General features: G+C 42.9%; 12 protein-coding genes across 19 annotated transcripts; 7 read left to right on the top strand and 5 right to left on the bottom strand.

The window, feature by feature from the left end:
* Positions 1 to 7,274: 7,274 nt before the first annotated feature.
* CSNK1D (casein kinase 1 delta) lies at positions 7,275 to 26,761 on the top strand. 3 transcript variants are annotated; one of them, XR_004061257.1, is made up of 10 exons: positions 7,275 to 7,583; positions 10,454 to 10,564; positions 12,215 to 12,363; positions 12,849 to 13,077; positions 13,470 to 13,640; positions 15,110 to 15,258; positions 15,828 to 15,999; positions 16,307 to 16,446; positions 21,375 to 22,783; positions 24,615 to 24,696. XR_004061257.1 is itself a non-coding variant. In XM_030962357.1 (10 exons), the coding sequence occupies exons 1-9, from the start codon at positions 7,508 to 7,510 to the stop codon at positions 22,747 to 22,749; spliced, it is 1,230 nt and encodes a 409-aa protein (XP_030818217.1). In that variant the 5' UTR covers positions 7,276 to 7,507; the 3' UTR covers positions 22,750 to 22,783; positions 24,615 to 26,761. The 3 variants fall into 3 exon arrangements, 2 of the variants coding, with proteins under 2 accessions (XP_030818217.1, XP_030818216.1); XM_030962357.1 differs by having other exon boundaries at positions 7,276 to 7,583; positions 22,717 to 22,783; positions 24,615 to 26,761; XM_030962356.1 differs by lacking the exon at positions 21,375 to 22,783 and having other exon boundaries at positions 7,300 to 7,583; positions 24,615 to 26,761.
* A 3,802-nt stretch (positions 26,762 to 30,563) lies between these two features.
* SLC16A3 (solute carrier family 16 member 3) lies at positions 30,564 to 44,965 on the bottom strand. Its single transcript, XM_030962355.1, has 5 exons — positions 44,849 to 44,965; positions 38,333 to 38,577; positions 37,694 to 37,837; positions 36,580 to 37,347; positions 30,564 to 35,298 (listed from the first exon to the last, which is right to left on the bottom strand). The coding sequence occupies exons 2-5, from the start codon at positions 38,553 to 38,555 to the stop codon at positions 35,012 to 35,014; spliced, it is 1,422 nt and encodes a 473-aa protein (XP_030818215.1). The 5' UTR covers positions 38,556 to 38,577; positions 44,849 to 44,965; the 3' UTR covers positions 30,564 to 35,011.
* CCDC57 (coiled-coil domain containing 57) lies at positions 44,945 to 71,625 on the top strand. Its single transcript, XM_030962354.1, has 10 exons — positions 44,945 to 45,283; positions 52,646 to 52,808; positions 53,732 to 53,866; positions 55,907 to 56,093; positions 57,044 to 57,144; positions 60,436 to 60,664; positions 61,302 to 61,438; positions 64,439 to 64,561; positions 64,925 to 65,144; positions 70,843 to 71,625. Exons 1-10 carry the CDS (start codon positions 45,261 to 45,263, stop codon positions 71,064 to 71,066), a joined length of 1,542 nt encoding a protein of 513 aa, XP_030818214.1. The 5' UTR covers positions 44,945 to 45,260; the 3' UTR covers positions 71,067 to 71,625.
* Positions 71,626 to 74,867: 3,242 nt separating this feature from the next.
* FASN (fatty acid synthase) lies at positions 74,868 to 115,873 on the top strand. The gene is made up of 43 exons (XM_030961851.1): positions 74,868 to 75,021; positions 80,858 to 81,004; positions 81,527 to 81,679; positions 83,208 to 83,381; positions 84,221 to 84,421; positions 84,851 to 84,973; positions 85,618 to 85,733; positions 85,972 to 86,106; positions 88,488 to 88,947; positions 89,306 to 89,493; positions 90,323 to 90,512; positions 91,932 to 92,026; positions 92,427 to 92,561; positions 92,847 to 93,050; positions 94,055 to 94,170; positions 94,615 to 94,790; positions 95,144 to 95,335; positions 95,623 to 95,703; positions 95,802 to 95,987; positions 96,288 to 96,465; positions 96,695 to 96,900; positions 98,120 to 98,430; positions 98,579 to 98,968; positions 100,698 to 100,862; positions 101,062 to 101,180; positions 101,278 to 101,432; positions 101,753 to 101,956; positions 102,955 to 103,105; positions 103,618 to 103,796; positions 104,335 to 104,454; positions 104,595 to 104,717; positions 105,525 to 105,748; positions 106,089 to 106,290; positions 107,338 to 107,489; positions 107,981 to 108,072; positions 108,218 to 108,369; positions 108,669 to 108,911; positions 110,416 to 110,604; positions 111,144 to 111,371; positions 111,775 to 111,995; positions 112,517 to 112,615; positions 112,743 to 112,994; positions 114,076 to 115,873. Exons 2-43 carry the CDS (start codon positions 80,878 to 80,880, stop codon positions 114,211 to 114,213), a joined length of 7,545 nt encoding a protein of 2,514 aa, XP_030817711.1. The 5' UTR covers positions 74,868 to 75,021; positions 80,858 to 80,877; the 3' UTR covers positions 114,214 to 115,873.
* Positions 115,874 to 118,799: 2,926 nt separating this feature from the next.
* On the top strand, positions 118,800 to 134,043 carry DUS1L (dihydrouridine synthase 1 like). 3 transcript variants are annotated; one of them, XM_030961830.1, is made up of 13 exons: positions 118,800 to 119,139; positions 122,629 to 122,737; positions 123,635 to 123,685; positions 125,387 to 125,499; positions 126,263 to 126,345; positions 126,505 to 126,608; positions 127,561 to 127,705; positions 128,310 to 128,406; positions 128,766 to 128,854; positions 129,359 to 129,525; positions 130,096 to 130,133; positions 133,067 to 133,142; positions 133,480 to 134,043. In XM_030961830.1, exons 1-13 carry the CDS (start codon positions 118,903 to 118,905, stop codon positions 133,629 to 133,631), a joined length of 1,461 nt encoding a protein of 486 aa, XP_030817690.1. In that variant the 5' UTR covers positions 118,800 to 118,902; the 3' UTR covers positions 133,632 to 134,043. The 3 variants fall into 3 exon arrangements, with proteins under 3 accessions (XP_030817690.1, XP_030817691.1, XP_030817692.1); XM_030961831.1 differs by having other exon boundaries at positions 118,808 to 119,139; positions 125,447 to 125,499; XM_030961832.1 differs by lacking the exons at positions 122,629 to 122,737; positions 123,635 to 123,685; positions 125,387 to 125,499 and having other exon boundaries at positions 118,808 to 119,139.
* Positions 134,044 to 138,431: 4,388 nt separating this feature from the next.
* GPS1 (G protein pathway suppressor 1) lies at positions 138,432 to 148,674 on the bottom strand. The gene is made up of 14 exons (XM_030961828.1): positions 148,625 to 148,674; positions 146,055 to 146,147; positions 145,538 to 145,719; positions 144,590 to 144,754; positions 144,286 to 144,421; positions 144,054 to 144,131; positions 143,689 to 143,749; positions 143,223 to 143,308; positions 142,655 to 142,749; positions 141,448 to 141,553; positions 141,018 to 141,098; positions 140,757 to 140,894; positions 140,404 to 140,538; positions 138,432 to 139,692 (listed from the first exon to the last, which is right to left on the bottom strand). Exons 1-14 carry the CDS (start codon positions 148,655 to 148,657, stop codon positions 139,618 to 139,620), a joined length of 1,464 nt encoding a protein of 487 aa, XP_030817688.1. The 5' UTR covers positions 148,658 to 148,674; the 3' UTR covers positions 138,432 to 139,617.
* Positions 148,675 to 148,730: 56 nt separating this feature from the next.
* On the top strand, positions 148,731 to 156,780 carry RFNG (RFNG O-fucosylpeptide 3-beta-N-acetylglucosaminyltransferase). The gene is given in 9 exon segments (XM_030961833.1): positions 148,731 to 149,001; positions 149,004 to 149,293; positions 150,120 to 150,168; positions 150,680 to 150,782; positions 151,162 to 151,315; positions 152,348 to 152,436; positions 152,527 to 152,692; positions 154,009 to 154,094; positions 154,324 to 156,780. Coding segments are annotated over 9 exon segments (1,092 nt in total). The 5' UTR covers positions 148,731 to 148,913; the 3' UTR covers positions 154,391 to 156,780.
* Positions 156,781 to 157,226: 446 nt separating this feature from the next.
* DCXR (dicarbonyl and L-xylulose reductase) lies at positions 157,227 to 160,603 on the top strand. Its single transcript, XM_030962342.1, has 8 exons — positions 157,227 to 157,337; positions 157,404 to 157,501; positions 157,589 to 157,743; positions 158,966 to 159,008; positions 159,325 to 159,424; positions 159,576 to 159,640; positions 159,729 to 159,846; positions 160,317 to 160,603. Exons 1-8 carry the CDS (start codon positions 157,280 to 157,282, stop codon positions 160,418 to 160,420), a joined length of 741 nt encoding a protein of 246 aa, XP_030818202.1. The 5' UTR covers positions 157,227 to 157,279; the 3' UTR covers positions 160,421 to 160,603.
* RAC3 (Rac family small GTPase 3) lies at positions 160,596 to 167,491 on the bottom strand. Of its 3 annotated transcripts, none has more exons than XM_030962345.1 (6): positions 167,453 to 167,491; positions 163,521 to 163,592; positions 163,127 to 163,244; positions 162,428 to 162,490; positions 161,786 to 161,945; positions 160,596 to 161,695 (listed from the first exon to the last, which is right to left on the bottom strand). In XM_030962345.1, exons 3-6 carry the CDS (start codon positions 163,217 to 163,219, stop codon positions 161,565 to 161,567), a joined length of 447 nt encoding a protein of 148 aa, XP_030818205.1. In that variant the 5' UTR covers positions 163,220 to 163,244; positions 163,521 to 163,592; positions 167,453 to 167,491; the 3' UTR covers positions 160,596 to 161,564. The 3 variants fall into 3 exon arrangements, with proteins under 3 accessions (XP_030818205.1, XP_030818204.1, XP_030818203.1); XM_030962344.1 differs by lacking the exon at positions 167,453 to 167,491 and adding an exon at positions 165,608 to 165,818; XM_030962343.1 differs by lacking the exon at positions 167,453 to 167,491 and adding an exon at positions 165,587 to 165,813.
* Positions 163,548 to 177,458, bottom strand: LRRC45 (leucine rich repeat containing 45). 2 transcript variants are annotated; one of them, XM_030962340.1, is made up of 18 exons: positions 177,214 to 177,458; positions 176,646 to 176,707; positions 175,760 to 175,830; positions 175,264 to 175,442; positions 174,507 to 174,635; positions 173,778 to 173,890; positions 173,203 to 173,261; positions 173,011 to 173,088; positions 171,939 to 172,074; positions 171,564 to 171,641; positions 171,275 to 171,386; positions 171,044 to 171,114; positions 170,076 to 170,168; positions 169,404 to 169,496; positions 168,341 to 168,514; positions 168,101 to 168,248; positions 167,453 to 167,708; positions 163,548 to 163,592 (listed from the first exon to the last, which is right to left on the bottom strand). In XM_030962340.1, exons 1-17 carry the CDS (start codon positions 177,431 to 177,433, stop codon positions 167,512 to 167,514), a joined length of 2,013 nt encoding a protein of 670 aa, XP_030818200.1. In that variant the 5' UTR covers positions 177,434 to 177,458; the 3' UTR covers positions 163,548 to 163,592; positions 167,453 to 167,511. The 2 variants fall into 2 exon arrangements, with proteins under 2 accessions (XP_030818200.1, XP_030818199.1); XM_030962339.1 differs by lacking the exon at positions 163,548 to 163,592 and having other exon boundaries at positions 167,569 to 168,248; positions 176,928 to 177,328.
* Positions 177,459 to 177,520: 62 nt separating this feature from the next.
* On the top strand, positions 177,521 to 180,666 carry CENPX (centromere protein X). Its single transcript, XM_030962346.1, has 5 exons — positions 177,521 to 177,574; positions 177,643 to 177,694; positions 177,828 to 177,881; positions 178,106 to 178,194; positions 178,329 to 180,666. Exons 1-5 carry the CDS (start codon positions 177,536 to 177,538, stop codon positions 178,341 to 178,343), a joined length of 249 nt encoding a protein of 82 aa, XP_030818206.1. The 5' UTR covers positions 177,521 to 177,535; the 3' UTR covers positions 178,344 to 180,666.
* On the bottom strand, positions 178,123 to 213,869 carry ASPSCR1 (ASPSCR1 tether for SLC2A4, UBX domain containing). Its single transcript, XM_030962341.1, has 16 exons — positions 213,771 to 213,869; positions 213,633 to 213,688; positions 212,876 to 212,987; positions 209,150 to 209,250; positions 205,100 to 205,157; positions 204,222 to 204,295; positions 203,033 to 203,441; positions 198,437 to 198,576; positions 197,032 to 197,113; positions 196,174 to 196,240; positions 195,371 to 195,433; positions 195,033 to 195,085; positions 184,145 to 184,196; positions 183,379 to 183,448; positions 182,888 to 183,063; positions 178,123 to 182,304 (listed from the first exon to the last, which is right to left on the bottom strand). Exons 1-16 carry the CDS (start codon positions 213,867 to 213,869, stop codon positions 182,291 to 182,293), a joined length of 1,626 nt encoding a protein of 541 aa, XP_030818201.1. The 3' UTR covers positions 178,123 to 182,290.
* Positions 213,870 to 214,107: the final 238 nt, after the last annotated feature.

Here is a 214,107-nt window from a genome sequence, read left to right as displayed (position 1 = left end):
GGAGTTTCCCTTGGCACCAAAATCAGGGGGTGAACCCAGCCCTTGAAGGGCCATAAGATCCTAACTATCCAATCCCCAATCCCCTCAGCATTGGCTTGTAGAACCTTCTCAGGGTTAATTTAGCAAACTTAAGGGTTTGGCAAGTTCAGGATCAAAACAACCAAAAAATTCGTGAAAAAGAAACTGAACTGAAGCTGGCTAAAAGCTGATGACTCATTACAACAATTCAGTGAAAAGGAGGCAGGATTGATCCTGTGAAAAACGCCAATCATTTGTTTTTAAAATTTTAAAAGTTTAACAGTAATTAAATGGTTATAAAAATAATAATACAATTAGAATAATAATAATTTGGACAAATTAAATTAGGACAATATGAGACAATAGAGACAAAGAGTTACAGACGTCCGGGTACCTTTTTCTGGGCAGCATAAGCCCGAAAAAGGATCCCCGTTAACAAGGAATTAACCCTTAAAAATAACAGCCTGTTGCACATTCATACATCTCATACGTGATGCATAGATTCCATTCAAATACAGGATTCTGTCTGGTCATCATCAACTTCTTCCTCTGAATCCTGACAGCGCCTTTGAGGCGGGAAGAAGTTCGTTTCTTCTAATAAGAGAGCAACAAATTCTTTTTCTATGAAAGATTTAGGTGTCCTGTGGCTGCTATCTCACTGCGAGTCCTTTCTTTAAAAAAAAATCTCCTACATAGCATAGTTTTTATTTTAACATTTTGTTATAACCTAAAACTATATTTAACACACTACTTAAGAAAATTAATACAGCATTACTTCCTAACACAACACATATAATATTCATTTTAATATTTGCGAAAAGCCAATCACAAAATACGCATTTTTCACATTTTCAATACTCACCAAGCCATCTGGCCAGAGTTCTGTGCCCACCGAGGACACAGCAACCAGCAGGGACCTTCCTCCCATTCTCCAGCACAGGCTTCTTCCCTCCACAGGCAGGGAGCTGCAGCCACTCAGGGAACATCGACTTAGTCACAACAGGAGAGGCACAAGGACAATTTGGAACGCGTTGTGACCTCAATGCCGCCCAGACCCCGGAGAAAGCACTTCCCCGATCAGACGGAGCGGGTATTTCCTGTACCGCCCTCTCTTCTCCCTACCCAAGGCGCATGAGCACACTGCCGCCATCATTGGAAAGGCAAGTGAGTGCCGCCCTGAGCCGCCATCTTGGGTGTGGCGTGAAATGTGACCTTTTTTTTTTCCCCCCCTTTCCAGTTTTCGCCCCCTGCAGAGGCAGGAAAACTGCCTTGCAATCAAGTACAAAACCTGCCTGGCAAGCCCAGAATGCCAGCAGGCATTTCTCCTGGATTTCCTCTCCGCAATCTTTGGTACTGGCAGAAGCCACTCCCGGCCGAGCCGCCATCTTTGTTGTGGTACGCTTAAGCATCCCCCGCTCTTCACACCGGAGTTTCTCATGCAGGCTGCCTCTACCCGGTCCCGACGCCCATCCCGCGCTCTCAGCGCCATTTTCTGCTGCTTTTCGCGGCGGGAGAAAACGGTTGGCGGGGTCAGCGGCACCGGAGCCGCGCGAACCGCGGCAGGGAGCGGCGGCGACGCCTCTGCCGGAGTCCTGCCGCGGCCGCCATCTTGAGTGTGGCTGCAGCCCGACCCGGCTCATGCAGGGTCCTGGTACGCGGGCGCATCGCCAGCTTGAAATGGCAGCTCTGTCCCCTCCGCGCCTCCGCCGCCCGCCGAAACCGGCCCCGCCGCTGTCGTTCTTCCCAGCCACCGCCCCGCACGGCGGCCGCTCAAGCCCGGCCACGTCCCTTTGCCCTCCTAACTGTGCTTCACCGCTCCCTTCTGTGCACAGTACCGCTCTGTGCCCACAAGGTGGCAGCACCGCCCCGCTGCCCGGGCCGGGCTGGACGCGCTTTGGGGCAGGCAGGGAACGGAAAACGGAGCTGCCGGAGAGCCTTTTGTATTTATTCCCTTCTGCCCCAGCAGCTGTTCCTACGGTTTAAGGGCACTTGATTGGTTCATTCCTAGGTAAAAACGTTATAACATTGGTTTCAAAATGACTACGCATCTCTAGTCAGAGCTTCCTACATTCCTGTATACAATAGAATGGATAGATTCTTTCCAAATCATTCTTTCCAAATGATTTTAGAGATAAATTCCAATTCTTTGCCAATACCTATAAAAACGAAAAACTTGACAGGTTTTGGTGTTCTACACCCACCCTTCCGTGTGAATTTTCTGGCAGCTTTTGGTCCCTCTGGGGGAGGGTAACCCAGCATGACCCCCCCTCATTCCCTACTCACCTGCTCCTCCATCACAGCCTGGTGTGACGGTGTTCACAGGAGTCTTAGGATGAGGGAAGAGATGAGGATCTGACTCCATGTTTCAGAAGGCTTGATTTATTATTTTATTATATATATTAAATTAAAACTCTACTAAAAGAATAGAAGAAAGGATTTCATCAGAAGGCTAGCTAAGAATAGAAAAAAAAAAGAATGATAACAAAGGCTTGTGTCTCGGACAGAGAGTCTGAGCCAGCTGGACTGTGATTGGCCATTAATTAGAAACAACCACATAAGACCTATCACAGATCCACCTGTTGCATTCCACAGCAGCAGATAATCATTGTTTACATTTTGTTCCTGAGGCCTCTCAGCTTCTCAGGAGAAAAAATGCTAAGGAAAGGATTTTTCAGAAAATATCATGGCTACAGCCTGGCTCTCTCTCCTAGGGACATTGCGGTGCCCCAAATGACATCAGAGCCCCCAAGTCTCCAGCCCCTCTCCCTCAGCCTTCCTTCCTCACCCCCAAAGAAGGCACAGAAGGAATCAAACTGCCCTGGACAGCAGAGTGGTGCTTTATCCAAGCCCTTTCCACGAGTACATCTCCCCCAAAAGGGACTCTGCTGCAACAAGAATGGGGGGCAGCCCCCAGAAGTTCCTCCCCAGCCCCGCAGTCACAGGAGAGAGGCAGAAAGAGGGAGGGGCAGCAGAGAGGACACAGGAAGAAAAGTAAGAACAGGGTGCAGAATGAAGTAGAAAAAACAACCAGAAACAACAAAACCTGGGATGGGCAGCATAACAGAGAGGGATTAAAAAAGAACGGGGACAGGGAATGGCACACAAGGATCCAGTAGAGAAACAATGGCACATGGGAGCAGCAGAGAGCCACCAAGAATAAAAAAGGAATACAAGGAAGGCATAAACAAAACAAAACAAACAACAAACAAAAACAAACAAACAAAAAAAAACCACCAACAAAAAAAAAAACCAAAAAACCCCAAAACAAGAACACCCCCCCAAAAACCCCCCAAAATCAAAAAACAACCAACCAAAGAAAACCAGACTGGGATGGGCAGCATTACAGAGAGGGATTAAAAAAGAACAGGGACAGGGAATGGTTCACAAGCATCCAGTGAGAAAGCATGCCATGGAAATCACCACACAGAATAAAAGAGGAACAGGAGTGGGCCATGGAGAAGGACAGAGGAAAAGGCAGAGGGCCAAACACGCAGTGTGCTCAGAATTAATATGATGAGAGGCTAAGACATGTTTTGCACAGCACAATGAATAGTCTGATTTTCAGAAGACAATTGAGAACAGACAGCAAAACTGCCTCAAGGGTACAGAGGTTTCCTAAGAATTCTCCTGGAACAGGTAAAGAAGAGAAACCACACAGACTATCAATGCAAGACTCTAAAACCAGCAAGAGATTTATTCTTGTGTATTAAATGTTAAAAATCACATGCATAATTATAGAATATTTTAGTTAAAGAAATATTTAAAAAACCAACCCTGACAGTTTACCTGCAAACTGCTATAAAATACCTATTATATATATATATATATATATATATATATATATATATAAACATGATGATTTTCTGCATTCAAAAAAATTAGACAAGGATGCAACCATCCAGGTAATGCTGAGTGAACTATGCCCTGCATCAGACAGTCTTGTCAAACTCCTGCTGGCAGAACTGAGCTCACCCCAGTCCACAGACGCACTCGTCTCGCACACAAATTCAAATGCAAGTGACAGCTGGAGAAACAAGGAGTGAAAGAAAATTGCATTTTGCACACTACAGCCAAGATCTGTGAAAGGCCACAGTAGAATATGCTGCAAAAGAGCCCATGGTACAAGAAATGCAGTCTCATAGGCTGTCTCCTCAAGACATGCTGGTGGAATATTCTGCATAGCTGGCCATGTGCACAGTGCCCCTGAGTCCTGTAAGCAACATCAGAAACATCAGCACGTGTTTCACCAGGCACTTAAGGTTTAAGACATGTTTTAGCTCCTAAGGAAGGCAGCCAACAAAGATGTTTGTAACATTTACCAAGGAACAGATATAAAAATGACAGGTTGCTCAGATCTAGTACCTTTTCCATTTTCATTCAAAGTCCCAGCCCCGCAGTCCACTTCCCAGCCCCACAGTGATTTCAGCTCCCCCCCAACAGGTGTGATCACAGGCGCAGGCAATATTTTACCATGGACGGGGTTTTCAGGCGCAAGGTTGCAGCCCCCTTTTCCACTCCACACATCCTGTTCTAGTTTCAGGCACAATACCCAGCCTATATGGCACAGCATACTGCCGATAAAGCATCAAGACGTAACAAAGGCCTATGACACGGAAGACAATGGACACACACTACATACCACAGACACGGACAACATAACATAGACACAGATGACATAACACGAAGACAACTGGAAACTGCCTGGCACTTTCAACTTATGGACCCAGGATTCCTACTGCAAGATGAGCCAGAGGCCAATGACGCCAAAGCCCTATGACAACAGCACATGATGATGAAATGTAACTCACTAAAAGAAGTTAGTACCAAAGCAGTTAAAAGGATGCTCAAGAGGCGGACTAAACCTAGAGAAAGCAGAGGACTGCCAGGTGACTGTGGCTACAGTTCTGGACTGCCGGGTGACTGTGGCTATAGCTCCAGACCTGAAGGTGAGTTCCTCGCGGGAAAGATCCATGACATTGTCGAGTCGAAGAAGGCTGATGACGCAAAGTTCACGAGAATGTGGAGATGGGTCGGAACTGCCCTGCCCAGCAAAGGCTCTGGTGAGGCTGAGGAGAAACCCTCCCCTTTTACTTCCCGTCCCACTACAGACCTCTCTGCTAAGCTGACATGAAATTGCCCCCTGTGATAGTAAAGGTTTTCCCCTTCTCCCAGCCACTGGCCCTGACACTTAGCTTTTGGAAGAGGAGCAGACAAAATCCATCCTCGGTTGGACATGGACGTTAAGATGTCCTCTGTGTGTGCCTCGGTGCTGCCGTTTCCAAGTTTTGGCTACAAGCCTCCTCAGGGTACCTAAGACAAAACAGAGAATGTGACTATTGCCCTCAAAAACAGTAATCCCCAGGACTCCTCCACACCACTGCCCCAGCTCACCTCAAGGCGGAATTCCCACTTTTGGCTGGGGGTGACTGGGCATGAATGGTGGCTTTTTCCCACAGGTATGAAAGATTTCTACCCTCGTGTCTTGGAGCCATTTCAGAGGAGGCCCCTGGGAGTCAAAGGCCAGCCCTAGTTCCTGGCAGCTTTCATCTGGGAGAAAACCTGTGATGTTTGCAAATTTAGGAGATGGAATTTCACTTTTGGCCACAGGTACCAGGATGCGAATGACAGCTCTTTTTAGAAGGAAGCAAAGTTTACCACCCCCATGGCTGGGAGGCAGTTTGGAGAAGGCCCCTGGTAGTCCAAGGCCACCCAGAGCCATAGTTCCTGGCAGCTTCTGTCTGAGAGAAATCCCTCCATGTTCGGAGTTTAAGAAGGTGGCATCCCACATTCCCACAGGTGCCCCTGGCTTGGCAAGAAGCCTGGCACATCCTAGTCCAGGCTGTTGGATTCGCTTGCAACCTCCTACTGCAATTATTCTGCAACGGGAACTGTTAAATAACTACAGAATGAGAGACTCTCTTCCTGAAACAGAAATGAATTCCAGCTCCAGAAAAGCTCACTGACACATTTAGAAACACTTCAGCAAAGTAAACCCTCGGAAAAAGCAAAGGTGATTTGTGGTTACCTGGGTCCCCCAGGCTCTATGAGCTAAAGGGGAGAGGAATCTAATGATAGGGACAGGACGACAGAGAATAGTCAAGAGAAAAATGGGCTGAAGGACAAGGAGGGAAGAAATGAAAACATTGGGGCAGGGACCTAGAATGAGAGCATCCAAGAAAAACAACGTGTACTTAGAATATGGGGCACAGAGAGAGAGAGGAAATAAAAGTTGGGGGGACATCACAAAGGCCTAGAGGGTATATGGGGAGAATTTTAAAAAATTGGAAGACAGATAAATGGAAAAAGACAAAAATATCAATGGACTGAGATAGAGGATGAAGACAAGAGAGGTAGGGAAGAGGACAGAAATGCAGAAAGAAAAAGAAAATAGAGAGGTAGAAGGTGAGAGAAAGACAGGCATTGGAGAATAAGGGAGGGAGAGGTGCAGGAAAGCAGAAAAAATTACATCGGTGGAAGAAGGGTGGTAGGGATGGGATGCAGAAGAGGGGCTACATGGACTAATGGGTCCAGGACTCATCGCACCTCCCACTAACAGTTGCTGGGGGAATTTGACAGTTCAGATGTATCTTTGTCTCTCTCTCTCTCTCTCTCTCTCTCTCTCTCTCTCTCCCCCCCCTCTCTTACTCTGTACTTCCAGTGGCTCAGCTGTCAGCCACCTAAGACATTAACGTCTTACAACTTTTACAGTATGAGGCTTCACAAATACACAGCTTCGCATGTGCAGACACTACATGGTTACACATACAGGCCCTGCAGTGCCCGGTGGTGGTCTTAGGATTATGCTTCCTCACCCGGAGAGAGAGAGGAGATCCCAACACTCCTCCCCGGCAAGAATGACATAGTTTTCCCCTGAAATTTGTCACTTCTCAGACTTTGTCCCTGCACCCACCCCACCCCCCATCCCCCCCGCTACCTCCTTCCGCCTTCCCGGTCAAACGGACACTCCTCGGAACGCAGTGCTGCCGGAGCTCATCTCCACTGAGGTGACCGACGGCCTCGTGGACGACAACGCCATGCGCACCGGAAAGACTGCGGATCTCATTCGCCGCCCGACATGTGGCTGAGGTGGCGCGACAATACGAGGCAGGCACTCCTGCCGAGCCGAGCACCAAGAGACCGGCGGGCGGGGAAGCTGGGACGGCATCGGCGCCTCTCCCGCCGCGCGCCCCGGCCGCACCCGCCGCGCGCCCGTCGCTGCGGCAGCGCGCCCCGCCCCCGTCGCTAGGGAAGTGAGGTCACGCAGTATGGTGGCTGGGGGCCGGAGGGGCTGAGGCGCCGGTCGTGTCGGGAATCCGTGTCCATCTTGTTCGGGAGCTGCGGCGACGGGCTTGACTGTCTCGCTAGTATCGAGTGGCGAGGCCAAAGCCGCGATGGCATCCGAAACCGTAGGACTGTGAGGCATCAAAACGAGAGCCAGCAGGCCGGGCAGAACAACAGAACCGGGTCGCGGACGAGCCGAGCTGCCGCCATGGAGCTGAGGGTTGGGAACCGGTACCGGCTGGGGCGGAAGATCGGGAGCGGCTCCTTCGGGGATATCTACCTGGGTAAGGAGGATGGCTCGCTGGAGATTTAGCTGGCCGCTTTCTGGCTGTGTGGAGGACATCGAGGGCCTAGCCAGGTCGGGCAAGTACCTGGGCTAGGGACACAGCAGCAGTAATTTAATATTTCGTTGACATGTCCTACTTTGGATCGTGCGGAACTCGGGAATTCTGGTTTACTCGGCTGCCTCTTCTCATTGTTGTGTAGTGACCTTGGGCATCGTTCGAGTCTGTAAAATAGGCGTAAGGGTAAAAATCGCCTCATCTCAAAACAAGGAAGAAAAAAACCCAAAATCACATAAACCCTAAAAACCCCACAACCCATCGCATTCAAAAAACGTTTCGGGAAAGAAACATACCACGGTTAAATATTGCTGCAGTGAACTAGGAAAAATTGTTGTCAGAAGCATGTTTCCTTCTCCTGTGAGGCCTAAAAAAAATTACACAAATACAAGTGATTAGGTTGCAGTAAAAAAAAAACTTTAAATCCTTCAAATAATCCTCGTAGTTCGGCTAATCCTGTTGCTGACCATCACTAATCGTGATCGCTGTGCAATTGTAAAATATAAAGGATTGGAATTGTCTTTGCCAGTCCATTATAGCCCTCTAACATAGCTTACTGCTACTGTTTATGACAAGCACAAGTAGTGGGTGCAAAACATTTTGAAAGCAGATATTTTTAAAATACTCTACATATTCCGCAAGCTCTCAAGCCATGTGAAGTGGGTTAAATCCAAAGAAATAAGTGCATTGTGTCCCGCCTGGTAGACACAAGTATTCTGCTTTTGAAAATTGTGTTAACCTAGAAGAGCAAATCAGGGAAGGGGGAGCTTGCAAGGGTTAAGTTTCACTGACTGCATATTTGTGGAAGATAAAAATAATGTCACTTGCTAGCTTATGTGGTACGCTTGCAGTGCATGCAGTATGAGAGGTGGGGGTTGTTTTTCTGTACATCTTGCAGTGCACAGCTGGCATTCCAACATAATTCGTTAACTAAAGCTGCTTGTTTACAGCAAATGAAATACTGGTTATCCACAAGACAGATCATATGCCTGATGAAAAATATGCATTTTTAACTGAAGGCATGTGATGGTCTAGAGTCAGAGAATGTGATTCGTCCTCTCTGCAATGCATGTATAGAAGATTGAAGATGTGACCATAGAAGATTGTGGTAAAGCTTGTGCAAAAATCCTTGTTAGCTTCCACTGGGATTTTGGGGGACAATTAAGACAGCAGTTAAAATCTGAAAAGTCTTAAATGGTTTGAAAAATTTAAACTTGACTACTGCTCAGATAAATCAGATTGTATTACAGTATTACAAGTGCAAGTGAAATAAACGTTTACATGTGACTTTTATCTCTATGAACGCAGCTTACACCAGTGAAGTTGCACAGAAAGTAATAGTTCCCTGTATGCTAGTGTATATATTAATGTCATACTGAATTCTATGCAATAAATCCTCTGGGTTTTACATTTTTTTTATTTCTAAATAATTGTCATGGATTTAGTCTCAGGGCTTACTGCAAATGTCATGCCATTTACATGAAAGCATGGCTCAGGCATGGAACTAGCCTGGAAGTACATTAATGGAAGATCCTGGTGGCATTTATTTTTCCAGGGAAAATTACTGTCTCTCAAGAACTGAAGTCTTTTGTAGAGTCCCATTTGCTTTGCAGTCCATTATCTGGTAGAACAGATGTTTGGAAACTGTGTTTTTTGTGAAAACAAAATGTGGTCAGTTTTTTAAAAATTCCATTTACTGCTCCGTTGTTCAGATTGTACAGTAGACATAAGTGTCTTAAAATAATTTCTAAAGTTGTTTCAGAAGTCAATATTCATTTTTAAGTAGACATGCTTTCTGATAGGCCTCAGTGAATTTGTAGATTATTTCAGCATACATTCCCAGCTCAGTTTTATGCTTTGAAAATGAAGATTTGATTATTTTTGCCTGTTTCCAGTCCCCAGGTTTTGTCTTAAAAGCAGCTACAAGGGTGTTGAAGACATGTCAGAGTAGGGGGGAACCTCTAGTTAGGCTTTTGAAAGTGGAGTTGAGATTGAACTGTAGGTTATTTACTTCACATAATCCTGAACCATGAGGTAAAGCAGAAAAGGGCCAAATTCCTAAAGCAGAGAGACTTGGAGATAATGTCCATGAAGTGTCACACGTTTCCTTTTGCTATTTCCTTTTTTTCTTATAGTTTGTGAGTTGCTTGGCTCTGAGAGTGTGTATTTTCTTGGCTGTTTCTATTTAAGAATGTCAGTTTCTCCCTATATACTTTGAAAGTAAACAGGTAAGCCTTTTTTGATTCTTAAAAGAAGAATTTAATGAGATTTAAAGAAAGCTTTTGCAGACTGCACATTCTTTAGTCTAGATAAGCTGCCTTCCAGCCAAGTAAAATGAGGTGTCAGTGTACAGCCAGACTATGTTGAGACCTAGGGAAATTGTAACCTGTATTTCCAAGACATAAGAGGAGGTGATTTGAATTCTTAGTACTTCTTCCGTTGGTGGGTCAATGTGCCACGTTGTAAAGATTAATTCTGACCATTTTTGCCACAAACTGGAAGTGGAAAGACATCCCTGAGAAGATGCACTTGGTTTAGTTTTGCTGTTTTTCTGGGGGGTTTTTTGTTTGGTTTTTTTTTTCCAATTGAATAGCAGCAATTTTGGATTCTCATTATACAGTAGTTTTCTCTTGTAATACTAGTCTGTTGGAGAGCATCTGTAAAGTTTCAGAAGAATTTTTAGGTAATTGTGGCTGAAAGTACGTAATCTCTGGATGTTTGCCATTGAGAAGTAATTTGTTGATGCTCTTTTTGTTTCGGTCTTGGCAAAGGAAATGCATCTTTGACCAATGTTTTAATTCTTCTGGTTTTAGGAACTGATATTGCTGCCGGAGAGGAGGTTGCAATAAAGTTGGAATGTGTGAAAACCAAACATCCTCAGCTCCACATCGAGAGTAAAATCTACAAAATGATGCAGGGTGGAGGCAAGCAAACTATTTTCCTTCTTCAAAGATTTTACTGCTTTTTCACCTTTGATCTGTCTGCCACCTGACAGTTAATGTTTGGGATCTCTTTTGAGAAATAAGGAGAAGGTGGGAAAGGCAGCAGGGTAGATGAAGAGCAGCATTTTAGTTCTGCAAGGGTTGTAGAGGAGCAGTTCCAAATCCATGGCTATCATACTTCGTGATAACCAGTAAGATCCTCCAAAGTTTCTCATGGTTCCCAAAATATTAAAATGGGAGGACCTTGTGCAATGTGAAACAAAGTTTCATCCCAGAACAGTGATTTATTTCTGATTCTCATGGATCAGGGAAAGATGGTAACCACTACCTTGGACCATTTCACCTGACTTGCTTATTGTGGTAGCACAATTCTAAACTTTTAAGAATCAGTTAATTTTTGTTGTACATGTTAGTATTATCTTTTCTGTGTTAAAAATATTTCCTTGCTGGGAAAGTTCAAAGACAAAATGGCACTAGTAGTGGAGAATTGGAGTGCAGCAACTTCGTAACTACTGTGTGTTGCTTTGCTACAGTAACTTACTCATATATTTTGGAATTCTGGGAATGTAACATTCCGGTGCAGTTCTGGGACATAAACCCTGTGTAGTCCAGTTTTGTGTTTGTTTCATAGTCCCTTGAATGCCTCCTAAATGAGGATGTGCTTTGCATAAAGAGAACATTCCATGCTGTATCTCAAGTACGTGCCCAGTAGGGTAATAAGACCTCTAGAAATTGATAATAATGTGTATTTGCGTTTAGTTACTTTTTAATTCCCGCCTCATTCAGTTGCCACCTGTGTGTAACCGAAATAGCCTTTATAGAATATCATGCTTCCTTTAAATTCAGTGAATTACAGCATTTCACACCAAAATGCATAGAATTAACTCTGAGTAAGGCATTTGAAAATCTGAATAAGGCTACCTACATGCAGGTTTATTTCAAAATATTTGAGCGTTTCTACATTTTTTTGTGAAATAAGGTTCCTGACTTCTTCCCCAAATTTGGGCTAATTATCATACTGTAAAACTGAATGAATAATGCATCTCATAAACAATGCTACTTTGGTAGAGATTCACCAAACAGCAAATACCATGAAACTGAAGGAAAGACAAGAATATGAAGGAAGGGCGGAAATTAATTGCAAATTTTGATGGAGGAGACAGATATTTCATGGTGATTTTGTAGGCTTTGAAACTAAGTTAATTTCTAAGGCTTTCCTCGATTATAGTATCTAGTGGTTTGTCAGGGTTTTATTTTCAGACTCCCGATTTGTGCCTTATTGCATCTTGGAGACTACATGAATATTACTATCGGTAAAATGCTTAGGGTTCAAACCCAACAAAGATGCTCAATACTTTAAAGTTACAAGATAAGTATGAAGACTAGAAGGTTTCTGGGCAAAAGAAAAAAGGCTATTTTTAGACCTCTGTTGCTATAATTTTGTATTGATTCTGCTGGAAGTTATCCCACATTTAATTTGGAATGTCTGAACATAAAATACTAAGCTTCGCTGTAAATGGAAACATGCATGGTAATGACACTCCGAATTAATATTAAGAGCCTTGACGATTTGTGTGCATGAATTATATAAATCAAATTGTTATACTGAATAAATTATTTATTTTTTCCTAGTGGGTATTCCCACAATTAAGTGGTGTGGAGCTGAAGGAGACTACAATGTTATGGTGATGGAGTTGTTGGGACCGAGTCTTGAAGATCTCTTCAATTTTTGTTCAAGGAAATTTAGTCTCAAGACAGTCCTATTACTTGCTGACCAAATGGTAAGAAATTACTTTGTTACCTTGATAGTGAAATATGTTGGGATATTGAATTTTTTTTGATCATATACATTTGATTTCTAAAATTTAGAGCTGAATAGGCTGTATTAATAGAGAAAAAAATCAAAAGTAGCTCTGTTTTTGTAAATCCAAACTATTCCATTAAAAGTGATTACCAGTTCTTCTTTAAAAACTGGAACTGCACTGTTTGCAAACCGGGTGTTGCACTGCTCAAAGACTAAGACATTTCCCCAAGCAAGTTTTTGGAAAGAGATCGTCCTGGTTTTGTAAAAGACATTCGGACAAAGAGCTGGAAAGAAGGTTTGTCTGTTGTCTTCTAAATTATGTTCTCTTTAATTCCCTTATATTTTACAATAGAAAGGGGAGTTGCCGCTTTCATTACTTAGACACCATTTCTAGTGTTTTTGTCAGAAAAAGATGTGTGCTTAGTCTCTCAACAATGATTTTTTTTGTGGTTCTGTATTTAGATTAGTCGAATTGAATATATTCACTCTAAGAACTTCATCCACCGAGATGTGAAGCCAGATAACTTCTTAATGGGCCTGGGGAAGAAAGGCAATCTTGTCTACATAATAGACTTTGGACTAGCGAAGAAGTATCGAGATGCTCGAACTCATCAACATATTCCATATCGTGAAAATAAAAACTTAACGGGGACTGCCCGTTACGCATCCATCAACACTCATCTTGGAATTGGTGAGCTGGGGAAAGCAATAAATAGAAACTTCAAGAGTGTCCATGCGTGTAATTTTAGTGCAAGTGGATGTTGCTTTGTGGAGACATAGGAGACAGTCCCTATTTTTGACACTAAGAGTACAGCATGCATGGCCTTGCATATCTTTATTAAGTGGGATTCAGTCTATATTAGTCCGTTCAGTCTGAGTGTGTAATGCTCGAGAATTAGCACTTTTTCTAATAACTGCAAGAATAAAAGGCTTTTCTTATACTGAACGAGTTTGTCATGGGCATCGTAACACTCAGCTGTCTCTTGTTTTTGTAAGGGTTTTTATAACAATCTTGTTGCACAGACTTTTGTTTTGCCAGTAGAAAATGAAACCTAATGAGTTCACTTTTTTATGCTGTTGTAGAGCAATCTCGCAGAGATGACTTGGAGTCCTTGGGCTATGTACTGATGTATTTTAACCTGGGCTCCCTCCCCTGGCAGGGACTGAAAGCAGCAACAAAGAGGCAGAAATACGAACGTATCAGTGAAAAGAAAATGTCTACACCCATTGAGGTTTTGTGTAAAGGATATCCTTGTAAGTTACTCTTCTGTGACACTAGGACTATGTGTTCGTGTTTTAGCGGTACATCTCCTTTCCTTATGTTAAATTCTACTACTCTTTTTCACCATCTGTCTCTCTCCTTCTCCTCTTCCCCTTCCTTATCTCCCCATGATTTTACCACATGTGTGGTAAAAATACTATGCTGAAGACAGATCTTCTGTGTTCATAGAGCATTTCTAGGGATCCCTTGTCTCAACTGTTCAAGTGCCCTCAGAGGAAGGGTAGCATGGTACCCTGATTTCTGCTGTATTCTTTGTGCATTTGTTGGCTGGATAATTGGCAACAGACAAATAGCATTTTAACAAGCTGCCTTTTTCTCTCTCTGTGTGGGTACTGTTTTTTGGATGAATTGGATTGTGTAGTCAGGTGCGTCTCTTATCTACTGCAGTTGTTTCGCTTGGGAATTACTGTCCCAGGTTCATCTGGTTTCGCCTGCTGATGGATTAGAATTTGTGAGAAGCATAAGAAACACTGCTGTATCCTAGCATCATTCCTCAAAGCAGTTCTGTTTCTCAGTTTGTTATTTACACCTAAACAATAATAAGCCATTTTTGAGTATTGTAAAATGATACTTAAATTTGTTTTAAAATGTAGTAACATTAGCTGTCATCAGAGACTATTTTCATTTCACAAAGAGTTCTGTCTCTTCACCCTCTTGTTACAATGACAAGAATTATAGTTTTTGTTTGGGTTGTGTGAAAATGCATCATTTTTTATGTGTTTCAAATGTTGCTTCATACATGTTCCTTTACATTCATGAATTACATGTTTTTTCTGGGGTTTACAGGCAGGGAAGACTAATCAGATTCTCTTGTGCCATTAGTTAGAACTTCTTTCTTAATATAAATTATTATGTTATTTCATTTGGGGAGACGTAAAGTCAAAAGCTAGTATTTTGATACTGCTGATTTTCTCTGGTGCACTGAATTCACTACAGTATTCTTTTTTTTTCCTTTGTAATATTTTCCTTGCCATTTAAAAACAAGTGTACAGGCTATTGGAAATGAAAAATGTGGCATGACTTACCTGGGAGATAAAGTTTTTGTGCGTTTTGTGACACAGCAGACATGAATCTCTATGGGTCTTAACAAAGAAATGCTGTTCCGTGTCCCACAATAAATTGTGTTCAGTATGTTCCAAGCAAAGTTTTAAACCTTTTCTCCCCCACTAGCTGTTGGTTAAAGAACTGTGTTATTGGGTCCTCTGTGCTGTCGAAAAAATGGGATCTTTGCCTGCTCTGTGCTAGAAAAATAATTTCTTTCTCAGGATTGGCATGATAGTGTTTCCTTTAGTGGATTTCTAGTATTAGATCATTATTCTTTTTCTTATGTTAAGAAGATTCCCTGCTTTTCAGGTTTGGGGTGGTTTGGGTATTTTTGACTCAGAATTACAAAAAGCCAATGTGAAGCTGTAGATAAAAAACAGGTTTCCTTTAATTACAGCTGAATTTGCCACATACTTGAATTTCTGCCGTTCTTTGCGTTTTGATGACAAGCCGGACTATTCCTATCTAAGGCAATTATTCAGAAACCTTTTTCATCGGCAAGGATTCTCGTATGACTATGTATTTGACTGGAACATGCTGAAATTTGTAAGTAGCTCACATAGCTTTCTAAAACTTTGAACTTTTAATTGTTCTGGTTGGGTTCTGTTACTGCATTGTTAGTATTGAGTACCTTAACTGATACTGTAAGATTATCTTCCATATTTCCTCTTAGCAACTCTACTGTATAGGCAGAAAGATCAGGAAATGAGGAGAAACAGGAGATATGGGATCCATGCTATAAAGCTTGGATGACAACTAAATTACAGTTACAAGGCTTTTAGTGTGGAAGGCTTTTTAAATCCTTTAGGGCAGTCACCAGGCTAGGTTGTGGAATTACTTTCTCCCACCTTGATCTTTAACATAGGTCATTTGCAACATTTGAGGAGGTGTCCAGCTGCCATAACGGTACGTGTGTACATTAACATTTTGAAGACTATCCAAGCAGCTGTATGAACAAAACTTAGCGGCAATTCTCAAGAAATTTTACCAAAGCAGCTGGTGCCTTCTCAAACTTCAGTTCACACATTGTCCAGTTCTTCTTTTTCAGTACTTTTATAAACATATAATTGTAAGCTCAGTAATCCCCCAAGTTGTTCACTAGTCTTGACCTGTAGGGTGCAAGCAGAGCAGCTGAAGATGCTGAACGTGAAAGGCGGGAACGAGAGGAAAGATTAAGACATACACGAAATCCAGCTGTACGTGGATTACCCTCCACTGCTTCTGGCAGGCTAAGAGGAACACAAGATGTAGCTCCTCCTACTCCCCTTACCCCAACTTCACATGCTGGTGAGTAAGCAAGTAGCTGGGTAAGTGCTTCTTGTAGACTACTCCAATTGGCAGTTTGTGTCTGGGCAGAGTTTGGCCTTTTGGTTTGGTTTTTTCTCCCTTGATTTTTAGTAGATTGAAGGTATTTGCATACGCTCATTGCCTGGCAATTGATACTTGTATTTCTATGAAATGTCAAACAACAGCCTTGATTCCTCTTTTGGTTATGTGGAATTTTTATGTGCAAACAGCAAGAGTGTAATTTTTCCAGTGACTGTGTTAACATGGCATTTCTCATTATGAGAATCTAATATTGTTTTTCTCACAGCCAACACCTCTCCTCGGCCAGTATCCGGTATGGAACGAGAAAGGAAAGTGAGTATGAGATTGCATCGTGGTGCCCCAGTCAATATCTCCTCATCTGATTTAACAGGCCGACAAGATACCTCTCGCATGTCAACTTCGCAGGTAAAAAAAAAATAAATCTGTGTATTGGAAAAAATGAGGGTGATTTGAAAATGTTAATTTGCCAAAAGAACTTACCAGGTAATTGATGTAATTTCATACTGTTTTTGCAGGTGATGTTCATTCATGTAAATGCTTGACATTTAGCCTGAATGATGTGGGTGTGAAGAAATTTTTATTTTTACCTTGACAGCAATGAGAGGATGCAAAATTCTAGAGGTGCAGCATTTTAACCTACTGTTATGGGATTTAGCTCCTTGAGTCATTGAGTTTCTTATACCTGTTATCAGTGAGGAAGCAGAGTAAGAGACAGTAGTGAATCTTGTTTCCACATCATCAGAGCAGACAATATTGGTGCAGAAAAGGCAAGAAGCATTTGGTGAAGAATAGAAGGTGCAATAGTGAAGAAAGTTGTAGTGCAGTGCTCTTAATTCAGAGCCCATAAGAGGCCACATACATGGATGCTGGATATGTTGCAGAAGGCTCATTTGAAGAGAATAGCAGGAGGATAAATAATAATGATTCATAGTCAGCTGAAATCATCCTTGCTGCTCACAGTGACTTAGCAAAGAAATTCTAAGAATGTTTCTTTTTAGGGCTAACAGTGTTAAATGTGTTTCTAACTCTGTGCTGTAGCTAAAACATTCCTTCCTCAGTATATCGACAGTCTTGTCCCAAACAGTGTACAATTTGTACAATTTACTTTCAGTCTTACTTACAAAATGGAAATCAGCCAATCTGTAGACATTCTCCAACATTTCTGGGAAAGCAGTATGTTAGGGGGACTATTGCAGTGACCTAGGGGTTTTTCCATCATGCCTCACTACTGTTCAGGAGCTCCAAGTGCATAATTTTTGATAGGGACTTGTTCCTTGTTGACAGAGCACATTGACAGAAAATTAACTTGGTTCCTTTTAGCATCATCATTTAATTGGCAGAGTTAATTACTTTTGGATGCTACACATTCTTACGTGTGAAATCTTACTGCTTGAAAGAACAGTTTTTTAGACCAGGGGGCCAGGTGGATATGGATATTCAGACAGGACATCCCAATCTTACGAAGACCGAGAATAAAGTGGGTTGGAGAAACAATTCCATTGTGATAAAAGTGAAGTGGGATTTGGGGTAGCGGGGAGTTTAAGCTGAATGAGTTGTTTCACCATATAGCTGCACAGATACTTGTGCCTGCACAAGGGATGAACAGTTCAGGAACAGAAATGACTGGGCAAGAATAGGGTGTAGGTGAGGTTTTCCGTACTGGCTTTGGCACAAGTTTCACCATCTTATACTGTTCACTGAACTGCTATTCTTGCCACCAGAAATTCTCACATTTAAGTATTTTTAAATAGTTTGAAAACAAAGGGGAGAATTGTGCATAGTTATCGATCTTGTAAATTTCATAAATACCTGTTAGAAGAATGTAAAGAAGCTGCAACCAGACTGTTTGCAGCAATATCCAGTGAATGGACAATGGAGAGTGGACACAAATTGAAATACAGGAAATTCCATTTAGACATACAGAGAAACTTTTTTTTACTATGAAGGTGGGCAAGGACTGTAACAGGTTGCCCATAGAGGTTGTGGAGTCTCCATTTTCCAAATTACTTGGAGCCCAACTGGACATTGTCCTGAGTGGCTTGCTCTAGTTGACTGTGCTTTGGGCAGTGGGATTGGGCTACATGATTTCCATGGGTCCTTTTTGACCTTGGATATTATGTGAGGCTGTGATGCAGACTTCTCCCTGGACATTTACTTTAGTATAAAGATGGTTTTGTGGCAAAATGTATGTGCCAGGTCTTTGGCATTCTGAGCAAATCTCAGATGCTTTGTCTCTGTTAACAGTCAGATAAATGAGTTCTAGCAGTAACAGACAGAAATGCAGCAATGCCCCTTGATTGTTTTAGGTGCAAGTACATCTTTAATGTTTTTGCAATGTTTGTGATGTGTCACTCATTGTGCAGGTGACACTATTGTAAACTTTTCAAGATAAGAGTAATACAATTGGGCTTGTAGATCCATTTTGGTTCTGCCTGGCCTGTGGAATGTGAACACTGTGAGGGCAGTTTTCTGAGTGGTCTTTGGCCTGTTTTCTGAGTGGTCTTTAAACATCCAGGTGTGTAATTTGTGATATGGGCCAATAGTACCGTCTGGCTTAATGGCACATTCCATACCTGCTCTTTTGAACACTCTGCTCCAAATACAGGATCGCTTGGTTGACTTGTTTACAGTTGTTGCGCGGAGAGAGAGAAAAAAACTCTACAACTTTGTAAAAGTCGTAAAGCCGGTATGTTTATTGACAGCGCTGGACACATGCAAGAGACACAGAGACTGCTCTCTTTAAAAGGGCATGCGCACCTTTGCGAACCCCAGCTCTTCCTTTTATCCCCCTTTCAAATGCATATGCATACAATTTCACAATAGGTTCATACATACTCATTTTTACGAGTTTCGCAGTGACTTTTGCTGCTAATTTTCTTTATCAGAAGGAATTTCTTGGGTCAAGCTGCCCTGTTCCACAGCATTTCTGTCTCTCTTTTATCTCTCTTTCGCTGTCTCTTCTTTTGTCTCTTGTCTGTCACTGAAGCAACTTTCCTTTTGGCCTTGGCTTTACACAGAAACACAGTACATTTCACCTCTTTTCTACTCTGGGGTTTTTTACTATGCCTCACAGTCTCAAAAGCAGCCTTGTGAGGATCTTCTCTTGAGTTTGTTAGAACTAATAATTCATTGACTGCTGTATTCATTTAGTTCTTAAGACAGTGAACCAGTGCTGGTGGTGACCGTCTACTCATGGTGACCAAATAACAGTGTGTAACTGTAGTATAATTTGAGCAGATTCCCATGGGCCTGTTGCCTGTTGGAGGGAAAGAGAGGTTTGCAGGGGAAATGAGTTGGATTGGAAGGGGCCTTAAAGATCACCTCATTCCAACCCCCCTGCCATGGGCAGAGAACCTTCCAGTAGGCCAGGTTACTTAGAACCCCATTCAGCCTGGCCTTGAACATTTCCTGAGATGGGGAGTCCACAACCTATCTAGGCAACCTGGTCTAATGCCTCACCGCCCTTATAGTAAAGAATTTCTTCCTAATAAATAAATCTACCCTCCTTCAGGTTAAGGCCATTCACCCTTGTCCTGTCACTATGTGCACTTTTACATGCCATGAGAACAGCCCCTCTTCAGCCTTCATGTAAGCCCCCTTTGGGTACTGCAAGGCTACTCTTAGGTCTCCCCAAAATCTTCTCTTCTCCAGACTAAGCAGCCCCAACTCTCTCAGCCTGTCTTCGTAGGAGAGGTGCTCCAGCACTGTTGTCAACTTAGCAGCTCTGCTCTGCACTCATTCTAACATTGTCAGCATTGTTCTTGTGTTGGGGGCCCCAGAACTGGACACAGTACTCCACGTGGGGTCTCACAAGAGCAGAATAGAGGGCAAAAATCCCCTCTCTCAAGTTGCTGGTCACTCTTCTTTTGATGCAGCCCAGGACACGGTTGGCTTTCTGGGCTGCAGGTGCACATCGCTGAGTCATGTTGAGCTTCTAATCCATGAACACACCCAAGTCTTTCTCCCCAGAGCTAATTTCAATCCATTCTTCACCCAGCCTGTACTTAATGCTTGAGGCTGACCTGACCCACATGCTGGACCTTGCACCTTGTTTAACTGCATGCAGCTCCCAGAGACCCACTTCTCAAGCTTAAGGTCTCTTTGGATGGCATCCTTTTCCCTACAGCAGGTTGACTGCACCACACAGCTTGTTGTTGTCAGCAAATTTGCTGAGGATAGTGGTGTAGCCATTTACTCAGCCTGATCCCTCAGAACCCATGGATGGACGTGTGTCATCAGGTCCCACAGACTCGTGCACTTTCAGGTTCTTTAAACAGTCCCAAACCCAGTCATCTTCCACAGTGGATGGTTTTCATTTTCCCAATCCCTGCCTTCATCCTCTGCAGCTTGGTTGGTGTGGCTGAAACACTTTACTTAGATTGTAGCTTATAACACTACTGCTTGAGCTTGCTAGAGAAAATTCACTTTTCATTTTCCCAGTTGTCACTCTCTAGCAGGCAGGATGGTGCAAGTTGTAGGTGTTGATAGCTTATGCTCTTTACAGTTTTCATAATACTAAAGTAGCTCTTCTGTAATCAGAATTTATCCTTAGATGTTAGCCAGGTCAACAGTTACAACTGTGGTTTTCCATTATCTGTATACCATGTTCTTAGGAAAACCTACAGTATTTGAGGCATTAGTTTTGTTATTTCATTTACTTTATGCCTTGGTTTGGTAAGGCAACAGTGCATCTGTAATCTCCACCTCTATTTATCTAAAGGAAAGGCCACTGCTTGTTAAATTCTGGACAATGAAATGTACAGATGTTACTCAGACAAGGAAAGCTACTGGCCTCTAAGTAGAGTTCTTAAAGATGACTACTCCACATGTTTATCTTTCTTTTTTCCAAACTGAATTCTGATCCAATCAGACTGAAACTAAAAAACTAAGGCTGTGAATGCACATAATAGGAACTGGAGTTCTCTTATGAAAACTAGGCATTCTCAGAGAAATTTAATGGTCGTGGAAAAATGGTAATTGGTAAGCATAGCAAAATAGATGTCATTCTCGGCAACCAAGATAGTGTCTGCGTAGCACCTAAGTCATTCTCCTTAAAAAAGACATGCAGTTTCTAACACTTAAGTAACAAGCATTTATTGGAGTAACAACTGCTGTGTCTTACGAAGTGGTTCATGAAACTTAAGTGTTTCTAATGAAGTTATGTAAATTCTATGGCACATGTTATTCAGTACTTTTCTGGACTGTATGAAGTGAATGCAACAGCAAAAAACCTGCAAGTTGTGAGTTCACCGTGATAAACATCAGTGGGAGCTGAGTGGTCGAGCACAGTCTATTCAAATATGTATTCCTGAAGTACTCCAAATTCTGGTTAGGGTGAAGAAGTGGAGGCTGTTTTCCTCTACGGGGGAGCTGTATCTGTGGTAAGTAATGACTGAGGAGGCAGATGTAATGTTGGAGAAGTTGGTGTGGTTTCCATAATGAAAAGGCACAATTTTCTCCTGTGTATGATACAGTAATGAACAGAAGTGGAGATGTTATTTTGTGTCATAGTGAGATGGATTGGGAGAACAGACTGTACAGTGTAAGAGTTTCAAATCTACTTCTTTCAGTTTGTACTAAAAGCTAAGAAAATGTCTTGAGTGAGTTGGTGTGGTGTTTGAGACAAAATGATTTTAACATGAATTAATGTTTAAGGAGAAAATATGTGAAGAACCTATTGCATAAAATTAAAACCACTCACAAATAAAGAAAGGCAAAATAAAGGTCTAAGTGAAAGTAGTTACCTACTGAAACAACTTTTAAAATAAGTAGATCATCTCTCCTCTCTGCCTTTGCATTGATACTGGATTAATTTCTAAGTGGTGTGTTCAAGTTTAAAGCAAACCTAAGTTACAGCTCTGTGTGCAGTGTGTTAGACAGAAAATCATACCAAGTGTTAAAAGATTCTTCTGCTCCTAAACTCTCTTAAGTTAATTGTTCCCTAAGTCTCCTTTACACAACGTTTTTAAACATTAAGAGGTGTAATAAAGGAGGTAGTAAATGAGGTAATGAGTATTCTAGTAAAAACTACTTTGAATCAGTTCTGCTGGTCCACATGCACAGACTGCATCCTGAAAGCATGATCATCTCAAGAGTCTAGTTATGGGTGAGTAGTCTTCATTTCCTTCAACGAAAGGTTCAGTCTGACTGCTTGTGGTTACACAGTAAGTTGTTTAATATTTTTTTCTTGAATGTAACGTGTTCAGCACCCAACAGTCAAAGCTGTGGCAAATTCCAATTGGTAATAGAGGTATTCTCTGTAGCTGAAAGGAAAGATTGAAGTGCTGCACAAAGCAATATTTGATTATGTCTCTGATGGAAGAAGTTTTTAGAAGACTATAGCCAACACTGGCATTGAATAACTTAAGTGTTGTGCCATACTTCCAGTGCTTCTTCATTTTCCATTTCTGCATCCACGAATCTTTCTCCTATCCATCTTAATAGGCATCATACTCTGTGTTGTTCTTCTGACCCTGTCAGCTTCCTATGAGGATTAATGATTTGTTTCTTTTACGTGCCTCTTAATATGGTGGAAATGTCTTACAGAAGTCTGAAATCAGAGCTTCTCAAAAGATAGAGTTGCTATTGCAAGTTCAGGTTGGATTTTTATTAAGACATCTTTATATATTGGGGCAGTGGAACTGTTAAAAATTGCTGTCTTTTCCCCTACCTCAGAATAGCATTCCTTTCGAACACCATGGCAAGTAGCTGCACGTCTCCTTTCGTTGGAAGGCAGCACTGGGTGAGTGCTTCTCATTAGACACCAAAACTTTATATGGGATGGGGAAAAAACTCTTTGGAAACATCCGACTTTGCTTCTTCTACTCATGTGATCTCATATTGTATCTGTGCCTTCTGGTCAGATGCTTGGTGAAGCACTGATTTTTCTCTAACTTAAAAGCAAACGTCTTTCCAAAAGCTGAGTTATTGCTGCTGTTCCACTTGGACTCTTAAGCAGAGTTGACAATAATAGTGACTTAAAAGGTCCCTAAAATTGTTCAAGTATCAACAATAAAGTAAAATAGCCAAGTCAAAATTTTAGCTGTATGAGAAGTACATATCTTTCCAAGGATATTGATGCAGCAGTATGTCATCCATTAAAAACCAGATCTGCTTCAGAATCATAAAAGCAAAATACCTGTATGAAGATTCAATTGACAGTATTGCTCAAATGAGGCTCTGTCTTGTCTTTTCATTAATGGAATGTTCTACTACAGCCATGTCCATTTTTCACTGTTTTATATTCTTCTCCATGCCTTATGAACTCTCATTTTAAAAATACTCAGATCTGTTGAGATCTCTATTTAAAAGAAATGTTCACATAGTAACAGGAATAGTTGACCATGAGCATCTCAGAGGTAGGCAGACTTGAATTTAGATATTAAAAAGTCCTTTCCACTGTTCAGTGCAGTAGAAGTTTCTGCCTTTCTGTGTGCAGCTTTTGGCTTTTTAGTCTGTTCTGCTTTTGGCAATAACAGGTTTCATATGAGAAATAACAGCTTTCAGTTGGAATCTGAACCTTAGTGGCTGAGGGATACTTTTCTTAAGTATTTCAAGAGCTTCTTTGATTTGCTACATATTAAAAAAAAGCTGTGAGATTTTCTGTTCCTTAATAAATTCTGTTGTATAACTCTTGTCTGCCGTCTCACTTTCTCTATAAAGCCTAAGCTTGCATTAATCCTATATCTCTAGTTGGTGAAGAATCCTGCTATTTCTCTTCTGTTTTCTCCTTCTGCTTTGTGTGCTTGGCTGACTGTACAACCTGCTTCGTGAACAGTGTATAGCATTAAAAGGATCCAACTGTAAATGACAGCTTAACACTTTAAAGACCAGTTATCAGATCTTAGTAAAAAAAAAAATATTAAAAAATGCAAAAAAAGTAAACTGAAAGCTTTGCATTGAAAAGTCTGTATGCAGGAAGCATGCACATTCTGGTCTGGTCTGGTATGTGGCTGCATTGGTTCACCTATACTGTATGCCTTAGTATTTGTAGTTGTTCACAACTGAAACAAATACTGAATACTGATCCAGCTACTTAGATGTTTCTCGCTTCTTAAATTGCAGAGATGTATGGTTGTTTTTCACTTTCACGGTGAAAGTGGTATGAAATAATGCTACACTTACTTCGGTAGGTCAAGCTATGGAAATACAAGAAGTATCTTTTAACACAGTGTCCCATGGACAGAGAAAAGCTATTGAAAATAATGAAATAATTTTTTACCTTCTTAATATTTTTTAAAATTAATTATCCATTGAGTCTATTACTGTGCATTCATAGTGTTTTGATCTGGTTGGTTCTTTCTTCTGCACATGTTTATGCTCTGTCTAATTTTCTTCAAAACATCCCCTCTGACTGGAAAGGTGAATTTTCCATGTTAACTTCTAATAAAAGAGGAAAATTATAGGGAACTTTGTGTAGTTACACATGGATGTGAAACATTATATTGCTTCTTGAATTTTAAATTCGCACACTTAAATTTTGGCAATTAATAATTTAGAAGTACATTGTGAGACACTTGTATGTTAACTGGAAGGATATGTGCTGATGTTGTCTTGTTTTTTGGCTTTGGTAGATTCCTGCTCGGGTTACTACCAGTGTTCTCCAGTCTGCTGTGCACCGATGAAAATTATTTTGCCATGGAGGGCAGATAATGCATGGCTGATCTCCCATGTTGCCAATGGCTTTACTAGCAAATATACCCTAAACTAGAGCGGAAATTGGAGTTCTCCATGTGACCTAAAAAGCTCTTGAAGGAACATGCAGAGACTCCAGCAGCTACCATTACAGGACGCTTTTGCCAGAAACCCAATGACCTTAAGAGAACCCTGTGGTAACAGGGCTGGAAAAGAAAGATGGTTTACAGAGTTCACCGCCTGTTACTGGATGGCCATTTCAGTTTTCCCTCCACAGGCGGCAGACTTTACTCCCTTTTTATTATTCTACTGTAACTATAAATCTTTTACTTGGTTTAAGAAAGTTTTTTGTATCATTTTGCTAAAATTATTGGCTTACTTCTCTGTAAAGAACTCTTGCTTTTGTCTGATTTAAAAATGTAGAGTATAAACAAACCTGAACTAAAGATAATGACTTGAAATTTCTTGTTTAAAAGATTAGTCTGCCAGGGAACATGTAAATGAATCAAAACCATCTGCTGTTATTTAAATTGTTTATTTTCACGTATTGTCCCATTCTAAGTCGGTTTTCTCATGAAGTTTTTAGAACTGTTAGAAGTTTATTTTGCTGTTTGCTGTCTTCATTCACACTGGACATTTAACTTTCTGTGTAGCACAAATGAATTTTTTACTACTCATTGTGTTTCATAGAAGAGGATAACTAAATACCCTGCAGGAGAGTCTTAAGTATAGTAGAGATTGTAATGATGAATTTCTTTTTTTGTAAAGAACATTAAGAACAAAGTAAAAGACTGACATTTGAGGGATTTAGAATTAGAAAGCGTGTTCTGTCTCTCTGCTTAGTTTGGGTGAATGGATACTTTCAAACATTGTTTTTACTCAGAAACTTTTGTTTCCTCTTCGCTGAGGCAGGTTAGCTTGGAGACTATTACAAGTGCGAAATAGACATTGCTGCTGAATCTCCAGTGAATTTGCATGTTTCATTCAGTATCCACATGTTTATAAATAAATACATTGATTTAGGCCTTCTGTTACATGCCAAGACTCAAAAAATGAATTCTTATACCAAAAAAAAAAAACCTAAATAACCCCCCCACAAACATAGTAACCTATCCTTGCCATAAAATCTTGGGAATTTTTACAATTCAGATGCACATGATATTTCATTCTTAAGTATATTTAACCTGAGAATGCCCAGAGTAATTATCTAGGCATGAATGACTCAACATGCTCAGGTTGTTGCAGGTATTGTTGGCTCCTGTTGGTTATGAAATATGGGAAATTCTTCATACTTTCTCTTACTGTAAATGGTCTCATAAAAGTACGTGTTCTGTCCTTATGGTACTTGAAACAGTACCAGAACTCTTTATGACTGAAATTATGGGAAGTTATATGCTGGAAAGTATGTACAGAGACTTTGTTTGAACAGTTAGGTATTTTGAGAAATGGAGACAATTTTTAAAGGTATATTGGTCTTCAGATTTTTATGAAGAGTAGTTTTTATTTTTTGGGTGTTTACAAATTCTTTTTTGCCCCTCTCAAAAGTCCCCATACCAAGTATTATCATTCTTCTTTGGATGCTTTCATAACATTAGCTATCTGCCTGTGTGTACTCTGGGTCAGGCTGGGGAAATGTGTGTTTGGGGAGAGTATAGTAGAAAAGCTCAAGAATTTGATTGATTGGTAAGTTTGCATAAGAGAATTATTTCCTCAGTTACTATAAACTTTGGTATTTTAGGCATGTGCACTACCATTTGAGCAGTTTTACACTTCACTGTGCTTTCCTTGTAAATATCTGTGGTTAATAGTGTAATGTTTGAGGGACTGAAAAAAGCAGCCTTTTTATTTCCTATGTATCTGGAACCATTAGATTGCTGTACTATACTTAAAAGTTGACTGCAGATTTCTAGAATTGTACTCACTTGTGGGCAGGTTTTGTCCTCATAATAGTTAAATTCCATCATGCAGAAAATAGTTAGACTGTCTGTATAAACCTGTGTATAAACCAGTATCACAAAGCACTTCATTTGTACTACCACTGTATTTGTGTACTTTAACAGTTGTGTAAATACATTAATAATAACTTCTGTTCTTCTTGGTGTAACTTACTGACTTGCAATGAATCCTTACCATTTACCTGGTGCAACTCTTTTCTTTTTTCTCTTTTCTTCTTTTTTTTTTCTTCTCTTTTCTCATTTCTCTCTTCTTTTTTTTTTTTTTTTTTTTTCAAGGGATTTCTGTACCTACAAAGAATATTGTCAGTTGCAAACATTTGAAGATACTGTCTTGGTAGCAAAACTTTCAGTGAAAGAGTTTGGTAGTTATGATCCTGGGGTATACAGGAAGAAAGAGAAAGCATTAATTACTTTGCTCACAGAAAGCATGCCTTTTTGCCAGTTTAAAGGTAAATGTTTTTGTTTGGATACTTCTTTTTTTTCCAGAAGTTTTTAATTTTGTACAAATGCTTTTGTGTATCAAGTAATGCAGGGTATTGATAAGAAAGTGTAGTAGGGGAACTGAGATTAGATCAATTATGGGAGCTAAGATAAAGGCAAGAAAAATAGTGAGCTGTACTCACTGTGGTGCCCTGTATAATAAAATTCCAGATTTTGCTATGTGATTCTCAAAAGTCTATTATAACCTGAGGGTAGACGCACCTTCAGGAACCCCCCATGTTTTCTTATTATCAGACCTTTAAAAGTTGGAACGATATTTTAATTTCTTCTCATGGTTTTCATTTAAAATTATGTATATGCTTTTATATGGAAAATACCACCTGTGCTGCTGTTTTACATAATCTTGAGTGGTTACAGAGTCCTTGAGTTTTTTTGTGGTACAAGTACTTTAAAAAAAAACAAGAAATCCTCTGCTTTAAAAGAGATATTAAGAGAAAACATGTGAGTTCATATATTCCATGTTAACTTCATGAAAATATTCAAAGTACTCCTTGGAGGAAGACATGTTGATGAAGTTGTCGTTTCCAGTAGGAAAAAATGTCATAAGCACAACTACTTGTCTTTGTTTCCTCATATCCCAGACCCTTGAATATAGCATTGGCTAGAGCAGCACACATGTTGATTTCAAGAATATTTAGTTTCTCTTTTAAAATAATTAAATAAAATGGTGTTTATTTTGTTCTTTGACTTTTGCTTTACAAGAGCTGCACTTTGAGTACAAAATACCAAATTTAAACAAACAATACTACTGTTTTTTTAATAGTGCTGGGTCCTCTGATCAGAAATCAAAATTTAAGCTTTGAGATTGTGAGCAAGTGTAATCCATCATGAACTTAATCCTACAGTAGCTTCTAAAATTCACTGGATGAGTTAGGTTAATAATAAAAAGGTTTTACTGTGAAAGAATGCAGTATTTTGTTATTAAAAACAGTACATTCTGATTCATTTAAGTGATAGTTATTGATTTTACATGCATATGTATAGATTTAAGTGACTGTCTGAACCTGAATTGGTATAGACTATGTGCATTGTTCAATACTTTTGTGCCAGGAGAGTGCTCAGAGGCCTGGTCTTCAGTAAGAATGTGTTTCACAGCCAAATCATACGGACTTTTTCAGCAGATATTTGCACAGTATTAACACTTTCCAACTTCTTAGATGTTGGTGGGTTTTTTCCTTGCTTCATATTATTAAGACTAGTATGGTTTGGTTCTTCTGTCAAAACCGTTACATGCTGCAGGCAGAGGGATAGTAGAAAATGAGAGAACTGTACATACAGAATCTACAAAAATGTGCCTAAAAATGTTCTTTGTTAATCACATTTTGGGCAATTCTTGATTCAAAATGCTTAAGGTATAGGTCTGAGATACATATGTATGCCTAATGGACAAACAAGAATGTGAAAAAGTGGAAAAAGGGAAAAATGTTGCAGATCATCTTAAATTATTAAGCCCTAGTCTACAGTGTCTTTACCGTGACCAATCCAGGATGTTTGGGGTGGGATGTGGAACAAGAATTCATTTGGTACATTATACAGTAAGAAGAAAATACTTAGTCCTGAGCACTACAAGAAAAAAAAAAGTTGTTCAATTACAGTCCTCAGCTTGGTTCGGACCTGCAAGCGTTACAGGCACAAAGGCAGGACACAGCTTCTAGTATTTCCCTTAATCCTTAAGGAAAGGATAAACCAGGGTAATTTGAGGTCATGCACAGGTCTTTTTCTTATATGACCCCAAACAGCAAATGTTTCTCTGCTCTCATGGCCAGAAAAACTGTATTTTGTTTGTCTGACACATCATCAATTGATCTTAAGGCACTTTTTTCAACAAGACTCAGAAGGTCTTTTGCTGTTTAAGAGTTTTAAATACTAAAATCTGGATATACTTTTTCATTGGGTTCAGAGTTTTATTGTGAAAGATTTTAAACTGTTGAAAGAGTAGTAAATGAAAAGTCAGAAGAGCAAAAGCTATCCTTTCTTAGTGCTCTGAAGTATTCATCTGGGAGTAGTGAGGAAGGCTGCCAGCTGAAATATTGCTGACATTATGAAGCAAATACGGAGATCAGTCAAGGAACTAACAGTGTATATCTAGAGGTAAGTAGCTTTTTTACTCTGTATCTTAATTTGCCATACATTCTCAGATAAATACAGGACTGCTAATCTCACTGACTGTGTCACTAGCAAAATTCTTTTAAGAGCATATGCATTTTAACTGGCACAAAAATGAGCTGTATTTCAGAAGCATTGAGAAAGCTGCTAAAACAATCCATTCCAAAGCTGTTGCTTCTCATTCGCGGTGCCTCTGCTTTTGTCAAGGTTGTTTACTCTTCCAGAAGTAGACGAGTACTTTCTTCAGCAGGTCCAGCAGCAGCTGTGCAGATCAGATCAAGCCCATTTTCCCCTACGGTGAATGGCCCTACTTCTTTCTTTCAGACTCGAAGAGAGCCAGAGGCAAAGATAAATTCTGGTTTTCTGTCACAAGAATAGGCTGACTACATGCTAGTAAGTTCTGTCATTTTAGTCCACTGAGCAATATTAATTTCTGCAGTAATATATGGCTTGGTTTGGCCTTTGGGTTGCAAAGTATTTGATTACACCTTAAGTCTTGCCAATTTATTAAACTAGCATAAAAAAGTAATCATTTATCTATTCAAATACTAAGGGGGGGATGTATTTATGTAAACTAGACCTGTGACCTTTTCAGTGTAAATATACAGAGAAACTTTTTAAAGTGAGCTTTGAAAGTTTTCTCAAAGATCTCTTGACATACTTAGAATAAAGCACAAGTATATATCTTCAGATCCCAAAAGATAGGTCTTGCTACACTGAATTACACTGCTTGTAATTTTGGTTCACCTGGATGTAGCCTTGAGATTATACCTTGAGGAGCCAGTCCTAGCTGAGGTACCATAGGAGCCAAAAACCCACAACATAAATGTATGTCTGCGCTGTGTTTTCTTAGGAGCTTTCAAGTTCTAAAGAGCATCACTTGACAGTAAAGACAGCTTGCCAACATGTCAGTGTTCAAAATATTTTGGGCTTTATAAGTCATGACAGTTGATAAAACTTTACCTGTAAACAAAACCTGGAGCGCTATTCAGAGGAGAACCTTAATATTTTTTACACAGCACAACACAAAATTAGTTGCTGTTATTTTAAATTAGATGATGCTTTAAAATAGTCTTCAGGATCATTTACAGCAGAAGCACATATCCATTTTGGAATTGGCCAAACTATGAGTCATGGCAAAAGCAGTCCCCTTGCCCACATTAAATTCTGGCTGCCTGTCAGCTAAGTGTCAGCTCTTCTCTATAAACACCCTTGTCCCTGTGTAGCTGTTTAATAGCTATGTGCAAATGAAGCCCAATGTCCATACTGGGGTCCTAAAGTTGATTTTTTCTGAGCTTATTTTCTCAAACTCACAGTTTTTGACAATCAGATATTTATTTATTCACTACATTTGCAACAGTTTACTAGAAAAGCATAAAAAAATTACTAATTATAAATATACACATTACATTAAAGTGCATTAACAAGAAACAAAATGTCATCTCGCACAAAATTAATTGCTTCCCATAATCCTAATTCCCATAATCCTATAGAAGAGTGTGGCAAAGAGACACAGACACACTACACAAGTCAATACTTACATGTTGTAACATGTAAGAGTTTGCATTGTGAAATTCTTCCTTTTATAATTGTCTACCAAACGAAACATTTTCTTTGGGATGTACCAATGGTGCATATATGAATTTTGCTTTTTCGTTTTGAAGATTGGTTGCTTGATATGGGGAATGTTCTAATTTATTTTTAAAGAATGATTCTACATTGCCTAATACCCATTTGTGTAGATGGAATTTAATTTTAGCACAAAATCTCTCCAGTCCTTTACACCATACCTTCATACCATCCATCTCAAGTCTTAACTTTAGGGAACTGGCTTATCTTGAAACATAGCTGCATCACTTTAAGACTTCTAGTTCTGCTGAGATCTTCTAGGCTCCAAATGGGTACAAAATATTGAATTTAGAATTTTCAAAAAAGCAACTGATCTTTGTAAAGGAGGAAGAAAATAATTTTAACTCTGCTCATTGTCTCATAAATGGGCAAATTGTCTGTAATCTACTCCTGCAGGTATTTTGCATGTTTACGTATATACTTTTATTTTTATATATATATATATGTATGTATGTATGTATGTATATACACACATATGTACATATGTATGTGCAAACACATGTATTCTTTTTTATATAGTCTCTGTGTATTACTGGCATTTATACACATTTCATCTCCTTGCATCAGGCCCTTACTTTCCTAAGACCCATTACATAATCAATCATACAATACTTTAACAATAAGTCCTATAGTACACAATTTATAGGATGTGTGAAGATCCAAAATGCTTTAAAAATTTTGCTAGCCTGCAGGGTAAAAGACTATTCACTACTTTCAGAGAAAGAATCTTTGAAAACTGTTTTGGTTTTTTGATTGTTTACTTTCCAGACTTCTTAGATATATTCATGATCTGTGTGTCAAAAGAAATTATATATGTTTCAATAGTGTATGATGTAGGAGTAAACTATTATCTTCGGATGCTTCGCAATTTGGTTCCATAATTACCTACATTCCCTTCCTTTTCCTTTACCTTTTTCAAATCACAAAATTTTAATCAGGTGAAGTTGAACAAAGGCTTATCTGGGTAGATGTTGCATGAAACTATTCTGCCTGTGACCCTAAACAATCAATGTCTCCTTAGCAATGCTTTATGGCTTCGATGTATACATCCTCAAAATATATGGATGAGCACATCTCACAGACTGCTCTTAAGGGCATCTCAGTGGTATTGAGATTAAAGAAATACAGTAGCAAAGTATCTGGAAGAATTTTAAATCAATTCCTTGCTTTTAAATATAAAAAGTACTTTTTTTAAATATTTATCAATCTATTTAAATATTTACAATAAGCAGAGTTAAATTAAAAAGAACCCTGGCTGGACAGTGCTGGGAACCTAAGGACTAGATGCTTGTGGGGTTTAGTTTTGGTTGGTTTTAATTTTTTAAGACACTGGGGTGGAAGGAGAGAGATCTATAAAACAGGAGATGTATTGACATGGCCGCAAAGGGTTATTGGAGCAGTTGGGTACATGCTTCAGCACAGTGTAGTATAGTGACCAGCAGGTGTTCAGCCTGGGGATCTGGCATGGAGGTTTCCTTCCCATCAGTTTAACAAGTCTCTTTCCAAGAAGATAAAGGCAGCTGAACAGAAAGAGGACTGGAGGGCTAGCACACACTTTGGTGTTACCTTGAGTGGAACAGAATGGGAGCAAGGAGCTTAACTGGCTCTAGAACTCTGAAGTACTCTCAAGCCTGCCGCTTTGAATGTTGCTAGGAGAGCTACATTAGGAGTTTCTCACCTTTGTATTGATGCTTCTTACAATTAATTAAAATGATAAAAGATTTTACACTGCTAATATGGTTTTTTAAACTGCTTAGTGAATTAAATTCTAACCCTTTTTTTCCTCACAGTCAATGAAGGAGTCCTTTGATTTGACCACTGTCATTCAGTAAGCATCTCCTACTGTCATAAATACTGCAAACCATTGGTAGGCCCGTGCTGAAAACAACACAAGAGCATTGCCAGTCCCCGTCAGAGTGATTGATCTTTGAGTGGAAGAAAATAACTTGTATAGGCAAATGAGGCCTTTCTGTGAACACCAGTTTTTCTTAAAAGATTATTTATGGTTTCTTGTTGAACCGTGTCTCCTTGTCTTCCTAACTTATTTTTCTGTCTCAAATCACATAAAATTACAACATAAAACTTTTTCCAGCTTAACTGTAAAAGTATTATGTATGGAAAATGCAACATTGTCTGGAAAGTCAGTATAATAAGCACAAATTTCATTCTGTGATAACTGCATAGCATTATCTAGCAAAGAAATCCAGTGATCAAAGCACACAGTAAGACAAAAATGGCTATTTGAGAATCTGAATTCACCTTTGGAAAGGTTTTTAGTTTCTGCTTTTTGAAACAACAAGGAACTCCGATCTGAAAGCTGTATCAGGCTTTCATGTATCATCTGAAGCAGCCTCCAAGGATATAATAAATTACTCTGTGGATTCTGTTTTTCTCTTGCCTTCTGGAGTTATCAGTGTTGCGTTTCAAGTACCAATTTAGTCTTTAGCAAACTGGAGCTAAGTTCGGTAAGTAAGCTGTTACAACTGGGAAATATCATTCACTACCATTGCTGCCACTAAATTAATAAGACTTTAAAATAATGCACTACATAGGATGTAAAACCAGTTTATTCTATGTAGCATCCATTGCTTTTAAAAGTTATATTTCTAACTTTCCGATTTCTGTGCAAGGTTGTCCTAGCAATGCAAAACCATTTTGAAGAAACTTCCAAAATGGAAGTTGGTATCATTCATTAGAGAATGGTTCATGGTTTTGGCACTTTGTTTCCGTTAAAAATTTTAAGTGGCTACTGAGTTTTAAGGGATTAGGATCTTTCAATTTTCAGTTATTAAGCAGAACAATTCTGGCACCTGAAAGCCAATATTCCTTTGCTACTACTAAGAAAATGGAATCTGTTACATTTAGTCTGTTTTGAAGATTGTTACTGCAGTTACAAAACCTATTCAGTTTTTTATAAGCAGATTTGAGAGATGAGATGCAGTAGCATGATTTTATATTTTAAAAAATTACATTTCTTGAGTGATTTTGGGTGTAAAAAACATACAATGCCTTTCTTTAGCCTTCCTTTTCTATTCAGTACTATGCCATCATAAAAATGATGAACAGTTCTATTATGTTTCCTCAAACAGCAAGAATGGCACTTTGAACTTCCATAGATTAAGCTGGGGGGTAGGGAAGTGGGATAAATGGGGTAGGAAAAAACCTCAATACTAAACATGTTAAAACCTTCCCATGATGCTAACATTGCATTTTATGGATGACTAACATGTTTCAAAGTGGTTCAGTCTCTTCCCATAGTCTACCCACTCTGTAGGTCATCTGGAAACTTGCACCATCATTTCTTTTGTATGCAAAATGGACACTTTTTCAGAATATTCTACTGATCATCTTGCCCATGTTACTTGTAATATTTTTCAATGCTTTAGGGAAATTTTACTGAAAACAGTGTATGGAATTGTGGACTAATTTTGTTTCCTCAAGGTCTGTCAGGATCCATTCTGCTTTTTATTTTTTTTTTTAGTACTATCTCAGAATACCACTCATGTGATCTGCTGAGGACACTGTCTGTAATGTGCCTTTCCAAAACCAGGATTTCCAGATGATAATTGCAAAGGTTACAGATTTAGGCAGAAATGCATTTACATAAATCAAAGTTACAGATATTATCAAAATTAAATTAGGGCTGAGCCAATTAATCTAAAAAAAATCTGAAAAGGTAAGAACTTCTAAAACCTAATGGAGACCTTTAAGTTCCTGAGATTTTTATCCATCTCAAACTCTTTTCCCTTCACAGAGAACGTAGGGAAATTATATTTAGCCACACCACACAGCAATTTCATCAATATTGTCTGAAAACATACATATAATTCCACTTTTCTGAAAATATGCTTTTCCTGTATCTTTCAAGTGAGCAGTTTCTGGTGATGCATAGCAAGAGCCTACTTGTGTTCATAAAAGCTTTTTTAGTTTACATAAAATATATAACCACAATGTTCCACCTTTTACCAATAAAGCTATATTTCCAGTAAGCTGTTGTCCAGCTAATCAGCTTCCAAAGAGACCTGATGAGCTGACTAGCCCCAATTTACTAAAACAGATGGCCCAGCCCTAAACTATTTCTGTTTCTAAAATAAATAGCATTGAAAATCTTTCTTTTCTAAAGACTTCTCAGTTCCTTGTTATGCTCATACACATGTTTCTGGGTTAGTTACAACTTCGCCGTTTTTTTCAGGCTCATCTTTCAGAAACTGCTCCACTTCAATAGAGTCCACTTTGGCATCTTCAGGAGTTTTGTTTTCACATTTGTTTAATTCCTCTCTTTCTGCTGCTTCTTCTTTTGTATGTGGTTCTTCTGATTTTTTCTTAATGCAGAAGAAATTTCCCAAGGCCAATACAAGGGCTGAGGTGGTAACTTCAATTCCAGCAATAATGAAAACAAACATGTACCTCCCCGTTGCATCCAGGAGTTTTCCTGAAAAAGGCAACATTCCAGGTAATTAACAAAAGTGATTATCTTGCAGTGAATATTTTTCTGATTTTTAAAGCATTTTGACTCTTCTGTCTAGAATCACCATGACTACCTAACCATTTTTTTAAAAAGGATTAAAACAAGTTTATAACAAAATATTTCTCAATTAGTTCAGTTTAACAGTCACTGACGCTACATGACATACCAAAACACAGTCTGCTGCACACAGAGGCATGCAGTTTCATCTGAAATAAAACCAGCCTCGCCTTCAGATGCGAAAGATCAAACACATGCTTTGTATTTCAGATAAAAATGTGTGCATCCGTGGATGGTATCTGTGTCATCTGTATCATGATCTGATCATCATTATCCTCTTGCTCCCAATTTCATTTACCTTTCTACACGGGTAGCGGACTGCCTGCTTAAAATAGAAATGTTAATCAATAGTCAGTCTGGAGTAACTGACTGATTCTGACACTGGTAAAGGTAAATTTTTACAGGATTCGGTGGATGTGAAAGAACAGGTGGGAGGATATGAAGGAAGTGCCTCTCCAAACTTAAAGATTGGAGGAAATAGTGCATAATACTGGTTTTCCCATGAAGGGGGTTCTGTTAAAATAAAATACTTGATGTTTTTACTGTCTGGTATAAACAGTAAACATTCTATGGCAGTGACCTGGTGGGTTTTGGGAGGGAAAGTGTGTTTCAGTTCAGGGTCTGTAAAATGTATGTTCTTTGATTAGTAATTAATTTGTGTTTTGACTTCAAACTAATGAATTTTACTATTTTGTCATGTCTCCTTATTCTTGGGTTGTAAGACGTGCAATAGAAGCACTCCACCTTCCTTAAATCGGTCCAGTTTTATAGGTCTCCTTGTAAGATTTTTTTTTCTTCCTTCAGATGTTTTCTCTCTTCCTCCAAATCTGCCGTGGATATAGAGAATGTATCCTAATATTTCCCAAAGAAAATTGACAGGTTTCATATTCTGAATCCCAGTCAGCTATCTACCAATAAGAAGTTCAGTGCAGGGTTTCAGAAAGAAATAGCAGCATCTCGAGATGGCAATTTAACCAATCCTGAAATAGACCCAAGAAGGAAAAGGTTTATTCCATCCCTTCTTGGAGTATTTCAGAGTGTAACTGCAGAAAGCCTTTGAAATATGTGCAACACTAGCACAATCTGCATTTCTCAAGTGACTCACGTCTTTTTCTCAGCTCCCTTATATTTTGTGTAAATGAATGCAATGCACACAATTTTAAATTCTGAGCTAAATGGCATACTTGCCTGCTGATGGTGGGCCAATCAGAACAGCCATAGCTTCTGCCAGGAGCACTAAACCGATAGCGCTGGAAAACTTCTGCGTACCAACGATAGCCATGAGAACTTCAAACTGAAGAGCACCTACCATTCCATAAGAAATGCCAAAGAAAATGCAAAAGACCACCAGTCCACCATAATCAACAGACATAGAGCCCATGAGATCTGTAAAACCATTAAAAATCATAGCAAAACTGAACAGGTAGACACAGCGTGGTCTAACCCATTTAAGACCAGCTACCATTCCACAGATTGGGCGAGCAAAGATATCAATAAATCCCAGAATAGTCAGAAGAAAAGCTGCTTTGGTATCTTGATACCCTAAATCCTTGGCATAACTCACAACAAACACTGGGGGAACAAAGAGGCCAAGCACCATGATAGATGCTGCTAGTGTATAGATTACAAAACCACTGTCTTTAAACACACTGAAATCCAGAAGTTTCTTCTTCACTTTCTTCTCAGCTGGCTCTTTGGTAGCTTCAGCCTTTTTGGGTGGCTCCAAAGGTCTCATTAGTGCTCCGCATACACAGCAGTTGAGCAGCATCCCGCCCAGGATAAGGAATCCTCCTCTCCAACCATACTCATGCTGTAATATCTGCCCCAACGGTGAGAGAGCGCATAGAAACACTGGACTCCCAGCAGCAGATAGCCCATTGGCTAAGGGCCGGCGTTTGTCAAAGTAACGGTTTAACATGATGAGTGAAGGCTGAAAGTTTAGTGCCAAACCCAAACCTGTAGTAGAGGGTACATAAAAATTAATACCGGCCTACAATATCATTGTTAAAGATATTCTAATTACAGTTTTTCTGACTCATGACTTAAGAGAAAATAGTTTTATTCCAAATGGACAAAAGAATCCTAAGATAACACAAAGTATTTTACCCCCATAGTATTATTGTACTTTATGATTACACTTCACGCTAATAACAAAAATAAATGACCTTTTAATTCCACATTTATCTGCCATCTTTATAAAAGCCCAGTTGGGTAATCCTTATGCTTCGGGTATTTTTCACTTAAACAAAACTTCAGCCTAAAGCTAAGACATAAGTGAACTCATTTTCAGCATAGTACTTACCAGTAATCACACCTGCAGTTAGATATATCTGAACGATGCTTGTGCAGAAGGAAGCTATCACCATCCCCATTGAAGCAAAAAGGCCACCCACAAGCATGACAGGGCGACAACCAAAGCGATTGACACATACGCTACAAAGTGGACCTAGGCAAGAAAAGCAAATTACGGTTGCTACAATAAACCAACTATTACACCTGATTTTCTGATACTTTGTATTTCTTTGGTAGACTTCAAAGTGCAAAGTTCATAGCAGGAATCAATGATCTTGAAGGTCTAAGGTCTTTCCAATTTCAGTGATTCTGACTTGTTTTGTACTTTGTCCATAAAGTTAGGCCAATCAGGAAAAAATGTCCTTTCCTCTGTAGTCAAATACGTCAATATTTTTTGTCTTCATAGTGCCTTGTGATTTTTCTTTTTCATCATCTTTAGCAATTACTGACTTACAAAGTCATAATTTTAAATAAACTGGATGGGCTTAAAAAATCCTCTGATTTATGTGACTAATAGTAATTCTTCCTTGGAATGCCTTATTTGCACACAAGTAATGATATGCAGTCATGATACAGATGTAAACAGCTGTAAGATTTACAAACTTAATTGTATAACACAATACTGTTTCAAAACCAGATAACTACTCACCTGTTCCATAAAGCATGGCCAACAGAATGGAGGAAATCCATGCAGTGTCACTATATCCAATGCCAAATTCCCGGATAAGTTCTTTAAAGAAGACACTGACTGCCTTAGGAAAGGCATAGGAGAATCCTGTGATGATAAAACAGCCAAAAAGGACAGCCCAGCCCCAGCCTCCATCAGGGGCTTTAACACCTGAAGGACCATCATCAGCTACTACAGCTCCCATGATGAAGAAGCTTGTGTGTTCCCTAAGAAACAAAAAGCAATTAGTACCTCTAAAATTGCACTACCATTTAAACTAAGGCATGGAATTACTTTAGAAAAACAGTCTTGTAAATGCAGTGCAATTTTAACTATTTCTTGTTTAAGTTTTTACAAAACTTGCAAAAGTACGTGAAAATGAGATGCACACAACTGAGTTTTAAATGAATGGCCCTGCACAGCTCTCAAAGTCAGAGCTGGATTTAATCCAAAGGACTGCTTCATCAAAAAACTGAAGCCATAACAGCATTTCAGGGGTGTATCTGACTTTCGCAAATATGTAATAATTGCTGCATTAAAGTCTGCAGGATTTTTTATATAAGACCTTTTTACGTGAAGCTCCTGGCCTTATTCACTTAGGAGACCTGTTGCATCACAAGGGCTCTGTGAAATGGTGGACTAATCACCCAGATTTTTTATTCCCCACTGAGGGCAGCTGTACAGCCCTGATACACTGTTATCTTGAAAAGATAGAAAGATCCCCTTGAGATGATGATGAGCTATCATTTTTCACACATCAAGTTCGAATGCTAAACTGCAATGAAAATCCCCAAGAGCCATTTTTGTGGATGCTGGGAGTTAGTAACTGAAGCAATGCTCAGTACAAGTGCCTGCCTGAAGCAAATACTTCCCATTGTTGTTACTACATGATCAGTAAGAAAAAGTAATATTTGATGAATCTCGTCTCAAATGTATAAAGAACAGGAATAAGATGTAAAATTGAAGCACTTCAGGGAGTATCGTCACTCACGCTACTTCCAAGTTGTCCAAATATTTCATTTGAAGTGGAGGTTTAAAATACTGGGGGGAGGGTTGGGCAGTTTTCCTTCATTTCCATGGGCATCCTTTGTTGAAAAATAGCAACTGGCAATCTCTCCAGACTGCTTATACAGTGCTGGGTGGGGACATTCAGTGCCTTACAGCATTCGCCTCTGTGCACAGGCTAGGACCGTCTCCTTTACTGCGTCTACAGCAAAGTTGTTATGAGGGTAGCCTCTGCAGACCTAACAGGGCTGAACCCCGATAGCAAACTACACCCATGCCATATAAAGCAGCGAGTGGCTTTGAGAAGAAACACCGTTAAGAACTATTTGGCAGCACGCTTGTTCCTTCCAGAAGAGAACTGTCCAAGATTTTCAGCGGGAGAGAAGTCAACTCGGCACGTGGCGCAGCGAGCCTGGTGCAGCCGCGGTTCGGAGGAAGAGCCAGCTCCCCCAGCCGCACTCCGACCCTCGGGCAGAGGCTGCCGGAGCCGCCCCGCCCGCGGCCCCGCCTGACCCGCGCGGTGATGCCCCAGCGGGGCGCGCGCGGCCTCCGCACTGAGACGTGCGGGACGTGACTCCCGGGCCGGGGGCGGGCACTGCCCGCCAGTTGCGCGCGCGGCCCGGGCGGAGCCGGGGCCGCACCCCCGCCCAGCGCTCGCAACCGCCGTTGCCGGAGCCCGGTGCTCCCACAGGAGAGGGAAACATCCTCCTTCCTGGCCGTTCTTGAGCTCTTCCATGCCCAGCAGAGCAAGTCAGTCTGTAAGAGACACATTCTTTTGCACCTGCCTTACGGAGCTTACCATCTTTGCCATGAGGAGCAGTCTCTAAAACGGTTTTATGTTTTGCTGTGATGAAAGAGGTAGACCTGCTGATGTGAGGCAACCTGGCCTACTTTCCAGCATTTCATAAAAATAGGTCTACAGGGGAACACACAGTAATATCCATTTACTCTTTACATCACATCTACTACCACATTTGGCTAAAAATCACCATAAGCCAGCACACCAGATCTTCAGGCACCATCCTTTCAAGAGTGGTTCACATTTGCACACATATGCCTCAAAAACAGCTCTCTTAAAGGGAAAGGCTGAGAGAATTCGGATGGTTCAGCCTGCAGAAGAGGGTTCTCTGGGGAAGTCTTATTGCACCTTTCCAGTGTCTGAAGTGGCTGCAAGAAGGCTGGAGAGGGACTTGTTACAAGGTCATGCAGTGATTGAACAAGGGGGAATGGCTTCAAACTGACAGTAGGTTTAGACTGGGTATTAGGAAGAAATTCTTTAATCTGAGGGTGATGGGGCCCTGGTTGCCCAGAGAAGCTGTGGCTGTCTCACCCCTGAAAGAGTTCCAGGCCTGGTTAGACAGGGTTTGGAGCAGTGTGGCCTGATGGAAGGTGTTCGTGCCCACAGCAGCGGGTTGGAATGAGATTAAGGCTTCTTCCAACCCAAACTACTCTGTGATTCTACAATCAATGTTATTCATCTGGTTTTGTCTATTGGTTGTTCATGTTAACACATCAAAATAAAAAGACTATTAACCAGAACTAAATGAACCCTGTCTCCATAAACACAGCAAGAATGCACTTCATCCTGTTGTGGTGTACCTTACTAGGCTGGGACTGCGTTCACCTCCTTAAGAGGTGAATAAGAAATAATAAGGAAGTAGTGCAGAGGTTCCTTTGCAAAATATATAAACGAGGGGTGCCACCTTTAGAAAAGGCAGGCTTGTGGTTGATCTGCACTGGCAAAATTTTTACTTAGGATTTCGCTACAGTGCTGGGATGCCATCAAAGCCTGGTAAGATAGAAGGCTACTGCCTAACTATTGCAACAGCTTGTTTTGCTTTCTGCTTTTGCCAGCTCAGCCCTATTTAGAGGCAAAGGATTACATTTAACTGGCTGCAGCTCAGTTTCATATCTCCACAACAGACATAACAGTATTGTCAGTATTTATGCCAGATTCCTTCTATCATGAATGGGTTCTTGCTTTGGTAATGTGCAAAACAAAGGTAGCATGTGGGGTTTCATCTTCCTGATATTTTCTTCTTGTTGTCATGGAAACTAATATAGACTCAGTTAGGAGGAAATATTAGGTAGCATTGTGGGTGGTGTGATGGTGTGGTTTCTGGGATGATGTATTATAAAAAGGAGCAGCTAGAAAAGGCAAGAATCTATTATTTGTGTTTAGCCACTACTCTTATTGGCAACATAGCTGTACTTCATGGTCAGCAGTATGGGTAGGAAGGACATTTATGAGCATGTACACTGACTTATACAGCTTGAGAACTTCATGTTCTCAAGAACAATTAATTTCAGGAATTTTCAGAATAATTAATTTATTCTAACTACAGCTGAAATCTACACAACCTTGACTTTCTATGATACAAATAAGAGATTGTTATCAAAAATAGAACATAAGCTTCCAAGTAGGGAACCCAGTTCAGCCTAGACTTCAGTCTGGAGCCACACCCAGGTGAGAAATGTATAACTACAAAATAAGGAAGATGGTAAATGCTGAGTAATGTAGACATCCTCCTTCAGTTTTTCTTATCTGTGAACAAAGAAAATAATTTCTCTCTTCATAGGGTGTTGGGGGTATGAATATCTTGAAAAGCATACGCTGCTTAATGTTGTGTTAATAGGAATTATAAACCTCTTGTATTGGCCCAAAGGTATTAAAATCTAAGCAGACAAAACAAAATATGCATGCTATTCTTGATTTTAAGTGAGGATTCCTAAGACAAACCAACTCTACTGAAGTTTTCCAGGAAATGATTCCTGAAAAAAAGTTTTTATTTTAATACTCTCCAGACCCTTATGATAGCCCCCTACATATAGAACAACTATCCTTTGTATTGACATCACTGACATCTGCCTATTCAGCATGACTTTAACTCCTTCCTGTTTCTCTAAAGTACAAATGCATAAATCTTTAAATCAGATTTTATTACAACTCAGGTAACTCATAGTAGCCATTTAGATGGGCCACTGGTATAGCCCACTAGTGCATTTCCTGTGGCTTACCTGCTTAAATATTAGCCAGTAGAATTATATGTTCATTCCAAAGGCTGCTGCTAACTTCTGTTCCCTACAAAATCATTACCATATTTATCAATGCCTATTCTGACCTCCTGTACTCCCTGCAAGGCCCCACAGTGACTGCCACTGTCCCATTTTGGCCTCCTCCATTTCAAATGAGACAATTTTTCCAGATCTGCTGCCTTTCTTAAGGATTTGCCAGTTTTCCCCATTCTCTCATCTCCGTCTTAGAACTCCTAGGATAATTCTGTGCTGTCTGTAGCTGCAAGTGATGTTCCATACCAAATCTTGACTATTAATCATTCTCCAGTCCCCATTTAGCCTCAAAACAGCTGTTCACTGCTGCTGCACAGTGAGTAACATTCATCACAAGTTGTTAGCAGACCTCACTGACAGTAAATTCACACTGCAATTTTATGTGTAGCAGATAATGATAACCAGTTTAAATTGTATTATCTGGGTAAAGTGCTCTATAGGGAAAGTTGTGACTATTTATTTGCTTGTTCTATTTTATATCATGAAAAGTTGCAGAATCCCAACTTCACTTACGAACAACTTACAATTAATTTTCGTGCTTCATGAAAATTAATTTCAGCCCTGCAGCTATGATGACTTTGCAAAATGTTGAAGCTTTAGAAAAACATAAATGCTTGACAATTGCTTATAGTGACAAAGTGCCCTTATATTGTTTAGTATAAAACCAAAAAGTGACAGAGATAAAAACTAATTAAGGGTCTAGTCCTGCCACCAGCTGGGAATCTCTGCTTATTTTTGCAGACTATAATGGAACTACCTTAATATATAAAGTGCTTGCATGCACATGCACTGTATCTCAAGCTAGGTGAGCACATGTAGCTGAATATAGCAAGAAAAGATAATCTGGCTCAGAGGTAACTTTACACTTTGGACAGTGCAGTTTCATAATAGGGTGTCACACGTTGAGATATGTGAATTGCCACCTTCAGTCACAATTTAAAATGCCACCTTTTTATTTCTATAATATACCTTGAGTTATACTTCTGACTGAACCACAGAAGGTGTACTCTACTAATAGATTCTGATTTACATTTTAAAACGGCTGCCACACTGCTTCCTCTGAAATAAACACTGCAAAACCATACATGGCTTTACTCTGTGACATCCTAAATTGAAAGGTTTGCCCAAGAGGAGTGCATTTCCACTAGTGCTAACGGTCTGCGCCTGTGAGGAAGCTGAATTACTGAAATTCAACTCCACCTTTTTGTGCTTTTTCGTCTCTCCACAGAATTGCTTAGGAGGCAAACCGCAGACCCCTCCAGGTGGATTGCGACCAGCATCAAAACAAGACTCTTTCCCAAGAGATGGAGAGGGGCTGCGGCGGCCGCCGCGCGGGAGGGGGCGTGGGGGGAGAGGGCTTGGGAATACAATGGTGGCGGTCGCGGCGTCGCCACGGCCACGACCGCTCGCGCGGCGCTCCGGGGCGGGCACGTAGCCCGCGCAGCCCTCAGCCGAGACGGCTCCCGAGGAGCGCTTGGGTCGCCGCCGCCGCCAATGCTCACGCAGACCGGGGAGATGCCGCGCGATTCCGCGCCAGAGTGCCCCACCGTTCTTAGTGTGCTCGCTGAAGCGAGTAACGGGGCTCCTGCCTGGGGCTGAGACGATGTCCTTATGAGGGAACAGTCCCTCAGACTGCTCGTCGCTCGCTCTGACGGACCTGAACGGTCACCGCTATGACAAAAAAATTCCGAAATTCACCTCCGGGGGCTCGACGCTATAACAGGAGCTGAGCAGTAGCGAAGGGACAGCGGAGGCGAGAGACCCTCGTCCCCCAGTAACGGTGTGAGGCCACGAATGGCGGAAACAAAGCCCGAGCTCGCGGGCGTCCCACGAGCCACCAGTGTGGCACTGTACGTGCCCTCGGGTCGGCAGCACTACGCGCCTAGGCGTGACCCGGCTGCCAGAGGGGAAGCCGGGGGCCACGCTCTCTCGTAGCAGGCGGAGTGGTGCTCGGTGGCCAGCACCGCTCAGCGCCCGGACAGCGCTTTCAGGCTGGTGACTGAGGACGTTGGGCGACCCATACGGCAACGCGGGTTTCCCGACGAAGAGCTGAGCCCGCGTGGCCCCACGAGCGAGGAGAAACGCAGCCAGTGGGACGACGCCCCGCCGACCCTCGTGGGGTGGTGCCAAGGGGTGCGAGAACAGTCGGCGTCGTGCCCACGTCCCCACCGGCGCCCAGCGTAGCCTCTGGGCAAGGGATGAACACGTAACTCCTACGCCGCGCTTTGCCCAAAGCTTGGGCGGCGCACGGGCTCATCCGCCGGCCCGGAGACCCCCACGCAGAGAAGCGCCCTCGGTCAGGTCGGCGCTCTAGATTCGGCTGACCTGGCTCCGGACCCCCCACTCCGCGCTCCCCGCGGCGCTCGTCCGCGTGCCCCAGGCAAGGACTCCGCAGCATCACGCACGACGGCTCCGCCTCAGTACCTGAGTCACGTCCCGCGTCTCGGCGCGGGGATGCCCGTGCTGGCGCCGGACCGCAGCCCGCTGTGCCCGTGTGCCCACGCAGAGCCGCACGGCCCCTCTGCTCCGAGCTGGGGAGCGCTCCCGCGCGGCGGCTCTGGGGCTGCTCGCCCCGCCCTCCACACGGGGCGCGCCCTGGGTCCTATCGCCGCCACGGCGACTCCCCCTCCGCTACAGGTTCTTCGACGCACGGGCCCCGGCTGCGTGCAGCGCGGCTCCGCCGGCGCCGGCTCCGAGCGGGGCCCCGGCGCCTCACAAGGCATCAGCACGAGCTTTGCGCTGCTTGCGTAGAGAGCAACGCTGGGCTGGACCCTGCCGGCACGAATGCTGCACTGGCTGTCCGGAGGAACAGGACCTGAGCAGTGGACTTCAACTTATGAATGGATTTCTGCTGTTGAGGTTTGTTCTGTGCTGCCGTTTCTGTTTTCCCGGGAGCGATCACAGTTTCCTCATTGTCTCCTCCCGTGAGAATTACTCTTTGGAGCTTCCTTGCTTAGTTGTTTTCTTCTTAGAAATTTGAGTGTGATATTGTGCATTCTGTAGACAACCGTTAGGCTTCTCTCCTCATCCTTTACCAAGGGAGTAAATATTATACTACTCCCTGCAAATGTGATTTCATAACATACTCCTCCTTTTACATCCGGATGGAATGAGCTTTCTGCATTAATCTCTTGTGACTCAACTGGGATTCCTACAAACGTTTGATTATAAAACTGATGCACTGATCTATGAAAGTTGTGGTGGGATTCTTAAAGTAGCACTCCTATGGCTACCTGGGGCTTAGGAAATTCGGGAGTAGGTGGTTCCACTCTTTTGTGTGCTTCTAGCACACAATCCAATATATAGGGGAGTGACACCACACCTTAAATCCTGTGTTCGGTTTTCGCTCTCTCACAACAAGACAAACATTGAGGGGCTGGAACATGGCCAGAGAAGGGCATCGGAGCTAGGGAAGGGTGTAGAGCACAAGTCTGATGGACAGTAGCTGAGGGAGCTGGAGAGACTCAGCCTGGAGAAAAGGAGGCTCAGGGGACATTATCACTCTCTACAGCTACCTGTAAGGAGATTGTACCAAGGTGGGCATCTATCTCTTCTCCCAGGTAACAAGCGATAGAACAAGCGGAAATAGCCTCAAGTTGTGCCAGGGGAGCTTTAGATTAGATATTGGAAAAAATCTCTTCTCCAAACAGGTTGCCAAGCATTGGAATGGCATGTCCAGGGAAGTGATGGAGTCACCATCCCTGGAGGTTAACAGCTGGACTCAATTATCTTGGAAAAAAAAATTTCTAAATGATTCTACGATTCCTATAACCTATGTGGAGTTACACAGGGGTAGGATTCTAAGTAGGAGAGGACAGGTAGGATACAATATTGTCTTTTAAGAACTATGATATTGCACAGATTAGTAGCTTCCAATGTAAAACCTACTTGCTGAAATTATGTAATATCAAGGCAGGAACTGAAGCTCTTTTAATGACTTAGAAGTTTTTTATTTTCCTTGCACATTATGTTTGCATTGGCCATTGGTTCAATTTTGCTGAAGTATATACCAATTTGTACATGCTTAAGGACTCATTGTATTAATGTGTGAAGATGAGCAAGGCCATGTGGTTTATTTTGCATAGATAACATACAGACAATAAGACTGACGCTGCTAATCTTGAAGACTAGTAAAACCAGTTTTTGACTGTCCACTGTTATCTGAATTCAGGCCATTCACTTGCAGACTAGGTGTATTCAGATTTCAACATCAATCCCCGAAATGATATTGTGTAGACTGTAATCTTTTTTACTCACCATTAAAGTTTGTCTGTTTGGGACATTACTGAATCACTGTAAGTTATCAATTACTCATTTAGGGAACTAACATGCATTTAACTACGTGACTAGAGGCCAGTTGAAGGTACATTGGAGAAGATGACAGCTAATTTGAAAGGGGGGGCAGGAGTGAGGAAGGGTTGAAAAGATAATGCAGTTGATAGGTTAGGCAATGGCTAATATAAGGGTGTAAAGAATGCCAGCAGTCAGAATGGTGTACAGATTTAGACATTTGCCTATTATGTGCTGATTCTGATGAGTGCTCTGAGGGGCCCACTGCACAATATAAATTATGCTGGGACTTGCACTATAATTTTTGCATGTTCAGATATACAAAATAATTTTAAGCCGGGTTTCACCACTTTATTTTAAACCAGAGGTGATTCATATAAGTAAGTTAACAAAATCTCTTTAATAATTGCAGTATTCTGTAACTATATTTCCCTAAATGGAACTTGCTTTATTTCAAAAGTCAAATTGTTAGTTCTGATTCTAATTTTCATTAATAGTTACTGGTGAAAATAAACCCCTTCTTTCTTTAACTGGCATGGGGTAGGACACACAATTGTCTTCTGATGACATAAGGAAAAGTATATAAGAACTACTGATAATGCTCTATCATCTCTAAATTAGTGTACTTCAGATACTATTTGGGTACAGCATTCGAATTTCTGGAAGGGAAAACCAGTTTATATGATCTAGAAAAGAAGAAGACTGACACAACATTACAGGAAGTTTGCCTCATGACTTCCAGACAAGCAAGTCATCTAGTGTGACTAAGGGAAAATCATGCTTTAGGCCTGCTGCATGTTGCATCTTCCCCTGTCTCACCTAGACAGTGTAAAGCAGTTTAGTTGATGGATACAGTTTTTAATAATTAAGTGCCAAGCTTTTTTAAGTTTTTCACATGATGCAGCAGGAGTTCAGAGAGGATGGGAAGTTTGTTCATATCCGTTAACGGCTGTACTCGAAAGGGGCAAAGAGTCTCCTTCCTGATCTGCGCAAAGGAGAAATTGATTAATAATAAACGGTTGGATAAACAAAATGTATAGGAAGACAAGCGAAGGAGAGAGTGAGATCTGAGAGTATGGAACAAGTACTAGCTGTCTTTTGGGAGAAGGGGGTCTTACTAAACGAGACGGGGGCTGCAAAGGAGCGTGCCCGCGCTCACACGAAGCAGAGAAGAGGCTGCTGCGTGAGAGTAGTGAGGACGGAACGGGGAGAATGCAAGGAGGAGAGAACACGCTACCGGTTCCTGGAAGTGAATGCAATGCGAGGAACTGAGAAACAGGAGGGGAGGCAGACGGGGGCTGGCACTGCCTCCGTGAGCGAGGGCCGGAGCGGCGGCGGCAGCGGCCCCGCAGCGTCGGCGCCATGGAGACGGGCCCGCCCCCGCAGGGCCCCGCCCGCCGCGGCCCGAGCGGCCTGGAGCCGGGAGCAGAGCCGTGCGGAGGTTCGTGCCGTCAGGGGGCCGGTCGCCACTGGGCTTTTCCATCGGAAGACAGTGCGGTCACAAGACATCCCGTTGTGCCGCAGGTTGTCCTTCGGAGCTCCCGATGCGTCGCCTGCGCATTTCGCGCCCTCTTCTCTCTCTGGGGACCCTCTTTCTTTTCTGTACCCTTCCTGCTAAGTGCCCTCTCTTGCGCTGTCCCTGAGTCCAAAGCATTATCTTGTGCTCCTCTCTACTGCTTATATCTAACGGGTTTATCCTCGACAGTCTGCCTTCCATCTGCTCTTCTGCCTCAGAACATCTGGCCCCCAGAGCCCTCCATGGAATCCTTCCTTGTGGGCTCTGCTTCCTGCCAACCAGTTCCGTTGGCAGTGTTGTCTTTTGCCGACACTCGATTGTCTTTTCCTCCCTCTGTGCACTTCAAATTTGGTGAATCTTTTTAACTGTGGTAGCTGCCTGATTCATTTGGAACAACTGTAACTGAAAATGTGATACTAAAACAGCAGATCTTTCAGTGTTACATGTTACAGGCAGGGAGGCGGTACTGTTCATGAATATTCATAATAGTGACTTTTTAAAAAGTCATCTACTTCTCCTTACCCAAATGAAGAAGTTACTTACACTAACACTAGCACGGTCGTGGGATTTGAACATTGCCAACAAGAATCAGAATATTAAGAGAAAACACTATTTTAATTAACTTAGGGATAAATGTGAAATCTTGGCCAGCAGAGTTGAAAGACCATCAGATCATTATGTCCTTTAGCACGGTTTGTTCCTCAGTATACCTGGGAAGACCAAACTCGAATTTTTTTATACTTCTTACATCCAACAATCAGTAACTCATTTTTCAATCCTAGAGAACTGGAGTTGTCTAGATTGTTTGTGAAGAAAAATGTTATTTAAATTATGACATGCTTTAGCATAGAGATATTGCATAGCATTTTCTGATCTGAAAAATCTCTCATTTAAAGAGATTAAAGAGACACTATTTGAAAGGCATGCTTGTCTGATTTGTTTTCTGCATCCCTGTGCTTATTCAGAAGGGATTATCTGCAACCAGTGACACAGAATAATACTGTACAGTGAGAGAAGCTATATTTTCCCAAATCTCTGGAGAGAGCTGAACAGAAATGACAATTATTTTTTTTAAGCATCCATACTGCTTAAAAATGATGGTTTTTTTCATCTACAGAATTTTTAATCAGAGAAGAGGCAAATATGGAGAATAAACAACAGGAAGAGGTGGATGTGAAGCAAGTAAAGGGTTTTGCATGTAAAAGCACAGGCTCTCTCTTTTGGTTATTTTCTTTTTAATTAAAAGCAGACAAATGGGACACAGCAGCTAATATTGTTAATAAAAGAGAGGCCTGAACTGTTCCTTGATTCGTCATACATATCTTGAAGGAAAGGTAAATATGTGTGCAGCTTGCAGGGTGTAGGGAATAAACACTTATTTCTGTTCTGTCTGCACATAATTCTTGTTTAATGTAATTACTGTCTTCAGAAATAACAGTCTCTTTGGGGTTATTCTCTGCTTAAAATGGTAATTGTTATAAAATGCTGTAAACTGTGCTGGATCCAACTACATTTATAATGTAGAGATAGCTGGCTAAGTTTTAAATAATTTTTTTTAGTTACTGTGAGTGATCTGGTCAAGACTCTGGAATTCATCAAAGATTACTAAATTTTTGATGTTAATGTGGTGCATATGCAAATTAATTTAAAGCCAGTTTAGGAGTTTTACATGGAGCATATCCTTTGGGATTGGAAGGAAGAATTTGAGTCTCTTAAATCCAGCAATTGCCTCTTTGCCAGGCTGAGCTGGATACTGATCACAGTACAGCAGTCATTCTTCTGATCTGCCTTGCCCTTAATGGTTTGGGGATGAACAAGGGAGGTGCAAAAATGTGTGTCTAGACTACACTGAGACAGCGCTTCTGATAGACTTGGTTTGTATTCATGAGTGCTGGCTATGGGATTCAGAGTACTTCAGGTACTGTACTTCAAGGAGTGTAAATTTAATTTAGCAAAATCTAGCAGAATGTGAAAGTGAATATGCATTTAGCTGTTTGTTACTCTCCAGTTTTAGTTCAGAGTTTTGACTCTGTAGGTATTATATGATCAGTCTTATCTAATCAATTGCAACGGTCATTCAGCTACACAAAAACCCTGTAATATAGAGTTGAAAGTAAATAGAAGGTTGCAGAACAGCACGATAGTAATATAGGTTTGTTTGGCTGTGTGACAGGCTGCAGCAAACCTGTTAAGTCTTTAAGGGATTAATGCAGAGCTTTAAAGGTTCAGTGTATCATTAGAGAACTTACTGGTCTTGATAGCAGTATCAGCTCCTCAGATTTGATCCAGACGTTATACTTCCACTGGATCACAGAGAAACTTTTGTTGATAGCAATTAAAAATATTGGGATAGGAGGGGAAAAGATTCAGAGCTGCTTCTATTTTCAAAGGTATCTAAAAGATCAGATTTCTGCTGGTCAGCCCTTGTTCTGCAAATTTTTTCTTACGTAACAGAAAATTTTGAGTGGAGGAGGAACTCAGTTATACTTAAGTGGAGATCTTGCAGTACTTTTCAGCAGATCCTCTATATTCTGTATGCAACTAACCTTTGGAAGGATTGTTTTGGGAAATAACATATACTGTTGTAATTGGTTTCCACTAACTCATGGGGAAAGATGTTATGATGCTTGTTTCTTTAGGAAATTACAGCATCCTCTATTAATAGTTACATGTTATTGTTCAAAAAATTTTATATGTGGATCCCTCATGCTTTTTAATGTAAATTTATTTTTGTTAGCTCTAAGAATAGTCATATAGGTCATCTGCATGAGGATTATGCGAACCTGAAACTTCACATGGAGCAAAAGATTCAAGAACAGGAAGACACTGATGACAGAAATTGGTGTAAGAATGTTGGAAAAGCAATTTTGTGTTGCTGCAGTGCCATCTAGAAATAATTTTTTCAGTTTTTTTTTTTTTATTAGCATGTTCTGGTTTAACATTGCTATAGTTGTATAAGCTTTTTTTGGTCTATTGTTTTATCTCTCTAAAAATTGATTACACTTGTAATTACAGTTTAGAAAATTAAGCCTTGCTTGTTTGACCCCTTGTAAGGAATTGCTTATAATATGTTTAGTAATGTGAGAGTGCGTAAGATTATTTTATGTAGTAAGCACACTGCTAAATTCATTAACCTTGAAACTACAGGAAAGGTCAGCACCTAGAAAGCAGAGGTAGTCTTAGGCAACATGAATAAATGTACACTGTTTATCATACTCCTAATTACAAGGTGTTTCCCCCCCGCTTCTCCTTCTTATATTCCTATATTTCACCACAAAAAGATCATCTTACTAGCAGTGAAATTTTATCTTCAACTGTCATACCCTAGGGAGGCATTATACCATCCCTTTCTATATAACAATCTTTAAAGAAAAACAAAACTTTCCTTCTTTGTCTTTATATAAAAATGTATTTGATATTGGAATTCCTTTTACTAATTTACATATGAATGTGTTTAGTCATTAGAACTAGAACACTTAATTTTTGTCCTGTAACCAAACCAATATATAATATAAATGGAAGTGGCATTGTTAAGCACTTGTGTCTTCCACCCAACACCTGCCAATCCAAGTCTTGCTGCCCTCAGTATAGTAGTCCTGCTAAAATAATAAATCTTCATCCAGGACTCTCTTCCTCATGGGCTTCCTAAAGACAGTTTATGAACCTACCTGAAGAAGTGTGAGAACCAGAAGAATATTTGATAACTGGCTTGGAAGTTATGGTACCTTCTGTGGCTGAGCTGTAATGTTAAAGCTGGTTAGCTGCTGTCCACGAGCGTAAGGCTACATCATCTAATACACATGATTTCTCTTACCACAATGGAGAAGAAAAAAGTTATCTCCATTGTTTATGCTCACACCTAAAGAAGCACATCTTCCGTCCTTGCCACTGGATCTCCTGCAGTTATTCCCCCTAATCTAACATGACTTTGTATCAATTAGACAAAATCCCTTGTTATCTCGTTCTCTTGTTTTCAGTTGTATTTTATCAATTTAATTCATCGAAGTAGTTTCTCTCAAACACTTTTTAAAATACTTTATCAGTTTAGCCACTGGATGGCAGCTCACTGCAACCATTTAGTTTTCTGGAAAATCCATGGCTTCTTTATGAACAGTTTTTCATACACTTATAAAACATAGGTGTTTTGAGGCAAGAATTTCACATTTGTTCGTATCTTTACTGTGGTATCTTTACTGTTGTCTTTAATTTTCATGTTTTGGAGTGACTTGCAATGTTACTTTGGGAGAATTTTACAGTAAATGTACATTCTGTAGTACTGTACTTGAGTTTGAAATGTAAAGTCTTCTAACAACAGGTGATTCCCCCTCAAGAATGACAAACAAACAAAAAATATCCACAAAACACCCTTAGTATTTATTCTGCTGAAATCAACAGCTTTGCTCTGTGTATCATAGGTCTAAACAACAACTCTCTCTGTCAGCTGAGCGAGAACGGATTCTTCAACAGAGTAAAATGCAAGCAGAAGTTAACTGGCAGCAGCTCGGTGAGAATGCTGAAGGTAATTGGTATCGGAAATCAGAGGATCCAACACACAACCTATCTTCATCAAGAGAGGAGGTGAGAATTTCAAATTAACACTGTTTAAGAATCATCTATTGCATAGAGAGCTATGGAGTTTGTCACCATGTTGTTTCTCAGGGAAATATGAGTTTACTTTTCTTTCAAAAATCTGTAATATTTACAATACAGTATTTCTGTATTCTGTACAGCAGTTCATCACATGTATTTTATCAGAAATCAGATTAATTTTCATGAACAATCTCTAATAGTGGCCTTTTCTTCCTTTCCATGTAAGCAAGTTGGCTTGAGAGATGTTTTTCCTTTGCCATTGTAGCAAAAGAAGAAAGATGTCTCTTAGAGCAGCCCAAGGGCAGAAAGAATTTCAGATCACAGTACCACTTGAATTCTATTAAGGGAAAACTATTAGTCCTGAAAAGCTCTTGGGTATTTTTGTGTGGGAAAAAACCACCTATTTTGCGCAGTGTAAAAACTTCAGCTTCTGAAAAATTAAATACATGTGTATTGCTTAGAGACTATTAGACAATGGTCTAACAATTCTCAATGCCCAGTTGCACTGAATTCACAGGTACAGAGGAAATACTTGTTTCTGAAGTTCAGAATGCTGGCATTTACTCTTGTGCTTTATTTTATTGTCTTTCCAGAATTATTCATAGGCATCAATAGCTGTAGCAAGTGAACACATGAGAGAGATAAATCATAATTCTCCAGCTTACATGAAGAAGATAAGACAATTATGCTAAATTATTTGTCTGTTAGGGCAGTTTTTGACAGAGACAAAAGGAATGTGCTTAAGTCCCTGTGCTATGTTTTAAAGTATCCTTGATTTCCTTATTTTTCTTTTAACTTCCCTTCCTTTTCCTTTCCCTTTCCCTTTCCATTCCTTACCTTTCCTTTTCTTTTATCCCTTTGTCCTTGAGCTACTGACATCCTCTGCCTTCCCTCCATTCCTTCCGTCCCAGATTCAAGCTGATCTACAGAAAACAGACTACAGGTTGCATGAAGCGAAGAGTGTTCTTTCTGCTTTTACTGTTGAGAGAGAACAGACAATAGAAACATCGTTTAATCACAGTATTTCACCTGAAGTGGAGAAACAGGTTAGACAACACTTAGTGTAGACATGGACGAATTCATTCTAAGATAACAATATTATGGGCCTTGTTTCCACTGAACTTACTGTAGGCAGTTCATCTGTTTCATATGTTTCATTCAAAATATAGGCATATCTATCCTGGAATACACATAGATTAGGTGCCATGGGATTAATTATGGCTCTCATTCATTACTCACTAGCAAAAGGAGCAAGCTGAATATAGACAGTTACTCCAAAATGTGACATACTGTACCACTGTGGCAATCAAATGGGAAGAATGAATTTCTGGAACCTCATTTCTGAGGTTCTGTGCAGTTCAGGGTAGATTTTAAAGTTTAAAAGATAAAATTTTAAGACAATGCTTCAAAATACTAATATGCCAGCCATTTAAAAGATTTTAATGTCTTGTATTTGAGTATCACTAGCTAGTTTTCCTTTCATTGCTGCCTCTTAAATTGCTTATATTTTGAAAAGCCATTCAAAGTTGTAAATGTAATGCTGATTTGAAGTCATGCTGAAGGATAATGCATTAAGAGTAGAAAACTGCCTTTGGTGAAAGAGTGACAGCAAAGTGTATGCTGCAGCGCACTCTACTGGGTGGCTACAGGTGCTCAACAGCGACCCGTTCAGAGCACGTGACCAGAGCTTGCTAAGAAAAAGCAGTTTTGGTTTTGGTTGGTTGGTTTTTGTTTTTTCCCCGGGAATTTTCTTCCCATTTGTTGTCAGGGAGATGGTGAATGGACAGCGATCCAGAGACAAAAGACGTGGCCTTGGCATACCATTGTAATGGTTCTGGGGGAGTGGGAGAAGCGGGGCGAGGTTACAGGCATATTCTGGCAGTTTCTTAGCTGGGGGTTGGTAGTCCTTGCCCTGTTGGGAGCAGAGACGGTCGTGTGGTTTTTCTTCGTCTGGGACCTCTCCTGCGCAGCGGTTTTTCAACACTGCCGTGGAGCTCCGCCTGCCGCCGGCTTCTGAGTCTGTTGCTTGCAAGAGAGAAAGGGCGGCTCCATTGACTGAGACTTCGCGGGCTGCCAGCGCCGACAGAGACAAGCATAGTCCCCGCGGGTGCCTGGGGAAGGCATTCCCTCCGCCCCCCTCCCGGAACCGCCGCTTGTAAGGCCCCTGAAGCTGGAGCAGCACGTCTGCCGGACCTCTTCTCTGTTCCGTAGTGGGACACCATAAAGCCCTGCCTTCCTTCCCAGCGTGTACCGGCTGCCGTTAGCGATGCCGAAGACCGATCACTGCTGGCGTGGGTGCCTGGGGGAGGCAATCCTTCGTCCCTCGCTCTCACCTGAGCTGCCATCACCAGCGGAGAGGTCCCGATCTTGCAGCTGAAGCCGCGGCAGAGTCACCGCAGTCTACAGCGCCCCTTGTCGGTTGTCGTCGTAACTACACCAAAGGGGAAATGCTTGATGGGCGGCAAAGGCTGTTAATGGATTTTCTTCTTGTCCTTGCTGCTGTTGTTGGTTTTGTGTTGTTTTATATATATATATATAGTCTAGTAAAGAACTGTTATTCTTTTTTCTATATCTTTGCCTGGAAGCCCCGTAATTTCGAATTCATAATAATTTGGAGGGTGGAGGTGGTCTTTCCATTCCAGGGACATTCCCCTCTTCTTTGGGAAATATCTCTCTTTTAAACCAGAATAATGTTATTGTCAACAGATGACCTCCAATGACACTTTCAAGAATTTGACAGGTCAGAAAGGGGACTGCTGTTGTGCCCATAAGTTCCTTAAGGGGAAGGTTTACCTGCATATGGAAGAGCGATAAACCACACCTGCAGAACACCAGTTATAACACAGAGCTCTGGTGCCATGGTCCTCTCCATGTGTACCTCCTCCTATGGTGTTCTCAGTACAGCACTTCTTTCCCAGGCAAATCCTCAATAAAAAACCACATTTATTCTCCTTCTATGGTACTTCTCTCCCACATATGTTCATGGATTGAAAGTATTAGGATCTGTGTGTGTGGTGATGGTGTGGAGAGAATATGTGTCGCTTATTAATGAAGGGTTCTTTTTGTCTTGTGCTTTTATTTTCCAGATATTTCAGTATGATGATGAAAGTTCTCTGTATAAATATATCCCTGCTTTGGAAATAAAAAAGCTGCAGGAACAGAATGCCAGCCTTCGGGCTGCTATTGCACAAATGAGGAAAGAAATGGAGAGTCTTGATGAGCAGATGTTGTCTTCTCTTCCTCAAACAGAAGACAGACAGCTTACAGAGCAAGGTGAAACTTGACAAAGAACTTTAAATTCAGTTAAGGAAGTTTAGGAGTCACAGTCATAACCAATATGAAGGCTCCCCAATCCATGAGTGTGTAAAAATTGTTATTTGATTGCACCATACACAAGAACACAGTAGTATGAGATTCTGTTTACAAAACAATTATTAGTGAAAAGAAACACACACACACACACACACACACACTGCTATAAGTCACTACAAAATTACCACTAGAAAAGCAATCATGTATATATTTTGCAAGAGTAAAGCAATTATATGTATAGTACAGGATTCCTGACAGTGAAGCCAGTATGTAGAATCACAGAATGGCTTGGATTGGAAGGGATCTTTAAAGATCTCCTGGTCCAAACCCCCCTGCCATGGTGGTTTACAGTCCATTTACAGTATATCTACTGAAGTGGTGTACAAAAGGAGATTCAGGGGGAACATACTACTATCTACAACTACCTGAAAGGAAATTGTTGTGAGGTGGGGATTAGTCTCTGTTTCCTAGTAATAAGCAATAGGACAACAGAAATAACCTCAGGTTATGCCAGAGGAAGTTTAGATTGGATATTTTTAATTAATGTTAAAAATTATTAAATATTAAATAGTTAAGTATTGAAATTTTCTTTTTGAAAAGGCTTATTCAAGCACTGGCACAGGCTGCCCAGGGAAATTATTGAGTTACCATCCCTGGAGGTGTTTAAAAGGCATGTATGTGTGTGTGGACATTTGAAGACGTGGTTTAGTGGAGGACTTGGCAGTGTTAGGTCACTGGTTTCACTTGATGATTTTAAAGGTCTTTTCCAACCTAAATCTATGGTTTTATGATTCTGTAACTAGACAAACTAGACATTTATATGCATAAGACGGTGTTCTGAAGCAACTCTTGCTATGAAAGCCTAAACTCTCTATAAATACATATACATTCCTATTATACTCCTCTTTTAGGTTCATTAAGCACAAACAAAATTTCAACTGAAACCACACTGAGCAACATCCAAGTCAGTTCAACTAAGTTGGATTGTTTAGTAAACCCAGACATGGAAGAGGTATGTTGAGGTTTAAACTACCTAAAAATATCTGTATGTATGTGCGTGTGTAATTAAATACCTAGTGTATTATTATTGTTTGAGTAAGTATTATAAATGGAAGTAATATGTGCTTATGTGATTGGCCAGATGAGAGCCAGCAAAGATTTTTTTAGCCCAACTTACTCTTATTCTTTCTAGGCAATAAATTTTGACTAGTCAACCCTTGGCACAAGTCACTTCTGATCTTGCAAGCTGGTCTTGATGGGGTTTTTTTCCTACTTGCAAACTACTGTGTGTCACTGCTTCAGGTTTTCCATTGCAAATCCATATTTTAATGCTGAATTACTTATGCTTTATATGTACAGACATGTAGCAAATAGGGGATATGCAGGCCAAAACTTCAAGTGAATAAAATGCTGGAATTGTAGTTGATGCTGTCTTCACTGAAGTTAGACTATTGTTTCTTGCCTGTTTCTTCTGTCTGCTTTATTTTTAGTTTCACAGTACATAACAAGCCTTCTTAGACATAGACTGAGCTGAAAGCAGTCCTGAAAATATCTTAAAAACAATGGGCAAAACTTCATTTTACTTTCTTACAGGATTTTACAAATGCTTATCATTAGCACTTTTCTACGCTTTCTCTGTGCTTCTTACATTTATTTATTAATTGCATGCTAAGGATGTACTTAGGGCCATGAAGAATTACAGGCAAAAATATTTCTACCTCAGGGAGCTCGGAATCTGTTGAGCAATAATGGTAACTAAACAGAGGGGTACAGGTGAAGTCTGTAAGCAAAGCCATCGTGATAATTTTCTTTTTTCCATTTAAAATAACAGTTTCTGTGACCATAATCTGGAAATTATAGGCTCCAGCACTAAAGAAGAAGAAGAAAGTTTGTTGTGGAAACTAGTAAAAATAGCATGTAAACTTTTGCTTGTACATATATTTTTCTGTTTGTCTTTTGTATCAGCTCTGAGGAGAGTTCTTCTTCCCACTCTTCTTTAGTATCCATCTTTTCAGTGTTTTCTCTGTTTTGCACTGCAGAATTTTGCTCTGGACATAGATCTAAAGGTTAAAAGATTTCTGAGTTCCACTCCTGATTCTACAGCTTACAGTCTGTCACCTGAAAAAAAAAATCTTCTGTGCAATGCTGTGGAATATTTTTCTGAAAAGTTCAGGGAAAATAAGTTTAAGCAAATGGCATTTCTTGCCCCAGCCAGGTGATGTGCTTTTGTCTTTTGATCCAGTGAAGGTGGTCCACAGTGTGACAGCCAGTGGTCCCATGACTGGTCATTGCCTTCACCTTGCTTTATGTTAAGCTTTAATATGTCAATTTCACCAACGAAGGTAGACTGTAATAATTTCACACTCACACACACACAATCACGCAGAATCACTGGGTTGGAAGAGACCTTCAAGATCATCGAGTCCAACTGAGCCCCAACACCTCAACTAAACCCTGGCACCCAGTGCCACATCCAGGCTTTTTTTAAACACATCCAGGGATGGGGACTCTACCACCTCCCCAGCCAGGCCATTCCAGAACTTTATCACCCTTTCTGTAAAAAACTTTTTCCTAATATCCATCCTATATTTTCCTTGGTGCAACTTAAGGCTGTGTGCTCTCTGCCAGTTGCTGCCTGGTGAAAGAGACCAACCCCACCTGACTACAACCTCCTTTCAGGGAGCTCTAGAGAGTGATAAGGTCACCTCTGAGTCTCCTTTTCTCCAGGCTGAGCACCCCCAGCTCCCTCAGCGGTTCCTCACAGGGTTTGCGTTCCCAGCCCCTCTCCAGCCCCGTTGCCTCCTCTGGATGTGCTCGATCATCCCAGCGTCCTTCCCAAACTGAGGAGCCAGAACTGGACACAGCACTCGAGGTGCAGCCTCACCAGTGCCGAGTACAGGAGCAGGACGACCTCCCTGCTCCTGCTGGCCACGCCATTCCTGATCCAGGCCAGGATGCCATTTGCCTTCTTGGCCACCAGGGCATACTGTTGGCTCGTGTTCAGTTTGCTGTCAGCCAGTACCCCCAGGTCCCTTTCTGCCTGGGCACTGTCCAGCCACACGGTCCCCAGCCTAGAACGCTGCAGGGGGTTATTGTGGCCAAATGCAGGACTCAGCACTTGGATTTATTAAACATCATTTTATTGGATTCTGCTCCAATCATTCCAGTTCTCTTGCAAAACCCTCTTACCTTCCAACAGATCAACACATGCTCCCAGCTACTTGTGTTACTTGCTTTTATACAAACTGCTAGATATGTGTCAAAGTGCAGTTCATTTTTCCTTTCACTTTGGTGTCTTAGAATTTTTAGACTCTAGTCCTGCACTAATTTCTCTACCTTTCTCCCCCATACTCTTTGTAGTCCTGCGTGCTTTCTCAGTAAGTTCTCAAGAGCCTTCCTTTTAATGGTAAAACTATCCAAAGAAATAAGAGCATGGGAGTTGCATGGCACAATAAGGCAACAATGGTTTGGTTTCTTCTCAGAATGGATACTAGCTTTCAATGTGTACTTCTTGAATCATAGTGTTTAGGGTGATTTAGTTGAAAACTGATTGGGATTGCACAGTTAGCTAGTTTATATGTAAAAGAGTAAACATACCAATGAGTAATTGTAAAATAATTTTAGTGCATGTGATACATTTAGATACTTATGGCAATGTATGAAATGTAAAATCTTTATAGGGAGATGACTGTTCAGTGAATGGTGACTATTTAAATGGCTATCAAAAAGTCTCCTCTGCAGGGGCTGAAAGAAGACAGACAGGCCTTGAAAAACAAGGATGCGATCTTTTGGGTATATACCTTACCACTATGTGTATGTGCAGGTGAACTCAGGTTGCCAGAGACAAAACATTGTAGAATCTTTACTTTTCAGTAAATGTTTTAAATTATATCTACCCCTTTTGTTTGTATGTACAAATGATAAAACAATGTACACAATGATTAAACAAAGAAGGATTTGTAGCAGATTGCTATTTGGTATGAAGAGCTTTTTTCCACATTTTATCTTAAAATTAAGTGCTTTTTAGTTAACAGTTATACAGTGTTTATCCTATGTGTATTATTTTACACTTACAGTTAACAATATCTGTGGGAATGTCTCAGGCTGTTACAGTGTTTTGCTCCACAGTTTAATTTGCCCTATACTGCTAAAAAATCTGGAAAATGGGCCCGAAAAAATGGACTGTAGCTTTCAATTTTACACTTTTTCTTCAACTGATCTCTCGTGCATATTTGTACAAATCTCTGAACCTGCAGACCGCATTTTCAAAATATTTATTATAAGCATTATCTGTTTTATTTAGGGGCCGGAACCCAAAGTTCTTGAAGAAAACATGGTCAATTTTGGACAACAGCTACCTGATGTAGGTACTGGTAATGGGTGTCAATATAGTGTCACACACACTCTACAAGGAATGCAAAATAAACTCAAGGAAGCAGCAAGAAAAATTTCAATTCTGAGCCAAGAAAAGCAGCAGCTGATTGAAATGGGAAACAGACTCAGGGCAGAACTTGGAATGGTGTTAAAGGAAGGTAAATTTGTTCTAAAAAAAGTGCTAGCTTATATATGTAGAATAAAATGGACAGGGAATCAGTTCATCCTCTGAGCTGGAGAAAGCTAGGCTTCATTATGAAAAAAAGGTGCTGGACCTTACTGATCCTTGATCTATATAGCTCATGTGAGACTGTGGTACTAACCCTTGCAAGTAAGATTATCCTGTGATAGGAGATGCTAAGATAGAACAAAAGTCTGTGTAGTGACTTTTGCTGATAAACATCTTAGATGAAGAACTCTCTGGTGCCTAGATGTCAGTGTGGGAACTGGAACTTTAAGACTTTGTTTATGAGCAGAAAAGAGGTATTGTATCTCTTGGAATAAAAACTAATGCTTTAGGGAAGTGGAAGAGAAAGCAGAATAAGTTTACTGTAAACTTGAATTAAAGTATATATAATGTAAAAAAATTCACTGTGGATATCTAAGTTCCATGCACAGTTTTTCTGGCAATGAAATAAAGGGGAAAAAGCATGAGGCCCATTTCTGCATTTGCAATGAGAAGGTCTGTGTTCTGTGGTTCATTTATTATCTGCTGTAAACACTTGCTGGAAATGCAATACGGTTGACAAAATATCAACAAAGAATGCCTTCCTCAGTATATTCTCTCTTTTATAGGAGTCTGGCATCCTGTTAGCTCTAAACACTGCACAGTTTGTATTGCCTCTGGTAGTCTTCTTCCAAGAGAACTTGTCAAAAGAACACAGTGTCAGCTATCAGTTCTAAAGCATCTACAGCACAGACTCACAACACAGGTAATTATATGCTGTTTGAAATTTAGCGATAATAAGCCATTAAGCCAGTTCTGATTCCATGAATATAACCTAAAATTCTGCATTTAAATTACTCTGACTGAGTTTAGCTCAAATTTATCTTTGGAAGATTCCGTAGAATCATTGCATATCTGGAGCCGGAAGGAACCCATGAGGATCTTTGCACCTGATGTTACACAGGACAACCTAGAAGTTAAGCCATATAAGTTAGGGGCATTGTCCCAAATGTTTTTTGAACACAGAAATGCTTGGGGGCATGACCACACCCTGGGGAGATTGTTCCACTGCTTGACCACCCTCTCAAGGAAGAATTGTCTGAATTTTCCCTGATGCAGATTTAAGCCATTCCTCCACATCCTATCACCAGACACCAAAAATAAAAATCAGCACTTCCTACTCTTCTTTCCCATCATGGAAGGAAGTTATAGAGAGCAATGAAGTCATCTGCCAGCCACCTCTTTTTTAAGCTGAACAAGCCAAGAATCCCCAGCCACTCCTCATAAATCTAGCCATCTAACCTTTTCACCATCTTTGTTGCCCTCCTTTGGACTTTTTTCTAAGATTTTTATATTATTCTCATATTGTGGAGCCCAAAAATGCACACAGTACTTGAGGTCAAGCCATATCAATGCTGAGCATAGTGGGACATTAGCTTCTTTTGGCCGATTAGCTGTGTTGTGCTTAACACATTGAAGACACAGCTGGCACTCCCGGCCACCAGGATGCACTGTTGACTCATGTTGAGCTTGCCAACAATCAAAACCCCCAGATCCCTTTCTTCAGGGCTGCACTTCAGACTCTTGTCCCTCAAATGTATACAGTCCATGCCTGTAGTCCCAGGTACAGAATCCAGCTCTTTTGCTCCCATTAAATTTCATGCAGTTGGTGATTACCAAGCCTTACAGTCTATTGAGGTCTCTTTGTAAGGTCTCTCTACCCAGAAGGGAATCAATGAGTCCTTCTCATTTAGTATCATCAGCCAACTTAGTGCACACTCAACTCATGCATCCAGCTCATTGATCAAAGACTGGAGAGAACTGACCCTAAAATTGAGCCCTGGCAAACACCATTAGTGACTGGCCACAAGCCAGATGGTTCCCCATAAGTTTAAAGGGTTTGGGACTTCAAAAGTAATATTTTTAAACATAATCTTCAACCAAGGTATTTCAGAAACAGATGTATTTATGCAGTGTAAATGCAATCCTAAATTACAAATTTCATAAGGCTTACTTTTAACTGAGCAGGAAAGGCTGTTTGAAGGATTTGCACTATGTTCTACAATAACTTTCAAATGATTAATCAGTCAGGGTATTTCCAAATACTCACAGTGGTGGGATTTTAAAGCACCCATGTCCAAATAACTGTAATAGCACCTTCTCGATCTATAAAAGCAAGATATATAGTTAACCTGTCTCATATGTTTTGCAATTAAAAGGCAACCTTTAATAGTTAAATTACAGCTTTTATCAGAGAGACTAATGAAAAAAATCCTGGCTTCCCTAGTAGTTAGTGGCAGACCTCCCAGTAACTTCAATAGTCAGGATTTCACTATGTACTTTACTTAATTGATCAGCAGATTTGTTCCTGTGAGGATTGAGTCAGAGCAGTTGATTGTTGTAGTTTTGAAGGCAGTAAACAGTGTTCTTTTAGAAAGGGTGAGGTTGGTGCTCTGAGGTATAAAACTCCAGAAGAATTATTAACCAAGTTTAGCTGGGGAAACACTTCCTCTGGGAACCATTCTAGGCAAGTTGTTCCAGGGTTTGGTCGCCCTCACAATAAAGAAGACTGTCATTTGGTTGGGGTTTTCTTCCCCCTTATACTTAAGTGAAGTGTCCTGTACTTACCTTTTTGCTCATTATCCCTTGGTTTTCCACTGTATACCACTGAGATGTCTCCAACTCAGTCATTTTTATCTCCTTATAACATCCTCATCAGATGCTTATATATGTTGAAAAGATTAATCTATCTCTTCTGGAGGCCAGCAAGGCCAGCTGCCCCAACCTCTTCTTCGACATCCAGTGTTCCAATTCACTGATCATCTTTTTGGCTGTTTGCTATTTCATGGAATGCCTCAGCATGCTTGTGGATTTATAATTTTTTCTGTATGCTTGTGATCATCTCATTAACCTAAGGTCACAAACTTGACATCCTTTGTTCACTTGAACTTTCAGTTCTCTGTTTCAGAAATAGCGACCTGTTTATTAAATGCGAACACTGGAAATAATTTTTACAAAGAAATTCAGGTTCAGCAAACTACTTGAGGAGACCTCTCATGACCTGCTTGTTTCATCTGGGCACTGCTGGGATTGAGGTCTGAAAAAAATTGGCTAAATGCTTATACCAAACATACAAAAAAGTGACTTCTAGATCTGGGCAAAATTACCAAAATTCAAAACCACTTTTTTTTCCTTTTCCACCTCTTTAATTATTCTTTCTTTCATAGCTCACCTTAGAACTTTGCTGACTCTCAAATTAAGACCAATGAATATTCATATCCATCCATCCATCCCAATCTTCTCTTGCTTTATTTTTAATGAGCAAGACACTCTGTTTGTATTTTTCTACATATCTCGTGTCTCCTATACTCTGTTAAAACTCATTAAAGATGATTCTTACTTTTGTAAGAATAAATAGATTTTTAAAATACAGTATGACTATGGCACTCGGAGAGGTAGAATTTGACTGTGAGTTTCCAGATGGTGAGCTAAACGCTGGGAGTAGTAGTTGGACCCTGATGATATAAGCTTGAGCAACAAGCAAGGTGATAGTAACAGCACCAGGAAATGTAGACATTGAACAGATTTGAAATTAGGTTTATTATAAAGGTAGTTTGACCCCGTTGATCTGAAGAGAACATAATTTCGTTTAATATTATTTATAACTGATTATTTAAAATCTAGCAGTGTAACAGCAAACTGAGCTATAAGGATGTTAGTTTTAGAGACCATGAGTTACTTGTGTTAATGTAATATTTCACATTAGGAGCTGCAGTGCACAAGGCAACAGCATCCTTCAAGGTTCTCTTCTCTTACTGCCTGTCCTAGCTTAAAGGAAGAAGAAGCTCCAAGGAGCTGTGGAGAAGAAACAGAATTACCATCTAGTGAGGTACAGTGCAGTTTTATGATCAATGTAATTCACCTTCATTTGGCTTTTTCAATTTGAATTGCTCAACAGTCATCTCCTCGAAGATTTAAAAACCTATGTCTTTTTTAAATGCATTGTCCCTGTACAAAATAGTATTTGTTAACACTAAATAAACTAAGGTTTCTCAATCGCTGCCATGATGTTGTAATTAATCTTCTTGTACAACCTTTCAAAATTAAAAATAATAATTTTCTTTGTCTTGCCTCTTGCAGAAACCCACTTTCTTTCCAAGTCCAAGATGCCACTGTGAAATGTAACCAATTTTCTGATGTCTTTGATGTGAAAAGTATGTATGTCTATAAGATTGTGTTTGAATTTGAACAGGTTTGGATAGATTTCTCTATTGAAAATCATGGACCAGATACATTCTCAGCAACAAAGGCAGATACAACCACAGAGATTGTTCAAACTCAGCCGCTCAGTCAGAGTCCTAGTCATGTCCAACAGGTCCAGCTTTCTTCATCTAGAACGCATAATTTCTGTCAAATTTTAGATATGGGATCAAGCCATTCTCTACTCAGTCCTCGAAAGAACACTGGCCTGGGTAAGCCTGCTTTGTAAAGCAGTCACAATATTTGACTCCTCTATAAGTGTGGAATTATGGTGGATTCTGTTGTCATTCACTAATTCTTTTACATACTGCTCCTGTTGTTACAGCCCTGTGATCAGAATCTGAATGAGTTACTTGAAGGGAATTTCACGGTTGCCATCAGTAGTAAGAATTAAGAGGAATGTCTATATAGCTGTCTGGTTCAAATGCCTTCATTGCAAATACTTCTTCACTGTTATTAAGTACTCCTGTAGAATGCAAATCCTGTTTTGACATAGTCTAAAACTTAGCTGGGGCAGATATAAATGTGTCTGTCTGAGAACTGTACACTCATATTCATCTGTGATTAATCACATGCAGACTGCAGGAACAAGAATGCAATCGCTGGATTAATCGCTGGAAGTGATTTGTTCCCCTAAATTTGACATTTGTGAGGCCACTGTGTTCACCTTTGGACCCTCTTGTACAAAAGTGTGACAAACTGGAGTCCAGTGGAGAGCCACTAAATGGCTGGGGCATGGGAACACATTACACGAGAAGAGGTTTAGAGAACTGGGTTGTTCAGTGTAGAAAAGAGTAGGTGAGTGGTCTGATTCCTGCTTTTTAACTATCCGGTGAGGGATTTTGGAGAAGACAGAACCAGACTTGGAGATGCACAGTGAAAAGTGGCAAATGGACACAAGCTGTGTCAAGATACATTCTGAGCAGGGAGTGATAAGCACTGTGACATTTCACCCACAGGTCCTATCCAGCCTATGTTACATCTATTTTTAAACCAGTGTATGAAGGCAATGAACCATCTTTAGTAGCTCACAAGAAAAAATAATACTTAAAAGGGCTTTCAAAATGAAGAGTGGATTATAAGTGTATTTATTCACAACAGCAGTGCATTGCAGGGACAAAGTAATGTGCATTGACAGACCTGTAGGACTGGAATGGACATAGTGCTGACATTCATGATTCTCGTGCTTTTTTTGTGAGGCTAGGACTGAAATAGGGAGAGCATTTCAGGCCAGGCCTATATTGACAGGATGAGCAAAAGGATGTCTTTGAAACATTACTGATAGTGCCATGCAGTTTCGTGCTGTTGGATATGTGATGCAACAGCTCTGGCAGCCTTACAAGGACATCAGTTTCTTAATGTCTAGAAATTTCCAGCCACTGTTGCAAAACTTAATGTAGATTTTCGGGGATCTAGAAATAGCAAAAGGGACAGAGGATACTGCCAACGTGGAACAAGTGAAATGTGAATCAATAAGGGATAATATTTTCCTAAGATCAAGTTTAATTTGATCTCTGCATCCAGATTTATATGAGGCATACCACAGTAGAACTTCTTACTCAACCATGTAGGCCCTGAAATACTGCATTGCAAGAATATGATTTTTAAACTTTATTTTGCTGCTTAGCTTTCTCCTCCAGGAAAAGGTGTCCTTAATTCCACTGTACTGAATTCTGTATTTCAGAAAAAAAAATTATGAAAGCAAAATCTTTCTCTTTTTTTGGAACAACATCACCTTAGAAGCATTATATACAAAATTTTCAAATTCTGCTTCTGATTTTTAGCAGAGGCTTGTATTATTTTTCAGGCCTGAGCTATGGAAATTAATTCAATCTTTCCTGTTTAAAACCACTAACTTTAATTTAAGATATTTATCAGATACATTGTTACAATGGATAGAACTGTCATTGAGATAGAGTGACTTGGAACTGGGCTTTCAGGTACAAGTGACACATACAGAGACTTGGAAGATCAGCAGCGAAAAATGATTTGCAGCAAAGCATGCAAGTTAGTTTGCTTATTCAAACCTTTTTTTTTCCCCAAGTTCAACTGTGTCCAAATTGGTAACACCAGTAGATGTGTTTTGTGTGAATTTCTGGTGAAACGAATTGTAGCTTGAAAATTATTTGTCTGAACCTGTTAAACAGTTTCATTTTTTTCATGTTACAGAACCTTGTGTAAGCTTCCAATCAAGTCAAAAGGCTATGAGATATTTTAATTTTCTCTCTCCTTACTCAACCTGCTAATTTTCAGTTTACTGTAAAAATTAGATGGATTTCATAGCTTGTATGTTAATTCTGCAGATAAGTAGAAGGAAGATGTTTAGAAGGATAATAGGTCCCTTCTTCAGGTATTTTTATTGTTCTGTATTATTGAAAGAAAAAGAACCTCCTAGAGATAGACAGATACAAGCCATGATGATATTAAAAGGCTACATAGGATGCATAGGCTATACAAATAAGAAATACACCTCTGCATTTCTTTACTTTTTAAATGCTCAATCCCAGAGTTTGAGAGTAGGTGGAGATTTTGATTGGTGATCCACATCATATGCACCTTGAATGCTGACAACAAGCAACCCTCAAAGGAAAGTAGAGCTTTTTTTTTGATTTTAAAGTAAATGTTAGGCAGGAGGAGAGGAAGATTTGTAAAACATTTAGAAAATGGAAATTTATTTTCTTCTATTTATCTTGATAAGTTTACTGTTCTATTTGCTATTGAAGATACTTACCAGTTTCTCAGAGGGGAAAAAAGCAAACATCGCCTATTGAAGTTCAGCAGTAATACTGCATTTAGCATGAAGCCAGTACTGTGTAAGGCTCTGTGTGGTACTGTGTGAAATGCTCCTTATCAGCCCCAATCAGCTATCCTTGGGTTAGCAGAGGCTGGGGTCAGTGCAGGGGGAATAAGGGTGTAAGGCAAGCTGTGTCCCCACTAGTCATTTGACTTATACATATTTAGTATAGATGAAACTTTGTATTTTCACATCCCACAATACATTTTTGAGAAACCCCACCACCACAAGTATTCAGAATCCTGTCCTCAGTTTAATAATTTGGGTTTACATTGTAGCCTAACAAAGAACAGGAGTGAGCTGCTTTGAGGTAAAGTAACTTTTTTGATTTACTACTTGAGTTTAGATAGGGGAGTTTCTTGTACTGTAATTCTCACTGTAACTTGCAAAGCTCTGTCGTCTGAAATTCCACACTTCATGGATCAAAAGTTATCTTAAGTGTTTCCACACTAGACAGAATTTCAACAGCTTTGACATCACTGACAATTCTAAGAGCAATCCATGTGGGTAAAAAGCTGGCCAGAGAAAGAATCTAGTAAAATATTAACAAACAGAAACAGTGCTCTGGCTCGGGCTTCATTCCAGCTCCAATCAGAGAAAAACTCATGATCTCTTTTCTGCAATACGTAAAACTTCATCTTTGAAGTGTTTCACAAATATTAACTAATGCCCTAGCTACATTTTCTTCATTTCTATGTTCTTCTCCTGAATAGGAACTTGTTTGAGTTGGTGTTCCTTCAGAAGCACTGTTAGCCATAAGCAAATATCTAGTGACAAATTTCTTAAATGAAACTTCCATCTGAGGAAATTTCAGTTTGCCCATACAACATGCCTGCATATATCTCTTTTATCCTGAGGGGAAAAAAATCTGTGAATGTTCATTTCTGACTGAAGTTAGCATACATCAAATGGAAGATATGTTAAGCATTTCAATACACTAAACACTTAGTTCCATTTTCAAAAGCAGTTTAGATGCTTAGCTATGATCTTGCTAGCTCTGGTTGCCACGGTCACGTCTGAAGTAAGTTGCAGGCTTGTAAATTAGGTGTGTTTTTTCATTGGTATGCAAACCAAGCTACAGCATTTAACAAGTATTTCTTATTCTGGGTATTGATTCTTTATCTTTTCCTAATTTTTGGAACTAACCTTACAAGTTTGTGGTGGTTGATTTTAAATTTCTGTGTTAGTACATATTTTTGACAGTCCAAACTTAAAAATAGCCATGTAGAATGCTTGCGTTCTGTGCTGTTGTTCCAAATACCTAACTAAGAAGTCTTTACTAGTTACAACTATAGTTTCTCTACTAATGATAGGAGACAAGCATACAGAAGTCTCCACAGGAAGGGATGCATGTCATGCATTGGTGCTTGGTTACTTTGCCTTTAGAATTACACAATTAGGGCCTCCCACATTAATTTCTGAAAGTCATCCCCTTGGGTGAATACAAAAGGCCATTGAAAACTGAGTGAGTATTTTAAAAAACAGACTGTCTGTAAGCAGTGTTAACTGTGTGCTATGGAGCACTGGATCTGCTCATTCCTATTATTTAGACCACCCACAAGAAGTAGTATTATTCTACTGCCGTTCCTGTTCAAGACAGTAATCTTCGAAGCAATACCTTTCAGACACTGCTGCCTGCACTTTTTTAAATGGCTGATGTTGTGAAATTTTGCTTTCTTATCTGCCAGATGTGGGAAAGGTATTCTAATGATTAAAGTCCATTTCCCATGCAGGAAAATACACCCAACGATCTTCATGGGCTCAAGCATCCTCTTCCACACCTTCTACATCTGTAGAAAACCACTAGGTGGCAAGCTGAACCACAGGATATCGCATCCACAGCTCAGGAGTCCACTGCGCTTTTGTCACCAAGCTGATTCAATGCAGAGATCACACACATGAGTGAACAGCTGGTTCAAGCTAAGCCAGTGTATAAAAATTATTTTGAGAAGTGTCGTGTTTTGACATTAGCCACAGTGTCATGCTTTGCACAGAGCTATAAACCTTCAATCGATCAATCCATTCTGTAATTCAGGAACATGTTGTATTTCCTTTTATGTACAATTTTGTTTAGACTTTCTACCATGTTCAATGGACTTTGAAAATTTACTTTCTCCTACTAGTAACTGATCTTTGTCAATTTGTGCACCTTTTATTGCTGTGATTGAGTAGTATCTAGGACTGCAGACTGATGCTTATAAAATTAAACTAGTACAGAATACTGTAGGGTGTGTCATCAGAGGTTTATTATGACTACTTCTGCTGTCTGCTTTGGCTCTCCATAGAAAATCTGAAGTTAATGTCTCAATGCCTTGAAAAATAAGGGTTAAGTGCCTGGAGCCAAACACCTGTAAATGCTGCCTATAGTTTACAGTGAATAATGCAAATGAACAGTTCCACTTATCTTACCTAAAGAAACCTGTGATAAGACTGAAGTTCAGTTAGTTGGAGATAATAGTTTTTGGACAATTATGTGAGAACTGCAAGATGCACTCTGACTGGTATTAGGACCAGTCCCACTGCTTCCTAAACAAAGATGTTTCTTTTTGAGTTAGTCCTTTTTGTAAAGACAGATATTTTAGATAACAAAACCAAATATTTACATACTAAATGCTTTCCTAAATGAAAGAAGATTGAAAAAAGACCCAAAAGATAATGGTAGTAATACAGCTTTGTCAAGCCAACAGAGTTACCTCTTTTATATTGTGCATATCCAAACACATTTTCTCAAAATGGAGAGAAGGGTAAACTTGTAAAATACGATGTTTTAAGACAGCTGAACAGATAGGTAGCGCTTGACTTCAGCTGTTACACTGACCTTCCATCTGTCTTCCTCTCTTAAGCAGTCTGATGCTAATGGAGAATGAACATGTACAGATGAAGGGAGGATTGAGCAGAAGATACTGTGTTATACCATCAGTATGGCAAGCCTTAATGGACTGTTCTGGGCTCCTATGTACAGAAATGGTCCTGGTAATATAAGATTTTGACAATGTGGCACTATGGCAGCAGTATATTTAAAGGAAAAGAGTAAACCAGCTCTCTTCAACTATTCAATCTCATAATTGAACACAAACATAATTACAAAGTATTTTTCTGTCTGTTTTTTTGAGCAGGGGAGTTGGAAGTTGTACATTCAATCAAGCAATCTGAAGAATCTTGGCAAAATGTCAAAGCCAAGGATAAACTTGAAACATCAGCTGAAGATTTAACAGTCAGAGGAACAAGGCTGGAAGTTCAGCAGAAGTTAAAATCCAGGAGTTTATTTTGTGCTCATCTATTAAAACAAAAAATCTCTTCCAGCATGACAAAAATCCGCAATTATAATATTAAAGACTGATTTCTATGTTGTCAGCATGTTGTAGTTCACACTTGCTATGAACTTACTTTGACATCTCTATATCAGGTCTAATTATCAGCCTCAGTTTTGTATGTCAGGTTGAGATATTTGCAGCCAGAAAAGAGAACAAATACCCTGTGTCATACAGTGAAGCCTAAAATAAAGGGTTAATCTGTGTGCATTATGAGGTTACAGGCTTCACTGTTGATACTGATTTATTTTAATTATATATGTTAAGATTTTCTTGCATCATGGATTTAGAAATGCTCAGTTAACACATAGGTAAGCCTTGTGCCTTCAGGCAGGACTTGCAGGACTTCAGCAGATGTTTTGTTGAGAAACTGTAGATGTGATTTAAGCTTAGAAGTGGGATGCCTCAACCTACTTGTCTTCTAAATAACAATGCAACCGTTAATCCTGTGCAGCTATCTTTCTACTTGATAGAAAGGAGTTTCAAAAGATTGCATCTGAGTCTGTATTATTTCTCATCTTCTGTAGCTCTTTCCACTAGTTCAGAGAGCATGAAAGAATATAAAATTAAATTTCTATTGTCACACCACTGATTGTATTTTCCCTTGACAAGAGATTGTATGGACTTCAAAGCAGTGAGAAACACTGCTACAATGTTAGAATCATATATTCATAATAATACAGACATGTTGTAAGAAGTAAGTCTTAAAATAGATGAAACTAGAAGAAAACTTGAATGAGTTGTGATGTAAGAAAGGATAGCTATGTAGTAATGATCATGCCAGGACACTAATACAAGTAATCAGTCTATTTTTGTAGCATTTCCAGTAATGCTGAGCTGTCCTGGGACATTACAGAGATGAACTTTCCTATAAGTAAAGGAAATGCACATGAAAAATTCAATAAAAAACTTTTAATTGTGGGGATGGTCAAGGACTGGAACAGATTGCCTGGATGAGATATGGAGTCTCTGTCTATGGAGATACTCAAAACTCAACTGGACATGGGCCTGGCCAGACTGTTCCAGCTGACCCTTGAGTTGAGGGTTTGGCCTAAATGATGTCAAGAGGTACCTTCCAATCTAAGAGATTCTGTGATTCTGCAAGTGGGATCACTGAAGTGAATAATACTTATCAGTTGCTGCTAAATATATAAAATCTAAAAAGGATAAACGAAGGAAAAGAGCTACTTATGCATGAGTGTCTTTTTTTTTTTTGTGGAGTGTTTTTTTATAGAAATGCTTGCCTGATACACTTTGCAAAGAGGTGTTCTCTTCAGCACCTGATAATATGCTGAAGAGCATTTGAGAATTTGAATAATTATTTTGAACTACCTGCTGAAAATATTTTGCTTTAGTGCAAAGGTGCAGTGATATTATAATCAGATGCTAGAAATCTGCAAGAAATTTCGTGAGATGTTGCTAATATAAGGCCTGAGAGACCTTGTGAGCTTCTTTCTAAACATTTTCATTACTTGAAGATCCTATCATTTGATTCAACATTGTTCATAAGCCAGGACAACATGATGCACTCCCTTGAACCAGGCCCTGAATGAGGTCTTTCTGTAGCACAAAGCATAGTGGTTTCTAACAACTACAGGAATTTTGGCCCAGATCACACCAGTAAAAGCACTCACTGGTTATTTCTAGAACTCAATGTGTAAATTCCAGATTTTATAATACCTGTAGATCATCCTGAAAATGTTTTTGTTATTTACATGTTTAATATTGACCTACAGAGATGCACAATAGTTCAGTGGTATGAGATTCTGTGCATATGTTAAAAGCAGCATAAAAGAGCAGTTTGTTCCATGATATTTGTAATACTACATCTGAACCTGGAAAACATTTCACTTTATTCCTTACGCCATGGGTGTAAGCTGATGGGCTGCAGACTTCAGAAATGCCATTGTGTAGGTTTGTATGCAGGTTTCTGTGGCTTTGTTTGTTTGTTTGTTTGCTTGCTTGCTTGCTTGTTTGAGGGTTTTCTGTTGGATTTGGGGGGGGGTTGGTTTGGGGTTTTTTGTTCTGGTTTGGGTTTTTGGGGGGTTTTTTGGTTTTTATTTGTGGTTGTTTGGTGTAGTGTCCCACTTACTCCCCCTCCCATGTCAACTGGCATGCCTGTTCATGCAAATCTCTTGCCAGTAACGCAGCTTTAATTTATTCAGTTTCCCAGAGAAACAGGTTTCCTTAAGTAAACTGTAGGTAAGGAAAGATGATAGCTGGGCTGTTTCATTTTATTTTACTTGTGGTAGAAAAAAAAAGTAGTTGAGTTATTGAACAGAGTACATCTGAGAACATAGCATGTAAGTATGAAAATTAACAAAATATGCATAATAATAGATAATATGGACATACTGTTTGAGGCAGTTGTGCTAAGGGTGTACTAAATACAGCAGGAAAATTCTCATCTATTTCTCTTATGACCAAAATATTTAACAAACTGGGCACTGGTTTCTAAGAAGCAAATTAGAAGAGTGGCAGCAAGGTACTACTGTGGACACTTTGAATTGTACAAAGAAAGGAATGCCTACAAAGAAGACAATTCAAGCAGATCACAGAGTACTGAAAAGGTAAAAGAGGACATTATTTATTGCTGTCCCTATCAAAGGGTTAAAAACCTGTTATGTTGAGGAATATATAGATAAAGGCAAAAAGTCTGCCCGAGAAGGTCTAAATGGAGCTGTATTGCGAAGCGGCAGGGCAAGCGCAACCCGGGAGCGGGGCCTGTTCAAAGCCATGAGGGAGAGACAAGGCGGGGAGACTTTCCTGTATCCCCGTGTTCAAGCCCACATTTGCAGACCGAAAGGCTTTTTTGTTTCGGAGAGGCAGTCGTAGGCAATACAGAAGAAAATTGAGACTCGTTACTGTTCGTGTTTAACCGAAGGAGCGCAAGTTAAAGGAAAGTGGACGAGAGGTGCCCACACGCAGAGCGACCCGCCCCGTTCCGGTGGGAAGGGGGGCGTAGCAGGGGCACGGCAGGGAGGGAACCTCTGGCGCCCGCCCCTCGCCTCCGGACTCGCTCTGCTGCCGCCAGTCAGGGCGGCGCGACGGGCCTGGGCACGGGGCAGCGCATCCCTGGCCGGCGTGCCTGCTGCCCTGTGGTAACCCCGGGACCGCGCTCCGCCGGGGTGAACGACCGCCGCCGCCGGAGAGCGACGGGCGCTGCTCGCTCTGCCGGCGGCCCGAGCCACCCCTCAGCCGTCACCACATCGCCTTATCGCTTAGCAACACCGCGCGGGCCCGCGATTGGCAGGGCCGCGCCCCCGCCCACGTGCCCCCGCCTCCGCATTGGGTGCCGTCCCGGGATTGCGCGTCCTGCCCCGCGTCCTTTCCCTTTGTGCGCCGCGAGTGCGCGCGGGCGCTGCGCGATCCCACCGCGCTTGGACTGGCGCCCGCCGCGCCTTCGCCTCAGTCGCCGAGCCACGGTGCCGGCACGGCGCGGTCGTACGCCCCACAGTGTACCTACCCGCGGGGAGGTGGGAGAGGGACACGACAAGGTCCGCGCCCACGGGGGGTCGGCGCTGCTCCGTCCCCGGCCAGGCCAGGCCAAAGCCAGGCACGCCCGCAGCGCCTAGTCTTCTACGGCCTCCAGTACGGGGCGAGGCGGGGCGCGAGAGCTTGGCCCGGTGCCCGCGGGCAAGCGGGCCCGCCTGTGTCCGCCCCGGCCTGGCCAGGGCCCCCTCCTCCCGTGGAGCGGCTCTGGCGGGCAGGGGTTGGCATCACCCCGGGTCTGACCGGGGCGGCCCTGCCCCGGCTCTCATTGGACTGCGGCGAGGCGTAAACTGTCAGCCCATGTGGCGTGGCCGCTGGAGGTGGCGACTGCTTAAATAGGAGTGGGAGCTAGAGGGAGATAGTGAGGAGAGCGCGGAGTATCGGCCGTGCGCAGCCCGGCACCAGCCGCCGCAGCGTCCACACCGCAGCATCTCGATCCCGCACTGAGCTGACGACAGAGTCTTACCGACACGAAGCCATCCGTTTGTGCAGGTATCGGCGGGACAGCGGCTGCGGCGTGGTCAGGAGAGCGGCAGCTTCTGCTCCAGGCTCCGCGGGCCGCTGCGCCCCGCGGGTGCGCTGGGGAGGCTCCATCTTGCCCTCTACGCCGGGTAGGCGATGAGGGTCCCTGGGCTCGGCGGGAGTCCGCGGGTTCGGTCCGGGCGACCGGAAGGTTCTTCTCCCCGGCCCTGGGGTCGCCGCGCCCTGTTGCTGCGGGCCGCTCTCCCGTGGCCCAGCGCGGTCGTTCTGGGGACAGTCCCCCACCTCAGCGGCCGGTTACCGCGCCGCAGCCTCCCACTCCGCCCGCCCGGTAAGGTGGCTGCATTGTGGTGCTGGCGCTCGGCCATCTTGGCGGCGGGCGGGGACCGTCCCGCCGCCACGGCCGCGACCCCTCGCAGCCGGGCCGGGCGGGATCGGGGACGCTGCCCCGCTGTCCGCAGTCCTGGCGCGCGCCCGGCGGCAGCAGCTGCGTGAGGGGCCGCGCCCGCCGTGGGCCGGGGGGCCTCGCGCTGCCGCAGCTCGGGCGCCGAGCTCCGCACGGCCTCGAGTGGGCGCCAGGGCCGCACGGGCCGCTCTGCCCGGGCAGCGGGGCCGCGTTCTGCACGCCGTCCCGGGTTAGCGCGAAGGCACGGTCGTGGCAGGCTGAAGAAGCTTGTGCGGGACGATATCGGCGCTCGATATTGGGAAGGGAGACTCGCCAAGAGGTTCTGGGAGTCCGTCTGAGAAAACGTGCCGTGTGTATTGCTAAACTGTTCTTTCCCACTTAAGTATAAACCAGCGGCCCACACGAAATAGCCCGGTGATCGTACACCAGTATGGATTTGACGATGCGTTTCTGTTAGGAATGTGATCGTCTTCTCTCTTTGGTTGGTTTTGCACCTGCTTGGTTCTTAGTCCAAATTCCATATTGTCCTGGCTAATAGCTTTATTTGGATGCTTAAATTTAAACAGGCAGTATTAAGGGTGTGTAAATTGCCTACTCCGTCAGACCACCTTTGGGGGCTTTGGAGCATGTCTTGTCTTAAAAAATGGAGAAGAAACCTCAAGCCACGTGAGCAAAGGATTCACCTTTTCCTGCAGCCTCGATCCTCCTTGAAACAAAGTGAAAAGAATAGTATATTGTGAAAGGCTGCATTTAGTGGGTGAATTCAGAGAATGAGGGCATTTATGAACAACTATTTTACGAATGTGATATAGTCATACTGGAGACTTTAGATTTTTATACAGGTAACTTCTGACCACTTGGGAATCAACCAAGCTGTGTTGATTCCATGAATAAAGCCTAGCTTACTGTTTCTCCAGTAACAGATTTGAACCAGATAATTGCGTTTCCCCCTAAGTAGTGCTTTTTAAATATAAACACACTCTACTGCTTTTCATTTGTGTTGTGGTTGACAGGACAAATACTTACCTGAAGCAGAGGCATTTGAAAGGTCATTGTTAAATTGAATCTGTAACATACAGATTGGTGGTAGCCAAATGCTGTCAAAAGAATGAAAGCCAGACTGTGTTTGCCTCTCTTCTGTGAATGGGGTTTTTGGAGGCAAGCATTATAACTCCTCGTAAGTGAAATTTCTGTGTAAGGGCAGTTTATTACAAATTTTAGAAATGATAGCCAGAGATTAGGAAACCTGCGTTGTGATGTAATCATCCTGAAAAACAAAGAAAATGGTCCTTTTGTCAATATCTGTGCTGAGGAAAGCTATGGAGGAGTCATGAGTGTTTCATTTTACAATAATGAGAGATCCAGAGAAAGTGAAGATTTGGACTGTCTAGAATCAATAGCAGAACTAACTTTAAGGATTCTGTCCCACCATGATGAGAGCTATCAAAATAACAGTGAAATAAATATTTTGATCCTGAGAAAAGGAAATGTGCATCAGGCAAAACAAGATTTGGGTTTTATTTATAATTTCTTTGCAAACAGCTGTTTCTCCCTCCCTCTCCCCCTCCTTTCTTCACCAAACCCTAGGTGAACAAGTTACAGCAGAGTAAGTTTATGTCCAGTAATTGTCAAGTCAGGTATGAGCGGGCAGAGGCATCAGATTATACCTTCACTTTGTTTGTGTTTTGGTTTTGGATTTTTTGGCTTTTCTTTCCCTTTATAAGCTTATATGCTTAATGGTCCGAGGGTAATTTCTGTAGGGAAGCAGTAGATAAAAGTATTGTAAAAAAGTTGTACAGCTGCCAGGGATGGTAGAAAATGATGGTTAATACTTTTAAAATTAATTTTGGTGCCCAGTTAGTGAGGGACTGGAAAAAATGTTTTAAATGCAATAGAAAACAGTATTTCAACTTAAGAGCAGCTTTGATACCAGAAGGGATTGTTAGTTATTACTAGTCACAAATGGAATGAGTCAGCAACACAATAGAATTGCTAAAAAATATTGTGCAAATCCAGCAAGATGGTAGTTTAGGCTTAACTGAGGTGTCTACTGCCCTGATACTTCGAGGGGAAGGAAGGGAAGGGAAGGTCGGCTGTGGTGTGTTTGCTTCTCTCCACTCAAAAATACCAGCTGTCTGAGGAGAATTCACACAACTCAGTTTAAGCAAAAGCATAGGATAAACTGAGGAAGAAGAATGGTAGATGTCTGGTTGGATTCAGAAAATACAGCCTTAAGAAACAGAAGACTTTGTCCCTCTTTATCTTCTTTGTCTCCTGTTTGGACCTGTTGCTTTTGAACACTTCGCTCATCAGAGGTAGTAGGAGCAATCTGTTTGTATGTTTTCTGTAGTCTAATCTCCTTTATAGCATCTGTAGAAATCAATGTTCTTTCTTGATCTGTGCTATGCCCTATACTTGAAAATATGTCAATGTACTGTGTTGCTGCGTATAGTCAAAAAATACTCTATGGAAAACACATCTCTAATAAAGTAAAATAATAATGCAACACACCATTTGGGGGCAAAGACAATAAACTTTAAAATGGTTTACCTGCTTGCTATCTGTCAAGGAAGACTGAAAACATTGTTGGTAGCTGTAACAACTACTGTAATCACTGTTTAATCGGGGATGGCTTAATATTAATGACTTTTCTTCTGACCGCTCTTGTTTTTCAACAGCAGATGCTCTCTGCTGTCTGCAGCTTAATCTATAATTTTTATTTTATCTTAGATGTATGCATTTGGAGCTCTTTGTGGCAAGTCTGAATCTTTCTGGTTCTTTGTGTATTAAAATATTTTAATTTGTGGCTCTTCTAACCCAAGTTAAAATTATCTTCTTGGCTGTTATTCTTCTAATTTTGATTACTGCAGCATCTTTTTCTCCACCTTTGACATAGTCTTGCTCAACTACATTCAAAATAAGTTGGCAAAAATTGTTTTGTTGATGAATTTCATTACTTCACTGTCTGAAAGCAATGCTTTGTGGATTGGTTTTACCCCGATAGAGTTTTTCTGATACTCCAGGAAGAGAGATGTGGGATGAGAAGGAACAATCAAATAAGTCATGTTTCAGTCCCCTGAAAGAGAAATTATATTTATCTCCCTAGAGATCATCGCCCAAAGAGCTGAGGTATAAAATTAGGTCATATTTAAGTTATCATTCTTGTATCTCATATCTTAAACTTAAATAGTAAACTTTGTGCTCAGGATCTCTCTTTCCCTGTCCCAGCATAGAAGCGCTGAAAGTGTAGTAGACTTGTGGCCCTTGGTTGGTTTTTACAGGTACAGTGATGAAGCCAGTAATAAAACTGACTTACTAGTTTTGTGTGAGTGGGAAAGCTCTTCAGCTCTGAGTGGACTGGGCCTATTACTACCCACTTAAGTTTTGGGGACTAGTTTCTCAGTAAGGGCTTTGCTTGATTTGGCCCTTAATGTTTTGGGTTTTTTTTAAATGAATAAGAGTTGAATAGACCTTCTGTTGCTTGGGTGTTTGACATAAGACCTAGAAATCCAAGATGTCCTTGTGGGAGCACTTGTTTCTGCTCCCAGAAGGAATGGACTGGGTGAAGTAATCATCTCTTCTGCTTTGGTGTTAGGTATTGCATAATTCCACAGTTACTCCACAGATCTGAATCAAGATTACTGCTGAAGGAAAGAAGGGTGAAAGAAATCAGGCAGCCTCTGTGGTGTTACATTCTGGAAGAGCTACACCTCAGCTGTCCAGAGGCTCTGCTTTCCTTCTGCACAGCCCAGCAGCCTCGTGCAGCTATGGGAAAGTGTCATTGTGCCTGAGCAGTGTAGTCCGTGGATGGAAGAGGGGCCTGTTTCTTGCTCAAAGGCATCAGGAAGTCCCAGAAGAGGCTGCAAAACAATGCCCACATGAAACATCTTGAGCTGGAAAACCAGCCACTAAGCACTCATCAGAGAGTCCCCATTAGTGCTGTATTTTGGAGAAGATGATCAAGCACCAGCAGCACTTAAGCCATGGGCCTGCATGCCGCTATGTAGCATAATACCTGATGGAAGTCAAACTTCAGGTCTTCCGTAACAAACCTTTTCCTTCAAAGTTGTTAAGGCAGACTTGCAGTTGTTTGAATGCCTAGTTTCCTTTGTGTTTTTTACTTGTTTAAAATCCCATGCATTAAAGAATAGTTTGCCCCTGCTTACCAGAAGGATTATTTAAGGAAGTACTGTGAATGCTTACTTTCTCTTTGGTTCCTGCATCTGCAACTTTTATTTATTTTCATATTTAAAAAAACTCCCATCATATATATGGGTATTTCCACTACTCCTTTAACTTGTCTACTTAGGATCTAAAATTATAATTTGAATTTAACTGAAACATCAAGTTAACTTGACTCCTCTTTACTTAGTTGTTAATATGTTTTTTACTGTAGTAGAAGATAAAGGAGTGTAGTATACGAGCTATCATTTGGTGCTGTGGTCTGATACAGGTGCCCTGCCATGCTATGTTATGTAGCATGATGCTCTCCTGTGGTATTTGAGATTGGGGTCTTGAATGCAAATTTCTTGGGACAACAGCTGATGGTTTTCATCCTGTATGTATTCCAGATCTGTTCTGCCAAAGCATATCTTAAAGCACCACTCTCTGTTGTACAGTCAGTACCACATTCACAGTTCTTTAAACATGTGGCAGTGCAGGGTCCAGTTAGGAAACACTTTAGATATAACACTTAATTATTTGGTTTTAACATTTAAAATTATGCTGGATTGTACTGTAATCTTTGTGTTTTGTGTGGGTTTTCTCCTCTGTGTGTGTATAGGGGGGTTGTTTGGTTTTTTGTTGGTTGGTAGGTTTGGTTTGGGGTTTTTAGTCAGGTTTTTGTTTGCTCACAGTTAATGGGGGGGTTTAGGGTTGTGTTACTTACTTGGGGGGTGGTTTTGTGCAGTCTTGTAGTTTTGTTTGTTTGGGGTTTCTTCTTTTTCACATCCAACAAATCTTTTGATTATTGATTCTTGAGTTAGCATTTAACTTTGGAATGATTGTAGAACTTGTTTTGCTACCTGTTAGGTTTGCCTTGTAATTATGTATTTTACTATGTGTATTTCATAATTTCTCCACCCACCTGTGCTCCAGCATGTTAATCTTTCTTCTATGCTGACTTCACAGAGGCTCCGCATTTAGTAGAGGTAGACTTACTCATTTTCTGATTGTCATACAGAAACTGATGGTTCTCTGAGCCTAATGCTCCTTCAGGATCGTGGGGTTTTTTTCATCCTTACCAGCCCCACGGATCTTATGGTCCATTTGATTAGTTGGGATATCTTTTTTTTTTTTTTTTAATAGTAGAGACTCCATGGGCTGTTCCTGTGTGGGTGTTCCTGCAAATATGCTTGTTTGTCACAACATGTCAGGAAGACAAGACACATATACTTTCCTCTGTGTGAAATCTTACTAGCCTTATTGCTTTGTGGATCTCAGCAACAGGGAGAAGTTAAGAGATGGAGGACGTGGTGATTGCAGGCATTGCAGGAAGGCTGCCAGAATCTGACAACTTGCAGGAGTTTTGGGAGAACCTGCTTCATGGAGTTGATATGGTCACAGAGGATGATCGGAGGTGGAAACCAGGTGAGTGCTTATTGTTCCTCCTTTTGGAGCCCTGAGTTCTGAGTGTTTTAGAGGAATTATCCTATGAAAAGAGAATTTATGAGGTCGAAATCCTTCCAGACCTGAATTAACTTCTGATAAATCATCAAGAAATTCAGTAACAGAATACTTTTATGAAGTGATTTGCAGAAGTCAAAAGCAGCTTTTCTTTTTCTTCTAATTGGTGACTGACTGGAACCACCGTTTAGACTATATGTGCTTGGTACAACTTGCCAAAGTAAAAATGGTTCAACTAGATAGATGTCTTTTGCTGCTATATCCAGGAGAGTCCTAAAAATTACAATTGTTTTTGCTAAAGCAGCATTCTCATTCCCAGATGAGGTAGGTCAGTAGATATTCATGCAGCCCTCTGAATACTGCACAGGGGAGTGAGGTTTCATGTGTAATTGAAAATCAGCTGTGGTCATTCTGTACTGTGTCTCAGCTTGTAGCTGCTTCACCATTTATGGATTTTGGGACTCAGTGTCAAATTTTTCTTCCCAGGAATTTATGGACTGCCCAAGAGAAATGGAAAGCTCAAGGACCTAAGCAAATTTGATGCCTCTTTTTTTGGGGTTCACCCCAAACAAGCTAACACAATGGATCCTCAACTTCGCTTGTTGTTGGAAATTTCTTATGAAGCTATTTTGGATGGAGGTAAGTGGATGAATGACTGAAGAGGGAGAAGTAAGCTGTCTCTGTGTAACAGGTGTAGACATGCACTTGTGTGATGAGAACTCTAACAAGGGAAAGCCATCACATTAGAGAGGAGATCCAAGACATGCTATGGGGTTACTAGATCCCAGTATAAGGGTTACAGCAAAGCTGTTGTCTCTGGAACGCAAACAAAGAAATCAGTGCTGACTGCTAGCAAATCAGTACCTGCATCATATGGTACAACCACAAACCAGTATGACAGAATCACTTCAACAGTCAATGGTTCTAGAGCTTTTCTATGTTTTCCTCCACCCAAACATTCCATAATAATTCCTTTGTAAAAGGAAAATAAGGATGACTTGATTAGAATTCTCATGCATAGTCTAAAAGAATGACAGATGGCCTGATGTATTTCTGTCTATTGGCCAGATTCTTGGAAAACCTGTAGAATTCGATCTGTTCCTAAAGAAGGTTTTCCTAGGAAGTGTGCTTTCAGAAATAGGAGTCTCTCTCTTCTATCACTGCCAGTGTTTTGAGATTTTGAGTTACTTATCCACCGAGCCAAGAAGTTTATTCTTCATGTTAATCAGTTTCATGTCAGAACATAAGCAGATAGGGAAAAAGTTGGAACCACCTCACTAGTACTGACTAGTTACAAATTGAAAGAGGGTGAATTTCAGTTAGATATGAGGAAAAAATTCTTTACTGTTAGGGTGGTGAGGTATTGGAACACGTTGTCCAGGGAGGCTTCGGGTGCCCCAGCCCTGGCAGTGTTCAAGGCCAGGTTGGGTAGGATCTTGAGCAGTCTGGTATAGTGTAAGGAGTCCCTACCTGTGGCAGTGGGGGTTGGGACTAGATGATCTTTTAAGGTTCCTTTCAACACTTAACTGAAATGAACTTTTGCTTCTCTACTTGTTAGCCTCCATCTGGAGATTGAACATTTGTCTCCAGGACACCTTAAGCACAGAGAAGAAGCAGCAGAGATTTTTGACAGTTGACCTTGCTATGTGCTTTTCTTAGAGCAAAGTTGTTTCTTGTTCTGGTTGTTGGCTGGTTTTATACTTAAGAATTCTCATGTCTGTCTTGTACTCCAGATCTCGGCTGGAGATAGATACTGATGTGCTCCCATGACATTTCATGTGCTGTGATTTTTCTCCCATTCAGTCTGCTCCTTTTCTCTCTACTGGAAATCAACTGTTAGCTTCTCCTGTCAGCATTTGTACTTTTCATAGTCCATGCACTTTTTTACACAAGACTCTAGCAATGCCCAGCTAGGCTGAAAAGCTTTGTCAGGGCAAAGTATGTTCTGGCCGAAAGCCAATACCAAACTTCTGATGGACTCTGAAGTAAGACATGTAAGGTCTGCAGTTGAAACTGTTAAAAGATTAGTAAAGGTAAGGGGACAATGCTGCAGGCCTGCCAGAAAGGGGCAATAAAAAGTTTTTGGGGAACTGATGCAAGTGTACCTGATATCTCCCCAGTTCGCCCTTCATTTTGTTTACTGTAATCTACCTTCCAATCTCCATAGGTATTAATCCAGGCACCCTCCGTGGCACAGACACGGGTGTATGGGTTGGTTGCAGTGGGTCAGAAGCTGGTGAAGCCTTTAGCCAAGATCCAGAAGAGCTTTTGGGATACAGTATGACTGGCTGTCAGCGTGCTATGCTTGCCAACAGGATTTCCTACTTCTTTGACTTTAAAGGTAAGTGTCCCCCAAACCTATTGATGCTGGTCAGCAATTGCAGTTTCAACATGATTGTACCACAGTTGCTGTAGAGGACTGGGATGGATATTATGGCACAGACCCCTTTTGGAAAGAGAAAATAGCATGTAACTGTTCTTAGGAGGCATATGAGAAGTAAAAAATAGGTAGTGACTATATGATAGGACTCCCTGTAAGGCTTTATAACTCAGCTGGTGCTGCTGCTGGTGTTCATTGGAAAGATGGTGATATCAGGAAGCCTTTATGGCCTTTGGACTGCTGTTTGGTACCAAGATGTGTGGAAGTCGGCTAGACCAGAGATAGACTGCTATTGACTGTAGCAGTTGGGGGGGTTTTTTTGAGTAAAGTGGAAGAAGTAGGTGAGCCACAGAAATTATGCAATTGCCAGCATGGGTATGATTCAATCCATGTATCGCATTGAAGGGAATGGAGAAATGGTAGTTGATGTGGATTGCAGCAGAGAACAGAGATAATGGCAAAGGCAACATCAGGAAGGACAAGGGATTTTTATTGATGAGAATGGGTAATTAGATGAGACTTGCCTGTAAAGCTGCGTTCTCTTTTTGATGGAGAGACAGAATTTTTAAAAATGCCCTTAAAGGAAATCTGTTCACAATTTTTTCCCATTTTTCTCATGCCATACCTTCTAAGTAGGCAGAGATGGTGATTCTAGCCTCCCATGGCATCAGGTTTATGTGCTATGTTCTGAAGCAACTCTTATTTAACATTGTTTTTAATATGTTTCTTGTAATCCCATCCTGTAGTCTTTGGAGAAGAATCTAGGGTATAAAGGTTGTTTTTCCTTGTGTTTTTTTAAGGACCAAGCCTCACTGTTGACACAGCCTGCTCCTCTAGTCTCGTTGCTCTGGAAAACGCTTATAAGGCAATTCGTCATGGGCGGTGCAGTACAGCCCTAGTAGGTGGGGTCAACCTCTTGCTGAAACCCAACACATCTGTGCAGTTCATGAAACTGGGTCTGCTTAGTCCTGATGGTGCCTGCAAGGCTTTTGATGCTTCAGGTAAGGCATAAGTACAAAAGCTTATGTTGTATGAGAGTAACTTACTATACAGTCTGTGACCAGCTATTCTTTCAATACAGCAAAGAGCTAACCTTGTAGTTGTTCCAATGTGCATTGTTTGGGCCATACCCTGATCTATGTTGCATCATCTATTGAACCTGGAAAATTAACTGTGAGAAAGAAACTGATACATATGGTTCTTCCCTCTGCCTCTGGGAGAAAAATTAGCTGGCTCTTGATGGAAAATTTCTGTTGTGAAATTTGTGATGAGCACTGTATTTTTCTAGGTCATGATATTTTTCTTTAAAAGAAATAGATATGTCATATTCTCAAAACAGTCTATTATAAGCAGTAATCTTCCTGCGTGGTGTTTGGCAACATTTTACAAAGCAGAGCAGAAGTCATGACTTGTTCCCTCTCTGTTCTCAGGAAATGGATATTGTCGCTCTGAAGCTGCTGTTGTTGTTCTTTTGACCAAGAGATCTATGGCTAAGAGGATCTATGCCACAGTCATAAATGCTGGAGTTAACACTGATGGCTTTAAGGAGCAAGGTAGGTCTTGAGCTGCTGAAAAGTGGGATACCTACAGAACTGTTCAATCTAGAGTCTTTGCCATAAAAAGTGGTCTGTTGTAGGGTTCTTTAGATATTTTAGAATTTTTTTTGTGTTTGGGGATTTTTTTTCATTTTCTGGTTTTGATAATGCAAAGTTCAGGACTCTGTTTTGTAAAGAACTTAAAAGAGAAAAGTGGTGGTATTTAGTGAAGTAACAGCAATGTTCTCTTGCTAGTTTAGCATTCCTCAGGACATCTCTGCAGTGACTTCTGCAGTGATGGTAGAAATGTAGGTATAGTATTATAACTATAAAGCTCTTACCCTGCTGTTGTCCAGCTTCTCCTGCTCTCCAGTTGTGGCGACACAAAGCTTCACATGTTTTACTTAACCTAGACATCTAGTATTCTGTTAACCAGTATCTTTCCACCCTAGTCTAACTCATTGCTTTAGATTAATTTCTGGTTCCTCTGCTCTTCTTACAAAGAGCCTGAGAGTTTGGTGCTAAGAATATGGTGAAAAGGCCTTTAGTTTAGTTTGGTTTTTGGGGAGAGACCTGGCAGCCTAAAGTAAATGAAAGGATGCTAAAATCAGAACAGGAAGCACCTGATAGAAAAGTGGAATTGATGGCAATTTTGATCCTAGGTGTGACATTCCCATCTGGGCAGATGCAGGAGAAGTTGATCAGATCTTTGTACAGCGAAAGTGGTGTCAAACCTGAAGAAGTGGAGTATATTGAAGCTCATGGGACAGGCACCAAGGTCAGCATGGTCCCTTAGGGACTGAGTGTTTTCTTCCCTTGCATTTCTTGCCACACTTTCCATTAAATTATTCTTTGTTTTCCCAAAGTGAAATCCTTTTGCCTTCTACCAATTAGTAGAGTATATTCTGCTTCACAACTTTTGGACTTTGCCCAAACACCATAATCTTTCAGATTTCTCTTTTGGGATGTGTTTTGGAAGTGTCGGCTAATAGCCATTCTGATTCTTTCCATACTAGGTTGGAGATCCACAGGAAGTAAACAGCCTTACAAGTATCTTCTGTGACTGTGAGCGGGAGCCACTGTTGATCGGATCAACCAAGTCAAATATGGGTCATCCAGAGCCTGCCTCAGGGCTTGCTGCATTAGCCAAGGTAACAGGAGACTTGAGAAGGAAAATTTGGGATGGTGGGTTACACCAGTGTGTGGGGTTTTGTTTGTTTGGTTTTGGGAAAATCTGCATTGATTCAGGGTGAAATGTTCGCTGATAATGATAAGAATTCAGATGTTTCTTATTAACCACTTGCCTCACATGTGAATACTTTTAAAAGCTCAGGTGGCTGTCCTGCAAACCACCAAATGCTCAGGTGGCCTTCTGCTGTGTTCACACACACTTCAGTTCCCGCTTCCTACTGAATTCTGTAGGAGCGTAGCTCTGCTCAGAATGGAGGCTTTGGGATCTTTTTGTTAATCCTTGTTGTTTACTTTGTCAGTCCTTACACTGGACCTTCCAACAGAGCTCTGCTGCAAGTCGTTTGGGTTTGAGGCACATACATGTAGAGGGATTTAGATGTTTGGAGTAGATGACAGTGGCCAAAGATGAGAGGCAGTGTGGGCTTTCAGTGCCAAAAGAGCAGCTGATCTTCTGGCTTTCTGTCAGGGATGTGTCATCTCTTCCTCTTCTCTCTTAGGATGGCAGGAAGCCAGGTGAGTTCTCCGGGATGAGGCTGCCAGCATGAATAACTGTCTGTCTGTCTGTCTTAGCAACCAGCTTGCTAACTACTGCTGTAGGCAGACAGTCATCTATTGGCTCTGGCTGCTAAACTGCTTAGCAGAGAGCTAGCTAATGTTCACACTTGTTTGTAAGCCTATTACTGTAGAACCTTGCAAACCAAGGTCACATATACTGCCACTGCTAGAATTTTAGACTCTTCAAAGTGGTTGCTTGTGACCCAAATACAACTCACTGTGTAGTAGCCTCACCTGCATGGCAATAGCAGTGTCCATCTCTCTGTAGAGAAAAGTTTAGGGTTTTTTAGTGCCTTTATCTCTGACTGACACATTCTTCATAGAAAGAATGATAGCCTAGTCATAAAATAAGCTTCTTAATCCATACTGTGTTGTATGTAACAGTTTGTTTAGTGTGGTTCTGTGACCTGTCAGGACAGGATCATAACTTTGAGGTACTGTTGCCCCCCACCTCTACACCAAAACCAGTGTTTCTTAGACAGTAACTGTCTCAGTATGTCTTCAGTTTGTATAAGTGTTTTCTTCTGGAATTCCGTAAAATGCTGCTATGTGAGGTATCAGGAAATTTGATATTGAAAGTATCAGATTTCAGACTTGAAGAGAATCCATTAATTATATGGATAGTTAGGAATGAAACTAAGGCTTGCTAAGGCCTCTTCAGTCAAATTCTGATAAGGAAGGGAAAATTCACCTGCATCTTTGAATTACTCAGCCTGTCTAATCACTTGCTTTGCAGCAAAGACAAAGCTTTTTGGTGGCACTGGTGGTATGCTCACTGTACTGTGCTCTCAAACCTGGGTAGAAACCATGGCAAACCTAAAGTACAATATATATCAGTGTAAAGCAGCAGCACATTCAAAGTGCATAGTATTGTAGGTGTAGGACCGTGTGCATGAAAATCCTTATAGCTTTAAACATGTTGACCATGAGTTGAAGTTGTATATTTATGCTGGTTATTCTCCCAGGTAAGCTGCCATGTCTGATAGTCAACTTGAAACAGCAGTTCCCAAGACAGTATGTCTCTCTGACTATTCTGGGGTGATGAAGGAACTGTCAGACATACAGAGCACACTGTGTTTGCAGCTGACCTTGTTGCCTGCGGTTTACTGGGCTTGTTCTGCAGATGAATGTGGGCTTGGTGTCATGAGCTGTATGTAGAGAGAAGCTACTGAGAGAAGGGAGCTCTTGCTTTTTTTGGCACAGATATTTTGCTCCTCACACTGTTTCAGTACTTTCCTTTGGCTCTGCCAGTTCTGCCCAGTCTGCTGTTTCTGCTTTTTTGAATCAAGAAGACAAAAAATGGGTGTAAAGCCACAAGCAGACTTCTTTACCAGTGCTTCAGCTTGATTCTTTCGCAGCAAAGCAAGAAATAGGAGCATTTTGTTGCAACAAGGAAGAGGATTGTGAATGTGTGTGACTGGGAAGGGATGGAGTGGAATGTGATAAAGGGATGGGATCTGAAAGGGGAAAAAGATGATGTGTTAGTACTTAGGCTGCTTTTCCAGCAAGACTGCATGGCTTGCCAGTTTGAAAGAGACTGGAAGCTCAACTTTATGCTACTATGCTCAACTTCCCTGCTGACTTCCTGTATGGTCTGAAAATTTGTTTAGGTGATGCAGTTGCTACCTCAGTAACATCAATAATGCTATTCTCTGAAATGTCCCTTTATCCAAACATAGAGAACTGCTTCAGAATATGCTACATGGTCATTTGTAGTAAAATAGTAACAAAAGAATGTTTGTCATGAAACAATGTGGAGCACAGAGCACTCTGTTTTTTCTTTCAGGTCATTCTCTCTCTGGAACATGGGCTGTGGACTCCAAATCTTCATTTCAATACCCCAAATCCAGATATTCCTGCCTTACAAGATGGCTCCCTGGAGGTAGTTTGTAAGCCAACACCAGTGAAAGGTGGCCTTATCGGTATCAACTCTTTTGGTTTTGGGGGTGCTAATGCTCATGTCATTCTGAGGCCAAATAAGAACAAATGCCAACCTCTGCAGACTAGTAACATGCCAAGGCTGGTTCAGATTTCTGGCAGAACCCAGGAAGCTGTGGAAACACTAATTCAAGAGAGCAAAAAACATGGAGAATGCAACCCATTTGTAAGCCTGCTCAGCGATATCTCTGCAGTTCCTGTGTCCTCCATGCCCTACAGGGGCTACACATTGGTTGGCACCGAAAGTGACATAAAAGAGGTTCAGCAAGTTCAAGCATCTGGTAGACCACTCTGGTACATATGCTCAGGTAGGTGTGCAGCATTGAGTCCAGGCTTTTCTATTCCTCTTTAGATCTGGGGCTTGAGCAATTGTATTCTGTGCTGTAATGTTATTTTACAGTGTAGCATGAGGAAGTATTTTGCAACTCTGTGACGTGTTTAGGAGTCTTGTGTTTTCTGTATTTTATCAAAACCTTCCAACTTAACTGTCTTCTGATTATAGTGAAGACCAACAAATAACAAGCAGTGCCCAGTTTAAAGAATGTAAGAAATGTACAATGCTTTGCTCTTAGTTAGAATTCTTTAACTGCCAGAGGAAAGTGTATTGTGTCTATTCCTGTTTCAGAGTATTACTAAAAGCTCGCTTTCTCCTTGCCTATCCTGCAGGCATGGGAACGCAGTGGAAAGGCATGGGCCTGAGCCTTATGAAGCTGGATCTGTTTCGCCAGTCTATATTGCGTTCAGATCAGGCTTTGAAGAACACAGGCCTTAAGGTCTCAGAGCTGCTGCTGCAAGCAAATGAGAACACTTTTGATGACACTGTTCATGCATTTGTTGGACTAGCTGCTATTCAGGCAAGACTCAGTGGGCTAGGGGAGGGGTGTAGTGGACTCAATCTACATAAGCACCTTCTGCTAATGTGTCTGTTTGGCTGGTAACACTTTATATCAATTAATGGAAGCTTGTTTTGTGTAATCAGCAAGTGGCAGCTGTAGGAAATACCTCTCTGAGAGGAGGGAGTGCATTATGCCCTTGACAGTTTCAAGCTTTGCCACTTCCAAGTACGTAACAAACTTTTTGGTACAGATGGTCTTGGCTTCACTGCTTTTTTCTTACAAGATGTTTGGACTAATATTGATCTGAACTGATTTGCATGTGTATCTGTGTGTGTGACACAGTTTCTTCCATTAAGAGCTTTAGGAACGTCTTTAAGTTTTAGGCAAATGTTTGTGCCAAGGAGCAAGGTTCCATTTAATGTCTTCTAAAATTTGTTCTGCAAATGAACTAAGTCAAGCTGAATGAAGCATCTTCATGATTCTGAGTGTCAATGTGGTATTCATGGTTTCTTAATAAACTAGAGGCCAAGCTTTTAAAGTAATCTGGAAAGCTGGTCTTAGCCTCTTACTTTGTACAGACACATTCTTGGCAGCCTTGTGTTGTTGGAAATATTTTCTCAGTGGAAAATTACATTGTGAAGAAGCCCAGACAAAACTGGAGTTGCATGATGATTCTTGGGATTGCTTTGAAAGGAGGATGGAGCTGTAGTTGTGGGGGAAAAAAAAAGCAGTGAGGCCAAGAACGTCTGAACCAAAAATTTTATTATGTACTTGCTACGTGTGTGTACCTTTGAGGCCTGACACCTGCTTACTCTGGCGTGGAATCTAATTTTACTTCTGCTTGCAGATTGCTCAGATTGATATGCTGAAAGCTGCAGGTCTGCATCCCGATGGGATTGTGGGCCACTCAGTGGGAGAACTAGCTTGTGGCTATGCAGACAACTCCTTAAGTCATGAAGAAGCCATTCTTGCTGCTTATTGGCGGGGACGATGCGTTAAAGAGGCCAAATTGCCACCTGGAGGAATGGCTGCTGTTGGTAGGTACACCCTTACCAAAAGAGCGATACAGGAATGTTTGTCTGATCTCTATTGTATGTCATTGGGATAAAACTGGTCTCTGAAACTATCATGTCTGTAAAATATTGGCCACTGTTGCCTCCTCTTTGTTTTCTTCTGATGTAGAACAGGCTCTTAAGTATTTAAGTGGATAAAATGGTAGTGATCTCTGTCCTGGAATACATCAGGATTTTGGTAACCCTCCAAAATTTAAGTGGAAATTGAGAGATTTATTGTCAAGTGACCAATGACAGGCTTCACAAATAATACCTTGAAACAAGGTAAAAATGTAAAGCACTGAATTTTTTGGCTCTTGATACATATGTATCATACACACACAGATGTGTGTGTATGTATGTTGGGGGTTCTTTGTAATTTTTTTTCCAAAGGAGACTTCTGATTGTCTGCAGGAGTAATGAGATGTGAAAACATTAAGCCACTGTGATGTAGTGGGCAGCTGGCTAGTGGAATTTACTACAGTCTAATAGCACTTGGGAATAAGCTTTCTCCTGAACAAGCTTTACTTTGTGTTTGTGTAAGTCATATAGTTTTGCCCACTGTCAGGTAAAATTTTGGACCCAGCAGTTTTGCTTTGTAGTGCAACTTTATAGTGACTTACATGCTTAAAAGTAAAATTATTATTGGTAGCACCGTTGTTCTTCTGTTTCTTATTGGATGCAGAGTCAATTAAAACCTGAAACACTTTGGAGAAAAGTTGTTGCAGGTATAATGCAGTCTGTTGGATTAGAACACTTGTTATAATCTCAGATTTCTTAATTTAGGTAATGCTCCAAAGGACTACCTACCTAATTTAGCTTTTTTTCCCCTTGAGATTAAATAAATTACACTCTTATCATAGAATTTGGAAATCTACATATAGTATGTTTTTGATAATCTAATGTTGAGTTCAGGTTCTTCCTGTGACTTGTATCTGTGTAATGTATGATCAGATGCTTCATATTTAATCTGGCATGCCGCTAGTTACTGATTTGTATGGCTATTTTGTATCTCTCAGCAATCCAAGCTAGAGCAGGGGAGAGAACACATGGGCTTGGCTCCTAGAAAGTAATGGCAACATGAGACTAAACAGCCACTTCTGTAGCTTCTTTGGAAGTGTGGGGGTTACCCCCACCTCATTCATTAATGGGATGGTGCAAAGATTTGGCCTCATGTTCATCTTAACTGTGATAAATGTCATGGTAAAGCTGTAGGGTAAATATTCTTAGCTTTTGCAAAATTGCTTTGGAGGGAAGACGGAGGTATCCGTCAGTCTCTTGCAAGTATTTCCCAATTTTTCAAAGTGATGAATTGAGCAGAGTGACTGTGCACTTAAGATTTCCTCCTCTTATGAGGCTCATAACTAGAAAGACTTTTGTTTTCCTGTGGTCTTCCTTCTGCAGGTCTGACATGGGAGGAGTGTAAACAACGCTGTCCTACAAATGTGGTACCAGCCTGTCACAACTCTGAGGACACTGTCACTGTTTCGGGGCCTCTGGTGAGCATGAAACTGACACAGTGTGTACCGGGATTGTGAGTAGGACCTGCAAAGTTCAAGTTTGAAGAAAGCATGAAGCTTACTTAGAGCGCAGCTACTTGGAAAGGGGAGCTGGATTGAAGTGGTGGAGTGGACATAATACGCTGTATAAACTTACATACTCAAATAGTCTGTGAGAGGAAGTGATATTAGTGCCTCAGTAGGCTAGTGATAAAATCTCTTCGATCCATGGGCATAGAGGATGATAAATTATAAGACTGAGAAGGGCAATAACTTCATCACTGCTGTGGCTCCCCATATATGGCAACTGATGAAGGGTATGGAGGGACTACAGTGGCTTGTACAGATACCTAGTATTTTGTGAGCTTGTCTCTTAGTTCACTTATGTTTCTGTTCTTAGGACTCTGTGAATGAGTTTGTAGCCAAACTGAAGAAAGAGGGTGTGTTCGCAAAGGAGGTGCGCAGTGCTGGGGTCGCATTTCACTCCCATTACATGGCATCTATTGCCCCAGCACTGTTGAGTGCTCTGAAAAAGGTAATATTGCCAAACCATGGCTTGCATGGCTTATGCTCTGACACCTAGGTTGCCTATAGGTTTTGTTCAGCTTAAGGAGACTCCTTTTTTCAGAAGGAAGAGAAAATCTCTTGAAGAACATGTAGAGCTCTGTGAGATCTAATGTTTGAAATCACTTGGCCTGGAGCAGGAGGATGTCCTGAGCAATCAACCTGCGAAAAGGAGGAACTGCTTGCTTTTGCTGATCCTGTTGTTCTCTATGACTTGTAACTCTTTCTCCTGTCCTTCTTTCTTGACTGTCTGTAGGTCATTCCACACCCTAAACCTCGCTCAGCACGATGGATCAGTACATCTATCCCTGAATCTCAGTGGCAAGGTGATCTGGCTAGGAATTCCTCTGCAGAGTACCATGTGAACAACCTCGTGAATCCAGTGCTGTTCCACGAAGGTCTGAAGCATGTTCCAGAGAATGCCGTTGTTGTAGAGATTGCTCCACATGCTCTTTTACAGGTATCCTATTTGATTGTTACAGCATGACACTATTGATAGCATCATGCTGTTACAAGGAATTTGAGGGTCTGATGACTAGGGAAGACTGCAGCTTTTTTTTTTTTTTTCCTAGTTCTGAGACGACTTGCTTCCTTCAGTACTTCTGAGCTTTTCCCAGTGTTAATGTTTGGTTTTTTGTTTGTTTCTTTGTGGTTTTTTAGGGGGTGGTATATGTTAATATTAAAAATAAAAATAAAAAATCCCTAACATACTACCACTTCCTTACCCAGAAATTCACATTACTGCTGCTGTTTGTTCCTATGCACTTCAGATAACTGATAGCCAGCTTTCTGAACTGCATAATGAGTAAGGAAAGCACTTCATTGTTTGGATCTAATGGAGAGTGTGTACAAAAATTATGGTGGAATGAGACATGCAAAGACTTAACAGACCTTCTCTATGAGACTGTATGCCTCATGTTTAAATCATTGAACAATTTTGGACTCTAATGCAAGTAACTAAGTGACATTGTCTGTGTTTGAAAGTATCCTGATTTTCTCATGTAAAGATCACAGGATCAAATTGAAGAGAAGGTAAAAATTTGGTCAGGTGTTCAAGGCTGAGTTTTTTGGTCTAATAGCTTTTGCTTGAAAAATGCTCTAGATACTTCAGACCATAAGGTGCTGCTCCTGGCAAGGGAGCGTGTGCGAGTGGGAGGCATGAGAAGGTGACTTAGCAGTTCTTCAAGTGCAGGTTTTGGTTTCACCTCACAGTCTGCTTGGGAGAGGGATATTTGTGTTTTGGCAGAATTACATTAATATTCTGTAGGTTCTGCTTTATTAGATGCGCAACAGCTAGGGCTGCTGGAAGGGTACTCTTCCCTGCTAAAGTGGTGTTTGTGCCAGCAGCTAGCACTGAACTCTTGGCGCAGATACATAAGTGGTTTGGAACCTATAGACAAAAATTCAGAGACAAAATAGTAAGTAATGCCTTCCACCAATGATTTATGGATTCTGCTTGACCAGGCGATCTTGAAGAGAACTTTGAAACCAACTTGCACCATTCTGCCTTTGATGAAGAAAGATCACCAAAATAATTTGGAGTTCTTCCTAACACAGATTGGCAAGATTCATTTAACTGGGTAAGAAGACATGGGGAGGAGGGTGAGTGGGATAACAGAAGGGAATTCAGGTCTCATCTCTAATATGCATGTCTTCACATGGAATCAAACACTGCTTCAAGAAACCTTGAAATAAATGGGATGTGCATTTGTGCTTTACATACTTAGCATGCTCACTTGTGAAGTGTTCCTGTGGGTTAGAGACTGCTTGGGCAGGGAAGGTGCCTTCTAAAGAGAAGTCCCATTTTAAAGGCCTAGGAACCTGGCACTAGCTTCTGGAAATAAATTTTGCATCTTATAGACTGTTAATTACAAATTTGGCTGCAGTAAGTGTTCATGGTACATCTCTGACAGGGAGTCTTGAGACCAATTACTGCCTGACCTCTTAAGTATTATAACCAATTTTTTTGCTTACTTTTTCTTCCCATCCCTTCTGCTATGTCTTGATTATTTTTGTCTTTTCAGGATAAATGTTCTTGGAAATAACTTGTTCCCGTCTGTGGAATACCCTGTCCCTGTGGGAACACCCCTTATTTCTCCATGCATCAAATGGGACCACAGTCAGGACTGGGATGTTCCAAAAGCTGAAGACTTTCCAGCAGGTTCCAAAGGCTCTGCATCTGCTTCAGTCTACAATATTGGTGTGTTGCTCATTTGGGGTCTATTATTTGTTTGTCACTTTCCTGCTTTACCTGTGTGTTTCCTTTTGTAAAAGTAAGAAAAGAATACTCAAAACAGCATCCTGGAAACCATCCTCTGAAGCTTCAATGTTTGGTTTGGATTGACAAAAACCTGTATCTGTTTCTGAAATGGGATGAGAGGACATGAACAAACCAGGAACCTCTGTTGCTTTAGCCTAAGAGTAATTCTAAGAGCTGCATATTGTCAGGCAGGATAGTTGGGGAAACTAGAGCCTCTTGTAGATATTGTGGGGGAAAAACCTCTTTGTTGGAGTGTTTTTATTATTTTTATTCTTCTCTTTGTTGTTTGACAGATGTGAGTCCTGACTCTCCTGACCACTACTTGATTGGTCACTGCATTGATGGCCGAGTTTTGTACCCTGCAACTGGGTACCTCGTGCTGGCTTGGCGAACACTGGCACGGTCTCTTGGTGTGGCCATGGACGAAATGGCTGTTACGTTCGAAGATGTCACAATTCATCAGGCAACTATCATTCCCAAAAAGGGTGAGTGAGGAGTGCTGGTATAAGTGCACAACTGTGTAGTGAAGATGGAGGGAGTGGGACGAAAGGAATGCATGGGAAAAGTGAGGAGGAATTCAGGAGAGATACTAAAGAGGAGTGCAGCATGACTGAGCAAAGGAATGATTCCCATAGTCAAGTAGTGTGCATTATGGTCATCTTTATTACATGTTGTGAGCAGTAAGTTTAGGGATAGTGAAAGAAGAAGTTCTGCTTGAGGATGGTAGAGATAAATGACCTCACAATCCTGTCTTCCTCAATGTTTCTTGTAGGATCGGTACAGCTGGAAGTAAGACTCATGCCTGCTTCCCGCTGCTTTGAGGTATCAGGAAATGGGAATCTGGCTGTCAGTGGTAAGTGAAGGAAATATAAGTGTATATGTATGATCTTAGTAAATCCATTATTTATAAACAATGGTAATGATCATTATTCTTGTTACTGTGCCCTTCAGGGAAGATTTCGCTCCTAGAAAACACTGCTCAGAACAATTTCCGTAACCAGACAGATGGCCTTCGAACTCAAGCAGACAGGAGCTCAAAGCCCGGGCTCTTGAAAGATGACATTTATCAAGAGCTGCATCTGCGTGGATATAATTATGGACCAACTTTCCAGGGTGTTCTAGAATGCAACAGTGAAGGTGAATTTCCTTTCAAAAGAAGCACAATGAGCCTGGGTATCGTAATGATGACTATTTGATCTTTTAATTCCATTTGTATTAACAGTTCACCTGACTGTGCCTTGTGAGGTAATTATACTTTGTGTGATAGGAGAAAACAACCAAGAGTATTGAGAAAGCTGTTCTCTCCAATGTAGAACTGTGTGGTGGAATTTACAGGGGAAGCTGGGTACATACACCAAACTTGGCATTTAATAAGCAGTGACGTTCTAGCATCTGATGAATGATGAAATAGTGAGGCTTTCTCTTCCTCTTCTGCAGCAAGTGCAGGAAAAGTTCTGTGGAATGGGAACTGGGTGACCTTCCTTGACACTCTTCTGCATATGTTGATCTTACCTGAGACTGGCCGCAGTCTGCGCTTACCCACGAGGATTCGCTCAGTCTGTATTGATCCAGTGCTGCATCGTGAGCAGGTGTGCCAATACCAGGACAATATAGAAAGGTAACGTCTCTCATGCCTGAACTTCTGCTGGTTGCTTTGACTATTGGGTGAATGTGTGAATTCTGAAGTAGTAGGATGAACTTCAGTGGGGAGGTCCTCTTAGTCTCCAAGCTCTTCTGCAACTCTGTAATCTCCCTATGAAAGAGCCCAACATAGCACTGTTCGTCAAATCACCCTGAACAAAATACGTTTTTGTTTTCCAACTTACATTTCTTTCCTGACTTGCAGCTTTTGAAGTTGTTGTGGACCGCTGTCTTGATAGCCTTAAAGCAGGAGGTGTTCAGATCAATGGTCTTCATGCTTCTGTGGCACCACGGCGACAGCAGGAACAGATACCTCCCACCCTGGAAAAATTCTGCTTTGTGCCCTACACTGAGAGTAGCTGTTTGTCTTCGAGTGCTCATCTTCATGCCTATCTGGAGCAATGCAAAGGTAGAGTGGGATTGCTTTCTTGTCATACTAGGAGAATCTTCTGCCCCGAGAGAAGCTGTTCATACTCCATCAGAACATCCAAGATATTAAATGTTGGTCTCTGTAGAAGACATCATCAAGGGTTCTCTGTATGATTGCTGGAAGCTAAAAGCTAGTTCTGCCTGAGCTCTCTAGAATGTGGAAAAGAGTAAAAAGCTATGAAGAGAGACATCTTTCCTTCTATAACAGTCAGATGTGGTGTTAGATGGCACAACCCCTTCTGCAAGCAGAGAGACACAAATCATCTTTAAGGAGAAATCCAACCTAGTTGCTTTAGACACTGACAGGAGAGCTTACTTAAGTGAGTTTTTAACCTTGGTTTGTTTTTCCCTGTGAACTACTATGATAGCCAATTTGATTGTGGGCACATATCCAAACAGGGAAAATGATGTAGTGAGGCACACATCAAAGGAATTGTTTGCCACAAAAATAGAATAGGAGCAGTTCAGTCTGTTGTGAAACTGGTAGCTAAATACATTGTTTTTTGATGGGGAGACATGCACTAAAGTAATCACCTTAAGTGCCTTTTCATCAAAGAGAAAAATGTTACTTTTTAAAAAAAATTTTTACTCTAGTGGTGAATTTTGCTTCATCTTGAGAGAATAATTTTTTTCAGTTTGTGTTGGTGGAGTGTCTTCATGCTCATCCTTAGATTTGGCAATAGATTTTAAAGATTTTCCTTTTTTTTTTTCTTCTTAGTTTTCCCCTGCAGCATCCAAATACTGTTCCCAGAGCGTATTTTTTCTAGGCTGTGGTGGGAATGTTTTATTTTTTGTAATCCAGTTCCTGATCCTCAGTCAGGATTAACTATTTCCCATCAGCTTATAAAGCAAAAGGGTATTTTAGTATTTTTATATCTTCAGAAACTTAAAATTTTCCTCCACAGCTCCCTAAATCGATCACAAGTTTTCCGTTAGTTGCCCTCTTTAGTCAGTCTTACCGCAGGTAGTTGTGGGGGTTTAGTTTGTTTGGCTACAAAGCCTACTTATTTGGGGCAACTACTGCACCATACATAATTATGTGAATGTAAGAGGCTGCACTGTATCTGTGTGGCTGGGCTAATGATATAGGATGCTGTAATATATGGTACTGATCAGCTGGTGTAGCAAATGGAGGCAAAGAGGAAAAGAATTCTTGGGAAATCTTGACTCTTTCTTTCATTTCCCCTTCTATTCCATAGGTCTGATCCAGAAGTTACAGTCTAAGGTGGCAGTGCATGGGGTCAAATTAGTCATCCCTGGACTAGAAAATGCAGTGGCAGCTACAGGGTCGTCATCCACACAAAAGGGCCTTCAGCATATCCTCACTGAGATCTGCCGTCTGGAACTGAATGGAAACCTCCATTCTGAGCTGCAACAAGTTGTGATTCGAGAGAAAATGCACTTCCAAAATGACCCTCTTCTTAGTGGATTGCTGGATTCTGCAGAGTTGAGGACTTGCCTGGATGTGGCATTGGAGAACATGATCAGTCATAGGATGAAGATAATAGAGGTTAGCTGGAAGCTTGGGATGGGACTGTAGCTAGTGTTTGTAGGCCTTCCAGTAACCCGATTACATACTGCTGTTGTTCTGGTTATAATTCTGGATATCACTCATGTTTTGATTTGGTTTCTGCTTTTCCTTCCTCTTTTTCTCACAGGCTAATGCAGGAAGTGGACAACTGTTCTCTCGTGTGAAAAGTATTCTGAATGCTCAGCCCCTGTTGCAGGTGGACTACATTGCCACTGACTGCATCCTGGAAAACCTTTCAGCTATTGAAACAGAGCTACAAGATGCTGGTGTTGTCTCTAGCCGGTGGGATCCATCTAGCCCTCCCTCTGGAAATCTGACCAATGCTGACCTGGTGGTATATAACTGTTCAACAAGTGTTTTAGTGAATACCACTGAAATACTCTCTAATTTGGCAGCTGCTGTGAAAGAAGGAGGGTTTGTTTTGCTACATACTCTTCTTAAGGGAGAAACCCTTGGAGAAATTGTCAGTTTCCTTACAAGCCCAGATCTGCAGCAGAAACACAGCTTCCTAAGTGAGGTAAGCCTCTTGGAAGGACAGATACTTTCACCATGGATAGTCTGAGTCTGCTGCTTGCAGATGCCTTGATGGTAAATGTATAGTAGGCATTGCTTGCATGCCTTTCCATTGAGGACTTCTGCAGAAATATCTAATGAACACTTCTTAAGAAGAGAGGACTTGCAAATTACTACATATTAGGTTGAGAGAGTAAACTGTAGGTTCAATCAGGAAAGCCTATCTTAATGCACTGAGAATTATTAATTGTCTTTTGTACATCTGTCTAATCTGTATGAAAACACTGGCCAGGACAATTCCTTTATTGTTAAAATCATGTTGCTGGATGGGGTACAGCTCTATCACTGTAGGATCCTGAAATGCTTCAGTATCAGAATATCTCTCTTACTTTTAATACTACTGCTTAGAGTGCGATTTTACAAGCTAATTAATTTCTTCTAACGTTAAGGTCCTCCCAGAAGGAAGGTTTTTCTCTTGTATTTTTCTTTTCTTCCTTTCCTCTTCCCTATGTTATCTGATCCCATAATGAGATACAGTATAATAAGCCCTGAGAAGCTGGAGGAGGGAGAGAAGAGTGTCAGCATTATATCTTCAAACCAGTATATCATACAGATAAACTAATGCCAAAGCTGGTGCAAGGGGAGGAGAGTGAAAAGCAAGGGTAAGGGTGGAAACTGGGGCATCATCTTCTCTTGGCATCTGTTAGACCAAGCAGTAATGGAAAAATGCACCTCTACTGAACTTACCTATTTTTCCTGATTTGAGGGGATGCAGCCTCTCAGCTCTCTTCCTTTAGAGTAAGAAGAGAGTAGCACTTCCAAGAGTTTGGGTTTTGTTTATAATTCTGAGGTGGGGTTGTTGGATTTTGAATTTTGCAATTACATGGATTCTAGCCCTTCCTGCATACATTTTTTCAAGGGGATTTGAGAAGAAAGATTAAGTTCTTTGCTCTGAATCTTTCCCGGTGAACAGGAGGATAAAGAGAAGGCACTGAGATGCTACTGGCACCAATAACAAAAACCATAAATTTGTCATTAGTATCAGTAGCCTGGTATTAGCAAATCCCTGGGAGAAGATACCTGTCCATTGAATGCTCCTTCTCCGAAGGAAATTATACAAGCCAGGCAAGAGTGTGCAGGACTTACATAGTTCTCAAAGTTTTCTAGATACAGAGACTGTCCTTAGACCTATATATAAGGGATCACACTGTAAAAACCTTCTGCTGGTTTGTGCCTGACATAGGAAAAGCAAATGGATGCTTTTCTGAGAGCCTGCAGTCATCTTTGTTTCATTCAGATAGTAATCCTTAAGTGTTTCTGGATATGCCATACATGCATTTTCATTCTTTTATTTTCCTGAAATGCCATTTCAGTGTAACTTAGACATATGGGTGCTTCTCCCCATCTCTGTGCAAACAGGGCTTATGTGACATAGGGTCATAGACACATTCAAATACACTGTGGAATTTGGTGGTATGGTCATGGCTCAGGTTTTTTGCACACCTGCTAGTGTGCTAAGACTGGTTCCCTAACTTAGACTTTAAGGTACGTGTACTCCCACTTTTGGAAGATCCTTTAGGGAAGAAGGAGTAGTCTAGATGTGTATAAAACACTGTTATGTTAATCAAACCTGTATTTGTACTGCCACAATACAGAGCAAGTTTTCAAGAAAAAGCAATAAAAAGTGACTTTTGATTTTGCTGTTAATTTTGTTGCCTTGCCTGATTTGACAGGCACAGTGGGAGGACTTATTCAGCAAAGCTTCGTTGAATCTTGTTGCCATGAAGAAGTCATTCTTTGGCTCAGTTATTTTCCTGTGCCGTCGGCAAGCTCCTGTCAAAACACCTGTTTTTCTGCCAGTAGATGAGACCAACTATAAGTGGGTTGAATCCTTAAAGGTGAGAATTCTTGTGTCCTAGGTATCTGAATTTCCAAATCATTATACTTTCTAAATCAGATGTTTAGTAGTGTTGAAAGAAGAATGTGTGTGTGTGTTGAGTTACTTTTAGTAAAATAGAAGTTACTGATCTCTGCCAAGGATATGAGGGCTATTTTCTTTGTAGTTCCTAGTAAAACAGTTTGGGGTTTGTCCTGTAGGAGATCTTGGCTGACCCATCAGAGAAGCCTGTGTGGTTGACTGCCACCAGTTGTGCGAACTCAGGAATTTTGGGAATGGTGAACTGCCTTCGCCTTGAAGCAGAAGGCCACCGAATCAGGTACGCGAGCATGCCTTTGAGCGTGCCATTTGGGAGATATTTGTGTTAGCTTCTTCTCAGACCTATAGCAAAACAAAATGACAACTCTTGTCTTCAGGTGTGTGTTCATTTCCAACTTGAACCCTTCATCTGCTGTCCCACCCACGAGTCTTTCTTCTCTGGAGATGCAGAAGAATCTTCAGAAGGACCTGGTGATGAATGTGTATCGTGATGGGAAGTGGGGCTCCTTCAGGCATCTTACATTGCAGCAAGGTACAGTCTTTGAGAGCTGAGGATCACTTGCAAGGCCTTGAATCTGAATGAACTTTGAATAGAAAATGAGTAGCTATTGTTCCTACGGTTACCTTTTATTATTATTTTTAATGAACAATTTTGAATTCTTCTGCTTCAGCTCAAAGTGAACAGTAGAACACTGTGGTGCCAGGAGGAGGGGTCGGCTATTTAGGGCATCAGTAGTATTGCAAAGCAAGAAAGGGCTCTCTGGGTAGCAAATTGCACAAGGAATTTACTCATTTTGGAAAGCACATACCTTTGTTAATATGTGTAAGTTCTTACTGTTCCTTCTTCTGCAGTACAACCTCAGGAGCTGACAGAATATGCCTATGTAAATGTGCTAACTCGTGGAGATCTCTCATCTCTTCGCTGGATTGTCTCCCCACTTCGACACTTCCGTACAACTGATCCCAATGTTTTACTCTGCAAAGTCTATTATGCATCTCTCAACTTCCGGGACATTATGCTGGCCACGGGGAAGCTTTCTCCAGATGCTATCCCTGGTGAGTTAAAGTTACACTAAAAGGATATGTATTGTTGTTCTAGAATTAATCTCTTGATTGTTAGTTATGCACTGGCTAGATTGTATGCCAGAAAGCATGCTTTTAAGAAGGAAGTACAGCTCTGCTGCAGGGCTGTACACCAAAAAGTTCCCAAGTTCTACTTCCAGTTACAGTTCCATTTTTTCCAATTAACAAACTATGCTCTGAGAAATGTTGCTTGCCACATTGCACAGATACCAAGTGTGAGATAAAATATGTTGATAGAGGTTCCAGAGATGGACATGGTAAATAGCAAGGTGAGAATGTCGAAGTTTCCTTTTGCCGTGCTGATGGACATGCTTGAATTTCAGGGAGGAAAAATGCACAATGAAGTAATTGCCTGTTTACAAAATGGAGGTAGTGCTAGCTTCATAGCAAGTTAAGAATTAATGTAATGTGTATGAAATAGTTTTAAAATATGTATTTAAAAGAGAGGGGATGGAGCATGTTAAAATTTAGTGATTTGAGTGGGGCTGGGTTCCCCTTCATGAGTGAACTGCTTGGCATAATGGAAGTTGCCTCTGTGCATGGCAGAAGGTTGGAAGTAGATGATCTTTAAGGTCTCTTCCAACACAAACCATTCTATGATTCTGTGACTGATGTTTCTGCCTAAAACAGGAATTATCAAAAATTCATACTTTGCAGTGATCATCTTTCTAGTTTATGTATCATTCGTTTTCTGAGGGACAGAATTGCCTCTGAAACAAGGTGTTTTCATGAAATTTCTCAGATGAAAACTGGAAACTAATGCAATATCATCAAGGATAAGTGCTCATGATTTAATGAGACCAAGTCCTCTTCCACTACTCTTGCAGTGAGCCATTAACTATTGACAATTTATGAACTGTGTACAGAAGAGACAAATCTCAGAGGTTTAGACTTTCAGGGACTGCTCCTGTAGAACAGGAATTTTAGAAGATAATTTTCTTTTTTTGTAAAAGGTGTTAATATTCTTTCAGGTAACTGGGCTTTGCAGCAGTGCATGCTGGGCATGGAGTTCTCAGGACGGGACACGGCTGGAAGAAGAGTAATGGGATTGCTGCCAGCAAAGGGGCTGGCCACAGTGGTAGACTGTGAAAAAAGGTTTCTATGGGAGGTGCCTGAAAACTGGTAGGTCAGCTTCTGTTTTCTGGCTAAGATTTGCCTTCCTGCTTGAGGCTGATGACAGCTCTGATCAAACCTGAGTGCTGCACAATGGCTAGATTCCCCTCTGGCAAATGTTAACAGGGCTATAGTGTCCCAAGCAACTGTAGGATTTTGCATTAGATTCACTGCAGGAGTTCAGCACTAGTTTTTGTACAGTGGCTTACACAAGGTTCTCATCTTTTTTTGCGCTCTTAGCTTCACATGTTTCAGTATACACTGGGATATCAGTGTTTGTTATGTTACTGGTTAGTTACTGAAATATTTTTGCGGAATAATGAAACCTGTCTGTGTTTGGCAACTGTGGTAGTCTGCTGTATGATCGACACTTTCTTATCTATCTTTTCTATCTATCTTATCTTACACTTTCTTATCTATCTCAGCAGTGGAACCTTTCTGTTGCAGAAAGGTGAATTTCATCAGGAGAATCTAGTAGCCTTTCCCAAGGCTAAAGATACCTCTTCCACTTTGCTCTTTAGGACTCTAGAAGAAGCAGCTTCAGTGCCTGTGGTTTATGCCACTGCTTATTATGCTTTGGTGGTTCGAGGTGGTATGAAGAAGGGTGAGAGTGTCCTGATTCACTCTGGCTCAGGAGGTGTGGGCCAAGCAGCCATTGCCATTGCCCTGAGCATGGGCTGCCGTGTCTTTACTACTGTAGGTGAGTACTGAGGGCCCAAAGTCATGGGGAGAGAGAGATTATAGCTAATAGAGGAAGCATGTGTGTGTACACATATAGAAGTATATATACCTATTTAAGTATATACTTATTCCCCTCCCAATGTGGTCTGCTGTAGCTTTGATCTAGTTTCCAGGCTGAGAACTGGTTACATAGTAAATACAGCTACTGACTCTGTGCTTGAAAATTCCGCAGCACAGTCAAATTTATCTGTCTCTGTACATTATATAATCAAAAGTCTGGAAGAAGATCATGGCTTCCTCATTTTACATTTAGTAATATGAATCTAATGCCTGTCCATTGAAAGGCTCTCATCTGTTTCTGGTCCTTGCTCTATCTCATAAATGAGCAGTAGCAACCAGACAGCCTTTGTTCTAGAGTCTGACATCTTGAGAGACTGAAAGCCTGGAGATGGCTTCTCAGATTTACAGTCTTGGGGGAAGAATGTGCAGTGGAAAATGGGCTGTTTCATCATAAAAATGAAATTAGTGACATCTTTCAACCTGTCTTCTACTTCTAGGTTCCGCTGAGAAACGTAAGTATCTCCAAGCAAGATTCCCACAGCTAGATGCTAATAGCTTTTCCAGCTCCCGAGATACTGCCTTTGAACAACATATACGTCGAGTTACCAACGGAAAAGGTGAAGTTCAATAAATATTTTTCCTTTTTTTGTCAGCTAAGCCACATTATCAGTTGTGCATTCTAAAGACAATATGAGTCACTAGAAGACAGGGTTAGACTCTCAGCAGAGTTAAGTAGGTGCTTCTCCTTTCATTGCAGGTGTCAACCTTGTGTTAAATTCCTTGGCAGAAGAGAAGCTGCAAGCCAGTTTGCGTTGTCTTGCTCGACATGGGCGCTTCTTGGAAATAGGCAAATTTGATCTATCTAACAACAGTCAGCTTGGTAAGATGGGGCATTGGGAAGCACCTCTCATTAGGTTTTAGCTCCTGCCCAGCGCCCCTATGTGCCCTTTTCTGCAGGACAGCTCTCCAGCCTCCCCAAAATTTATACTTAATGTCTGGTGTTACTAGGGCTCAGGTGCACAACTGACATTTGTTAAATTTTGTATCACTTATGATTGCCTGGTGTTCCAGTCTATCCAGACCCCTCTGCAAGGCCTCTTGTCCCTCAAGGCAGTCAACAGCATCTAACAGTTTTGAAGGCACAGGGCAATATAACCCTGATTTCTCTTATATGGGAAAAAATTTTTATTTTGTAAGGTGATGTGTCAGTGAAAAATTACAGCAATGTTCTCCTGTTGTAGAATGATTGCATATAGCGTTGCCAGCCTGCTTCCTTATTCTAATTAAATTTTAAAAATCCTATCATATTGGAAAACCTTGCTGTGAGGAAGAGTCTCCTGTGGAGGTAGACATGATGTATGTAGGATTATAGCTCCCCTGTGACTCTAACTCAGCTGTCACTAGACAAAAAAATGTTCTTTTTAATATCAGACTGACCATGATATAGCTTGTCCTCTCAACACACAATTTTTTGGAGTTGCATTTCTGTGAAACTGGTCTGCTTGTAAGAGAACAACATAATGTTATGTATTGGAGAATATATGCAAGAATGAGTTTGGAAAATGTAGAATTCAAGCATCTGACTGCTTTACTCCTGTAAGCTGCCCAGAAATGTTTCTGAAGCAGAGGGTAGGCTCCATTTTGAGATGTCAGCAGCATCAGGTCATAACCAAGTTGCTTTTTCTAGGAATGTCTCTCTTCCTCAAGAATGTGGCATTTCATGGGATCCTACTAGATTCAATATTTGATGAGGGAAACCAAGAGTGGGAAGTAGTATCAGAGTTGTTGACGAAAGGCATAAGAAATGGTGTAGTAAAGCCCCTGAAGAGTTCAGTCTTCAACAAAGAAGAAGTAGAAGCTGCCTTCAGATTCATGGCACAAGGAAAACATATTGGCAAAGTTATCATCAAGGTAATGCAATAATGATTTTGATTCTCTGATACCGCTGGCCATCCTCTGGTGACTGTTGGATATTTTGATCCATTTTGAGTTGACCGTCTATGCGTAGGGCAGCACAGGGTCAGTTTTTACTGCTGACACTGTCACAATTGTAACTGTCAAGTCTGGCACTGATTCTACAAGGTTCATTCCCATTGACTGGAGGAACATAGCATGAAAAGATGATAGATGAAAGATGATAGATGAAAAGAAATGCATTATGTATCTGATTATCTAATTGCAACTACCTTTTTTGTGTGTGTGTGTTTGTGTGTTGTTTCTGGTTCTTGGTTGGTTTTTTTTGTGGGGGAAGGTCCAAGAAGAGGAAAAGGAGTATCCTTTAAGAAAGTCTGAACCAGTTAAAATCTCCGCAATCTCCCGAACCTCCTGTCCACCTACGAAGTCCTACATCATCACAGGGGGCCTGGGAGGATTTGGGCTGGAGTTGGCACAGTGGCTAGTTGAGAGAGGAGCACAGAAAATTATACTGACATCTCGTTCTGGCATACGAACTGGTAAGCAAAAATTGTAAGGGAACAGGGAATATGACTGCCTTTCAACAGACCTCAGTTTGTAGTTTCTCTCCATTTTAAGTGTCCTATTGGTGACTAATAATGTCTTGATCTCTTTTCTTTCCTGTATTATCTCACTTCAAGCTGTTGTCTCCTTTTTTGTAAAAGAGGAACAATCTTTTCACTTGACATTTTTTTCCAATTACTACTTTCCCCCTTTTATGCTTCCTATTTTTATCAACCCATTTTCTCTCTTATACAGGTTTTTTTCTGTAGCCTTTCTTTTATCTTTTATGCCCTCTGCAAAGTCTGGCTACCTCACTGACTTGTCCGCTGGCTGTAGCATGTTAGATCACATGCCACAAGGAATGGCCTAAAAGCTGCTGGTTAAAGATACTTTGTTCCTCATGTATGGATGCTCACTCTTGCTCCTTAGATAGCTCATGTGTAAAGATGAACCTTACTATCTGATAGCATCCATAAACATTTTTACTCAGATTTAAGGCATTAGTTTGATTACAGTGGCAGCATTGAGATTTATCAGTGATAGTCTTCAGTATTTCCTCATACAAATTCATTCATAACTCAAATCCTCTCTGTCTCTACAGGTTTCTTCTTTCTTTTGGCAAGTTCACAATCACACCACTTGTATGTACAAACCCATAGATCAAATACAATTTTTCAAGTTCTGGTTGTGCTACTATAATCTGTTGCTTTGCTTTAATCTAACCAATTTTCCCTATCTCAGTACCCAATTTTTTGTTAATTTCTCTTCACAGTTGTATTTTTTTTTCCTTCCTTCCCCCCACCACCACCCCAGCCCTTAGGTTCTCCCAGTGCTGTTCTCCACTTTATCTGTGTAGAATTCTGAAACTCAAATGATTTCTAGCTGCTGTTGAAATTTTGTCCAATTTTTATCTCATAGCTGAATCAGGAATTATTTAGCTATTCAGTCCCTGTCTAGTCAGAGAAGCATAAAGGAGCAGTTTAACCAAAGCCTTACGGTTGGAATTCTTCATCAAAGGCACTGTCCACCTTTATTTCGTCTAGGTTACCAGGCTAAACGTGTTCAAGAGTGGAAGGCACTGGGAATCAAAGTGCTGGTATCTACCAGTGATATTGGAACACTAGAAGGAACACAGCAATTAATAGAAGAGGCTTTGAAGCTTGGACCAGTTGGAGGCATCTTTAATTTGGCTGTGGTAAGTGACAAAAATGCTTGGGACTTGTAAGAAGCGACATCCATTCATGTGACTTTTTTACTAAAGGCAGTCAGGCTGCATACAATTTTAGTTAAGTTCTCTGTGTTTCAAAGGACACTATGCTTTGGTCCTGCCTGGTGACTAAAGGCTTATGGGTCTGTTCCCTTGACCTGAGAAGCAACAGTATTTGGCCAGTGAGTTCAGTTCTGTGATGAGACAAATGTTGTCCTAGCCTCCTGTAGACAAGAAAAATCCCATGTAGAGCTTGCCAGAATTTCTGCAGTGTCAATACAGAAAAAATACTGAAAAAAGCAGAGTTGGCAAAAGGCATACTTTGGGATATTCCGGATACGTCTGTGCTATGAAGTTACAAAAATACGTTGTGTAGTGCTAGCCTCTCATATCTCAAGCCATGTGACATATTTAAACAGAGAAACTGGAGACACTGAAACTACACTTTGTTTTTTAATCCCTCTTCCCACCCCCCATAGGTCCTTAGAGACGGCATGATTGAAAATCAGACCCCAGAATTATTCTGGGAGGTCAACAAGCCAAAGTATTCAGGCACCCTTCATTTGGATTGGTAAGTGTCTGTAGAAGGGACAAATAAGAACTGTTTTTAAAGTCAAGGAACTGACCAAGCTTAGTTGTTTTAGTCTTGCACTTGCCTTTGACAATAATACACTAAGCAGGGTTTTCTGATGGGGTTTCTCCTGCTCTGTTCCAAGGGTGACTCGTAAGAAGTGTCCAGACCTGGACTATTTCGTTGCATTCTCCTCTGTAAGCTGTGGAAGAGGAAATGCTGGGCAAAGTAATTACGGCTTTGCCAATTCTACCATGGAGCGTATCTGTGAGCAGCGGCATCATGATGGACTCCCAGGTAAGATGACTTTACTCATTGCACAGTATAAACTATCTTGCCAAACATCCAGATGAGGACCAGCTCACCAGAAACCTGTGCACTTATCTGGAGTTATAAAGTCTGTTGAAGGCTGTTTTCTGCTCCTAGATGTTACTCTGAGTCATTCATGTGTGAATGAATACTCACCATTTAACAGTACAAAGGAAATGCAGGCCTTAGCATAGCTCATTATTAAGTTCCTTTTTTATTAACTCACTCCTGTTCCTGCCATGTGCTTTAGTTAGCTGCTTAGTGTGTTCTTCTGATTTCTTCTCCAGGCCTGGCAATCCAGTGGGGAGCCATTGGTGATGTGGGTATCTTGATGAAGACAATGGGAAACAAAGACATTGTAGTGGGAGGAACAATTCCCCAACAAATGAGCTCATGCCTGGAGGTGCTCGATGTTTTCCTGAATCAACCTCATCCTGTCATGTCCAGTTTTGTCCTAGCAGAGAAGGTCTCAGCGAAAGCTGAAGGAGGTAGTCAGCGGGATCTTGTAGAAGCTGTTGCTCACATCCTGGGTAAGTGCTGTCACTCAAGTACTACTGGATGGTGCCTACTTTCTCATTACTTTTGGAAAGCAGTGGTGCTGCTGTAGGTCCTCTGCTCAGCATCTCTTCCTGACCTCCTGTGGTGTGGCAATGTTGCTGTTGTGAGACTGTTTGCTTTTTTTTTTTCCCCTTTACACTGCTCCTTCTCTCAAATAAGGACTGTTTCTTTCATTTGTTTTCCTCCGTTAATGTGTTTACATAGATACGCATATATACTCCAGAGTCTTGGGTTTTATTTAGTGAGCTGGTACCTTTCTCCAAATGGAGAATCAACAGGAACAGCCCCCAAGAGCAAAATTCTGGGACAGCACGTAAGACAGTAAATACATAACTAACTTCCTGAGTACTGTTCCAGCTTTCAAATATCCAACTTGATATGTCCCCATGCCACAAAAAATAGCTTTTCTCTACTTATTGCTTAACTGGTATTTTCCCTTACCAACTCTGTCATCCCATGTGAACATCTAGTAACCATAGCTTAGCTATGCATTACAAGTGCCATGTCCTTCTGTCTGTCTTGAATCTGCTTTCTTTTACCATTGTGTCTCTTATTTTTGTGTTGGTACTGAATAATCGCTGTCAACTCTGTCTATTATGTCCCACTTCAGTTGTCTCTATTGCAGACAGAACTGTCTAGTGACCCTTTGTTTTCTACCAAAAAAGGTGCTGATAAATGAAAGACAGTCTCCTGAGTGTTACTTAAGGAGTTGTGTGCAACTCACTGACAGCAAATCTGATTTCTCAGGGCAGATGGGGCTTTTAGAAGCAATAGGAAAGGGTCTGGGAAACCACACCAGCTACAGGGTTACTTGGGAAGAAGAGAGTATGAAAGCAACAAAGGGAGGAGCTAGTAATGAAGCCTAATAGTGGGAAGGGTGGCAACATGGGGCTGCACAAGGTGGAGGAAGGGACAAAGAGCTGAAGATGCAGGTGTTATTATGAGAGGCCTTCTACAGGTAAGGAAGGGGTGAGAGATTGAACAGTGGGAAAAATGAAGGTGAAAAGGGAAATAAGGCCTAAATGTATCACCTCCTCCTCCAGTGTTGTAGACATCAAGTGTTGCAGCCAACCGTCACTGACACTGATAACTTCAATCTCGGTGTAGCTGAGGATTAGATCTAGGACTGCAGTTTTCAATTAGAGCTTCCAGTGTGTGGAATCTGTCTAGCTGACTGACTGATCTGTATTTGGTCTAGAGCTGATGTGAAAATATTCACAGCTATTTAGTTGGGACTGAGGTATCCCCTGTCATAAATCTGTTCACATTAATATGTACTCTAAATACTAGATCCCATATGACAAGGTGGGGATTGTAGAAGAGGTGGTTTATCAAAGTACTAGATGATCCTGAAAGGTAAACTGCAGCTCTACAGCTGAAGTTTATTGAGAGATAGAAGAGAGTGGAGAAGGCTGCTAGAGAGGCCAAGAGCTGAAAAGAAATTGGCCTTATGCTAGTATGCTCTTTTGTTCTCAGGGGTCCGTGATGTGAGTAGTCTGAATGCTGAGAGTTCCTTGGCTGACTTGGGCTTGGATTCCTTGATGGGTGTGGAGGTGCGCCAGACACTGGAGAGAGACTATGACATCGTTATGACCATGAGAGAAATTCGTCTCCTTACAATCAACAAACTGCGTGAACTTTCTTCAAAGTCCAAGACAGCAGAGGGTAAAGTGTCTGAATTAAGGTTGCTACCAGTCACCTGAATCCAAATAATTAAGCTTCCAATCTGTTGCTTTCATCTCTAGTGACATAAACCTCTATCAGATCATAAAATAAGGTTATAATTGAATAGCTTTTAAGTGACAGACATGTCACAGAAGTGTTTTGACCACTAGGACAGGCCCATCATTTCTGGGAGCAGGGTGTACAAGCAAGGCAATTGTGCAAGCTGCTTTCTTGCTTGGCTAGCAGCTGCATGCATGAGTACTCTTATGTAGCTATGTGTGGGATGCAATTTGAGACCTTTCACTTGTCTGGGGAATAAACAATGTAATGTCGCACTCACAGGAAGCTAAAATCATATGCAGTTGCTGCAGAGCAATTGACAGTAGGAAGATTTCTGCTTCTATGACCTGATGATGTAGTGAGGCAACAGGCTAATCTAGGGCAGCCCTAGCCCTGAAGTTGTCCTTTAGGAGTATGGCTACATGACCAAGACTGACCCTGAAGCTAATTGGGTTTGTCTGATGTGCTTTCCTTCAAAGAGCTGACCTCGTCCCCACTGATGAAGGCAGGCCCAGGCGAACCTCCAAAACTAGATTTTAACAACTTACTGGTGAACCCAGAAGCGCCAACAATCACTCGTCTAAATGATGTTCAGAGCATGGAGCGCCCTCTTTTCCTTGTTCACCCCATTGAAGGATCCATTGCAGTTTTCCACACTCTGGCCTCCAGACTTCACATGCCCTGCTATGGGCTCCAGTGCACAAAAGGTATCTCAGTTCTTCAGCATCTTGAATTTGCAAACATAACATTCTGAACTGTAGTTGCTTTTAGAGAGGGCTTTGTTTCTAGACTATTAAACTTGGAGGAACAAGTATCAGGCCTATTAGTCTGCAGAGGGTCATGTCAAACATCCCTGGTATCAAGAGGAATAATGGATGAAATGGAAGAGTTTACATATTCAAAAGTCAAAGCATCCTGTTCAACCTGTCCTTGGAAAGCAGCAATATTACTATTACTTGTCCTAAATGCAAGTTGTTAACAATAATTTAGTAATTTACTTGCAAAATTACCTGGATGTTTCCAACGGGATTGTTTCTGAGTGCATGAAAACATAATTTGTCTCTGCCAGTGTCTTTTCACGGGTCTTTCTAACTCACTTCCATGTTCCAGCTGCTCCTTTGGACAGCATCCAAAGCCTGGCAGCCTATTACATTGGTTGCATGAAGCAGATACAGCCTGAAGGACCTTACCGCATTGCTGGATACTCTTTTGGTGCCTGTGTAGCCTTTGAAATGTGTTCCCAGCTGCAAGCACAACAAAATGCTTCCCATGCACTCAACAGTTTATTCCTTTTTGATGGGTCTCATTCCTTTGTAGCAGCATATACCCAGGTAAGGGCGCAAAGAGAATCTTCTTTCTGGGGACCATCCTCTCTCATCAGGCCTCTTTTTTCTCAAAGCTTACTATTCTGGATATGAGCAATCTGAAAAGCTGACAGACTTTCACAAAGATTTTGGAAGACAGCTGTAGACAGTGGATGCTTAGAGATGGCTGAAGGGTAGAAGCACCTGACAGGTGGTCTTCATTAAATGGAAAGAGTTCAAGCACAAATGTTGCTCTTGCTATGATAAACCATAATATTAGTATGTCTTCTGGAAGATGCTGGTGCAAGTCAAGATCCGCTTGTAGTGGTGCGAGGAAACCTTGCTTAAGAGTTCCCTTTAATTTTCATTGTACTTTAGAGAATACTAGGCTCTTAGCAATTGCCACCTGTGGATTTGCTTTCTAGTCTGTCTTGAAGGGATTTCCTGCCTTCCTTTTTTTCCCAGTTCACGCCTTAGGTTCTATAATTGTTTTTATCTGACTTTTAATATCAGGCACATTCCTCTCATGTTCACATTCTCTCTTCCAGAGCTACAGAGCCAAACTGACCCAAGGAAATGAGGCCGAACTGGAGACTGAAGCACTGTGTGTCTTTGTTCAGCAATTTACGGGCACTGAACACAATAAGGTACTGTTTCTTATCTTCGAAATCCATGTGTCTTGATATTGCACAAGAGGGTGTATGTTCTTTTTGTTTAATGGAGATAAATTCTCAGCTGTTGAGACTAATATGAAAAAAATTTTAATATTTCCAGCTGCTGGAGGTTCTTCTACCCCTGAAAGATCTGCAGGCTCGTGTGAATGCTGCTGTAGACCTAATAACTAAGATTCATACAAACATCAATCGTGAAGCACTCATCTTTGCTGCTACTTCATTTTACCATAAGCTGAAGGCTGCTGACAAGTATATACCAGACTCCAAGTATCATGGCAATGTGACACTGATGCGGGCAAAGTCTCGCAACGAATACGAGGAAGGGCTGGGCAGAGACTATAAACTCTCAGAGGTCAGTCACAGCCCCACTGATGACTGTTGAATTTCTTCTGGTATTTGGGGAAGCCAAAGGAAAGCATGGGAAATCACCCTCACTGAGAAAAAAAGGACAAAACTAACCTTTAAGAAATTATTGTTCTGCAGCTGCTGTGCTCCAACAAGAATTAGAAGTCTCCAAAAGCAAATAAGTTTATTGGTTTCAGGCATTTTCTGTGGGTAGTGAGAGCCAGAAAGTCTTGCCTGTATATAGGGTATGTTTTCTATAGCTGATTCTTGCAGCTCTCTAGAATGACTTTGGATAATAATAATGTTAAAAGAGAGCAATCTCTTTTCACTGTAGATCCTGAAGCTAATTCATGGAATGAGGGCAGCCTTCTGAAGAGCAAGTGTCAGTCTTATGACAATAAAGCCAGCTTTTTCTCAGTTACCTTTTTTTCACTTAAAAGCTAGTAGTTAGAAGTGGGTTTCTTGTGGTCTAAAAAAAGTTGGGTTTTGGCCCATAGTCCAGATAAGGTCACTGTTCTTCAGCCCCTGCTCACATACAAGGCTTAAATTGGTGCAAATACCAGGGAAAAGGAAGTGATTGTCAGAATTCCTTTCCTGCTTCTGGCATCTCCTATCCTTTCAGATATCTAACTTAGTCATTATTGATTCCAGGCTAACTTATACATTATTATAGTTACATAATGACCTTAAAGGAAGATTTCTGGTGGTGGGAGAAAGGGGGGGGTTGGGGGGGGTGTGTTTATTTTGTTTACTTAAGGGCTCGGAAGTAGCTATTTTATCATTCATTCTTTGATATTGTAGGTAAATTATTCTTTTGGTGCTAGGTTGGTTAACTTCCTACCCAGCTTATATTTGAGTGGATCACCTGTCAGCTTGTCAGACTATTGTGCTTTAAAACACTGGTTCCAAACAGTGCATCACAGCTGATCTGTGAAAATGTGTCAGAGTAAAACTGGTGCCATTTTTAACTGAGTTCAATAGAGACAGTGGTCTAAATTATGAGTAACTTGGAAGACTAACAAAGTGGCTAGGTGACCAGCTGGTTGTAAATTGTGAATGAAAAGTTTTTCTTTTTCATACTTACGCAGGTATGCGATGGGAAGGTATCTGTCCACGTTGTTGAAGGAGATCACCGCACCTTGCTGGAGGGAGATGGTGTTGAATCAATTATTGGGATCATCCACAGCTCACTGGCAGAGCCACGTGTCAGTGTCAGAGAGGGTTAACTTCTACTTCCTCACTGTCAATGATGAAGAAAATGCCAACAACATTCCTAGTTATGACAGGCCCCAAGGAACTCTTCCTGTTCAACATCTCATCTGCTCTGCTGCCAGAACTGGGAAGTCCAGCTGGACTCAATTGGTCTTTTTCTGTCTCTTTCTTGCTTATCTTTTCCTTTTCCCACATTTATGGGTTCTATCTCCTTCCTTTCCTATGGCTGTTTTTCCCCCTAGTCTCCCTGTCCATGTTAACTGCTGTGCTGTGACTCTGTCACTGTGCACTGCAGTGAGGGTTCCCCACACATGGTTGCTTCCTACACTCTTGGCAGTATAAAAAAAAAAACAAACAAATTTAGGAGTAGATTTCTTGTGCTTTATGTTGTTTTTGTCTTAACAGTATTCCAAAGGGTATGTGATAGCACTTGTTGACCAAGCCTAGTGAACAGGGAGAGAAGAGGAGCTGCAGCTGATTTTGGAGATACTTTTTATCTGTGAAGAATCTGTCTGCAGTTTAGGTCAGAAAGAGAATTCCATTGAGGGTTTTGTAACTATATTTTTTAATTTGCTGTATTCTGAGTATTTATTGTGTCAAACCAGAGACTTCTTACTTGGTTTTAATTTATTGTGGGTTACAGGAGCAAAGAAACATCCTTTTTTGGAGGGGAAGGTTTATTCTACAAGGGAAAGTTGCCCATCTTTGAAATAATCTAATTTCTTGTTAGTTTTGTTGGGTATTTTTTTTCTTTCTCCCACTGCCCTTCCCTTTTCAGAAAGCATTAGGTAGAAGAAAGGGTTCTTGCCATCATGTACTCTTCAGGGGAGAGAGGGGCCTGGGGTGGAGTGTTTGACTGATGCTGCTGTATTGAACAGCCATAACTTGGGCATGATAAAAACAGGCAAAGCTGTCCCTAGGCAGGTACTTTGTTTATATTTGTGCAAGGTTCTGTGGCCTGCTCTATCAGAACCTTAGTAAAGCATTAAGATTATTGCTTTACCTTATTCCCTCTCACCTCCAGTCTTGCCACCCAATGAAAAATTTGGAATGGGGAGGGCGGGGAATAGAATTCCTTAACAATAACTGAACAAATCCTCCCATCCCTGCTGTCCCATAATCAAAGCTCAGGCAAACATACAAGTATCTACCCAAGGCCCGTATATATTTTATTTAGCACAGGGCTTGCTTAAGCCCTGTATTCATTTTCCTTTTGGTAGTGAGACTGGAAATCCCACATAAGTTAGCTAAGTAATCAGTTTGATAGTCTGATTTTAAAATACAGTAGTACCTGTTTAAAGGAAATTTGCATAAAATTGAATTGAAAAATTTCTTGACTTTGCTATGCTGGATCTGTCCTTTCCGAAATCAGTAAATCCTTGTTACACTTATGATACAGAGGAGACCTGGGTAGCAACAAAGCACCAGCTAGGAAGAGCTATTGTGCTTCTCCAAACTGCTGTAAAACCCCTCTTCTCTCCATTCCCCAGTAAAGTATTCTGGTGGTACAGGAGCATTCTAGTGACAGGAACAGATGGCTCTTCACTGCAGGTTCTGACCTAGTGTCTTTTGCTTATACCACCCTCTGTTGATAGTGGCTGGGTTAACTGATTTTAGTTTTATAAAGTATTTCTTTTGTGAAATTGAAATAAAACAACATAATGTCAGCTTAAACCATTTTGAAATGTCTTGTTCTTTTTTCTTTTTTTTTTCTTTTAATCAATATTTTGGTCTGAAGAGTGTCTTTTTGGCTTTTCTAGAATTAAACAGAATTCATCACTGGTTGCGTTTTGAATTCTTTTCTACCATCATTTCTTAATCCCATGTTTCATCTGGAGTCTCTCACTTCTTGGTATAAAGCAAAAAAACTGCTGCTAACATATCTGATTTGTAGTCTATAGAAATAATAGTAGTAATAATAATGATGAAAATAATAACAATGAAGGCTTAGTATTCTGAAGCGTGGCTTGTTGTTGCCATGCTTTTGGTACCTTAGATACAACCAAATTACAGCCATAATATTGAAGTGGGAACTTTTAGATGGGCTTCTATTTGCAGTATTGGACAAGCCATTAATACTCCTGCCTCAGTTTCCCTGTCTGTAAAATGGGACCACAGCATCTGCCTCAGGGCCTCTCTGAGGGTCAGACAGGCAATGGCTGTAAATGCTCTGAAGTTTTAGGTATGATGTCTAAGTGTTAGACAGTAACGGAAAGAGGAAAATGTCTGCTGTGTGAAGCATACTGCATACTGATACTGGAGTGGCTGTATAAGCTGTGTGCGTACACCATGGGACTTCATGACATCTACTGCCCACTGTCCCTGCACCTGCTGGCATTGGGTACTACAAAAAACAAAACCAGTGGGGACTAGTTGGTTTGGTTTAACTTCTGGCAGTTGTAGTGAGCCTGAAAAAAAGGGGAAAGAATCCTACTTTTGTGTTGGTTATATTTAAAACTGGAAGGAATAAGAAAGGATTAAATGTAACGCAAACAGGTACAGTAGTGCTGTGCTAATCTGTGCTAATCAGATGTGTGTAACATCTGAATGGACTGTGCGGAAGGAGCAAGGACTAATGCTGTCCCATCTGTTGAAGCAGGAGTTTGATAAGCTCCCTGTAGAAACAAATCTGTATGGTTTCGTCTAAGCAGAGCTTGAAAATACTGTTTTAGTCATAGAAGGTGCTGAAGAGTAACTTACAGTTTATACACTGTTAATGTTCTTGTGGTTGTTATTTGAAAATCAGAAGGTTGTTATGTTTAGGGCTTTTTTCCCCATAATTATCTGACTATGAGCTGCTGCCATGTAACCCATTATTATAACTGGCTGCTGAACACAGTGTGCCAAAAATAAAAACCTTAGTGCTGGTATTGCTTGTTTCTCAGTAGCCCATCACATTAGACATGTAGAATAATATCAGAAGGCAAAATCCAATATTGCAGTTTCTTGTTTTGAGAAGACAAGGACAGAAGTGAAGTCCCTCGTACCTACCCTTTCTGTGAAACTAAAGTGGGGATTCTTGTCAGCTGATGCATTCCATCCTTTTCAGATAGCTTCTCACAGGCTAAAACCAGGCTGATCTCAGTCTCAAGACTGAAGAGCAGTTCTCTGACCGGGGAACTGTTTGGGGTCACAAATGCATATTACTATTTTGAAATGATGGACCACATACCTTAAATCTGCAATAGAAAGACTTCAAGAATGTATGGCACACAGCATATGTTGTCACCAGTATTAAAGCTATTACTTTCCTTTTCTAGTCTACCACCTTAGAAGGCAAAGAAATACAGCTCTCTTGCTGAAGATAGCAGTAAAAATAATGCAAGAAGGGCCACAGTTTAATAGAACTGGTTACATAAAATAGCACTACCAGAAAGTGAAGTTCGCTGCTGCTGAGATGGAGGTCAAGTAAAACCCAAAAGATTTAAGGTAGAATAGGAAGCAGGTGTTTTTTTCTTTTGCACTTAAACAAGTTACCAGACATCATGCCTGCAAGTCAGGGTAAAAAAAAAATACCCCTGGAGCAGTGTCATCACAGGAAAGGAGAGTGCTGATAGCAGGGGTGCAGAGGCTGTATATTTAAAATAGCAATCTCGTTCTTTAGGCTGCAGAGAGGTAATGAAAGATGGTAAAAAATAATTAGAAGCTTGAAACATTTATTGCAGCAAGTTCATCACAGCCATGAGTGCTAGAAAGCTGGAGAAGGGGGGAAAATACAGGCTTTGACAATGAACTTGCAATGTGAAGGCTTGTCAATGGATAGACTTAACAGGCTTACTGAGCAATGGGAGTTTACATGCAACTGTAACATGAGTCCTGTAGCTCAAGTTACATTGCTGTTTTGACTGGAGTAGAGTTAAGAGCATTTTTTATATGCTGGAAGGTATTGGCTGAGAGAAGCAGAACTCCTTAACTGTACTCATCCTGGTGATGATCAATAGCTTTATAAAATGATGCAAAATGAACGATATTGCCATGGATGCTGTTACATTTGGTTCAGTCTTGTGGACCATTTTCACCTCTCTGCCCCGACCATCCGACACCAAGGACAGGACAGGCCTCGCACTTTGTCCGAGCTCTTGCAATGCTCAGTCACGGCGCTTCCCGTCGGCACCGGCTGCGGCGGAGGCCCAGGTGCTCAAAGACGCCTGGCTTAGGCTCGGGGACAAAGGACGGGAGTTGCTGCCGCGCTGCGCGAGGCGCGTACCGGCCCAGCTCCGGGGCTCCGTGCGCTGCCGCGGCACCTGAGGGGAGACCGCCCGCGCACGGCGCCCCGGCAGCCGCCCCTCTGCGGCTCCTCAGTCGCCTCTCTGTGGCTCCTCCGTCGCCCCTCAGCCGCCCCCTAACCTCTCCTCTGCGGCTCCTCAGTCGCCCCTCTGCGGCTCCGCAGGCGCCCCTCAGCCGCCCCTAACTTCTCCTCAGCACCCCTCACCCGCCCCTTTGCGGCTCCTCAGGCGCCCCTCAGCCGCCCCGGGCAGCACGGGGCCGCTGCGCCTCTCCCGTACGCGGCCCCTGCTGGCAGCGCCGCGGTTTCTGGAGGGGACGGCGCGCGGCTGCACCGCTGAGCCGGCCGGAGCGAGATGGCGGTGGCACCGTCCGCCTCCGCCGGTGCCCGGCCCGGGCGCAGCGGTCGCGGCAGCCTGCGGGCCTCAGGCCGCGAGCCCCGGGGCGGCCGCAGCGCTGCACGGGCGAGCAAGCGGGAGATGCCGAAGCTGCGCGGGGAAGCCTTCTGGAGGGAGACGCTGCGGAGTGCCCACTACGTGGTGGCGCCCATGGTAGACCAGAGCGAGCTGGCCTGGAGGCTGCTGAGCCGCCGCCACGGCGCCCAACTCTGCTACACACCGATGCTGCACGCCCAGGTCTTCCTCAGGGACGCCAACTACCGCCGCGAGAACCTCTACGACGAGGCCTGTCCCGAGGACCGCCCGCTCATCGTGCAGGTGAGCGCGGCCCCCGCCCCGGCTCCCCCTGTCAGCCCCAGCACCGGGAGCGGCGGCGGCTGCCGGGAGCAGCTTCCCTGGGCTCACCTTGCGGTGCTGTTCTCGGGTAACTTTGAGGACGCGAGTCAGCGTTGCCAAACGCACGCATGCCTTCCACCCACTCGTGCTAACAAATCCAGGCATTTCCCAAATGTGCATGAGTTGAAGGTAGTCAGCCTCATCCACATTTTAACGTGATTCTATAGAATAACAGAAATCTCATTTCCTTCATCTAAATACCACTGACAGTTCATGAAGATGTGTGTTTTTCTGTTTATCCCACGTTTAGCAGAGGATTTGCTGTCCTAACCACAGGGGCCTGGAGCACTGGACTTCACAGAGGGTTTCAGTCCCCTGCACCTCATCTTTAGCAACGGATTACAGTTGGTCTTGTAGAGTCTGGGTGTGTCCTGGACCTGGTGCCACTCGAGGATCACAGCTTTTTTGAGTATTAATCTGAAACCCTGAGCTCAGTGTTTAGCTATAGAGAAAGGATGCAAGGAAGATAGGACAGACTTTAAAGCATGTGTTGCTTCTGCTTCTGGTCTACTGTGTGACCACTCTATCCCAAAGAGGGAAAGTGGCTGGTGGAGCTGGAGAATAATGCAGGCAAAGACGGTTGTCATGAGCAGAGGAATGACTGATTTCCACACATGGAGCAGTTAAATGGATGAGGACTCTTTACCCTGGAAAAGAAGTGTCTCCCTTGACTGAGGGGAGAGATAAGAGGAGTCTGTGGAAGTATTACTGGCTTGAAGATGATGAATGGGAAACAAGTAAGCGCAGTGGTAGTTATAAGCTGTGAAATTCATTGCTGTGGGATGTACTGGATTCTGGAACATTACATGAGTTTAGAAAGCAAATGAAGGAAAACACTTGAGGGTCTTTAGGTGCAACAAACACACCTTCTGTTTCCAAAGTCCATAAAGACACTTTTCCAGCTTCTGCTGTTCTCTAGACATTTTGGTGTTGACCTTTGATCTGTCTCAGTACAGCTTTCACAGAATCATGGAATATTCTGGGTTGGAAGGGTCCCACGAGTCCACAACCCACAAGTACATTGAGTCCAGCTCTTAAGTGAATTTTCTGTACAGGGATTGAACTCACAGCCTTGGTGTTATTAGCTATACCATGCTCTAACCAAATGAGCTAATCTCAGCATCTCATACATTCTTCTTCTGTGGGAGGTAGTTTCTTTTGACACAGAAAAATAAAAATGGCAGAAATTCAAGTAATCATAGAAAGCTGTAAGTCACAGATCTTCAGCTCAGTATGCTGTTTTTCCTGGGTGACACTACCAGAACAGGATCAGTTGCTGTGAGCTTGCTGTGTTACCCTTCTTCCCACTGGCCACTATTGGATATAAAGTATGGAACTAACTGATCTTTAGATTGATCTTGTGCAGCAGTCCTTAAAGATTTGGTCACACAGACCTGGAATTAGATTAGACAGAGGTACATCTGAGCTCAGCCTGCTCTGAAGACTTTGTTTACTGTGCTAACATTCTCATTATATGACATGGTTGGAGGCTTTCCGTAGTTTCAGTTGTCTCAGAGAAGGCAAATAATTTTTTCATTTTAGTAGGTGTTAGTTATAATTTAATGTAGTGCTATAGGGTTTAAGTAGCACCTTCTGCTCAGAAGTGTTTAAATTTTGTTTCAAGTTTATTAAAGACATGATGGAATTGGTTTTGGTGAAAAATGAAGTTTAGAAAATTTGTTTGAAACCGTAAGTGAGAAGAAGAGTTTGTCTCTGTCCTCTTCAACAAAGAAGCTTCAAATTAACTAATTTTATTAATTTGCTTTTTGCACTGTTTAAAATGTAATATTAATTGCATTCAGTTAAGACTGAGCATTTGACTATAGCCCATGCGTCTGTTTCACATTCCATAGGAATTCCTTTTAGAGGCAGTTTTGCTTATTGGTATCTACAAAGTTTGAGCTGTCTCAAGACCCAGAGACATTATGGGTAACTGTTTTCTTAAGCACTGCCTTTCTGTACTAAAATGCTATAGCTGTTTGTTCTGCAGAGGATTTTAAGTTGTTTCCACTTATTCTTGGGTACAACACATAAAATATTCATCTGAGATTTCTTTGACTCTTGAATGCTCATCTTTCTCATTTTGTCATTTGAAGCTTGAGAATCTTTAGCTGGTACAGATTTTGTTTCGAGTTTTTTTTTTAATAGAATCATCGAGTATCCTCAGTTGTAAGGGATTCACAAAGTCCAACTCCCGCACAGAGCAGCCACCAGAATCCCACCAGTGTTGTCCAGACGCTTCTTGAGCTCTGGCAGGTTTAGATCCATGGGTCCACTGCCCTTGAGAGCCTGTTTCAGTGCCTGACCACCCTCTGGGGAAGAACCTTTCCCTGACATCCAGCCAGAACCTCTCCTGACACAGCCCCAGACATTCCCTCAGGACCCTGTCACTGGTCACAGAGAGCAGAGCTGTCCCTCTGCTGCCCTTGTGAGGAAGTTATGGACTTCTACGGAGTCTCCCCTCTGTTTCCTCTTCTCTAGGCTGAACAAGCCAAGTGACCTCAGCCACTCCTTGTATGGCCCCCATCTCTGTAAGCTCCTTTGGACACTCCCTAATAGCTTTGGATCTTCTATTGTGGTGTCCCAAACTGTCCCCAGGACTTCAGGTGAAGCAGTCCCAGTGCACAGCAGAGCAGGACAATCCCTTCCATGGCCCAGCTGGCGATGCTGGACCAGATGCCCCCCAAGGATGCAGCTGGCCTTCCTGGCTGCCAGGGCACTGCTGGCTCATATTCAGCTTGCCATCAGCCAGGACCCCCAGGTCCCTTTCTGCAGCACTGTTTTCCAGCCTTTTGTTCCCCTGTCTGTCCATACATGCAGAGTCACCCTGTCCCAGGTTCAGAATAGGCTGCTTGTCTTTATTGAACTTCATATGATCTGTAATTGCCCAGCCCTCTGATTGTCACAGTCCTTCTGCAGAGCCTCTGTCCATTCCAGGGCGTGGACAGCTCTTCCCAATTTAGTATCCTCAGCAAGGTTACAAATGTCAGCAAGGTTACAATCATTTATGAAGCTGTTAAAGAGCTCTGGCCCTATCTAAGATGGAGCCCTGCGGAACCCTAGTCATGACAGGTCACCAGCCTGATGTCATCCCAGTCACTATAACCCTTTGCACTTGACTCATGAGCTGGTTGTTTGCCCATCACACAATGTGTTTATCCAGCTGTGGGCTGGACATTTTGTCCAGAACCATCCTGTGAGAAACAGTGTCAAATGCTTTACTGAGGTCCAACAAGATTGCGTCACCTGGCTTCCCTTGATCATTTTGAGAAATAGTGTTTGGTATTATTAACTGTGCATATTTGCCTGTTTTCTGTAGCAGGTAGTTGCTTCATAACTACATCATAACTTTTTGTCAGTACTTGAAGAAAGCTATTGCCTGATTATTCCACTTCTCTTTGGTTTTCACAGTTCTGTGCCAATGATCCTGAAGTGTTTGTCCAAGCAGCACTCTTGGCTCAGGATTACTGTGATGCCATAGACCTAAATTTGGGTTGCCCCCAAATGATTGCAAAGAGAGGTATGTGCAAATCTGAACCCTGGATAAGCAGAGTAATGGCAAATGGCGTTTCAAATGGGAATGTTGGCAGTAAAATATCAAGAGGGCCAAGTCATGCCTTAGGGGAGGCTACAGTACTGCTGAAGCCAGACTTAGTTACACCCAATGTAGCAGGTAATGCTTTTTGTAGTACCTAAAGCAAAAATTAGATATAATTAGTTCTGATTTCTCTTAAGTGACAGCTCCTGTGTCTAGAATATCCTTCAGAAACATTATTTTTAGTAAGAGCTTGATTTTCTTTCTGATTTTTGCTCAAACAGCCTATTTTTGAAAAACTACACTTAAAATTAGATCATTCAGACCCTTAGGATCTCCTATTTCCCTGATACTTGCAGAGTTTTTTCACAATAGTGTAGAAGAGGATGACACCTACTGAATCCCTCAGATACTGCAGGTTTGAAGACCAGAGGCAGTGTTTGAAAATTTTGGATCAGTTAAGATGCTGAGAAAATATTTGTTCAGTAACTGCCCATTCTTCTTCTAAAATACCTTTCAAAGACTAATAGGAAATTATTAATGGTACAAATAGATCTTTCAGTCTGATCATCTGTTATCCTAATAGGGTTTATTAAACATCTGGTGTAAACCCTTAGAAGTTGGACTTTGAGCTACAAGTGTCAACACATCAGCCTTGGGGAGTACCAGTGAAAGTAGGCTGTGGGTATTCCTTGTTTAACCTGTAAATTTAGGGTGGCAGGGAGAACAAAATGTTCCTACTCTTCCAGCTGGGGCAGGACAGAGCAACTCTGTTTCTGCCAGTGAGGCATATGAGTGTCTGGATCTTTGTGAGAGTTTATGAAAACTGTGCTTCAGGATCTTATCTTCTGCGCAAGTCTGTCATGTGCTATTTTATCATAGGTCACTATGGAGCATTCCTGCAAGAGGAGTGGGATCTTCTTCAGAGAATGAGTAAGTATTTAGAGAAGGAATAGGATAAAGTAATTATTGAGAGGAGGTTTAGGGATTTTGGGGGAAAGGAGGTGCATCATATTTCTTTGGGCAGAGTTGTGTTTGAGTTTTGAAGGAGCAGTTGTATTCTTTTTTTTTGTTCTTTTATTTTTTTTATTCCATACTGTATTCCAGTGGTACCCTCAAGATACTTGGTGGTATCCCACTGCAAACTCACACTACATCTGCTAAAAAACTTTTGTACCTGAAACAGACTTCAGGTGAAAGTGAGTCATTTGAGTCCCAGTCTCATATGATAGCTTAGTGGCTCTCCAGCTGTAGAAACAGTAGAAGTCCCAGTGCCTTACTTTTTCACATTGAAGTTCTCAGGTACCAACGGTCGTGTTTCTGCTTGAAGCCACAGTTTCCCTTTTCTGATCAACTCCATGTACTCCTTCTGTCCAGAGTATAGCAAATTATGCCTTTCTTCTCCTAATTCATGTAGGTTATTTTCAGGCTATCAGTAGCTGTTGTGAACAGTATCATATTTTTTAAGAAATACATTTGTAACTGATATAAAAAAGCACGGTTTTGGTCATTTTGTAGAACTGAGAATGTGCTTTCATCCCACTTCAAGGCAAGTGTTGGAACCATGAAGTTAGACAGTCCTATTTCTGTTTGCATTCCCAGTGGTCTGGGGAATCTTGAGTGATGTTTGGTACAAAGACACTGCTGGGAACCTGGAAGATAAGACAGTGAATCCTTGCCCAGCATGTAATGTGGCTGTTGAGAAATATGCAAATCAGAATGGCCTCAAGGTGTGAAGAGAACCCAGGTCATCTAGTTGGGTGAACCCAGGCTGTCTAGTAAGAGAGATATCTTAGGCTGTCCTCTTCCTCCTTCTTTCCCCAGCTGCCTTTAAATGGTGGAGCACTCTTTTCTGCTTTCATCTATATACACCTTGCTTGCTCCTTTGAAAGGGTGATGGGAAGTACCTATCATTAGAGCTCATAGGATTTAGATTAGAAGAGAGCAGGTGGCTTCCTACATTGTATATCCAAGCCCTGGAAGAGAAGAGAATTTCAGACACAGCATTACTCAGTGTTTTCCAGTTAGCTCTCTTTGTTAGCTCTCTTTTTGATATTTTTGTGATTCCATGTACTGTATAAGGACTGGGAGTTTACCATGTTCTAGATTTCACCCTGACTCTATAACCTACATTTACTACTTGATTGCATCTGCAGCCTACCTCACTTGATAAGCCTCTGCTTGCCATGGATAAGACTCTGCTTATAATGATTTTTTGGTGATAATTTGCAAAGAAGTGAAGCACCTTTTTGTGGGAAAGGTAAACAAGCGTTAATGTTGGAGGAGTACAATAGCCTGTGAAGATAATAAACTTGTATCAATAATTAAGTTGTGAGGGAGTGGTCTTTGAAAGCGATGGCTTCATGCAGTGGAAGGTTAGGGCTATGAAATGGGTGACTATTTTATGCTATCTTGTTAGGATACAGATTTTGTGTTTCACGTGTGTGTTACTCTTACGTGCTTAAACTATGCAGTAAAGATTGCAGAGGACGCTGCTGATTTTTTAAGCTATGAGAACTGCATAGCAGTAACTAAGGCTTTTTCCATACCATATCCAGTATCAGATGTTGAGGAGAGCAGACACTTTTCATAGCATTGTGCAGCCCACTTACCCGTGTTTTCAATCTTTCTCAGTTTTACTGGCTAACGAGAAGCTCTCTGTTCCCATCACATGCAAAATCCGCGTTTTCCCAGACATTGACAAGACAGTGAAGTATGCACAGATGCTGGAGAAAGCTGGCTGCCAGGTAAGAAGGCAGCTGCTCCCTCTACTCCTGCACTGGACACGTATCTTTGTGTAAAGTATCTGATGACCAGTTCTTGGTATACTGTGGGTATGAATAGGCTGCATTATTTTACAGACAGAGCAAACAGGATGCAGACAGATTCTGTGTGTTTGCAGCCCTAGGCTACAGGTCAGTGGTGTGGTACAAAAGACACAATGATTTCAGTCTCTTGTAATCACTGCACTGTGCAGCATCCTTCACTGTGGTTGAGCATCTCAATATTCACATAGTGCTGCAGGAGGCAAGTGTGAATGCATAAAATCCACAGTACTGTAGAAGAAAAAGGGTATCAAAAGGTATCACTAGAAGAAGTAGGCAGCCTTCTAGGATTTCACTCCAATTAAATTGGAAGAGATGGTCTGTAGTTGGAGACAGTACTGACAGTATTTGGACCTTCTGCTGAGGAGAAACGTAGATCAATATATCACAAATTCCAAAGTGAATCACAAATGGAATCCAGTAGGAAAAGGAAAGGAAACCTGTAGGTTCTTCCATGATAGGATCTTTTCATGCCTTGGAATAGCAAGTTGAAAGGAGCCTAAGACCATGCCACGGTAGGTGAGCTGCTGATACTTTTCTGTGTTGCTAAACTCCCTGCACTCTTGAAATAGCAGCAGGAACTCAGTGGCATCCCTGAAGTGTAAGGAGCAAAAGGAAATTTTTTTCAGTGGATTTATTCCAGTGGTTCATACACGTGGAAAGCAAATGTAATGTTGTGTTCCAGCTGCTGACTGTCCATGGCCGTACTAAAGAACAGAAAGGACCACTTGCTGGCGTGGCATCTTGGGAGCACATTCAAGCTGTAAGGTTAGTGAGCAGTACCAGTCTTAGTGAATTCCTGCTAACACACTGGATTTTAAACAGATTGTACAGTGGCATTGAAGAGCAAACAAATTTATGTGACAGGAGGAGAATTCCTTGACTCTAATTCTCAGTTTTATGCATCTGTTTTATTCATTGGAATAGAAAAGCTGTAAACATTCCTGTATTTGCAAATGGAAACATCCAGTGTCTCAGTGATGTGGAAGAATGCATCCGTAAGACAGGAGTACATGGTGTCATGAGTGCAGGTAAAGAAAATTAACTTCTAGTCTGATGAGAATATGAGTTGTTTCTTATTCCCTTAGCAGCCTCGCATACATTTATTAAAAACTTATGTCAGACTGACTTGGTGAACAGGTTTGCTTGACAGCTGAGTGGCCATTCTCCCTCATCTTACGCTGGTCATCTCATACCAGGAATAGGAATCCTTTAAGATTGGTAAAGAATCGTTCTGTTGGACTTGCAATACCATTGACTCATTGAGCTCCAATGTAATTACTTGACATATGGGAGGCATATGGGGCTTCTGTGGTCCTGGAATATTTTTGTGACATCTGTTAATCAATGGAACAGTTTTTGAATGGTTCTCAATGAACTAAGTGCATCTGTGGGTTAATATTCCTGCAGGTGGTTCATGTTGGGTTGGGACAAGAAGGAATTGACATAACTTCCTACAGGAAGAGCTAGGATAGGCATCAGAAAAGCTTCTAATCACTCACACAATTAAAGAAGGGTTGTAGAATCTTGGTTTTAGAAAATACTGGTTAACAAAAGGCTTGTGAAGCCAGTGGAGAAAAGCACAGTGAGAAGCTGTATTTGTGAATTTGGGCCAGACAAATATCAATACAGACATAAGGCAAGACACCTGTCATTTCAAGTATTTAACCGATGGGCAACAATAGCAGTGATTTCTCTGTTTATTAATTGGTTTACTGTCTTCCTGTCAAGGTTAGATGCCTTTCTAGAAACACTACTTTAATTAGATATGAGCTGTTCAGTGCAATTAGGACTTGCATAGTGAAATATAGTATCCCAAGGTCAGGCTGGAGTATTACGGACCCTGTGTTCCTTTTGAGAGTACGTGGGTGATGTGTCTGTGGCTGTAGGATCACAGAAGATATGATCAAACTCCAGAGCAGAGATTTTGGCCTTTGTTTCAATCCTGAAATGAAAGTTTGAGTATTTATTTTCGTTCCCTAGAAGGTAATCTTCATAACCCAGCTTTGTTTGAGGGCCGGAACCCATTGGTGTGGGAGATGGCTGAGGAGTACCTGGAGATCGTGCGGAAGTACCCTTGTCCATTGTCTTATGTTAGGGCTCATCTCTTCAAGCTCTGGCATCACACGTGAGTATCTCCATAGAAGTCTTTAATGTTTTCAGGGCTCATCCTGCTTAGAAAGTGTTTGGGCTTTCTGGACAAGGATTTGTTTAGCCAGAATGAGTATGCTGCAAAGTTTTCTTTCCTGGACCTGGCTGGAGAGGGTGTGGGCTGAGGCCTTTACCCTTTATTTCCTATCTGGGCAACAGGGCATGGGGAATGAACAAGTTGCCACAAGATCAGCCAGGGTGTGATCTCACAGCACGCCAGCTGCAATGTGGTAATTGCCCATCTGTGCACACTTCATGGCAAACACAAGTTAACTATCTCCTTGTTCATTGTGAGGCAGAGTGCTGTTGCATTTGTTGTGGAGTAAGAGCATAGCTATAGGCAGTTACTGAGAAGCAGCTGATGCACTGTACATTCACGTTAGCTTATGTCAAAGCACCTTGGTTGTCTGCTGAGTCTTTATCTGGAAGAGACATATGTGTGCTTCTCTCTGGACTTACAAAGACGAATATAAGCTTCTACCAAAGGCAAACAAATCAGGAAAAGTGTATAAAATGCTTTTATGCAGTTATTTTTAGTTGATTGCAGTCTAAATATAACTGATGTTTGGGCTTTACCTCAGGCTTCAAGTTTACCAGCAGCTGCGTGAAGAATTAGCAAAAGTGAAGACTCTTGAGGGCATTGTAGATGTCAACAGGGAGCTGAAACTGCGATGCCAGGTACCAAGATGGGCTCTAATCTCCCAGAACAGCACTGCCTGCACTTGGTGGCAATGTACCAAGTATGTCATGGAGTTGACATCCATTAGTCACTTCTCTGGGATTTGTGGCTTACTAACCTTGATATTCATAGCTTACTACAGTAGCATCCCCTTAAGCCTGGACAACTTTACATGGGATAAAGTTGATTTAGGAGTTAGAAATGTGCTTCACTTCATCTGTCATAGTAGATGGTTTTTTAGCCTATATATAATAGTCAGTAATTGTTAGCTTAAATTTGTGATTTCCTGGAATTTGAAGTGTTATTTAGTGTATTTTCTGACAACTCCAGGAAGACTGACTGTAACTCTATGCTGCAGGAAGAAATAGCTAATCAGAAAGAAGGAGAAAAGCCAAAAGAAGGGTTGCCTTTTTTCCACTGGATCTGTCAGCCATACATCAGGCCAGGGTGAGTTACTTTTATTGATACTTACAGGTACTCATAGGCCTTTCCCACCCATACCATGAAAAAAAAAAAAGAAGACCGAAGAAGACTTTGGATTATTTGTATTCTAGTTTGGTTGTTTCCTAGTTATTGCTTTGTTCGTGGGGATGTTGCTCATTGTTTGCATCTTCGCCTCTAGATCCTCCTCAAATTTCTCTCTTTCTCTGGAAAGTAAAACTTAGGAATCCCACAGCAGCTAGCAGCTGAGAACAAGAACCTGATGTGCCTAATTTAGCTGGCCAACTTTAATTGGCTTTCCAACTGATATATCCGATAGTGTGTCCGTTATTAACTGCCAGTGTTAACCAAAACAGCTAGGTTTTTCTGTCCCATTTCTAAGGGCAATGACACTTCATTGCCACAATAGAAAGGTTTATGGTTTACCTAGATTTCTGTAAACCAAAATAATGGTCAGGGAACAGCTACTCCTTCCCTCCAGTCAACTTATGATGAAATTCACTGTTTCAGGCCAAAGGAGAGATGCAGGGAGAATGGAGATAGTGGAACTGAAAAAGGTGTGCGAGGAAAACGTGCTCTGGAAGAAGAGGAAGATGGAAATTCTGAGCTTCTGTCAAAGAATAAACAAAAAAAGAAGTTAAGAAATCCAAATAAAAGCTTTGATCCATCTTTAAAACGTAAGTTCCATTTATTGGCATAAATGTATGGAGATATGCTGATACCACTTTTGACATAACTTGCTGCTAAGAATTTTCCTGGCTTTTGTACTTGTAGAAACTTCTTTGAAAAGAGGAGGAATTGTTGCTATTGAAATTTCAATAGCAGGCAACATGATTCAAATAATGTTCACTAGTAAAGGAAACAAGGATCAAAGTAGTAGGTCACTGATTCTCTCTAAGCATCATTTTAAGATCAAAATTATTTACAAACTGCATTGTAGCTATCATTAGCATTTGAAGTAGAAATTTTGTATAAATTTCAAGCTGATGTCCTCCTGTTTTATGCTTGACTTGAAGATTAAAATTTTCAATGTGTGGATTTTAGCATCGAGGCACTTAAAAATTCAAAGTATTTTTACCTTTGCACTGTTACTGGAGGTACTGTATTTTTATTTCAAAAAGAGTCTCTGGCTAGAAAAGCACCAAGCTTTTCTGGTTCTGATTTTTTTTTAAACTTACTTCTTCCACATAAAAATACCATTGGTGAAATCAGGTTTCTCTTTCTCTCTCTCTCTCTCTCTTTCTCAGCCAAGTATGCAAAATGTGATCAATGTGGAAACCCTAAGGTAAGTCAGTACAGGCGTCCATCAAAGCATTTCTGTTAAATGGAAATTAAATGTCCATGTAGGGATCAGTGTCTGGATGGAGATCAGTGACACGTGGTGTCCCTCAGGGGTCTGTACTGGGACCAGCACTGCTCAATGTCTCCATCAATGATGTGCATAGTGGAATCAAGGGTGCCCTCAGCATACTGGCAGATGACACCAAGCTGAGTGGAGTGGTGACACACCTGAGGGACAGGGCCACCCAGAGGGATCTGGACAAGCTCAAGCAGTGGCCTGTGGGAGCCTCTGAGGTTTAACAAGGCCAAGTGCAAGATTCTGCACTTGGGTCAGGGCAACCGTGGTATCAAATCCAGGCTGGGGGGAGGAACAGACTGAGAGCAGCCCTGCCCAGGACTTTGGGGTGCTGGTGGGAGAGAGGCTGGTCATGATTCACCAATGTGCACTCACAGCCCAGACAGCCCCTGTGCATCAAAAGCAGCATGGACAGCAGGTCACGGTGGGGGGCATTCTGTGCCTTTGCTCTGGTCTCACCCCCACCTGGTGCTCTGCATCCAGCTGTGGGGCCCTTGGTGCAGGAGACACAGGGAGCTGTTAGGGCAGGCCCAGAGGAGACTACAAAGATGACTGGGGGATGGAGTCCCTCTGTAAAGGAGACAGGCTGAGAGACAGGGGGGCTGTGCAGCCTGGAGAAGAGAAGGCTCTGGGGAGCCTCACTGCCCCTTCCAGTGCCTAAAGGGGACTTAAAAGAAAGACAGTGATGGAATTTTTAGCAGGGCTTGTTGGAGTAGTACAAGGGGCAATGGGTTTGAAGAGAGTAGAAGTCATTTTTTATGGTGAGGCAGTGGTCCAGATTTCCCAGAGAGGTTATGGATGCCCCATTCTTGGAAACATTCAAGGTCAGGTTGAACAGGGCTCTGAGCAACCTGATCTAGTTGAAAATGTCCCTGCTTTTTGTCTGGGATTGGAGTAGATGACCTCTAAAGGCTCCTTCCAACCCAAACTATTCTGTGATTGTATTGTTATTCCAAATCCTGAGGTAGGTCTGTGCCAGTGCCCATTCACACAGGTGCATGCCAAGTCCTGCTGATAAGTGTGTGTGTGGGGAGGAAAGCCCATACTTGGGCAAAAGCTTTTTAACCATTAACTATAACCAATCTCTGAGGTTGAAGGTGCTGCACAAAAATCCTTAACATACATAGGTTCTTTGAGAGACTTTGCCTTCCTCTCCAAAAAAGTGCAGTCCTGATGCTGCTGAGGGTATTTATTGCTGAGACAGTTGAGTGAGTTAATTGAATTTCTGACAATATCTTGGAAACAAATCTCCAGACTTCTACACATGTATGACATGCATATTTTACTGTGAAATGAAAAACAATCCCCTCTTACTGGGGTCACTGGTGGGTGGAGTTTTTCTGCAAAGGGAAAATTTGAATAACTGGTGTGGTTCTTAGTGTAAAATAAAAATACTTCATGTCATCGCAGTACAGCCTGCAGTGTCAGGCACCTGCAGTTCTGTTTTGTGTTATGTTTGGATCTCTGCCTTTATCAAAACAAGCCTAAGCACCTCTTCGTCCTGAGTCCTGCCTTTGCAATAGATTAACATTGACTTTCACTATTAGCAAAGCGAAATGAGGCAGCTGGTTTTACAGGTTCTGTATTGAAATTTCAAATATTTTGATATTTGCAAAGAGTTCATTTTGCTTTTGCTTGTTTATTTTTTCCCTTGGGGAACATAGCTGTTTGCTTGACAGGGTGATGTTGCTGAGCTGTGTAAGCAGAGTGTATTTATTGCTGCTAATATACCTGTAAAGTGGGGTGTAAGATATAAAGTAATTTTGTGCTCTAGCTTAAAAATTAGCATTACATACACCTCAGGGGGCAGGGGAGCCTGCAACACAAGCATGTGATGTTGCTCCTTGTTGTAACACTGTTACTGCAGCAAAGCAGTAGCAGCTAGCTGGGGCTCCATTTGAAGTTGCAGCTACTGAAAAAAAATGGATTTTTTTGCTGTGTTCATCATTGGGAAAGCATTGAGCACTAGGCTGGCCTGCTTTCAAAGCCATCCTGTTTCATAGCTAATCCAGGTGACATTGCTTGGTGCATAAAGCAAGATTGTCTGCACCAGGGCTTAGACCGATTTTTGTTTTGCTGTTGCATCACTGTAATGTTGCAGGTAGCTCTTGAAATCTTCTGACCAGGCCTGTAATTATTTTTTTTTCCCTAGATTATGTGTTTTTGAGCTATGTCATGAAATGGGGTAGGGGTGTGTGGAGAAGGAAAAGGATAAGGAACTCAACTAAAGCCTCCCTAAACATGAAAGGTTTTCTGACTGGGGTGAAGGGAACCACGGTAAGCAGGATCAACCCCCTTTTCTAAACTGTGTGTGAGCAAAGCAGCCCCGAGATCCAGGCTCATTCTGCCACCTCATCAGTTAGCCAAGACTCAGCTGCTGCTGTCCCCTAAGGGTCACACATTATACTTTAATAAATATGCAGGTGTATTTTAAGATACAAATAGGGAAGTAATTCTGGTGGTAACATATTGTAGGCATAGCTGCAGATGGTAGCGCTGTGTTTCATGCTGCAGAGAACTAGAGCAAGCTTGCCAGCACCAAATGTGTTCATGCCTGTTCCAGAGGGCTTATGGCATGTGGCTGCTTGTGGTGAGTAACTCGGGCTGCCCAACAGGCTGTGGAGGCTGCACAAGTTGAATGTGGATTTTTTTTGGTTGGTTGGGGTTTTTTTGTTCTTTATGTGCAAACAGTGGATAGCACCCACTATGACATCAACTCCATCATCTTCATTAGGCTGAGTACACGTTTTTTTTTCCCCGAAGATCTGAAAGTGCAGAGCTGTATTGTTACTTATTATAGTAAACAGTAATAATTTTATTTTCACTGACACAAGCTTCTTTATACCACTATCCCAACCCAGGGCACTAAATGTGTGTTTAACATGTGCCGAGGATGCTGTAAGAAAAGAGCATTCAAGGAGGTAGCAGATTGTCCAGGTAAGTGCATCTGGCCTTAACAAGCAAACATCTTATCCATCTCCCATCTATATTAATTACTTAATCTTTGGGTTATGGGGTGTAGGTGGGTGTTAAAATCTACACACTACCTAAAATCTACATACTATCTACATGCTATGTAAAAGTTTGTAGTACCATTTTAAAAGACTGCTCTTCCTTCTCTATATGTCATTGCTCCTGCTTCCAAAGCCTTGGGATGCAGTTTCCAGTCTGTAACGACCCGTTCTTTACAAGGAATGAGGTATTCTGTTTACCACTGTAGTCATCTCATTTCAGGATGTTGGTTTGAGGTTTTTTCCCCTTTCTGCTTTTTCAGGTCATGGATTACTTTTTAAGACCAAGTATGAAAAATCCCTTTCATGGCAGCACAGTCAAAGAGGAATTCAGACCCCAGAGATCAGTCAGAGAGGAGACGCAGAGGTGGGGGAGACAGCAGTGCTGAAGGAGGCTGGTGACAGTACAGGGTGAAGCTTTGGAAATGAACAGTTCAAGACCTCCTGCCAGACCACTACACTACTTCCCTGGGCCAAAGAATGTGTCATCTCCAGCTCACTGTCAGCTGTGTGAACTTCTTCCACATAATTAAGTTCTGGAAAAGTTTTATTTAAGTAAAAAACTGCTTACTCAGGGAATTATCCTGCATTTGAAATAAAAGAGATGCAATTAAATGTCTAATGCTGTATTTGAAAGACTGAAAATGGTGCATTTTTGGGTGGAGACAATTTCTGAAGCTGCCATTACACTCCACCTCCTGTATGCTCATTAACCCTTCATGTTCTGTTTTTAATACTGGCAACTAAATTTATTGTATTAGAACAGCCTTCTGGCATGCTAAAAATAACAGTTCGGTGACTTCCTCACTAACAGAAAATGTGTCACATTTCTTAGTGTTTTAGTAGGCTTCATTTTTAATGCAGAAGGGAAAGCAGCAGTACTTGGAAATGTGAATGTAAAACTGTAAGATCTTGTTATATCCACATTAACAATTATTAGTTTCTTACAGTATGATCACACTTAACAGTCTTCCATGAGCCAAAGGTTGGGGGAGGATGAAATCTCTATTTTAACAGAGAGGGTTGTCTAAAAATATGTGGGAAGTTGGAACCAAGTCCAGTAGTATTTCCCTGCTCAAGGCCTCATATTTCATTATGTAGTCATTTGTCCTTCACACGTGATAAATTCTGAGAGACGTGACAAAACCAGATGCAGGTCCTACACATGCCTTTTTTAAAGATGGAAACTTGAAACCACCTCTTCTACTTCATGTGGAAATAGTCCACTTCTTCCCTTGCACAGGCATACATGCTAAAGCTGTCAAGTAGTCTGAGTTTCCTGGTCTGTTCCCCCCTCTTCTAGTAAAAAACCCAAATATTTATTATCCTAGAATTTCAAACTGTTTCATTGATCTCTCCCCATTAACAGTTTCCCAAAAAGATCAGAAAGCTCAGACATTCTCCTGCTCAAAGTCTGCAAAGGCAAAACAGCCAGTTCCAGCACAAGAGAACTGGGGCTGTGTGAAACACACAGAGATTTTAGATCATACCTCCCTCTCATAAATACAGTGTCATCACTGTATTTATGAAGTACCAGAAGTACTAGACCAATCTGAAGGAACAGTCAAGGTGGCTTTTGGCTCCTAAATTTAGGAGGAGCCTTACACTTGAGAGTACTAATTGGATACCATTCTATAAAGAATTCGTATTCAAGGTATATTTGTCCTTCCCTCCATACCAAGGCATTTCTTAACAAGCACAATGGAGAAATGCAGGTAGACCTTATCTTGTCCACTCCATGGCATGGCTGGAGGCTGCCACACTCCTGACACAGGGCTGAAAAACTGCTCAGTTTGGCACTGCAACATAGACCCACCTCTGTGCATCCAGCTACAAATCACCACACTAATGGAAAAAAGTTTCAACCTGAACTTTCAGCAGCCGTGCAAGAAGATGCCAACCTTGCAGTACTAAGGCAATGCTGTCCAGATGAGCCATGGCTCACTAAGCAATGCTTGTGAACTCAGAGGCCCAACTGCAACATGAGCAAAGCCAAGCCACTTCCTGTTCACACTGAGCACATCTGCACTAACAAGGGATTACTTTCAGGCTAGGCAATATACTAATTATTCTGTTTACCTCTAATCAAAAGATTGTAGTTTGCCAGCTGGGCAAGGTCAAGGCCTGTTTTGTTTCTGTTTCACAGGCCCTTAAGGAGATATACACTATTTTACTTTCATGGAGTAGGGGGAAGAAAAGGCAGTGCCTTGAATGTAGAATGATGCTGAAAATGATGCTCAGTCTTCAGGAAAATGGGTTCTCACATCTAAATTATTTTCAGAGGCACACAAGAAAAAGCTGGGGTATTTCACAAAAGAAAAAAAGAAAGCCAATTGCCTTTATTTGAGAAACAGGTTATGAAATGAGATATGAGAAAGATCTAAAAAAAATTTTAAAGACAAAAAGTGCATCAAAACAAAGACTGAAACTCTGAGATTTCAGCATGTATTTACAGGGTACAAACTTTGAAGTGCAGAGAGTTCACAGTTGTATCGACTACAGGCACAGGGAGTACAAAGCTAGAGCTGAAGTCTTAGAGAACTGAAACAGTGGTACCTGTACGGTCAGATAAAAAGAATACCCAGCCTGATCTACCACCTAAGGCAGATTTTTCAGATCCTGCCACCTGAGTTCTTGTTTGAATTAGACCATCTCTTGCTAATGCAGCTGTCCTGCAGTCTGTAGATTCAGTAACTCTACCAAGGCCTAAGCCCGAGTTATTTTTTGATGTCAAGAGACTTAATTGCATTATGAATTTACCAAGCTTCTAATTAGTGAATCTTGTACATTTTCTCTTAGAACTTGACATGACCTATGAGCCAGTTTCTGTTCCCCTTTCTAACTAATTTAGCCTAATCAAGTTATCCTATGAGATAATCTAAAGCTACACAGCAACCCTATGAAATGTTGAATGGAGTTCAGAGATCCTTAAGAACACAGAAGCCAAAATAACATTACTTTAAGTACAAAGCTCATTTGCAAAGCAGACAAGTAATCCTTTCTCTATTCTCTAACAGCATCAGAGAAGCAGAATTCAGTTCCACACCAGTTTGGTGTTTTTCACCCTACTGCAAATTCACAGCTGATGGAATACCAGAGAAGTGAAACACTGACTTGTCTCAACCTCAGCAGTCACAAGCAGATGGTGTAAAACATACTTAGAGCACTGCCCCATGCAGCACACTGCTGCCCCACTGCTATCTGCTTCATAAAGAGTAATGAAGATGGCAGAAGAATCTCAAATAGTCAAATTAATTTGGCTGAGACTTTAAAAGAAAAATTAATCAGTGCTTGGCAAGCACTTTCTACCAATACACAATGGGTCTTTGTCAGATTGAAGTTTCCTCTTTTTTCTTTCCCTGAAAGTTTATATTACATTGCACATATCAGAAATAATACCTTATTCAGTGGCAGTTTTGGGAGCTATCCAGACGATGGAACAGTGCTGAGACCTTTGCTGCAGAGTCACAGAAGAGATGTGCAGGTCATCCCCACATGGCCTGGGACAAAGACCGAGCTCTGTTATTTTCTCCCTCACTTATTGACACCTTTCAGCCAAAAGCAGCTCATAGATGATGCTGCACCAGCCATGGTCCATAATCACCTCTAAACAGACCTCCCCCTGCAAAACCTAGCAACTCAGACCACAGTGCTGGACAAGTTCTGGGCAGATAATTACCAATCACCCCAAACTAACACAAATCTCACAGTGGCAGCTTCTACATTACCACTTAGAGTGAGTGTGCTAATTAAAACTGCCTTTGCCAAAAGAATAAGGTTTTTTCAACTCTTTTTCCTTTAGTCCTAGCAAGGTCATGTAAAGAAAGCAGGATTTACACTGCATGAGGAACCTGTCATGGCCTACCACTGGCACTTCCTTAACAAAAAGGTGCTGCACAAGTTCATTCAATCCATACGAATGGGCCCCTCTGATCATATCTTAGACATACCAACATGCTACACATTCCACAAAACTTCATCACTGAATGACCTTGGTGGTCACAGGGAATCACTGAAAATTCAATCTATGTGGGTCGCTATTTCCCCATTTATTACTTGGGAAATTACATAGAGATTTAAGGTAAGAATCATTTCTACTGGGGGAGACTGCTTATGAATGCAATTTACCTAGAACTATATCCATACTGTGTTGTATTTTGTGGGGTTTGAGACTGGCAGGCAGTTAGGACTGAGGCAGGTGTTGGACAATGTCTAGAAGAAACATGCCTGGACAGCCCTGACTCCCATCTACAAGATCCAAAAGCAACGGCAGCTTCTTTCACAGGCTAAAGGAGAGAGTTACATGCCAGTAATTCTGCACAAAGCACCCACGATGCCAATGAAATAAAAGGGAAATGCTCAATAACTCCAAAAGAGGCTGCAAGCACTTTTGTCTGGGGGGACAAAAACTTAACCACGCCTGCCAGTGTACAGAATGGCCTCGGGCCACAACCAGAGCTGGAAACTGCTGTTGCCACCTTGTGGGCCCCTTGTGGCTGCTGAGGGATGCGTGATGCTGCTGGTGTCTGGAAGTACAGAGACTCCAGTCAGATCAAGACAGCACTGAGGAGTCCTGCAGCAGAAATCCTCCAGCAAGGGACTGATATAAATAAATAAAATAAAAATCCTGAAAGCGGGAGCACAGACCTGGCTGCAAAACCATCTCCTAAAGAGCAGAGTGTAACATCTTTTCCTGATAAATACTATCACTGGCCCATCTGTGGAAGAAAGCAAAAATGTTTGAGCAGCATTTTAGGACTGAAAAGCTTCCCTTCAACACAAACAGAAAGTGTAACAGTACTTTCCCTGCATTTCTTATAAGGATGTACAGCAATTTACCCAAGGACTCAACTTTCCTTTCTCACTAAACTGGCCATCAGCAATGCTTGACACTAAGTTCTTCCCTCAAAAATGGGAGAATTTTTCCATGCCAAATGTAACCAAAGACCTCACAGAAACTATTGCTTCCATTTTCAGCACCTAAGTAATAAAAAGCATGGAAAGCCAGGAGAGACCACTGTTGCTACAGGAATTTTGCTGTTTGAATGTTCCTTCCAACTGCACTTTCTTTACATTTCATCCAAGCTGCATCTCCAACCAGATCAGAAAGCAAAACAATTGCCTATGAAACATCATGAAGCTTAGCAAAAAACCAATGGCTTGAGATCAAAATACCTAAAACCCAACTTTAACACAAAATTCCAAATACTCAAAAGTTTTTTAATCCTGCTGTTTAATGCACTAGATATAACAACTTATTTTAAAAAAAAAAGCATAAACACATTAAAAGTAACATCTGTAACAACTGCCAGACCAGTCAGGGCTGGATCAAAATTCTCAGTTTGCCTTATGGATTAGATGAATACAAGGCTGCAGTGACTTCAAAAAATTCAGTGCATATCTCTTTTCATGAACACAGGAGAAAAACACACACACGCGCACACACACACACACACACACACACACTGGGCTGCCACCTTTAACCCCTTTATAAAAAGAAAAGCAGAATAAATGCACCTGGAGAGTGGGCACTAGACTGGCTCTTTTTAGGGCTTCCACAAGACTTGAGTGGTGTTTTATGGCATTTATCCATTCTACCCAAAACAACTGTTGCACATGTGGGGAAACCATCACACACTATGGCAGTAAGACTGAGCAAGCAGCAATATTTGCATGAAGTAGAGATTTACTGCTATGATAACACTGGACCCCAAAGCCAGGACACACACAAGACGGAAACACGTAAGGAAACGGTTCTTTGAAAACAGAGACCAGAGAGAGAGAGAACCTGGCTGCAGGTAAACATAAAACCCTAAAATAAAGGCCTGTGACTGAATGCATGGAAGCAATGCCATGTTTTCTGGTACAGGTGAAAATTCTCCAAGAGTTTCTCAAAGGAAATCTCCTCCCCCATCAGAACTCTAGTTCCATAATTGAGAGCAATGCACTTGTAAGTTTATTTGGAAAACAGAAAGCTCAGCATTGCTCAAAATTGAGGCAATACTTTCAGGCCAGCAAAATTCATCTTATATGTGCCTGTCCGTTCAACTAACTATTTTTGCAACTTTGAAACAAGAAAACTATTAGCAACTGAAAAACTCTCAACTCAGCATCTGTATGGATAACCTGAAGCTCTTTATGGAGTGGCGGAAGGAGAGTGAAGGTTTCTACCAAAACTGAAATGATGACCCATTTGCAGGGATGCTGTTTTTAAAAAGAATTTCTTTTCAAGGAGAATTGAAGTTATTGGAATATTCATATTATCCACCACCAACCCTGACTCTCTCAATCCGAGCAAGAAGTAAGGGAGATAGGGACAGTTTGTGAAGCTCAGCAGTTAGTGGGTGAGACACTGGGTACAGTCCTGAGGGACCATTTCTTTTGGTAGTGCACGAAGTTTTTCACATGTTGGTGCTCATTCTGGATTGGCTGTTAGCTGGAGTGAGCTCCCCTTGGCTACCTTCCCTCGGAGGAGACTGCAACAAGACCAAAATACATCCTAGTTAGTGATGTGTAAATATTCTGCAGCCTGCTTTCTGAGAGACAAAATAAAGCACAGGTGAAGCACAGCAGGATGGCAGCACGGAGACAGCATACCCCCAGGTTCATTAATGATGGTTTTGTATTAACAACTTCTACAGTTCACAAGAAGTTTCCATAAAAAAGCCAAACCAGAATTTTTAAGCCACTCTTACCTACTATGTACAAGGTGCTGTTGACCCCAGGAATTGAATCCTATTTGACATTTAGTAATCACGGGGATTAACATATTATAGAAATTAATACATTTTGTGCAGATGGCCTATCCTCCCTAAAGACATCCTTTTCAAACTGCAATCCAGAAGGAATACTCCTAACAATTAATGCTTTTTTTACTTCCTCTGCTGAAAAAATTACTTCAGACAATCTTTATTGAGAAGGTAGGAGATACGTCTACCAAGGACTGGACCAAAGGAGTTATCCAGAATTAACCCAACCATATAAACGTCAAAGGAGATTCTGAGCTGTACAAACAGGTTAATCTACTGGCTAAAAACACTTGTTCCTTATATATTAAGTATTTACTACTGTAAGAATTTGTCTAATCAGGAACATGATAGATTCACTCCCTTCCAGAATCCTCAATTCACCGACTTTCATAGTTTTACTTAACCCTGCCTTTAAGTCTCAGTTGAGCAGGGCCATACCTTGACATGGATCTGGTTGCGCAGGACTGCGGCTCGCAGGATCATCGCTTTGGCACGGCGCTGAAACTCTTTGCCCATCTGTAAAGACTTCTCAAAAGTTGTGCTGCGCTGATCTACATCTCGAGCATACAGAATCTGTAAGCAATACAGAGAACTGAACATGGGAGCTGTGCCAGGGTTCCACAGCAGGAAAACAGCTAAGGCATTATGGAGCCTGAGGTCACACACAGCTCACCCCTACTGAACACACCAGGCCCAAGAGATGAATGCACCTTCCAAGCTTCTCAGGAACGGAGAGTTTCTAAACTTAGTAAGCCTGTTCAGTCTCTAATCCATGGGTGAAATGCACTCACCTTACTGTGCGAGTCTATTCTGGCATTGATCAGTCCCTCCAAGATCAGCTGAGTGAGCTCATCTTCCAGAGCAGCCACTGTGGTGTTAAAAGCAGTGGCCATCTTGCGCATGTCTGCCGACACATAGGGGCTGAAGTACTAAGAAGAAGAAGAAAATATTCAGTTGCACACTCCACTCTTTAACAAACTAGGAGAAAAGCAATTGCAAAGAAATGGTCTATCTCCCTGTTTATCCACCTCTGGGATGACAGGAACAATTACCTGGATAAGGGCACGGTTTCGAATCTGGGTATAAAGTGTCCTGACATGAGGTGCAAGGTACATATCTAGCAGCAAGTTGTCCTGTGCAAAACAATAAACCACATCAGAAGCTGAGAAGCAGTCTGGAAAAATATATATTCCTGTGTTCTGAAACATTTATGTGTATATACTTAAACCTTAAGAATTCTATACTACAGGAAGACAATACAATAAAACAAGAATGAATAAAAAAATAGGAGTATGTTTTAGATATTTATAATTTCTCTCTACAAATAAACTATTCCTAATTTCCATGCACCACACCAAGAGCCACAGAAGACAGAGAAGAGCTGAACATTTAGTATCTACTTCTGACAATCACTGCTTCTCACAAAAGGCTAGGCAAAGGGAACTTTTAGGGTCTGCTCTGCACTGCTCTCCTGCAACTCACCTTCATCTCATCCAGCATCTTCAGGCATGAAGCATACTTAGATTCATAAAACTTGAAGATGATGTCACGAACCTGTGGCTCCAGCTCCAAAAACAATTTGAAGGAGCTACAGATAAAGATGGCAGTGATCAGACATTGGAACCTGCCACTTAAATACCCCATAACCTCATCACTCCAAGTTGCAAGGTTAAAAATTCTCACTATCATTCCAAGAAGATTCCAAGAATTTACCCTCTAACAGACCAGACAGCCCATTTTCACCAGGGCTGGGAGCCTGGAACACAGAGAGATAGAGCACAGCATCAGAGCTGTGATGAAGGAAGACAAAAAACTTTTGACAAACCAAGTAGTAGAAGTGTTTGTCCACACAAAACAAAATCATGAACGTGAATAGGTCAAAGTCAAACAAATGCCATACTGTAGTCCATGCTGGCCAGCTCTGTGTCCCCTTTCAAAGCACAGCCCCCATTATGTATAGCATGCCATAGACAAGACAAGCATGCCAATTTCTCTGAGAAACAAGCTATTGTGAATGTGGTAAATCTTAGGGATGTACACTTTTACTCAGCACACTCCCAATTCACCATCACAGACTTCTAAACCTTGGGATCTCACCCTATGTATCAGCCCATAAAAGAGGGTAACAACCCCTTTTCCACAGCAATTTAAGATTACTGCTTCTGTACATCTAGGTCCTGTACATCTATCTGACAGGAATTCAGTGGCATTGCAATTAAATCTATGACACTCAATATCCACTTTCTTCCAAAGACCATAATTCTCTTAACCTTCTGTATGTCATAGTAAGATTACACTCCAAAGTGTACTAATAATTACTAAATTGTTTTAACGATTAACATACACCACAACAAGTGGCAACACGAAGGCAAATTATCCTAACAGCTGCCTTTGACAGAGGACTGTGTACCTTGATTTAATATCTAATATGAAGTACTGATGGAGACAGACAACTGGGCTGTGCAGATGCTGGATTTAACCTGGGCGGGAAACTTACACTAAGAAAATTTCAGCTGTGATTAACCACTGTATTTTAGTGAAACAGCACTTAATGCTAAAGGCAAATTAAGGCTCAGTGATTCTTTCTCTCCTGTATGAGAAATACTCCTGCCAGAATCCACTCTTAACCAATGTCCCATGTTCCAAAAGATGTCCAGCACATACAAACATCACTCAAGGCATCACTCACCTACTGGAGATAACATTTCGTTGCAGTTCCTGACGGTCAAATGTAGCAAGGGCACAGAGCCCACCATACACAGCCACATTGCTGGGAGATAACAGCTACAGAGAGAGGGAGAGACAGAGAGCAAGCTGCCACTGACTACCGAAATGGTGTAAGGGTGGCATTGAGTCTTCTACCCCAGGCCTTTCTTTCAAGCAGTGACAAGATTAGTCCTTATCTAATGCAGTAGAAGCACTCAGATTGCTCTCACCCACTGCGTGGGGTGACAGGGTCAGAGCAGTAACACTGCTAAGAGAGCAGACATCAATTTCAGGAGCTTTTGGTTGATTGAATTATAAATTATAAATCTTACAGGTAACTCTTATGTGATCTAGAATAGAACATTTAGAGAAGCCAAGAACAGAGGCTTAAAAAAACCAAAAAAAACCCAACCAACCAGCACAGTTCACAGCACCACCAAACTACGTAGGAATACTGCAAGAATAACTACAATACCTGAATTTTACAACCTAATACTTAGAAGAACTGCATCCCCTCCAAGACCTGCACACAGCTCCCTCTTGGTCCTCACCTCAGGGAAATCGCAGTGATCAAATGATGCCAACAAGAAGCATTTTGCTGCCTGTTTGTACTTCCGGGCAGCCAGTTCGGCCAAGCCTAGGAACCAGAAAAAGTTAGTCCATTTTTTATGACAGTATACAAATCAGGGAAAATTGAAAAATCTAGGGAGTAGGAAAGGCCCCCACACGGTTGCTAGTGCCTTCGCTAGTGAAGTAAAACAAGATCCTCAGACTGTATCAAGCATCCTTTGAACTACATTGACTCACACAGGTATCCTCTCTGAAGAAACTCAGGGAAAAGAAAGAGATGGCAAAAACCAGCAGTTCTATCTCACCAGCTTCATTAAATTTTGCATGTCTGGTATGGAAATACAAAGTCTGTCAAATATGAGAGAAAAAATAAACCCAAGAGCCCTACGGACAGCTAACAGGTAGAAAGACAGGCAAACCATACAGGAAGCTGAAGGACTCACTCACCTGCTGCACATTTCAGTTTGGTGAGAATTGCTTGTGTCTGGCTATCTCTTTCTCCTCTTTGCTAAAGCATAAAACAAAGCAATAGTGAGCAAGCAGTATGAAAGCTATTTTGCTTGCAACTATCCCCAGGATATTTCACCCTGATAATTAACTTGCCAATCTCAATGGCAAGATAACTTAATCTTATTTGTCTCGGGAAATATGGCAAAACTGAGGACAGGAAGTATCCATTTTTAGCGTAAGTCAGATTTTGTACACGTGTATCATGAGAGAAGTCATAAAGGGGGAAAGGAAGAAATCATTTTACAAATTTGAAAACAGAAAACAAAGGGAAAATTTATGCAAGTTAAAGAGCAGGAGCTTACTTCTGCAATTTCTGGTGTAGACTCAGCCTTGCTAACATAGCTCAGAACATGAGACCAATTCTGGAGGTAGACACTGACCTGTAGAGAGCCAGAAACAGTGTGGGGCAGGCACAGATAAACAGCATTCCTCAGCTAAGCCGCATCACTGCGGACACAAGGGCCAAGGATGGGGGGCAACGTCACAGCAGGTATCACAAAGACACCAGGTACCTCTGCCTGCAAATCCTCCTACCTTGATAACATTGAGACACATGTTGATGACATGTTTAGCACTGGTGCAGTAATCACGGGCTCGCGAGTAACACTTGAGAGCATTACTGAGGTCTCCACAGTCCAGGTAATGATCACCTAAATCATCGTGGCCTCTCCTGGAGGACGGGAATTAAAACATCAGTGAACTGTATGCTCAGAAAGGGACAAAGGCAGTTTGTCCTAAACAAGTAACTCAACACACTGACCTAAGGGCAAATCCCATGTTAAGTACACAGAGAAACAAAATGCTCTTCCTTGCTCCAGCAGAGACTTTTGCATCTCACCTGATACTCTCCTTGATGGAGTTCCCTTTGTAATTTTTCAGATCTGTATCGAGTTTCTCCAGTTTAAGAAGAGCTTTTTTGCGTGTAGCTTCAACCCAAGCTGTGTCAAGAGGAGGGGGTTCAATTCCACTATCAGGGACAGCATCAGGTGTATTTTGCAGTTCTCTGAAAGAAAAGTATTTGAATGAGGCTATTAGGCTGAATATGTTTCAAAACAGAAGTCTGCTAAGTGCCTGGCAATGCTACCCTAACAAAAAGTACTGCATACACAAAATAGACCAAAGAGAAAATAAGGGTAGTGGGGAAAAAGAAGCATATTGCTAAAATGTCCAGTGCAAACAGTAACAAAAGCATCACAGATGTTTACAAATACTTCGCAAAATTATCTTAATGCTCTTAGGATGATTATACTGTCACACACTTGGTAAAGACTCCCCATGCAAAACAGACAAGAAATCATGCAATAAGCATAGCAACAAAAATAATGCAAAGATGGGAAGCGTGGATGTATAAGTGAGATATTAAAGATTATCCTTAACATCAAGCCTCTTTCTAGAGTGCAAGAGAGAAAGGAAACAATAAACCAAAAGAAGGCAAAGAGTTAGATTAGGTATTAACTTATGAAAACAAAAGCATCTAGAACATGTCTCCATAATCTACCTCAGGAAAAACAAATTTATTCATTAATATTTGAGGCAGTTGCAAGGACTAAACTCACCTCAATATCTACCTGCAGCTTTTAAAAGCACAAAGATTTCAGAATGAGATAATGCCTTCTGTGCTCTATCTTTTAAAAAAGCATGAACACACACTTCGCTGCTATTACTCTAAGGGCAAAGACAATTTGCATAAGGTATGTGCTGGTATTACACGCAAAGTCCTCCACTGCAGCACATCACTCTTAACTCTGTCAGGAAAGCTCCCCACGTTCCCATGGCCTCTTAGTACCTCGTGGCCTCAGACAGCTTTCTGTGGATTTCTTCATACACATCAACATTAAAAGTTCTCTGGACAAATGACAGAGCCATCTTGAGAGCTTCCACCCGCAGCTGTGGGCAGTGGTCAGCAATGAACTGCAGCCGCTCGATTCGCATCAGCCCACTGTAGCTGGACGCATACTGCTCCAAATCCTGCCAACAAAACCTGGCCTCAGAAGGTGAAAATGGACACACTACATCAGCCTACTACACTGTGACCTGCACAGCTTTTCCTGCAGACCTGACCTCCTCAAGGAGGGCAAAAAAAAAATCAGTAAGATTGGTCCATGTCTGCTTTCTTCAAACATAAGTAATTTCCTCAGAAGTATGCTCTACATTACAATTTACCTTTTTAACATTTCAGTTGTAATGCTTTTGTGTATTTAAGACTAACCAGCTTTAAGATTTTTCAAAAGGGTCTTTTTCAAAATTCTTAAAGGAAGAGACCATGGGCAAGAAATGTACCCACAGTCCTCAGCAGCACGTACCAGCGTGGGGTTCTCCACCACATAGTTGATATCAGGTGAATTTTGCTGATCTTCTTGTGGATCTACGTCAATCTGCATGGGTTCCACTGCACCCTAAAAGAGCAAAACGAGGTCAAAAGCAGCTTATTACATTTGAGCAGGAAATAACTATGTTATTCAATTTACTAAGGACTTGCTTAAATATGTGTTAAATTTTAAAAATGAAAAAGCACTCCTCAGTCTTTTGATATGCTTAGGATTTTCCTCTAGCAGCACCACCAGTCAGCATGATGCTTGGTCTAATGCAAGCAGCAGCATGGCTTAGCATTCACACAGAGCAGTTTCTTTGGCTTGGTAAATTATCAAGCAAAAAAATGAAGGGGTCAATTAATCTGATTCTACAAAGTATCTGAGGTATACATATGCATTCCATTTCCCTTCTCTGAGCAAGAGCAGGTGTTAACACTCAGATCAAGAAGTTCCAAAAGGCAAAATGTACCAAAAAACTCACCACAACCTTAACCTTTGAAAATTGCTTTAATGCTTAGAAATAATATTTCAGGGTGGGGGCCGGGGGGAAGAGGCAAATATTGTTAAACTTCTTAGAAGTATTAAAAACTATAAAGAACAGAACGCCAAATGACAATTTCAGAGTTTCCAACATAGCAAAGAACAATTTGACTGCACTGCAGGGATCTGCCATTAGTCAAACTATCTTAACATAGTTTTCAAGTTCAATTGCTTGGATAGAGCCTCTTTTGGAGAAACAACAGAATTTTATTCTCCCAGTATATCCTGCACTGCTTTGAGCCATAAGGACTCACAGCAATGCAGTGACTTTGGCACAGCTGCATTGCTACAGCCCCTGCATGTACTCCAGGTCAGACCAGCTTGCTATCCCATTCCACAAACTAACTGCTCTGCTGGCAGAAAACTCGTTGTCTCCTCCTGTCCAAGTGTGCTGAACAGCCCTCCTAGGAATTACTGTGAGGAAATAAAGTGAGGAAAACTTAGCAGACTGTCTGTTTATAAAATGCTGACTTTGTGCACATAGTATACAAGCTTGATTTGGATCTCACAAAAGACAGACATGCCAACCACCTTGCCCCCATACATATCTGATTATTTCCATATTTTTACTGATTTTACTGTCAAGAAATCAAAGATTGAGGGGTTTTTGGACTGGGTTGATTGTTTGGTTGGTTGGGTTGTTTTGTGAGAAGGAACAGGGCAGATCCAGATTTCCTATCTCTAAAAATTATACTCACCCACAGTCTGGAGGTCTTATTCTTTCACAAACTGATACATATCAAATACACATCTCACCACTGAAATCTCCCAAAATCTGAAGTAAAAGCAAGTGAAGCACAAAAACTATCTGTTTCCTAGTTTACTAACCTTTCCATGCAGGAAAGGGAGGGAGGGAGGGAGGGAGGGCAGGCACAGAGGAAATTTTGATTGTCTAGATCACCCCTCAGGCAAACTGCACATAAAAACAGGCAATTCACCATATGCTGAGACCACTACTTTTCCCACTTCTATCTATCGTCTATCTTTTCTTATATCACAAACACTAAGTGCCAAGGTTAGTTTGTTTAGGCTGCCCTTGCCTACCATAGTAAAAACTCAATTACAGACTCCTTAGAAAACAGCAAAAAAGGTAACTGTAATTCCAGCTGGTGGAACAGAACACTTTATGTCTTGCTACACTGAGAGTCTGCACTCTGCATTTCTCACTTAACTCCCAGACAAGGAAAAACACAAGTGTGCTGAAAGCCCCAGTAGGACAAGCAAACTCAAACATTTTCAAGCTCTTTATTTTGAAAGGAAGATGCAATGTCGACTTAAAAACTACTCACAGAGCAAATAGTAAACAGCCACTCCCCAAGATTTCCTGAGCCCCAAGGGGCCGCTCCGCTGAGGGTACCTCACCAGGCCTCATATAAGCAGATATGCTGGTGCCTGAGCTGAAGTCTCCTGCTGTACTCGGCAGAACAGGTGTGATCTGCTGCTGGACGGGGTGCAGTACAGATCTGTCACTAACGAAGGAGCCGAGTTGGATGCTGAACTGTCCCTCGTCCTCTCCTCTCTGCCCAAAGCCCCGCGCCCTGACACAGATGTGCTACTGCTAAAACTTGCAAAGGACAGCCTCCGCAGGTACCTCGTGTCACTGACCCACTCGGCGCTCCTGGGGCTCTCTCTGCACTACAGACTCTCAGTTCCTCCTCACTGGGTCACCTCACCGTACCCTCCGCCACCACTCCAGCCCTGCCCACGGCGGGGACCAAACACAGGGCCACCGCAGCGGCGGGGACGCCACGGGTGCCGGAGGATGCTCGGCGGAGCATTGCTCCTCGCGAACGGCGGCGGAAGCGACACAGACCCGACGGAAGGCTGAGCGAGGGCCCAAGGCCAGCCAAAAGCCGCTCCCTGTCCGTGGAGAGCAAGGAGAAGGCCGCACGGCGCCCCTGGAGGCCGCGGTCGAGCAGGGGTCTCAGACCCCGCGCGGGAGGGACGCGGAACGCGGCGGAACGCGGCGGAGCGCGGCGAGGCCCGAGGGGCCGGGCCGGCGGGACGCGGCCGCCCCATACCTGCAGGTTAAAGACCTGGACGGGCAGCGGCATCCTCCCCTCACGCCGCCGCTTCCGGCCGCCCGCCCCTCCCGCTCCAATTCCGCTTCCGTTTCCGGGCCGCGCGTCGCGGCGAGGCCGCGGCCGACAGGTGAAGCTCTTAAAGGGGCCGCGGCCCCGCTCGGCCCCGCGGCGGCGGCGGCGGCGGTTCTCGACCTCCGGGCGCTCCTTCCGCGGGGCCGCCGCCACCTCCCGGAGTGCGGGGCCATGCGGCAGCCGCACCCTGCGGCGGGGCCCGCGGGGCTGCAGTATGAGCGGTCCTTGCCTGGGGCTGCGCAGGGCCGGGGTTCTACTGTCGCTGGGCGCCGCCGCGCTCCTGCTGCTGCTGCTGCCGCGGGGCCGCGCCCCGCCGCGCCCCGCCCGCCGCGCCCCGCCGGGCCCAGCGCGGCCCCGCCGCACCGCGCGGGCCCCGCCGGCTCTGCCGGAGCGCCGGGCGGCGGGCCCGGGGCCGGCGGGCTCGCGGGGAGCTCGCAGCTTGCGCGGAGGGGCCGCCTCGGGACTGCCGGCAGCGCGGCCAGGGAGAGCCTGGAGCTGAAAGACATCTTCATTGCCGTGAAGACCACGAGAAAATACCATAGGAGCCGGCTGGACTTGCTCCTCCAAACCTGGATCTCCCAGGCGAGAGGACAGGTGAGAGACTTTGCCAGCGGGCAGCCGGCAGCTCCGGCCCTGCGCTTCCAGGACAGCTAGTGCGCTCCCACCGAGTTTTTCTCTCTTATGTTAAAAAAGACTTTCTTTGTAAGACTGGAAAGTCATTTTATATAAATGCTTGGTGTGAACATACTTCCTAAAGAGTTCGTTGCTGATTAGGCCAGTTACCTGAGATATGGGATCGGTAGTCCAAGCAGGCATAGTTTGCTGCTTTTTGTATGACTGTAGAAAGTGCTTTCATGATAGTGAAATATTCATGGTGATGATGCATATAAGCTGATATTTTGGACTAAGAACTTAAGCTTTTCTGTAGGACATAAAGTTTGTTCCCTTGTTTCAGAATTTTGGTCCGTTCAAGTATATTAATGGGATTTTATCCAGCCATTGGAACAAGGCTGTGTTAACCACCTCCCACTTCCCACTCTGACTTCCATTTTTTCTTCTTTACCTGCTTGGCAGCTGTGGATGATTCCTAGCCAGAGAGAGGAGGTAGTACCAAAAAAAGACCAAAATCCTTTCTGTCTGGAAATCAGTTGTCTGTACCATGAGACAAGGAGGGTAAAATGCAGTCTGCTTTATTAAAATGACATTATTCTGGTTTGCAATGAAAAAATGTAACAAATAAAGCAGGGGTTGAAGTTGCTGGGGGGTCTCTGCACCCCTACTCCCTCTCCCTTTCCAGTGGCTACTGTGAAACTAACTACCAAGAGAGACAAAACATTCTGAATTCCAACTGAAACGGAACAAATTTAAAATTAGAATCTGAAGTTCTTAAATGTGGACACACGGTTTTTGTCTCCTACAGACGTTTATATTCACAGACTGGGAGGATCAGGAGCTACGCCTGAAAGCAGGTGAGCTGTGTAGCAGCAGAGGTGCATGCTGTCTATTACAACTGAGTTTTGTTTCTTTCATACTCTCTATAGAAGTCCTTATTTCGTGCTGTACAAGCAACTAGGGAAGTTAAGATGGAGAAAATAGAGAAAACTTCTCTCTAATTGTCACCTGGACAAGATGCCTGGAACTTCCAGAATACTGGGTTCACTTTTGCACCCCTTTCTTCTTGTTAGTAAACTTAAGCTTATGTGGTCCAAAGTCATAGTAGGTATTTCTTTCACACACATCTCATGACACTGCTTATATACCCTTGCTTGTTTTAATGCAGTCACACAGTTTCATGACTCTGCAGCTTACATACCAGATGGGTAACCTGTGAGCCCTGCGTGTCCTGCAGCTCCTTCTCCATGCGTGCACCATGTGCACCTCAGATGTACAGTATTAGTGCCAAATGTGCACTTCTTTTGTAGTCTTTTTTTGACTACACATGCTCCTCAGACCTGAAAGGGCTGATCTTTATTCTTCTAGGGGATCATATGATCAACACCAACTGTTCCGCTGTCCATACCCGGCAAGCTCTCTGCTGCAAGATGTCTGTGGAATATGATAAATTCCTGGAATCTGGGCAAAAGTAAGTGAAACACATTGTTCTGATTGACTTTGTTTCTTCCAGTTCTGTGCTTACAGGAAACTTGAGTAACCATCTCTGTTCCAGTAAGGAATGTAGTATTAGCTAAAATGTAGGAATGAGTGCAGGAAAGGGAGCACAGCATGAAGCAGTGTTTATAAACAAGCATCATCTGAAAGGTGGAAAGGATTGTAATCTAAGGAAGTTATTAATTTCAGCCTCTTTGCAGACTTAGCATCTGTGGGTGCTTTTATCTTCCCTATTCTGTAATTTGGGACAATAAGAAATACTTTCTGCTCCAAGCCTGAAAGACTATGACTCAGTTGTAAACTTATAATTCATTTCTTTGTCCCTATAACTTCTTGGTTTGTTTTGTTTGAAGATGGTTTTGCCATGTGGATGATGACAACTATGTGAACCCTCGGACTCTTCTGCATCTCCTGTCTGCCTTCTCACACAGCCAGGATGTGTATGTGGGGCGACCGAGCCTGGACCATCCCATCGAAGCAGCTGACCATGTCCAAAGTGATGGATCAGTAAGCAAACTTTTTCAGTTTGTCTGAGAGACATTCCAGTCTTCTAAGCCTTTAAAACCTTGACAATTCATAGGATTCCGCCATAAACCCAAGTGATTTAATCTGCAAGAAATGAACCTGGTGATGGTCATTTTCAGAGGCAGGATCCTGGGTTAAATGCACCTTCAGCCTGATGTTGTGTGCATACATATGCACAATGGAGGTTTTCTCCTGGATGGCTGGCTGTTTCTGTTCCTTTACTCATGCATGCTATGATCTCCCTCACACTGAGCTTAGTAGGGCCTCCCCACATTTCCTTTAGTGGCTGTGGGGGCAGTGTTCCTTATTTTAGGATTTGGGAGTTTGGGTGGGAGTTCAAGGGGTTTTTAATTTGTTTTGAGTGCAGTATCACACACATTGTCATCATCTTGAACCAACTTCACATGGGTGACAGAAGCTTTCTGGATAGATAAAGCATTTGCAATATACAGGGGTTATTAGGTTTCCAAGAACGAGAAGCAAACATATCTCAACCACAAAATACATGTGCTAAGGAGAAAATCCTAACCAGGTCACCTGCACTGGCAGATCTGTTTAAAGATATATCAATCCACTAGCCAGAATGTCATAAAAAGTCATAAAGCAGCTTGTTAGGGAAGACTGCACAACAAAATAGTCTCCTTGGACATAGAGCCAATATATATATGGACCACCTTTGACACCCTCAGTAACACAGAGCTGGCTATGACCCTTGGCTAAAATGAATAGAGGACAGATGTAATTGTGTGGAAGTGGGACTATCCATTTCATGTGGGCTACCTCCCTTATGCTAATTTGATGGTTCACCTGCTGTCTGTTTCAAGATAGTTTCATTTGAGAGAACACCTAGCTGCTTTCAGCAGCCTAAACAAATAGGGATTCATCTGTAGGCTTGTTCTGACTCCGATGTAATATGTGATATCAAATAGAACCTTGAGTTCCCTTCCCTGCCCAGCCAAATGCAAAAAGCTGATTGTCAGTAACTGCTGTGTGTTTTTTCTTTTTGCTCTTCAGAAGACAACAGTGAAATTCTGGTTTGCCACAGGTGGAGCTGGGTTCTGTATCAGCCGAGGTCTTGCCCTGAAGATGAGTCCCTGGGCCAGGTAAGCATTGTCCCTAGCTGAGCTCCATCAATACATGTCTGGGAGGTTTTAAAACACATTTTGGCTTGTCTCCTATGCTCTCTGTCACAGCCTGGGCAATTTCATTAGTACTGCAGAAAGAGTACGTCTTCCTGACGACTGCACCATTGGCTACATCATTGAAGGGCTGCTGGAGGTAAAGCTGCTGCACAGCCCATTGTTCCACTCCCACCTGGAAAATCTGCAGAGACTGCAAGGGGAGTCTGTACTGCAGCAGGTAGAGCTATGCTTCATGTCCTGTTCTTACAGTTACACCTCAGTCTGATCAGAAAGAACAGATTATGTAGACTTAGCACTCTTCAGCAAAGAAGGATATCTACAGACTCACTCAGAGTTGTGTCCTGCTCAATTCCTTCATTTCAGTGAAAAGCACTGTTTCACTCTAGCCAACTAGGTCATGTAGCTGGCCCCTCCTTTGGGGACACATTCTGCTACATGAAGCCTAGGTAGGGTGTACCCCATCTCCTCCTAAACCCTGATTTTTTGCGTGTAGCTGTAGCAGAAAGTGTAGAAGTTTGCTAAATAGTGTTCCTGGTTTTGCCTAACGAAGTTGCAGTCTTAATTCATGCTGTTCAGAAAGGCAGCTATATAAGTACTTGACATAATTAAATGTTAATAATTTTAAAGAACAATTTGTATGAATCTCGTGAAACTTAAAGTTGCTTCTGAAAAATCAATTTGCATTTTAGTTGCTGGGCTACATTTTACCTGTCTGGCAGCAGATGGAGCCACAAGGCCATCCAGCAGTGTTGCCAGCATCACACTGCTTGGCACCATGAGTAAACAGAAGTGTGGTTTTCCCCTGCATGCTGGGTGGTTATATTTTTCTGGCAATTGTATTAGGCAGCAGAAATTTGTGCTTGGGGCCTAATTCCACCATGATGTCACCTCCCTTTATGTTAGTGAATTTGACTGTAGCAACAGTCCAACAACTGGCCATTGTTTCACTGGTCATCATTGGTTCCATGAGATGAAGACAGCTAACCCAAAACCCAGGACATGTACAATTACAAAGAAAATACAAGTCTTCTTGCACCTAACACATGAAAAATTCTTAATGCAGTGCTTGTGTGGAGGAACCTGGGGTTCCAAAGATCTAAACTTTGTTTCAGATTTGAAACATGACAATCCTTTCCATGCTACTTAATATGCAAATATTTATATTTTCCCCCCTGCTAAAATATTGCTATTGCAGACTTCAGGCAATGTCTGGTAAGGATGAACGTGTTCTTTAGTGAAGGTACAAACAGTAGCAGAATTCATGTCCTTACAAAGCTTACAGTTGAAACTCATCTTGTCCTTCAGGGCAATGCACCTTTCAGATCTTCTGTGTATTCTCCCAAGTTGCCCTTAGTGTCATTCAGTGCCAGCGCTGCTAATGTCAGAACTAATCACTGTCCTCCAAATGTCATCCATGTTCAGATTAGACAGCATCTTTGGAGACTTTCTTGGTACCTCATTAATAACCCTGCTACTCCACTCTGGTTTTCTGCATTAGTGTTACAAGTTTTGAATACTTCCTTATTTTTACAGGTAACCCTGAGTTACGGTGACCCTGAGAACAAACACAATGTCGTTAGTGTGGGAGGAGTGTTTGGCCTTCAGCAAGATCCAACCAGGTTAGTGTCCTCTTCCAAAACAAGATCTTCCTACCTTGTTCACGTTTGTCATCTGTAAGACGATCAGACCCACTAATGGGTTTATTTTGTCGTGTCAGCTCGTTACTGTGCCAAAAGCAGGTAGACACACCCCCTGCTCCATCAGCCTGCTGCACATTCAATGCTAGTATGTTCCATGTATGGAGAATTCCAATCTAATGCTGTCTTTTTTTCTTTTTTTTTAATATAGATTTAAATCTGTCCATTGTCTGCTTTACCCTGACACTATTTGGTGCCCTGCTAAGAAGATGTCATAATTCTTGACAAGCCACTGACCCCTGTGTCTTAGCTAGTTTGCATAAGGCAGGAGTTGCAGAGTTTTTTGGTGGTTTTATTCTTCTTCTGGGAGACAACCAGTGGTAGCTACAAAGGAGGTAGACAGACTCTGTTTAGAAAAGCAATAAGGTATGGTTTGTTCAGCTGCAGCCTAGGACATTTCAAGAAGAATCTTTGTTCTTTTGTCTAGTGGCTCTTCATAAGATGACTGCTGTCCCGTGTGTACGAGTCACTTTATACTTTCATCTGACGTCATGTGAACCTGTGCTTGGGCACATCTGAGGCAAATGCGGTACTGGGAGTGGGAGTGTTTTTACTACCCTTAGAGGTTATTAGAAGCCACTGTGTTGAAGCTGGAGTGCTAGAGCAGACTGTAGTCCCCATGGTGACAAGAGAGGGGAAGTTTTCACTCATCTTTCTTGGGAACAGAATTATTTAAGAGCTTCTGTGGCCTGACAGATTAAAACTGCAGCTGGTTAGAATACAGAAATCCTGGAATCACTAGGGTAAACAAGGCTGAAAGCCTTTGTCATGAGAAAACCCTGTGTGAAGGTAAGCTTACTCAAGACTAGATGAGTTGCTTACAATGTACATTCTCCCCTGTCATCCATGTGTACCTCCTGTGGAGGTAATTGTCAGACCAGGCTCACATGCCAACTGAATTGCAATGGTTGATGATTATGATCTATTCCCTTGATATTTGATATTGAAAAAATATTTGCCTGACAAGATGGTAATTGTTCCTCCCACTTGGCTGGTAGTTGGTCACATGAGCTGGGGATGCTTGTGCTGGCAAAACACGCCCTGTTTCTGAAGCAGCGTGAGAGGGGAGAAATGCTAGATAGCTGCAATGCACCAAAGAGAGTTTTGATGGTATCATTTGAGGACCTTTAATTGTATGACCATGGTTACTCCAGCTTCTTCAGATAATCTTTTAATTACCATAAAGCCAAGATCAGTGCTTGTTTTTACTGCTTAATAATTCAACAAGTAGTTCATGCAGTCGCTAAAAGGAGATTGCACATTTACAAGCAGAAGTTCAGCGCTCTAGCAGTATCATCTGCTGCTGCTTTTTAAAGAAAGCAAACTTAATTTTTAAAGTGGAAGGAATGGGGCTCCATATGTTTACTTTTTTGTTAGCCCAGACTTTGGCCATGTGCAAACCCTGCCTGACTTGAAGAATACATCACAAAAATATTCCTTTGCAAAATCACTGTTTACTCTTATAAAAAATACTTGCTGGTTTAGTGCTAGAGTTTGAGGCCAAATTAAGGGAAGAATAATAGAATGCTATTGTATCATCTGGAGCTGTGATTATTGGCTTGATTGTGGATCTAGCAGAGGTTTCAGGTTTCTAAATGGCTGCACTCAGCTGTACTGTGGGGTTCACCTAGTTATTTAACTTCCTGGCAAATGCCTGTAGTGTATTCAAGTGTGCCACTTAGCACAGGGGTCAGCCTCCTCAAATATACCATGTTCCCTGCATTTTAACAAACCTTTCAGTGTTTACCTCAGTACATTGTCCTCTTTGTATGATTTTAGGTAGTTCTACTGAGGAGCAAACAAGCTGATGGCTACTTACTACAGTCCTGCAGCTCATTCCTATATTTCTCCTTTCTATCATGTGTACTAAGGTACACATGAGGTATGGAAATGAGAAAGCTGCAGGGAGCTGGATCAAAGCCCAGCTAGTACACTGGCTGTTCCATAATGGGCTGTCAGTGTTACAGGTGTGCCTGTCACAGAAAACAGAGGAGGATTTGTGGCATAGTAGGTTCTACCACTTTATTAGATCTTCTGCTAACTAGATTTGAGGCATCCTGTGGTTTAATTATTTTGTCATTAATAGTTCTGGAGATTCCTGGTATCCATATATTTTTTTAATATGGTTTTAAAGCCCTGTAGCAGAAAACTGAAACTTCATGAGTTCTTGAGGTGATTTTGTCTTCAAGCACTGCTTCTGAACTCTCCTCTTGGAAATCTTCTTCCCCTTCCACTGGAAGCATCCTTTTGTAAGACAACGGAGACCAAGCAAGGACTGGGCAGCAATTGTGGCAAACTGCAGTTTAAAAAACCACACCACTTTGTATTGATGGCAGCAAAACTAAATGGTAGAAGTTTCACACTGGTCACACTAGGTATGCCAAAGAGGCAAGTGCCCTCAAAGCTGGGAGGGTGTTTATGGAACTTAAAAAGGACCATGTTCTCCTGCAGGGCAACAGGAAACTTCAGTGTGTTCAGGCTCGTTCCAAGGTTTCTTGTGTTGAGAATGCATTAAGCTGTGTGGATCTATCAGGATGCAGCTTTTTTATCAAACTACTTTTTCATACATAAAGTGATTCTATAAAATAAATATTTAAATATGTCAAAGGCTGTGTTTTGTCATATTTCTTCACATGTGCTCTGTATCAAAAATGGACCATAAACCCACTAATTCAGAAAACTATGCCCTCCTGTCAGGCTTATGTGATGCCAAGGGCCAAAAAACAAGTAAGCTCAATGACTGGGATGTAGAGAAGAGGTGGATGAGAAGAATCCTTGCAGCTGCTTGTTAACAGTACAATCGAAGAATTGAGATAATAAGGATTTTAATTGTCATCTTCAGCAGCAACTTCGATGGGGCAAAGCTGCAGGATATTTTCAACAGACTCTAAAAAGCCTGTTTTTCTGTGGTCGCTAAAATGATACTCAAATCACGAGTGAGAGCCACGAAACTTCACCTCTGCCTGTCTCGCTGGATGAGCCTGGAGCCAGCTTCGTGCTGCGCTCCCTCGGCGGAGGCGGGGAAAGATGGCCCGGCTCGCTGGGGGCTGCCCCGCTCCCGGCCCGCCCCGGCCCCGGGCCCGCCCCGGCCACAGTTCGGCCGAGACATGGAGCAGCACCTCAGCTTCCGCGGCCGCCGGGCCCTAGTGACCGGGGCCGGCAAAGGTGCCCGCGGGCGGAGGGCTGGGGCGGGGGTCGGGCCGAGGCGGCTCTGACACCGTGTCCCCGCAGGGATCGGCCGCGCCGTGGCCGTGGCGCTGGGCAGGGCCGGGGCCCGCGTGACCGCGCTGAGCCGAACGGCGGCGGACCTGGAGAGCCTGGCGCGGGAGGTACCGGTACCGGCTCCCTCCTCCCGCCCCCTCCCGCCCCCATAACCCCGCACCGACCCCCGCCCACCGCGGCCGCCCTCGCCGCAGTGCCCGGGCATCGAGACCCTGTGCGTGGACCTGGCGGACTGGGAGGCTGTGGAGGCGGCGCTGGGCGCGGCGGGGCCGTTCGAGCTGGTGGTGAACAACGCGGCCGTGGCGGAGCTGCAGCCGTTCCTGCAGGTGACGCGCTCGGCCCTGCAGCGGTGAGTGCCCGGGCCCGGCCCGCACGGCACCGCAGCTCCACGGGGAGCTCTGGGGCCGATGCCCGCCGAGGTCTCACCAAGCTCTGAACGTCAAAAACGGCGGCAGAGCTTTCCAGAAAAGGGTGGCACTAGAGGGGAAGCAGCTGGAAAGAACAAAGTCAGCAGCTGGTGTATAGACACACTGGACAGGCTGACATAGACACTTTTAGCAATGCCCAGTGGTCGACTGTTACTGCATATGTCCTTTTTCTTTACTGTCTTTTCATTCTTTACATCATCACCTTTCACCCCTTAAACAGCAAAAGGAAACAAAGCACTGGCTCTTACATCCATTTCTAAGTAGCCAGAACCTGCAGTGTCACCTCCAGAACAGCGGGGTGCACCTGCCATCCCGCTGGCATGCCATGAGAGTGCCTTCCTGCTCATCAGGCTCAGAGCTTCCAGTCCAGTTCCAGCTCGGTTAAATTGAAAGGTAGTTGTTGCTAAGACAATTCAGAAATAGAGACTACAAAGCCAGGTAAGGAAGCAAAAAATGGTCAGGGTGGGAAATTAAATTTGTTAACTACAATAACATGGCTTCTTTATTCTCTGAAAAGGTCCATAGTTTTGTTGTGAGTACGCTTTAGAACACAGGCTATCTTGACCACAGCCTTCTGAGAAAATGAGTCATGCTGTGTCCGTGTTAAAAATGGTTGTTGAGAATCTACAATAAAGGTTTGTGACTAGAACATCAAATGTATGGATTCTACTAAGATCGTTCTGCAGAACTGGCAGGTGGAAGCCTAAGGAATCTTCTGATGTGGCAAACAGAAGAAATGCTGCCTCTACCCACCTTACAGCAACTTTGCTTTGTAAATCTGTGTGAAGGGTTTGCTTGACCTAAGAGTTATCTGCCCTGGCTGAAGCCCAGGGCTCTGTTTAAACTTTGACAGAGGAATTCCATTACACTGCAGAAGAGCAGAGTCCTGTACAAAATGCACCTGATGCATGCATGTACCTCCTCACACACTGACAGGCTTGCAGCCAATGGATAGTTCTGGTTCATTGCTGAGATCCCACCTGACCATTCTGTCTCTCCTGACAACTTGGCATCTCTGTCCATGTCCTGGAGTATCACCAGTGTTTCCAAGAGAGCAGCAGCACTTGTCCTCTGCTGCCTCCCAAAACAGCTCCCTGCGCTGGGCTACAACCACTTGGTAACTTAAATTTGATTTATTTGTAGGTCTCTTGATGTGAATTTTGGGGCTGTGCTTCATGTTTCCCAGGTGAGGAAGAACTGTCACTGCAGCTGCCTCCATGAATAGCAGTGATTAAGCTGTTGTACATAGAGGGGTATGTGTCCACTGTGGGGCCTGAAAGGACTGCAGTCCAAAGTCAATCCAAGAAACTACACGTACAGGCCCTTCACACTCTTGCTTTGACTCTCTTGTAAGCAGGAGGCAGTGAGGGCTTGGTTCTTTCAGATGTTTTTGTTCTTTGGTCTACCATAATAGCCCAGCAAGATTCCTATGGAGTGAAATAATGATTTCTCTTGTTAGGATTCTGGCATTATTTATTTTTTTTCTCTCCTTCCCCTCCCAGATAGTTGCTCGGCAGATGATTGCACAAGGGGTGCCAGGGGCCATTGTGAATGTCTCCAGCCAGGCATCAAAGCGTGCACTGAGGGATCACGCTGTTTACTGTAAGTGTGTGCAGCTTTAGCAGTGCCCCTCTCAGGTTTGACCAGCTGGACACCCACAGTCAGCAAGCTGCCAGTTTTGGGCAGAGTGTTCCATAGCACCTCCAGACCAGGCGCTGTGCAGTTAAACATCTCTTCTTCCCTTCTCTTAAAGGTTCCACAAAAAGTGCTCTGGATATGCTGAGCAAAGTAATGGCAATGGAACTGGGACCCCACAAGGTAGGAGTCTGTGAGAGAAAAGTGTGAAAGCTGAACTTGAGCACAAGCACAGCAGTTGGATGAGGTTGTTTGTTGCTCCTGGTCCCAGATTAGGGTGAACACTGTGAACCCCACCGTGGTTATGACTGACATGGGGAGAATTAACTGGAGTGACCCTCAGAAATCTGCTGCCATGATTAATCGGATTCCCCTGGGAAAGTTTGCAGGTCAGTGATCTATGTCTGTCCCCAAGCTGTGCTCTGATGTTTTCTCCAAACCTGCCTTCTCACTGACATCACAGCCGGAAGTTGCTGATTTTTGGGCAAAGTGACAGCTCTGCTGAATGCCTTTTGGCTGAATTCCTGCAGTATTTGATGAGGACAGGGTGAGAATCAACCCTCCTCTCACTTTTTCTACAGCCTTCTCATCCTGGGACAAGTGAAATGAAATGAACTTGCTCTATTGTTCATAAACCTGACAGGGTGTTTGCTGTCACCTAAGCACCATTTGATCACAAGGACACTTTGATGTCCAGCTCTCAGCCACACTGTCCCAGACACTTCATCAAGCACAGTGTGAAGGCAGAAACACTTTCCAGCTCTAATTACCTGTAGATGTCAAAGGCAGACCTTTTTAAGTGCTTGTTTTTCTGATACACTTTGAGGTGGGCATCAACGTTCTCTGTGTTTGATTGCAGAGGTGGATGATGTGGTGAACAGCATTCTCTTCCTGCTGAGTGACAAGAGTGCTATGACAACTGGCAGCTCACTGATGATTGACGGGGGCTTTCTTGTCTCCTAAGATGAAACCTGCATTTCACACCTGGCCTCAATTTTCATATGAATACTGCCTACATGTAAACTGGATAGAAAACAATGACTCACTTCTTGCTGAAAGGGCAGCAGGGCTGAAGACTGTATTAGAAGTGAGGCAGAAAATCAGCTTTTCAAGGCTGCTATATAATAAAGCTCACATACACCTTCATGGAGAATGTTTATTGCACCAAATAAGGTTTTATCTTGTCACTCTACATGATGATTAGAAATTGGACCTCTCTTCCAACCCTGTTCCCCCCCCACAACCCTTCAGAAGCTCTCCCTGTTCCATCCAAATCCAGAGTCTGTCTGCATTTTCAGTGGGAAGGGAAAGAAGTTAGCAGACTCCTCACTGCTTCCTTTGTTGTCTTTAGTAGAAAAAAAAAAATAGAGGCAACAACCCCAGCCCTGCTCTGCAGAGACTGGATTTTGGGGGGAGGCCCTGCTAAAGACTAATGGGGGGGAGCAGCACCATGCTGTCCTAGGGTCTGCACACACAAAAAGGCAAATGCATTGATTGCACAGAGCTGTTTCACTCACAGAGTTTGGCTAGTACCCAATAAAGCACCTAATGATACATTTTTCAGCTTCTTATTTACTTTGACCCCTTCCAGGGCTGGTTATGATTTCTTTAACAGTCTTAGGAACATTCTGCTAGAGCACCAGTTTGTTAACTGTTAGCCACAGCAGGCTGGGCAAGGAGACCCTGCCATCCTCCCAGCTACTCTTGTCTTTCAGCACCATTGAAATCAGCTCCCTCCCCACTCCCACCAGGATGTTCACCACCTGTTTCACCTGCAGGTTGAAAACAGGTGTTTCTAGAACAGGACGGATGTCTCAGCCCTTTCCACTTGGAGTTCAGGAGAGCCAAAACAGCTTGTTGCCTGAAGGAGCTACCTTGCCTTCCCTGCTGTACCTCCCCTGAGGGCTGTATAGTCCCCAGCTGCTCTCCTGTCCCCACTGCCCCTTCACATCAACACTGACGTTAAATCAAAGAGACATTTAAAAAACACTGACTTCGTACATGATGAAGGGCCCTACACATCCCAGCCCCCTTCAGAAACACCCAGCTTAATATGCAATCTGTCAGAGGATGACAGCATGCTGAGCCAACACCAAGGCCACAGCCCTCAAAACATGGTACACTTTTTGCCAGGCTTCTTCACAGGCGGTGGGCAGAGCACAGCCCGGATGGCTTCATCAAACACCGTCTTCAAGCCCCGCTGCGTCAGGGCAGAGCATTCGAGGTACTTTACTGACCCTGGGGAAAGAGAGCTGCAGCTCAACCACTCCAGTTCCACCACCACGCACTGTTGCTCACCCACACTCCCTGCCTGCTCACGAGACTCACCGATCTCCCGAGCCATGGCCAAGCCTTGGGGATAGGTGATGGGGGCCAGTTTCTTATCACGTAACCTTTCAATGGTGTCCTTATCATCCCTCAAGTCCAGCTTGGTGCCCACCAGGATAATAGGTGTATTTGGGCAATGGTGTCGGACCTCAGGGTACCACTGAAACAGAGAGGCATGATGAGAAAAGTAGTTATATGAGTGGCCATAACCATAAGGATGCATTTCTACCATTGGGAATGAAGAGGTTCACTACTGACATGGTGGCAACACCTGAACAGGATACTGCTCCTACAGTTCTGATAAGCTCTGCAAAAAGAGACTGGTGCAGATCTAATAATGAAGGCACCAAGACACAGAATCCTGACAGACACTGCCAGCCAACACTGCACAGTGCTTTCCTTAACTGCATGTTAGCTTCTAAGATATCCCTTATCTTAAAATACAGATTCAGAAAGGCAATAACTTAGCCAAAGAAGTCATTAATAAAAAGCAGGCTCCACTTAAAACCTGCGGACTATGATTTTCCCTCACCAAAACATTACTACTTGAAGTTTTGGGTTTGTAGGCGTGGTGCTGGGTGGGGCAGGGAATGTCACTGGTTCTTCCCTTCTACTGTTTCACCCAGGAGGAGAATACTTTACCTTAGCTCGGACATTCTCAAAGGAGGCTGGACTCACAAGGGAGAAGCAGATCAAGAAAACATCCTGTGCAGAAAGAAGAGGGTCAACTGTGTAGACAGAAGCAGCTAGAGTGAAGGGAGGCTGCAGAGGGAGCCTGAGAAAGGACAACCTCCTCCCACAAACAAGGGCTGCTGTGGCCTTAAGAAATTCTTCCCCATTAAGGGTGTTAAAGTAATTCAGAGAGGGAAGAAATGGACCATGAGTGTGTATGATTACATCTTCTTTCACAATGCTGGGCTCTGCATGTTAAGAGCCTGAGGCCTCAAACATCTTAGCAGCACTAAGGGCTTCACCAGCAGCACAGCTGCTTAGGAACTGCTACACCCGGAAACACTCCTAGGGCAGCCCAACGGGGATCTGCCCTGCTGAGAGAGAATGGGAACATGGAACTGGCTAGGCTGCACAGCAGCCCTACAGCATTCCTTCTACCTGAGCCTCCCTGGGGCACCCGTAACTCTTCAAACATCATTACAAAGAGGAGACTAGAACAGGACAATGTCTTAGGAGAAAATCAGCTGTGATACTTCTTAAACAACCAGAATTATGGGTGTAGCTGCAGGAACTCAGACTTTCCTCCAAGGAAAGAAGCATGTCTGTCTTTGGGAGCCTCCCTGTCCCTGAGAGGAGGCAGTCCCAAGGCAGTCCAAGCCCAGCACTCACCGTCTGTGGATAGGAAAGAGGCCGCAGCCGGTCATAGTCTTCTTGCCCTGCTGTGTCCCAGAGGCCCAGGTTCACTGGCTTTCCATCTACCATCACATTGGCAGAATAATTATCAAACCTGCCAATGAGGAGTCCCCATCAGTGACAATTTTGTGGTGACCTTCACATCTTTATACAGAATTCAAAGGGGCAGTGAATCAGGAAAGGATACTGCAGCACAGTTCCAGTGGGGACAATCTGCCTTCCTCACACACACAGCCACAGCCACAGCATCATCCTTACCCGTCAAGTTCACCGTCTGATTTGCAACAGCCACCTCCTCACACACAAACCAAACTTCTGCACACACAAGCATAGAGATCAAAAAGCAACTGAAGCCCAAGCCATTACTTACACGGTGGGAATGTATTCTCCAGGAAAGGCATTTGTGGTGTAACTGATCAGCAAGCAGGTCTTCCCTACAGCTCTGCAGAGGGTAAGAGTGACAAGCATAAAGAAGGGTACAACATGGAGCTCTAAGGCAGTAAAACTCACCCTTCCCACAATGAAAACACATGGTTAGGTAGAAAGCTACCACATGAGGAAAACAAACCTGTTGCAGGCTGGAATCCCCTAGTTGTCACAGACATGGCCTGAACTCAAAAGGTGCACCTTGCTTGATTGCTTCCTAGCCCTGCTCTCTACCACTCCTTTTCCCTACCCATTCAGCAAACCATCAGTCAAAATAATACTGGTTTCATGAACCAAGAGGGGGAATAAATTAGAGTTGTGTGCTGAGCTCAACAGATGCACAGTAATTCAGCAAAATGGATAAACAGTGAGGTTAAAAACATGCAACAATGCAGATCTGCAAGCTCCTCAGATACAGGAATTCAGTATCAATAAACACAAAGGAGAAAAAGTAAGTATCCATAAACAAAAATGGACTTTAATATGGACTGAAGGCAGTTTGGAAAAGATTAGTGAAAAAGGATAAAAATTCCAGCTCAGGGCTTTGCTGAAGGTTGGTGGGATTGGTCAGCCCAGCAGTGGCAGCTGGCAACTGAGTGAGCACAGGGCCTTTAACCAGCTCTGCAGATTTCCTAAGCTTCATTGTAGGAACAGAGGAGACCCAGCAGTGTGAGCTACCTTTGTATCATGGAGAAAGCTGTGAACTGCAGACAACCTTCCAGAAAAAGACTGTGAGTGCCAGTGACAGGGAAAGCTGACTTTGAGGTGCCTGGGTGAAGCTGAATAGCTAGCAGAAATGGGTATCTCCTACCCAATTCTGCAGCCAGACTGACGTAAGAGAGGGTGTCAGAAGAGAGGAAGACAGTTGACAGTCTCCTGCACACACCAGCATGACAGAAAGCACAGGGAAAACAAACCACTATTACAACTTTTCCTTTGGATTGGGTCCCCTCAGTCTGAGAAGAAAGAAATTTTGTCATGAACCATTAGGCTGATTGGTCCAATTTCCTCCTGAAGTGTGACTTCAGTTTCCCACCAAACAGGGACACCTGTAATTCACAAAAATCTGTGTATCTATGTGTTTCTTTCAGTCTGCACTACTGATTTAGTCTTAAGGCAAAACACAGGACAGCAAACCTTCAGCTGAACTCCACTTGCAACATCCTGAGCTCCCAGTCACTCTCCCCTCTGCAATAAGGCTGTACTTTCTCCTACTCCCTTTTAGCCCTCACAGGCTGGAACCTGGAAGGCCTCACCACAAACGTGTATTTGAGGGGATGGCATGCATGAGAAAGGGTAAGTCTAGTCCCCGCCTAAGACCAGCTCACATTTAGGTCTGAGTACCTCAGCTCTGTTCTTGCTGAGGTGATCAGAAAAGTAAACTGGAATTGTGAGGAAAAATATGCAGGATGAACTAGGAAAGTTACAAAGCAGTACAAATCTAGTGCATGCCTGCATCTTGCAGGCAGATGAGGTCCCAGAAAAGAAGGCATTTAAGAAGAGCCTTAACAAAAAAGCAAAAAGGGTGACAAGGAGCACATGGTGAAACTAGAAAGAGCAATACATTTCACCTCAGAACAATCCACAGAGGACTCTGTCAGGAATCAAGCAGGTACAATGAAAAATAGCAAAATACCGGCACCCAAATGAAACAACAAGGAGACAAACGTAAAACCCAGGAGGAGCCTGTGTTTGCTAACCAGGCAGCACCCAAGTTCACGAACTACGAAAGGAGCAGGGTAGGGTTGCGGGGCCGCCGCAAGGCCCCCCGCTCCCGCCGGGACTCCCCGGCAGCCCCGCTCGCGCCGGCCCCGGCCCGGCCCCACCCGAGCCAGGCGCCACCCGAGCCAGGCCGGAGCGAGCATCGCCGCCCGGCGCGGGGCCTCCCGCCGACGGAGCGGCTCTGCCGGGCGCAGGCCCGGGCCAGCCCTCCCTCCCCCGTCCCCTCGGCGCCGCCGGGCCGCCCGGTGCGGGGCTGCGGGGCCGGGGCGCGGCCCCTCCCGCACTCACCCGTCGCCCACCACCACACACTTGATCGCCTGCATCTGCCCGCGATGGCGGCGCCGCGACTGCGCCGCAGTGACCGCCCGCGGGGTGGGGCGGACCGGACCGAGCCGAGCCGAGCCGGGCCGAGCCAAGCACCGAGCCGAGCACCGGGCAGGGCCGAGCCGAGCCGAGTACCGGGCAGGTCCCGCCGGCTCCGCCCCCGCCGCTCACCCGGGGCCGGTTCGGCTCCGCCGCGGGCGCGGGGAAGCGGCGGCCCCGCCCCGCCAGAGGAGCGGCGGGCGCTGCTCGGGCCCGGTCACCATACCGGGGCCCGCCGGCTCAGGGACAAAGCTTTAAACCTGGTTACGTTGTAGCTGCATAGCTCAGCGTCATCGGCCCAGAGCTGCCGAGGAACAAAGACGGAGCCGGGAAAACCCTGCAGGAATATGGCTTTTGGCTTCCCCCACCTCCCCTGCCAGCAAAAGAGGTAGCCACAGCAGCGGCCCTGTCTGCAAACAGCAGCCTTTGCTTTTACCTTATCTGTGGGTCTGCCCACCAGCCACAAACTAAGTGGCTATTGCCACAGGTTCTCTTGGTTTTGACTAGGGAACAGCTTTCCAGCTTCTTTGCTTTTATCTTAGTCCTGAACCAAAACCATCCCCATCTCATCCACCTGTAACAGCCTTTTAGCTGCAGGACAGGCTGACAGGGTCTTCAGGACAGCAACACAGCAGAAGGCCCCACCCTCCACATCAGCCAAACATCCAGTGTGCCACTGTCCAGTGCTAATGGCAAAATGCAAAAGTTCTTTATTAAGCAGAGCAAACCCCAGTATAAAAAAATGAACACAAAGCAAGTCCACACAGAAACTTTCGTTTTCCAGGCGTCTCTTAAAATATGTACTCTAAGGTATGTTCCCACCCCAAACTCACAGGAAGGACTCCCTCAAGGCTCAATACTGCTGGCCTGACAACAGCTCATGCTTTCTCCAGCTCAGGCTCTAGCAACCCTTCCCTTTCTCCAGGTCATGCGAGGACTTGCACTGTCAGGAGAGGAACCACCTTCTTCCCTTGTGCTCTGAGAAGCAACTCCCCAGTGTCACACCAGAAGCATTGCTCCTCTCCAGGTTAAGGCCACAGGACCCAGCTCTAGGAGCTTGAGAGGCCAGGAGAACAGTTCTGCCATTTGCCATTGTGCAATACGGGCCACAACATCTTCAGCTAAGGGCTGCAGCTCACAGTGAAGAAGCACAATCACCCGCTCACCTTTTCCCTGCCACTCACTGTTGCAGAAGGAGAACCACTGCCAAAGCCCAGCTGTCCCACAGGGACATGGACAGCACTGCACCCGAGCCCCTTGATGCACCTGGTTCTGTCTATGCCAACTGTGTTTCTACAGCCCACCAATATGGCCAGAGCCACAGAGGGTAAACAAGCAGAGAGGGCCCTGTCAGACTCTGCTTCTGTCTGTAAACACTGGGTGAAAAAGCACAAGTGGGTAATATCTGGTGTTTCCAGCAGTTTCAGGATCCCATTAGCAAGGCAAATTGCTCCAGCCCACAGGGAACTGTAAACACTCCTGTAAACATTCCTGTCGCTTTTTCTCACGTTTCTCTGTGAACAGCCCTGCCATCCAAACAAATGCTGCAGCAGGACCTTGCCAGGGAACACGGGAACCTCCCAGTAACCCCCTGCATCAATAGGCTGTGGCAGTGCAGGGAAGGGGGCTCAACATCATGGATTCAGAACCACAGGCCTGGACAGTTGTTTCTTCCTCTCCTTCATGCTGTCAGGAGGAAGATTTCTGAACAGCAAGAGCATTTGACTATTTGCAAGCCTTTGTGTCACCCCACTCTGACAGAACTGTCCATTTAGGGAGAAGGAGTTGTACCTGAATTGTCACCCTTTCCCTGACAGCAAGCAGATATTTGGATCCTCTAAGCCACAGTCTCACTTCCTAGAACTGTGGGTTCCCAAGGGAGATCCCTGCACATATGCCATGATGGCATTCTGCAAGAAACTTGCTCGCTGGGCCTCCTCTTCTCTCATCCTGGAGATCTCAGCCTCCTTCATTCTCAGCTTCTCCAGTAGCAGAGAGATCTCACCCTCCTTGTCCAGCAGTGTTTCACGGTGATTACTGGATAGGGCTGTGAAAAAGCAGCATTAGTAAAGAAAATCAAGGTATCCCTGGAAAAAACAGGAGCAGGCCAAAGGCAATGGAAGTGCTACAGCCAGCAAGCACACAAGAGGAGCTGGATGAGACAACATGAGAGGTTTTGCACAGGCAGCAGGCACACTTCACTGTGCAGGAAATCCAAATTTTGCCTGCTATGCAGCTTTGGGGTGGTCATCTGAGTCTTGGTCTCTACAAAATGAGGACAGGAATCCCTGTAAATACACATGGGTGGAGAGTACAACTCATAGGTGTACTCACAGGCAGGAAACACTTGCTGTCACTACCTGTGAGCACAGCTGAGTTCCAGGCCCAATGCAGGGTAACTCAGAGTTACCATTTGAGAAGCAGGAAAGGACCCATCACCTTTCAGCTGTCTTTCCAGAGCTGCAATCTTCTCTCTCAGCCCATCCTGGGCTGTGCGTTCAGCCTCCAGGTGCCCAATCTGTTCTTGCAATTCCACTTTCACCTTATTTAGCTCTGTCACTTTCTCCTCTTCCTTCCTGTCCACGTACTGACACACAAAGACAAATCCAGGAACAACCAAACAACTTCAGCAACTTGTTCTGGCCCTGTGGTGACTATCTCTACTCCAGTCCAAACTACCTGCTGAAGTTCCTCCAGCCTCCTCTTGAGTCCATCAGCATACAGGCTCAACTGTTTGGCTTTGGCTTGGGCCTCAGCAACCATTTCCTTTTGCTTAAGGCAGCAGTTCTGAGCTTCATCCCTTGACTCGGTCATCAGCCGCAGCTTCTCTTCTAGGTGTTCTAGGCGTTGCTGCTGTAAGACACAAAGGAAAATGAAAATTAAACAGTCCCACTTCATTTCTGTGAAGAGATTTTCCCCTCTCTGTTCCTAATACAGTGAACCCTTTATTGAGTCAACTGGTACTGACAAGCAGAGGACACAGTCCTGCTCCTTGCACTCGGGAGTGACTCCAAGCTGCTTCCTCTTGCCAGGGAGGCTGGCAGAGACCAAAACACTCAGCTGAGAAACAGAGACAGGTCCTTGGCAGATGCACGGATGTCACAGCCAGTGTTTACAGCCAATGCTCCACCTTCACTTCCTCCATCCCTCAAATGGCTCTGCAGCACCACTGCATGCAACCCAGCAACTGCTGGATCCCATATGTCAGATTTCTATGTCTGTAATTCGATGAAGCATTTTCTTTTGTGATGCTACAAATAAGTAAATATTCTAATAGTTTTTGTGTATTTTCCTCATCCCTTGTTCTGTTTCACTATTAATATAGTGAATATTAATTAATAGTTATATCCTATAATATAGGATATTAACTTCATTGACATTTTCAGAGACTTCAATACGACAGTGACTTAATTTACCTAGCAGCAGTAGCCACCTGAAGAAATTTCTCAGTGTTAGAGGAACAGGAGCACCCCATTAAAGTTGTCATTAAAAAGAAGGATCAACATCTGGCCGTTGGCTTCAGATGTTGGCAACTTAAACTAAATCTGCCATGACAATATTGACATCAGTTCTGTTAGTACTGAAGACAGCTCAAATTATACTTTTCAGGGCTCCCTCCTCAGCAATCACACCATTTGTGGGTCAGTAAAACCCAGAGAGGAGTGAATTAGCAGCTCCCCAGGACTAAGACATAGCCTGGGTAGCCAAACCACTTCATTCCCACAGCCAGGTCTGTCCTTACCTCCTCCAGGCGTGCCTGACTCCGCACTTTTATCAATTCCTCCTCTGCCCGTCCTCGCTCAGCTAGTGCAGCTGCTTTGACTTGACTCAGCTCCTGCCACAGGAACATGGAAAATCGTTCCAGACAGAGAAGCTGCATTACTGCCACACTGACCAGGAGACACGAGCAGCTTCCAGTCACAGACTATAAAATGACACAGCTCTCCTCACTCAGGGGCAGCAAAAGCAAACAAAGATACAAACCCTTCCTCAGTTCAAGACTGCTATCTAAGTTCAATGTGAATTTCTATTGGCTAAACCTTTCCAAAAAAGGGAATAGGAAAGAGCACTGCTGGATGTAGCTGGGGAAATAGATATGGATGAACATGCTACACTACTTTGTGATAACATGAGAATCCTGTAAAGTCAAATCTTAGTAAGACTCTAACCATGTTCAATGGAATCCTCATTTTTGTCCAATCTGAATTTACAAGTTTCTCCTTGGAACCTTATTTCTTAGTCCAAAGCAGTAAAAATAATTTTAGCTGGTATACTGCTGTTTTCTGTTCCCCCTTACAGAACATGAGAATCTTTACAAAGGTCTGCAGTCATAGACTCCACAAAGCTTTCCTGGCAGCCTTCTCTGTGCACTGCTATATGAGTGTTCAAATGTGCCCAGAGCACTTTTTCTCACCTCGTCCAGAGATATCCTGATGGCCTCCAGCCTCTGGATCCTGTCATGCATGGAACGTTCACTGGCCTCCATTTGCTGTGCCACACGATCCACCTGCAAAGCAGCAGAAACCAGCAAGTGACAGAAAACCATTCCACCTCCAGGCAAAGCAAGCAGCAAGACTACTCATCATGATAGTGAAGCATCCTCTCACTGATCCACCTACCAGCAAAGCAAAATTCTTACCTCTCCCAGAACTCCACAAGGAAACAGTAGTACAGATGGAATCTGCCCTCTAGAAACCAGGAATTCTTAGACAGAGATCCCTCCCAGGCCACAAGGAGGGAGTCCAAGCTCTCATTGTCAAGTGATACAAAACATAACAGATTCATTTTTTAGCTGTAATGTTGGTAAAATCTTCCTGGCCTGTGACTTTTCTTAAAAGATTTCAATATATTCAGAGAAATCTATTAGTATAATTTTATTTTGGAGAGATTTCAAACCTCAGTAACACTGCAAAGATAATTGGTTGCAGTCTGTTGCCCTGTCCACACTCAGACACAACCCCCTTTGAAACATAACAGAGAAGGAACTAGCATGCTGAGCCCCGTTAAAGGACTGCTTGTGTATAAGCAATTAAAACATTCAAATGTATTTATTTCAGAAGCTGGAAAATATTCCTCATTTGTAGCTACCTCTGTGCACAGACCAACACAAAGGCCATCCTCCCAGCCTCTCTTGTAGCATCACATACCACTCTGGCCCATACTCTTGAAAGCTAGAAAATTTAACTAGCTGGTAGAAAGTCTTGTGATCTCTTCAGTCAGACTTTGCCTGAACAAATGACCCATTAATCCCACAATAAATCTGAGCCCACTAACTTCTAAACTTTTTTAAGAGCACATTAGAGCAAACAATGACCTCCACTGGTGATGCATGTCAGGACCAAAGACAGACTCACCAGGATGCTGCAGAAACCCCACCCTTACCTCTTTTACCCGAAGGGATTCCATGTCTTCAAGGCTTTGTTTAAATCTTCTTTTCTCCATTTCCAGACGTTCTGCAGATTAAAAGCAGGCGTATCACAACTCTGGCATGCCTGCCACACAGCTGTATTCATACTTTTTCACACTCTGCCAACCCTTTCTCCTCGGCTGCCTGTGCAGGAACAATGATCCCAACCACAGGTGTCCCCAAGCTGTTTCTACTCCCCCACTCACCTTCAGCCTCCACAGCCCGCAGCTTCAGCTCTGCTGTTGTGTTGGTCAAGTCTTGTTTCACCTGGAACAGCTGATCCTGCTGAACTCTGCACTTCCTCTCCAACTCATCCACCTACATAAGGAAATTACCACCACAAAGGTTCTTCTTTTCCTATTAGCACAAAAAGTTGGCTGTACAGGACAATGAAGTGACACCCAACCAAGGATCAAAGTAGAGACCATAACACCTATGGAGCAGATGTTATACATGTTCAGGTGCCGCTTCTCAGACTTGGACTTGGTTTCCTACCTGATTTCTCAGCAGCAGGTTTTTCTCACTGGCAGCAGACAAGTCATGCAAAAGCTTGCTTTCCCGATCAGCACCTTCCTGCAAACAGAACCAAAATTAAAAACCTGTACTCTCCCTAGTTCTTGCACTACCAACCTGAGCCAACCAGCATCACACCCAGCTAAGTCCAACCTACACCATAAATAACAGGGCTCCTCATCACACCCGGTAACTATCTATCTAATTTACACAAGAATTTTTGTCATGATGGCTTTAGCTAAGCAGTAATGGTAAAAATCATGCTTGCCTATTGCATCCAGCATCCCTCAAATCTACACAAACCAGTTATAACCTATAGCCCTGCTCCCAAACGTAACTCGGACTTATCCAGCTCACCTGCTTTTGTTGCTGGAGCTCCCTGAAGTGGCACTCAGCCACAGAGTTTTGTTCCTGTTTCACGGCACTCAGCAGCTCTCCCAACGTGTGCACCTTCTGCTCAGACAGGGCCAGGGCAGCTTCAGTCATCTGCAGCCTATAAAGAAAAGCACTTTACGGAGCCTTTTCCAAGGCAGACACTGCAGCAAGCTCTCTATGCCACCTGGTACAAGGTGCCAATGTCCATCTCGCAGTAGGTGAAATCAGGCTACCTAAATGAGGCATTTTCTGCTTCTGGGAAAAGGACACCACTGACCTCTGTACACAGCAGCACTGCAGTGACCTGGGACTTCCCAGGGCCCAGTGTGCTGGTGCCCCTTGCATTTGCCCTGCACTGTCTTCCACGAGCCAATTTCCCTGGCCAAACCCCTCCAGGATTTGCCTGCTCCCACAGAACAAAGCTGGCTATTTTGTATCACTGCAAAGTTGTTTACAATTACAGACAGGATTTTAAATGTGAGCAGCAGAAGCAATTTACTTGTTCTGTCCAAGAGGGACATGTCCACATCACTGCACGGCATGAAACACTGCCTTTACCTGGCAGAATTAAACTAGGCAGGCTCAGCAGTGTTTGAAGTCAAACCACGGCCATGTGCATATGGCTCTGCATAATCTAACACTTCTTTTGAGCACCTCTTCCTCATTGTTCCAAAGCCAGGCTGCTCCATACCTGCAGTGGTTCCCAGAGAACACTGTCAGCTGCCAGGGGAAACAGGCAGAGATTCCTGCCAGGCTGTAAACCATGCAAGGAACATGTCCCCATCCCATGTGCACAATCCTTTTTCTTTCTTCCCACCTTCTGTAATTCACTTGCTCTTACACCAATGTAGTCATTTTACTTAAAAGCAAGCTAAGTATCTAGTGTGGCAAACTCAAAGGCTTAATCTGACTGTAATTTCTGGATATCACTGCAGAACTAACCAAACATAGTAATCCAGCTACCCTACAAGATTATCCCCTTTCTTAGAAGCTCTGCTTAGCACTGCTTATACAGCACAAACAGTGGGAAGACAAAGGTTTTCCTGCTCCATACTTGGTTTTCAGTGAATTCATAATGGAGTACTGCTCATCCAATGCTTCCTGCAGCTGGCTGACTCGTGCTACAGACATTCTGCATTTGGGAGGAAAAAAAAAAAGAAAAAAAAAGGTGGGTAATTTCTGCCAGGAAATGGAGAGTGCTCAATTCTGCCATCAAAGAGCAGAAAACATTTAGAATCTAACTCACTTCTCACTCCTGGCTCTTTCTTCTTTCTGCTTGTCTACAGTATCCACAAAATCCATGAACTGTGAGCAAGGCAAAACTCAGTGAGAAAATTAACGGCATCAGCTACAAACCTTTACATTTCTCATCTTTCTCTTCCCAGCAACAGCTGAAGATATGTCAAGCCACTCTACCAGAAGCAAATTGGAAGTCTGATTTGTTTATTAGCACATCTGAATAAGGTCATCAGCTACAGGGACTCTGCATCCCAAAGTGTCAAATGGAAAAACAGATCTCTAGGTTTACACCACTTGGAAAATATCAAATTGCAAAAGAAGAAACGAAAGCACAAATAACCAAAACTCCTCCAGAACCCAGAGTAAATATGTTCAGCAGGGATGTCCATACTCACACTGTCACTTGAATAACCCAGCTCAGAGGACTGAGCCTCAAGGTACTAAATCATGCTGTGTGCCTGCCCATAAAAATGCATGTGCAACTTCAGGTGCACAATAATACTGCCACTGAGTGTTCTGGGGGACCTCAAGGGAAAGCAAAGGATTCCAGGTACCCCATTTGATCTGCCAACATCTGCTGACCTGCTTGTTCTTCTCATCCTTCAGACTCAAAACCTCCTTGCTGAGGATGTTCACTTGGTTCTGGGCCTCGCTTAGGATAGCCTCACGGTCTTGGTTGTGATTCAAGGCTTGTTCTGATGCAGAGAGAGTAGGAGAACACGCACAAGCTTCTAAAGCAACAGAATAGCAAGCACTGCTGGAAGAGACAGCACTCAGGATGACCACTGGATATCACAAGCACCAGGACAGTTGCCCTTCTCAGGCTGGCCCACATAGAGATAGTCCCACCTTACATCACAAGGTGGGATGGGATCAAAGAGAGCAGTGTGTGCGGGGTAATCAACACCTCAGCCTCAGGAAGGCTGTTAACACTGCTGTGGGCAGGACAATGACACAGGATCTGCTGCATAAACCACATCAAAACCTGGCTCATCAGAGGCAAACTATGAGCAAGTCTCAAAGTCTCAGGTTCTCCCACATTCACATGGCACATCAATCTCTAATAACTCAATCCAAACTTTTTTTTTTTTTTTTTTCACTTTTGCCGGTCAAAGTGACACTTCCAACTGGATTAGCCCCCACTAAAGGACAAGAGAAGGTGACATAGGGCACTGTGGAAATGCTATTGAGAAAGGGAAGGAAAGAGGGTTAGCTCTCTTCTGGAGCAGCCAGTGCCCTATATCCCCCAAGTGCTGGACTGGGAAAGGAGTTAAGTGAAGTGATTCATTACTGTACACACATCACACTTACCCACAGCTTTCAGGATGTCACCAGGAACATTGTTCCCTGCCAGCTCCAGCCTCTTCAGGGTCTTGTTGCTATGCAAGCAGTTCAGCAACGCTCGGCCACCCAGAAGCCCAATGTTATTCCATCGCAAATCTACACAGAAAGCAAACTTTTCACCATGGCAGTCACATCTGCTGAGACCCCAGATGGTCCTAGCACAAACACAGGTGAATACTGTGGCCCCTTTCAAGATGAATGAGAGGGGGAGAAAGTGACAAAGCAGGAAAGGCAAAGATAAATCTTTAGTAAACTGCAGGAAGCCATGACAGTTACAAGTCTGTGTCTCACATTTGGCTCTCACGAGCCTTCCTTCCACAGACAGAATCCGTGGATGAGAAAGAATCAGCGACAAAAGCCACATTCTCCTGAAATTCCAGCAAAATTCCATATAAGGACAAAAGTGAGTGTGAATTAAGTATCAAAAGTCTGTCATGAGGCATGCCACAAATAGGAATGAAAACACTTCTTCCTCCACTAAAGACTGTTCTGCCCCAAGTACACAGTTTTTCATCTGTAGGTTTGGATCCAGAGATTCCAGTTTCAGTTCCCACTCTCCAAAGGCCACGGGGCTGTGATCACTCCCTGCATAAAGCCATCAAAGCACTCCAAACTGCCAGGAATTGGGAATGACACCGGCCAGTTGGAAGAAATCGAGGCAAGAAACCTGAAGACACATGTGTGTTTGCATGCACGTATGTACACATGGGCAAAGAACTCTTACCCAGCTCCTGAAGGCTGTTATTTTGTGTCAGTGCAATGGCCAGCTCTCCAGCCCCTTGATGGTTAATCTGGTTATTGCGCAGATCCAGACGTTGAAGAAAGTTGTTTGCCCTCAGTCCTTGGCAGAAAAAGGAGAAGCCTTCCTCCCACATGCCGAGGCTGTTCCATTCTAAGGTCAGGCTAGGGAAATCAGGCAGGATTGGTGTTTGTGGAGTCAATGGTCAGCTGTGTGAACTTGAACGACACACGGATCATTGGCACACCCGGTCACACACCCAGCTCTGGGAGCAGACTCGGCTTCAGAGAGCAGGATGCTGCCAGGGCCCAGCATCCTCCAAAAGAGCACCTCCACTTTTCGTGCCTTTGCCCGTCCCACCCCTCACAAGAAATTGCACCACTTGGCATTCCTCCCACCCCAATAAAAAACACCCTCAACCCTTTTCAAATGTTGGGCTCCATCTGGCGGGAATAGCACAGAGACAGATACATTTTTTTACCTCCTGATGGATTTGTTCTGCCTAAGAAGTTTTCCCAAAGCCTCAGCTCCCATGGTTCGCAGGTTATTTCCCTGAAACAGAAGCCCCAGGTGATCAGCTAAGCCTCTCCCAGTCCACCTAGACCACGAACACCACCAGACACATCCCAGCTATAACGCAAATTTAGTTGGGCAAAAATAGTCGAATCAACATTTGTTTCACATATCAATCAGGCTTCCAAAAAATTAAAAACCCTGGAGGAACGGTGGATCCATACACACCACTGGTCTTATGAGGGCACCATGACTGAGAGTTTGGAAAAATCACAGAATAGCACAGGAACAGCATGGACCACGATGGGGCAGAAAACAGCAATTCTAGATAAAAACTATTTTAACACACTTCATTAGGAAGGACTCTGTTAATACTAGCACAAATGAGTAAGAAAGTTATGATGCAGTTTGTGACTGTGGAAATAGCTGTATGCCAAAGGAATACAGACAGAAAGTCACTCTCAGTAGAGAGACAATCACACCTGAAGGCAGATGCTTAGTTCAAAGCACACACAAGTAGAACAGCTTGTACTCACTGATCAATACAGAAATCCCAAAAAAGCCTACATATGCCTCATCTGCCCAAGCAGCAACTGACAAAAGGTACATAGCAATAGCTTCCTATAAAAATAGAGTAACTGAATAAAAGTGGATAAAGATGATTTGCAAAGTAACTTCAGAAAATTGTGACATGGTGTTAACGAGTCAAGGAATGAGTCGCTTGAGAACAAAAAGCTTACAGAAGTATGCATCTTGTTGAACAATCCTGCACCAGGACTGTCCAGTTCTCTTTCTCATTAAGCCTGTGCTTTTTCCTTCTCCACCATAGAACAGTTAATTCTTTTCAAACTCACCTTCAGATCCAAAGATTTGACTGTGGTGTTGGCGCAAAGACCATTCAACAAAAGTCTTACACCTGAGCAGAAAAAAAAAACCAAAACTGTTTATTTCATCTGTGAAACTCTCTGCCTAAACCAGCTATCATCCCAGCTTATCACTCTGCTAAACAGCCAGCTCAGGAGACGTGGCTGCGACAAACAAACTATTTGATAAACTGCCACGGCTGCTGGAAAGCTTAAGCCTGAGCTTTCAAGGCACCTTTTTATTCTCAAAAAGGTGTCGGGGCAGAGAACTACCTGTCAGGTTGTACATCTACCCGACTCAGCCCTGAAAAATCCCCACGTCTAGAGAGGCTCTGCGGGCTCGGACGGGCTGCCCACGGAGCCCCCTCACTGCGGGCCACTTTAACCGGCCGGACCGTCCCGTCCGTCCGCGGCCAACAGAGGCAGAGCTGCCCGCGCCGCCGGAGGGGGAACCGAGGGTGCGTGCCCGCCGCACGGCCACGGAGCGGGCACCTCGGCCGGCCTCCCATCCCGCGGCCGCGGCCCGCCCGGCGCCACAGGGTGAGCGGCCCCGCCGCACCTTCCTCGCTCAGGCCGCAGTCGCCGAGCGCCAGCGCGGCCAAGGGCGCAGCCCCGGGCAGCAGCTGGCCCAGCGCGCTGCACGTGGGCAGCGATAGGCTCTGCGCCGCCAGGTCCAGGCGGCCCCCGACGGGCCCCCGCAGCTGCCGCAGCACGGCCTCCTGCGGGGCCGCGCCCGCCGCCGCGCACAGCCGCGCGTACTCGCGCCCGAGCTGCTCCATGGCCGCGCGCGCTCCCCCGGAACCGCTCCCCGGAACCGCTCCCCGCCCGCGCGCGCTCCCGCCCGGCGCGCCCCCGGGAGGCGGGCCGGCCGGGCGCGGGCCATGGAGGAGCGGGGCGGCTGCGCCGGCGGCTTCAGGAAGGTGCGGCGGCCCCGGGCGCGGCCCCGAGCGGCGGCCCCGGCCCCGCTCACCCGTTCCTCTCTCCGCAGGACACCGTGGATCGGCTTCTCCGCCTCCATTTCCGGGACGGGAGGACCCGAGGTACCGGGGTGGTGGTGGTGGTGGTGGTGGTGGTGGTGGTGGTGGTGGTGGTGGTGGTGGTGGTGTGGCGGCGGCGGCGGGCGGGTCGGGTCGGGCCGCGCCCCCGCCTCCCGTAACCGCCTTGTCCTTGCAGTTAACGCGGACGCGCAGCTGCTGATGGCCGAGCTGCTGAAGGTCTTCGTCCGAGGTGAGCGCGCAGGGCCGCTCCGGCCCTGGAGGGCTCCCGGCTCCTCCCGGCAGCCGGCCGCCCTGCGGCTGCTCCAGCTCTGACCCGGCCTGCCGAGCCTTCCGGGACCCCGGGCCGCCTCCTTCCTCCCAGCACAGCGGCCCGGGGCCCCGGCCGGAACGCCCCAGGTGTGACAGCTCCCGGACCTCTCTCACTGCCCTTCCCTTTCTTTCATTGCGCTGCAGAAGCAGCGGCACGGGCAGCTCGGCAGGCCCAGGCAGAGGACCTGAACAAGGTGGATATTGAACAGCTGGAGAAAGTATTGCCACAGCTGGTATGTAACTGTGGGCCTGAACTGCATGGGAGCAGAACGAGGATACAGGCTGAACAGCCTAATCCTCGTCCTTTCGGGAGTTGTTTTGAGAACCCAGCCTCTGTCCTAACTCGCTTGCTGCTCTTTCATTGCAGCTTCTGGATTTCTAGAGGCCTCCTGAAGCACATGTCGCCTGTCAGCAGACAGTCCTGGCCTGACATGTGTCTCAGCCTCAGAGACACTCTGGGACAAACAGTCTCAGCTTTTTCTTCCACTGCCATTTTGTTTCTGTTTCCTCTCTCCTGTACCAAGCACAACACAGCCCAAAGCAACAATGCTGTCAGATACCATTTTTGAGAAGAGGGTGCCACAGGCTTAATTTGTTCAGCTGAGTACATAACTGGTTTCCATCTTGCTGCCTTACTCCTGTAACAGAGGCCTGTATTTCCCAACATGGTAAGAAGCTGTTGCTTTCTCAGCTAATGTGAGAAAGAGGTGCTGCTTCGAAGAGATGCATGGAAAGACTTAATGGCTGGAAATACCACCCAGCCTTCAGGCTCTCATTGCCTCAAGCAGGCAGCTGTAACAGCAACTCCAGGTGCAGCTCCAAGCCTTCCTAATAAATAGGTCATTAACAGGAGCTTAGTCACAGGCTCTTGCCAAAAGCAGGTAACTGATCTTTATTTTATAAATAAACAGTGTCCCTCACTACCTTCCAGCATTTCTTGGGCTGTGACATCAAAGAATGCTTGAAACCTTTTAACCATTCAATATTCTCCTCAAAGGCTGCTCCCCCTCTGCTATAAATTTGTTCTCACAAAGAAACATCAGTAAGTTAAAAACAAGTCTCCCTTCCTTCTTTGCTGCAATTCATCATCAAAAGTCAAGTTGCTTCAAAGACTTGCAGAGCTTCCCCCTCACCCACCCTCTTCCCTAAATCTTTGTAGGACGAAAGGAAAAAAGGACAAAATAACAAACAGCATGTGTGAGAATCCCACATCACGGGACAGCCTGGCCCCTCTGGCAGCGGCGGGGGGGGGCACTGTGAAATAAGAAACCTCACACATGTGGGCAGGACCCAGGAGCCCGAGTGGCTTTGCTGGAAGTGCAGGGCTGGCTGCACAGAGGGCTCCGGCCGCTGCCCTGCTGTAGTCCTTGGCTCAGGAGCAGCTGTGACAGGCTCAGTGGGTCACTGTGCACTGTGAGCTAGGCGCTATCAGGGTCATCCCTCAGGCCAACCACCATGAAACCTCACAAAAACTGCCGTTCCAGTACACGTTCTGTGGCAGTACCAGCCTAAGCAGTGCCCAGCCCTCAGCACCACAGCTTCTCAGCCAAAACAACTGTTCAGCTGTACAACACATGCAATGAAGGAACTGACCTAGTTCAGTGTTCAGCCCCACCACCACTGGTAAAAAAAAAAGCCAATAGGAAAAAAAAAAAAAAAAGCAAGTGATACTACCTTTGAATGCCCTAAAACCACAGGGATGAGTTTGAGTTCAGCTACTATAGCGAAGTGATACTGAAACAAAACCAGTTCATCAGGTATCTGCAGGTACTGCTCTTCAGCAGGGCAGGAATCCCTGTAGCAATCCCTCCTTTAGTGAAGAGCCCACCATTTTAAATGTGGGGGGGTCCTGTCCCCCTTAAAGAATTCACTCCTACTTCCTTGCCTTTTCCAGATTTCAGGTCCCTGTCTCTGCCTCCACCCTGACACCTACTGAAACAGCAGTCCCAAAGATGCTGCCCTAAAAAGGCTCAAGATCCTTTCCTAACACACAGAGAACTGCTGATGTGGACATCCACAGTAAAGCAGCAACTGAACAGCAGCAGCTAAAAGTAACTCTTTGTATAGGGAAGGGGAATAAGACCTCTTGTCTAGCTATTGAAGGTAGCAATTTTTCATTCTTGTGGTTAAACTGGGTTTGATGCACAGCTGAGTTACACAAAGGACAAGCATGGGCAGAACTGCCTGAGGGAACACAGTCAGCAATGCAAAGCCCTTACACTTAACCCATGAAACTGCCCCAGGAATACTGATATTGCTGCTTGTGTACCTAAACTTGTTTTTCCATGTCAGGTACTTGCAGGGAATAGTTATGGACCTAACCCTTTACAAAACCTGACATAATTAGAGCAGCTAAGAAAATCAGTTAAGCAGATCATAATATTTGATGTCACCTGTGCTCTTCAAAAAATAAGGACTAGCACATCCGAAGGCACACTGCAACTTCCTCCCAACCACACTGCTTCTGCATATTCCAATCCTGGAAACCAAAAACACCAGCACAAGTATTTCACCACCTATCATTAGCAACAGCTCCTGGTTTCCCCACAGGATATCCTGTACAAATTCAGCAAGGCAGCTCTACTTCTGATTTGTGTGACATGAGTAAGCCCGACACAGCACGTGAACCAAGATACCGACAGTCCTATGCAGCGTGGGCTCAGCCCACACTTAATCCACTACAGAGTAATAAACTTTAAACATTATTTGACTGTTTTTGTTTTTTTTTTTTTTGTTTGCTGTGGTATGTCTTTTATAGCCTATCAAGTGGCAGAAGGGCTTGCTTTCCACAGGGAGGGTTGAGTGCAGGAGCTGTACACAGCGCTCTCACGTTCCCTGTTCACGTCTGGGTGTCAAATAAGAAATCAATCAATTTTTTTGCTAAAGTATTCTGCACTCCTTCTGCTTTGAGTCTCCTTCTTCCACCTTTCTTTCATGCCTCCCCCTCCCTCCAAGTTTCTTCAAAGCATCTGTGAGCATTTGGAAGTAATTAGACCTGAAGGGAAATGTTGGCCAGGCAGGGAGACAATGACAAGTGCCAGGAACCCAGGGTGCCCTTTCTAGCCACTTTGAAGTTCATTCAGATGGTACAAAGCTCCGTTTTGCTTTGTTGAAAAAAAATGGGAGGAAGGGAACGAGGCGTGACGGGCCAATTGAAAGGAGACCAGGTTCCTGTGAACTGACAGACACACCAAGTGCCAGGGCAAGAAGATATTAAAGGCACTGACCAAAAGGGCCCCCGTGGCCACTCTGCTTTATTACACCTACAAATTGTGCAGATGGACATGTAGTGCAGGCAGGAAACAAGGGAAATGGAAAACATGGTATTACTGTACCATGGAACCCCAGCTCTCCACAGATCACTGATCCATGGAGAAGACTTCAAATAAAACCCAGCACCATGACTACCATGGCATCTCCAGTGTAAGGGCAATTCTAACCAACATTCGTCCTCCCACGTCTGCAGGAGACAAAGATCTGGACTGGGCCTTTTCCCTGTACACCAACTGCAGTGCAGAGCACAGCTACCCTGCTCTGGGAATACTCAGGCCACCAATCAACTGTCATTTGAACAGACCCTTCAACTGGATGTTTTTTCCTTGGCTGAAACTAATTACAGATGGTAATTATACACAGTGAAAATAAAGCTAGAGCTTAGGGCAGAAACAAGCTCAACACGCATTCCATGAACAGACACCTGTGTTCCTTGTTAACAAGATTCTGGCAACTGCACACAAAATGAGTGCAGCAGCTCAGGTGCTTCACAGGAAAGTTCACTGATCTGAACTGGTTTAAGTAACTTAAGTGCTTCCTCTTCATTCATTTTCCAGCCATCTGTGTCCAGAATTATCAGCAGCACTAACCCTAATCACTAAGAAGCAGGGAGAAGTCTTGTTCTAGGCACCACTTAACAATTATAGGTAAAGCTGAACTAGATTTTATCTTGCCACTAGAATACAGGCTAGACTCAAGTGATCTCTGAAGGTGGAACTGAGAGGATTTGAATTTAAAAGTATGGATAGAAACAAAGTTCTTCGCAGAAAGTATATAGGAATCATGTCCCCCTTAATTCTCTATTCTTATTATTTGCATGCAAGAAACCTTAAATTTAACGTCTAACCTTGCTTCTGTAGTCACAAAGACCACAAGTAGGCCCTGCACTCCTCCACCATCTGCAACTGGTATCTGAAATAGCCATTCTCTTTTTATAACTAATGTTCATACAGATTAGATCTCTCCAGGGCCACCAAGACCTTTTACACATTCTTAGTAAGTTCATGGAGAAGAGGGCACAGCTGACAACTCAGTGATCCAGCAGCCCAGGATGCTTCATCTCTTCCCACCTACAAAATAAACACAGCACCATTAAAACACTTCACATGTAATTATCACTTACTCATTTCTCAATAAAACAAGAAAAAAAATTACAATGGACACTTGGTTGCAATCTTAATTATGGAAAACCTCAACTGGTTTGCAGTGAAGATTAAAAAGAAGACCAACTAAAAAAATTAAGAGAAGTAAAAGTACTAAGACTACAGCAGCAAAAGGAAAGTTATGCCAGAGATTTAACAGATTACATGGGCCCTTGGTATGTAGAATACCCTGCCTATTAGTATTTGAACTACACTGGCAGAGTGTAGAGCTCAGCATACCAAGAGCAGAACACAGTTAAAAATGCTACAAGCATATGGATTAGGTATCAGACTTCCCAGTGTTCAGAATCTGCATTCATATACTTCTCCAATGAAGGCTGAGGTTCAAGTCACCAACAAATTTGTGACTGACAAGCAGTGAACCGAATGTCCCGCAAGCATAAGCTGACATCTGCAGCAATACCATCAATATCCAGCATGTTTGGCAGAGAGGAGGCTGCCTTTTGGGGCAGTTCAGAAGGAGCAGAGCTCTCCTATGATTCATTGATACCTGGAAGCTTCAGCCATTTGGGTATTTTCCCAGGGGCTTTTCTAAGCACTTGTGGAGCTCCCTGAGTGCTGGCTGCTTCTGGCTGCTCAATGGTCTCTTTGTCACTTCCCACTTCCGGTGCAGAGAGGGATGGAACCACTAATGCTAAAGTTGATGAAGCAGAAGGAACTAATGATCTGGACAAACATCAGAGAAAGGAAATAAGCAAATAGAATTAAGCTTCATTTTTCATAATAGCCCCCTGTACCTCAGATTGAAAAAGCTCTTCTTTTTCCATGATAGAAGCACAAGTATTTACTTAAGTCACTGAAATCCTACTTTGCAAAGAACTCACAAAGCTATGAAGTCGAGTATGACACTACGACTGCTTCTGGACAGGAGGAAGTCCTAGTATCTTCAAAGCACTTTTCTTTGTAGTAAGATGGGCTCATTTAATCCTTCCCACTCCTGAAATACTAAGATATTTGCAACTCTACTCAACCCCAACATACCTGGCTACCAATAAATCAGCAGCAGCAGGAGAAACTGCAGAGCTCAGCAGGTCTGATTTCAGGTAACAAGCTGTTTAGAAATGAAATCAAATAAATCATTTGTTAACATAGATACATCAATCACCACAGTATCACATAGCTCTCAGCTCAAAAAATACCAGCTGTATACTACAGTAAACCTAGATCACCTTCCTCCGAATGACACAGAACATTACTAAACCATGCCAGTTTCTTTCACGACTCAGAGGTGTTCTATTTCATCATTCAAACCTCAAGACCTTGACATTTTCTTTCAGTGCTCATCTCAGGAACTTTTCTGTGAAGCCCGGCATCCTTTGGGCCCTACAGGGATTCTAAGCATAAACCAGAGATGCCAAAGAACCTAAGACTCAGATCTGCTCTACCATCTCCAGCCAGTCCACTACCACAGGAGCTCTGCAGAAGCATTCCATAGACATTTGTCTGAGTAACATTTTCAATGGGATTTTTTTTCCTATGGAGTCATTCTTCCATCATTCTTGATCCCAGGGCAGACAATGCCCACTTCCCAGCCTATCAAATCCCATAACAGAGGTACAACGTCTACATCTGTGCTCAAGGTAACTGACCAAAACAGCTCTGAAGAGCTTTTGCCAGTCAGAATGGGGACATTCATCCCCAAGGACTGCAGTTTCTTTTGACAGAAGAACTCTGACAGAAAGGATGCAATACTGACTCTACTGCAGGAACTATACAGTCAGCTGCATGAGAAAGGAAATGCACTCACCCCTGTGCTCCTCGGATCCAAAATGAATCACAGCAGTTGGGAAAAGGTTAGCCTGCAGCAAAAGGGGAAGAGAAGGTATCACTGTCTGTAGATGCTTTCACAGTTCACTGTGAACATCAGAGGCAGGTTAGACAGCTACAGACAAATTCATGGAGTTCAAGCCAAGGTCACTAACCATCTGTAATTCAGGAAAACTTAAAACTTGTGCAGAGCATAGGCCACTCAGAGTAAGACATGAAGGAAAATTTTATGATCTGATGCACTAAACAGGTGATGAGAACTCTACCAGCAAGTGCTCACTGCAGGAATGCCCTGCCATTCCTTCTCCTCTGTCCCCATATCTCAGGCCATTGTATTGCACCCAGATTCTCTACTGCTGAGCAGATAACATTAATATGATGAAGAATATTCTGAGTGGCTGATACCGAGAGAAGAAAAATTCAGCTATGCCCTTCCAAACTCTATTCTAAATAATTTTATTACATTTACACCCTGTCTATAGTTGAAACTTATCTAGTTTCACCACCTTTCCAGGATTAAGTATTTTCTTTTAGAAATCCAACCTGAATTCCTAGTTCCTACTTATCAGAATAATTGCCATATTAAAACATTTTTTCTATCCAGCGGGTTTGGTGGTTATTTTTTTTTCCTTTTATTTCAATGGAAGTCCCTGTAATTGGTGTCCATTTCCTCTTGTCCTTTTACAGGGCACTGCTAAGAACTCTGGACCATATTCCTTGCTGTTTCCATCTCTTTTACTACACACATTGACAAGACCCCACAGAGCTTCTTTTTTTCCAGGCTGAACAACCTTGACTCTCTCTCTACCTCTCCCCAGATGCAGGTCACTTCAGTATCTTTTGGTCCTTTTCTGGGCACCAGAGAAACTGTGAAGCTGGACTCACACACCCCCTGTTCAACTGAGGAATCACAAGGAGGGACCTACCCATGGAGGTTGCTCTGTCACCTACAGCGGCCCCAGTGTCACACCACCTCTTCAAAAAAACTCAGTGATACATTACAAAGCACTACACCACCACACCCAGTGGTGAATCCAAGTGTTACCTAGGGAAACGCAGAGCAAGAGAAACAAACTGACTACATTTCATTCTAAAAACTGACACTACTGCAAGCTCAGGCTTAGACTTTTACAAGGGTATGATATGCAGAAGATTAATATGATATGGCATAACCAGCTGTTCCAGAAAGAATTCTGAAAAAATAACCATCATATTTATTACATGCATTATATGCCACTATAATACCACAAAAAGAATAACTAGCTGAAACAATTCTGTTAAGCTTTTAGGAACCCTTGTACTAAGAACACGCAAAAAACCAAATCATCATGGTGTAAAAGAGGCAAGTACCACTACAGCCAGAAACTGTACAGCAATGTTACTTAATAGTCTACATTTTCCCTGGCAAAATGGTAACACTAAACTTGTCACACTGATCCAATAAATAAATAACCAGATAAAAGCAAGGCGGTGCCTCACTTGGTATCACTCATACGTACTTGGGAACTGTGTAGGGCAGACTGACTGCTCTGGAGTTTTCTTGAGCCTCTGTTGCCACCATCAGCCCAAGCTGGATACTGGAATGATGGTCCTTGGACCAAATCCAGCACAGCAATTACCAGAGCTCAAAAGAACCCTGATCTTCACAGAGGAGGCTGTGGACTGCTGCCTAATATGGAGACTAATAAAATTGTATTAACTGAAGGCAAAATGAAATAGCTTCACCTCTCTTCCTGCCTCCAAGCTTCAGAGGAGCATATGGTGTTACGCATTTCTTTGACATTAATCCAGAGGCCACAGGAGACTGTGTCATGCAGCACAGTCAACATCACGCTAGGCTGAAACAGGAGACATTTATCACTCTGCTCCAAGACTCACCTCCTGCTAAAGCATCCAGGCAAATTCACATCCTTGAACTGACATTTTAGCAAAATAATTATTTATTAGGTCTTTTAACATTTCGTTCCTCAATCAACAGGGCCTAAGGTTGCCTGTTCCAGTCACAAAGACAGCTCTCCATAAACTTTTTTAATTACAAAGTACCAGACACGGTTTAGAAATCCCAGAAAAAACTCTCAAAAGAGCTTTGATGTTCCTGCAGCATTCGTCTATTTAGGAAATGGGTGCCTTAAAAAAGGCCCCCCCCAACACACATACACTCAAGCCCTTTTACACACAACATCCTTTTCATGCCAGCTGCAAGTTGGAAAATGAGGTTTTTGTAGTGTGTTAGTGTTGGAATTTTTTAATAACCTCCCCTCTCTTTTTTTTGCCTCCCGACCAATTATCTTGGTAAATAATTAACATTCTGAAGGAGATAAGTAAGCACAGAAACTCAGAACTCAAAGCCCCTTAGTTCAAAGACCTGCCCTTTTCTCTTCGTTTCCCTGCTGCTGCCACTGAAACTTCCTTGTCAATCAAGCTCTGGGCACACACATCAAAGCCTTATGTGGGAATGGCCCCAAGGGGTCAGAGAAAATTCATGGCAGGGCCTGTGTGAGGCACAAAGAGAGAAAGAGTGAGAAATACAGACCAAGAGCTAGACAGACTCACTCAACAAACAAACATATAGACAGACTGTGCCCCAATATAAACCTCTACCCTATTTACTCACAGGTCATCAAATAACCATAGTTCACAGTTTCAGGATCCACGTTCACAACCATTTCCTACTGCTGGCAGAACATCAGTTTGAATGTTTCAGTTCAAAATCTTAATTGAAAGAAACTTAAGGGGGCTACACAGCAGCCCTGCAGTACACAGAATGCAACATCCTTCCCAGGGCTCCTTTCCCTACATCCCTATCCTTTCCTAGGGGTCAGCCAACATGGAGTCCCTTCTTTCCAAACCCTCATCCAATAAGGTTTTTTTCTCCAATTCAAACAGACTATTGGCTCATGCACAGAGCCTTTGGTCTAGCTTTCTTTGTGTGGAATTGTCAGGTACCACCCCAATCCCAGCACTCCCTGAGGCTGCAGCACAGAAGGCAGCCAGCTACACCTCACCTGGGAATTCTGCAGCCAGTCACTGGCAAGACCTAACACTGTCCCAGAGTTTTTTTGTAACCTGAAGTATTTAAATCTGCAGCATTTCCACATGAAAAAATAAAAGCAGGCCAGTAGAACGATCCACTGTCCAAGGACTGTCTCAGCATAAAGATGAGAAGGTTTTAGATTCTGTCCATGAAAACACATGAGCCCAAAGTCAAAGCCTTCAGTATTCTCCAACACCTACGAATGTAATGATCAAACACTGGGCAAACCATCACCTGAAAACTGTATCCTCGAGTCAGCTGCTCTAATGTTTGCAGTTGTTCTAATGCATCTGACAACGTTTCTAGAATAACTCTGCAGTTCTTCACTGCATAGGGTTCCTGCAAGAACATCTGTGAATCAGAACAGATTTTGAGAACTCTTAGGAGCCTGCCAGGTTGACCAAAAGAATCAAAGGATGTTCAAAACAAGTAACTCAAAAAGCTCCCCTCACTTATGTGCAGAGAATTACTACAATAGGATTGAGCCAACAACCAGTTACTACACTCCAACACCCAGCATTTCTCTTCCTTTCTGCTTTGATTTCCAGCCAAAAAACCTGCCATTCTGACAGGGGAAATAGGTGCTATTAATCTATTGAACCATAATCTTCAAATGACACTGTCCAAGATGTATTTACAACATACAGTCAGATTTACTGCACCAATACCTAGAAATCCAACTGAAAATGGTGTCCCATTATGCAATTATATAGATGCAATGTAAATAAAAATACTTTGAGTTTGTGGGTTGTTTTTATTTTTGTGGGTTTCCTGTTTTTCTTTCTAGTTTTTGGTGTTTTTCTTTTTTATACAGATGAAAAACTGAGACCTAAAGAGATAACTTACTCAAGATCACACAGAACGGCAGCAGCAGCAATGAGAACTAAGCATGCAAGTCTCAAAAGCCCCATCCAAGGTCATAATCGCAGGACAGCTTTCTTCGGAAGGAACAGAAAGTCACTGAGGCAAGAAGGAAAGGAAGTCGATATCCTGCTTATTACCCTTCTCATTTAATAAGTATCATTCTAAATGATACTTACTTTTTCAAATCTCCTCAGATTTTAAAAAGATGAAACACAGCTTCATCCATCTGCTTGGTTACAGTTGCAGAAGTTTAAATGAACACTTTCTAGTTCAGAGATCTGAAGACCTCATAAAGCCCCATTTAGTCTGAAACTACAGCTGAGTAACTCCAGTTTCACCCAGAGACAGCAAACGGCTACTCGAACACTGCGGCGGTGAGCGTGGTTTGTGACAGCCTGGCTGTGGAGCGGCACTGGGGCTGCTGCATCTCACATTCCACGATAAAAATATCCACTTCAGAACAACAGTCCCTGGTGAATCCAGATGTGATACAGCAGAGACACATTTCTGCTTTGTTTTACTGCATGCTTTAGTAACTTGTTCTCTAGAACACAGAAAATATTTCAGGCGGAACCCTCCTCAAATAACACCTCAATACTTCCTGTTTCTCAGACATACATATGCAAAAAAATCCTAGAACAGAGCATTGCAGATGATGCACATTATTCTCAGGAAGCTGTTCTCTTCCCTGGTAGCAACGCTGTCAGCCAGGCAGAGGCTGCTGCTGAAGGGAGCTTGCAGCTGCCAGAAGGAGCAGCATTCTTTCCGTTACACAATCCGAGAAGATCAGAGTGCCACAGGTCTGCTGCTAGACTGATGTTAGGAAGATGAATAAGAACATAAGCACTTCAAAGGAACACGCACATGGAAGGAGAAACCCAAGCTACCAACATGAAATACTGCATAGTACACACACCCCAAACACATAAACTAGCTCTTGGAAAAGTCAACTGGAAGGCCGGTGGATCAAAAGTTTCTCCAGCAAGACTGCACAGCATTGCTGAGACAGAAATAAACACCACAGTCATGGTGAAAGAGGCAGATCAAGAGGTTCAAGTTCATAACCTGAGAACAAAGCTGCCTAATGTGGGCTTCAACTGCCAGAAGAGATGGATGTTCTGTGGCCAACATGGAGGAGATCTGATCCAGCTAGGGCAGGGGACCTTTAAAATTCATAAGGCAAAGATAAGATTTAAAACCATTGCTTTGAGAAGGCTACTTATGAAGACATCCAAGTACAAAGAGCATTCATTGAGACCTTGATAGCTGAGATCAGAAAGATCTGGCCTTCAAAACTGGCAGTAGCAGTGAACATTTTGGGCAGGATTTCCACTCCAAATTCAGCTGTGCAAGGAGCCTCTCTTGGAGCAAAGAACCCAGCTGTCCTGGAAGCGAGCATCATGAGGCAAGCATAAGTAACACACCTCACCACAAAGGGAAGGTGAGATTGCTACCGAATGCAGTCAGATGATAAAATCCTGGATGGAGAAGACTAAGACTTTTAGGTGAATGCCATCCTCTGTGCTGGATGAATTTCAGTATTAATTGCAATTTTCTTTGCCAGTGAGTGCAATAACCACAAGGCCTGCCACAGGAAATGCCTCTGATGAACTGACTCTGATGAAGTAATTTTTTCTGAAATTGCATTCAGACTCTTGCCAACGGAGAAGGTTTCATCCTGCCTGAGTCGCAGTCAGGTTCACTGAACAAGCCTGCCAGACACACTGCCCAAACTGGCATTAATAAATAGGAGATGGCAAGAGAACCATCGACAAAGAAAGGAACAAACAGCTCGTCTGGATATTTGCCTCATGGTATGTGACAGAGGAAACACTCAGTGCACTCTAAGATCTGACTAGAAGACCTAAGTATTTATGTGGAAGCCTGTGGAGTCCTGTAGCTTCTCTGTAGACAGAGGATGGCCTCCTGCCCTCTCTGCTGCCTCGACTTTTCCAGTGACTGGTACTCCTACTTTCTGCTAAATCTTTCCCAGTATCAACACAGCAATCAATGATTTTTTTCCACTAATCCACCCCAGAAATGCACTACAAAACTGCCTGTTTCTGGGAGGAGAAAGAAGCTAAGAAGCAACTCTGAAAAGCTCAGACAGCCTAGAAAAAACACAAACAAGCCACTGGAGCTACAGGGAACCCAAAGCCAAGTGCTACAACAGGGAAGCCTGTGGTTGATCAGCTCTGGAGAGCAGAACATTATAAAACACTTCAAGGGACATGAGGAGAAGGCCGCCAGCAAAAACAGCAACAACAAAAAATCAAAGCAATGCCTTGAAGTCTTTATGGGTTCCAAAAACTCCACATTGCTGCCAATTTGTGTGTTCACTATACTGTAAATACACACAGATTTTGGGAGCATTCACTTCAGACAGTTCTTTCATTCCAAATATCTTGGCAAACAAGTCAACAACAGTTGTCTTTTTTCCTGGTTCTGCTAGCAGCGTAAAGGTTCTCCCTTCATTGTAAGTGGTTGAATGTAATGAATGTGGAGCCAAACTTGTCAGCTTGAATGGAGGGAGAGGGTGGGAAGAGCAGAAGTATTGGTAATATGGTATTTCACCATCTGCAGTCACTTCTGCTATTTGGCTTCAGCACAAATTTCAGTAATTTATAAATATCTGAATGCGCAAATGTGCCCACATTACTGCCTCAGACACCATCCATTTTTCCCTACCAACAAAACCAACACCATCTTTAGAGCGGAGGATAACCTACTGCTAACTTAGGACCTGGGGTAACACAAAAATTAAATGTTGGAAAAAAATCCAGAATGGCTGGATACACTATGGTAGTACCTGCTTTGGAAAAATCAAGAGTCAGGTTATGTGCAGGCTTCTCTGCAAGGGGAGCACATCAAGTGCCAAGCATCCCAAGAGGCCACAGCTACATGAGTGACATGCAGCATTTGGGGCAAAAGTGGTGAATTTTGGCAGTTGCATGATACAACCTGAACCCTTAAAGAGATGTATTACCACTAAAGACAAATTTCTTCCCAAACCTTTCACACATCCTCCAAACCCAACAAAGACACATCAAAAAACTAGAGCAATTAGTTGTACTGTTACTTTACCCAAGCTCTCTTTTTCCTATGATGTTTGGAAGAACTGCACACTCCACAGCACTTCATTCACAGTCACATCCTATGCACCACAACTCTGTTACTCCCGAACAAGCTTTCTCACTACAGGGGTGCTGCGTACTGCCAGGTCACCTTAGAGCAAAAGCTCCTCTATCCCCAGCCCCAAAGGCACATTATTTTACAAAGTACCTTAACCATCTCTCTCCTATCTTTACAGAGCAGCTTTGTCCTTTCACCTGCCTTCTCCCAGATCAGGGAACAGAAGGGGAGCTCTGACTAAAGTTCAAGATGTTTCCCTTCCATGGACCACAAGATGAATGAAAAGGGAAAGGTCTCTACAAATCCCCCTGCACAGAGCCTAGCCCCACCCAGGGCACAGTCAGGCACTGCAGCCTGCCCTACAACACTCAGTTTGCAGCCAGTGGAGACCCTTGGTCCACACAAACCTCTTCCCAGACTGAAGACTTCTCAGTTTGGAAGGCCACCACCTCATGTGAGAAGCAGTGAGCAGGTCCCACCACCAGTGCTGCCCCTCCTACCCCAGCACGACAAAGATTACCTCTTTAATTCTTATTTCTGCTGAGAGCCCCGAGGCTCAGGCAGTGCAGCCTCATTGGGAACAGACAGCTCCAAACACGGCATCCAACAAGGACACAGCGGGCATGGACACAACAGCTGGAGTGATTCCCACATCTGTCTCTGTCCAGAGCAGAAAGGCCCTTCAGCCCCTTTTCTCCCAGGCACCCAGACCCCAGCAGAAGGGAAAACTTACCAAGCAGGAAAATTATGGCATGGGGCCTGCACGAACATGGTGAACGTTAAAGAGGAATAAGAATTTACATTGGTTAACAGCAGCAAAACTTCTCCCACAATCAGCCAGGCCAAACAGGGATAAGGTACCATCCTCACAGGTCAGAGTTCTGTGGTCTTTGACAGCAGTTTGAGTAACCAGAAAAGCATGCCATGTTCTCGTCAGGAATTGTTTCTTTCACGTTTGATGCTTCATCCAAGTAAAATGTTTATAAACACATAGAATCATTCCTGCCATAACAGACCGTGACCTGAAAGGGCTGAAGGGCCCCCAGCAAGGGACACAGGCTACACAGCCACTGGCATTAAACACAGCTCTCCCAAGGACAGAAGAACCACAGGCAGAGCAGAAGTCCATTCAATCCAGCCAGTACCCTAAGAGTGAACAAAAACCAGACCAACAAAAAAGAGTATCCTTGCTTACAAGTGATTAGCTAGCAATGGTTTTCAGTTTAGAAGCTTCCTGAAAAGGCTTCTATATATTAAGACACACTTGCTAAATATCTTCCTTGAACTTGTCCAAATTTCTCTGAAATCAGTACATCCTTTCAGTATATGGCACCCCGTGACAAGGAAGTCTGCGCCTCAGTTTTCTGACACACAAACCACCTTCTTCCATCTATTCTAGCTCCTGCTTGCCTCACTTGATGCCACTCACTCATACTCAAGAACTCAATGCATTCCAGCTTCTCCTTGGCACGTAATTCCCTTTCCAGTCACAGCTTTTACAGACTGGCAAGTCCTGACCTATTCAGTCTTTGGACGGGAGACATTGCAGATCTCTGATAAACCTCATTCCCCTTCTCTGCACGTTCACCAGTTCCTCCTGAAGATGTGAGACCAGATCTGGACGTTATTCAGACAAACCCTGGGCCATACACAGCGATGTTCTCTATTTTGTTCTGAATACTTCACTTTTGGAAGGAGGTTGTTTTTGATTTGACTGCTATTCAGTAATGAGCTGATGATTTGACCACCTTAAGACTTTGCTGCAAAGCCATAATGATCAATGCAAGAGCTCACTGAGCTGCCTCAAATTACTTTCCCTGCACATCATCACATTTATCTATGTAGAGCTAGCTGGGTAAGCCAAAAATGCAGTCATGCAACTGTTAACTAATGTGATAGTAATCTCTTTGTAACGTCATGTTAGACAATCCCTAAAAAATATTCTAAGGATGAGATTTTACTTGCTTTCCACATTTGACAAGTAACTGTACAGATTCTGTATAGTTAAGATTGTGCTTAAAAACTCCATTTTACTTTAATTACACCCAAATTCTCAACACAACCGCCAGTTTAATTTGACTATGGTGCGATTACATGTGGCATGAATAAAAACACATCTTTAATCAGGTTTAGATTTGATCCTTTATCTTAGTTGGATTTTATTCCTCTTTCATGGTGACAGAGAAGATATGAGAAATGAGAAAAAATATTTTCCTTAAAATAGTCCATTTGCAAAGAATTTTCCACTTTTGAGCATTGCATCTTGAGCAGTCCCAGTTCTGTATCAAAGCCAAGACTTTTGCACCTTTGCCATGTGGCACAGCAAGCACTGCAATCCACGGAAAGCCACTGCAGACTGGAGATGTCTGACACTAAAATCGACCTGGTTCCCCACAAAGCTGTGATTTCTAATGAGGTCCCTAAGGCTGGGCTGTAAGGCACCTCCAAGTCTTCAAAGAACACTAATTCAACATGTGTTCATGTCTTAGGGAGCTGCCACGAAGAATGAATTTCACAGTAAATGTCACAACTAGGAAACCGGGAAATTGCCACACGGATAACAAGCACCAGTAATGGTGCCAGGTACAGAACAAAGGCTTTAACACAGCAAATTAAACAAAATTCCTGCCAAAAGGTTTCTTATTTCAAAGACAACGAGATGCAATTATTCCTGTGGTGCTTTACTGAAAAAGTCATGTTTCAGGAGACATCCAGAGAAACATGAGATGTGCACTGAGAAAGAGAAAATAGAAGAACAGAACGGCAGGACAGGGGAGGCAGGCAAGGGGCAAACAGAGGTAAGTAGAGGATTTAGAAGATTTTAGAAAACAGACAAAGGTTAACAAGGGAAACCAGAACCAGCATCAGAAGATCAACAGGAGGCAGATACAGGTCTGAATATTTAATATATTTAATCATCTAAAAGCATCTGCATGTGTATTCCTTCCACATGGCCTGGTCAGCAAGTTGTGGAACTTGGAAAACTCCATGGCAAACAACTTCCAAGGCATGCTAATCACGACCTAATTCACCATGATGCCTGAAAAGTCCCTTTCTCTATCCCTCTCCCCACCCCAGCCTTTCTGCTCCCTCAGGGGCATCAAACAAGAATTCTCACTGCTGCTGCATGAGCCTTTACTCTGAAGAATCTCTGGTGCACCAGTCTGGAACGGTCCATGCAGTTCTGAATGACAGAACATTTTAAACAGTGTGCGTTTGGGGCAAAGTCATTGGCAAAATCAGACACTCCTAATGTAGATGTGTGATCCACACAGCCAATAATCTCTGGCCAGGGACATCAAGACCACCTTATCTGACACTTGCAAAAAATCTCCAGGAATCTGTATTTGAAAACCTGTATTTCAGTGTTTTCAGAGAAAAATTACAAAAGAGAATGCGTATCCTTCAGTGCACATTTACTCTCACACAGTTATTTCAAAGAAGTCAGATTTTTGTCTAATATGGCCTCTAGCTCCCACTGCAGCAATTGAAAACAGTTCCCTGTCCACACTGAGTCTCATCTCTTATTATCCTAGTCCAGCTACAGCTAAAGCACACTGAGCTCAGCTCAGCTCTCACAATAACATTCCAGGTTAACTGCAGTGTGTACCAAACAATGGGAATCCCCAGGCCTGCCCCAGTGTGCCTCTGCCTATTGCTGCACAAGGTGGACCTCTTCTGGTGAAGAGCTTGTGCTCCAAAACACCTGGTTCCACTAGCCTTGGCTGAGCAGACGCCTACAGCATTACCCAGCTTCTTCTAAAAGTAACTAAAGCCTGAGGCAGGGGTAAGGGGAGCACAAAGCAGAGAGAATCAGAGCCCATGGGTGAGTCCTTACCTCAAACAGCGTCAGACTTTCATCGTTCAAGATGATTCTGGGAGGTGCAACAACTGAAGTTAAAAAACAAGTTATAAAACACCTAGCAACCAGAACATCAAACATAGGTATGGGAGGCATCCCTGCTCTCTGAAGGGGTGACACGTTCATATGCCCACAGAGGCTGCTTCTTAGACAGAAGCATAACATGGCTAAGGGAGCAGGTTACACCTTCTTTGCACTGTGAAGCTGTGTTTTAGGGAAGGCATTAACCTTCCAGGTCATCCCTCAGGCATCAACATCCCACAGCTAGAAACAGGCTTTATAAAGTAAGGCCAAATATTACCAACAGCACTCACACAAGTAAAATGGCAACTCTGCATCGGCAAGGTGGCTTCTTACAAAGTCTCTCAAAATGCCAACTGTGGAAAAAGAAGAGAAAGGTTTGCTAAATTACATTTGGTTCTTCAAATGTTGGGCAAGAAGACTAACTTGTAACAGCAGAAATGCCTTCTAGAAGGTATGGAGACTGCCTTTTACTCCAAAGTACACAACTGCTCTCACAAATTTCTTGTAGAAAAAACAAACAAAATAAATCACTTTGATGTGCTGGTCCCTTGGAAAAATCTAAGGATGCCTACAAAATTATCAAAAAAGTTTGTGCAGGTAACCATGGCTGACAGCTAAGAATAAGAGGATCTCCAGTAATGACAGTAAGAGCTACTTAGTGTATGGTCTGATTGCCTTTGTGAACTGACAGAACCATAAAGGTACATCCTCTCTTAGTAGAGTTGCTGAAGTTCTTTTTTTTCTTCCTTCCTGCTTTTTGGGGTAGATTTTTGATTGGGGAAGGGGGTGAAAAATGTTTTACACACTAAGTCAGAGGAAGTCTCCAAACGCATCCCAGTAACACATCATTTAGACACAAACAAGGGGATAGCAAGTGGGACAGCTTCCTGTCTACACAAGGACAAGTGTTTTGCCATCTCCACCAACTAGCCCTTAGCTAACTTAACTAGCCCAAAGTCCCTTCTTAGTCCATTCAGGGCCCTACAATGACAGTCTAACTACCTTCTGCTGCTTCTTCAGAGCAGTTTTACTTTGCCAGGCAACAGTGTGACCTATTCAGACACACTCTCATTGTGTGATTGCTTGGTCTTACCAGTCTCAGTGGGATGGAAGCAGCCCTGCAGAACGTGGCGGTCTGGAAAACGAACTCTCACCACCACCTGAAGCAAAGACAATGCCCATCAGGACACTGGTTCATCACTGCTCTGTAACACCTGTCCGTGGCTTAGAACCTGCAAGTTGTTTATTTGTTGGTTTTCTTTAATGGGGAGATCTGAGGTATTTACAGGGACAGAAGAGGAATCTGGCTAACAGTGCTGTGCAGCTCCTCAGGGAACAAGGGCTCTCTGCCTTTCAGAGGGGGCACAAGAGCTCATCATGTGATGTAAAATGCAGCAGCACTTGCTCAGAGGGTAGGAGCTCCCTGTGCTAAATGATGCACCAACAACAAAGACAGACCCTCATGGACAGGTGCAGACAGTTCACTGGCATCCCAATGTGTCCGCGGCAGTAGGAATCCTCCTGACGTACCCCTGACCTTTGGACCTCCAGCTTGGTCAGAAAGCACCACACTTGGAAACTGCACAAGGACCAGAGTTACAGAGTAAAATTAACCCAACCTGTAACATTGAATCATTTCACTTTCAATGAGTGTCTAACAAATTGTCTACAGAGAGCAGGCAGGAAGGCTCAGTCATACAGACTGATGTGTGCACAACAGAAAGGTTTTGAGACATCTGGAACAGAACAGAAGCAACTCTACTGCCTGTCACTCAACCAGTGACATATTACCATATTACAGTACAGCTGTTTTCACATGGCACTCCTGTTATGCAAGTCCCAGAAACAATTAATAGGGATGGGAATTTGAAAAGTCTTACAACTGAATCCCAAGGTACTCAATCCCCAAGTCTGGGATAGCCAGAGGAACTGGAAAATGAACAAATACTACCTTGGGGTAACGCTCCAACTTCTCCTTCAGCTGGGACTCCTTCAAGGACTTTGTCATCAGTGGAGCTTCTTCCAGGCGTTTCCTACAGACATGGGAAGAAGGCAAGTTGTCTGTAATTTTACAATGTATTTTCACTTTATTAAGCTAGCAGAAGACCCAAGCAGGGCTGATGAGAACTCATCAACTGTTCAATGCATCTCTCACAGCATTTTCCCTAATTCCTGAAACTACTGAGCATCAGCAACAATACTACTGTACAAGTTCATGACGGCAGATGCAAAAAAAGATCCTAAGAGGACAGGAAAGTCTGCTTAGACTACTCAAGAAGAGGTGAACTTATTAATCCAATAAACCAGAGACTAGGGTTGGACATTATTACTCCACAGAGGCAGAAGAGCTACTGAACTTGAAAAACAATGCCAGCACAAAAAATTAATAAGTATTAATTAGCAACAGGGAAAAAAATGAAAAGTTTCAGATCATTCAAGAACTGGCATTGTAGATGTCTATTAAAATAAATAGTGGGTACAAAACAAAAGTCTACTTGTATTTAAGAGGAAACAATAAATGTATGAAAATAATTACATATTTTCCCATAAGCAAAGAAACTAGCTCAGACCCAAGAGATCCTATGCTCAGCTTAAGTACATTTTCTTTGTATCCAAGTAACTGATGTGTAACTTGCCTTTATTTTTATCCCTGGCTTTAAGAGGAAAGCATCAGCAAATTTGGAAATTGGGTCTTTTTGGGGGGCCTGTATTCCAGTAATCCCCAACCAAATGACTCTACATTTGTACCACTAAATACTCCAGACCCACAAACAGCAGAGCAATTTTCAGGCCATATTCTGTGTACTCAGTGGCCTGTGGGAAAAAAATCAACTCTAAGTAAAAAGTTCAACTTGGACTTGGCTATAGCATAAAAGAGACTGTTTCACAGTCCTGGAGAGTTATTGCAATGTTTAAAGGAATGCTTTGACCCACTTGAAACTAAATACATTAATGAAATTAATTTCTTCAAGAAACATACAGACAGCAAAATGGTGCTGTGACAGGAAGGGCAGTTTATCTTCATCCGAGTTTTTATTGAACTGAAGTCTGATGAAGTAAAATCATGAATATTTGAAAGCAAGCTACATGAACAGTGCAATACATTGTTAGTCAGCTTCCTATAATTTCCATATATGTGTGTGTGTGTGTGTGTGTATGCCTCTTCCAAACATTCTCAGGTCTTGCCTTGTGGCTAGGTTGGTCTTTCTGATGAGGTCTAATAAAAGGTTGATTCAGTTACTTAGAAGATAAGGTGTTTCTTACTGGCCAAAAATAAAACAAGCTCTGCTGATCACTGTCACTCTGCTCATCAACAGGACACAGCAAATCTCACTCACAGCAGAAAGGGAACTTGCCTCTCATTCTGCAGCTGTGCCAAACGTTTCCGTACATCATCCACTGTGACTTCAAAAAATTCATCAGGAAGCTCTTCTGGGCCATCAGAAAGTTGTTCCAGTAGGTCTAGGTGACATATAAGGGGCTCACGTTCTACAAGCTACAGAAAAAAAATAAGCTCCAATTAGTTTTAAATGCATTGCTCTGCTTATCTTATAAGGTTCCTGAAAAAGAGTAACAGGCCAGTATTTACAAACTGTCTTTTGACCTGTTCAGCTCTCTGAACTAAACCACTGCAGGGTTTCATTGCACACCTTTCAAAATTTTATCCCGGTTTCTTGTGTGCAGAAAGATCCCTTAAACAATAAAACTCCTTTGCTTTGCACTTACAAAGTGAGAGATCAGCCTTTGCTGCAACCAGAGCACACAGATGCAGGAGAGCATTCTCCCTGGCCATCAGCTGCAACAAAGGTACTTAAAACATTTACTGGCCACCTGCCCCACACAGCAGAGCTGAGAGCAGGCACTCCAAGCTGCACACCTTCTCACCTGCCCAGCAGGGCACAGAAAGCCTGGCTGCCTGCTCCCCCAGCCTCCAGAGCCCAGAGCTGGGTGTCATGATGGCAAACCTTCCAGTGCAACTGGGCCTAGCCTACAGCTGTGGTTGCAGTTATGGAAAAACCAAAACAAAACAAGCCAATACCCACAATCCCTAAAAAACCCAAACTGGAGCCCCAACCACTGAGATCAAGAGCATTTGCCATCTCTGCAGGCAGCAGGACTTTAATGGATACCTCCCCAGGAAAGGTTATGTGCTGGCTACTCTCTCTTTTGCCCAAAGCAGCAGCTGTGCCTCTGTGAATAGAAACCACGACCAGAGTCAAGCAATCGAGAGGCAGTTACACCTCCTGGATCTCAAACAAGTCAAACTTTCTAAATTCCAAAACTGTTTAAAGGAACAAAGCTTGCAAACAGAGAACAGCATACTGAAGGCTACAGGAGATGCAGGGAGGACACAGCTATGGCTGAAGAGGCTCACAGGAACAAAAATTTTGGTAGTTAATCCAGCATTTCTTCCTAGTCAGCTGCCAGCTTAACAATGCCACAGGCTCTGTGAATGAACCTACAGCCCATTTCTTCTCCCCTCATTCTCTCATACACCCATTCCAATCCTAATTAACACCCAGATGTCCTCCCTCCATCCACTCAACCCTCCCCCAGGCACTGGCCACTTGGGAACAGGAGTCTTCTCAATTGTCTAAAGCACAACACAAATTACAAGGCAATGTTCACTCTACTTGTGGGCACTAAAGGGTAATTTGAGAAATTAAAAGATGGAGGTTGTGTGGGTGGGAGCTTTGGCTACTTTTAGAAAGTTGAGCAGGGTCAGCCCTAACGAGCGGGTACAGGAGCCTGGCTGCAGCTTTCCCCAGGCCCGGGTGGGGTGGGGGTGCCAGTGCTGCAGGAAGGACCCCAAGTGCCCAGGACCATGGGCTGGGAATCAGGTTGCACCGTGATCCAACCACTGACCACTGATGCTCCAGTGAGGGCACATCTATGTCAGAGGCCAGAGGAGAATTAATCAGGCCTCCCCAAGAACCCAGTGTACTTTAATCTCCTCAAGCAGGCTTGAGTTTCATTTCATTCTAAACATGTAGTGAAAATAGATGTCTTCTGAACAAGCCCAAACCCAAAAGACTGAAGAGGCAGATCCTATGGCATGTTGTGAAGGGTGCAAGGATACGATGGAGAGAACTCCAAAGTATCCAAACTCTGCATTAGCAAATCCTAAAGCTACCATTTAGTATTGGCTCTAACAAGGACTTTAGTTAATCCCAACAGCAGTGGGATTCCAAAGGGAAAGGGCCAGCCCCCATCCAAATTATGGTGACAGTTAATGGCATCTGCCAAGGCATTGGGAACCCAAGATGGCACAAGGCAGACATATATTCCAGTCCTAAGTGTTCCCTCCTCTTCCTTGCTGTGGGCTCCAACAATCCTAAAGGGCGGACAGAATCCAAAAATTAACTTCCCACAATGATTATCAAAGAGACTCCAGGAATACTAACCCACTTCCCAGCCCACTGCGCACACAGTGTTTTCTGCAACTGTGATAAAAAATAACCATCTCCTGTAACATAAATGGCCACCATACGGATGTTCTACTCTCCATTATGTAAACTGGAGGAAAGCAAGCTGTGCATTTTGCTGTCCTACTTCTTCCAGGAGCCAAAGATGCTGTGCTAAGGTTTGCCATCTTCCTTCTTCAAAGTGTATTCTTCCACCAAGGCTGAAATGTCAGGTACTTTTCACCATGAGGCTGAAGCCGTATGTTCACAGCAGCATCTATGTAAGTGCAGCCTATGTGACAAAGCCAGGTGTCAGGAAAAATGCAGTTCACTCTGGGGTCACCATCCTGCTCCCAGGGAAGCAGGTAAGCTGAGGAAAACTCTTATGATTTAAGCGAAATAGGGGTCATTGCGCTTTCCACAGCAAGCTCTCCCCAGAGACCCACTTCCTCCCCACCACCTCTGGGAGCTCTAATCTCATGCGGAATCTGGTTTAAAATTACCTTCTAATAATTAACATTCTGACATCAAAGTCAGCTTGCAGCTGTCTGTAAACCATCTTTAGCCCAAGAAACGAAGGGATGCCGGCACAGATTTTATCCAGCCTCTCTTCAGCTTCAAAAACCACACACAGGCAAAGCATTAATGGGAAGATTCTTTTACAAAAATGGACCTTTGATGTTTAAAAATAATTTGTTTTGTTTTGGGTTTTTTTTCCTCAGGACTGAAAAAGGACAAAAAGCAGATGCCATGTGGCTAGCCCTACTTGGCTGTTGCCGCTGGGAGGAGAGTGGAAGATGGCAGGAGTGGAGGAGGGAACAAAATGTAATCAATCAGCAGCAAAAGTACCAGAGATCAAAGGGCTTGAAAGCAGCCGTCAAAATCACATGCTGTTTAACACAAGGACACAACTCCCCCAACAGAATCTGCAGCTGCTTCCCAAGCTGCTCTCAGAGTGGAAGGCAGCTGGCTCCAGAAGTGGTTTGAACTGGACTGCGACTCTGAGAACGACATTGCTTCGTGTGAGTCCTTCAGCCACCAGCACTCAGCCATGCCCAGAAGCACAGCTACACATCAGCCTGTGCACTCAGTGAAATGATGGAGTTCTGCCTCTCCCACCAGTGCACAGAGAAGTGTGGGCAACAAGACTGGTGAAGGATAGCACCACAAATCCTTGCACTTCTCTCTTCCCAGACACAGCACAAACTCCTCCTTTCCAAACGCCTCATAGACAAGAGTGCAACTGAAACAAGCAACACATGAGACTGGACAAATCACCCAGCCTACTGTTTAATTCTCCATGTTAAGGGTCTGCTCCAAAAGGTTAAATAATACTGATTAGACAGACCCAAACATGTTTCTAATACACTCAAATATTCACCATTGCAGGTTGGCATGGCCTCTTTCTGCTACTTGTGCAGTTCATAGCTGCTCCGGAGTCCTTCCATGGTCTGGCTTCTGCTCCCCAACAATTCAGAACTCATCAAAAATAGGCTGCAACCACAGAGAAGTCAACTAAGGTAGAGTCTCTACATCAACGTGAAAGCATCCACAGTCTTGCTAAATTCCTCCTGGACTAAGCTCCCTTTGAAGCTCCCCAGGCATCCTTTCTTTCTACTTATAGCTTTCTATTGTTCAATCCTGGCTGGATCAGACCAGAGAAGATTCAAACCTCCAACTCTAGGAGGTACCAATGAGTCAAAAACAACAAAGGGGATCTCTGAACATGAAAGCTGGCCCCGGTGACGAGCCAAAGGAGCAAGAAAAGAGCTGCTCACTGAGAATCGAGAATGGGAAACTCTCAGTGCATAATAGCAAGGAGTAAATTATTAATTAAACGGCTCCTGTACTTCATGCTACACTACTTGCCAGACATACCCAACCTTCCTGAAGGCATTCAATTCCATACAGCTGCCCTGCAGAAAACACACTTCAATGTCATTCCCAGGTGACTCTGGGATGGCATCACAGCACTTTTCAGCCATCAGTACTGGTATCTCAACATGGGCTCAAGCACTTTCAGTTTTAACAAACAGAGTTTTATTTCAGAGATCCAACAATGGTGAGATGTGCAATCTGTCCTTCTGGGAGATAGTTAGAGACAGGTAGACTACTTCAGAGGCAAGATATTTTAGATTAAGACAAAAACCACTTCTATAAGCAAGCAGAAGTACAAAAGGAAAAGGATGGAAGGTTTCTGCTTCATCTGCAATACTAAGAATATTAAGTCACAGGGTCAGGTAACAAAGTGGCCATTTGTTCATGAAATCTGTGGCACTGAGGTGCAGGATCTTCTGGACTGTGATTTAATGCAGCTGCGTTGTCTCTATTGCCTAACTCTGGACAGCAAATTCTTAAACTCAAATCCTTCCTACTTCCTTTCTGAACTCAGACAGAACTGTGCGTCATTAAGGCACCTAATCCTGCGACACAGGGAAAAAGTCCTAAATCTGGAAACATCTTTTTCCTCAAGGAAGTGCAGCCTCAGGCAAGGCAGGATATAAAAAAAGCCCTTGTTGCCCAAACTGCAAATTCATTTTCCCTTACCTGTTCTTGCTCCTTTTGCAGTTCTTGGCTGCTCTTAGACTTCTTTGGCTTAGAAGGACCTCCAGGGCTCGAAAAAGTTGTTGGCAGCTTTGAAGATGGTACAGCTACAGGAGAGTCCCCCAGATGCTCTCCATCTCCAAAAAAAGGGACAAATGGGGTAGGCTCAGGCTCTGGGAAATGCTGCAGCTCCTCCAAGCTAGCATGAGAATCTTTAATCGAGTCTTGCTCGTGTGTGCAGCTGTTTAAAGATATAGCCACATCCCTGTGCTCCAAGTCCTTTGGAAATGTGTTTTCTTGAGGTAGTGGCACATCCATTGCTTCTTCCATGGAGCCTTGCCTCACTGTTGGCTCATTACAAGGCACCGTGGCACCCTCCCCACCAGATGAACTGCATTTCTTCATGACAACTCTTGAAAAAGACACCAAAAGGAATAAAAATAAAATCATAATCCTAGGACTGCTGCCCTCCCTATTCTTAACATGTCCATGACACAAAGACAGCACCTGATTCAAATACACCCTGATTTAATAACTTTCTTCTTCCAGGTGCTTACAGAGAACAAGCTCCAATTACTGTGAAGTATGGGGTAGAGGGCCAGGGGGTTGTGCAGAATAACAGAACAGGGACCCACTCCTCCAGAAGAAAACTGCCTTCTAGACAAAATCAGCAGGCAGTTGGAAAGCACAGCTTCTAATCACTCCTGCCTTCTGTATATACCACAAAGAGCTGGTCAGGAGATCACAGAAAGGTTGCCCCTGTCCCAAACTCACCCCCCAACAGCCACCAGGGCCTGCAGCAGCTGGGAGTTAAGTGCCTGAGATCCAGAGCAGGGAAGAATGAAGTGGTAGCTGATTACCCTCTCTGAGAGACTTTTAACTTTGAATTGTCTGTTCCACTCAAAGGAGGAAGAAAAAAAAAAGAAAAAAAAAAAGAAACAAACAAGCTCTTTTAATCTGCACATGACTGGTCAGTGCCAGCATCTGCTGCTGTGCAAAGCACATCTGGGCAGCAGTTTGAGATAAACAGGCAAATGCAGTAATTTCTGAATGCCGCAATGTTTTAATTTGGCGTCTTTTCTTGTGACTTTTCTTTTTTTTTTTTTTTCTTTCTTTTGGTACTTGAAACAAAATAAATTCACCATCAGAGTCGAAAGGGAAAATAAAGAGGCCAAACTTTGCTTCTCCCAACCTGATAATGGCATTGCCTCCAATCAGGCCAAGTGATTTCAGTGTTGTCCTCTCCAGGGCATCTTTTCCTGATATCTACAACAAAACCAAAGGAGAGTAGTTATGGCCTCTGATTCCCCAGCAAAGCATGTAAAGCTCTTTATAGAAAGAAACCTGTATCTGAAGAAATACCACACAACACAAGAAACAGGTGAAAACACACTCCTGCAGTTGAAAATCAGACCTGAATCCATTTGTATCAACTTGTACTGTTTCACCAAATTCACAGCTTATTAAATTATCTCAGTGGAAGGTGACCTACATATATCTTCATCCCATACACACATCCAAGTGGGATCCAACTACAGCAAAGCTACTTTTATGTCAGGAGTTAAACGACAGGCAACATCTCAGAGCTGCAAGACAGACGATTTCCTTACATACACCTCCTATCTGTCTGTAATGACCTATTCCAGAATAAAGACGATCTGTCCACAGAGGTCAGTGGGAAGTAAAGGGGACAGCTAGGCAGAGCGAATTCCATAATATCCACATACAAAATATTTAACAAAACATTAATAGCAAAAGATCAAAACAGAGAAAAGCAAATATTTATTAAAATGAAAACACTGTTTTGACTCAAGCTTTAAAAGAAGCTGGAAAGAAAAACACAAATAGGTCATTGAGCTCATTTTATGGGCTCAGAGGTCTCAACGGCACAAGGTTACGTTCCAAGAGAGCTTTTTTCCATACAGACACGTCATGCATTGAAAAGACCAACATTTTTCTACTTCCCCTCTCAAGAAAGTTCAAAAGAAACACTTTCCAGGTTGGAAAGCAGAACTAAGTTTTCTTATGTTTTAGGGACATGAGACAGTTGAGAGGCCTTTGCTGCCTTACCTCATCCCGCATGTAAATACAGACCGGAGACAATTCACCATCCTGTTCCATCAACTCCCTGCAAGAAAGAGCAAAACACTGCAGCATCTGCAGAACAGCCTACCCCCTCCAAAACCAGCACAGAGTAACAGTACAAAGTGAAATCAGCAGGAAACACTGTCCTCCGTTTTTCTCCAGCAATAACCACTACACAGTTCACGGGATCACTATTAGACATTAAGTAAACAATTTGCTTCAATGCATTCACTTAAAACATTGTGCCTTCAGCATCGCATAATTTAAACACTTATATTTTGAGATGCAATATTACCAGAAACAAAGTTATGTCAAGGAGTTATGTAGGAAAAGAATCCCTTAAGTAACAGTCAAAATCCACTCAGCCACTGAAGCGCGTGGTTCTGAAGTGACTGTACATTGCTTGGTCTGTGTGCTGCTCTTACAAAAGCTTGGAACTCCACAAACAGACGTGCAATATATCCAGCCAGCAGGGAAAGACCACCTTAGGACACAGGTAGCATTTTCTGTAATGGTAACAGGGAAATCACCTTTTGCACTTTAACAACCTGCTTGCCCAGCAGAACTCCAGAGTCTGCATAACCAAACTTAGCCCAGCATGAAGTGACAAAATAAACTGAACTGAGAGGAAGTCAACCAGCCTATGAAGTGGAAAATGAAGGGAAACAGCCATCAAATTCCATGAAAATTCATCAAGGACATTTAAACTGAGACTCAAAACTCAGCTACAATGACATATAAATGAAACCAGAAGCCACTCAGGATTGAGAGAGCCATTGGAAAATTATGATACTCAATCTTTGAGTAATTCTCAAGAGCCAGAGAACATCAATGGTTTCCAGTTGAAGGATGTGAGGGACTAAATCTGTTAAGCACAAACCACAACTGAGATGTCTAGCTTAATTGTAGCAGTCTATATGCCATCTTGATCAAATGGTTAAAAGCTTGCAACAGCACAGTGGTATGGGACAAGGCGAGTCACAATGAAACCCAGAGGTAGAGCAAATCCAAACAGAGCAAACTACAAAACCAGTCCTGATGGTCAGGTCTATTTTAGGAAAGACAGCAGCTGAGAACTGCTTCCAGACCAGTTGCAACATATTCCAGGGAGTTCATAGTACCAAGACTGTAAGACCACTATTTCAGAACACTTCTCCCAGCCACCACAACAAATCCCATTGTGCAGAAAGCAACAGACACACCAGAGCATCCAAAATACTATATTCAAGGGTCAAATTATGAAACACAGTTAACTTCAGGGTGAACAACCAAACCAACACTACAATAGGTTTGCCTCCATTTGTGATTCTGCAATTAGTTATTCTCTTTCAGGAACAAAACACACTATACAATGCTCTGCAGGAATCAAGATTAAGTTGCTCATACAAAAGAACATTGTCTTGTGATATAAGACCCAGGCTCCAACCACCCTCACTCCTCTGGCAGCAGTACCCAATGAAATTCCCAAGGCCAATGCCTGATCATGAAAGGCAGAAAAAAAAAATCTTGTCTCAATTTGAGAATTGGAACAAAAGATCACCAGAGAGTGCCTTTAGCACACCATAGCAGGTTACTGCACTCACACTTCTCCAGACAATCCAGGAAAGACACTCATCCCCACCTTATTTTCAATAGGTTTTGCTTCCAATTGAGATTAGCTGTATCCCTTGAGGAATCCTCAATAACGGTGCACAAAAGATGAAGGACTGGTGAGACACAGAGAAACAGTACAGAATCACAGAAAAGGCAGACAGAACAGGCCACAGAATACAAGCTTGAACCTCAAGCTGCTGTCTGTCAGGAAAGGTGGATGACAACCACTTAAGAGGAAAAAAGTCTTAGGCAGAGTGGAACATGTCCTCACCAAAGACCAATATGAAGCCAGTTTGACTTACAGAACCTAGTTTCATTCACTTTTCCAAAAACCGCTTTCCACTTCAATCCAAGAAACTCTTCAAAGAGTTTTCTAAAAATGTGTGGAAAATATCTGAACTGAATGAATGACCAGTGTAGAAGAAGAAGCAGTGAAGCAGTGAAGTGAAGAAGCAGTGAAGAATCATAATGACTATCAAAGATGTCTCTGAGTCTCTGAATTGCAACTGCTCTATGGAGAACAGCTCATAAAGCTGCTGAAGCTGCAAGCAGGCAAGAGTGGGAGATAGAAATGCAGGATTCTTGCTCACAGGGCAGACAACAGTGTGCCCTCAATCAGCCTCTGCAGCACAGACTCCACACAAAGATCCCCAGAGACTTATTTTTGTCTAACTCTTGGAAGCAGCAGGCTCCTCCTCCAGCTGCTGCTAATCCATTACATGCACCCACTGAGGCAAGCACACACATCAAACATACTGTCCTCTCTTTGATGTGCTGCTCTTCAGAAGGGGAACGGCAAGCAGATTAGATTCCTTCATGTAGTGATCTGACAGGGCCTGTAAACATCTTGTGCAAGGACTGCCGCACGCTGAGAGGAGGAGCAGCCCTACAATAGCTTCCAGACCTTCTTCAGACCCAATTAGCCAAGATGGATGTGGAAACCCAGGGGAAATTCCAGTGGATTTAGAATACTTCCCCTCACGCACTTAGAGCGGCCGAGCATTCCAGGAAAACGTCTCCAGTTGGAGAGTCCAAGGAAGGATTTCAGCAAACATCAACAACTAGCTGACTAGTTAGTCAACTGAATCAAAACACATTGAACAGCAACTCAGCCCATTAAACCCATACAGATGCCTGTAGATTCAGCTTGTTCTGTGACTAAACAACACACAGCACCTTTGCTGCTTGTTGAACTTAATCAAGATTGTGAAGTCCATCCAAATATCTGAAGTCAGCTTCCAGAGGCCAGAAAAGAGCAGCTGTGTTCTGAAGTGATGAATGCTTAGCACACTGCTGCAGTTGGATACTTAAGAGCAGCAACATGTATATGAGCCAGTAGTATTACAATGACCTGTAACCAATAAAACCACTTCAAAAGAGCAAAATTATATGAAAAGCTCAAAATTTAAATCAAATAAACAATCAACTAATATGTGAGAAAGCCACACAAAGGTTATTTGTCATTGTCAGTAATTACCACCTTCCACCAGTCTAGCAGTCCCCAAACTGCAACAGGCACTCCTCTCCGCACAGAGGATGTAGTAAGGAACAAGAGGGGACTTAAAACCCTCAGGAAAATGATACCTGTGGTTTTTTCCTACCTCTTTCCTCAATTAAAAGAAAAATAATTCTTTTATCTCTAGCATTTATATGAATACTGTTCCTTTACTTATGAATAAATGTCACATTGTAGACATGGTCCATGATTAAAAACAGAACGGCTGTCACAGCTTCAAGGCTTCCTCTTCCAAACCATGAAAAATAGAAAAGAAGTGCCTCTCTCCGAGAAGTTTATTACCTTGACATTTCAAAACAATACAGCCTTCTAAAATCAAAACTAAAGACAAGAGGTAGCACTCAATGTAGACTAGACTAAAATAACAAGATTTCTAACCCATGTATATGTTCAATAAATACAGAAGCAGAAATTCTTTCATTTAAACAGGATCTAATCAGTCTTTTGAAGATTAACCTGCTGAGGGCTCCAGATTTCCTTGAAGAACTTGCACAACAGCAAGCCTCAAAAGCAACACCAACCCATATGAAAGAACCCCCAGCACAACAGGGAACTGCAGCACAGAAATACTGAGGATGGAGATCATCCAGGCTTGACAAACACATCTCTAGCAGCAACCTGACTTCAAACAGATTTGTGTAAAAGGAAGGTGGTGCAACATATCCCAGTATCTTCACAGCCTCAGCAGTTTGTTACCAGTTTATGCCCTGAATCAAGAGTGGTGCTCCTGGATTAAAAAACAATAATAAAACTATGGATTGTCAAATATGAAAGAGCAAGGAAAATGCAAACATGTCTGTTATAGGAGAAATCACGATCAGATTAATGTAAATTCTACAAATTTGAAGGATTTAGCTGGGTCACTGTAACAAGTAATTAGTGGCATGCAGAGATCAAAACAAGTATTTTCTCACTGCATTGCTCACCTGATCCTTGCAAAATGGTTGAGAAGTTCCCATAAGGTCTGTTGACAGAGGAAGGTGTCTTGCAAGCGGGAGCCATCATCTAGTTGTAATGCTATCCGAACCTATAAGAACACCACAATTAATTCATCTGAAAATTGAATGAAAACTTATTTTTCTTCACAACTTTTTAAAATATTTTGGTGTTTCTTGTTCATCAGTGCAGGCATTCTGGCCTGAATTCCTGTTCGTTGGGATGAATGGCTCCTGAGTGTGGGGGAGGCCATCCTGGAATACTAACCAGCTTTCATGGGCCCCTCTCCCCTGCCCTATCTTGAACTGCAACATATTCAGAGAAAAGCCAATGCAAACATCCCAAATAATGAGCCATCATGAGCAACAGAGGTACTCTGTTTTATACCAGGTGAAACTTTACAGTAAGGGTCTTCACAGCTACATAAAACAAATTCCAATAACCCAGACATGACTGATGCAGCTACACCATCTAGAACACCAACACAGAGCTGTCTACTTCAGCGTCATTTTGCAGAACAACTTCCATGGGACAAAACAGTTGTGGATACTTGCATATCCACACACAGAAACAATTAACACATTCCCATCCATCCCTGCTTTACTGAAGACCTAAAAAACCATTAGCAGTCTGAAGGAACGACGTTTGTAACTTGCAACTCACTAATGCTTCCTAACCACCACATTTTGACATACAATTTAAGAGTGAAGTAACAAAAAATCTCAACAATAATTCTGGTCACTAAATTACCGAGTTCTTGAACACCTGCAGAAAAAAGCAAGAGCCAGCTAGCTATAGATTTTAACAGATCTTTTCCAACCTGGAATGTGAACATCCACATACATTATAAGGCACCACACAGTCTTTAGAGAATTGCTTCCCTACTACTCCCCCACAAAAAAAAAACCACAAAAACAAAACCACCAGGACATTTCTCTAGATAATATTCTGCAGAGCACTTTAGGTGTTATCTTAACCTTTTAGGGAATATTCAGCCTTTTCCAGAATGTCTAACTCTCAAGTTTTCCCAATTAGCTCACTTGTCTAAAGAAAAATCACACGAAGTCCTGCAGCCACTAGATACAACCTGGTTTCCCCAGTCAACTTTAGTTTGCAGAAGTCCACAAAAACTGGCCTTATTCCAAAGCCTGAGAAGGACATTAGGCCAAGACAGCCAAAGCCACCTTCTTTCATTCTGTGTTTTCATGTGTCCCTACTAATACTCTCAGTGCAGCCTCTCACCAAGTGCAAGGTGTGTGTGTAAGCATGAGGGCAGGAGCTACAGAGGTGGGAAAGCTCCAGCAATTCACTGTGATTTCCACGGAGGAATATATTTGTCATCTGCCTTGGCTCCCACCAGTCCTCACAGGGCTGCAAATGCTGACCTGCTGGAGACAGGAATTTTTCTGCATAAAGGAAACAGTGGCATCATCAATAATGAGCTGACAATACAGTGTCATTTCATCCCACCACTAACACAATCTCCTGGTTTCTCCTACACGGGAGACAAGCTTTAGATTATTCTCAGCTACAGCAGAGCGATGACAGCTGACATCACCATTCTGTAAGAATCCAGGCCAGAAATTCAGACTACCAGTTGCATCAGTTTTTGGGCAACAGTTCAAAGCCAAACATGTCACGAAAGTCCTGTTCACTCCATTAGAAAAGTCTCTTCGAAAACCCCAGGTGCTACTTAGTATTCCAACAACCAGTGCCAATTATCGTCTAAGTTTACAAACATTTAAACAAGAGGCTGACAGCTTTAACACCAGAGCTGTACTGATGGTGCTCCTGCGTCACCTGCCATCACAAAGGGAATTTGTTCCATTTTTCACTAAAGAACTGTCTTACAGGAAACAATGTTTTCCACAAGCAAAGGCAAATCCAAAAGCTTTCTATTTTTAAAACATCAGATTTGCTGAACAAACTCATGATTTATCAAAACCTGTATTCTGTCTCTAGGGTAACTGCTGTCACTAAAGGAAAGCACACCTACTTCCACACACACAATCTTAATAGAACATACAGTAATAAAAGACATAGAATGAAATTCATCCCAATATTACTGCAGCCAGCTGGCATGACTGAGTGTGCATCTGAACTGCCACTACATCCCAGTCACAGTCACCTGGCTGTTACAGAATTCCCTATTTTTTAACACATACTCGCTGTGGGAGGGAATTCTTTTTAGTCAGTTGTTCTGTACAAAGTCTTTTCTTACACTGTGAAATTCTCCCAAGTAAAATCGGCTCAAGTTTGTGGGGCAGGGATTCTTTAGACTCCACTCTTCACATGCACATTTGCTGCATCTCCTCACCTTCATGACAGAGCAACCAGCACTCCCAGGGAAGCCTCACTTCTGTATATTGCGTGGTTGAACTGCAACTAAATAGTAACAACTTACACTTCTTTTAGCTCTTCTCTTTTGTGATCTAATGTAACAATCCCACAGTATAACCCCTCTCCTAACAGTGAACAGTCCTTCTTGCCCTTTCTCGCAATATAACTTCAGGGAAAAAAAATAAAATCATTGTTTTCCTTCAGTACCTCCCAAACTGGATGCAAATGTCAGACAGTCATCACTGCACCATTTCAAGAGAAAGACTTTTCTCTGGAAGAAACCTCCATCCACCACAACATTTCACTGAACATTTAAGCAGATGCTACTGGTTTGTGGTATTTTTTTAAGTAAAGACATTATTTCAAGCACAAATGTCTTTCTACCCCCAAATCAGAAAAAAGCCATGAGTGCCAAAGCAAAGAACATAGAGGTTTTACAGAGAAAAGTATGAACATCAGGGACACCCAAAACTACGTTACAGAGTGAACTAAAGCAAAGACTCCAAAGCCTTCTCACACCACACACGGATCAGTTTCTCTCAGTTTCTCTCAGTTAGATTAACTGCCTTTAATAAACACCACTAACACTGCTTGGCTGACAGACATTAAGAGATCAGCAGCAACAGACCTGAAACTTACATGAAAATAGAGAAACTTCCTATGAGGAAGTTAACAAATAGCAAGATGACTTAGTGACAGACAAATTTCCATTGCCAGGCTACTTAAGTAAGACCACACATCATTTTTACACCATGAAAAGTTCACACTCAGTAACACCTATGCATTGCTTGAAAAGTTAGGCCTATGGCCACAGGGGTATGTATAGAAGATTTTTACACTCCTAAAAGTGGCCATAATTTCTGGAGAAAACAGCATTCAAAAGTCCTTTGCAAATAATACTAAATAGGGACATTTGGCCAGTGATGAAGACAGAACACGTCACTGAAGACTCTAAAGCTGTGTAAACACACCACGAACACCAATGCTGGGAAAGCAGTAAAACAAGATTCTGTAAGAATCTGAGATTTACTCAAAATCCAGAGCTGGACAACAGCAACTGAAACAGAAATTAGGAAAGGGAACTGAATTAGTCATCACTGATGTTTAACTTCTTAGCTATCCATGACCACTAGTTTTTCAGCTCCCCAAACCATCCCACTCTCCTCTAGCACAGCTGATACCCCATGCTCATGCAGACTCTAAGTAAAGACTTTCAGCTACTTAATTACTATTTTCGAAAGCACTGCAACCAGTCTTCAGCTGGTCTCTCACAGAGGCACTGCCCACGCCGGCCTCTTGGTCATTAGATCTGATGAGATCCTATCAGCACAACTGGTAACTGAACAAAACAGGTCACACTGTGTAAATGAACATACCGTGGTTCCAGCTCCCACTCTGCTGGAGACTGGCACCATCTCCAGTTTGGCATTGTTGGGCAGCCTAGCAAATCTCCACTGCAAAGACAGGTCCAACACATTCCTCTGAAACCTGAAGGAGAACATAGCCTATGAGCAATACAAAGTGCAGGTATTGGGCAAGAGAATTCCCAGGAGGAATTCAACAAAATCAACAAAAGCTATTCTGCACACCAAAGGAGCTGCAGTTCATAGAAGTCACAGAGAAGGGACTCAAATCTATGTTCTTCCTTTAAAGGTTTTAAAGAGATAAACAGCAACCAACTACGTTAAATAGTTAATTTAAGCCTGGTTAAATACCAATGTACTCTTTTTTTTTTTTTTTTTTTTTTTTGTGCTACTCAGACAAACGAGTTGCAATTAAGACACCACAAAAGCAGAGGGTCAAACCCCCAGGTAAAACGGGAGACGGGCGTTGCTGATCTGTGCTCGGGATGAGGTGCACGCGTGGGTGTCCCGTGGCAGCGGCATGGGGCCTCGCCGTGTGTCCCAGCACCGAAAGGAGCGTGGCACAGGGAAACCGGGGTGAGCCGCCCTGAGCAGAGCTCAGGCAGTGTCCCGGCCCCTCGCACTCCCACTGCCCGCCGCGGGTTCCGCCGGGCCCCGGACGCGCCGCGGGCTCCGGCAGCGCCGGGCCCGGCGCGGAGAGCGGCCGCGGGCGGGGCCTCTCGCACGGCCGGGGCAGCCGGAGCCGGCCCGGCCCCGCGGCGACACTCACTTCAGGCCGTACTCGCCAGGGCTGCCACCCTGCTTCCTGCAGACCTCCTCGAGGACCTGCGGAGAGAACAGAGGCGTCACGGCCGGCCTGCGGCCCCGCCACCGCCTTCCCCTCAGCCCCCCGCCGCCGCGGACCCACCTGGAGCAGGACCGTGCCGGGCCCCACCCGCACCGTGACCCGCCGCCCGCTGGGCGCCAGCACCGACACCGCGGCGCCACCCCCGCCCGCCGCCGCCATCTTCCCCTGCCGTGCCAGCCCCGCGCGGCCGGGGCGGAGCCGGCCCGGGGCTGTCCCGCTGCCGGCCCGCCCCGCCGCGCCGCGCCCCGACCGCACCGGAGGGGAGGAGGACGGGGGCGCTGGCCCGGCCCGGCCCGGCGGCTGCGGGAGCGAGCGGTCGCGGACGGTCCCGGCCTGGCGGAGCCGGCCCGCGGCGGGACGGGCCGGCGGCTCTGCGGGCGGAGCGGAGCGGGGCGGT

This window comes from Camarhynchus parvulus, chromosome 18, assembly GCF_901933205.1.
Source record: "Camarhynchus parvulus chromosome 18, STF_HiC, whole genome shotgun sequence".
NCBI classification, from domain to species: Eukaryota; Metazoa; Chordata; class Aves; order Passeriformes; family Thraupidae; genus Camarhynchus; species Camarhynchus parvulus.
This window is presented reverse-complemented; position numbering and strand designations above follow the sequence as displayed.

Bases quoted from the DNA above. Each gene is read 5' to 3' on its own strand.
- RAC3 (XM_030962343.1), bottom strand. From the start codon at position 165,621: ATGCAGGCGATCAAGTGTGTGGTGGTGGGCGACGG. The intron at 162,491-163,126 runs GTGAGTGCTGGG...CTTTCTGCACAG, and splicing joins CTCTTTCCTATCCACAGACG to GATGTTTTCTTGATCTGCTT. The intron at 161,946-162,427 runs GTAAAGTATTCT...TCTCTGTTTCAG, and splicing joins TTGAGAATGTCCGAGCTAAG to TGGTACCCTGAGGTCCGACA.
- CCDC57 (XM_030962354.1), top strand. From the start codon at position 45,261: ATGAATGGATTTCTGCTGTTGAG. The intron at 52,809-53,731 runs GTGAGAATTTCA...CTTCCGTCCCAG, and splicing joins TATCTTCATCAAGAGAGGAG to ATTCAAGCTGATCTACAGAA. The intron at 56,094-57,043 runs GTGAAACTTGAC...CTCCTCTTTTAG, and splicing joins CAGACAGCTTACAGAGCAAG to GTTCATTAAGCACAAACAAA.
- DCXR (XM_030962342.1), top strand. From the start codon at position 157,280: ATGGAGCAGCACCTCAGCTTCCGCGGCCGCCGGGCCCTAGTGACCGGG. The intron at 159,009-159,324 runs GTGAGGAAGAAC...TTCCCCTCCCAG, and splicing joins CTGTGCTTCATGTTTCCCAG to ATAGTTGCTCGGCAGATGAT. The intron at 159,425-159,575 runs GTAAGTGTGTGC...CTTCTCTTAAAG, and splicing joins GAGGGATCACGCTGTTTACT to GTTCCACAAAAAGTGCTCTG.
- FASN (XM_030961851.1), top strand. From the start codon at position 80,878: ATGGAGGACGTGGTGATTGCAGGCATTGCAGGAAGGCTGCCAGAATCT. The intron at 94,171-94,614 runs GTAAGAAGACAT...TTGTCTTTTCAG, and splicing joins GGCAAGATTCATTTAACTGG to GATAAATGTTCTTGGAAATA. The intron at 101,433-101,752 runs GTACAGTCTTTG...CTTCTTCTGCAG, and splicing joins GCATCTTACATTGCAGCAAG to TACAACCTCAGGAGCTGACA.
- LRRC45 (XM_030962340.1), bottom strand. From the start codon at position 177,433: ATGGAGCAGCTCGGGCGCGAGTACGCGCGGCTGTGCGCGGCGGCGGGC. The intron at 173,262-173,777 runs GTCAGCAGATGT...CCTTGCTCACAG, and splicing joins AGGATGAGAAGAACAAGCAG to TTCATGGATTTTGTGGATAC. The intron at 172,075-173,010 runs GTATGGAGCAGG...TTTTCTTTATAG, and splicing joins ATGAATTCACTGAAAACCAA to GCTGCAGATGACTGAAGCTG.
- ASPSCR1 (XM_030962341.1), bottom strand. From the start codon at position 213,869: ATGGCGGCGGCGGGCGGGGGTGGCGCCGCGGTGTCGGTGCTGGCGCCC. The intron at 203,442-204,221 runs GTTGGGAGAAGC...GTCTTTTTCAAG, and splicing joins GGAGGCAATGCCATTATCAG to AGTTGTCATGAAGAAATGCA. The intron at 198,577-203,032 runs GTAAGGGAAAAT...TTTTTTCTGTAG, and splicing joins TGCAAAAGGAGCAAGAACAG to CTTGTAGAACGTGAGCCCCT.
- CSNK1D (XM_030962356.1), top strand. From the start codon at position 7,508: ATGGAGCTGAGGGTTGGGAACCGGTACCGGCTGGGGCGGAAGATCGGG. The intron at 12,364-12,848 runs GTAAGAAATTAC...TTCTGTATTTAG, and splicing joins TATTACTTGCTGACCAAATG to ATTAGTCGAATTGAATATAT. The intron at 13,078-13,469 runs GTGAGCTGGGGA...ATGCTGTTGTAG, and splicing joins CAACACTCATCTTGGAATTG to AGCAATCTCGCAGAGATGAC.
- DUS1L (XM_030961830.1), top strand. From the start codon at position 118,903: ATGCCGAAGCTGCGCGGGGAAGCCTTCTGGAGGGAGACGCTGCGGAGT. The intron at 123,686-125,386 runs GTAAGTATTTAG...AATCTTTCTCAG, and splicing joins GGATCTTCTTCAGAGAATGA to TTTTACTGGCTAACGAGAAG. The intron at 133,143-133,479 runs GTAAGTGCATCT...CTGCTTTTTCAG, and splicing joins GGAGGTAGCAGATTGTCCAG to GTCATGGATTACTTTTTAAG.
- SLC16A3 (XM_030962355.1), bottom strand. From the start codon at position 38,555: ATGGGAGCTGTAGTAGCTGATGATGGTCCTTCAGGTGTTAAAGCCCCT. The intron at 37,838-38,332 runs GTGAGTAGTTAT...TTTCTTGCCTAG, and splicing joins GGCCATGCTTTATGGAACAG to GTCCACTTTGTAGCGTATGT. The intron at 35,299-36,579 runs GCAAGTATGCCA...TGCCTTTTTCAG, and splicing joins GATTGGCCCACCATCAGCAG to GAAAACTCCTGGATGCAACG.
- GPS1 (XM_030961828.1), bottom strand. From the start codon at position 148,657: ATGCCGCTGCCCGTCCAGGTCTTTAACCTGCAG. The intron at 143,309-143,688 runs GTGAGTGAGTCC...TCTGGTTCCTAG, and splicing joins CAAACTGAAATGTGCAGCAG to GCTTGGCCGAACTGGCTGCC. The intron at 140,895-141,017 runs GTAATTGTTCCT...TCTTCTTCTTAG, and splicing joins GAAACCGTGCCCTTATCCAG to TACTTCAGCCCCTATGTGTC.
- CENPX (XM_030962346.1), top strand. From the start codon at position 177,536: ATGGAGGAGCGGGGCGGCTGCGCCGGCGGCTTCAGGAAG. The intron at 177,575-177,642 runs GTGCGGCGGCCC...CTCTCTCCGCAG, and splicing joins GCGCCGGCGGCTTCAGGAAG to GACACCGTGGATCGGCTTCT. The intron at 177,882-178,105 runs GTGAGCGCGCAG...ATTGCGCTGCAG, and splicing joins GCTGAAGGTCTTCGTCCGAG to AAGCAGCGGCACGGGCAGCT.